Source organism: Radiomyces spectabilis, assembly GCF_025331425.1.
Source record: "Radiomyces spectabilis strain NRRL 2753 chromosome Unknown BYT42scaffold_16, whole genome shotgun sequence".
Taxonomy (NCBI): domain Eukaryota; kingdom Fungi; phylum Mucoromycota; class Mucoromycetes; order Mucorales; family Radiomycetaceae; genus Radiomyces; species Radiomyces spectabilis.
The window spans coordinates 1-256,105 of NW_026251941.1; the positions used below are offsets into that span (position 1 = coordinate 1).

Consider the following 256,105-nt stretch of genomic DNA (forward strand, 5'->3'; position numbering starts at 1 on the left):
GTTGCCCGCGACGACAAGGGATAACAAGTACATACAAAATAAAAAGGCCCAGATAGGAAAAGCTGTGGTGCCACGGGCGCCATAACAACAGTGCAAACCTCTATCGACTAAAAAGAAAAAAAAAAAAGAAAAAAAAAGGAAGTCAGTCAACTGCACGTTAACCCAATTCGATGAATTCTGAACGTGCAAGAAGAGGATGGCAACTTCCCACTCCCAGCTGGAGACAACTATAACTAGTTATCTAAGCAGCCAGCGAATTTCTCCGACGTATGGCAGGGTTCAACCGTGCCAACCTCCCCACAAAAATCTAGTGCGGCTCCCACTCCCAGCTGGAGATAACTATTAACTAGTCATCAAGGCAGCCGGCGAATTTCTCCAACGTATGGCAGGGTTCATGTGCCTAGATTTTGTGGTTTCTTGCACGATTACCTTCAACGTATCTTCAAAGACCATTCACACGCAATGGAGCTGGCGAAAGTTGTCGTGAACAAAACGGAAAGAAGCGCAATTCTTCAGATGACGTGAGAAAATTTCGTCCGGTCAAATTCGACGTGCATATAAGTTATACCTACCACAGTTCCTTTTTTCCATTCAAAAGGTAGTTGCTCGGCGACAAGGGATAACAGTACAATACAAGGCCCAGATAGGAAAAGCTGTGGTGCCATGGGCGCCATGCCAACAGTGCAAACCTCTATCGACCAAAAAAGAAAAAAAAAAGAAAAAAAAAAAAAAGGAAGTCAGTCAACTGCACGTTAACCCAATTCGATGAATTCTGAACGTGCAAGAAGAGGATAGCAACTTCCCACTCCCAGCTGGAGACAACTATAACTAGTCATCTAAGCAGCCAGCGAATTTCTCCGACGTATGGCAGGGTTCAACCGTGCCAACCTCCCCACAAAAATCTAGTGCGGCTCCCACTCCCAGCTGGAGATAACTATTAACTAGTCATCAAGGCAGCCGGCGAATTTCTCCAACGTATGGCAGGGTTCATGTGCCTAGATTTTGTGGTTTCTTGCACGATTACCTTCAACGTATCTTCAAAGACCATTCACACGCAATGGAGCTGGCGAAAGTTGTCGTGAACAAAACGGAAAGAAGCGCAATTCTTCAGATGACGTGAGAAAATTTCGTCCGGTCAAATTCGACGTGCATATAAGTTATACCTACCACAGTTCCTTTTTTCCATTCAAAAGGTAGTTGCTCGGCGACAAGGGATAACAGTACAATACAAGGCCCAGATAGGAAAAGCTGTGGTGCCACGGGCGCCATAACAACAGTGCAAACCTCTATCGACTAAAAAAGAAAAAAAAAAAAAAGAAAAAAAAAGGAAGTCAGTCAACTGCACGTTAACCCAATTCGATGAATTCTGAACGTGCAAGAAGAGGATGGCAACTTCCCACTCCCAGCTGGAGACAACTATAACTAGTTATCTAAGCAGCCAGCGAATTTCTCCGACGTATGGCAGGGTTCAACCGTGCCAACCTCCCCACAAAAATCTAGTGCGGCTCCCACTCCCAGCTGGAGATAACTATTAACTAGTCATCAAGGCAGCCGGCGAATTTCTCCAACGTATGGCAGGGTTCATGTGCCTAGATTTTGTGGTTTCTTGCACGATTACCTTCAACGTATCTTCAAAGACCATTCACACGCAATGGAGCTGGCGAAAGTTGTTGTAAAGAAAGAAAAAGACGGAAAATTGCGCAGACCGCAAGGCCAAGTCGGGGGATGACGGCGTTCTGTTATGACGCGAGAAAATCTGGTCCAATCAAATTCCGACATCCATTAGTTGTACAGTTTATTCACATCACCATGCGCCTCAAAACCAATGTTTGTTTTGACCGAAACCTGCTAAATAGATAGATTATGAACATTGTTCAAGAGCTCTCTAACATTATTTTACCTTGATCTTTTATTCCATCTTTATCTCTCAAAGAAGCTCGTTATCACACAAATTATTTTAGTCACTCAGCTTCAGAGCATATGCGACTTCAGTTTGCCCACTCTCCTCCTAAAATTTGTGTTTCGGTCTTCGTTCATCGCCAAGTTCAGAATAGTGCAGTAAATCGACATGCCCGCGTCCCCTAAGCAGCGTTGGACCGAACTTGACTTCAACGAATCTCTTACCTGCATGACGCTGTTTCTTAACTATGATTTTATGCAAATTTCATTGACCCGGAAGTCATATGAGTGGAAAAGCAATTGTCTGCTGAGATAGAACATTTATATCAAGAGATACATGTCGCTCAAGATTCATTATAAACAAATTTGTATTTTTGTTCCGTTCTCAATGCCTTCAATGACCGCATAGTTGCTGCTTTGGCACCTGGTCGCTATATGTGCATTGATGGGTCCATGAGTTCAATCGTTTGACGCAAGTATGCGAAACCTGAAGAAGGTTTCTAGGAAACCATCAGCCATTTAGGTTAAAAATATAAGTGCATTGCCAACAATGCCACCCGGTGTAAAAATATTATACAGCTGCAGATGTAAGTGATTACCTGCCGAAGAAGTTTAATGGCACGTAAAGAAAACTTGTAGAGACAGTTATGGGTTTGTGTGGACCCTACTTCCATTCAGGAAGGAACAATAATTGCTGATTATTGATTGGGCAATCCGTCCTTCGTCAATACGAGCGAGCAAAGTCCCTTTAATACCTGGCCATACAAAATTTTGTTCTTCTGCTGCTTTCCAATGATAAAGCAGCCTTTTCCTTTTTCTTGCTGCTTCTTTCTTTCTGTTCCTTTTACTCGTTACTTATTCCAGAACTTCGTAGTCGTCTGCTAATACGTTTGAATATACTAATATAATTTTGATGGAAATTACTATTCTGAATTCGCAAGTACAGTATCTGGGACTGCCAGTCGCTGGAGTTCTGCATGTCATACGATGACGTTTTGCGTCACCATATCTCATTTTCTTAAACCACAGGTGACCTACTACGTGGCCAATACGTACGCATGATTGAAGACTAAACCCACATTTCCGTGCTATTTCCGGTGAGGAACCGTTAGTCAATGGACCGACAGATGGAAGAAGAGAAACCCAATGTACAAGAGTAGAAATAGCATATAAGATTCGGCAATACAATACAGTACAGGAAAAATCATTCATGACAGCTTGAAATGTACTTTTAAGAGACTTATGCATAATTCTTACGTGGATAGCAGGTTTGGATTGAGAAACCCGCGTGGAACTATAATAACTGCAATCCTATTTTCGACTTTGATAGTGTCGTCAGTAATCCCCTACATAAGATTCATGCAAATGCATTTGTGACCGGGATCGTAAGAGCATTTGTTTTGCCTCGTTCTAATTACAGAAGCCGTCGAGTTTGCAGCATTTTCGATACTGTTATATGTCGAGGTTTTGCCGTTGCATGGTGAATCGTGAATGATCCACATGATTTACTATTGAAAGGCCGCAGTGATTGTGATTTCAATATCTCGCATGAAAAGTCGTCATCCTCCCCTTCATCCTTTTTTTTTTTTTTTTTTTTTTCTTCGCCACGTCTCGTCGAAAATGATTATTGGTACTATACAAATTTACTAAAATATGTTCAGAATGGACTAAATGCTTGTTAGTAGGAAGTAACGAGCGAGATATTTGTTTCCGAGCGAATGCTCTAGCGATGAAAACAAGTAATGGACAAGTTCCCAATTCAAAAAGGTTATCAGCTTCCCTAAAATCTTCTAGGTTCCGATAAATAGGGCACAGCCAACCCATTCAATATTCATAGTCCTTTACAACTATTGCATCTGGTGGCAGCGCCACAAGGATTGATACCCATCACTCTCCGGTCATCTATCTTCCAGCGTCAAGCCGTTACACAATATAACGCAACAAGGAATCAACCAAAACACCATCTGCAATTCCTAAAATCAGCCGGCGGTTCCTACCAGTATGACTAGCGCTCATCAAACAATTAGGCCAGTTCTGCCATCGTCATATGCGTTGCTTCATGAAATATTTTAAAAGCGCAATCAATGTGGGTTCCCTCCCATTGTTATACGTATCTTTGCGAGAGACTGATAGTGTTGTAATAATGTAGGTTGTACAAACGGAAAGACGTCAATGCGATGCGTGTAAATGTCCTTAAAAATTGGGATTGCCAACCGACACCGGGTTTTTTATAGCGCAGGCTGAATATGAACAATGTCTGGTTAAAGAGCGGACGTCGAAATCATCTTTCAGGTATGGCAAACCTAGCAAACAATCGGATTTGTTGCACAGCTCTGGTTGCCTTTTGGTACTTATTTCACGTCGTTACTATGCCCAACGGCAAACCGCCATATTTAGCAAATACCTACACCAGTGCAATACGTGAATCACTTGCACTTCCAGGTAACTATGTTTTATCAGTGTTTATGCAGAATTACGTGCTTAGATCAATTCTTCGAGTTGGAAGCGCCTTGCGAATGGAACGCGATTGCCTATCTAACTCAATTAGTGCAAAAAAACCCGACAATTCCCAGTCGCAGCGGGAATAAGGCGCTTTATGATGATCTCGAATTGATTCGTAATCATGTTGTCCCGGGAACAGTTGCGGACTCGATCTTGAGGCAAATAGAGATCTCCATGAAGGTAAAAAGAAGTGCAGACTCAAAATAAGAAAGCTGCCTTAGTAACGGTGCCTTAACAGACAAAAAAATCCAAGGACCTTATTTCGGATTTCTGGAAGTCGTCGCGTTTTATCGCATCCAGCACTGTTCAATGTGCAGCACAAAAGGTAAAGACACACAAACAATAACAATATGCTTATTTCCATCATGCGCTTAGTACCGATTGCGAGGCCCAATATAGAAGAGAATGGCTAATGAAGTCGAAAGTTAGGCGCTTGAAACGACAATGTACGGGCGGCCCATCAAGGGGGCATCATCTCGACGGTGACGACGAGGGTGATGATGAAGAAGACGGTGACGATGACATTTAGTGCGCATGGAAAAAGCTTTTCAAGAGCTTGCAAGAATCTATTGTTCTTTCACCACTAAGGTAACCTAAGCCTTTTGCATTGTCCGATGGTTTTGTACCAAATTGTTTATAATTTTAGCCCGGAATGCCATGACATAATCTGGTGCGGTAAACAGTTCCATCGACGACCTATGTATCCAATTAGCAAAGCTGAACAGCGAAGTTGCCACTATTACCCTTACAGCCCGTCGATCCTTATTTTCACACATCCTTATCCGAAGCGGTAGATGCGGTAAGTGGACACAGGTTGCCGATGTTTTTTTCAGAATAAAGCACTCATTTTGCTATGGCGACAGGCGGACGGCGAAATATTTTCAAATGCAGTTCAAACTTTTCGAAGCCGCGCGACAACTTTAATGCAAAAACAAAGTTCTTGAGATTTTGTAGGTGTCATAAAATTTAGGTTTTGGCAGACGACATTAACCACATTTTATATAGTTTGAATCTCTATGAAGGCGCAGGGGAGACACTGTCTGCTTCTGAAACTTGCTTACGCTTTTATGTTGTCGATCCTCTTTTACAAGCGTGCAATAGATATCTGGAGCAACAAGGACACAAAGTCCTATTTTTCCCGGGCGAAATAGAACTGACAGCAATGACCAAGCAACTGCGTTCACAAAGAATCGTGGACGGACGCCTGAAGTACAACGCCGACGGAAAGATCCAGTTACGAGACAATGGACTTGAGTTACTGCTGTCGGAAGTTTCATCGTTGGTTTATTGGCGATGCTTCGCACCATTGCTGCCCATTATCAATATGCTGAATTTGCGAGATTCAACAATTTCAAAGTACACTTCAACCATACACACAGTAAGTAAGATTCAGATTGGCCTCGTATATGTCTGGGTAACATTTTAAGAACTTCGTAGATCGTACCATTCGCCACTGGACAATGTTTACTCCTGCACCTGGCTTATATGAGATGAACAAGGAACAAAACAAAGTCGATATTGTCGCAGATTTTGAGCAAAAGGAGATAGCAATTGTCCCGCTTATTAATTTTACGAATACATTGGCGGTATGTGGTTCTTCTGTTTCTAACGTCAGTGATTTGAGACAAAGCAACTGACTCGCAGAAACACCAGGTTTCTTTGGTGGACACCGTGGACGTGCTGTCCACGCTTGCAGAAGAACATGATGAAGTCATAAAGGAAATCAAATTTGACACTCAGAGGAGCCGACCATCCTTGCTGCAACACATCCAACCGGTGATTGTACGCCTCAATGAAAACAAACGCACATCTGACATCGCCGATGATGGCCCGAAGAACCCGTTCTATATCCCTAAGCATTAATCCCCTCGTATGTATGCATTTATGTTGCTTGTCACTCGTCGGCTTTCCTAAACGCTCAAATGATTTGTTGAGTACCTTCATCTCTTTACTGATTATCCCCGTTCTTACAGTTGACTTTATCGACCGAACTGTATGCTACTGTTTCCCGCCTCTCTTGATCAGCTATACACTGAAACGACTTGGTTCCCAGGTGCTCGTGCTTGGCAAATGAAGTCAGACCGTTCATCATTGTATCCAGCAATGACAGCAAGCATGTCGGTAAGCTTTCCAAGACACCCGGCGGACTTCAAGTGAAGGTGATCTCTTGCTCGGCTTTGAGAAAAGTACACGACTTTTCTCAGGAACGGATACACACCATGTGAGGTCGCTCACAGTGCGGTTTCATTTTTTCTCGGTATCAAAAACGGCGCTATCTGTGGATATATGCTTGTCAACAGTACTCGGCTCATGTCATCTACGTGTAACATTATGTGTTTTGGGTCTATGCTTGCCATCTCAACGACAGAATCCTTCCGAATGCAGTCAACGACTCGCGAAAAATGATAATGAAGCAGACGAACCCTTGAAGCCATCGTGTGTTTCATGGCACCCAACGTATATACCATCCAGTCGACTTGAGGTGGCCACCGATTGCATTGGTTTGCTGGTATATGATACAGTATATCGAACGATGGCGGGTTGCAAGATTTTATGCCATCATCTTCTGCCTGTCTAGCCCAATCTCGGCGGCTTTTACTCTTCGAGCTTTGCGAACTGCAAATGTGAGTGTTGTTATGTCAGAAGCTGTAAAGGGAAGCGCGGTACAAGAAAGTAGGATAGATGCCCATAGTTCAAAAGTTTGGTCATGAATCAAGCAACCTTTGCTAAGAAAAAAAAAATAATGCATCCCATCTGTCGAAATCATGTTCAGCAGAATAAATCCTCCCAAGAAAAAGCAGGTCATTCCATGCAAATTTTGCAGCTCAAATCTGATCGTTCAACGCACCCTATTTAGGGCGACCATAATTCATGCTACTCGAAAGGAGAAAACAGTCAAGGTAATACTCCTTGAAAAATTTATTCCTCTTTACAGCGGCGAGGGTCCTGATTTTTTCTATGTGATAATAGGAAAGATGGCGAAGTAGCTAGCCGCAATCTCACAACATTTCGTGGAATTGCCGTTACTGATACAGTTTCCGACAGTTCGTGAGAAGTAGACCAATTGAGATTGCCAACCGATACCGGGATTTTGTACCACAGGCTGAATATGAACAATGTCTGGTTATTACGGTCAATATTAACGAGTATAGTACGACAAAAGTAAGGCCTTCCTGCTTGATAAAAGATATATATGATGGCTGACAAAAAGCTTAGATTTGCTTGCGGAACCATTTAAAAAAAAAAAAAAAAAAAAAGGTATCAACTGCGGCTTTCCGATGCCAGATTGATGACGCAGTGTGCAATATTGTACAAAATGTGACAACGGTGAGCAGTAAAAACCTGAGGCATTGAAGGCTAGTGTGTTTATTACGCCATATAAACACAGGTTAAAGAGCGGGCGTCGAAATCATCTCCAGGTTATGGCAAACCTAAGAATCAATCAATTTGTTGCGCAGCTCTGGTTGCCTCTTGGTACTTATTTCACGCGTTACTATGCCCAACGGCAAACCGCCTTATTTAGCAAATACCTACACCAGTGCAATACGTGAATCACTTGTACTTCCAGGTAACTATGTTTTATCAGTGTTTATGCAGAATTACGTGCTTAGATCAATTCTTCGTTGCAGAATTCTTCGAGTCGGAAGCGCCTTGCGAATGGAACGCGATTGCCTATCTAACTCAATTAGTGCAAAAAAACCCGACAATTCCCAGTCGCAGCGGGAATAAGGCGCTTTATGATGATCTCGAATTGATTCGTAATCATGTTGTCCCGGGAACAGTTGCGGACTCGATCTTGAGGCAAATAGAGATCTCCATGAAGGTAAAAAGAAGTGCAGACTCAAAATAAGAAAGCTGCCTTAGTAACGGTGCCTTAACAGACAAAAAAAGCCAAGGACCTTATTTCGGATTTCTGGAAGTCGTCGCGTTTTATCGCATCCAGCACCGTTCAATATGCAGCGCAAAAGGTAAAGTCACTTAACAAACAATAACAATATGCTAATTTCCATCATGCGCTTAGCATCGGCTGCGAGGCCATATGGCAGAGGAAGTGGTTGATGAAGTTGAAAGTAGGCGCTTGAAACGACAATGTACGGGCGGCCCATCAAGGGGGCATCATCTCGACGGTGACGATGAGGGTGACGGGACGGAAAAATCCAACTACGAGAGAATGGACTTGAGCTACTGCTCGCGGAAGGTTCATCGTCATATGGTATAAATGACAAAAGCAAAACCAGCTTCGATCATTACAAGGCCATGTTTGGTTTATTGGCGATGCTTCGTACTATTGCTGCTCATCATCAATATGCTGAATTTGCGACGTTCAGCAGGTTCAAAGTACACTTCATCCATACACACAGTAAATAAAATTCAGATTGCCCTCTTATATGTCTGGGTAACATTTTAGCAACTTCGTAGATCGTGCCATCGGCCATTGGACAATACTCCTGCACCTGGCTTATATATGATGAACAAGGGACAAAAAGTCGATATTCTTGCAGCCTTTGAGCAAAAGGAGACAGCAATTGTCCCACTTTTTATTTTTACGAATACATTGACGGTATGTGGTTCTTCCGTTTCCCATGTATATGATTGGAGGTAAAGCAACTGAGTCACAGAAACGCCAGCTTTCTTTATATTTAATCACGTCGTATACTTCCTGAATGAAGTTGACCACAAATCTTGCTGCAAGGGAAGGTAAAAGTAATCGCATCCCTTGCTGTTCTGACGCCATCGGTCTGTTGGAGGAGGCTGTTCTCCAAGACAAACTACATCATTCCCGCCACCCGGAACCATATACAGCAGGCAACATTATGCAGCCAGAAACCCCGAAACAAAGCGTCCTGCTGGATTCATGGTTGCAGCAGCTTTTTTTTTCTTTATTAGTTTCTTTGTTTTTCATCTTCTCCTTTTTTTTGCATTTTTTTCTTCTACTCTTCTCTTCCCACATAGTTTCTTTTCTGCTCTTTCCATGACAGTCGTCATCCAGATCTTTATGCACTTTACTTCGTTTACGATCCAATTTCGCATTATACATCCCGATTTCGTATCTCTCTTTGCTCGTCCGCATAGCATATCCTACTTTGAACACGACAAGCTGAATCGGATGTTGTGTCACTATCAGGTCGCTAGCTCGGATCAGAGGACTAGCCTCCTCTATGGTGCTCGGAGAAACGGTAACAATCCAACAGGAAAAAATGCAAGGCCGTCTCGTGGAATCTCAGCTCGGATGATTACACAGGAAACGGTAAGCCTTCGTTTTCTTCATCTGCAAAAATTGAATCTGTGAGGCTAAAGATCCAAGCTAGATATCAAATCTACCAAATACGGCATCATCGATTTTTTCACTGCTATTGCCTCCAAGCAAAAGCCGGTGTTAAACAACGATCATTATGTGTACAAAGACTGGACAATCGAGGAAATGATTGATATGCTCAAGGTATATATGCCTGCCGTCGAGAATAACAAAGGCTTTCAACAAAAAGTATCTGAATGGCTAGCAAAAGATTGCAGTTGGGCCACACCAAAGTGTCCAGAATTGGTGCCATTACGGTCCGAGTAAGGAGCCTATGGATCCTTAAGGAACAATATCGACGTAAGTATCCAGCTAATGACAGTGAGGACATAAATATGCCCTTACAAAACATTTCTTTTTCGTGCGCTAGTCAACGCCCTAAACAGCGTTTTCAACGCCAAGTTATTCAGAAGCAATGTACGAACAAGCAGTAGTGACTAGTTAACGATGGGCTACTACCGGAAATCGAGTGGCTCCGTTTCGCGTGAAACGGATAACTCTGTTACAACGCATGGTGACAACGCTCAAAACAAAGTGCTAGTGCGAGAAGGTGTACGTTTCACCATCGTGCGCTTCTTCATCGCCTTTGTGGGAAAGAGATGTCAATGGTCAGTATACGGAAATGTTGAAAAACATAAGATACCAGGATGGGTGATATGCAAGGTAAAGCAATGAACTAGACAATATTTGCTTGCATTTAATTACTCACATGTATCTTCCTCATACTTTTTACTGACCTGAAAATGGTTGCAAAATCGTCGAAACGGAGCATCAGACTCGTAGTTCTCGACTATCCAGGTCTGACGACAGCACCTGCGAATCTTGTCGTGTTTGGTATGATAAAATAATATATTTCCCATACATCCATTCCTCTTTCATCGCATTATGTGCATGTCCACGATAAATCTCATCCTCACGTTCGAGGTTCAAATATACCGAGTTGTTCCACACTCCTCATGACGCTCTTAGTCAGGAAGCGACCTTTGACATGCCCTAAAATAATTATGCGATCCACATTCACAAATTCACCGTCTCCTTGTCAACCAAAAGTTACTAGGACGACCGTATCCTCTTGCCATTCATCGACAGTCAGGTCAACGGCAATATCTACAAGATAAACGATTTCTTATAATACGATCAATTCAATAACGATTCATCTTAAACTACATAAGCGACGTAGAATGAGCCTTTTTTCCCTTCTCTTGTTTCTCAATAAATCAGAGTCTCGAAAGATTTCAGGTCTCCTGTGTTTCTACATTTCTTTTATTCGCAAACACCACGGATCTAATGAAATATCTAAAAGTGTGGACCAATCGCTCGATATTGACTGTTCTATTGATGTGATCGCTTAGGAAACTCAAATGCATCAAAGAAGTTGCCATTTACCACGGGCATTAAATCCGAAAGCCATTCCAGGCATCGATTAATACTTGAGGAAGCCATCAAGAAGTTTGTTTGCAGACCAACGCCAGTTAAAAGATCGACTTTATAATTGCACCTCTCATCCATATTGCTCATGACTTATGCGTCGTTGTCTCCACTACTTTTGCTTGTAATTAACTCTGTCCAACATATGGTGATTTGTGAGTAATAAAATATGATAATAACCGAAAATCTGAAATCTTTCGAGACTCTGAACTACTTAGAGAAAAAGGAGATCATGACGTTCATCCTCACGTATTCGGATTTGGGTGTACCTGCCCTCACTGATTGCAGACAAGTTAGTACTATATCCCTCCAGCGCTTAGTCGTGCAAAGGGTTTATCATTCATCGACTGACGTACTGAAGTCGAGGTCGGAAGGACCCTATTCGCGGCTGCTTCAATACAGTGTGACATGGTTTTCATCAAAGCATTCGAATAATGTTATTGCTGGCATTCGTGGCGAACTGTAGTGTCACTGTTCATCAAGAATAATTACAGTCCAGATTATAATGTGCAGTCCACGGAAACTTTTTTTTCACTCAACGTTTCACTCATGTTTGCGACGTGTGTTTCAGTACCCAATGAGCATAGAATTGATTTTACCTTTCAGCGCAATCTGTTTCATCTGGCTTTTGATGCCTTCTGATTCTGTTATACAAATAAAGGCATATAGTATAGCAGTGGTAGTAAAAATGGAGTTGGTCCAACTGGATCACCCAATCCTAAGAGTCGGTTGAAGGGGGATGATGTTTGGCCGGAATAAATAAATCAGATACGGCTCTGTTACAACAAACATAGCATGTTAATTTCAACATCCTCAACTGAGGTTCCATTGTTTATTCACTTATCACTATCCCCTATGCAAATATTCAGGCGATTGGCTCAGAAACGTGTAAGTAGTTAAATCTCGTTATATGCTGAAAAAAAAAAGAAAACTGATCATTGTGCTTACTTAGTGTGATGTCCCCGAAATCAAAACGGAGAAGGATGCTGTGGAGGAAGAATGGGTAGATATTGGTGATGCCAAGCAGATACAAATGCAATGCGTTCAGTCGAATGATAAGCATGATTTGAGCGAACCAGACTGGACAGAACATGACCATAACCAACAACAGCTCATAAACGCTCTAGCGAGCCTGAAGACCATTTTGAATGTTTCGAAGACTGAAGCAACACAGCCATCCATTCAATCACCGAACCGCAAAACCGGCAATCACTATAAGAGTCTGTTTTCTCAAATCAATATCGTCACTAGAAATGCTACTGTGGCATCGGATGGTAATCGAAAAAGCGACCACGCGGTTTATACAAAGACTTCTGCTCACGTTCGCAGCGATATGCCCGGATCGTACCATCATCCTGCAGCCATTGGAAACGAACGTTTTTCACAACAAGTTCCTCGTTAAAAATTTCCACCACGGTGCTTTTTTACTTTTGACCTCGCTCTCGTTATGATCTGTACATTAGTATAGAGACCATCGCAGAGAACCCAATATCAAAAAACTCTTTTATTACAATCTGTCAATCACAGTTTGCAACTCCTCTTCCGAATAAATTTTGAATGATGATGTTGGTGTAATGGAAGCCAATTGTACGTTCGCCTTGTTCAGCTTTTCTTCCATCACAGATTTAAGGACCGTCAATGACAAAGTTTCTGCCTCTTGCAACGTCATGGACTACGACCAATTCTTAGATTTTCATCCTCCATAAATCCCCTTTCTTCATGTTTCCTCTGCTTACTCTGTGATATTCTTTTTGCAATTCTGTCTGTGCGCCTTCGGAGCCTGATCCGATAGCTTTGGCTTGATAGCTCATAAATGTGCCCGAAGGATCAGCATGGAATCTGTAAGATAAAAAAGTATTTTTGTAAATCGATAGAACGTATGTCAACAGCAGTGCCGATGCTTACAGTTGTGGTCCTTTTTCGTCGACACCAGCAATGAGTAACGCCACACCAAATGGTCGACTCTAACAAAACCAAAGCTAAAGATCAGCGCTTGTACTCAACAAAAATAAGCTTCTTGGTTGCTTACCATGATGGACTCTTCGCCTTCGGCGCTCTCACCGAATCGCAACGCTAAATCACAAACACTCTGGGTCACGCTCTCGACCTTCAACTTTTCATCGTATGTAAAGCGATGATTCTACCCATGCCAAAGATAAGTAAACCGGTGTTGTTGCTTTGGCATTCGATATAAATTCAGGCTTACCTGAGCAGCAACTCGGGCATGCTCGATCATGGTTCGTGCATCAGCAGTCATGCCACTGACAGCACATCCCAAGTGCTCGTCAATTTCCATAATCTTTTCGATAGAACTTGCTTCCAATAACGGGGACGAGACACGTTTTTCTACTGCTAAAACAACACCTTCTGATGTTTGAATGCCAATGGCTGTGGTACCGAGCTATTGCAGAAAACTGGTTAACAAAAAAGAAGGTCAAGGGACACTGTCGTAGTACTCATTGTACCTTGATGGCTTCGATGGCATATTCGACTTGGAATAAACGTCCTTCTGGAGAGAAGGTATTCACACCACGGTCATATTCCGAACGGGTTAAAAACATTATGGAAGTCAAGCGGGGAGGTTAGATAGATAAAGGACGATTGCCATGAAATTCGAACAAGTGCGTAAGAACCATGACGCGTCACTTGCTATCACGTGACACTACAACTCCGACGATTCCTTCCACACTCGAGCCCTATTGATATGGTGAAATGCAGAGCCAAAAAAAAAAAAAAAGAGCAAGATCCCGTTAACGTCTTTTATTTCGTACACATAGAGACTTATATGATACACGGGGTTGCATCCTGTTGCTAATATGTGATGAACCATTGATGATACTGTAATTGCGGTCAAATTGTCGCATAGAGTGAAGGATTAAGGGCAAGGCAGACAAACAGTTACACAAACAGGGAAACGATGATTTTTACTGTAGCATGATTTATAGTTGACTTTGGACATACAAATGCTTGGGACATGTGAGGATAAAAAGAGACGAAAAGAAGCAAATAGGATATGAATTTAGGTATCAATGACAGCATATTTTACATCGTCGTTCTCTGTTTTGAATTGAGCCAAAACCCCGTTTTGTACCAGTTGCTGTATTTCTTGATTCATCGCTTCGACGGCAGCGTCGCTTGATGTCGCTCTGTTACGATTATGGCAGTCGTTCTGCACCATTTGCGTGATCTGTGACTTTGTGAACATCCCGGAACCCCTGCAATGTTTACGGACAATACCCCGGACGAAATCGTTCAATGGTACCTCTGATGGTTCTTCTTTCTTTACCGGTTTCCGTCCCGACCAATTTTTGCGGTAAGATTTAGCCGATGATTTTGGCAAATTCCTTGGTGATGAGAACCCGCCAGAAAAATATTCCTGTTTGATTGGTTGAGATTGGCCCTCTCGTTTGATCGGAGTGTTGGGGAAATAATTTTCTTGCTTGATGCGCTTATTAGGAACGTTGGTGCTGGATGCCGTTCGATTGTACTTTCGATTCGAATCCTCTTGCAGCAGCAACTTTGGGCTACCAAAAGAAGAAAACTGCTGACTACTAGCACTATACGAGTTGTAGGAGCTGTAGGAGTCCTCGTCGGAACTATGATGAATGGTTAACGCCCAAGTGTCAGTCAACGGCATTTTTCTAGATCACTTACTTATTGTCCTCGCTAAGGACAGGATAGTAATCACCAGGATGCTCTAAATTGCCAGATTCTTCAGGTAAGGGCCTGTTAAGCAAACCAGCAACCCATGTTCGCACTTTGGCATCCCATGGAGGCGTACGCTCTTGATAAAAGTCTGGGGATAAGTTGGATAAGAAACGGGTCAAATCGCTTGCTTTGGTGTTGCCCCACACGGTACGAACGCGTGCGTAAGTGCAATAAAGGAAACCTAGTCTTCCATTTAGTACATTAGAAAGGTCCTTCACTCTCTAAAACTTACATCTAGGCCGAGTCATTGCAACATATAATAAACGGCTGCATGTAGATACGATTCCATTAGCACTGAAATAATAATGTAAGTCACTGTGATTTACCTCTCTTCTTTGGTGTCAGCCTTTTGATGAGGTACAATGCCTTCTTCACAGCCTACAACGAAAACAACAGGCCACTCAAGTCCTAAAACGTAACTATTATTAACATGCTTTAACAAAAAAGATTGTATATCCATGTTACCTTTGGCTGTGTGCATTGTAGCGATGGTTACTTTCTAATAGGACAAAAAATTCATGAGTTACCCAGCCGCGACAAAACCAGATATATGAACGCTTACTCCTTCAGAGGCTTCTTCATGTTCTTTTCTATCCACATCGAGTGTTGTAGATTCCAGAAATTGTACCAGCAGATCCGAGGTATCGGTACTAAGTGCAGGCACGGTATGAGTTTGACTGGTAGGTTAAAAAACGCAATAGCGACGTACCTTGAGTCATTCGCCAACCTGCCACTAGCAAAGCTCTTAGCTACTGTGACCAATTCACCAATATTCTCCCAACGTGATTCCCAGTCTTGCTTGTAGGATAACTTCAAATATTGTTCATATTCAAGGGAGGACACGATATGCTTGATGATGTCAGCAATGGTTTGCTAAAAAGTGACAAATATCAGTAGACAGATTAGAGTAACGGCGCCGCAGCGATATTACCTTTTCTTTCAACATGGTCTGAACCTCTGTACACAAATTGAGCAGTCGCTTCAGTCCATTCTTGGCTGCAGCTGATATAACCACATCACAAGGTTCAGATGGCTTTGTAATGCCACAGATCGCTTTCAGAATATCAATGGCTTCCGCTTTCCGCTCATGACAGAGCTTCTGTATTCGCTGTAAAGTGACTTCGCCGATACCTCGTTTGGGAGCATTAATGATGCGTTCAAGGGCTTCGGTATCGTATGGGTTATGGAAGAAGCTGAGATAGGAAAGAATATCTTTTACTTCCGCTCGCTCAAAGAAGCGCAGACCGCCCAGCTAAAATTTTAGATCGAATTAGAGCAGCCGTCTCTGAAAAAAAGCAATGAGGTACATACCACAATATGTGGAAGACTTAAGGCAGCAAATGCTTGTTCCAAATTTCGCGACATGAAATTCATCCGGACGAGCACGGCAATGTCCTTGTAGCTGATCAAGCCATTGGAGTATTTCACTATACGAAGGATCTCCTCGGCAACAGTGCCTGCTTCGGTCTCAGCGGAAGATGTCGACAGCAACGACGTCTGTACGCCTTCTGCATTGGTCGTAAACAGTGCCTTTTCGATTCGGTCTTTATCTGTAGTGGTCCATGAATATTATGTTACTTGGATACACCATATTTGTAATCATACCATAGCTGACAACATGAAGTGCCGAATTGAGGATGGATGAAGTACTGCGATAATTTCTTTCCAGATTGACAATTTCTGTCTGAGGAAAGTCGCTCCGCATCTTTATAAAATTGGTAACATCTGCATATCGCCATCCAAAGATAGCCTGATCCGGATCTAAAGCGACCGGTGAGCCCAACATTATATAATATACCGAGCACTGGCTAAGCGTTACCTCCGACAATAGTAAGACTCTGGCCTTTCTGCGTTAACAAACACACCAAGTCATACTGGACGACATTTGTATCTTGGAACTACAACGCCAGTCAATGATCAAACGCCTGAAACATGCAAAAAAGGCCGAATTTCTCTTACCTCGTCCACGAGAACATGACCGACAAAATTCTCGAGTTCGGTCACGTATCGGAACAAATCCCTACCGTAGAGCAGTAGATTATCGAAATCCTAACGCAACTGTCAGGGGCAGTTCTTGTGCGGACATGTTAAGGCCTGATACGCACCACGAGATTTTGTGACAACAGCCGTTCTTCGTAAGCACTAACAATGAATAAGAGAATATCCAGATTTCAAAGAAGATCACATCACCTACCTATAGAGAACCGCTATATCTCGGTATTTGAACTCTTTCCCTCGAGTTGCTGCAAACTCGGCGCATTTCAGGCCTTGGTTCTTTGCTTTCGATATTTCACTATAGAAATAACCTACAAAACGATGGTAAACTCCCTTGAACGAACAGATTGGAAGATCAAACATATATACCCGCTTTTTTGGCATCCTGCGCAAATTCGCTGAGTTGAGCTTTAAGCTCTTTTTGAAGTTTGCTTATGATTCTAATGCTATCGACAAATAAGTCAGAGAAAAGCCCAAAGACCAGCTGTCAATAGCAGCTTACCAGGTCGCCGGCTCAACGATGGTGAAATTACTTTTTAGGCCCACAAAGCTATAGTACCGTCGCACAATGCAAGCGCAGATGGAGTGAAACGTCCCCATTTTAAGCTGTGAGGAGACACGTTTTCCCAGCAAAGTAGGCTGTTCCAGCTTTTCTTTCATGTCTCTGGCAGCCTTGTTGGTAAATGTGACTACCATGATCCTTTCCGGATCTATCTTTTTCTCGAGCACGAGCCATGCCGCCCGGGTGGTCAAGACTGTGAGATAAATCAATGAGCGCAGCTGTCAACTTTGCAACACCTTTGTCGATCTACCTCTTGTTTTTCCTGATCCGGGACCTGCCAATATCTGGAGCGACGATGCAGGGGACACTACTGCTTTATACTGCTGTTCATTGAGATTACTTAGGAAATTGTGATCGCTCATTGTTGTAACTAAAGGGTCAATGGCCAAGCAATAAGTCCAAGTGAGTTGACAGCCGAAAGAAAATTAAAAAACTTCCCAGTCGATTTGCGACATTGCATTTTATTGGGACGCCGCTTTCGTTGGGCATCTTCCAAGAAATTTGTCCCTTCATCTTCTGTAATCATCAACTTACTGCATCATGTCTTTTTCGAATGCTTTTTCATTGTTCATGATTGGTGCCTGATATTTATTTTTCATAGCCACAAATAGAGGTTAATAGGGTGTCATTTTTTAGGATCAGCGTCTTCTTTTTGTTATATCCATTCGTTCCTACTTTTTCCTGCAGTAATCGTGATTTAACGAACATCATTTCGGTAGCGTGTTGCTTTCATTGTGTCCAGTATTTCTCATAGAACCTTTAGCGATATCAAAAACCGAAGAATGATTTTCGTGAATGCAGATATATGGAGAGTTCCTGTCGATTGTAGGTACTCAAGCCTCAATGTTTTTCACATGGAGCTGGAGATTCAATGTTGAGTGTTTTTGCGAACTCTACAGTATCATCATTCGCTTGATAAGCATATGGCCATTGCCCACATCGCATAACGAAGAAAGCTAAAAAACCGTCCATGCAGGCACTACATGTGGTATTGTAAAAATATTACTGTAGGCCTTTGAATATTCGTTGGATTTGATGGACAGTTTTTTTTTTCCTGAAATCAACAATATTTTTGATCACTAAAGATGCATCGTTGGCCTGTCTGGGTATCATTTGTCATAGCTACGAGGTCGTTTCTATGGTTCAGTTATTATATGGCAATGGTCGCCACGGCGAGCTTGTCCATGGATCTGTACTGTAAAGGCACTCATTTTCCCTTAACCCTGACTACGCGGTCCTTTCGTACTTTGCATCGTATACATTGAATTTGCGAGTATTACCTTGTCGGCAGCCCAATCTGTCATCCCGAAACTCAACATCACATAGCTCGATATAGATCGCAGACGCCATCCATCGGCTGGTGACCTTGCTTTACGTTGCCGAGTTTAGTCGGGCAACTTATTAAATGTGCCAATTGCGCTTACATGGGTTTGTAGCTATAGCAATGCAAGCAGATAAACCATCGGCCATTTTATTTTGTTTAATCCGCTGAGTGTCAGCACATGCTGATTGTTAAAAACAGTCTTCATTTTTTTACAGTTCAAATAATCGCAGGGTTGAGTATGTCTAGGAAGAAACTCCCAAAGAATGACAACCATTGCAAATACCCTTCCACATGCAGCAGTAATAGATGTTTCTGTCGCTGCATGCACTTAAAATTGATATAACAGGCATCGTATTCTCTGCAAGACGAAGTCAAATAGAGCCGATACGTTTTTCACGAGTAAGAGATCTCTCGTTCTATGGACTACAGTATCAACTAGTCACTTACTGAAAGGTGAGTCACCATATCGAGGTGTCATCATGACATATTCAGTGTATAAAAACACTTGGATAAATAATCTCATCCAGGGAACATGACGCAATTTTATTTTATAGAAATTCTGGAGGAGCATACATAATGGTCCACCCTTTGGTTCTCTATTTTATTGACTCTCTTCATTATTTATCGTGCAAGAATCGCAACTGTATGGTGTGCGATGAATGGTGGGGCGGGAACAGTTTGATAGTTCCATGTTGACGCTCTCGTTTCCCAAAAGCATGGATTTCGAAATAGAATAAACCCATGGGAAGCTTCAATTCAGCTCCGATAGATAAGTAGGCAGTCACTTCGTTTTGATTGGGCCACCCTTGCAAATTATTATTTTTAACGTTTTCCTTCAAAAACTTTTTTTTTTTTACAGCCAATCCTTGTCCTTGTACTTGTTACGAACAGCCAATCCTTTTCCTTTGTGCTTGTTTGTTTGGACTTCAGTATTCGCGCCACAACCACATTTTAATTGGCCCAAGCCATGACCGATTCGTCTTCACAGCCACATCACATCTTGCATCCTCACGAGGTCAACCCTTACAACCCGGCCGTGGCAGCAGCAGCTTCACCTTTCCAACCGGGTATGGATCTTCATCAACAGCAACAGCAACAGCAACATCAACAGCAACAGCAGCACCATCATTCTCAAAACATTGATCCAAGACAACCTCCTCAACAGCAGCAGCAACCCCAGCAACAGCAGCCTCTGCATCCTTCCTATGATGCTACTCGCCATTTGCCGTATCAACAGCATCCGGGATATGCTATGGTAAGTGATAAAAAACTAGCAAAAACCACACAAACAAAAACAGTTTTCTTAACCATGCACGCAATAGCAACCCATGATGGCTTCTTCCCCACCGCAAGCGATGGCTTATCGAACATTGGAACAACAGCATCCATCAGCAGCGCCTACCGAGCCCGTAGAAGAACCACTTTACGTAAACGCAAAACAGTACCATCGAATTCTCAAACGTAGAGCGGCCAGAGCACGTTTGGAAGAATTAAATAAGATCGCCAAAGCCCGGAAACCCTATCTCCACGAGAGTCGTCACAGACACGCCATGCGCCGGCCTCGTGGTCCTGGCGGCAGATTTTTGAGTAAGTAAAAGGATCATATAAAACACAGAAACTGATCGCGTGTGAAGCGGTGAAAAACTGATGAATGATTGTTTCTTTTCATTAGCGGCGGCCGAAGTGGCGGAGTTGGAAAAGACGGGCAAATTGCCTGGCCAAGAAGATGAGAAAGACATAAAGCAGGACTACGGTTCGGCTTCTCCTGCTCACACCCCATTGCCTTCTGGAGAGCAATCGGAAGAAAAATCAAGTAATGCGACTTCGAATCCACAGCAACCGCCGTCTCAACAAACCCCTCACCAGCAACCATTGCAACCACAGCCGCAACCACCCTCCAGTCAACAACCACAGCCGTCGCAACCCCAGTCGCAATCGTCACAACAGCAGCAGCAATGGCCGCCTGTACAAGCGATGCAAAACTATGGTCAATTTGGTGGTCAAGAGGAGCACCGTTGATTCTGATGGTTTTGGGCTTTGATTTTTGTTAATTCTGTGCTTTTATGCTATTCTCCAGTTTAAATGTTATCCAAGTTTTTTCTTTCGTTCTCTCTGTTTTCTTTCAGCTGCCTTTTTAATTTTGCTTCATTGCCTGTACATACAGCTTTTGTTTTAATACATGAAAAGATAATTATATTCTAAAGATTTCAAACGTGATAATGAGAATCGTTGGATGAGATCACATTGTTGTATTAGGCTCAGTAGAACAATAAGCAGCCGCGAATACAGGAGGATTGTTATACCATAAAAGCGATTTATGGTTATCAAATGACTAATGTATGCGGCGCAACAGAGACCTTTTCGACGTAATTGCAATTTTAGCCTAGCCAAAGATTGTACTTTTGTTTTATAATTGCGACATTATCGAACAACAACGAGCCATCAGCTAAATTTCCATTGGGACAAAGTTGCTTTCCATATGATTACGCTGTCGCGGTTTAGCGGGGCTTTCAACCAAAGAGCGCTGCATGCAAAGTTGGTCGTGAATGAACGCGATAATCTGATTGGACTGGTCATTCTTTCACCTGTTTCACGCTCGGACGGTGTTAATGCAACTTCTTCCGGCACTCAGTCTGTTTACTGTATCTCGAGTTCTTAATCTCTGTGGATGTCAGTCGAGGAAATCATAAGCCAACGACTGTTTGAAATGATGCAAAGCCCATCAATATATCATATCAGCATCTCATCACATATCCCGATTTGATCGAGTTCAACGTGGTCCGATCGCGTCATGGTTGCTGAATAATATGAAATTAAAGATTCGAAGCATTGCAACGTCGCACAAACACTCAGTCCATTGGAGTCATATTGCTGACTGCGCTCAAGGCAAACGGAAAACAAGGGACGGTCTTGATGAAACCTATTCATGATGTAAAGCCCGGAACAATGGGACGTATCGCGTTCATATATAATTTTTGGCAGTGTCTTGGCACGTGTGATGTAGGTGCAGTTGCATTCACTGAAAATAAGGATTCTTGCGACTCGGCTGCGGATCCTCGCCATTCAAGATGCGGACATTGTGTGACTCATATCTAGCGGCCACGGACGATAATGGTTTGTCCTGTCCAACGATCGCAGGGAATCACGCAGTCAGTGGTTTGGCGGAGGCTTTTCAAGGCTCTATTGGTATTCCAAGCTATTTCGAGCTCATGAGCAGGATGACATCATTTTCGAAGGAGGATTTTCGGCGATTCAATAAAGGGCTCAAAATTCGTGTTGCGGTTGCGGTTGATGTTCTCTTGTTCTCGCTCCAATCCAAAAAAGTGTTATCCCAACCATGTCTTTTCGTCCTCCGAGGTCTCTCCCTGTTCTCTCCATCTTCCACAGTCCTCAATGCAGCAAATCGCGCGCAGCGCTGGCACTGATGCAATCTAGACAGAAAAAAGCAAATGGTGACGACTACTATCGCTTGGACGTGGTGGACAACTTCACCAAAGATCAGCTGCGGCAAGTGGTTCAGTATCTGTCCCAAGAAGTCCCTCCCAAAGATATCCTTCGTCCTGAAGCCCAAGGACAAAGCATCGATACCTCAACCATCGTGGAAATTCTTAAATCCAAGCCGGACATGTTGGAACGTCCTATTGTGGTTGATTGGGAGCGTGGAAAAGCCGTTCTGGGCCGCCCTACCCTGGATGCCGTCCAGAAGCTCATCGACGCCCGCACAAAGAAATAATGCCGTAATGGAGGTTACATCTTTCTTTATTGAGCAACAATACACATATACACAATAGCAAAAATTCAAATAAGAACAAGTGCAACAGAAAATAAATAAAACAAAAAAACAAAAAAACAATGATAAAAAAAAGTCAAAAAAGCTTGTTGAGTGGGGTGAAAAATGGGGAAGAAAAGTTAGCATTTTAATGATGAACGGCCTCCTTCACCTTCTTGGCACGGTTCTTTCTCTTGCTATCGGTTGCTGAGGACCCATCATCCGAAGACGTGGATGGAGGTTCGAGGAGAACGATATTACATTTTTCAATGGCCTCGGGATTGGGTTCCACCAGCAGATGATGAGGATGATCCGTAACAGCCCGTACCGGTGTGCAAACGCCGATGCTTTTTACCCAACTATCGGCCAATACTTCTTCCAGGAAAGCACGCTTGGTCGGATCAGGTTGCAATATACGTTCAATAATATGCCTTGATTCGCGAGGCAGCATCTTGAATAATCGGCTCGCTCCTTGGGTTGATGGCGTGACAAAGTTTTTGTAGGACTGATCTTGGTGAGGACGGGGTAATCGCCAGGGAAAACGACGAATGGTCATACAAATGAATATGATAGCACAGGACCAAAGGTCGGTTTTGCGCGCATCGTATTCGGGCTGCGTATACTGTTCGGGGGCAATGTAAGGGTCAGATCCACAGATACCCTTGCTCATGTGAACATCTTTCTCGTAAGGGTACTTGATGACCACGGCACAGCCAAAATCGATTAATTTCACTATGCCCCGACCATCCAATACCATGTTATCCAACTTCAAGTCACGATGTGCGATACCCATCGACTGGAGATACTCCACGCCATTGAGCAATTGTCGCCAACAACACGCAATTTCCTCGCGCGTCATTTTTCCGCTCATGACAATGTTGAACAGATCGTTCGGCGCAAACTCCATGATTTGATAGAAAGAGGATCCTTCCTGGATAATGTCCAATGTCTCGATGACGTTTTCATTATGCAGTGTCGAACCAATACAGAACTCGGCCGTGACCTTTTTCACATACTCTTTCTCATTTTCGTTTGGTAACCGTTTACGGAACTGTTTGACGGCAAATGTCTTGTTATCGGTGCTACGACGGATAAGTCGTACCGAGCCACCGGCACCTTTTCCGACAAATCGACCTGTGAAAAAAAAAAAAAAGGACGCACGCGGAGGATGAGTTTTCGGAGAGAATACTAAAACACCCATGGTTTCTCATTGGGTGGGTCCACTTACCCCATTTTCCATAGCGGCCCTCCAAATCCCTGTTGAATTCGTTGGCAAAGGATAAATCACTGATACGACTGGAAGTACTTCGTACACTGGCGGTGTCTTCGCCGCTCTTCTTGCTCTTTCTTGATTTGTCAGGCTTAAAGAAGCGCTTCAGATCGTGTAATAAGGTATCTTTCTTTTCGAGATGGTGAAAGTGCGTATGATGATAATTTTTGTCATATTCGGGTTTTTTGAAGATAAATTGGGACGGGGTGGAGGAGCGAGCACTGGGAATAGAGGAAGATTTGCTGGTGGTGGGTTTAATATCTTTTCGGCTTCCCGATGGCGGTCGAGACAGAGATTGCGGGGTGGAAGCACCGGATGACGGCGCAAAGTGAGGGGAAGAGTACCGTTTTCTGCTCTGGTCATCGCTCGTGTGAGGTGACAGAGATGGCGGAGTGTGCTGTGCGCTTGGCGGTAATGTGTGAGGGCCTAGTGAAGGGGAAGGATAACTGGAAGACGGAGCCTCGGAGCCACTATGTTTGTAACGCAACACGGGAGTGCCCGGCACTGATATATCCGGCGTCACGTTTTCAAATTGGTGCAGAGCGTGCTTGTTTTGGAAGATTTTGGCAGGCGAAGTGAAATCGACATTGTTCAAGCGTTCGCTTAAGTTGTTAACTTGGGACGAGTGGGAGTTGTCGTGACTCATTCGGGGAGAATTTTTTTTGATGTGAGTGAATTGGCGATTGGGCGCAGTGCAAAAAGTGGGGCGATGAAAAGTAAAAGAATCTAGTGTATAAGAAAAAAAAAAGATCTATGGTGGTGTAATAGTGTATGTAAGTTCCGAGAAAGGACGGATTGTATATGTGTATTTGAAATGGTATATGTTCACAAAATGTAAATGATATGTGTATATCGAAATACAATTAAAATGTGATTGAAAAGAGGAAGAGCGGGAAGAAAAAGAGGATCTATACTAAAGAGAAGCTTATCCGTGTCCAGCTACAGTTGCTCATTGGACCTTTTTTTTATGTGATGACGCTTGGCGAGATTTCAACGCTTCTAAATTTGGAAATCCAGGAAGTTGCTCGCTTCTTCTCCGGCCTTTTTACCTCATGTTGCGCAGCAGAAAAAAAAAGAAAAAAAAGAAAACATGTTGTTTTCTATGAACTCAAAAATTTGATTCTTGTAATTTTAGCCTATTCTTTAAACAATGCTTGGACAACTGTATTCGACGCCTACGTTCATTTCTGACCGATGAATAATGGATTGTTGCTTTTCGGATATATAATTTCCATTGCGGTAGGTGGAAGGAGAAAATTAGATCCGATCCGCTCATGGAAAAATGAGTTGCCGGAAAGGCCGAGAACTCGCTATTCCAGACTAACCGCGGCTGTGTTTACTTTTGCTTTTTTTTTTAATTTCCTACGGTGTGTCATTGACTGGCTGCATACAATTTATTGCCTTGCCATTCATCAAAGTTATGGTTTATTACTCGTTCTAGTTTCACCATCTTTCTCTCGTCGGCGCGCGCGGCGATCACATGAACATCATCGTATTCTGCGGAATGGGATTTAATCACACAAGTAAAAGGATGATACGCCGCAGTTGATTCTTAGTAATCAATTGCTGTCTCATTTGTTGACAAACGCATGCAGATTCCATCTTTCCAATGCATAAATCATATTGTCACGCATTTTCTACTATCCATGCATAACTGTGCTTATAATCTGATCGCCGCGACCTTGAATCGCAGAAAAAGATCTCGTGCTTTATGCTAATCCGCTGGGATCCATTTGCTTTTTTTTCCATGCAGCTATGCTTTAACACAAATTGACCAATAAGGAACAAGTGCGATCTGAAGCATGAAACGAGATTGCCAACAATAACGAGCTGCCGTCGAGTTTGACTCATATCGCCACGAGTTATCTGCCGGTGATGAAAGAAAAAAAAAACCTTCTTCACCCAATTGGTTGTCTTTGTCACACCTGAACTTTAATGGCAATCGTTGGAAATATATTGGTAATGCGACGATCAAAAAGCTGCCAAATACCGTGCGGCCATTCTAAACCCTTGCAAACATATGAAGAATATATAAGTAACCGCAACTTTTAAGCCGCTAAAACCATCAACCATCAAGAACAAATCTACATTATATTCATTCACAAATATGGCAAAGAAGAGCAGTCATCACAAGGACCTCACGCAAGTCATGGACAAGCACCGCCCGAAATCAAAAACAGAGAAAAAGGAAGAGCGAAAACGACATCAGGAAAAGGTAATAATATAAACGGATATTACATCCTGAAGAATATTCACTCACCTTCAACTTGAATAGAAACATGAAAAAGCTGAAATGATGAATAAGAGCTTTGGAACCGACGCATAAACCCTACTCCCTTTTCTCTAATCTCCTCATAAAAAAAGCGTTCCTCTATCATTTACTTTACATCTCCAAGGGTTTAGAAATATAATAATAAACCTTTTGAAACAATAATAATTTCCTTGTATCGAGATCATCGTTATGGTTTACAGTGGTTTTTTTTTTTTTTTTTTTTTTTTTGTTTGCCGCTTTTTAATCTGATCAGCCATTATTGAACCATTGCAAGCCAAAAACTTACACCGTTGATTAAAGCCTTGATTGAATCGGGTCAACAAAGCATTTATGCTTTTGCAAAAAGTAGGTCGTTGAGGCTCATCTCAAAAAACCATTGAGCTGTGTGAATTGCTATAAATCAGATCGCTGATTGAAAGGACTCAAATCCCTGCAAAGGAACTTTTAAAAATTGCCAGGTCGGCCCGATCGTGTCCTTTCCCAAATAGTGTAAGATATGGCAAAACGAGTGGTTGTTACCGGTTTGGGCTTGGTGACGCCTGTAGGCGTGGGTGTTGCCAATGCCTGGACGAACCTATTAAACGCACATTGCGGTATTGAATCCTTGATTCATAACGAAGCATTCAAGCAACTACCGGTCCGAATCGCTGCCACGGTTCCTAAAGGATCCATCGATGAAGGCGGCTTTTTTCCCACAGACTGGCTTGATAAAGGCGTAAATAACCAACCACAGCTTCAACTTGACTGATCAACTAATCACCCACTTAGGATGCACGAACGATGGCTACATTCACCCAATATGCGATTGCTGCGGCGAAACAAGCCCTGAACGATGCCGGCTGGACTTCTGCAACTGATCAGGAAAAAGAACGAACCGTGAGTCTCGTGCTTTTTTTTTTCTGCGCATGAGCTTAGAAAGAACGCATACTTACAGAGAATTTTTGGGGGTCAATAGGGCGTTTGTATAGGCTCAGGCATGGGAAGCATTGATGATCTTTACTCTACCTCCGTGGCTTTCGCAGCATCGGTATGTTTATTTGTTTATTTTTTCATCACATCCTCTGACGGGCTGGCTTGTTTGTTCTCCCCAAAGGGTCATCGCAAAATATCACCATTATTTGTTCCCAGAATTCTCATCAACATGGCTGCAGGCCATTTAACAATGAAATACGGTTTCCAGGTAACCCGACATGGATCGTATTTCCGCGTTGCAAGAAAAAAAAATTGTTTACCAGCTGAACAAAGGGACCGAATCATGCAGTGTCAACTGCTTGCACCACCGGCGCTCATTCCATTGGTGACGCTATGCGTTTCATCCAATATGGCGATGCAGATGTCATGGTGGCGGGTGGTACAGAAGCTTGTGTACATCCTTTATCTATCGCTGGATTTGCAAGGTAAACTAGCAGTTGCTGGGTTATCATTCGATCTTTCCATACGTCTCCCTTGCTCAGCCACAATTATTAGAGCCAAGTCTTTGGCAGCCGGTTTTGAAGATCGGCCTACCGAAGCCTCCCGACCGTTTGATCGTGATAGAGCAGGTTTCGTCATGGGCGAAGGAGCAGGAGTGGTTGTCCTAGAGGAATTGGAACACGCTAAAAAGCGAGGGGCCAAAATTTATGCGGAATTAAGAGGCTATGGCTTATCGGGCGATGCGCATCATATGACTGCGCCGCCAGAGGATGGTCGTGGTGCCGTAAATTCGATGAAACGGGCCCTGGCTCATGCTAAATTGACACCGGCCGATATTGACTACGTCAATGCTCACGCTACAAGCACGGCTGTTGGTACGTGATCTATCCATATTCAGTAGCGAAAAATTACAATTTCCTAAAAGATCGATCCTAGGGGATGCTGCTGAAAATCGCGCCATCAAAACCGTATTTGATGGGTACCATGACCGGATCAACGTTTCATCGACAAAGGGCGCAACCGGTCATTTACTTGGTGCAGCTGGATCTGTGGAAGCCATTTTCACCATCTTATCGGTCTATCATGTGAGGAAATGCTAAAATTTCAGCCAATCCAATGCAAAGCTAACTTCGTCTTAGAACGTTCTACCGCCCACTTTGAATCTCCACCATCCTGGAAATTCATGTGATGAATTTAATCTCAACTATGTTCCTTTGGAAGCGCAGGAAAGACAAGAAGTGCGAGCTGCATTAACAAATAGCTTTGGTTTCGGTGGAACCAATGCCACATTATGTTTTGCAAAGATGAAATAAAAAGGGGGCATGAACACATCAATGGCAAGAAGCCCCAACAGGAAGAGATGCGATTTGACGCTGCCGTCGTTTCGTCATGGTGTTGGTAGTTTCGTTTTTCAACGTGTTATTTTTATTAGTTTGTGCGATGTTTTTGGCTTAAGCGACTCATCGGAGTGGACTATACTTTAGAGGTTTCAAGATATAGGAATACATATTGTCCACCAAGCGCACTATTGCGAATACACATCATGAGTGACTCGATTATTTAAATACAAATCTTTTCTTGCGGATCGTACCTGTTTTATACACCGTTTCAGCCCAACCGTCCACTTTCCAAGCATCTTCGCGGGTGGTTTTTCGGGTTTGGAGATCACTGAAGAAAAGGGGCTTTTGAGTTTCTCGAGATCCTTTCAATAGTGACATTTTGTCCGACCACTTACGGATAGGTCCACATGTGATGCACCGTGTTCAATTCACCTAATTGACTGAACCAAGCTCCCACAGGCTCACAGAATTGACGGCGGCACTCCAATCCTTTGCGCCTTGATAGTATAATCGACTGTTAATTTTTCGGCATATTCAATCTCGATGATCACTCGTTTCTACATACCAGTTCATCTCCCACTCCAGCAAGTGTCCCGGCTAATATATTGCAACATAGTTACTTGTCTGTTCTCACGCCTTTTGATCTATCATCGATTTACCTTTAGAGTGTATTTACGCAGTTCGTAGATGCCATCAGTGACTTTTGGCGGTGAGGTTTGCCAAAAGGAGAATTCAAGCATCATATTATTCTCTCGTCGAATAAGTAGAGAAGACAGTTTCTTGGAAAACTCGATAAATTCCTATAGAACACATCCCACTTATGAGTATAACGTTCAAAGTTTCATTGCAATAAGGTGTGCCCTTCCCCTCCTCTCTCTCTCTATCGCTCCTGCTCTTAAATACATACTGGGTTCTGAGCAAGCTGTGTCATTGTGTGTTGATGTCCGGGATAACCTTTGTATTCCCAAACATGGACTGCGAGTGGTACAATGAGAGTGATTAGCTTGAAACCATTGAGCTATCGAAGGGTGCATCTATTTTCACCACTTACAGAATGTGTCCTGTTCACCCACAATCACTTCCCAACTGCCACAAAGGTGCACGTCGTTTGCAGGATTATTAGCGATCACGGGAAAATGCTTCGATCTATGCAAAGAATGAAAATGGGCGTGTTATCATAATCGCACTTCCTCCCATTGACCACACAAGTCACTTACACCAACTCGATATATTCTTCGACTTTATCTGGTTTCACTTGATGTTCTAGGTAGATATGGAACATTAGCACGCCAAAGTTACGAAATGAAGAACAAAAATGGGTATTACTCTGAAGTTCATGCACATATTTTCCTCTGGCAAGCACCTTAGAGTGCGTTTGACTTTCTTCTTCTTTGATTTTCTTTGATCCATACAAAACGGCTTCAATCAACTCGTTGGCTCGACCTTTATCTCCGTTAGTCTCTTTTTTCTCAGGAGTCTTATCGTCTTGCGATTTGACACTAGTGGTCGCTGAAAACGCTCGTACGGGGCTGTGAAGGCCGGCGACCGTTGGATTATGGGAACGCACAACGCGAGGAAGACAACGACGAGTGATAAGTAGTGGTAACATATTCGAAAAGGTAAGCGTGTAAAACAAATTAGGGAGAGAAGAACAGCACAGAATCAACTGCATCCACGCTTATATCAGTGGGAAAAAAAAAAAAGGGAAAAGCTTCGTGTCACACTCCGCTTTTTCACCAGTTGACATTGCATGACGCCAGGAAACCCAAATATGGCAGTTTTATTTTTTTGATATTCGTTTTTGGTTTACAAATCTTCAGGCTTTTCCTCTGAAGGTCCATTATCATTTTGTGAATCGGCGGGTGTCGCTGCTGACGTCGCCACTGAAGGAGTGGGGGCTTCGGATTCTGTGACAGTCGATCCGTCATTGTTCTCGTCAACCTCTTTTGTTGCCGTGGAATTAGTTTCCATGGCTGTGGAACTCGTTTTCTGCTTCTTTGCTAGTCGGCTTTCTATATGCTCCTCTCCTAAAGCTTCTTTGCGCCGTTCCAAAGCTGCTTTCAACGTCATCGTCTGGGGTATGACATCTTCTAGAAACTCAAATTGCTCTACTTCGTTCACCGCAGTGGCTATCATGATCGTTCAGTTACATGAGAATCAAAAGCTGTATACAGGCGATCAGGTCATACCAAGATCTTTATAATATATGGTCTTTCGTTTGTCGCGCTTTGCTCTGGAAAAGCCTTCCGTTACGAGATACTCCATAAACAGTTCCTAAAAAACTGTTAGCCATGGGGCGCGGATCGGCTGTAATATATTTTTGATCTTACGGTTGCAAATGAGACGCAAAAAGTGGCTTCTGCATTGATGAGCGACACATCCTTATCTTCTTTAATGACGCGTTTGACTCGTGCTTGTGGAAGAAAGGTGGTGCCAGGAGGTCGCTCCACATGCTTATTAGGTGTTGCATTATTTAAATTCTCTGATGCCATAATGTTGAGGGTCGATTAGAAAAAAAGAACAAGTCAAGGAAACAATACGATCTCGGAAAATCAAATCGCGAATCGTCCCGCTCCAGATCACATGATTGGGCCACTATATCGATCGCCCCTGTCGTCTAAGTTACGAGTCAGTGGCTGATTACTTTACAAGACGTCTCAGAAAGGTTTATTTGAAAGGGTATGTAGTGTTTCAGAAAAAGGCACAAATATTAGTGGAATCGACGTTAATTCCAGCTGTACAGCATATCGTTTCGCCGACGTAGAACATCGCGTATTTGAGAATGTGTCAGCACGTCAATTCCCAGCTGCTCCAAGGCTGCTGTTAGTTTAAAGGATTGAGATGGATCATTCAAAAATGTCATGAGGGCTTCACAGCATACAGTAGGGTCGTGCACTGTAAGGCCGTCGTCCGTTGCCGCCGTGCCAAAAGGCAAAGTCAGCAATTTGATCGCTTCTTTTAACCTATGCATCATTGTTTATACCAAAGGTACAATTAAGAATTGCATAATATATTACCTCTTGGTGTAGTTTTCGGGTTTGTTGACCCATCGTTTAGTGACTTTCCACAGACCCAGTCGCAGATCGGCTTCCAACTGCAATCCGTCATGAACAGAAAACTGGGTGTTGGTAATGATATTGCGCCAGTACCATTCTTCAATTTCTTTAGCAATGTTACGATAGATCCGAATAAAGGCGGTGTTGGGCAAAGTCTGATGAAGATACCCGCAAGTTAAACGAAGATCTTGCAGTGGTTTATATAATTCGGAAGAGATTTCTGTGGGAACAGCATCGCCGGACGGCTGCCACAGTGGGTTCCTTTCGAATTTGAGAGAGTCAAAGACGCGTTGAGAAAGTTCACCGTACAGTGTTTTCTTACCTTTTAGAGTAATCGCGTGTAGCTGTGTTCCATTCCCGTACAATCACTTTGACCATGAGCTTTTCTGTCCGTTCGCATAATCGCTGGAAGGAAGCCAAAGGGGCTGCGAATACAGAGTCATTGGCCGTCTCGAAAAGTTTCTCCAAGCGTGGTACAAACAGACTGTCCGGCGATTCATACTGGTTCGCCATTTCTTGGAATAATTCTGGGTTTTGATTCACTTCAAACTGCAAGTCCAGGAAGAGCTTGTTTCCGAAATCAGAAATGTTTGGCGCAAACCACATTAGATCCACATCTCACATACGTGTAACTTATTTTACGCGTTACCTCGTCATCTGCCCAGACACGCAACACTTCGCTCACAGAGCACGCACTGGTCCACCAGCGATAGATACGGTGCAGAACAGCAACGACACCTCCCTGCTCTGAAGACATGATCACACCCGTGACCGCATCGGGAAGACCTCCAGGCACCGGTACAGATCGTATCAAACTGACGGCTTCCAAGGAATCAATAGCTGAGGAAATACGGTACTTGTATCCATCGAGAAGTCCAAGCTGGATATCAGCGAAAAACCGAAGTCTTTGTTCCAAAGAAGGCAAGAGCTTATAAGCATCTATACAGCCATTGGTAAGTAGGCCGTTCGGATATGTCATTTGTCGTCGCTGGGAATAAAATCGTACCGGTAATACTTTCCAACAAGTTGATCAACTTGGCTACAGACTTGGTCGCCTTAACAGATCGTGGATCTGAAGCTTGCTGTTTATATGACGATATAATGTCTTCATTTTCATCCAGCTCAAAGGCATGCGCATCAAGCAGGATATCATCGTACCGTGTACGTGCAACTGTAATAATGTGGGTATGAGTACCAGCTCTGAATCGAAGGCGTTCCTATATCCAACCTACATGTCTTTTCTGCCTGAAACCATGCATCGAACCATTCACGATTTTGAAGGATGACAGCGGATGCTGTTTCGCGTTGAACATTCTTTTCAAGCGTAACGTAGGCGAAATCGTCTTGCAACAACTGGTCAAATGTTAAGATTTCATGGACTGTATGACTCAAGTAGCTTGGATGATCCAAGAGTCGCGGTATATCGTTCCGTAATTTCCGAGCAACATTCACGAGTATAGCGCGGATGAAATGGTCTTTCACCGATATCCGTATTTGTAAATGGTCGGATGCACGATCGACGATAGGTTGGACAACGGTCATTAAGAAAGGTATATGCGCTGCGATGGTATTCTTTACATGGGTAAGATACCATTCGGGCTTGATAAAACAAACGTATGTGAGTTTCATATTCATTACGATACATACGAGGAAAAAGATTTCTGTACCTTGTCCAGACGATTGGTTGGCTTTGAGCCTTCAAAATGGAATCGGAAACGTAGTGAGATGGCTTCCATCATGATGGAAACAGGTGCCAATAAGTTGTCTCCAGTAAGCTCTTCATGATCGCTTGATCTTTACATAGTTTAGCAACCTGACGTATGACAATCCACACAATGTTCTACACTTACGATGTCTGAAGTAAAAGAAGGTTAAAGAACGCTTGTTCGAATTTGTCAAGTTTGGCTTTCATTTGGGGTCCGTAAGGTGGTTTGATAGGAGTTGGCCATGAAAGTCCCTCTAACGTTGCTTCAAAGTTCCTGATAGAAGCGTGCATTACCAATCAGAAGTCGTCCTTAAAATCAAGCTACCCCACTTTGTGCTTACTTTTTCAACATGGCATTCAAATCTTCCCACAACTGCTTTCGAGAACTCATCAAGTGTAGCTTGACCTCCTCGTAGCAAGCTTGCTCCCCGGCCTGATCCGCGATATATTGACTAAATTTTACCATTTGTACGTAAGGAGCAATAGCCGCTTCTGGATCGGTGGATACCAACTCTCGCGCTTGCGCACTACGCACAGATCAGTCATTACTTTCTCGCCCAGTGTGCATCAACAAGTGGTTTTACCAGAGCTCGGATGAGACAAGTAAAGCTTTTGCATAGCTTTTTGCAATTTGCAATGCCTTCAACTTGGTTTCAATTCGTTTTAATTTCGCCAATAACTGACTTTGCAGTGTTGCCCCAGCTTCCGATGAAGCTGGTGAGTCGTGCTGTTTGCGGTACTCTTGTAGATTGTGCTGTGACTCTGTCAACGAAGCATGCAAATTCGCTAATTGCATTTGCTGGCTCTTTGCTTCATCAAGGCATTCTTTCAGCACTTGCTGCGTTTGCTTTCTAGTATTGTTGAGCTGTTAAAAACGTGGCGTTAGACAACTGGAAGGACAAGGACGGGTTTACTGCATCCTACATTATCGTCTAGTTCTGCTTGTCGACTGGTTCTTTCGTTCAGCAATCGTTTTAATACATCAAGTTTCAAATCGTTTCTACTTGAAATGTGCTCATTGAGGAACTGTGTTCCTGTGCTTTGTATAAGAGACATTAGGTTGGGAAATCGCGTGCAGGGTGCAAGGTTGCAACATCTTGCCTTATCGACCTTTCGCATTTGAACTCCGATCCACGTTCCATGAAAGCGGGACAGAATAAGCCACTGTCGTTTTGCCAAAGCCTGTAGGCGAATTAAGGTGCGTCAAGGCAAAATATGGTCAACTGGGAGTAAAAGAGAACGCTCTGATTTTAGCACATTAACGTCAACCGTAGGACAATGCTATAATACGCAGCTGTCAACAGCGCGATGTCCCTACCTCTTACTGATGCATTAAATATCAAGATACCGGTCTTAGATCCATCAACGACTGGTCGGGAAGGAGCAAAAGGGTTTATAGGTCCTAATTTATGAATTTCCATATTGCATTGTAGAGGATTGACATTAATATAGCAAAGTTTCGTCAAGATTTGGCTAAAATATGCCTCATATACGTTGGACTTTGTCTGACGGAAGGATTTACTGGTAATGGAATCTTGAGTAAATTATGACAGAGGGTGATGATTATTATGTAATAGTGCTCACTGTGCATTTAATTGACTCAAAAATTAGCAACAGGCAAACAATGTGTGGTGGTGGAACGTGCACGACAGTCTGCAAACCGTGACTGTGGAAACAATCATTGAGCAGCAAAAGGGTGCACCCTACAGTTCCTACAAAACAAAAGTGCATCCTACAGTAATTTCATAACTAGCGTAAGCCGTTTACGTCAAAGTTAATTACTATGAATCTAGGCTAACAATCCTTGAATCGAAAAAATGGCGATCATATTGGCGCATAAAAGTTTGTACGCGATTTACAAAGCAATTGTGCATTTGGCTGCTTTTTTTCAATCACCGCAGTTCATGGGACTTGATTAGACTTATGACAGCAAAATCAAACATCCGCGATCATCTTTATTATGAACAAAAATTCTATCAAGAAGCTTACGGCGAATAATGAGCTCATTAACACCAAGTTTGAGGGCTATAAACTTCAGCCTTTCCCCGAGGAAACTAATCTCTGTCGTACTGCGCTCCCGGGAGGTCGACTGCAGATCAACAAGCTTCCGCATAACAACCGCATGGGATTCCGAGAATTGCAAGCGCGCATTCGTTTCAGTCATTTGGCCGACGGTTTTCCATTAAACGATCATACGGGCACGGCATTTTACGTCGACGATGAATATGCTGTCGTTATGATTCTCTTTGATAAAGTAAGCATGTCACTACTTGGACTAATTCATATAGTGCTAATTGCTATTGCTGCCAGGTGACGCGATCGACCGAATTCTTTCAAATAGCTCAGCTAGTAAGACCGCTGAATTCGGTTCCCAGTTATACCATACCCGATCAAGAAATTCCATTGGAGTCACAGTATCCCTCAGTCATTGCGCTAAATTCGGGACTAGTGCTCGCATGTAACGGCATTGGCGATATCGAGCTCATTGGTCTCGAAGCGAAATCCGATAATACCGTGGCTGGTGCCGTCGTTGCATCAGCCTCCTACGAGGGAGACACCACCGAAGGCATGACCCCTGTTCCTTGCGTTCTCTTATCAGCTAAAATCATCAAGGAAAAAATCGTCATGATCGTCCACAGCCGGGCTAGCGGAACAAAGACTGTTTTCAACATTGCCACGCTCGAAATGGATCTTCCCAACGCGTCGTCCGTTCGACGCGCCGATGGTGTTTATGAATCCAAACTCACTACGCTGCACATTCAGCAAGGACCTGAAGTACCCGTCTATCACGCCATCACCAACGACGGAGATCATTGTATTCTGGGCAGCGAAGTGCGATATGAAACAATAAGAGGATTAGCGACCGATGCTGACGTGGAAATGGAACCGGTGTGTAAAACCGATGGGGTTGCTCCATATGAATGGATGCAAGACGACTCTGAAATTTCGATGGAATTTGCTATACCAGTGGGGGTGTCAAAGAACGCCGTGACATGTAACTTCACGCGTGATCATCTCAGCTTAATCGTCCAAGAAAAGAATTTTACACTTTCGTACCCGTTTCGCAAGTTGTGGAGCGCGATTCGACCTGACGAAAGTACGTGGACAATTGATTCCACTGCAGGAAAGCTCACGGTTTCTCTGGCTAAACATGATGAGCACACACGATGGCCGCATGTATTTGAAATGGATGATGGCAACCTTGAAAAGGTGGATCCCAGCCGTTTACAAACCATTGCCGAACGACTGGAAAAATTTACATCAGATGTTGACGAAGAAAATCCTCCGACGACTGCGTTTGTGCAAGCGATGCAACACCCGGCAGCCACCGACATGGATGAGGATATTGACGAAGGGCGCGAACCTGTCTTATTTGTCGTTTATAACCGACATGGACAAAAGGTCGACGAGATCTCATCTGGCAATAATGAATGGATATGTCGTTCCTTCGATACCCATCGACATCATCGCGTTCTACCTACGTTTTGTGTCAAAGACGACGTCGATGGTACCGTGTACGCCCTCAATTTCGAAGATGAAGAGTTGAAGGCAAAGCATATTGCTACATTCAACGCATTTGCTTTCGTGCAAGCTTCCAAGCGGGACAGTCGGTTTATTCATTATGATTTATTGAACCAATTTGTGACTATCGTTGAAAGTACGCGAAATGCTTACATCTATTATCGAAGCGGCGAGAAAAACAATGTGGAAAGGCAAACATTGGTGGACTTGACCCAAGGCCATGCTACCGATGTTATTGGGGCTCAATTGATCCTGGACCGGCTTTTGATGGTGCTGACAGAGGATGAGATAATCGTCATGGAGATTTAAAAATGGAAACTGGTGATGAATCATCTTATTGTAATGCACTCCAAATATGAAACATAGTCTAAACCTCAAGGGTCTTTCTCCGCCCGAAACCAGAAGTCGAACCCTTGCATAGCGCGTATATTTTTGCTTTGCTTTCCATCGCAACCTTTTTGTACTTTTATTTCTTTTTCTTCACTCTACATAATATACTATGGGCAATTCAGATCTTAACACGTTGTGCATCAACACTATTCGCACACTCGCGGCTGATGTCGTGAGGGCTGCTAACTCTGGTCATCCAGGTATAATAATATTTTCATAAAAAAAAGATGACGCGTTCTGCAGGCTTATCTCTAATGCATGAACGTTCATTTGCAAATTAGGCGCTCCTATGGGTTGCGCGCCCATGGCTCAAGTCCTCTTCAGTGACTTTGTGAAAGTGACTCCTCATAATGCCCATTGGGCTAACAGAGACCGCTTTGTCTTGTCCAATGGTCACGCTTGTGTCCTTCAGTACATTCTCCTCCACTTGATGGGCTTCAAGCTTAGCATGGACGACTTGAAGAACTTCCGTCAAGTCGGTAGCTGGTAAGGACTTCAAAACTTTTGACATTACTACATATAACTAAAGAAAATTTGCTGCAGCACCCCTGGTCATCCTGAGCGCGGTCATACCGAAGGCATCGAAGTGACCACCGGTCCTCTTGGTCAAGGTAATTGAGAAAAGCATCTGTGGCGCAAAAAGGTTTCAGTGACTGACCGGACTCTACTTTTTGTGATAATTAGGTATTGCCAATGCTATTGGCTTGGCTATCGCTGAAGAAAACATGGCCGCTACCTTTAACAAACCCAACTATGAGATCTTTAACAACTACACATACTGTATCCTGGGTGATGGTTGTATGCAGGAAGGTGTCCAGTCTGAAGCTTGTTCCCTTGCAGGGTAAGATATCTAAAAAGGAAACCTATATTTTAAGCCCATGACTTACCATGATCACTTCAAGTCATTTGCAATTGGGCAAATTGATTGCGCTTTATGATGATAATCATATCACTATTGATGGTGATACGGCTGTTTCCTTCACTGAAGACGTGGTTAAACGTTTCGAAGCCTACGGTTGGCACGTGCAAGTCGTCGATGATGGTGATAGCGACCTCAACGCCATTAAGAAAGCCATCGAAGCTGCCAAGAAGGTCCAAGACAAGCCCTCGCTTATCAAGGTCCGCACCACCATTGGTTACGGCTCGTTGTTGCAGGGTGAGGAAAAGACCCACGGTAGCCCCCTCTCGGAAGACGATATCAAGCAGTTGAAGAAGAAGTTTGGTTTCAACCCCGATGAGAAATTCGTCGTTCCCCAACAAGTCTATGAACACTTCCACAAGCGCGCTGAGGAGAATGCCAAGGCCGAAAAGGCCTGGAATGACCTTGTCGAAAAATACTGCAAGGAATTCCCCGACGAGGGCAAGGAACTGAAGCGTCGTTTAGCTGGTAAGCTTCCCGACGGATGGCAAAAGGCTTTGCCCAAATACACTCCCGACGATGATGCCATCGCTTCTCGCAAGTTGTCCGAAGCTGTCATCAACAAGTTGGCCGATGTCATTCCTGAATTGATCGGTGGCTCAGCCGATTTGACCGGTTCCAATAACACCCGATGGAAGACAGCTGTCGATTTCCAACCCGTAAGTGACATAATTTCTTTTCCCTAACAACGATGGTAAACCAACAACATCTCATACATCCTTTTGAATTAGCCGAGCACCAAGCTTGGAAACTATGGAGGTCGTTACCTTCGCTACGGTATCCGTGAACATGGTATGAGTGCCATTATGAACGGTATCGCTGCTTATCAGGGTTTGATTCCATTCGGCGGTACCTTTTTGAATTTCTTGACGTAAGTAGTGGTGCGACGAAGAAGGAATAATGCAAAACCGTGGTTGACTGATTTGATTCTTGGATCATTTACAGTTATGCTTGGGGTGCTGCTCGTCTGAGTGCCTTGTCCAAGCTTCGTGTTCTCTACATCATGACTCACGATTCCATCGGTTTGGGAGAAGACGGTCCTACCCACCAGCCTATTGAAACTTTGGCTCTTACGCGTGCCACTCCTAATATGTACACATTCCGTCCCGCCGATGGTAACGAAACTTCCGGTACCTATCTCGTGGCCTTGGAACGCAGCGATCATCCCTCCGTCTTGGCTTTGTCGCGCCAGAATCTTCCCCAGCTCAAGGGTTCATCGATTGAAGCTGTCCGCAAGGGTGGCTACGTTCTCGAACCCGAGTCTGACGAAAACCCCGACGTCATTATTGTCGCCACTGGTTCTGAAGTCATGATCGCCAGAGACGGTGTTGGTCTTCTGCGCAAGGCCGGTCTCAAGGCTCGTCTTGTCTCCATGCCTTGTACCGAATTGTTCGATGAACAGTCTCTCGAATACAGACAATCTGTGTTGCTCAAGGGCGTTCCCGTGGTCTCCGTTGAGGCCCTGAGTACCTTTGGCTGGCAAAAGTATTCTCACGCTCAAGTTGGCATGGTTACTTTTGGTGACTCTGGTCAGTTCACAGATGTCTACAAGAAATTCAAGATCACGGCTGAAAACGTCGCTGAAACGGCGCAAAATGCAGTCAAGTATTTCAAGCAGCACGGCAGTGTTCCCGAGTTGTTCCCTCAGTTTGCTCCCTGTACATAAAAAAAGATGTAGTTTATACAACATAACTGAAAATTTTACATTACTTGAATAAATGAAAAATATGGATTTTTCTTTCCTTTAGTTGAAAAAGATGAAAGATACATGACACTCAAGTCAGCAATTTAAAAAAATACTTGCCAATGAGGGACGCCTTAGTCAAGGGTGGGAAAAATTGATCGGGGAAACATTTTAGCGATTTATCAAAGTCAATGCTTGATAAAGGCGCAACCCACATTAATATGTCGTTTCGTTGACCTGTTATGTTTCTTATCTCCCGTTCTTTGTTTGGCGTTTGTAGACAGGCGAGGCCTTGTATAGCTCGCAAGTTTTCAACTACTCATGTCTACTTCCGTAATCTCCCTTCGGAACCATTCATTGAAGGACCTCTGGACGGCATTCGCGTGCTGGATTTAACGCGAGTATTAGGTACGACTGAAACGCTTTATTATACTCGAACAATGCGCTCTGAAACCGTTTCGTAGCTGGACCGTATTGCACCATGATGCTTGGCGACTTGGGGTAAAGGAGTAATCCATAGGCAAAGCCATACGTTTGATGGTGCTGACGTTCAATAGCGCCGAGGTGATCAAAATAGAAAATCCAAAGGGCGGCGATGATACACGAGCTTGGGGACCCCCGTTTGCAGAGAATAAGGATGCCACCGATAAACAACGTCCCGAGTCTGCATACTTTTTATGTGTCAATCGTAACAAAAAGTCAGTTACAGTAAATATGAAAACAGAGGGTGGTCGACAAATTATCTATGATCTTGTCAAGCACTGTGATGTGCTGGTGGAGAACTATCTTCCCGGCAAATTGGCCTCCATGAAGCTCGGTTATGAAGATCTAATCAAGATTAACCCTCGGTTGATCTATGCTTCGATTACCGGTAAGCGCGAAAAATTGTCACTTTCACCAAACAATGAGTCTTGACAAAAAGGTGTAACAGGTTACGGTCAGGACGGTCCCTATGCAGATAAACCGGGATATGATGTGATCATTGAGGTAAGACTCTGGAAAAAAGAAAATGGTCGCAGACACACAATCAGGATATCTCAGCAGTAAAGCATCATCGGCCTTCCAAATATTAACGAGAGGATCACTTTCTGCAGGCAGAAGCTGGTCTGATGCATATCACTGGTGAACCAGACGGAAAGCCAGTCAAAGTGGGCGTCGCAATTACTGGTAAAAAACACATCCTCAGAGCGCTATTAAAACACGAGATCATTTTTCATTCATTGTCCTTTTTTTTGTATGCACTAGATTTGACTACCGGTTTATATGCACAGAGCTCTATTTTAGCTGCGCTGATCAAACGTGGCATCACAGGTCGTGGTCAACGAATTGATTGCTCATTACTTGAATCCCAAGTAGCTTCATTGGCAAATATCGCATCCAATTATCTGATTGGTGGCAAAGAAGCACAGCGTATGGGTACATCGCATCCTTCCATTGTTCCTTACCAAGTGATGCCTACAAGAGATTCGTTTGTCATGATTGGAGCAGGAAACGATGGTCAGTTTGCCAAACTGTGCCAACGCATGGGCATGGAGCATCTTTTGCAAGATACCCGGTTCAAGACCAACGTAGATCGTGTGCGTCACCGTGTAGAACTGATTCAGGCATTGGAAGATCGACTAACCCAGGAAGACTCATCTTATTGGCTTGAACAACTCAACGGAGGCGGCTTCCCCTTTGCTCCCATCAATAACATCCAACAAACGTTTGAACATCCTCAACTCATGGCACGCGGTTTAGTCCAGGAAGTGGAGCATGAAAGAGCTGGAAAAATAAAGCTTGTTGGTACGGTTTGGACAAGCTCGAACGCTGAAACTTGGTTGATACAGATGAGGACGATTTTTAACATGCATTTCACTGGTAGGGCCACCTGTAAAATTCAGCGACTTCAAGCCGACGATCCGACTTCCGCCCCCTGTGCTTGGAGCCCACACAAATGAGATTCTTACCGATGTGCTAGGATATACGCAAGAAAGTGTGCGTTCTCTGCGCGATAATGGTGCGATTGGAGAATAAAGTAGATAGACTTCTTCCAAATTTTTATTCTTTTCCTCCGAAAAGAACTAGTCTAATCGCTTTCGCGACTTGTGGTAGACGAGTATCACCACGGATCATTTGCCATGCGTCTTGATAAAATCCTACTCGGTAACAGTGTCTATCCACGAACGTATTTGATCTTTTGTTTCTTTGGTTTCGCGGGGATGGTGGGGGAGGGCATATTAGCATTCATCTCGGCCAAAGTGGGGAGACCTTGAGCCTTGCGCTGTTCATCCACCACGGCTTCAACTTCGCTCAAACGGGCCAATGGTGACAGGATGCTCTTTGGTAATTCGCTTTCCTTCTGCACCTTTGGTAATTTCTCAGCGATGGCGTTAAATAAGTCCTTGCCTATTAAACACGACAAATCAGTCATCGTTATTCATTTCCATGGATGGCGTATACGCTTACGAGAAGTGATTCTTTGGTTGATATAAAAGTTGTTTGCAGCCTTGATTTGTACGCGAACACGGCCCGGGTTGCCCCAATCACGAGGGTGTTTCTTGCCCTGCAAAAGTAGAAAGAGACACATGTTAAAACAAGTCAACCAGCATAATAATCAGTCAACCTAGGTACCTCGTAAACAACGGATAAACCCAGTTGCTGAACTGCCAATGCCATATGATATGCATGAGGGTTCTTGACTGCCTTTTCTTTTGCGATTTTGCGACCTTCTTTCCAAGACTTGTCACTGTCAATGTAACAAGGGTACACACAGACCCAACTATATACCATGCTGCATTGAGAACCACACACATACAAGTACTCAACAACTGTTAAAAAGTCTTACTCTTTATACTCTGAAGGATCCATACGTCGTACACCTTGAGGACCCGTGGCTACAGCAATGGATGAAGAGGATGATTCGGCGGGAGGAGAAACATATGAACTACGTGCTGGTGCTTCGTTCACTTCGCTTGGTAAAGGAAAATCCATATTGTCAATGTCGATATCCTCATCGTCGTCTAAAAAGACCGGATTTTTCTGTGTCTCTTTGAGCTTATTTAACATGGACATGATGGATAATTATGAAGAGGGTGAAGAACGGTTTTCCTTCGGCAATGGCAGCAGACGGCCTTTGGAAGTTATATGACTGCTTTTGAAAATGGGAAATTCGCCAATTTGTAACTGAGGGCATTGGATAGTCATGCAGACGGGTTTTTTTATCCACTCTTTTGCTTCTCGTTCCATTGTTAATTCATCATGGCTGACGGTACATTACGCAGTCAAACACTCATGATTGGCCGAACAGGTTCTTCGGTTGTATCCTACCAGGTACGTATAAGAAACCCAACTTCTTCTCGTCGTGTGCCGCAGCCGGTACTAAAAGACGTGCATTAGGAAGAAGACGCTCAGTGCCCCGTATGTAAGAGTGACAAATACCTTACTCCCAATCTGAAACTCTTAGTATCGCCATGTTTTCATAAAATGTACGTTTGACTAAATCTCTATGTGATTCGCCTGGCTCACCGTCGCTGTTAAATGGTTAGGTGCGAATCGTGCATTGATCGGTTGTTCAGTGCTGGTCCCGCGCCATGTCCGCTTTGTCATCAAGTGTTGCGCAAAAATCAGTTCATGTCCCAAATCTTCGAAGATCTCACTGTGGAAAAGGAAGTTCGGATACGAAAACGGGTTGGAAAAGTGTATGATCGCCAAAAAACGTGCACAGGGTACACTTCAACTAAACAGGAAAGCTTCGATCTGTGTAGGTTCAATAAGCGGCCCGAAGATTTTCCCAGTCTGCGACTCTACAACGATTATTTAGAGATGGTCGAAGATATAAGTAAGTGATTTGATCAACCTGTGTATATCTTTACAATATTTGATTCACGAAGAACAAAACTAGCTTTCAACCTCATGAACGAAGTGGATGTCGCCGAAACCGAAGCTCGAATTACCGCATACGAGCTCGAGAACAAAGAAAGCATTGCAGAAAATCAAGCACGATTAGTAAGATTCATTGATGTCGGGATGATTGGATAAAAGTAGGAGTCATATTAACCCAAATTCTCGGCTGTTTCTAGGCAAACGAGCAACGATACAGTTCTTACCAAGACGAGCTTGAAAAGCAGGAAAGAGAGCAGAAACGAGAGGATTATCTGCGACAACTAGAAGAAGAGCGAAGAGAAAAGGAATTGGAGAAAGCGGAACTTATCAAAGAACTAGTGAGTATTTCCAACAGTTGGGAGCAAAAATGAACGACTAGCTAAACATGCTGCAATCACACAGGCCACCTCCAATAAATCGGCACAAGCGGTGTTAGCCACACGAGCGACGGCTTTGAAACGATCATCAGCATTACGGCAGCAGTCGGAGAGCAACACACCATCTCCGCGACTGAATATGCCCTCATGGCTGATCGCAGCAATGGATACTGATACCGAAATGAAAGAGGCTGAACTAGCTAATTTTGATCCTTTTGGCTTGGAGTACGATTATTCCTGCGGATTCGAAGTTCGGGAAAATTACAGTGACGCGTACGTATTTCCTGTGATCCATATCAATATGATGTCGAATGCTGATGTCTATCTTGAAATAATCTTTTAGCGCGACGGATTATCTTAATGGGAACAAGGCAGCTCGAGCTGGAGGATATGCGCCGAGATTTGCGTACCAACGAGCCCTCAACTCGGCATTTGCTGGTATTCTGTGTCCACCGATCCAAAACCCATAATTGCCACTTTTTGGCTTCAATGTAACGTTCATGCTTCCCCCTTTTCCTGTTTATATTATAAAAGCCAAAGCTCATCACATATTCATGCAAAAACAATGCAAGTGGTTGATTAGAGAAGGAAAAAAAAAAGCGATCAAGGGGCAACAGACCGGCTGATCGTAGAAAACGATGATGCTGTGATATTCTAACGGACGTTCTGCAGATAACATGGAGGGAAAAATTATCACGCTTGAATAATGCAGCTTAGTCTGTATTTCATGCCAAGGTATGATAGATAAAACCGTGTTGGAAATACTCGTATGCTTTTCAGTTGCGGGAAATTGTGGTCTAGACAAGTAGATCTTTAACATGATGTAAATCACGCTCAGTCTACACTAAATTTTTTTACTGTACCTTTTATGTCGACGTAAATGCCTAGAAACAGGGTTCCTGATTTAGGCAAATATAATCGATGGAATTTTTGCAGTAGCAAGGTTACTTACCTCCTAAAGTAAATACCTGCTCAATCTTGTAATGATTATCGCTTTGGAATGGTGTCCATCGGTTTTCGCGAAAGAACAACCAAGTGACTTCCTGCGGGTAATCTGTGAGTAGTTCGGATGGCGTGGTTTTTACTTCGTTATGAATGAGACCGTTGGGTTCGTGAGCGGAGTGTCTGCTGTGGTAGAGAATGGATGGTATGCTTGTGTCGGAGGCTGATGTTTGTGCCAGGTTATGATGCATGAGCTGTTACTCTTTGGAACCGTAACTGTGTAATATGGTGAGCGACCTTGGGGAAGGAAAACACTGGGAAAAACAACGGAAGCTCAAGGTCCGTCATGGTTGCACACATGCAAAAATTCATCAACCTCATTCATGACCGTAAAACACCACCCTCTCTTTTCTGCATTTTTTATTTTTGTCTTTTTTTCTGAACTTTTTCCGCTTCCGAACAAGACCCTTTTTTTTAAAAGAACCAACATTCAGGTCCAACATGTAATGTATCCATATTCCCCTTGGTGAGGAATTTATCCGCCCATGCCTCGGAAACCAAAATCTTTTACTTGTTTTCTACAGTTCGTTCCTTGGTACCGCCCTCAGAAAAAGTATGGGCTCTCAATTGCCACCAGGTTATGATCGCATAGACAAGGGGTATTTTGTAACCACAGGCGTCAAGTGTAATGTCGAAGACTGGCGGTACGAAATGCGAAGAGAAATGCAGGAGATCCTTGTAAGTACTTTTAGCGCCTGAGCCTCATATCGCTCTCTGTCGTCAAGCACCGTGTTTAATTTTTATGCAAAAAATGCTGTGGTGGCACACAACAGCCGGGTCTATTTCTTGGGCCATTTTCCTGCTGTCGTGACGTACCCCATTTATACGCTTTCGGTATTACCCATATCGTGTGTTTGATGGATAATCGTGAAGCCAACCTTTTCCGTACTGATCAAATATCAAAACTATTTCAATTTACTGCTTTTGAAACCAACGATTCCAATCTTCAAAATTTGATTCAAATATTCCCTATGGTGACGGCGTTGATCAATGATGCACTAGTTGCAGGCGGTCACGTTCTCGTCTGCTGTAACGGTGGTATGTCGCGCAGTCCAACTTTTGTCATCGCTTACATCATGGAAACGTTTAATCTCGATGCAACGGACGCCTACCACTTTGTGCAGAGCAAACGGTTGTGCATTAATCCCAACGACGGATTCAAGAGCCAATTAAAGGTAACTAGGCGAAATACTGGCATGAAAAGTGTGACAGATCACTTGCGATTTGCGGGTATCACTAACCAACTATGTTATGCAGGAATATGAGCCTATTTACCAAGCACGGAAAAGTGACTCCCAAAATACATCCTACGACCCTTCATACCAACAGCACAGAAGACGACGTGCGCCAGACGAAGATGATGATGATGACTATTCAGGATCAAAGCGATCGATTTGTAACGAATTCTATCTCACCAACGAAGCCTCCTCTTCTTCCTCATCCAACCACCCCAATCCATCAGTTTGATAATTTATCGTATACACGGAACATGAGTATCGTGAAATTTTTATCGAGTTAATACATAGATATACAACGCCATTTCATCACGTTAGGTTCCCCATGATAAGCGAATCGTTTTTACGGAATAGTGGAAGTTTGTTGCTACGGTGATGACTCAAAATATCCGTGGTTTTGGTATGCGGCAACCGTGGATGACTGTCGCTCTGTAGAAAAGTCTCCCCATCACATGATAAGAGCGGAATGGCTGTATCATCATAACTCGCATTTTTGCTTTCTAGTAGTTTGAAATAATGCACCGTGGTCATCGAAAGTAGGAATAAAAGGATAAAGCCAGCACTAGCCGTAAATCCCGTGTCTAAAACTGTCAATTAGCCCCGGTTCATTTACGTATCATCGAGAATCAACATCGCGAACATACGGTAGTAAGGGGCATCTGTCATGAATTTAATTCAGTAATGAGAATAAATAGCGGGTGTATCCACTCGGATGGATGCTTACCAGTAACGGGCCATAACACGAGCGGAGTCCACAGCCACATCGAGGAAGACGAAGTATTCATTATCGCTATGGCCATTGCACGTATGTCTGCATTCTTGGATATCGTCTCGGTGGCATAGGTCATGATGATCTAGCAATTTCGCATCATTTGAGCGTTCGTATAATTTAATAGAAAAAATAGCCAGCAATAACAGAAAATCCGCTTACCGAAGACACGCAACCAAGACCGGCATGCGTTAAAATGAAGCCAAAGTACAGTAGTCCAAACGGCTGGACAAACACAGACAGCATACTATAGTTTCGATCATCAGCCGTACTTCACCTGTATCGGAGAACCATTTGATATATTACCAACATCCGATCAAGCCCACAGTCGCCGGAATCAAGATGCACCTGTTTTTTGTTGGTGAGCAAGATGATGTGACAGTATCGTACTTCTGGATGTTTGTTTTTTTACCAGATTCTTGTTTGAAAGTAATCGCTAGAGAAGCCGTTGCAAACCCCAGCTATCATTGTAATAAGCGTATCAGGCTGTAATACTTTGGTATGAATAATAGACTGTCTGCGTGAATAGGTGGATCGAGATGACTTACCCCGCCCAGTAAGTTGGCTGTTACCGCCCCGTATCCCAGCTTTTTTGAAACAATTCCGAGCACTGTGCAAGCTCCCAACGCAATATGAAGAGACGCCCAACCAACCATGAAAAGATACAAGTAGTGATTACTGTATAATTTCTTCAAAGGGGCAAGAAACTGTCCGTTACGCTTGAACTCTTTTCCATCTTTTTCTGTTCGTCCTGTGGCAATGGCTTGTTCCTGATCCAACCGACTCAGCTCAATAGTTAAGCGAGCCAAAATTCCGATATCTTACCGATTTGCTCAACCAGGCCGTGTTATTTGGGTAATCCGGTAAAACATGATAACCCACCAGTGCCAAGATAAAAGTAATGGTAGCATCAAAGAAAAACATCCAGCGCCATCCACTGATATTCCACACACCATCCATAGTTTTCAGCATGAACGCTTGTATCACACCACTCAAACCGCTACCCAACGATCCACAAATATTCAGCAGCGCCAGCCGTTTGCCAAGCTCGCGTTTGGTGTACCAGGTTCCTATGAGAAAAATGATCTACAATAAGACGTTAGAGATAACGCCACTTGTTCCTTGCCCATGGACAAGCTACTTTACCCCTGGGTAAAATCCTGCTTCTGCCAACCCGAGGAGCAAGCGAATGCACAACACGGAGCGCACCGACTGGGCACAAGCCATCGCTAACGTAAGAACGCACCACAACATTTCCAGACAGGGAAGGTAAACCGACGGTCGAACTCTCGACAGTAACAAATTGGACGGGATTTGCATTCTATGGATGATCGCTTCTAGTTCGTTTGTCACACCCACAATGATGTAATAGGTAGCTTACAGCAAATATCCGATCATGAACGCGACCCCCATCCAGTTGTATTCCAGTCCAGTCACTTGCAATTCCTCTTCCATACCGCTAATAAATGCACTGGCTTTATAACAGAATGAGTTTCCATACATCGATTGCTAGGCTACAAGTTACGGTACCCAAGTTTGTGTTATCCAACGTCTTGACCATGTTTCCAAACATGGCAAACAACAACAGACGTTTGTCCAAACGTTTCACCACCGCTCTTTCCGCCGCTGGGTCGTAAATACAAGCTTCTGTAACACGCTTCTTGGCAAATTCGTTGTGGTTACGACTACCCTGCGACCAAATGGCTGAGAAAGATGTCACCATGGAATTGTATTTTTGTTTTCTTTTGTGGCGCTTGAATGAATGAAATGCAAAATCAAAGAAGCCGTGAATTGAGGAAACCCGTAGTTTGTTCTATATGTTCGCGTTGACAGATAGTTTAAGCATATCTATTTATGAGAATTAATTGAAGCAATTAGGTTCTTTCAGGATAGATTAGCGTTTATATGAGAACGAATGCACGTGAGCTTCCAGCACGGAAAGAAACGCAAAGTCAATGCAGAAAAAAAATTAGACTTTGAGGGTCAAATGGCATGTTTAAGTATCATCCAATGGCGCTTAAAAGAAACTTTGAGTTTTTTTGTGTGATGGCTCATCCTCGATGAGGGGGCAATGTCACATCAAAAAATTTAAAGCATCCAATTTTTCCGTGTGGCCTTGACAAGCTTGGCGCCACAAGCACTCCATTTCTGAAACATGATGCGTTTGACTGCAACACTTGCTTCCAGAAATGGCTTAATCAATGCGCAAAAGGGAAAGCTTCCGTATACAAGCATCCGGAAACCAAAACCACAGAATAGCAAACAATGAAATTAGAATCCTGGTCTAAACTTTTTGACAGGCGTTGAATCGATTATATAAAACCACACTTTTTCCGTCAATTTGTCCATTTTCAAATTTCCGGAATATGGCTCCACCCGTGAAACCGTTAAATCTTGATGGAGGTCAGTGGTAAGTTTTTCAAGATTAGCCGCAAAGCGATATGGTCTTGGCACGTTTCTTAAACTGAAATCACTATTTGTAATAGCGATCATTGTGGACAGGTACAGTAACCGTGACCATTCCCCGTTTATGCCAGTGATTGCCTTCTGATATGTTTGCTTTCTGCTCGTGCAGTACGGTCACAGTAGGAAATCATGCAGCCTTTTGAAATCTAAATGACAACGCCGCCGCCTTGGTCCTGATATCTGATATTATCGCTCCTGCATTGTTCATCTTCTCTCATACTGTATTTCAACGACTTGTTCTTTAACTGCACACCCATTCAATGTCTATACTGTACTTGCGTCACGCGTCGATTTATATTTATACCTTGACTATTGTATTCTCGTGTACGCTTCATAATCTAGTGTTATCCTCCAAAAGACATAGTAAAGTCCAAGATTTAACCGCTACACATGTATCTGCAAATAAAAAATCTAATACCTATTTTGCTCGCAATTCGCATACAGAGATAGCATACAGAGATCCAACCTTTACTTAAACTTTGAGCCTATTTACAAAGTTGTGCGTGGGTTATCGACAGTGCTGTTAATGTGTTAAAGAAGACCCAAGTAGGGAAAACTGTCCTATATATCAAAGTGAGTTCACTGCTCAATCGAAATGGGCAATAAATAAAGAATCAATCGAGTAAAAAGTGATAAAAAAATACAAAAGTAAATGGGTATCCCAATTACTTGTGGCGTATAGTACGTACAGTGATTGAATATTTAATCATCGTCATGGACTAGTTGTCATGTTATGCAGTGGTCTATCGGTTTTTTCAGCTTTCCATGTTATTTACACCGTCAATCATTTCATTGCTAAGGAGACATCCGGCAGAGTCTGCTTCTTTTTTTTTACCGTAGACGACCAAGGAAACGTTCGAGTTGACGTGTTTGATTAAATTCCCCTTTCCGTCAGTCAATACTTTTTTTCATCGAGCGTATGATAAGCCAAATTCTTATGTATTGTTCTCCAAATGCACGAAGTTCAAGCATATTTTTTAAGGCACCAGTGACATGGGACAGCTTTATTTCGGCAAGACCAGAGCAACTTACGTATTGTTTATGTATGCTGTCATGGAAAAATGCTGCTTCTATGAGATAATATTTATCTGCCGTGGAGTATCGTATGTTAAGTGGAATCCAGCAATGAAAACAAAAACAATGGAGTACTTTGTGCATCTGGGTTTTTCATTGTGTTCATCGGTTCCTTATAAGTATTATAAATGGGCGTTGAATTTTAATCTCTGGTATTTATTTTAGAAATCACACAGCTGATACTTCACAATGTGGCATCATCACATAGCATCTGATTAGCATGGATATCACAACTGTTATAATGATAACTCATCTCTGGTTAGGCAGGAATAATATAGTATAGAATAAGATAGTTCACATTTTCAGATGTGTAAAGAAAATCTAAATGGTCTAATGCATAGACAGATATATGTTTGGACCGCGCTTCATCCTGCTTACTTTCATGCGCATAAGCTGGAATATTTTATGCGAGAAAGTCCAGACCTGTCGGATGACAAGATGCCAATTTTGGATCTTTTATTTGTCAACCATTCATCGACCATACTTTTAGGATCCATAAAAAGATCAACTCCACAGCAATTAATCTATTCCGAAAGAGGAGATCAAACGATCGATCGTGTTCTATTCGCCTGAAAAACACTGACCTAATATCTTGCTCGACGTGAAAATATGATGTTCGCTAATGAATTCCAAAAACAGATGGTCGCACCTGGTATCACAAAGCGGTTATCAATTTTTTAATTTCTCGGGCTACGCACAATGGTAAAAAATGAAAGGTTACATGGTGGTGTGAACGGCTGAACTTTGTATCCTTCATTATTAAAGAGATGGCTTACACGGTATCACGTAACAAGCAATGGTAGTAAAAGCAACTTGAATGATTTGATCGATAAACAGCACATGTCAAGAAAAAAAAAAAACTTCAAAGTGATATAAAATCTTTTTGATGAAATTGAAATACATTCCATATTGGGGCCATGTCGTTTTTAGTAATTATGTTTTCCTTATAGTGTCATCCTCCGAACGGATCATTGCACACAGATTATTTGGTGCATTATATCAGCTCCATGTATCGTTTGCGTTCATAGTCCGTAACCGCATTCACCCATTCCGTCCATTCGTGTCGACGGGTCTTTACGAAGTGATTCACGAAATCATCTCCTAATACTTCCCGGGCTACCGATCCTTTCGCTTCCATTGCAGCTGTCGCCTCTTGTAATGTACGCGCCAATTTCTCTCCTGATTGCGTGTCCAGATCAACCTTGTCGCTCAATGGTCCAATAGGCATTGTCTGCGATGTACGGATGCCCCAATAGCCACATTTTAACACGGCAGCATATACAAGATGTGCATTGATATCGGATCCAGGCACGCGCTAATAGCCACTGTTAGTTCCGAGCTTTCTTTCCCAAGAATCCAACACCTGTCTCTCTGGTGACCTACCACTTCCATACGCGCACCGTTGGGTGATGAGGCTGGTGGTACAATGATACGAACCGCCCCTCGTCTGTTATCGATACCCCAGGAAACCGTAATGGGAGCCCAGAAACGTTCAACTAAACGCTTGTAGCTATTTTTTTTTCAAGTGTGTAAGATGGCGCTACCATAAGCCTGCTATGCTGGGATGTTTACCTGTTTACGGTAGGTGCCAAGATGGCCATGATACTGGGAAGGCCACGTAATAACCCAGCCAGGAAATGGTACATGGTTTTGCTCACTCCCGGGATCTCGCTTTCTTCCGATTTATCCCATATCGCAAATACATTGCGTCCGTTCTTGTCCTTCAAACTGAAATGCGTGTGACCGGAGCAACCGGGAAGGTCTTGATATGGCTTGGCCATAAAGGAGGCCATAAACCCATGTTTTCTGGCGATCTGTTTCATGGACGTTTTGAAAAGCGCGGCGCGATCACCAGCTTCGCGCGCATCGACGTAGGCCAATGCCGCTTCGAAAACGCCAGGACCAGTTTCGGAATGCCAACTTTCAATATCCACTCTGAATTCTCGCAACCAATCAAATGCATTGTAGTAAAACTCTTGATTGTCCGTTGGGCGTAAAATTGAGTAACCGCACATGCCCACTGTCAAAGGGTTGAGGTTGGTGAAACCCTTTTCCTTCAACGCCTCGGGTGTTTCTAATAAAGAACGATGAGAACCATGAATTCAACATGAGGTTTCCCAATCATTCAACAACTCACCTTTGAAGCAAAAGAATTCAAACTCGGTACCACAGTAAGCAGTATAGCCATAGGTATTCATCAAATCATCACACGCGCTTTCCAGGAGCGTGCGAGGGCAGCAGTAAAGAGGTTCTCTGGTTTTGGGATGCACGAGGGAGACGAGGAAGAAGGGAACATTGTTTTCCCATGGGATTCTTCTGAAGGAAGAAAGATCGATCTTGGCAATAAAGTCAAAGTACGGAGCTTCTTTACCAGAAAATTCGATTTCCTGGGTATACAGTTGATCTTCGATATCCCATCCGTGAACCACGGAGCAGAAACCTACACGTCTTTGTAAATATATTGTTGTCATTGCTCCCATTTTTTTTTAGGTATCGACGCTTACCGAAGCCTTCCTCAACGATGTTCAGAAACTTCGTTTTGTGCATGATCTTGCCTCTCAGGACACCGTCAATATCCACCACGGCCAGCTTGACACGTGTATCATCGCGAAGAAATTCATTGATCGTCTCCAAAGTGGGGACTTCCTCTGGTTTGGTCATGGTAAATGAAAGAAAAAAAAAACAAAAAATAAAGAAAGAAGAGAGAAACAAACCGAAGGCGCGTGGTGGTTTGAGTTTTTATTTACGACCGTTGCCAAAAGTGACGTGCCTGCCATTCTCACGCAAAGCATCCCCTGATTGGCGTCTCTTTCTCGACCAATATAGCATGTGATGAAAACTGTCATCCTGGGCTTAGCGGGTAAGGTTCTTATCGGCTGAAACTCCATACAAGGTAAGGCACAATGTCGCCTCTGCATTGGGGTGAGCGGGTGTGACTGTCATATGCGGGCGCCAACTTTGGGTTTTCCCACTTCCTTTTGGTGAGAAGTGTTGGCGTACAGACACTGGACCATTCCTCATGGCACGTACATTTCTAGCTGCGAGTGCGTTCTTCTCTCTACTGGTTGCCGCATGGGCTGCCGGTGAGGATGATGTGTTTGCTATCCAGCCCGAGATCCATCATGTTTTCAGAGACGCTACCAATACGCCGCCTGCTTGGTTTTCTCAAACCTTCACTGTCATCTCATTGTCTCCTTGGCTCATCCTTTTGGCGGGTGTAAGTACTCTGTATGTTTCTTGCAGTAACTTTATTTCTTATTCGATTGTTAGTGGTTCTCGGTGGGTGTGACACCGTCCAAGGTCGTTCATCGTCTAACCGCGGGGTCAGCCGTCCGAACTTTGTCCATTATTGCTTTCATTGGCACGTTGGTCGCCACTGAATATTTATTCTATCTCTACTGGACTCAGCTTAACCTATTCCAAACCCTTGGTTACCTCGTTGTCCTGACCATCATTCTTTTTGCCACCGGCCGATATGCGTTATCTCAAGTGCAATCTTTGAGATCGACGGCGACAAAGTAACCTTATTTCCCTCACGATAGAAGAAACCCCGAATTGTTTTTCTTTTTCTCATCCTGTTTATCATTCTAATGATCATTTCTTATATTGATGGGACGATCGCTATAAATGGTGGCTTTATATTTCCCAGAGATGTCCTTTTTATGGGTCGCGAACACCATGATGTATCCTAGCAAAATTTATCAGCCAATGTTTGAAGCGGCGCTTGCTTGGGTTTGCTCCTTATTTACCTGTTTCGTTTTGGTTCAAAACCACTTCTTTTGTCGCCACACCCTATCGTGTACCACAGCCCACCGTTAGCAAAACAATTATTGTCTTCTCACAAAATTGCATCTCGTACCTGGGCAACATTGGTATAGGGTCCTGAAGTGGCCACCTCGTTGCCGAAGAGATCCGATGGATCTTTCTCATAGATGGTCACGTTGATCGATGGTACCGGTTCAATTTTGTCTGTCTGCAAGCGAACCCTACAGCAATATTATTATTCACAGAGTATCATTCAACCTTATGCAGAACGTGACGTACTTTACACTGGTCAATTCTCGAATCTCCAGTAGGTATCGAGGATTCTGACTATAATTGCCGTAACTAGGACACCCCATCGCGCTGTATCCTTGGATCCTGCAGATTATTATCCGTGAGAAGGACCGTTACATCATTTTTTGAGCAAATTCTCACCATTCACCGCGAATGACTTTTTTGAACATTCCCTAAACAGCTCGTTCAATGCATGTAGCACATCACAAAAAAGTCATGTATTTTGCCACTTACAGCCCCCTCAGCCGGAATCGGATCAATTTGTAATCGGCTGATACTCGCTACGGTTAATATGAACTGTTCACACAGACCAGCCTCAAAAGTGGAAGCTACCACAGTATAGTCCCCCGCTATTGCAAAAGGTCGCGTCAGTTGTTCGTTATCGCTGGCATGTTGCCGCATTACTTACGCTGTATGACCGGCAACTCGCAATAGCAAAAGCCGTGACGGTAAGCCCCCGATTCTGCCACAATATCTCGAACAGAAACACTGATAACTTATATTGTCAGCGTCGCCATGATCCCGCTATAGCTGGTTAATTTTACCTGGATGTTCGCTGACCGCCTTCTACCAATAATAGGTGAACAGCCAGCGATTTGGGTGCCTCCAGCATGAGTAAAATGCCGGCTTCCGTGGATGGATCGTCCGCATACGGTGCTGGAACGGTAATTTTCCACTGCGGATTGTGAAGATAGGTGGGGGATGACGTGTTACCACCGGCCGTCTGTTCCGTCCATTGTCCTTTGATCTTTTCTGTAATGGTATATCGCATAGGTATTTCTGAAAGAATAAAGGGCGCCAAAGAATAGGCACGCAGCGAGAAATACAACGATCGCGCTTTCTCATGCTGAGATACCACAATCGTACAATCGCTCGTTCCAGGAGGCGCGTTGAATCGTACCTACAATGCAAAATCCATCTGATAAGCTAGAGCGTCAAACTTTGAAAGACTCTCCAACTCACCAAGATGTGAGGACTATTCACGTAGGTGCCCTAGAGAAAGCTGTTACTGAAAATACGACAAGTAAAAGCAGGTTCGCAATATTTACTTCTTTGAATGGTTGACCGGGATAATAGATCCGCTCCTTCCCGGTACTGTTATAGACATGCAATGTAATGTAATCTGTGTTTTCTTCCGTCACCATGATATGCTTTGAAAGCAGTAACCAAACAGCCGCCGGTTTTTTGTCCGGAACGGTGACCGTTAGATGGAACTGTGGATTGTATCCTACGTGTTGTTGGATCAGGACATTTTGCATGGCATGAAATCATCAACTTCATATCTACCGAGATTATAAATGTCTTTTTTCGGACCAAGATCCTCAGGCCACATTCTAAATCGGTATTTAGTATCACTTCAAGCAAACGTCACGTTTTACTACTTACGAGTGTAATACCCAACGATGCGTGAAAAGCTCAGGATTCCAATTGAGGTGAATGGAAGTAAATTTGGAACATACAGAATCGAAATTAATCCAGAAAATGCCATCATCTTTCTGCTCGGCAATAAAGGGATCGTAATTCAGCGCTTCTTTCAATTCCGGAGTCCAACGGACCGTATCGAGGTGGCTGTATGGACCTTGCCAGCGTTTATGGCTCCACGGATTTTTGACTTGCATGAAACGAACATTCATCACTGTTTTGATGTCTGCTTCGGCGTTTAGCAATGTTTTTTTTTTGTTTTTTTTTGTGTGTGTGCTTGAGGTTCGGTTGACGCTTACCTATGACTGCATAAGCGTGCATTGGCACCAATCCTAGTTCTTCGGCTTCCGCTTCAGTCAATTCGCCAGTCGCAATAGTCACCAATACATCACCTAGTATGCCCTGTCCATTATTTTCATGGAAATGTAGAATGGGATGAATCTCACTATACCATATTTAGCTCCATCCAGAATTCTATTCCAGATCTTTTCCGCATTGAAATGATGGCTATTAACATAAAAAATAAGAATTTCTCGCCGAGTAGGTTTCATGAATTAAGATGCTTACTCGTGGATAAAAATATGTTCAGGAATCCAGCCGGTTAGACAGCTACAAAGTATTATTACATAATTCCCAGGCTGATGAAAATTGAGAATACTTGCTATAGATCAATTCCGGAATTGCTTTATAATGTGTCTCATTAGTGACGTGTTGTTTGTGTGCGAATATTCCTCTTTCTCACTTACGATCCGGGAAAATCGTAACCGCCCATCAACTTCATATACTAATAAAACGTTCGCAGGTTATCATCGATAAGTGAGTTTGATTCCACAGTAATAAAGTAACTTGCCGCTTTTTCAATGATACTCGGCCACAGCTCACCCGCGTTCGTAGAGAACGTGCACATGAGTGTGCCTTCTCGAGACACGGGTAAAAGATCGTCCACAACTATTGGTAATTCAAAGCACCTCATTAATGAATATGATGGGGTTTTTGTTCCAGACATGAATAAACCAACCGATCTAATCAAACACATTAGCTATGCACACAGATCAACCGCAAGTGAGATTGTGAACATACTTTTCGCGCAATGCCATTATATATGAACTTGACTACGTATTTGCCATTTGGATTGTAACAAGGCTTGCCTTGCTTATTTTGAGGGTATATACAAGAGGTTATAAGCTAACAAAAAGAAACCATGCTTTGAGTACCTGTTCATCAACGACTTATCAAGCGGAGATTACCTGCTTGTCAAACTTGCGTTCGTAAGCAGCAGCTACGCACAAAGATGCTACAAAGGAACAATCCGTTACAACATCCTGAATGATGCTGGTACTGTTGATCATCGCCCATTGTTAGCAACATGTACTATCAATTAAATGATCAATGTCTTGTACCTGGATATTAACTTTATCAACTGCGGATTTCGCATAAATTCGGCTGGACGTTTCCACCCGCCAAAGTTTGCCATTTGTTTGTCGGATAGACGGAGTGTACCATCTGGGTCGCTGCAACTTGAACATTAGACCCAGGAAGCCATAACTACTTCAACTATGCACGTACATAAAGTTCTGGGTAAAGGAAAACTTCTCCTTGAGATCGGTCTCGTCCATCCACGGCAGAAATATTCTCTCGTTGACGTTGGAGGTATGTTTCAAGACATCAATTTCTGTAGATGATAATCGATGGCTGGTAATTGAATGTTCGGTGGCTGGACTGGTGATGGAATGGGTGGTATCTATGGAGCCAATCGATGGCGATCGAGAGCGTAATTTTGCTGACGATACAGATGAAGCACGAGCACGCGTCGGAGATAGTCTCGCTGGATCATCCAAGGTAGTGGAGGATAAACGATGTTTTCCTAGTTGTTGTTCGACCATCACAGTGGACAGCAACACGTTAACATGTCTCCGAGACTGTTGAGCTATGACGGGATTACCTGCTGTGGGTGAGGTCGCGATACTGCTTGATTTTTGAGCGGCCTTCAACTCTTCTGCTTTATCCACCACCCATGTAAACTTTTCACGAATGTCTGATTTCTCCGGGTCATCCTGATCCAACTCTTAACGTACCATTGTTGAGATTTCATCTCTATTTTCAAATGCATTTTGCACGTTGCCTTACCTTTGAAGGCACGCAGAAAGCACTCCGCTGCTTCTGAGTAATATTCCACGGCATGATCAATGTAATTTTTCTCCTCGTTCAACTCGCCCATATTTCGAGCAAACTGCATCCATGTTGATGTGAATCTAATAGATACTGTCTTGCCGTGTTCCCAAATTTACCTGTGCTTTCTCCAAGAGAATATCCAACGATGAGCGTTCCAAAGGCGTTTCGCCCACATCTTCGTCTTCTCCTAGCTGTGGTTGGTGTAGCGGATAGCGAGTATATTGGCTGGACGGGTGTAAAAGATGTTGCTGAGCATCGGGATGGGCTGCTGCGGGGGCCTGACTGGCACTCATATAGCGGTCCAACTGATTGCAACGGTGACGATAGTCATTCAACTTTTGAATGAGCTGGTCTCGTTTGAGCTGGCCGTCGCTGACTTTATGTTTATTGAGAGACTTTGACATGCAAAGTGAGAAGCTGGTTTCTTACCTCGGAGCAACGTGGAAAATGCCTGGATGCAGAAGAGGTTAGCTTCGATATCCATGGGATAACAGAATTTGGGTTTTTGGCTTACTTCAATGACACGGTCATAACTTTGTTTGGCTTGTTCATAGTGGCCAAGCGTGTCCCAGTGGACCGCTTGACAAGCCTGCTGGTAGGCTTTTGCGTATAAATCGTCGAACGTCAAATTAGAGTTAGCCAATTTCGCGATACCGAGGCTGAGATATACAAAATGATGGGGATTATAATTTTCTGCGAGGGAGACCAGCGGCTCCAAAATTTTTATTTGGACGGGACGTCTGATAAGGCGGTCCGGCCATCCTTATGCAACAAGTGAAAAGGAAAGAGAAAACCATGAACAAAGTCAGGGTAACTACGCGAGCAATTTAAAAAGACCACGCTGTAATAGAAGGAAAGGCTTACTAGCCATGAGTTTATGGACAGGCTGGTATTTCAACAAGGAGGTCAGTGGCGAATCGCCGTTACAACTGTACTCTGCAAGTACGTTGAATCTTTCACTGGAGACTCTTTCACTGGTGGCTTTTATTTGCTTGTGAATGAAGGATGGCATGAGGTTGCATCATGGAATGGAGATGTTATTTATTTTAGTTTTAAATATGTTTACAAAATATAATCTAGTGTTCTTCAGCCTCGCAGAGAGCCTTGTAAGCGCTTTCGTCCAACAATTCCTTGAGCTCGTCGTGGTTGGCGAGCTTGATCTTGGCGAACCAGCCTGTGATAATAAAGCAGCAGCAAAAATTGTAAGTATATCAACGTCATCTTACGCCATAGATGTCACTTCCAAGAGACACTTACCATCAGCTTCAGGGGAGCTGTTCAACAGGCTGGGTTCGTCAGCCAAGGCGCTGTTGACATCGACAATCTCGCCAGAGACGGGAGCATAGATATCGCTGGCAGCCTTGACGGATTCAATGGCACCAATGCCAGCTATAGTTCAAGCACTCAGTTTACACATCACAGTATACAAAAATCGCTGGATCGCCATCCATAATCTTTTTTTCCCTTATCAATATGTTGTTACACTTACAGTGAACTTCGACCTTGTCACCGGTTTCGGGGGTTTCAGCAAAGACGATGTCACCCAAAGACTGTTGAGCGTGATCAGTGATACCGAGGGTACCGATATCACCCTCAACGGAGAGCCATTCGTGTTCCTTGGTGTAATACTTGGCTAGAGAAAAAGATAGATCATACGAAATTCGTCAGAAAAACGATGTTTCTACACGATAAAAAAAAAAGTGGATTTGATTTGATGTACTTACTGGCATAGCCACGGACTGCTGCCAAACGGAGGGCAGGAGCGAAGGGACGGACAACACGTGTGGACAAAAGTCTAAGGGCCATGGCTAAAAGGTATGTATGTGGAAATGGAAGAGAAAAAGCTAGGTGAATCACCCCAGATGGCTGGACTTATATTTTTATTTTTGTTTCTGTCACCGAGTCAGGAAGATTTAAAAAAGTCGTTCTCTTTGCAAGACAGACCAGGTTACCAAAAGCGACCAAATTTGTGGTAATTTCTTGCCTTTAGAGGAGCGTGCCGCTAGCGTAACAATATCTCCTCCTCAACCCAGGCCGGCGACTGGTTAACCTCACACACAGAAATAGGACTCCGCCCGAAAATAGATCAGAGATGGTGAGCAAGGGTATTATCCATGGTCCTAAAGTGGCATATATTAATGCAGGCGCGAGACTTTATAAAAACCTTTCACTCTTAAACACTTGTAAAAAAGTGAAAAAATGTGTCTTTTTAAAGATATCGGATGATGTGTTGTCCTTGGCTCAATTTACACTGTATGAGAAATGAGGACGGTCGATCCCCATGAGAAATTTCCCCGCAATGACGTGTTTATTTCTTTCTTTTCTTGTCCTGTGTCTCGGTTTTTTTACACTCCTTTTTTACACATCTTTTCAGCCTGAGTTTTTCGTTTTATATCTGCTCCATCTTCACCAACGTATCCAAAAGATGGCTTCCAAGGATCTAAAACCTATCTGAAAATCAAAGATTTCGAATACTGCCGGGGCAACATCTCACAGCCATCACATCATATTTTGGGCCACCATGATTTGATCACCAAGGTCCCAGTAAAAAACACTGTGTGGAAGACACTGATGATGCAAGCCTCAGCTGTTATAAAAGAAAAGAGAAAAATTACGATCGAACCTCGGAATCGATGATCCGATGCGCCTTTCAGGCCGTATCACCAGTTCCTGCAGGAGGATTACGACATGGCAAAAAGGTGCTTGAGAAAAAAAAAAAAAAAAAAAAAAACAGACGTAATCTTGGTGCATGATTGGCTCAACGCAATCACCGGGCATGTGACCATGTCCGCAAAGAAAAATAAAACCCGACGCGCAAGCAGGCGTCTGATGTTTTTCGGTTTCATTCCACTTGTTCTATTTCGATTTTATATTTCATTCTCATGGGTTGTAAGTAGCTACCAAGGCGTGTGTTTACCACCGATTATTGACATGTTGTGGTCTAATATGCTGCAGCTTCTTCCGTTATTGTCACTTTCAAATTCGATACTCCCGATGCTGTGATTGAGGAGCACGTTCGCGCTACCGAAGCCAACGGCGGAATTATCAAGCATCGCTATAACGCCGCTATCAAGGGATACAGCGTAGAAATTCCTGACGATGCTGTTCAAAGCTTCTCCTTTGATGATGCAGCTATCGATGCTGTCGAAGCCGACGGTGAGCTCACTACCCAGGGCCAAAGCTTGTTACGCAAGTAATGTAGAACTCTGTCCGAATTCTTCTGTATTCCCCACTGTTGTTTTCCCTCTATTCCTTTGAAGAATACACTGTCTTGGCAAAGGTTCATTCGCTAGCCTTATTTAAGCATAGATTTGGTCTTTTTATTCAATGACGCTGTCGAGGTTATGTTTTGGGAAAGAGAAGCAACCAAATTTGGAAATACAAATTCCCATATGCGTCATGGCGGCGAAACACTGGCGTCTCTATGAACCGTGTAGATGATTCGTTCTGGGTTTGCGTGATATTGAAAAGTAGTCTGCTTGATAACTTTGGAGGATATCCTGCGACCTATGATCAAGGGGTGACATCCTAATAACTTGAGAAAATGTAGATCGTCATCACTATGCGGCGGCATTCCTGGTTACGTGTGACACAAAAACGCAGGACATCAAATGGTTTGGCAACCATGCATTTGGTTCCCAGCGATCTGCTCAGCATATGCCCAATGATCCGTTTTTTTCACACCATCCACCCAAATATGTTTCTTTACCCGAATGAAACGCATTGAATAGTTGAAATGGTCACGGTTTTGCAACAAGTACCCATGCATGCAACAGGTATCGATAAGTCCAATGGTTCGAATCGATGGATTGATTATTCAACTTCTTTTTATTCAATGAAAAAGTCAATTTTTTCACCTATTGGCTACATATGAGGGGGTACACATTTGCTCAATGTCATGTGCTGAAATCATAGAAATGGACCCTGACGCGCCAGTGTATGGGCCGCTCAGTGACTTTTTGCACCGTTATCGACTTTTGACAGCGTAAAAAGCAGCACACATCCTATCACAAGCAAAGATCCACAGGCTTTGGTCATGGTCAAACCTAGAGAACATATATGCCTGAGAACGCAAGATAAGGGAAAAAAGGATATTTAGGACTACTTACATTGAGCCGCGTCGGTTGCGCAAAACCAAAGGTGGCTAATGATGTACACCAGGATCGCACGTAAAGCTTGCAAGATACCAGTCGCAACCTATTATCAGGGTCAATATTGTGTTTTATATTTTTCAATGAGGGTAACTTGCATTTCCTGTAGAATCAATCAGTTCATAATAATTCCACGCGTGCGTGGCGTTGGCCAAAGTCAGAAGCCCATACACAGCCACAACCGTGCGTAAATCGGTGCTCGAATCGATTTTGATCATTTGATCAATTCGCGGCCATGTGTACAGAAGAATATAGAGAACAGTGAAGGACGTCGTGTAAAGACCCGTGAAGAAGCATACACGGGCTGGCAGTGGCGACGGCGTTTCCTTACTCAAGATATGATCCGAATAAACGTACATACAAGCTAATGGGAATACACAATGGCATGTGAGATTCCTTTTACACCGCAGATCCAATAATACCGTAGTGGGATGATTTACCGTAAAAGCACGTCGCAGCCAATGTGACAAGGGTACCAAACGCCAATAATTTTGTATTGCCTGAGAAAATGAGAACAAAGGTCAATTTTGAAGTTCAGACCAAACTTGTACCTGAGGCATTGATCGTCGTTAAATTTTCCAGTGAGCTGATGGCCAGCCCAACACTTGTACCACAGATGGCAACCCATTGGATCTTTGAAAGCACGCGATTCATAAATAGATAGGTGAGTATGGCGCACCAAATTACCACACTGCTGTAGATGACTTGATACATCTAATGAGGGCGTTTTTGCTTTCTTTGAGCATCATTCAATTCTATGCCATTGAAGAATTTTCTTACCCCACTTCCAATTAACGAAAATCCTAGTGTTGCACAGCTATTCGCAACGATATCTACCATGGCGAGCTTCATCACGGACCGTTGATATACAGGGCTTTCAATGACGATTGGACCTGTGTTATGGACCCTATCATGTGATTCTAGCTCAAAACCATTCATCTGCGAAATGTGAGAACGGGGCGATACATGGATAAATCGGGCAAGAATAAGTTACATCAACGAGAGTGGATCGTATAGCTTGATAAGCTTCCTGCCTTTTCCGTAATAACAAGGGGATCAACAACCCCACCAATATCATGCCCATATAAGAAGACAACTGAGTGAGAAAACTCAGACTGTCTACAAGATATCAGCATCACGTTTTCATAAAGACACGTTCAAAAAAAGGAACATACTAGCCGCTCCCTTATAAAAAAGCCACTGTGTGCCCAACGTTGTCCATAACCCAGTGAGTAAGAACGATGTCTGATGGAAGAGAACATTCAATCTCATGTTCACTAGCAGAGATGAGAGTGCAAAAAGGAGAAGGAGTTGGGATGTATGCATGATTTGTGGCTTGCTTTACATCGGCTGCTCCTGGATTTTTTTCTGATTTTTTTATTTTTATTTTTTCATTTTCAGAATACCGGCCGCCTTGTTACCATAACTTAATGACGCTGGGGAGCAAGGACAAACTTGTAGACAAGAACACCGGCAACGGCGAGAGCAGGCAAAAGCACACGAAGGACACTATTATTGTATTGTTAGTCCATGTAGATCTGAAAATGAATGGTCATTCCAGTCTACTTACGAAGACTTCTTTTCTTCGGGAAGTTCACCGGCGCGGATAGCGTTGAAGCTGTGAGTGTTCTTCTGAGACTAAATCAAGGTTGCCAGGTTAAAAATGCCACGTCCTCATTTCGCCAGTACCTCACACTTGTACTTACAGCCTCATCGAGATCACCAATGTAGTATTTTTCCAAAACCTCACGTGCTTCATCGGAATGACCAATATCTTCGAATGCTTCAGTGGCGTCCTTGCCTTGATAAATTCCCATCAATGAGTCCCTCTTTTTCCTCCTTGTTCATTGTAGAATATGTATTTTATTTACCTGCTTCATCAATCAAGACCTCCTCACCTAGTCTATTTATCAGATCAAACGTTTATTTGAATATTTTCGTTATTGGACATCTTACCGCCAGGGTGCTGTGATTGTTTATGGTTAGTTGAGCTTGACTATCATTGACAAAAACGATAGGCTTACCTCCAAGATAAATTCTGTGATGTTGTAGACTTTGTTATGAATAGCCATCCATAAATCATCTTTGGTGTTGTGCTTGGAGACATCGTCTAAGGAATAAATTGCAGCCATATTTAAAAAAGAGTGGGGGGTAATGAAAGTTTGTCTAAGCGTAACAAGAGTGGAAGAAGCAAAGGAACAAGAAATATAAAAAAAAACCGACCACTCCAATTTGTCGGAGATAACAGATTGGAAGGCCCGAATTGACCGGTCCAATCGCAACCAATCCATAGCTTGCTGGTGACACAGAATGTGACATTTGCTGACGAGAGCCTAAACGGGCTCTTTTTTGGAAGTGCTTAACGGAAGCTGAAATTGCCGCGCGTGATTGGACACACACGTTATTGGCTGAAACTGTGCACCGAGAATTCTGAATCGTTGCGTCTGCTGTGGCATGCTGTATGCGCATTCATGCATTTCCATGTCTGCCTGATATTACCGGTGCATAGTACTTGCAATACGTCTGTTCAAGCATAAGCCACTAGCAAACTTGTGGATACGCATAGTATGACTATCAACTCAAAGTTGAGGTCCGTAAAAGGAGGAATGATGATGACCAAAAGTTTGGTGTCACTACCGATATAAAGCATACCAACATTCTTTTTTCTCTTAGTTTTGCCTTGTTTCTGGGAACATGAAGGATAACTCATTGAGCTGGAAGCTATCGAGTTTTAAGTCGGCAGTATCCTGTAATTTTAAAAGCGTCTTTGGCCCAACATGCCATTTCTCAAAAGTAAGATATCACAAATTTTCTATAAAGAGCCATCTTGCTTCGGGCTCCGTACCGGGTAGTTGTTAGCCGATGCAATAACCAAATCGAACTCAGGCATTACACATTCCAGGGACGCCCACAGATCACGGTAAAAACTCGGGCACAATAAATCGCAGTCGCTTGCTCATTGTACAATTTTTGAACCCCTCTTGCTGTACATGGTATGATATGATACTGTATGATATTGTATATTAGAATCTTTGAGAGTTTGTTAAATCATGTACACGGTCTCTGATTGGCTAAAAAGCAAAAACAATACATTTGATTGGGCACAACTGTGTAAAAAAACCTGACTTGTAAATCACAGCTCTCCAGATGATCTACACTAACCACCTCTTATTCTTTTTGTGTTTTTTTTATATCTTTCAATCATGCCTCTGGATAAAAAAGAAGGAGACTGTGGACTACGATCAAGTGAAATTTACACATCTTTGCACCAGTTGTGGAAACAAGATAATCCGAATCCAAATGAAAACGGTAGAACAGTGTTATTTGCCAGGTGGCATTCCATTATCAAACTCGATGTAATATGGACGACGATTGTCTTTTAGACAAATGTACAAGGTTTGACTGTGTCTATTGTCGTTCCTCATCACGCAAATCAATTTGGAGATCCACTTTTTACATGTTAAAAATCTGTTTGCAAGTCCATGGTGCCTGAAGCATAGCTGGAATATGATCTGACATAAGGTCGAACGTAATCCTAGAGACACAAGCCCGGGCCCGGAGTTTGAGCATGTGTATCACAAGCACAAATATGGCACTTTATTTATCATCAAAATAAATATTATCAGTACTAGCTGGCCCACATCTCTTGTATGCATTGATAAAGTGGACTTTGTTATCAGCCTTGGGTGGAGGATTCACCATGCATTATGGCAATTTCGAAGTCAGAAATGCCAACCGTCATCGCAGCCCAAAAGCACCTTTGAAAGAAAAACTCAACGTCTGGAACCAAACGAGTATCCTTTCCAGATATTAGAATACCCCATGAACTCATTAAATCCAGCATGCTAGTTTGTCTTCACGTCTACAGGCTTATCGCTTGAAGCTTCATTGGCGTGAGCAGCCTAGGCTGCCGCAGCACAGACCGTCCAAAGATTGCGAGTCACAGAATAGATATAAAGCATGAGTACGCTGGTTTTTTTCTGGTAAATCTTCCTCTTCGTCTATATCTCCTCATTTCCTAAAACTGTACTCATCATTTCTTCCAAAAAAGTTTCTGTTATCAAAACCTCCATCAAGGCCATCGGGTGGCGCGAAGAGTTCATCCAACCGTTGCGTGAGCTCGTAGTTCTCGTCCATAACCTCACCAAACACACTTTTCTATTCGCGAAATACATTTTCCTGACATTTTCCTGTCAGAGTTGTCAAGAAACGACGGGTTCGAGCTTCACGCTTATGTCCAAGAAGGCTTTTTCGTTGAAGTCTTCCTCTCGCTCACAGACGCACGAGAAGCAGCACCGTCAGAGCGGCGACCAGAACCTATCGCGATCTGATCATCCGTATGTCGAGTCGTTTTGCCGCCACGCATCGTACACGCCACCAGATTACCAACGCCCAGCAAATTGCACTATATCAAGCAAAGCAGATATAGACCGCATATATGAACAATGTCAAGTATCGCTTTGGACAACATTTGCGGCGCCTGGTTAATCTGCTTCTTGACATAAAAACCGGCGAAACAACCTTAAAACATAGTTGCAAAACGAGGGCTTATCTCATCGTGAAATATCAACAAGACTTTCAACAGAAATCTACGAGCCCGCAAGGAAGTTCAAACTCGATATCGCAAAAAAAAAAAAAAAAAAAAAAAAAAAAATCGCACGTTGATTCTCCATTTCAGGCACACCATGATTTTTTGCAATCATTTTTCAATTGCTACGCATCGACATATCAATTCGCGAAAGATAGTATTTATTATGATGTCAAAGCTTCCCCTGAAAACCATTTTCGTACATTTTATCGGTTATCTTGGTATATTTTCTCAACGAGTTTGGCGCTCCTTCACCTGCTTCCCGATTCGTACTGCCTGGTCGCCACGGTACATGCTGATTGACACGCAGATCCTATATACGCAAATTCTCAACTTGAACCGAAGAAGCGGTTAAAGGACTAAGCGACCTTGATCTGTGGAGCTGGGTCGTGGATCTCGACAGCAGACTTTTCAAGCAAACGAAGGGCAAAGGTTTTTCATTTTATGGAACACTACAGACTGATGGCGTAGGGGTGAGTGTCATCAAGCAAAATTTCGCAAGTCGCAAAGGAGGCCGGCAAAAAAAGGCGATGGTTCTGGACGAAGCTGTACCGTACGTTGACTCGCTTGTTCCAATTGAGCAAAAATGCCTGGAGGGCCGCTGTGTGTTGGTCGACCCAGGAAGAAGAGATTTACTTTTCTGCATGCACGAGTACTCCGAACAAACGCAAAGATTCTCTATCGTTACACCTCTTGCCAGAAGGCGAATGAATTGAAGACGAAAAAGTACAGAAGGATCAGAGAAACATTAGTCAGCCAATTCCCAAATATCAAGACTGCGCAGGAAAAATTATCACAACATCCCATTTCAGTCAATGACCTCAAGACGTATTGTCGCAATCTACGGGAAACCGCAAGCGTATCTCGGGTACTATCGAATTTCTATGCGAACACGTCGTCGAAACCTATCAGGATACCCTCTTTTCCGAAAACTGCGCCTCTCAGCCTATTTCAATCAATGCCAAGCAGATTCTCGATTGGCGAGAACCATAAATTTGTGCTTTGGGTGGGACCAGGCTTTAAATGGGAAATTGGTCAGCACCAATGTCAAGTTCCATGAGCCGAGGAGGTTTAGGCATGCGACGGATGCTCAAGAATCAAGGTTTTGATGTGTACTTGCTCAATGAATTCAAAATGTCCTCGTGCTGTCCTGACTGCGGTGATGCGTTGGAAAATTTCAAGGTGCCCAATCCAAGGCCATACCGACGAACGAAGCAGCCAGAAGCATTATGCCATGGTCTGATAAGATAACCGATGAATGAAGTGAACTTGACTTTGAATGTGCTTGCTCACGCTTATTCTTAGATACACAAATCAAAAATGTAAACACGATCATGGCTATAAATTATGGAATCGCGACTAGGCTGCAGTCCTTAATTTCCGCAAGATCCTGTTTGGCCACCGGGAGAATAACAAAAGGCCGACACTTTTCAAGAGGAAGCGGGCCGAAGCGGAAGCCTCGAGTAGCAAGATTCCAAAACATTCATGATATCATCCGGATCAGTTATCGCTGTTCCCACATCTAGATGCCCTAGGGGTAGGTTGATTATTTATTTCCAAACGTTTGCCTCACATGATGACTCATGCCTTGGTTTCTATTCATAATTTACTAGTAACCATGGTTTCTGTTGACGTATATCAACTTTAACTGTCTTCACTCACTTTTCTCGTCAGTGAGCTTCACATTCTCAACCTTTATCGGTTAAATAACATTGATATGATTGCTTCAGCTTGGTATCGTTGCTTTTTGCTGTTGCGCTCTCATTGGAAAGCATCTCAGACCCCAATACCATACGTTCCCTGCTTACGAAAAACGCAAATGAGAATTTATGGATAAGAGTATGAATTTACGACTGGAAATGGTGTACAATTATGCAACGTCAAGACAACCCTTGATACAATTTGCTTATTTTGACTCGAACAATATTCCTACAGTAACAGAATACGTGATGCTGTATAACTTCTTTTCAATCCTTCATTTCTAGCGTCAGACTTATTGAGTAAACGCAACTAAAGGTTTACATCAGTGCCTGTGGGCTAGCAAACAGTGTGTATGATTTCAAAAAAATCATCACAGTCACACAAGCGAAGAGGACAAAAATGCCGCTTCCAGGGATTCTTCCGCGATCTGTGTTTCTTGAGCAATGCAACCTTTCAATAAGTACTACCCACCCGATTGGACCCCGGACAAGGTAATTCTCAATAGGTCTGGATCGGTCATGTGTCCTGATTTCTCACCATAACGTTCAAGGGCACAGTCAATCAGTTTGTGGGAAAGCATCCGTTAGGCGATCGAGCACGAAAAATCGATCAAGGCATTCTCGTCGTTCGGTAATACCTGATTTTCTATGTCATGGTGTAAACTTCTCACATCTGAATGCGCGACAGATTCGAACTGCCTTTCAATATATGGTGCACAGGCTGTGATAATCATATTGGCAAAGGTAACAATAACTATGTCATCATATGGGCTTTTAAGCGTCTCACACTAGAAACAGGTGTTCGATATAATGCCGAGAAAAAGAAAATTGGCAATTATTACAGCACGCCTATACTGCAGTTTCGGATGCGATGTCATTTATGTAGCAACTGGATTGAGATACAAACGGACCCAAAGGTAGTACACCCGGAAACGCGGTTTGGCTGCGTACACATCAACTGATGCAGTCACTGCTAGAATACCGCTTATGTCGTAGTGAGTGGGGCCAAAAAAAAAGTCGAAGAATGGGAGCCCGAGGATACCGAAGTGATACGCCTCCAAGGTAATCTGGGATATGTTTTATGCTTTGGCAGGCTCAGCTTGCTCACAAGATGATAGATGAAGACACCAAAGAAAAGCTAGAAAGTGATCCGATCTATCGATTAGAGCACGGCATCAAAGATGAAAAAATACTTGACCAGAGTAAACCCCATCTGACGCAATTGCAAGACTTGAATGATGCCCTATGGAAAGATCCATATGCTCGCTCTCAAGCACTACGACGGAAATTTCGTGAAGAGAAGAAAAAAGACAAAGCCATTCAGGAGAAGACCGAACGTTTACGGGATAAACATTCGCTACAGATCGAGCTTTTACCCGAAGATCCTGCGGATCAAATCCAAGCTAAATTAATGACCTATGCAGGCAAGTTTTTGTCAGAGGACATCACAGTGGTTCAGGATAGACTGATGCTTATTGGTCTGTGGTTCTACCTTTTTTTTTTCGCCCCTGGTGCTTAGATCCGGCATCATCCTCTGCAGAAAAGATGAAATTGGAAAAGACCGCTTCACCTTTATTTGCTTCAAATTTATCCCATTCCATCGAAGACAACCCAGCCAAAGAACTCGGATTTCGCGCCTCGATGCATACCCGTCTAAAGACAGATCCATTCCTGAAGAACGCCAGTTTCAGCAAGTTGAAACAAAAAAAACAACCATCAGAAGATGGTTCTTCCAAAGTCACCATTCACCTAAGTAAACGGAAAAGGTCAACTGATATAGATGAAAACAACGATAGCAAGAGAGAAAAAGGTAAGTCATAGTGTTGGATCTACAAAAAACTGTGATTAATTCCGCCATATGAAAATAAACCTAGGGAAATCATTAGCGCTGGTGACATATGAGTCTGATTCAGATGGGTAATTCAATAATATTTGTATTTACACATAACAATGAATAGGGAGATGAGCGAACATAGGCAAAAAATAAAAAGGATAAAAAAAAGTATGGTTCACGCTTGTTCGATACAAGAGGATCGTCTTCAAGCTGATAACTGGACATCTTCCATGATCTTGTAGGGATCACCGGCATTGATGGTCATATTCTCAAATGACAACAGCAGTTGGACAGTGAGATCTCCATCATAAGAGACATTAGCTGTGCGATCATTGGTATTGCGGGCCATGGTGCTAATGGCAATTTCGACAAAAAGAGGAAATTGTTGGAAGAAACCTTCCATGTCTTCTGTAATCATGGGTTGTCCGTTTTCCAATTGACGGTAGGTATAAACATGGCCCGTTCGAACTTTGATGTAAATTTTGTCTAATCCGAGAAGACCTCGTAATGACATGCGTGACTTGAGCTTGTTGAGAATATCTTCGGCAACCAACTCAGCACTGTCCTCGAGAATGGGTAAGCGATCTAGGCCGTCATTGCTTTGGTTGTATAATTTGTTTTGCAACCAATCCTCGAATACACGAGAAATATGAGAAGCCGTTTTTGTATTGGTGTTACCAAGCGTGGGGAGCTATAACGACCAATTAATGAGAAGTGCTTTTGTACTGCACACGACTATAATGTGTGTTTGTGTCATGGTTGCGTACCGAAATGAATCGACTTCCCCCATCCATAAAATAGGTATTTTGGTAACGCGAAATCCGGGAATCATTGAGGTTTTCCATTTCTTCCTGAAAGGCAACGATGGGTAATGGTGTTTCATTTGAAGGTGATAATGCTGGTAAATAAGCGTTGTCTTGATCAAGCAGCGTACTCATCGTCCCCCCCGTTACAGTGGTTTCGTCATCTTCCTCGGTGTAATAATCCAATCGACCCGTGGATTCAGAAGGGTAATGTTTCTGTTGTTGCCCAAGTTGTTCTGGAAAGAGAAAGTTACTAAAAGTGACATAACTGAATCACCCTCTTTGCATATTTACCATAGCCGGAATTATCCAACCACATTTTAGGACGAATAATAAAGAAGGTAAAAGAAAATAACTGTATCCTATATAAGAAAAAAGACGATAAAAGAGCTGAGCGGGGAAAACAATTGAGAAAGGCGCTTATATTTTGGGTAGTTTCAATCCTGATTGGATGGCAGGAAAGCCAGCTTCCCGAATCAATGAATCTCGGGCTAAATTAAAAAAAGCAAAGAAGGTATTTTTTTGTCCTTGATCTTCAAAAAATGTACACAGCTCACAAACTTGATATGTTCGTTGAGAGTTAATCAAACACTTGAAGGAAAGATAAACTACAGAGTAAAAGTACTAGATAGAAGGCCAAGAACATAAAGAGTGAGTCAGGGGAACCAAGCGACCCCGTGACGGAACATCATCGCCTCCACCCACAATTTGTCTTTTTTCAGCAGGCGACTCAGTCCCGCAAGGTGCTGAATTTGCTAGAAACCTAATGTAACGCCGATTGACGGTATATCGGGACATGATTATGCTTCTTTCGAAGCCATTCGTAATCATGTAGGCTCTATCGGGGAGTTTTTCTCTGATTTTGCTTTTGCCCATCCTCCGTTGATCTGCCAGACCAAAATAAAGTTATCATAGTACATTGAACGTTTCTTTTATACTCTCACCGTTCAAGGTCTCCAATCGACTTGACATTTTTTTTTTTCGCCAAACATATCACTGTGCAATGAAAAAATGAGTTTGTAATGTAGTGCCCGCTTGTTTCTTTTGTGTTCTAGTCAGCCGTTGCCATCACAACGTAAAAGTGGCTAAGTAAAAAAAAAAAAAAAAAAGTCCGTTTTGAGCGTTGGGAAACCAGCATGCTGCAGTGACTGGGATCCCTTGTCACCATGGGTGCGGCAATTGAATCCAAATGGCTGAGATTGCCCAATCTGATCCTCATTTTTGAAACAACGGTGCACGGTGTTTGATTTTTGGGGATGATTTTGGGGATCAGATATGATGCCCATGTTCGAGCGCTCATGACGGTTGCGATGGTGTCTCGGCCCTTTGCAACCTGAAATCTTGGTCAATGTCGCGTTTAGCGATTATTTTCAGAGAGTACCTTATCCACGGATTTTCGACAGTGCTCACGTGAGAGAATTTTATCTTGCTTGCAATTTGCAAGACCTTTCGACAGTTTCTATCCAAGTGTGAGTGAGTTTTATGCTTATCATACGTTCAGGACCTGATGTTCTCTGGCGGCAATGTCTGCAGCAAAGACGTTCCTGAGACCTGATTGATCACAATTGACTTCAATTTAGAGCTTTTGGTTTTCCGGAAGATGGTTTCACGGCAAGAGAATATTTTTATTTTTTATCACGCCACTAAATTCTAATAATAAAGTCTTTCTGTCAGAATTTCCTGTCTTGTCAATTTTTTTTCCTTGCTTATTCCGCTGCACTTTTAGTACAAACCGACCTGATATGGCTAACAAACAACAAATCTTGGAACAAGACAACCAAAGAGTAAGCAAAATAGACGATAAGTCTTTATATCTGATCTTTGCCTAACGAAGTTCCGCTTTCTTAAATAGAGAGCTCAGGGTCCTGTGACTGCCAGCGACCCTATGCGGCTGCGCATGGAAGCCTATGTGAAAGACTTGCAAAATCGAATTGTAGAGGGTATTGAAGCCGTGGATGGTAAAAAGTTCACACGCTCAGTTTGGCAACGCCCTCACGGCGGTGAAGGCATCACCTGCGTCATGCAAGACGGGAATGTGATGGAAAAGGCGGGTGTAGCGGTATCCGTTGTGTACAGCGAACTGTCCAAGGAAGCAATAGAACAAATGCGTCAAGACCGCGGTAAAGCTATTGAAGTATCTGACGAGCCTCTTCCATTTTTTGTCACTGGCATCTCACTGGTCATGCATGCCAAAAATCCAAATGCCCCGACGGTCCACTTGAACTATCGTTATTTTGAAATTATGGGTCCCGACGGCAACCCCAAGATGTGGTGGTTCGGTGGCGGTGCCGACCTTACACCCATCTACCTGTACGAGGAAGATGCAGTTCACTTCCATCAAACATACAAAGACGCTTGCGATAAGTTCGACAAGGACTACTACCCCGAATTCAAAAAATGGTGTGATGATTATTTTAAGAATACCCATCGAGGAGAGCAACGTGGTATTGGTGGCATCTTTTTTGACGATTTCAACCGTAAACCGGCTGAAGAGATCTTCCCGTTTGTCCAAGCTTGCGGCGACTCGTTCCTGCCTTCGTACGTGCCTATCTTGAAGAAGCGCTCGGCGATGGAATACACACCGGAGATGGTCCATTGGCAACAGCTACGCCGAGGCCGATATGTCGAATTTAATTTGTTGTGGGATCGTGGTACGCGTTTTGGATTGCAAACGCCTTGTGCTCGTGTTGAAGCCATCATGATGACGCTCCCGCTGACGGCTCGTTGGGAATACATGCACGAACCTGAACCGGAATCAAGAGAAGCCAAGCTTCTTGATGTCCTTACAAACCCAAAAGACTGGGTTCCACTGGCTTAAACCTTCATCATCATCTACCCTAGCCAAACAAAATTACTACTACTACATAATCCCCAAATACGCCTCAATTTATCTCCCACGTCTAATACATAATCGTGCTTTTGAACAGCGGTCCAATTATCTATTGGCCGAATTGTTTCCTCTTCCTCGTGACAGATGTCTTGCATTAAATAATACTAAAGTACGAATGCCTGTATCTCTTGAGATCGAAGAGCTTCACGGATCCTTTGATTTCTTTGATTTCCTTGTCGGAATACAAGAATTGCTATGCCAATGCGGGAGAACGAAGGAAGCCAGGGACCTGCCACTGTATGATGCCATGGAATGGATTGGCGTGCCTCCCGAGCTACATGGAAGAGCAGCGTTACCAAACTGTTGTCTGGATGGCTGCGAGCGATGCCGATAGCACACTAGAACAGCTCACAATATGACGGAAGACAAGTATAATCGGCCAAATCGACCACCTGCGCAATGTAACGTACACCTCAACCTTAATTTATGGGCTTTGCCTTGTCACCGCACGCTCAAATCAAGTTGTCAATTGTAAATAAGCCACGTATTATTTTCCAGCTGGCAAATTTCGCTTTAAAATCGCAAGACGTTGAGGTAGCAGGAACAGTGAGGTCTTTACACGCCATGACTGGAACCTTGAAAGACTATCTGGTCATGATGCCATTGTCGCCTTGCTTCTTATCACGGTCATTCAGCGGCATTAAAGCGCTGCAACGAGGCGAAACAAATACTTTCCGAGCTAAGCATCGATCGCGTAGTCTCTCGATCATTGATTGTGACAATCGATCACGTGTGGGGAGATTCCCTTGCCGTGAGATTTGTGGGCATAGCCAATTGTGACAACGTCTGGCTTTTCCTGCAAGTATGCTCTTTTGAAATTGAACGGCTTTTGGTACTCTTGTTTGAGCATGGAAAGCCAGCGACCACGCACTTATCTCGAGGACTATCGAACTCTTATGCTCCACCGAATGAGCCGTCGGAACTGATCCATCGATCCACACGAGAGAATGCCGCTCGCCACAAATACTCAACAGCAATGACTCCATGACAGCTTGGTCTACAAACGTACTTTCGTACATTTCGCTGTTGTAGGGTTCGCTACTTGACAAGACTCGTTTTAGCACATGCAAAACAGCTGCCTTTGTGAGGGGCAAAAGTTCGTCATCCTCAACGTCATCGCTGTTGTTGCCACCAGTTTCGGAATCGTGGGTGTTGTCAGTGGAATGACCAGGCGTCTCCGACGGGCTCCCAGGGAAAGCAGTGAGGTATGGACGAAACAATACCAAAGGTATTGCCTGGTAAAAGGAAGAAATATAGGCCGAAGGCGTTCTCCATTAAAGTGGTCCGGAATACTTTTGATTGAAAGTATCGCGCGAAATCAAATCTCGGCCAACTGCAATGGGACGCATAGGTCCCAGTGAATCCATGTAACATACATTGAGAAAGCTTGTTCCAGTTACGGGTTTCTTCTGTCGGAGGAAAGCCAAAGAACCAGATCGCAGGCTTGCCCATATGTCGATTCAGATCAAAACCGAGAGAATGATCGGGATACGATAACTAAAGATCGCTAACTGATTATCATAGATCGCAGACGGAAAAATTATGAGTAAGAAATGGTGGGAAAAGATCAGGAAGTGAACAACAAAGAAATCAAACAAAGAAAACATCACGTCACCTAGATGACCTTGACTCACTGACTTGACCTTGACTCGCTGACTTGACCTTGACTCGCTGACTTGACCTTGACTCGCTGACTTGACCTTGCCTCGCTGGTAATTTAACCCTCTCAGGTTTCCCGATTGCTGATATAACAAGACTCGATAATTCGCATATGCCCCTGATTTTTTTAATCAACTGGTAAAAAACAAAAGCGTGCCCTTTCTAACTTGCTTGGTCCACTTTTGAGCAAATGCCGAGCCTCTTATTTATTTGTTTGTTTTCGTGGAATGATACCTTCATTAGAGCGCTTGCCCGTTACGATACTTGTCCAAGCATTTTATGAGAATGTCTAAGAAAAGGTCGAAATCACTTCAGCCTGAAGCTATTGGAAGTCTCATTTCACTATTATAATCGGGGTCATTAACGTTTCTTCTCAAGATCTTGCTGCGTTTCTCTTTACTTCTGGCCACTGACCAGAATTGCTCGATTGGATTGATCTCAGAAGAATATGAAGGCAAATAGATGCGGGATTTTATGGATATGGTGAGATCTTGAGTGATGGCCTTTCGTGTGTGGCTAATGGTCCATTTCATTCATCGTGGCTTTTCGAAAGCTCACATAGTCTCCGGTGACCGTTCTCTTGCTTATCGGTGTAAGGACATCTCCTCGCTTTTTGTTTTCATTGAAAATAGGGGAGTTGAGGAAGCCGAACGCTGCATTCATTTAGGTCCTCAGCAGAAAATGGTGCCTAGAATAGTTGTTCTTGTTGTTCGTGTTTTGGGAACTTTGACCATGCCATTCTGCGTTTTTCCCATTACGAACCCAATCCAAACGCATTCTGCCATACTCTTGATAACAGAACCTTTCCCATTTTTTCAAGCAAGGATTGAATGCTCGTTTTATCTGTGATTTCGAGTGTATAATCGTGAGCATTTAGTATGCTATTATATATCCAAGGATGCCCAAGACTTGTTTGTCGGCAGCAGAACATCTGGTTTATCAGCCAAGCAGGCTAAACAGGGTAACCAAGACTAACGGATTTTTGCTCCAGCCATCAGACGAAGGCAGCAATGCGGGGATTTGTCATGAAGTTTTTTCTTCTCGCCATTAAAGGAATTTACTTTCCGGAAAGAGCAAACGTCAAACAGCTGAGGATGAATCGGAATTGAAAAGGCTGCATCACGCAATTTTTTAAAAGTCCATGCACCCAGTGAGTAACCCGATAAAGTAAACCTTGCATACACCAGAAGCAGCAACCACAAACAATCAAGTAGAATGTATAATATGTTCTTTTATATGGATTAAATGAATTACAATCACAGAAAGTAAAAGAAAAACGATTCAAAATTCTATGACAAGAATAACACCATCTCTGTAAAAGAGTGATGCAGCGGAGTGGATGGAGAGAAGAAAAAGTGGAGTTTTTCAGATGATCACATTTAGTTCATGAAGATCATACCGGAACCTTCGTAGACAGTGGCGATCTTCTGGATGGCGTTGACGAAAGCAGCGGTTCTGTAGTCAGTGTTCTTGATGTTGGCAGTGTTGCGGGTTTCCTCACAAGCCTGGATCATGGTATCTTCCAAACCAGAGTAGATCAAGTCGGCTTCCTCGGCACCGTGGACAACAGCCTTGCGTTCAGTTTCGGTGAGCTGGCGGCCAGCGGTTTCCTGGACAACTTCCAACAACTTGGTGCGGCTGGTCTCGTCCCATCTCTTGTTCATACGACCGAAACGGACGTGAGACAAGTTCTTGAGCCATTCGAAGTAGGACACGGTGACACCACCGGCGTTCAACAACAAATCGGGAACAACGACAACACCGCGCTTCTCAAGGGATTCGTGAGCAGCAGGGGTGACGGGACCGTTGGCACCTTCACCAATAACCTTGGCCTTGATCTTGTCGACGTTACGGAGACCGATCTGGCGTTCAAGAGCAGCAGGGATAAGGATATCGCACTCTTCTTCGAGGATCTTGATGGGATCTTCGAGGATCTTGGCGGAAGCAGAGTAACCGCGGAAGGAACCGCTGGAACGGTGATGCTTGTAGAGATCCTCAACGTTCAAACCGTTGGGATCGTAGATGGCGCAATCTCTCTCACCAACACCGATGACCTTGGCACCGTTGGCTTCGAAGAACTTGGCAGCGTAGTAACCGACGTTACCGAAACCTTGGACGATGACGCTGGTACCTTCGATCTTACCGCTCAAACCAGTCTTCTTCTGGACTTCGGGGTAGCTCAAGAATTCACGGATACCGTAGTACACACCCAAACCGGTGGCTTCAGTGCGGCCACGGACACCGCCCAAAGACAAAGGCTTACCAGTGACACAGCCAGCTGCGTTCACATCGTCGGCGTTGAATTGACGGTAGGTGTCCATGATCCAGGACATTTCGCGACCGCCAGTACCCACATCGGGAGCAGGGACATCAATACCGGGACCCATGAACTTCTTCTGGCACAATTCCATGGTGTAACGACGAGTGATTCTTTCGAGTTGATCGACAGTGTACTTCTTGGGGTCAATCTTAATACCACCCTTGGCACCACCGACTATGATGGATAATGAGCTTGACTTTTCCTTTTTTAGTTTCCGTTTTTTTCCCAGTTACTTACAAGGAACATCGACGACGGCGCACTTGTAGGTCATGAGGGAGGCCAAGGCTAAAATTAGAACGCAAACATGTAAGTCTCTTGTAACAAACAAAAAAAAGGACATCGCAGGGGTTCGTTGTAAACCCATGATGTACGCAAACGATGCATACCTTCGACTTCCTGAAGATCGACTTCCTCGGAGTAACGGATACCACCCTTGACGGGCAATCTGTGGCGAGAGTGCTGGGCACGGTAACCTATTGCGAAACATCATGTTTTAATTGACCGGGTCCCGAATACGCACGTACTTTTTCTTTTCTCTGAGTCTTACCTTCAATGACTTCGTACTTGCCATCCTCCAACTCAATGGGGAAGGTGACACGGAGCATGCTGTCAACGGCACGGAGATGGGCAAGAGTACCAGGGTTGACACCGCTGAGCTTGGCAGCACGGTCGTAGTAGAGTTCGACACACTGCAAGAAGACGGGCTCATCAGGTTCACAGGCGCTGTTGGCGGCTAATAAAAAAAAACAAACAACGCGTCAGTCAACCCCGCACATAAGAAAAAATAAAATATTCCCAGGGATTTATCCAGTAACACATCTGACTGAGAATTGATCTCATTTTTTTATCACCCCACTTTTCCCATAAATAAAAAAAAACCAGAAGGATAATTACAGGTGGACATGGAGCGCATGATAGCGGGCATGGCGGCACGGCGCATGGTGGTGGCGGCCAAGGGGCGAGTGGCGGCACTAGAGGTGTATAGATGCGATGAGACAACGGACCTTTTTTTTCGGTTTTACGGTAGATGAAATCTTAAGAGGCAAGTAAGGATCACTTACGCAGCAGCGGGCAAGGATTTCAACAAGAAAGCCATTGGGGTGGAAATTTGTTGGAGAGAGAAAGACAAAGAAGAAGCGTTTCCGGCTGGAAGAAGGTCCAGTATTAATAGTGTAGAAATCCGACGCTTATCTGCGCTTGTGACTGGTTCTGCCCGCAAAAACCCGCCCGCTCATCTTAAAGAAATACAAATATGGCCGCCGCCAGATAAGCAGACCAATGATGTTACACGCCATCTCGAAGAATACCTCTTCTAGGAAATTTGTAAAAAAAAAGGCATCTGTATGGTAATTGCTGCCAAGTAACCCACTTAACAAACTATCCCAAGGATCGGAACGTAAACAAAGTCCTGAAACCATCACGTCGCCGTGTTTCTCATGCACCCCATTGATTGGTTTACTGCAGATCATCTCCCAATCCTATTATCACTCAATGTGTGCATCTTTCATTGTAATTCTTTTTTTATTACACGAAACAAAGATCGACAGCAATAAATGGGCAACTAAGCACTGCATCGCATCCATGATTGTCTACAAATACTCATTACCTTGATTCCTTGCTTTTAAAAGCCCATCATTTTTTCCTTGGGGCAACTTGCAAATGTGGACCATTGTCACCGGTTCAAGAATAATTAAGATAGTCGGGTACGTGAGCTTTTTTCCAGACCGGCGGCTATCGGAAAGAAATAGCCGTAGATAAGATGAACGTTGTTAATATTCTCCATGCCGGCTCTCTCCTTTTAGTGAGAAAAAGGCGCTCCATGAGAAGAACTAACAGAAATATACACTCATGAAAAACTAGTAATATTTCCAATGATACATTCATAATGCAATGTGATCCTTTGTTCATAAGATTCTTCGTTTTCCGCTCTGACGTGTCTTCAATAAATGACATGAACAACTCGCCACTTTTTTTTTCTTCCCCAGAAAAACCTATTTTTAAGGCATACCGAGAAAGTGAAACAGAAATCCCAGATTTTCATTGGATCTGCGTGAATAAGATCGCATGCCAATATTGTTCCTTTTTCTTCGCCAGAGGGTTTTCTTAAATTCTCTTTTTTTGTGGCTCCTGTCAATAAAGTACCACCCGCATATGCCATATATGGTAGCTCATGCGACTGTGCGTGGAGTGATTTCCCCAGCCACGATTTTCAGTAGCTGATTTCATTTTTTTTGGGTACGTCAATGCCTGGGAGATAAAGAAAGAAAAAGCATATCTTTCCCATGTTACGGTACAATGGTGATACAAGCGGTGAATTCGGCTCATGCAATTTCTGATCTCTGCACCAATACATCTGATAGGAAATTGTCGAGATCATTTTGGCCAAAAGCATCAAAATTTAAACTCATTTCGACCACATGACAACCCTACTTTATATTATACCCCGTTCCGAATTAGAGAATACCCTCCATGTATGATAAACCGAACTATGCCCTGACTGCCCACCTCAAACAATGTTCGGCCCCTTACCTTGTCAACAGGACTTACAGAAAGTGGTTGGCCCACCCCGTAATGCCTAGCTTGGAAGACACCATCCTAGAAGACCAAGAATGTACGTTTTCTATTTTCTGATATAGCAGTATATCTGCTATGAATGACATACTACTTCTTCGTGATAGTTTACGTATGTTTCTTGCAGATTATGTGTTTACTAAATAGGAATGCTTTTCTAGTGACTATCCCTTACAGTTCATCCTCTAGTTTTGTTTGCCGGATCTGTTGGCCACAAGTGACGTTGGCCTGATTTATACCTTCCAACTTAAACTCAAACAATCGCTGTTAATCTCCGATCGTGAAGTTACTTCCGTAATGTAAGCCATTCCGATAGATGATACGAACAACGTAGTAATACATGCGTTTCTTTATTTATTTTGCGCCCTCCCAATCTGTAGGTTTTTATTAGGCGGGTTTAACCATTATCGGCCTACTACATTCTCTGGAGACAAAAACATTCTCGACCATCTTTCTGACAGCACCTGTCAACAAGTTCTCACATACTTTTTCTTCTGGAAGGAGCTTTCCGGAATTTGTAAGCCCGGTATTGCCAAGGATACCACTGTTATTGCCTTGACGAACCACTTCCAATTCTAGAATGATTATTTTTCGTGAACGGTTGTCCCTGTCGATAAATTGATGGAAGACATCTCCGACTTGCTAAATTTGGTAATGTGCCTGCTCCAGGACCAATGGCAGTTAAAAAAGACCGCAATTATTGTCGACAGTACCGATCCGTATCTTTAATAGAAACGCATATCGTTATGGTGTCTGTACCTATGTCGCCCATTTTTGATGGACATCACTTTCTGAAGATATCCACATAGGAGCTTCTCAGAAGTACGATTTATTCGGTGAAAGAACAGTCAACGAAAAGATGCGTCTCGCCTGAATATTCAGCTTACTCAGCAGAAAATGTTGGACCGAGAGAATTGGATTGGATCACTTGTTGCAACGCAATCAACCGAGTTAGTCAGTGGTGCATTCGGGACGGCTTGACATTGCTCAACAATCTCGTTTCTCAGATTGGAGAGAATGAACTAGTATCTTTCTGGCACACCTACAGCTATTGCTGTGGTTATTATTGTATCCTTCAATTCAACCATAGTTTCATTTCATGACTATACAGAGTTTCCCCATCTTAACATACACTTCCTTCATTGAGTTCTGGGTGATCAGGATATGGAACGCAAGGGTGCTCGGCCGCATTTTGAGCAAGCCATTCTTTGTGCTGTATTTTCTGACAAAATTATCTCCCTTTTTATTCCGGACTGAACCAGCACGAGTGGCAATATACGCCTTGCTGGCGCACGCATTCAATCTATTGCAATTACTGTACATTCTCTTCAACATGCTGTTACCGGTGGTAAGTGGATATCCCAAACATAGTGCTCAGTTTTTGAACCTGTTAAAGATTTTTGTCTAACGCGTTCTACAGCAAACAGTTGTCTTTCAAAGTGGCCATGACCTCCCGATGAAGTGCGCCTAACTTGGGACGTGGAAGGTTCTTGACATTGCAAACCGACAATGACTGAAGCCTTCGATGTTTTAGTACCGCGATTGACTGGAAAGGGTTGTGGAATATTTCATAGTACGGCTCTCAGCTCACATACGAGTGATGAATCGAGACCAGCGACGATGCTTCACAAACGGGTATACGTACGGTATGAGAGTGCTTTCTCAGTAAAAACCATCCATAATGTTCGAGTGCCCTCAAGTCGCGGTAAGTGAATTGACCTCGCCTCCCGAAGATTAGGTCGGATGCATAATATCAATTACACTCTGCTTTTTCTCCTGATCTTCATCACGAAAATTGATATGAATGTTCAACTCATGGTACACTAATGCGGCCACCAACTTATTGGAACCTAGCACAAGTACTAAAACAATAAGAAGGGAGAAATTGACAGGCCTTTCGGGGAACAGGGATCCATTCAGCGAACTCTAGTATTTGTTGTGAAGCGATAATCCATGGGCATGATGAGGAACTCGACATCCACGACAGCTAGAGGATCTTTTGGAATGGTTACGGAACTGTGAATTTTGAGTCCAAGAGCAATGCAACTTGCCCGTAATGGTTATGATATATGGAGAGCTTTCCAGTATTTCGCTAATCGAAGTCATCCTACGGTACTTAATAAACTTAGAAAAGTTTAATTTACTACTGATGAGTTGTAGAGAAAATTTTAAAAATGAATTACGGGAAGCAGATATACCAGGCATCTCTATGTTGCCGTCGACGTTGTGGATTGTAACTGTCGTGGATTTATAATTGAAATTTCTTCCTGTGTGTACTTTAGCGCCGACCGTTGAAGAAGGTACTGGGTCTTTCAAATATCGAATCGGTAATGGTACATAAAACCATTTGTTGCTGTGCCTAAATGAACAGAATGAAAATACAATTTGTCCGTAAGCGTGCCATGATCAACCTCAACGTTGCCTGTATCAGATCCAAATGATCAAACTAATCGGATGACATCCGAGCTTTGACTAGTTAAGCATGACAAAAAGACTTGAAATTTGAGATATGTACATGGCGACCGTTTCCTACAGGTCAGATCGGTAAATGATGGAATTGCCGATGAACACTAAAAACCTATATAGAGCTGTATCATTCAACTCTCGCAAGACACAAACAACGACCTTCTCATCAAATATACTAGTGGCTGCTGTGTTTGGATCTTCTTTCTTCTTCAATAAGATATAATGGGAGCATGGCAATCTTCAGCATGTTTAAGGGCAATCTCAGCAGCAGAAAGGAGTGTTATTTTTTATCCTATATGAATAAAACTGAACCGCTTATAAATAACTGAAACGTTCCTTCGAAACCGATATAAGCAAATGTTTGCTATAACGAATCTTAGAGATCATAATTCAATAAAAAAAAATTACTAGAAACTCCATAGATCAGCAAATCCAAAAAATAAACTGCTACCGTTATTATGAACCAAGGCTATGTCACGGGGTGGCCTTGCTGGGAAGGAACGAGAACCGAACTGCCTAAAAAAGGTATTTCTCCGTCCGTCACACATAGCACAATGTATCGATAGCAATGCGGAATGGCGGAAACAAAGCGGGGAATAGGCGGATTACGAATTATGTCACGTAAAAACGCGTCGTAACGGCAAAACACATTTCCAGCGGCTTGCCGGAGGCTTATACGCAGTCAAATCATCAAGAAAAGCAGTCATGATTTGTCCTGATCATTGTGCTTTAGATGAGAGAAGATTGATACGTGGTGTTAACGGGGGTAGTAAAGAAAGTTTATTCGGGAGAAGGAATGTCTCCCTTATTTTAGAAGCAATGGGATCTAATTTATAGACAAAAAATACTCTCTCGCGGAGACATTAACTAGCGTAGTCGATTGTCCCGCAGGGACGAGATGGATCATGGTGAAAAATACAAATAGAAATAATCACAGTGAAACATAAAAATGATGGCCAAATCCTGAAGACCGCCGTCGGCACTCAAATAAAATTGATGATTGCGTCGATGTCCGGTCCGAACCAGTAGTCACTGACGTCAGCCGGGAAAATTCACAACGGAGTGTCTCATGCTCCCCCCCTTAGGCTGCACGGCAGGGTCGAATGGTTCACTTGGTCGTTCTTGACGGGCGATCCAGGCTTGAAACAGTTCACCAGTGCGTCGTACCATGACGTCAGGGATCATGTCCTTTTTCCTGTAGAACGGCACCAAAACGTCTCCGTTTACCCCACCCGCGAGTCGTCCACGGTTTGGTCCTTCCAGATGATAGGTCCCACCCTTGTTGACCCTTACCACGGTCATGGGTCCCAACCAGCGATCCGAAAACTTGGTAGGCGTGACATGATCCTTCATAAGCACTTGCTCACCGATAGCAAATGGTCTGCGGAAATACACATGTTTGTCATACCGTTTCTTGGCTTCCAACTGTTTCTGGCGCACCTTCTCTCTGGCAATAACCCGGGCCTCCTCGCTCATTTGCTGTATCGTTTCAACCCTGTTTGCAACCTCCTCAGCTAGTTCATCTTCTACAAAGTCTTCGCGTGGGGCAGGCCAGGTACCAGGCGTTCTCAATTCATACCCAAATAGCAGTCTAGACGCGGTCATTCCAGTAGAGTCATTGGTCATGGTTCGGATAGCTAATAATGCGGGGTTGACGTATTTATCCCAGTCTTCTAAGGCACCATGGTCGCGTATGAGTTTGGAAAGAACTTGGACTAACGTCTGGTTCATACGTTCACATAAACCGTTTGTCTGTGGTCGGTAGGCGGTTGTTGTTAGGTGTCGACAACCTAGGGATCGTAAAAAGTGTTCAACATATCCCGAAGTAAAGTTTGAGCCTCTGTCGGTCAGAATGTGTCTTGGTACACCATAGTTTACGATGACGTGATCGTATAGAAATTCGGCAGTAGTCGTTTCGTTGATGTTCGGCACAGCTTGAGCGACTGGCCAACGGGTAAGATAATCGATTGCCACCAGGATATACCGATTGCCTTTCTTCGATTCTAACACCGGTCCAACAGCGTCGCATCCAATCATTCGGAACGGTTGATGTGGAATGGAGATCGGGCGGGCAGGTTCAACGCGCTGTCTAGCGATCTTAGCTCGGAATTGACAGGTTTCACAACACTTGATAACTTGTCTGACTTTCTCGTATAATCTTTTAGCAGTATAGACCAAACGCAACCTCTTCCAGGTATTGTTGACACCAAGATGCCCTTCGTCATGAACTTTGCGGATGATTTCTTCGACGTTTCCTTCGTGGAGAACCTCTTGTTCAGTAACCATTCCATCCTTAGACTTCTTGAATAGCCGTCCCCGGTAAGGCTGGTACTTCTTTGCCTGTCGCCGGACTTTCTTCTTTGTGGCTTCATCCACGTCCAAGGGATAACGGCCTTCCATCAAGAATTGGTAAATCGACAAGTACAAGGGGTATTCCATGGGGTTCGCTAACAAGAGCGTAGCACTTCTTCTTGCTTCTTGTACGTAAAGTAATAAGTTTCAGCAACCAATAAATAAAAATAGCTTTAAGATTTTTTTTTTTTTTTTTTTTTTTTTTTTTTTTTTTTTTTTTTGATCAAGGATAAAAGGAATTATCCAAAAAAAAAGGATAAGGTAATAAGAAGAATCCGACTATATAAGGTATTCAAAAGAAGATAAAAAGGATCAGCCCGAGAAAAAAGACAAAAAAAAAAAAAGATCCTTTTGGAAATTTCTACACTAAGTCTATATATAATTGATGAAATTCGGGCTCAATAAAAACCACATGGGAAAAGATCTCCCGAATCCATGTATTAGTCGCTCTAGTCATCGGCCAATAGTCGCGAAAGCGAGTCCGCTGGATTCAGCTTTCCAGGACGATGTTGTATGTCGAAATCGTAGTCCATGAGCGCTGCTGCCCATCTCTGTACCTTGCTTGAGGGCGTCTTGCTCTTGAATATATACGTGAGGGCTGCATGATCCGTTCGTAACTTGAACCGTCGGCCGGCCAAGTAGTGTCTATAATGATGTACGCCCCATATCACACCGAGGGCTTCGAGATGCGTTACAGCATAGCTCTTCTCGGGACCACGAAGGCTTCTGCTTGCGTACGAGATGACCTTTTCCTCGGAATCTTGACCTTCCGGTTGCTGAGAAAGGATCGCGCCAATACCAGCTGTCGAGGCATCCGTCGTCAGAATTTGTACTTGCTGCCGATCCGGAAAAACCAAAAGAGGCGGGTTCGTCAAGGCTTCCTTGAGGGCTTGAACGGCTTGCGTGTGTTCTCGGGTCCAAATAAACGGTTCATTCTTCTTTAAGAGCGTCGTCAGCGGTTGTGCCACCTCCAAATAGCTTGGCACAAAGCGTCGGTAGTATCCAGCGGTTCCCAGAAAGGAACGAACATCTTCTATGTTCCGGGGTAAGGGCATGTTGATGACCTTTTCGACATTACGGTTGCATGGGGAAAGTCCTTGTCGTCCTACGGTATGGCCAAGATATTCCACTTCGCTTTGGGCGAACGAACATTTCGCTTTCTTGAGTTTTAAGTTCGCTTCCTTGCACATCTGGAAGATGGTCGCTAGGTGGTCCAAATGTTCTTCATATGTCTTCGAATAAATAATTATATCGTCGATAAATACAAAGACGAATTCACCGATGTAGGGACCTAGGAGTCTTGTCATCAACCGCTGGAATGTGGCGGGCGCCGATGTAAGACCGAATGGCATTACCGTAAACTCATAAGTGCCTTGTCTTGTCACGAATCCGGTCTTCTCAATGGAATCTTCTGCGACGGGAACTTGCCAGTAGCCGCTGGCAGCGTCCAATGTGGTGAACCAATTCGCGTTTCCCAGGGAGTCCAACAAGTCGTCTATGTGTGGCAAGGGGTAGGCGTCTTTGATGGTCACTTGATTCAATCGTCTGTAATCTATGACCATACGGAGGGTACCATCACGTTTGCGCACGAAAAATATGGGTGAAGTCCAAGTCCCTCGAGATGGTCGGATCAGTCCTAACTCTAACATCTTCTTGATTTCCTTGCGGAGGTACTCCTCTTCCTCCCAGGTTAACCTGAAGGGCTTGGATCTGATCGGCTCAGTAGGTGCTAGCGGGATTTCATGCTCAATTTTTGAGACGCGGCCAAGACCAGAGTTTTCAACGAAACAATCTCCATTGTCCTGAATGAGTGCACATATTTCCGGGGGCCATTCCTCTTCGGGTGCTTCCAAATTTGGCTCCAGTACCTCGTCTTGATAAGAAGCTAAACTCTCGCCAAGCCCGCACGCTAGTGTGGCTTCTTTCTTTTCGGAGTCGTCTTGACGTAAGTTCACTGCGTAAACCGCCGTGGTGCTAAGCGCCGTTAATGAGTCATCATCGCTTGCCACATTTTCGCCGTATAGCTCCACATAGTTGCTTCCGTGTTTCGTAGGAATGATGATGCGTGCTTGCTTGAGATCTTGCCTTATACCATAAGCCCGGAACCAGGTCATACCCAATAGGAGAACATCACGACTGCCAGTTGGTTGAATACACATGTGTTCTTTTCGAAGCTTTCCGGCCACTCGCACCGGAACATCGATGGTAATTTCACAGGGGCCCCGCGTGGAATCGTCAAAGGCGGATAATTGAAGTTTGTCTCCGTTCGGAATCAGACCTAAGCGTTGCGCTAAATGCTTGCTAATTACCGAAACACTAGCGCCAGAGTCGAAAACAGCTGAAATAACTTCAGTTCCGATACTTACAGGGGCGCGAAAAGGTCGGCTTTTACGCATTGCATCATAATCGTAGGGGTAGTGATATTCCGTATCATCGGTTTCGTAATCACTGATGTCTTCATTGGTCGAGGAGGTTTCCCAGGACGATTCTTCAGTACTGTCGCTTGAACCTTCGGTTTCCGCCGGGTGAACTTCGCCGATTGCCATAGGCGAGAAAACCTCTTGCTTGGGTCGTTTACCATATAGATACCGTAGTCCGTCTCGCAAATCGTGGTAAGCGTTTTTATCCAAGGCAATCCAGTCCGCCATGGTCAATCCAGCCTCGGTAGTCGCCAATTTTCGCCAAACGTCGTGATGGGCCAAGGGAACCGGTAGACGTCTCAGAGGTCTTCGCTTTCGCACCGCCTTCTGGGCCACAGGTCGCTTGCCTTTATCGTCCTTCTTTACTCCACCTGAGTACTCGCCAAGTTGTGCTTCACTTGCGGTACGCTTAGTATTGAAAACTTCAACCGTTTCCAATAAATTCACGGGTGAAGAAACCACTTCGTTCTTCGTAATCTTGTCGGAGGTTTCGTTCGATGATGATGGTAGTGGGGTACCAGTAGCCTCCTTTACTGGTACCCGTTCCCTTTTCCCGGAGCGGACAACATATGAGTAGGCTTTTTCGGTTGCGGACAATCGGGTAGCTTGTGGCCAACTTCGCCGCAATTCCAACACTCGACCTGTCGAGATTGGGAGCCACCAATAGTACGTTTTCCAGGAGTGCCGCCTTGCACTAAATGAATTTGGATAGCGCGAATACCTTCGGCTAAATCGCTTAGCGTATGGGAGAGTGCGTCACTAACCACACTATTCGTTGACGGTTGGATCGGGTAAGCACCTTGGGGACTTTGGCTATCGCGCTTCATCGCTCGAACGGTATATTTCTGCTGAATAACCTCCGCACGTCGGGCTTGCTGTACTGTTTCCTCAAAAGTACTGGCACGTCCTCTCTGTTCGACTTCGTACGCTAACTCGGGACGAACGGCACGTAGGAAGGAATGGATCTTGAGGTTTTCATCCATAATGCCCACGAGCTGAAACAATTCCCTAAGACGGAATGCAACGTCTTCCACTTGCTGATTCTCCGTCTGTCTCAAGAGTTCGATATCGTTCCAAGCCTCGTCAATAACCTGTGTCGAGGCAAACTGTTTCTTGAACTCGTTTTCGAACGAGGACCACGTATGAACACCACCTTCCTTCAGGTCCCACCATCTGAGGGCTTGCCCGCGCAAGTGAGAAACGGCAACCAGGATAGCCTCGTCATCGTTCATACCAAGACCGATACGAAGCCTATCTAAGACTCTCAACCAAGTAAGGGGATCGATATCAGCGTCAGCTCCAGAAAAATGCTGAGGGTCCGCGACAAAACGAGAGAAACGGGTTCTAGTAACTTGGGTTGACTCCTTGTCCATTGTCGAAATAAAAATTCTTGTTGTTGTTGTATAAATGACACGACGTATACGTATTTAATTTTATGTGCGCCCAGCTTCTCCACCAAAATATGATACGTGGTGTTAACGGGGGTAGTAAAGAAAGTTTATTCGGGAGAAGGAATGTCTCCCTTATTTTAGAAGCAATGGGATCTAATTTATAGACAAAAAATACTCTCTCGCGGAGACATTAACTAGCGTAGTCGATTGTCCCGCAGGGACGAGATGGATCATGGTGAAAAATACAAATAGAAATAATCACAGTGAAACATAAAAATGATGGCCAAATCCTGAAGACCGCCGTCGGCACTCAAATAAAATTGATGATTGCGTCGATGTCCGGTCCGAACCAGTAGTCACTGACGTCAGCCGGGAAAATTCACAACGGAGTGTCTCAAGATATAGTCTCGGATAGTATAGTGGTGAGTATCCCCGCCTGTCACGCGGGAGACCGGGGTTCAATTCCCCGTCCGAGAGTTCTTTTTTCTTTTTTCTGCTCCCAAGATAAAATGGCGAACAGATAAAAGAAAATCTGGTTTTTTTTTATAAAAGAACTATCGAAATGATCTAATAAAAAAGTAAAAGATTTTCCCTTTTTATTAAGGGTGAGTAAGCACATGTCTGTTGAAGACTGATGCTCGCCCTAAAGTCTTGGGAAGATGAATCTAATGAACAAAAAACGCTGCGAACAATAAAATTATGAGAAAGACATGGAGGTCTTGAAGCCCAAAAGAAATAAGACTGAAATTAAAATAGATTGATCAGTGCCCTCTGACAGGATGCGCCGACATAGATATGGTGCCAAAGGCAGGAGGCAAATCAACTCCGTTCATTATCCGGATGGACCTCAAGCAAAAAGTTAGATAAAGCTAGCCGTTGTGTTGGAAATGGCCAGATACGTACTTGATCCATGGTAGTTAGGGGTTTCGTTGTCCAGCAACAGAAATACTGAAATCTAAAACGAATGGCACCAACTCGCTCCGTATGTCGCCCTGAGGATAAAAGAAACATCGTCATTGCTTTGAATAACGGATCCTTTAACTTTCCGGATCAATCAAAGACAAGCTCACTGTCCATATCGCTTCAATGCTAAAACGGATGCAAGAGATTTTAAATTTCAGCCTAGAAGAGATGAAAATATATAAAACATTCTCTCAAGAACATAACGCTTATTGCTTCAATGCAACAGCGACACGTCTGAGTTGTTATTATCTACACGAAAATGTATGATCCCAGATCTGTCCAAGTGGAAACAAGGACTTTGAAGATTAAGAAGGAATTCCCAGCCGGCACCGAAGAAAGTCTAAAGCTTCTGTAGTCGGGTGCGGGAACTGCATTACGGTATGAAACAGAGATTTGATGGTTGCGGAAAACATTCGGATCGTTTTTGCCTTCATGGCACGCAATCGCAACGAACAACCACCGCCTTTTAAAGCACGTGGATGCCGTCCAAGTGCTGCTTGATGAAAATAAGGTGGAATTCTGTATTGGAGAGGTGTGATTATTAACTTACTGATAGATAATAATCAACGAAAAAGATAATCACTGCCGGGGAGAAATGAAAGATGACGTGGTCCACCGAAGAAAGAAGGATGCAGAATTCACTTCATGATTAACTGGGCGTCATTCGGCTATAAAAAGGACTGCCTGGAAAAATGGAGGATATACATAGGTAGCTATATGGATGGCAATACGAATTTATTGGTGAAGTTGCATTTATGTATTGGTTCTGAGATGTTCTTTCCTGCGCTCGTTAAGGTAGCAGTAGGAATATTGAATACGAAAATGAAAACAACTAGGATCCTGAATACAATTTCACCTTCCAACATGCCAGTCAGGCAAACTAAAGCAGCTCCGCTTCAAGGATAAATTCATAGCATATACTCGGGTGTCAGATATTCGGTGTCCTTGATGAGAGGAACTACGACGTTTGTTTTTTCTTCCAAAGCACCGGTATTCAGACGAATATCGATTCGTATATATGCCAAAACATTTGTAGATCTACGTCTAGTCTCAAATTAACCAGAGACACTTGACAGGTAATTTTATTTTACAGAAGGAGAACTCGATATTCTGCAGAGTTCAAACACATAGTACATCCTATCAAATTCTGCGGTGTCCTGCATAAAGGGATTAAAAATCCATGTAACTAGAAAAGAAACGAAGCTTTCAAAGGGCTTTTTCTACAAATGGCGAGCGCAGCAGATTGTCGTGTTCGGTATAATAAAAAATACATTTACCATGCATCCGTTCTTCTTTCATCACATCATCTACATGTTCACGGATAAACGCATACAGATCTCAAGCCTGATCCATGTACTCCAGAAAGATTGCAGTTCAAATACACTGAGTTTTATTACACTCAAATCCGATTACATGAGGATGAACGTCATGATCACCTTTATTCAGGAACCGATCCCTTGACATAAAATAATCACTCGATTTATATGCACAAGCTCATCATCTCATCGTCACCAAAAGTCTCAAAGATTATCGTCTCCTTCAGTCATTCGTCCATAGGACATTCAATGACAATATCTACAGATAAATGTTTTCTTAAATACGAACAATTCAAACGACGATCCGTCATAAACTATATAAGCAGACGTAGAATGAATAATTGATCGATAATCAACTGTTGTTACTCAAATAAATCCAAGTCTCAAAAGATTTCCTGTTTCTTGATCTTTACGTTTTATTCACTACCAAACACCACACAGGTGATGGCTGAAATCGATAGTTCTTTCAGACTGATTGGATAAGACTTGGTCCTCCTAAACCTGGGCTGCAGACAAACACCCATTGATTCAGCCTGGTATCAGCGCATCGGATATTTTGTTTGCTCTGCTTATCGGCTGTATGACCCAATCCACCACAGTCTGGTATCTAAGGGTCGGATCATATGCAGATACCGCGCGAAATTAATTCCTCGCAATTTGGTACTATAAAATTCGCACAGGGAAGAGTAGGCTTGTCATCACCAGAATATTAGGTATAATCCGCGATGGTCCTGGATCGGTTCTATCGCTTACTTAATGGAAATAGTTTCGATGCCGGGAAATCGTACAATTCTATGACCACCGTGATTGGGCTGTAGATCAACCGAGGCGGTCACTTCCATGGTTTCTATCCGCCTTTTTTTTTCTCTCTTTATTTCTTTTTTCTCTATAGATTATGTAAACATGCTCTGGATCGGTAGCTTGGTTGCTTACCGAGTGAGTGCCGTGAGCACCTTTGAAACTAAGACTCTAAAGCAAAGCTCACAACGAGCTGTGAGGTTAGAAACTCGATGCATGACTCCGCATACAGCACTCGGACGGTTCTAGATTATGTATTTTTAACTTTTCATCATCTGTTTTCGAGATGTACGTGGTAATCGTGTTGATACAATTGGTGGGCACTAGGGCGTTATATGCAGAATTGAAAACATTTCTGTTCACCGTCGATCCCAATCTACTTCGTCGAAAAGTAAGTGTAATTGATATATTGCATTTAATTTCACTGATGACCCTTCAAATAAAATCTAGTACAGAGTAAATAAAAATTCGCTAACAGTGATGATGTGATATCCACAATCCTCGGAGATGATGGACAACCGGGTGGTCACAATCCACTATGGAGTCGGTATTGCGTACCTACAAAATCCAGGCCATTATAATATGAACTTCGACTAATTCGCAACATATTCCGACCGATTCGAGACATCTTTGGCGTCTAAAATTCTGAAGCATTGTGGGTGAATTGATCAATAATAACAGTAAGCAGCAGGCTTGGGCCAATAACGTACATGGTCATGCATTATAGTCAAGGTATCGTGTGTGCAGGTATCACTACGCAGCCCGCTAATACATTATACATAAAACAAATACTTTTCTACCAAAATCAGTAGTCCCTCACTATCAAGACTGATATCCTGAAGGAGGATGGGAAATAAAAAGCACATCATTATATCCGTCGGGAACCACAAATACAACAGGACTACCATCGTCTGCTTTGGAAGATGTCAGGTGTTTTGAAATGATTAAAACGCAGGAAGAGGATGACAGTTCTTGAGGACAAGAACAATGGAATAGCCATGATGGATCGGGAAGAGAACCGAGAACATCAACAAGATATAAGTTTGTGGTACAGACAGATAAATGATTGCTTTATTCAAATCGAGATATGTTTGATAGTTATACCATAGTCCATGTTCAATGAAGATAGGTTAAAATATAATAGTATAGAACAGCAAAACGGACATGCTGAACTGGGAAATTAGACGCCGTCCATTAAAAAGCAATCAAGATGTCAACGAGACCGAGTGAAAATAGGATGATTTATTTCACAATGAACACTGATAGTGTCAAACTGATAAGGGGAATTAGCCAGGTGGACAGGTAGGACAAGAGCAGATAATGGTATCAAATGCTTCCCAGGGACATATAAGCATTAGAAGTTCGAATGATCAGGAATAGAAGGCAGTAGCCAAAAGAAGAGATCGAAATAAGACGGATTGAAGGAAACAAGATATGATGACAGAAACAATGATTAGAGTATGAAACAAGATAATTGATCGAATTTTATTTGAATATAATGATAAAACTATTTTATTGATTCCTGGTTAATCGTCCCTTTAAAGGTGAGCTTCAATAGAAAGGACGATATCTTGAGCCAAGAGAAGATAATAACAATCAGAACTTTTGCATAAGTATTACAAGTCAAAGGAGATATTGCAAGGGTTATGTCTGTGCCGTATATGCGATTGATCATATTGCATACAACGATCAGATTATCTCGTTAAAAATTCATCTCTTATCCTGTTGCGGTCCTGATTTCTGATCCCTTTTCTTATCTCGTCCTGCCTTGTTTTGTTGCTTCCCGTGGAATTAAAGTCATCGAGTTCCTATCTACTGTCTTGTTTTTGCTGTACAGTAATTCAACTTCGTGTCTGTGACCGTCGATCTTTGCTGCCCTGATTTAGCTCAGAGCTTCTCACGATTTTCTCCAGCTTATGTTTGATTTTTCGCCAGCCAACGTACCGTTTTCCATTCACCGATCTATCATTTTCCATTGACTGGTCAACCACATACCATAGCTAGAAATAGCATAGCCTTAACGAGATAAATCCCCCCTCCTCTGGTTTTCTTTACTTAGGCGCTCAATTGAAGAGCATCTTTTTTTTTTACTGGAATTTTCAGTCAGGCAACAAAGGCCTTTGGCTCTTCGTGACTTTTTGTTTTTATTTTATCTCTTTTTTATCTTCGTCGAGTTCGTGAACTTTACGATGTGATGCATACCGTTCACATATGTATCTGGTGCTCGTTAACTGAAACCTATATATACTACAGCAATTTACGATCGCCTTACCAACAAACCGAAAAAACCCTAACCTCGCTACCATTTCGTTTGCTCTCTCGCCTAGATTCAACGCATTACAGTGGGAATGGTCATGACTGATATTTTCAACAAGATCCATTACATATCCGACCTCCTTTTTTGGCATAAAATATCCATCTTCCCATGAGTCCGGATATTCTTTCTAGTTGTCATCATCTTCTCCTCAGTCCAAGAAATCGCCGTTAGCGATTGGAAATTCACCTATAAAGAAGTGATTTATTCAGGAACCATATAAACACCGATCAGTGTTCATTGTGTATAATAAATCATCTGACATATCGGAAATTATCCTTTGGTCATGGCCATTCCCGCGCACGTTGCCGTGGCCGTAATGCATGACCGTGTGCATTATTGCCCTACGCACGTTCCTCACTGTTATCATGCTGTTCATGCATCAATGTCCGCGTTCTGATCCTTTGAATATCTCACCTTCTGAAGTTCGTTGCTTTGCCAGTTGACGTTTTGAAATTGTCGTCATGATTTCTCATTGTAATTTCCATAATCCCTACTTTTCATGCGTTGATGTTTCGCTTTTAATTTTTGATGTACCTTTTCACCCTTTAATTAATGTTCCGTTTTGTCACTTATTGGTAATCCGTTTTCATGTATTGTGTTTATTCTTGATCAACTAATATCTAGCATAGTTTCCCTTAACTATAAATACGCTAATAGGTACAAAAAGTATTTATACCCACCTATCCGATCCCTTTTGATGCTCAGAGTAGTGCATTTATTTCTTTCTTTACCATGTCAATTTCCGGTTCAGACGTAACAGGTCTTTTGTCTCTCTGATTCTTCCTTTTTCTTTCCCGATTCAACGAATGATACATTCAAACGATCTGATATACATCGTCCACAGTATATTTGGTGCTCACACAACAGCAACGAACTGATGCCGTAAATTCCGGCCACCATACCAAAAACCAATTGTGTTTCTGACAATGTTCGCTTCCTTACGTTCTGCTGTTCCCTCATTTATCTAATGATAATCTTCATTTTACTGAACGGATTCAGTTGACCCTCAGCTTTTACTCGAAATGAACCAAATAACATATCAGCACATCATTTCATCTATTCTCATCAGCACTTTTTTTTCTTTGCATATATTGATTTTCGATCCCAATATAATGTATGTCTTATACTTTTTTCTTTTTCTTTTTTAGTGGATGATGTACACAACAACTTAATATACATCGATCTTAATGCATTTGGTTCTCACTCAAGATTCCGAGCTAATACTGTACTGCAAAAATTCTGACGATTTAATCTTTGTTGTCTGATTGAAAATCTCAGAAAAAAAAAAGAGAAAAAGTGGACTTCACTTGAGTGCCTTGATAAAGAAGCTCAGGGGAGATGAGTTGGTATATTATTTAGTGTGTTATTTTAGATCGAAATATGAGAGCATCCATATCAATAAAGGTACACTATTTTGTAGCTAGAATTTTTGGTTAATTGGTCAATGGTAAAAATGATGAATCAGTTAAAGGAGAACGATACACTGGCTAATGGAAAACTCTATGTCAGTTGGGGGAACATGGTACGTCGGTAGGTCAAAAACTGAATATAGACGCAGAAAAATCAAAAAAGAGTCTGAGAAAAAATCAGGGCAGCAGAAATCGGCGATTACAGTTATGAAGTGAATTTTGTAAGTGGTTGATGAAAAATGGTAAATCGGCAAACGAAGAAAGCAAACATAACTGTAAAAATCCAAAGATAGTCTGAGGAAAATCAGGGCAGTAGAAATTGGTAATTATATTAATGAAGTAAAATTCTGTAACAATGGATAGAATTTAAAACTAATCTGATTTGTATAAGGTCAGCAGCATTTCAGAAAGAAAAAATCTACTTTCGTATTCTTCTATATATTCCTGGTACAGCAAAAGATTTTTTCACCTTTTTGTAAGCTTTTTATATAGACTTTTTGATACCTGTGACGATGCGAAGATATAGTTCGTTGCATTTCTGGTGACTTCCTTTTATGGCAAGTAATATAGGATCTTAAAAAATAAAAAATATTTCGACCAATAAGGTCGCTTTGGCGGAGTGGTTAACGCGGTGCCCTGCTAAGGCATTGTCCTTTGGACGCGCAGGTTCGAATCCTGCAGGCGACGTTCTTTTTTGCTCCGCCTCAGTTTCAGGCGGAGATAATTTGACCAATTAAATTCTATATTATTGTTACTTGTTGCCTAATCTGGATACGGTGTGCAGATAGCCACATCGATGTATAATACCAAGCGAGAGAATGGGAGCGATACAGTTGATGCTATTTATTTTGTTGATTATTTCTTTTTAGCGAGCGAGCGTACCAAAATGGTGCCAACTAGATATTCCATATTTTTGAACCCTAGATAGTTGTAAACGTTATTTTAATTCCCAAGAAGGATCACCAAAATTGAGGCATAGCACGACGATTAACAGTTCAGAAGCATAACGAAAATTGCAAACATAGGTGCTTGTAAAAATGCAATGTTTCGTAAAGCGTCAAGGTGCCAATATTTTTAGCATGTTACGAATCACTATTTGGCAAATGATCGCAGAAGAGGGACTATTGAAGCTTGATGGCAAGTCCGAAAAAGGCGTGTATACTATTGATTTGATCTTACTCTGCATGATTCTAACAAAGTTGCCTGCGCGTAGTGTCTTGAAACTCACTTCATCATAAAATTATCTATACATGCGTGGCAAAGATAAACAGTTTTATGTATGGCAATCATCGTCAAGCGTTAGAGCTGCAAAAGTGACAAAAAACTCAATAGTCAATCAATGGGATCACAGTACCATGGATCCACAAAGCATTATTATAAAACCTTCAGTTTTGCTTTTCGGAAAGATTTTGCAATACAGTATAACCTTGGAATAGCCGGCAAATTAAGGTTGAAAGGGGCAGATGAGTGATACAATGGTAACGTTTATGTGTCCATATCGAAAGCGAGGCATTCAGCGATCACATGGATTCATACATGATATTGCACATTGCCTATCACAGGGAAATTCCGGATCTTAAAAAGCTTGTGTGAAGAGATAACCAAGTTTTGCCATGGTGCGTAAATTTCACGATCGAGAACAAAAGTTCCCAGAGATATGTAACGTGCACCGTTGCCAACGTTTCGAACTAGAGATTTATTTAACGCAATGTCACATATGTTAGAATGACACCATGGTCGAATGAACCACTGATAAGCATGCAGATTGCAGATCAAAATGGTTATCTACGGGTTTGTGGGGATGATGGTGCTACGCGATATTCATGTCCCGAACATGTCATAAAACACTAAAGATCAGAACGCATAGTATTGTATATGTGGTTCATTATTCTGATGCTTAGCATACCGCATATTGCATTGTCGTCGTTTTTTATTTCGTTTTAGGTTGTGAGCATGCGAGCAGTGATTTGAGCATTTGGCTTTTTACTTATCTAATGGTGAGAGAACGAAGACATCTCAAAACGTCATTCCCTGAATTCCATCCTTATTATTGCTTTTTTCGGAAAGCTTTGTGCCAAATGCCAATTTTTTTTTTCCGACTATAGGCGCCCCGCAATTTCGCACTCCACACCTTTGAGGGTATATTTCAAAATTTGAATGTACTGACAGGACTTCCTCTTTCAGGTAACTTGAGGCAGTGCCCCAGATTTTCATTGTTCTCTATCAAAAAAATAAAAAATGCTGTAAAAAAAATACAAAAATGATATACTATGAATGATGAATAAAGAAAGTGTCAAAAATAAATAAGATAACAATGGAGAAAATAAGGATATGCCAATTACAGCTTGGCTGTAACCAATGATCTATCGTGCCATGCCGCATGCCACTTTTTGAACTGTTCCAGTACCACAAAAGTAATGATAGTCTGCGGTCCAAGACGAATAAATGCTGGAGTCCAACCCTTGAAGAAGGAGGCAATGCCTTCCGCCTTATACATTTGCGACATGACAGTCAGCGATGACATCTTGCGATCCGATGAGCTGGCGGTCATGATACGTGTCTTGATAACGTCAACGGGGGAGCATACAGTGGTTGCCACGAGACCCTATTGTTCAAAGAAGGAAAAACGATCAGTATCAGTCAACGTGAGGTGATGAAGCATATCCCAACTGAAACCCAAAAAAGCCACCGCCAAATCAAAAAACCACTAGTATCCCAGATACGTACCGCTAACACACTCGACGTCAGGTGAAGAGCCATACCATCCTTTAACGGGCTGTGCTTCAACAGAAGATCTTTGAAAATATCATAGGAGACACACTGGGAAGAGGTCATCAATATCGCTCTGTTGACGTTGGGTCCGAGTCCTCGGAACAGTGATGCGACGCCTTCTTCTTTAGTAATACGGACGACACCATCAATGGCATGCTTGTAGTTGCGTCGCTGGTGAGCCGGAAGCTGGCCATCATTTTGCATACGCACGTTAACAACGTCACCCGGATTACCGCAAGCACCGCCTAATGCACCAGCTGCACTGGAGCAGATCAACATTTGCCAGACAGAAATGCCTGTGACAAAAATAAATGAGTCACAGGTTGTCAATGATCGTTTCTCCCAATAAATTACATACTTTTGCCGTCAGAAACCATTTGCTTCAACTTTTCATAACCACCAAAGCGAACAGTAGAGTATGTCGCTTGACGAAGAATACTTGCCGAGAGACCAGCATAAAGCTTGAGAGGACCCTCATTCTTGGCGATTCTTACCATGGTCGTAAGCATGCCCGCCTTGTCGGCGCCTTTGGTGTTTTGCAAGCGGACCTTGGTGAGGTCAAAGGGATGAACCACCATGGCAGCAATGCAGGAAGCAGCACCTCCAAAGTAAAAGGGAGTCGATCTCTTTGTGGTCGTCATGACAGCTTTTTTTTTTTTGGTTCGAGATTAGCAAGACGGAAAAGAGTAATAAAAAAAGCTTCAGGAACGAGAAGGGAAAATTAATTGCCACAAAAAGCGGGTTTAAAAAAACTTTTAAGAACGGCCCCACCCCCGAATAAACCTCCGCTTTCCCTCATTTTTCAGCTAATCCCCGTCAATGAAAAGGGCTCATGTAATTTGTGCGCACATTAGTTCTGTATCATTTAGTGCCTATGACTTATTATCACGCCCGAGCTAGGGTGGTCGTCGGCTACGGTGTGATGACGTGCTATAGGACATGTGCCAGGCCATCTGAAGTGACTAAAAGAGGTGCCAAAAACGGAAGATCGAGAAATGAAAAATCTAATCATCATTGTACGATCCATTTGAGGCTCATAAGCACCATTTTTAGAAGCAGCGAACAAAACCCTATTTCTGCCTCGTTTCTGTTTTGATGACGAGATGAATTTTCCTCTGTTTGCAGCTCATTTTCCAAGTCCGGCCTATGGCTCGTGCCGTGAGAGATTGGAACTTTGCTGTGTTCGTGAGAAAAAAAACTTTATTTTACCGCATGGTTCCGGAGTCATCCTAGACCTGTTGCCTTGCTTGTGGTCGAGCCGGTGGAGTGCAGTAGCAAACCTTCCATTGATAAAGTGTTGCACCCTTGACAGCAAGATCAATATTTTTGGGCAGCTACGCTAGCTTTCGGAGAACAGAGAACTACCTGAATTTAATATTTCCTCTTGTGCAAGGTGGTAAATTTGTGTATTTCAGCCATCAATTTCACCAAGAAATGACGAGCAATGAGTCATGAAATCGCCATGATGAACATTTGGGTGGACCCTGAAACACATCTTCCATCGCTTCTTTTTAAAAATCATCGAGCCATGATCTGGACAAAATAAAAATAAAAAAAATGTTTATTTGTATAGGTGCTAAGTGAGCATCATTATTCCTACTCGCAGTCTTCCATACTATCAAAAGCTGTTAAATAAAATTTTGGGTAAGCAATGACTGTATTACAATGGATCGCCGAGCTAAACCAACTTGTGCTAATTTCGTGACTCTTATTGGAAATATGCAGTTTCAAATGGATATAAAAGTCAGCAGTAGCACTTTGATTTGGTCCACTGCGCAACAATTTCGCAGGAACAAGCAAAGAATACTGTAGATCACGGCGATATTCTGCAAATCTTTTACAAAAGGCAAAAGATAATATTCTTTGACGATGCTGCATATGAGAAAATATGATACTATGTTGGACACTGCAATTTTGTGAAGCTGATCGATTGGATAGTCATTGAGGATTTTTATCATTATTGACGGACAAATACATTATATGAAAGTGATGGCAGGGTGGGGAGGGGATTTTGGCTTAAAGAACTATATAATCGACAAATATGGCTTCGTCATGGCTATGCTCTCGTTAGCTTTCTGCGTAGTGAGTAGAATCACATTATTGCGTTTGTTACTATGGCAAGGTTTGCAAGCTGGCTCTTGCGTATCAGCGTTGATCACTTGTAAGGTAGCTATAACTTGATTGTCTGCGTTAAAAAGACCTACCTTTATACTGTAGCATGATAGAAAAAAGGGCGAACGAATCAAGCAGTAGCGTGTTTACGGTTGCTTTTTAGCTCTTGGCAATCGAGCAAATTCATTTGTTGCGAAGTTTATGTTTCCCTATCGGCAATGCACAACGATATGGACGGCATATGGAAAAAGATCCATCAAAAAAAATTATAATATTTCCTTCCTGCAGATTTATGCAGGATTGAGGATGAGCTAGTGTGCTATCAACATTTCGATCTTTATGAATCAAGGAAGACCATAGCTTAGGCCTACCAATGATGATCAAGATAATAGTTTAGCAGAGACCAGAAAATCTTTAAATTTCCAATTGCTCTTTTCATTCTTTATAAATCATTTTATTCATCTTCAATCAAGACAAAAGTTTATCGTCCGACGATGGTAATGATAATAATGGTGTAATTGATATATTCCTGGTGTAATTGATATTCCTTGTAAGACTCAACGCTTGGGGCAATCGATCTTGACTCCGTACGACAATGCAGAAATTTTGGTATTGAATCGAAAAGTGCGAAATTCAAATGTGACGTGGGCGAGACCCATTGTTTCTCCGACAATGGTTGGGTCGAGCGAACATAAGAAAAGTCCACCCATTTGTTGTCGTCCATTTGCCAAAATAATACCCATCACTCGTCAAACTACCTCCGTTACATCACTCATTACTTTGCTCTATTTTTGTACTCATCTTTCCTCTTCGACTTTGTCATTCAATGAGTGTCTATGGAGCTCTGTCGATATCGCAGCAGGTAAATTGTTGTCATTCACGGCCGGCAAGAGTGTATCTTTTTTCCTTTAAGCTTCCCCGCTCACCATGATCCTCAGTTGGCCAAAGTTACACTAGAGGCTTCTTCGCATGTGTCACGCAATTTGACCCATTGGTTACGTCCAGCATACCTGTCAAAGGTTCCCAATGAATCCCTGAGCCGGTCGGCTATGCAGGCCCTAGAGGTAAATGGGCAAAATACTAGTTGCTATTGTGCGACATAGGATGGCACTTATCCAACAATTGTGAATTCACTTTTTCATAGTCTGTAAAGCATCGAAGTATCAACAACACGAATTCAGCCGGCACGAATACCATTCTAAAATTTGGAAGTAAACCGATCATTGCTTGCGACCTACCATCCCTGTCTTCTCGAACACCATCCGTTTTGACCAGACCCCCAATCCGCCCTCATCCCTCACAGCGTCGTACCTTATTTTCGGGAAGTCAAGGATCAGCATTTCGGCTGGTCAACAACCGACGCTTAGCCAAGCTCGAAATGGAAGCCAATTCTTTCCCTCAGGAACCGAGAAAACAAGCAGTATTATACAAGGTATTGCGGAAGGGACTTTCCTTTCAGTCACTCTCTCTTTTTAAATGTTGCGGCGACTTATTTCGCTTCCCCCGTTAGGAATGGTTAAGAGCAAAGAACCCAGAAGCAGTCATTGCCCGGTTCGAACGTGGGCATTTTAACCATAATGAAGAGTGCTGGCAGTACTATATCGCGGCTTTAGCGCAAACGGGAAATGCCGAAGCGATATTACCAAGAATAATGCAAAAATTAGAAAGGGACGGTGGCGCCAAATGGATGGCGGATCAAGGTAAATGGTTCACGGCATTGGGCAATAATTGCTTTTTTTTTAATATGCTAACCAAACTATCTCGGGTTTTACTCTCGTTTTCCAACGATATAGGGAAAGGCGTTTTACCGAAAGAAGTACTGCAACAGTTGGTCGCCAGTCGTGCGGGTGGCCAAGCTTCGATGGACGGTGCAACCATTCTAGCAGGTTCAGGAAAAAAGTCGAATCCGATTTACGTCGTGGTGGAGGAAGGACGTAAATTCATGTTCTGGCGAGCCATTCGCTGGGTCGGTGTGACTTTGACATATGCCTTCTGTATCCTCACGATTCTTTCACTGGCATTGGAAAACTCGGGCTTGTTGAAGACTGCAACGCAGCAAACAGAATACGAACCGGTCACTCAACAAGCGGTCAAATTCGATGATGTGCAGGGAGTGGATGAAGCAAAACAGGAGCTGGAAGAAATCGTTCAATTCTTAAAAAACCCTCAAAAGTTCACTGAACTCGGTGGCAAACTTCCTAAAGGTGTACTGTTAACCGGTCCACCGGGCACGGGTAAAACCATGTTGGCAAGAGCCGTCGCGGGCGAGGCAAATGTGCCATTCTTCTTCATGAGCGGAAGTGAATTTGATGAAATGTACGTTGGTGTTGGTGCTCGTCGCGTTCGTGAATTATTCGGTACGTATGAATTGATAAATCCATTGTCTGTATAATGATTTGTGATTCTCAATTGCTACGATTGTGTGTCGTTTCACAGCTGCTGCACGTATCAAAGCTCCCAGTATTGTATTTATCGATGAAATCGATGCCATTGGATCCAAACGCAATCCCAAAGATCAATCCTATATGAAGCAAACTCTGAATCAATTGTTGGTGGATCTGGATGGGTTTTCACAAACTGAAGGCGTGATTTTCATTGCTGCAACCAACTTCCCCGAATTACTGGATAAGGCGCTGGTTCGACCCGGTCGTTTCGATCGTCACGTTAATGTGCCTCTCCCGGATGTCCGTGGCCGTATTGAGATTCTCAAACATCACATGAAAAATATTCAGTTCGCTAGTGATGTGGACGTGAGTGTGATTGCTCGAGGCACCCCGGGTTTCAGTGGTGCCGACCTTGCGAATCTGGTGAATCAGGCTGCCATTCAAGCCAGTCGAGAAGGATGTCGACAAGTGAACCTGAAGCATATGGAGTTCTCCAAGGATAAAATCATCATGGGGGCTGAGCGTCGCTCGGCTGTCATTACAGAAGAAAGCAAGCGCGTGACAGCATATCACGAAGGCGGACATGCCTTGGTGGCTTTCTACACTCCCGGGGCCATGCCTCTGCACAAAGCAACCATTATGCCCCGTGGCTCGGCACTCGGCATGACCATCCAGTTACCAGAAATGGACAAGGTATTTTTTATCACTTTGAATGCGATGCCATCCTCATTACAATGGCGTTACTAAACGATGATCCTGAAATTCATTTTTTTCTTTCTTTCTAGGATTCCTTTACCAAACGAGAATTTATTGCACAAATCGACGTATGCATGGGCGGCCGTGTAGCGGAAGAAATGATTTTTGGTAGCGATAATGTGACGAGTGGCGCACACAGTGATATTGTGAAAGCTACGGATGTAGCAAGGAGAATGGTACGACATTACGGTATGAGCGAGAAGGTTGGACCAGTGAATCATGACGATGAAGATATGCAATTGCTGAGTGCGCAGACAAAGCAATTGATTGAAAGTGAAATCAAGGCGTTAGTACAAGGCTCAGAGCACCGGGCAAAGGAGATTTTGGCTACACACAGGGAAGAGCTCGATCGGCTAGCCAATGCATTGATAGAGTATGAGACACTGTCATATCAAGAAATCATAGATGTATTGGCGGGCAAGCCTATCTCACGGTAGTCTGCTGATATTCATTATACATTGCAAATAAAAGATAAAAAGAAACCTGTTTTATTATTAGGAGAAAGGAATGGATTAAAATACGTATGTTCTTCAGCCGTTCAAAGGTAAAGAAGGCTGCAGTCATGAATGACATTTAGCAAGTAGCTGGAGGGGAGTTGGGGTTCACAGTAACATGGAAACTGACGGAGCTTAACTGACAGGCTTGACCATTGCCAGCTTTTCCGTTCAGCACAAAATAATAATTGCCGGATTCCACGTCGTCTCCCATCATCAATGGGAAGTTTCCGGTAGTGCCTTTGGAAGCCGAAATATTGGAGACTTCGGTTGTCACCTTTTTCTTCGTTGCGGCATCATAGAGATCCACCGAAGTGATAGTTTTCACTTGGCTTGCACCAAGATCCCAGTCCACAGAGTAGCATTGACCGTAAGTCCAGTTGAGACCTGATTTGGTAGGTGAGGTAATGCGGAAACCGAGGCAGGCAGCAGGTGCAGCGGGAGCAGCGGGAGCGGCTTGCACGGAAACCAAGAGAGCAGACACGAAACAAGTCAATGCAGCAGCGATATGCATGGTAACAAGGGTAGAAATAATAGAGGATGAGAACAATGGAGAGAAGATGGATAATAAATCGGATTCGCCACGATAGAAACCACGGTTTATATACGCGTGCGGGTAGAGTGAGACGTCTATTGTCCGATTACTCACGCTCTTTTGGCTCTTACAGTGTTCCGCATGTCTGGCTAATTTTATTTTCTGTTTTTTGACCCTAAAAATAGGGTCCAGGTCAGATGAGCTTTTATGCAAGCCCAGGGTATGTGCTGTTCAACCATGTCGTGTTGCCTCGCTGACGTGATGTGGAGCTTATTCCGAGAGCAAAAATAGCGCCTTTACCTAAAAGCCGGAGGGTCTCTAAATTTATACGCATTAACGATAATGGTTGCACAGCCATTGTAACTCGGAACGAGTGAGAAACATGAAATGGCCGGGTCTCTGACAAGCCAAAGGTCCTATCGTTGGAAGGCGCAAGAAAAAAAAAGTCATGTGCAGTTCTTGCGGCCGTCAAGGATTGTGCAGATGTGACGTTCCTAGATCGGTCTTCCCCGCCGATGGTCTCTGTTCTATCTTGGTCTTTGCGGGTTCTCACTCTATACATAGTTCTACCGAGGTGAATCGCAGGGTTACACGAGTGTGTGAATTTTATTTGTTTGAAGTAGCAAGTGTGGTGAAAGGATGAGTATCATGAGATTCATCTTGTGTTTGGCATTGGTGAATGTGTTTATTTTTGATACAATACCGTCATAAATCGATGGAATCGAGTTCATTTTTGATAACAAGAATTAATAGAGCCAGCTTTTAAGTATGTGCAGACTATGATGTAGTGATTCCAACATATCACAGTCTTTATTTGTTCTTTCATCTGCAGAAAGCTAGATATTGACCAGATTCTTCATGTTATAGCACAGCCACACACGTTGCATGATCGAACGTGATCAAAAATGTCAACTGTAGTGTGTGGTTGAATGTTAACGAACCCGTTTTGAAAAGCTATGCAACCTGGATAGGGCGTCCTCTTTCAGTTATTGCTGCCCGGGAAAGCACATTAGAAAAAAAAAGGGCAAGAAACAAACGATAAATTGCCATAACTGCCTTGACTTTATAATGGAAATGGATCACATCAATGGCATATACCCGCGAGAAACATGATTTGCCTATACAAATTGTTAAGGAAATAAAACAAGGATGATGTGATGAATAAATACGAAGGGCTGGTGCTATTAAATTACAATAAAAAAGAAGGAGAGCAATCGGTTTGATTGATGTATCAGAAGAACAATTATGAGATATATACGAAATTGTCATCCAGAAATGTGTGAGCAAGTCTGCTGTCGACGGCAAAGCTAGCGCGCCCAAACTGTTGTTCAGGTGCATAACAAACCTGTTGTATCGCGGTTTGCTTTTCATTCTTGTTTTGTTCTTCTTCTTCTTGCTGCTCTTCCTCTTTTATATGACAAGTGATAATATTATTCATTTTTTCGTACGGAATATGACAGTCGTCAAAACTGTGATCGACCAGTTCGTGCGAAAAGAACCAGAATTTGTCTGTGAAGCTCTTGGGCATGACCCAATTTCGGTTGTCTCTAATGTCACCTCCTAGGAACAGGGTCTCGGTTGTAAGCAACTGGAAGCAGTCATCAAGATCGTAAAATTCTTGAAAGAGAATCATGCGGTCACGTAGATAAGCGCTTGGAATATAGTCAATTCGTACATCGTGTGGAATAAGACGTTGCAATGCAGCTAATCAAAAGGTTATCAGAAAAATTGTTCCCCAAAAAGGGAAAAAGAGACTTACTGGGCCAGAGAGCCAAGGCAGTTAGGTTGCCGAGAATTGATCCCATCTTTAGCTGGAGTCGCAGAATGTGTAAAGCTTGTAAGGGTGGCATATGGGTTAAATCGTCGGGTGTCTTCAAAGCAGGCGGTTCAATGATAGTCCCTTTTATCGGTTTTGGTAAAGGTGATGAAAGATCGGTATTAGTTGTGCTTTGGTCAAGTTTCGGGGTAGGATGGAGTGATTTTTTTTGCGCTTGGTTGCTACGTGGTTTGGGGAAAGCAGTGCGAACGTCCTGTGAATTCACACTCATAGGCATAAAATCCGTATTCAGCAAGTCTTCTGGCGTTTTGCAGTTACAAGCTGTTGTAGAAGCGTTGCACATTTCGGCAAAAGCTTGATGCACGAAAGGACATGACTCTCGATAATCCACGACTTTTTTGGCTTGATCGAATTCCAGAATCTGATGCTTATCTTCCTGTAAAACCGATTTGAGGATGCGGGGGACTTCCAATACCTCGTCGAGATTAGTTCTAGAGGGAGGAAAGATCCGACTATCATGCCAAATCAACGGTATGGATCCTCGTTCATTTAGATAAGCAAGTGTCAACTGAAGTAAAGATCCCCTGAGATAGTTTGCCTCGTATTCTACTTCAGCTAATCGTTGTCGAAGTCGGTGAATCTCTTCGGTATGTTCTTGCCATTGTTCCTCTTTTTCTCGTTTTTTGATTTGCTCACGTTCTCGAAATGCCTTTTGCGCAGCCCGATTCTGTGCTCGTCGTTCTTGTGGGGATGGTGGGTTAGACTTGCGACCCGGTCGTTTTCGCTTACGAATGCGTTCCCCGTTTTCATTTTCTACACCAAAATCGCTTTCTTGGTCAAAATACTGAAAATTGTAACGATTCCGTTTGCTGTTGGTTGATGAATCGGACATTGAGAGCTGTTGATGATCAATAAAGAATCTTTGCGACAACGATAATTTTTTTTTTTTTTTTTATTTAAAATTCGGCGCGCTGCGCGAAGAAATTACTATAAATGGCATGTCTTTTTGGGATCCTGCTACGGTGTGTGCTTTTCTGATAGATCTTGGGATTTATTTTGAATTCAGTTAGTATCTAGAAATAACGCCAACACAGCCAACAAGGCCGAATGAAGCTAATATTCTCCATTTGGTATAAGGTCGTTCCGGAACACCCAGCAGTCCCCAGTTATCTATAATGGACGCCATAATGATCTGCGGAAGTTTTCGTTTTTAGTGCTTAGGTTTCTATCCGTAACTTTTCAGCGTCTCTTCACTATATTACCTGTGCGCATACAAAGAGAGCCAATGTTGTGGCTGCTCCGAGCCTTGGTATGGTTAGAATGTTGGTAATCACATAGTAACAGCCGAGTATGCCGCCGATCCACGCATAACCAGGTGCAGCTACATTGATCGGTGGATAGCAAAAAAAAAAAAAAGGTCAGCATTGACCGTTATCCCTGTGTCTGTTTCAGACCTACATTTGAGTGTTTCATCGGGCAATGGTGTGTGCAAAGCATTGATATCAATAGCAAAGAAAATCAAACAGCAGATCACACCTGTCGAAAATGACATAACACCTGAAAATGATCGTCCTCCATAGCGAGTCAAAGTAGCATTACAACCTGAATAGATCCGTAAAATTGTCAGAATAGTTGGTTAATAAACGACACCGTTGTCAGTGCAACGTCTAGGATCAATCATCCACCTGCTTGAAGGGCCAATGTGCAACCTGCAGTAACGAGAAGAAACCCAGAAAAAATGGGATTTGATAACAAGTCCGACATTGATGACGAGAAAAAAACTATTACTTGAGCAGGATCCAGCCGGCTATTTATATATTTGAAAGAGCTCTATTCCGTTCAAGCGTGGTTTTATATACTGTGAACAGTATAGTATGTGAGGTCAGTTAATAAGCTATGACCAACCGATATGACAGGACAAAAAAGGACTTTTTTTTGATTTAGAAAATGAAAGAGCAAATGCAGCGTTCCCACAAAAGCCGTATTTAATCAACTTGCCAGTGACTGTCGGCTGGGCACAGCTGCAAAAATATACCCAGCTCGTTCCGTGTATGGTGAAAATTGGGTCACCTGTCACACGCTATCCCAATTTTTTGGTCCGAACTCTTCGGCCTTGCCTCTTATTCGGTGATAGGCTGCCCATGTCAGTTGACCATGTCTCTTTATTAGGGACGTGTGTAGGACAGCCAACCCCGCTTGTGTACCGTAGTGTACTGTATAGCAACAGTTATGTGCCTGCTTCATAGTTTACTGCTTGTCAAAGGGTCTTCCAACCCCCATTCGTCATCTCGCCAACCATGGGCGTACAACTGTACCAGAAACAAAAGTCTTCCAATGGGTAATATTTTTAACGGATTTATATGTTAATCAATCAATATCGTGAGAATGAATAAGCATGTTTCCTTTTAAAGTGAGCCTGAGTATTGAGCTTTGGTTATTTGCAACGACGAAAGGATATGCGTATGTAATTATATTGTCGATATAACAATATTATAACCAAGATCCATGGTTATCATAAAAGATCTGAGTGAATGATTTATCACGAATTCCAGTCGTGATGGTTATCAAGATGTATTATAGACATTGCGAATCAGTGCAGTACACTGGGATGCATGCGGCATCCAAACCCTGTTATAACTTGCAGTTTGCCATTTCGACTCTCTGTTTAGGACCGTTGTCACAGCCTATCCCTAATTGTCAGATACTGGATTCCCGGTTCTTTTCTATCCTGGGTCGTTTCCTTTATCCTGGGATGGTTATCGGGCTTCTTTCTCGGCGACAATGCCATGGCACGTAAAATTCGCGACAGCATTAGAACCAGAGAAATTCTTATTCTGCAAATTTGATATCCATACGCTTTTATGTACATTCAAGCCTTTAAAAATAATCAAGATTAAGGTTCCACTAAATGATGCTCTCTTGCATGTCTGCTTTTATCTGGATTCGCACACAGAAAAAGAGTGCTTTTCCGCCGCACAGTAACTATAGCCAGGTTGACCTGCCAGTTACAGCATGTTAGTAGATGATAAGCGTCCAGGAACATCTCAGCCGCACATTATCATGACTACTTTACGTTTGTGGCAAAAAATGAACAATTAAGCTTAGCAGTACTCTTTGTCATGCAAGGAGAGGCAGCAAAGACCCGCGCAGATCGACAAGAAGAGGCAGAACAGGAGTCGAGTAGTAGTAAGCCAAAAAAAAGGGAAAAATTCGGGAGAAAAACCAAGCTGCAGCAACATAACAAGTCAATCTCTTCAAAGTCAGGAGACTATGCAAAATAAACCATATACAATATAAAAAGAAAGCGTTCCTGCTTACTACCCATTTTTCGTTCCCTCACACATTACTGGTATAATGAAATCGTTCACCGTTATTGCCGTGTTGGGCCTCGCTGCTGTCGCACAAGTGAACGCCCAGTGTGCCTGTGATTCTACTGATAACGTTTGTTTGAGCGAATGTGGTAAGTATTTGTCATCGTTTGAGCTCACTCGATGCTCAAATGGGACTCGACGCGCTTTTATCAACGCAAATACTCACAAGAAGCATATCAGTCGACCATACACAGCAATGTATGAATAATTGCAGTGATAACGACTGCTTTACGAGCTGTATCCATGATCACTGGCCTGGCGGTGATCCAAGCTATACACCATCCTACACCGCTATCCCCACCGAAACCATGAGTCCATCTGCTACTGCAAGTGGTGTCTCTTTGTCGGACGCCTCATCCACCTCACCGACACTGTCTCTTGCTTCGTCGGCTTCTTCCACACCCACAGCTTCCATGACAAGCTCTGGTTTATCAACGACATCCGCTTCCTGGCCCTCTTCTATTTGGCCCTCTTCCAGCTGGTCTTCGATCACGGCAGTATCATCTGCTTATCCTAGTTGTAAGTGCACCCACAGCATTTCTCTCAAAAATGTTACTAAATTACTATTTATAGCCACGTCTATACCAGCATCCGGCACTCCCTCTGCAGTGGCTTCCTCGAGCGCAGCTGCCTCAGCTACCTCTGCATCTTCCTCTTTACTAAGTTTTGCATCCAACTCGATCTTAATCTCGGGAATGATCATCGTTGCCGCCCTCATTTGCTAAATCATACATATTTACAAAGCTTATACTCTATTCTGTCCTTGTTTCTTTTTGTTTTTGGGATCTTTTGAATATTCGATACGTTACGCTATCGTTAGGTTGAGAAGCTTCCCCTTTCCTTCTGGCATTAATCATCCCCCGCACAAAGCAGACTTCTCCAGGAGGAAAAAAAAAAAAAAAAAAAGAAGGCAGGGTCGGTTTTAGGCGACAGGAGAAGCAGGAGACTCAATTTTTTACATCAAATAAATAGTAATTCACTACTTCTCATTTTTCCTTGCGGAAAAAAAATGATAAACGTCTCTTATCGCATCCTTGTTATAAACGAAACATTCCACAGATGTCCGTTTTCGCCGTCTTTATTTTGCTCAGCTCAACTAATGTACGATAACCCTTCAGGTGGTATTAGCTGGTCTCCCAGTGCTTGATTGGACGTTGTCATATTCTTCAAGTTGCCATAGATATTAACTCTACTGTATATAACGTTATGAATGCGTAACTGAAATATGGAAACAGGATTGCAACTTATGTCTCTTGACAGAGTAATGGTATCTGCAGCCCTGTGTAGCCAATTGAGTCTTAGACCACATAGAGAAGATGTGCAAGGATTACATTGACGGGAGAATCACGAATTCATCAGGAACACTATTACTACTGTGCATAAAATTTCATTGCTTTTAAGATAGCAGACGCCATATGTACAAACTGCTTCATGTCAATCAACCGAGTTTATAAGATTCTACTTCATGTAGAATTCGAGCGATGCTTTTCAAAGTATCAGCAATCGCAACGCCGGAATGAAGAGAAAGTAGTTGCTTTCTTCTATGATAGTTCAAAAATAAGGAATCGAGCTGTGTCGCCAAAAACTTTAATACCAGAAGTTCGGCTGTGCTGCGACCTGTAATGCTTTGCCTACTTCTGCTGCAACCGTCGGAGCCTTGAACACGGAGATGAGACATCTGTTCCTGCATACTACATCATGCGAACAAAAAAAGCAAGCTGGGTTATTTCCCTTGCCGAAACTGTTGTTGTTGTCGCCAACACCACATTGCGACAGCAAAGATGTGGCTGGACACATCATAATTATCGGAAATGTTTGATGGGAAGGAAAAGTCTTTTTGTCTGAAAAAATCTTGGTAAGATACAATTATTGCAAAGTGCATAGCCATGGAATGGCAGATTGATAGAAAGTTCTTGCCACAAAACACTGAAAGCGAAAAACCCAGAATTCAACTGCCGTCGACCGACGAGGTTTGAATTGTTGAGTGAGTGTGACAAGGTTGCCTTGGATGTGGCTTTTTGGGAAAGTTTGAAAAAGTGGGACCACTGGGTAAAATTTTTGTTCTTTCCCTTTCATTTATACAACCAGATCGGTAAGTTGCATGGTGGTCATTTTTCGCTGTGATTCTTTGAACTGTGATCACTTACACTTGACTCATCTGTAGCAATGGGTAAGGAGAAGACTCACGTTAACGTCGTCGTCATTGGTCACGTCGATTCCGGCAAGTCCACCACCACTGGCCACTTGATCTACAAGTGCGGTGGTATTGACAAGCGTACCATTGAAAAGTTCGAGAAGGAAGCCGCTGAACTCGGTAAGGGTTCCTTCAAGTACGCTTGGGTTCTTGACAAGCTCAAGGCTGAACGTGAGCGTGGTATCACTATCGATATCGCCTTGTGGAAGTTCGAAACCCCCAAGTACCACGTTACTGTCATTGATGCCCCCGGCCATCGTGATTTCATCAAGAACATGATTACCGGTACCTCCCAGGCTGATTGCGGTATCTTGATTATTGCTGCCGGTACTGGTGAATTCGAAGCTGGTATCTCCAAGGATGGTCAGACCCGTGAGCACGCTTTGTTGGCTTTCACCCTCGGTGTCCGTCAGCTCATCGTTGCCATCAACAAGATGGATTCCACCAAGTGGTCCGAAGCCCGTTACAACGAAATCGTCAAGGAAGTCTCCGCTTTCATCAAGAAGATCGGTTTCAACCCCAAGGCTGTTCCCTTCGTCCCCATCTCTGGCTGGCACGGTGACAACATGTTGGAAGAATCTACCAACATGCCCTGGTTCAAGGGATGGACCAAGGAAACCAAGGCTGGTTCCAAGACTGGTAAGACCCTTCTTGAAGCCATCGACAACATCGAACCCCCGGTGCGTCCCTCCGACAAGCCCCTCCGTCTTCCCCTCCAGGATGTCTACAAGATTGGTGGTATCGGTACTGTGCCCGTTGGTCGTGTTGAAACTGGTGTTATCAAGGCTGGTATGGTCGTCACTTTCGCCCCTGCCAACGTCACCACTGAAGTCAAGTCCGTCGAAATGCATCACGAACAGCTCGTTGAAGGTGTTCCCGGTGACAACGTTGGTTTCAACGTGAAGAACGTTTCCGTCAAGGATATCCGTCGTGGTAACGTCTGCTCTGACTCCAAGAACGACCCCGCCAAGGAAGCCGGTTCCTTCACCGCCCAGGTTATTGTCTTGAACCACCCTGGTCAGATTGGTGCTGGTTACGCTCCCGTCTTGGATTGCCACACTGCTCACATTGCTTGTAAGTTCGCTGAGCTCCTCGAGAAGATTGACCGTCGTTCCGGCAAGTCTCTCGAAGCTGCTCCCAAGTTCGTCAAGTCTGGTGACTCCGCCATCGTCAAGATGGTTCCCTCCAAGCCCATGTGTGTTGAAGCTTACACCGAATATCCTCCTCTTGGTCGTTTCGCTGTCCGTGACATGCGTCAAACCGTCGCTGTCGGTGTCATCAAGGCCGTTGAGAAGGTTGACAAGACTGGCAAGGTCACCAAGGCCGCTGCCAAGGCTAGCAAGAAATAAATGCATCATTTCTGATGTTTCATCTGTTTCACCTAAAGAAGACTTGTCTTTTTGTATCAATAAATACTTTTTACATATAACTTCTTCATGCATATTAGGTTTGGCAGTGGCAGTTCGTTGCCTTGTTTTAACTGATGATGCCTTTTACGGGACAATCCCTTCGAACCACATCCATCCTGTTCAGTATTGTTTGAAGCGAAGCGCTACCTCGTTATTGAAGCAATTGATTACAACCCGTATTGGGTATGGCTTGATTTGAGCATAATAAAAGAACAATACAGATCAAGTTTCATGCGGTTTAGTTTATTTACAAGCTGCAAGCTTTCTTTCCACTCATAAACAGTAGGCTTGGTGAGCAACGATATCCCCCAAGCTATGTTTTTTTCCTCTGCCTGCCTACAGAGCGGTATTTGAAACGTGACTATTTTGCAGTTGTGAAATGGCCGACTCGGGGACGGAGCGAAGTTGGTAAACCCTTGAAGAACTCGTAAAACTCCATCCTTCCTTTCCCTTCATCCATCCATCCATTAGGTAAATACCATGAAAGAACTAGCATTATCCATCCGTTTCTACATGATGATTAATTCAATTTTCTAATGGATAGATCATGAAAGACATTTACAAGGACGACGAACTCACTATCCCCGAAGGTGTCCAGGTTGCCATCAAGGCCCGTAATGTCACTGTCAAGGGTCCCCGTGGTGAATTGAGCAAGAACTTGCGCCACTTGAACATCGAGATCAAGTTCGAGGGCAAGGACAAGCTCAAGTTTGTTGTGTACCACGGTAACCGCAAGCACGTCGCCTGCATCCGCACCGTTCGCTCGCTTGTGAACAACATGATCATTGGTGTTACCAAGGGTTTCCAGTACAAGATGCGTTATGTCTACGCCCATTTTCCCATCAACGTCATTATCAACGACGGTGGTAAGGAAGTTGAGATCCGCAACTTCTTGGGTCAGAAGGTCGTCTTCCGCATCAAGATGCGCGAGGGTGTTATTGTCGAAGCCTCCAAGAACGTCAAGGATGAATTGACCTTGACCGGTAACGATCTTGAAGCTGTCTCCCAGTGTGGTAAGTGATCCAACTGCGTGACTTGTAACAATAAGTGACATGGCTCATTCGTATTTTCTTTTTTTTTTCCGCGATTTAGCTGCTGATATTCAACAGTCTTGCCTCGTCAAGAAAAAGGATATCCGTAAGTTCTTGGATGGTATCTACGTCTCTGAACGCAATGTTCTCGAGGCTTAAATTGGTGGTGCCTGGACACCACAACCTTTATAAATAAAGATACACACCTGTCCCGGGATTGGCTGCAGTCGTCATCCCACCCTTTTTTTACATTGCTGTACATATTAATTATCGTGTATTTGTTGTATTCAAAGTGTTGATGAGTTGAGTTGCATGTGTTCTGATGCAAGATGCAGGTGAGTACCATGATAATCTAATGCAAAAATTTAGATAATTGTGTGATTTGATGAATTCTTTCAATAAACTATTTTTATGTGTCATTCATGGAATAAGACAATCGGGAAACGCAAATGATTACTTCTATCTGTTTTCATGTCATGAATTAGACAAAAGGAGGGAAAAATACTTCATGTAGACTAGGTGGCATTGAATATAAACATTACAAAGTGAATACAACAGAAATGAAGACTAGTTATGTTGTGATAGCGAGGTGTAAAAACAATAAGGAAAGAATTATGGATTAAAGAAAGGTCGAAAACAGGACAAGGAGAAAACAAAAGATGCGAAAAAAAAGCGCTTATTTCTTCTTTCCGAATTTGAAGGTAAAGAGCTTCTTCGTGGTACCGCTCAATCCAGTGGAGTGTTTAGAGTCGCCATCATAAAAGGTATCATCGTCGTCACGCATACTGCGTGGATACGACTTGGCCGGGGATGGGTATCCATATTCCTGATGATGTGATGGAAGCGACGGAGGTCTTGAACCAGAGTATGGACTCGACAGGTTGGAAGCCGATCCGCCATATCCGTAGCCATTGCCTACACCTCCAAAACCGCTGCTTATTGTAGGAGCATCCATATCATCCGGCTTCATGTTCAAGGCGCTCATTTGGCTGTTCATGGTGTGAATGCCCTGCTCCAACGTCTCAAAAGCGGAAGTGAATGTGAACACGCGATCCCGGATATGCGCCTCAATTTTGATTTCTGTCTGGCCAAAGAACATTTTGATGGTCATGAAGATAGGCTCGCCTTTCTGTACACCATGGAATTTCGGCATCTTAATAGGGAATCGAGCGACCTTGAACACGCTTGGATGGGTTGTTAATCGCGGTACTGGACCTTCACCATCATAAGCGAATAAATCTAAAGAATTTAAGGAAAAATATACGCGTTATGAATAAAGAATAGCGGCAGCAAATCAAAGACAAGATCGCCATACCTGTGTCTGTGTCATTGGGGTACGCAATCATAAAGTTCTTGGAAACGACATCGTCCACTTTAATAGCCTGACCTTTCTGCACATAGACACTGAAACGCTGCTTGCAGAACAAGCGACCATCATCCCCTTTGATGCACTGCTCCGATGGATCAAGACGAGGATCAAACACCATACGAGTTTCCACACCATAGGTCCGTCGCGAGACACGTTCCGTGACCATACGAGGGTTCAATCCAAAGTAAACTGCCCCCCTTACAACCGCCAGTTCACCACGAGGCGGAACCCCTATAAATCCCACACGGTGCTGGAAAATTTCGCGCACGCGGCGGTACAGATAAACAGACTGTCCAAAACCACCGACCAAGAAAATGGCATCCAGCATGATATGCGATTGCTGAAGTTGATCGTCAATGAGTTTCAAAACTTGGCGAATCACAGGTTCGAAAACATGTTCTCGGAGTTCTTGAGCGGGCAGGTGCAAATGCCCATCTTCAATCCCCGCATCTGGATCATCGACGTCTCCTAAGCCTAATGAGGCAGGAAGAGGGAGGAACTGCTCTTCCTCTCCGTCAAATTGGGGCTAGGGTGAATTTTTTGATCAAGGTTAGCAGCTTGGCAATACTTGGCTAACGGCCACGTTGATAGTCAAAATTCTACTAAACGCCCATTTTACCTTGATAGCTTCTACAAATGTCTCCATCATGGTCTCCATGGCTGTATCGCTGATCTTGCCATGATGGTAAAATCGGCCTTTCAAGTATTCCCGCATACGTACGTCCAAAAAGGTGGAACCACAGGAATCACCTTGACCTTTAGTCACCTCCTTGAGCGATCTTCGGTTACCGGAATCGTCAATTTCGAATACAATTAAATCCACAGTACCGCCGCCCGCGTCACAAATCATAAATCGTTGGCCGTGACCGAGGTTAAACTGCTCACTCTTTTTTTCGCAATACAAAGCGGCTGCTTCGGGTTCGCTGATCAACATGAGACGGTCAAGGTGATCCCAGCGATTAATGATACCAGCACGGATCGCCGCTTCACGCATAGTGGCTTTAGCTTGGTCGCTCCACATGGCAGGTACGGTAAGACAGTAGCGGAACTTGGACTGATCATAATTGGATGCGAAACCGCGCTGCAGTTCTCCCGTAACATGGGCGTGAAAGGCTTCCAAATAGTCGGTGATGGCCTCAAGCGCTGTTAAGCCGTTGGGTAGCGGTTCCAACTCCAAGTTTTCATCCAAGTGAAGCTTAAATCGCGATAATAAATGGTCATTATTATTGCGTTTAAACGACAGTTTACGTGCTTCTTGACCCCACGCCATCAATTTGGTCGATCCGTTTCTATATAGTGATAGTGTAGGTGTTTTGGGATATACGTTCATCTGCTTAGGCCTATCATCGATAATAGTACGTAAGTTAATAAAGTGGGTTCATCTCCGATATCGTTCCTTTGGTTTCTAACCCAAACGCCCTCTATTGCTAAGGTACGCCCAAAACGAAAAAAGCACAATCCCCCATTACCATCTCGTGATGTCCACAATTTCGTCACCGCCGTCCTTGGTAAAGGCGTAGCAGCACCCTGAGAAGGTGGTTCCAAAATCTAAACTCGTCGTCATTCAGTTAACCTGGGGTAAAAAAAAAAAAGGGTCGCTCTTTCAAACGCAAAGATAGTTCATACCAATGCCGATCACGTAAGAATAGTCCTGCAAGTCAAAGGCTGGAGAGTCGATAGACATTTCGACTTGATATATATTAGACGGTAAAAAATAAAGTAAAAAAGAGAGAGAAGAGTAACAAATACGAAAGAGCGAAAAAGAAAGTTGGACAAAAGAAAACAAAGGAGCACGTTAAAAGGCAAAAGGGGGAAAGCGCTGTTCTTTTTTTACACATTTCTCCATGTTACACACGCTCTTTTTCAGGTACCGAATTTTTGCTTTTTTTGGGTTCTGTCAAAAAAATGGGTGGCTTGTTTTACATTGTTCCATTCCTGCTCACCTCTTTTCTTCAACGGGACTCCTTAATGAACAGAACAATTGCCCGCTTAAAACCACTCCTCACGGCAATTCCTTACCGTCATGTCCGTTTCTATTCCAAGCAAAATGTCATATTCTTAACCGAGAAGGAGTTGCAATCCTTTGATTCGCTCGATGACTCGGTTAAAGCAAGGTAATCTCACCACCATCTCCGACCTTGTTCCATGATCTTATGCATCCATCTCGTGCATTTGTAGATCCTTCGATATTCCCGATGACTTTGACGACGTTCCCTCCGAACCTGTTGTGCGCTTTTCGCCTGAAGCTGAATTTGGACGTAAGCGAATCGGATGCGTGGAGCTGCCGCAGCCGCTCGTAAAGGGCATAACCGATCTTATTAATGGTACACCAATGCTTTAATCCATCGTGAGTGAAGATCCCCTCCTTAACACCTAATATTGCGAATAGATCACGATAAGCGGCTTGTTCGTACCGATGCTTTGCGAATTTACGAAGCACTGCGTTCGACTGCACGTTTACCCAAAGAAGAAGACAAACCTTTGAACCGATGGGAGAAAAAGAAAGATAAAGCCCGGAAAAAGGTCTCTCCTGTCACGGAACCTCACACATTATCATACGGTCCCCGTGAATCGGTTGCCTATGCAGCTGGAGCCATGGCATCAACTTATGGTGCGATATACAATGTTTTGGCGGAAGTGGCCAAACGCATTCCCGAGTTTAACCCAAAGACAATGCTTGATTTTGGCACGGGGCCTGGCACGGCCATTTGGTAAGTGAGATAGACACATCACCTTTCTAAACGTCTTCTGATTATTTTCTGTATACTTAGGGCGGCTCGTGAACTGTTCAATGTTGAGAAGTTCGAAGGTGTGGATCTTTCGGAAGATATGTTACGGGTGGCTGAACGTTTGGAAGGCAAGTGTATACAAATAGCAATATATGCATCATTTTCTTTGTTCGCTTTCTCTTTCTTCTTACTGATTTTCCTTGTGCATACAGTGTCCATGCACGGAGAGAATCGATATACACCAATCGATTTTAAACGATATCTGGCAATCCATCCATCCGTAAGTGATCCGCCACATGGTCATGATTTATGAATACCATGTCAAAGACCTCTTTTTTTTTTAACTCGGTTTATAGGCTCCTAAAACTGACCTGGTGATAAGCGCATTTACGATCGGCGACATACCCTCTGCGGCGCTCCAAAAATCCACGGTTGCACAATTATGGGATCAAACGGGTGATTTGCTGGTGTGTAAATTAAAAAACACGTAAAATGGGCCCTACAGAATAGCTATAACAATTTGTGCTCCTATTTCATAGGTTCTTGTTGAGCGGGGTACTCCTATCGGTTCTGCGAATATTGCGAGAGCGCGACAGTGGATTCTGGATTCGGAACGTGAACAGGGAGGTGCTGTTCATACCGTTGCTCCAGTAAGTGATCGGGAAGAAGAATGGTTAAATAATGTGCAACTGGTTTTTTTTTATTCATGGTCTTATCTGCCTAGTATCCGCATGATCTCCCCTGTCCCATGTTATATTCCCCTGATGCTAAACCTGAGCAAATGTGGCAGCATTTCTCTCAAAGAGTGCAACGACCGCCTTTCCTGGTATGCAATAACTGCTTTGACGCTTCCGTGTTCTACGAACGCTAACATTACTGGCAATCTTTATGACAGATGAGAACGAAGCATTCAAAATTAAATACGGAGGATGCCACTTACTCTTACTGCATTATGCGCCGAGGACCTCGACCTCAGCCTACGGAGGAATCATCATTAGAAATGCAAGCGTACAACTGGCCACGATTGATCCAACCACCACTTAAACGCAAGGGTCACGTTGTGATGGATATTTCTGCTGCCAATGGTAAGTTAAAATGAGTGAAAAAATGTAACGATTGCATGATTTTTGCGTGATGGTCATTTTTCTCATTCTTTTTTTATTGTATAATAGGCGAAATCCAGCGCATGGTCATTCCAAAGTCGCAAGGCAAAGTACCCTACCGCGATGCACGCAAAGCAATGTGGGGTGATCTTTTCCCTCATCTTTCCAAAAACAAAATAGTGACGCGCATGTCCAAAGGTGTGCCGGAGAGCGAGTCCGATTAAATATTCTTCTGTCATTATGTCTTTCATCCCTTCCTTGTTGCATAAAAAATGTACATAGCAAATATTTACTGGCTTGGTTTAGTGACACCTGCTTTGTAATCGTTGAATCGATCTCGAAGTTGCTCCTCGATGGTTGGCTCTTCGGCCGTGGTATCAACAGGCATCTTATTGAAATGAATTATTGATCAATTAGCAAACCGGTCATACATTTAGAAAAAAGTTACGAAATGGCGCACTTCCTCCGCCATTGGGGATAATAACTTACCAAAGTGCTGCTTAATATTTGTGCTTTTAATGAGTCTACAAGTGTTTATTTTCAAGAGGACAGAGATCGTTGTTAATGATGCATGTGCGCAATAGGGATAAAGAAATCCCTTACCAAATGTGGCCTCACTCAGAGGTGAAAACCGCACCATGTTGTTGTCTGGGAAATGATCGAATAAATAGGATTCTGTGATAGATAATTGAGCACATTGCTGGGCCAGTTTGCCAAATATAGCTGTGTCTGTGCGGTATCTGACATAGAATGTAAGACGATGATGTGTGTGTGCAGGTAAAAAAAGAATGATACTTACAATCGATAGGCTTCTTTGTTAAGACAGTGCTTGTCCATGAGACCGTCCAACACGCTTCGTTTGAATATATTCTTCAGATAATGCAGAACATGGAAGATATAATCTTGGTAGGGTCGCCAGGAAGAAAATTGCTGCGTTAATGACAGATTACCACTCACATCCACAAGTGGATGGAACATGTCTGTCAGGAAAGAGATGGATGGCGCCTGATTGGGATAATCCTCGGGTATCAACAGCCGAAATTTGAACACACCAGACTTATAATAACCTTTGTGTATGAATAGCACGCCATACCATACTGTAGTTCCAGTTGTTAGCGTTATCTTGTTCTGTTTTGCTTCATCTAGGTCAAGTTACCATTAAGATTATCTGAGGAAGGCATCACATACACGCCCAAGGGGCAGTGGTTCGGATTCCGTAGATTAACACTATATGATCAACGGTCAATATGGTCATTATTGCTATCATTCGTCACTTCATTCTCACAATTCAGTCATGAGCTCATATCGTTTGAAATATTCAGATTGTAAGCGTGGCGATTTTGGGATAGGGCCATCTTCGATATCTTCTTCAGTAAGCACGTTATCCTGATCGTATAAAGGTGTTCTGGAGGATTTATCGATAACAGACGCTCGTTTTCCGAATCGTGTTAATGAGCTACTGCGGGAGAACAGCGATCCGAATGTTGAAATGGAAGCTGGTCGAGCAGAAACATTCTCAGGCTGCGCAATACTGCTTCGTCGACGCGAGGATTGCGAAGCTACGGAATATCGACGAGGCTATAATACATAAAGATTGGGAGCTAGAACAACAAAGGTATCTACGAAGTCTTTGCTCATTGTCAATTTGGCGCCTTACATCTGTCATATTTTTATGTTAAGTGGGACAGCCTTGTGAGAAGGGGATCGATGCAAGATGCAGCCAAAAACAGGTCGGTGTTTTAATCACGTTGGTTTTATTACTTTTTTTTGGTAAGTTCTGATTATACGATAGCAGGAACAGAATATAAGCAAGAAAAGAAGCTAAATATGAACAGAATAAAATTATGCAAAGCATTCATAGATTTCGGAAATAGGCTTGATAGCCATCTTCACATGGTGCAGGACGTTGGCAACTCGTTTTTGTAGCCCCTCATTATCAGATTCAACGTTCTATTTCGAAAGCGGTTAAAAAAACTGAAAGACACAGTAGGTGACAGAATCAAAACTTACGAATTTCACACAATCCACATAGGCCTCTTCACCATCCACTGTGACCGTCGCCTTTCTTTCTTTGGCATCGGTGGTAACTTCACCGAATTGTTCTTCCAAGAAAGATACAACGTCTTCAAATTCGCGATCATTTTGTTCTTCAATACTCGAATGCTGTAGCTCTTGGTTATCTCCAGCATGAGTATGCGTACAGGGCCGGCTGCTAGCTATTGTCACAGAATACAACATCATCAATGAAAAGCGATAATAAATATCCATTAGGCTTTATCAAGTCACCTTTAACGCTTGCTGGAGAGCTGTCAATGGATAATATAACTGCCAAGACGGAATCTGCGACCATGTCGTTCATCGCGTTGCCAATCCATTCCAGGACGACTTGATTCGGTCGATTATTGAATTTTTTGATATCCACAGTATCGAAGACGCGCATCACTGTAGCATCTTGGTTATCGTTACCGTCGGCTTTGCTCAGATCAGACTCGTGGATAGGACCAAACATCATTTCCAAATGCCACTTTAACAGACCCACACCGGCATTAAAAGGTACGACCTGTCTCTGCGTAACGACCGTAGTGATAAGTCCAGCCAGCTCATTTAAATCTTCGGGTGACATGATATTCAGTTGGAAGTCTTTAGAGACGATGACACCATTCAGTGGTTGATTCTCGGTAGGATATTTTTCGGCTAGCCTTCCAATAGTCTATCAACTTATTAATCCAATATTCTCCATACATCGCGACGTGTGTTTCTCAAAAATCTGGTTCGACACCTTACCTTGGCCATTTTTTCACCTCGGAAAAGCAGTTTAACAGTATCGCAATTCTTTGGTGTATAAATTTTTACATTCTCTTCTCGTTCAGAGTATTTGCTCTGCAGTGCTGATTTCAATCGGTACATTGCGTTGGCTTCACCGTGAACCAAGATCTGTAAACAAAGTTTCACATCAGGATCGCGTAGTCGTACCGTTACTTCTATTCGCACTTACCACATGAGGCGCTTTGACATCATCTATGAATTTGCTGTTCTGTGTAAAGTCCACATGGGCCGAAAAGGAAATGTAATCGACCGACATGCGTAAAGGCACACGACGTCCATCCATGGCTGTGAAATCGGAAGGCTCGTTCATTGCTTGCTGATATAAAAGTAATAAAAAAAGCATCAATATAGCCATTGGTATAGCTCTTCATTTTTTGTTTACTTACCCGTGCCAAGGTATTCTCCACACAATAACCTGTGATTACTAATCCATTCTTCTTATCGGGAGCCCATCGTTCGAATAATTCACGAGATAAACCATTCTATCGAGGCAAACATCAGCTGTTAAGCATGCATTTGACAATATCACTTTTAGCCATCGTGTTGTGCTCACCTGCAGCATACCAGGACTGGCCATCATCACACAAGGTCCCGAGTCCTCAAACTGCTCCACATTTTTTAAATTACTGATGTGCTTGAACACGAACGGGTTGGAAATCGTAAACTGTTTGCGAATTCTGGCGTTCATCATGTTGATATAGGTCTGATAGACGGCCATACATTTTTTCGCCAAACTGGAAGCGTAGTAAATGGGGATGCTGTCAAGTTCGGGATGTGCTTCCCAGTACTCATCCAGAATAAGCAACAGTTCCTGGGCACGACCCAAAGCAAATACAGGCATTAAGCATCGTCCACCGCGTCCAACAATATCATGAACCAATGCTATAAAACTTTCCCTTAGCTTTTCGATTCACATCATGTAATTTTGGCACCACATCACTTACAAGTAAATCGTATTTCCTTGGCCAAGCGAGGTTCATGGCTTTGCACACCATAAGTACTTTCAGTAATCAGAACGTCTACGGTGCCTTCGGGTTTCTCGGCCGCCATTAAATGTCGATCTTCTTCTCGTGAATAATCACCAGTATATAGTACTTTAACGCCTGCAATCTCGATCAAGAACATGGCAGCTCCCAGCACATGGCCCGCGTTGTAGCCCGTAAACTTTATGCCTTCTACTTCCACTTGTTGATGATAATCCACAGCTTCGATACGGTGAAATGAATTGATCAAATCTTCTTCAGTGTAGAGTTGATCTTCGTCTCCGATGTTACTAACAGGGAAGACAAAGAGGTAAGCGGGATGAGTTTTCGACATACGCTACGGTAAACTTACCTCACACGCAAGTAATCGCTTAATAACCATTTGTAAATAGCTTTTGTCGGATGGGTCATAAATACACGTCCTTTAAAGGAAGTCTAATAATAAGCAAACTGTTTAGAACCCACCGCTTGGACATATTGAACTACGGAAAGACGGGAGCGTATTCTTACTCTCTCCATCAAGTAAGGAACCGATGCTGCATGATCAACGTGGAAACTATTCTCAGCGTTAAACAATACTGTGAATAAGCATAGGGGTTCATTAGGCCACTTACTGTGTCACCAATAAGAGATCAATGCTTGCCGGATCGATCTCGTCAAAGAACGGCAAAGAAGCCAAGCCGTTGTAGGCAGGATGAATACCAGCATCAAGCTTTGATCATCATATACAAAAAAGAAATAAAAGAGTTTGTACCATGAGACATTTGTGTTTTATTAACGAGCAAAGTAGTTGTAGTAAAGAGTTTTCTATATAGGACGGTATCTAACTGAGACAAGAAGGAGAGCCTGGACCTACCAAAATGGTTTTGCCTTTGTATTCGAGAAGAATAGACGATCGTCCAACCTCGTTTCCAGCTCCAAGAGGAGTAATCTTCAGCAGGTCATTGTCATCCGCAATCGGAATCTCTATTTCTGCCTTTCGTTTCACGCCCGCCATTGAAAGTCAAACTTGGAGTCAAAACGGTAATGGAAAAAGAGTGGCAAGCGCAGCATTCAAAATGTCAGGATACACAACAGAATTGGGAATTGCGTGAAAACAACATGCAGTCACATATCAACTCCGTTGTATGATGGGCTTTTTGATGATCGTGAAAATCAAAGTTCCTATTGAACTATCCATGCTCAAGATCCCCTTTCGTCACAGCATACTTTTATTCCTCGTTTTTTTTTTTTATGGAGGTTATATCTGAAGTGCCCCTACCAAGAATTTGAGTTGAGCTGACGAAAAGACAAATGTATATGGGGAAGTGTATTCGGAGTCTGTATCCGTGTAACGCCTTTGCAAATGCAAAATGTGGCTCAACGATACAATTGCTGCACTTTACCTCAAAGGTACATCCTATACCACATTTCTTGTGATAGACTTGATATTCGCAAAAAACAATGACGCTTTCAAATGAAGAACTTGCCCAGAATAGGAATGGGGCACTCTCGCCTATTGATTTCGTACTGAAGAAGAGGTGTTTGGTGTAGCGACTAAAATCTACGTGCCACTGACCATGCCATGAATACAATCTATAGAACTCAAACAAGAGACAATCCGGTTTTTAACAAAAAAGACGATCAGTCTTCTGATATAACTGCCCAAAATTGCATTCTCAAGCTTTTTGGCAAGAGCGGAGCCACAACCTTCTCAAAAGACAGTGGCATTGGCGTACCAAAATGAATACAGGCTGTTGGGTCAGTCTCGACTCAATTCTCCCGGTGACAATTAACACTAGATAAAGATTCGCCTGCATCCTTGGTATTTGATCAAAATAATGCAAACAACAACAAGAAAAAACACGTTGCATGGAGATTCATACCAACATTTAAGCTTTCTGCAAGTTTAGCCGCTTTTGAAAATTGCAAAAACGGGAATTGCGGTTATTCAATGGTTTGGCTGACGCCAACAAAAGAACCCTCCCCCCCCCAAAAAAAAAGAAGAAGGCTGTCAGTGCCTGATTTTTCTATTTCTTTTTTCTCCAGTTTATCCGCGCGTTCTTTTTTTTAAACTTCCCCCAAAGTTTTCGTCATGGCGATCAGTCCGACTGACTTTGTGCCATCAGTAACCACACCGTTGTTGGGTAACGGCCCTCAGCGACGCCACGTACAACGTGTGCCGACCTTTTTTACCACCTCCATTCCGAATCGACGTTCAATTCTTCGAGCTTTCACCAGCATCGCTGTTCATATGCTCTTTGAGCTGGTGCTTCCTATTGCTTTGTACTATGTGCTACGATTGTTTGTGTCGCCATTGCTCTCCTTGCTCATTGCTGGACTGCCTCCAGCTTTGATAGTCATCGTTAAAGGATTCCGAGAACGAAAAACCGATATGACCGGCGTACTGATGCTCCTCGGTTTCGCGGTATCGGCGGTATTGGCGGTGGTTCAGTCGGATCCCAAATTGTACTTGTTGCGTGAGTCCGCCATGACTTTGGCAATGGGTTTGATGTTGTTGGCTACTTTGATTCCTTTCCGGTGGCGCCATCATGTGTTACGTCCTTTCATGTTCTATGTGGCTCGCCAAATTGCCTTATCGAGCACCATCATATTGCACCCTTCCACCGTGCGTGAACATTGGAGTTGGTTCTGGGACTACTGGTCTTCGTTTCGCCTCTTTTTCCGTACCTTGACTGGTATCTGGGGATTGGGCTTGGTCAGCGAGTTCGTTGTTCGCGTCGCACTGATCGAATGGGTTGATGATGTCGATGACGTTATTTACTACTCCAATCTGTATATGTTTGTCGTACTAGGCTTGTTGGCTGTATTAACCTTGGCAAGTACTCTATCTTTACGCCATTTGTATAACCTCAAGCAAGGACGGGCCAAAGTAAACGAGCGACGATCAGAAATTGAAAGCATTATTGCTCGAGCGGCGGCAGAACAGTCCCATGTATCCTGAGAAAAAGGCGCGCTTCCTTCTCCCCACTAGTTGCCAGATTTCATTGTCACGCATTTGTATAGCTTTTTACATAGGCTGTATGAACCCTAAGATGACAAAGAATACATATACCAGAGCGATAAAAAAATGCTCATTCAACCCATCCACTGCTGTTATTATGAAATCCCTCTCTTGTTATTCTCTTGATTTACTCAGAACAATATGTAAAAAATTGTCTGCGTATGCTAAATTTTTCGAAGCCCATTCTGCAGGAATGTCCATGGTTAATGGGATGCCGTGCATGACAGGTATAGCAGTTGTGAGGGAAAGCTTAGGCATGATTCGTGATATTACGTCGGCTATTGTGTATGCGGTGCCTAATTTTGATTTCGTTACTACACCTATATAGCATGGAATTTTGCCTTCTTTTCACTGCTTTACCTTCGGTATCATGATAGGGTACTGCTTCCTGAAGCACGCCATTGTTCGGCAAGTATAAGCGGACAGGAATGTGGCGCCACTGCTGATGCTCATTCTCCAGTAGGTGTTCATTCACTTCCCAATATTTATCATGATCATCTTTGACAGAGTACGCTCATCAATACACATTTTTGCCAGTGACATTACATTGAAATAATATAGCCTACCTACAGATAAGGATTGCCAAAGTTGAGTTTGATCCCGCTTAGACAGATTCATCACCTTTTTTGTATTGCCGTGGCGTAGGTAATCCGCCTTTTCTTCAACATCTTTAGTGCCTTTACAATAACAAAAGATGTTGCCTTTTGTTTTGTTCAACGTCCTTCTTTACTTACCTCTTTGAGCATGCTCATAAATATATCCTGTGCTGCATCGATGGAGGGGTTTCGTAGTAGTTTGTCCGCCGGGAAATGTCGCCAGTGAATATTAATACACCATGGTATAACCGCCTCATCCATTGTCGGCGTCGCTGTGCCGAATACATTTAAATCGTATAATAAGCCTATCGGATAGTGCCTGCGACATCATATAAGAGTTTTGTAAAACGACGCTGGTCCATATCCACGTTTAAGGAAGAGTTGGCTGCAAACATACCACTTTAATGGTTCTCCTTGGTAGTCAAACCAGATATTCTCTTTATCGACCTGTAATCCTAGGCCTGTATAAATGTCATGCAACTTTTGGGCAATGAGCGGAAAGTAGGAGCAGCGAGGAGCTTCTATCTAAAGAATGTCAACAATCAGTCCGCGGGATGTAGGTTAAAAGGAAGAGAATGCAGTACATGAATCGGCTCCCATTCGCTAGCATCATCGGTAAGACAGGTAATACGAAGTGGCAGTTTGCCACCCCATATGGCTTTGGTAATTTCACTGTCAAATGAAGGCATCAAGTTACTTGAAGTAAGAAGCTGGAAAGCATACACAAGTCACATGGTTGGTCTTCAAAAACTTTGTCCTGCATTTTCGAATTTCTTCGTATCACATACGACTTTTATTTTTATTTTGTTGATTCTACTGAAATTGACAACGTGATCCCTCCATCATTGTGCTACCGCTTGTAGTCACATCTTAACTCGGATTTTCCTGCTCGAATGCTACATAGAATCTGGTGTCGACACCCATCGTCGCATTCTTCTCTTACGGCCGACGACTTGGTGCGATATTCCCAATATTTATCAAAGACATGGATGTCTTGCTCCATAGCTACTGAAACATTATGCCACCATGCAGGTGTCAACGATAGTTCTGTCGATCCGTTGTACGCCTTCCTAGCCGAGTATTCAAGATGCCAGTTCTATATATTTTGTCATTAAGTTTCATGATTTTGATGTATCATACTAACTACAGAAATCATTACCGGTCCTTGGAGCCATGTATCGGCTTGATCGAGGTTCGCAGTATATGTTTTGCTATCCACAATCTCAAAAGTCTCGTTATCAACCTCGTATACTCTGTAAAATACCACCAAACGGTAATCAGCAATGGCGAAACACGCTCCTCTATCGTAACCACGTTACCTAAATCCAGGATTAAGTCGGGGAAACGGTGTCACGGACGGAGCGAGGTAGGCCACAGCAATGGCATGCTCAGCATCTTTCCTTTCATGACGGTAAAAGATTTGAAATTCATCCCTAACAAAAATCAACGCATCATTGTTAAATAGGGGTTGAGCACATGAGTATCTCCATTGGAAATAATGGTATGCTGACCTGTGAGTATGACCGAAAAATTGCCCCACGATAACATGTGGAGCGTATCGTTCAACAATTTGATAATAGTAGTTGCTAAAGTCATGCAAGCAGGTCATATCGCCTGGAGCAATATGTCCCATAATCCATACACGCTCCTGCAAGTCTTCCGACTCTTGGAGCTGATCAATAAGCCATTGCAACATACCATCAGGATCCTTTTCAAAGGGTGATTGATAGAGCCACCAGTTAAACGTATAGCAAAAGTTGGTGTTGAGACTAACGATCTTGAGGCCTCTCACAGGTCGCACTGCATAGTTGCCTTTTCGAGCCTTGACATCTACCTCGCGTGGTATCCAGCCTTTCCATGCTTTTTTGAGAGCACCATATAGCCACTCCATTTTAAGGTAGGATCTATCCTGGGGAATGCTGCTTCCATTCAATGGAAATAGATTCGCCGGTGCAGCTTCATGGTTTCCAAATGTAGGATACAATCGAGCTCGGAACGAGTCGTCAAAGTACGCATGCAATAGTTGATACGAATCGGTTTGAATCATCCTTGTCTTGTTCACAGGTAAGGTATTCCACACGTCGTGTGGTGGTACGTCACCTGTCATCAATCCAAAGCGAATATCGTCCAACGACTCGATGTATTCCAACATAGAATTGATGAGGGGCAATGGAGCGTCGCATTGGTAGGATCCCCACTTGGAAGCACGTTGATGAATCTCATCTCCGCTGTTGCTGTCCCGCCTGCAACAGATGGGTTTATCACACGCTGCTTCGGTACCAGCCTATCTTATAATCAATATACAGCGATCAACTTTTTGTACACTAATCGTTGATCTACCGCGTAAGAAGGATCAATATGCCAATCACTCAGGTGCAACACGTTGAATGTGCGTTTTCTTCTCGCCGTATCGGATCGAGGGTGCTTTTTCACCGATGGTTTCGACTTTGGAAAGGTGATATTCCACGGTATGACATCTAAGTACGCCCATATTACGAGCAATATCCTTAAAAAATTTGTTGTTATCAAATCATACCAGGATAAGCACATGAATTGAAGGCAGCAGCGCACAGCAAATGTCCATCTCTGCCTCCAATGGACATCGTCTGCACCAATTTTCCACTGTTAGCCTCGCGAGAAGATTGGAATCACAGCAAACCATCAATACAAAACCTTCAACACTTCACGAGCTACTGGAGTTTGCTCTTCTACGACGCCATCGCACTATAGTTTGGTTAAAAATGATTATACAAATACTTAATGCAACAATGGCAGTCTTACCACTTCCGCCGGGTAGAGTTTTGTTTTTTGGCAGGCCTTCACCAGAGCCGCTTTTTGAACGTTCTCTGGTCCGTAGGACAACTGTTTAACGAGGTAAAACCAAGCTATGCAAGCATTGCAAGTTTGATCAAGCGTTTTGGCTTGCAGCCAGCGGTCTGTGGCCGCCTCCAGCTCCGTTTGCCGCTTGGAAGCAAGATGTTGCTGTGTTGCGGAAGACACCACGGCTTGGACCGAGCAAATATAAGCACACAAAGAAAATAGTAACCACCAAGCAAGCATCGAATGCGCACACAACAAAGAAAGAAGGCTTTTTAAATTTTCCTGCAATTTGTCTCAAAATCTCCTCAATAACCCAAATCATACCCATGCAGATGAATTGCAATGGTTGGATTCTCCGGTTGCCATAAAAGGAAAATTTTAGAGAGAGAGAGAGAGTGCACAATCAAAATTTACTGCAGGCACTTAACTCCTTCTCACTTTCGCGAAGATGGAAAACGATAAGGTTTTTTGATTTTAACGAGAGAGGATATGGAGAACAGATATCATAACAAACATAAAAGTTAGTAAAATTATTCTTCTCCAACTTACTTTTGATCCTTTAAACTTACCGTAGCCGCTGGAGAGGTTGTCCATTCAGAGGCCCACAACCTGGGAAGAGCGCGGCGATAACCGGACATGGAGGCGAGAAACAAACTGAAAGAACCACAAAGGACCAAATCCTCCCCAAGGCATTCAAACGGACGCGACGAAAGGTCAGACAAGCATTACGGCACCAGAAAAACGAAAAAAGATATCGAATTAGGAAGATGATTGAATAATGCCGAAGAAGGAAGTATATCTGCAAGCCCTGTAATAATTAGGTAATATTTTCTGAAAACCTACACTTGTAGACGTAGACACCTAATCAAACAGATAATCGAACTCAAGATGAGAAGAGCTTGGCGGTAGGGTTTCACTGCATAGCACAAAGTGGACACCTCGAACTGGGAAAATCGGACGCCGTTCAAAATATGGGACATGGCACCCTGTAACGCGGGAGAAAGAGGAGGAACAGAACAAGTAATTCGAAAGTCTTTTATCGTTTGCTCTTACCTTATTGCCCTCTAGTATTAACCTTGTCCTGTCCGCAGTACATTGTACAGCCCGAAAATGGGTTGCTTGTCAGGTACGTATCTTCTTTAAATGAATGCAGAAATAAGTCTCCTACTATCTTATGGCTTTCTCAATAAATCAAAAAACACGCCAGCTGCTTGCGCATATAACGATAGGATAGAACTATGCCATGGTCATATAAGTGCTCTGAGACAGTAATGGATGCATTTGATAGGGGAGTAGATAATATTGGACAGTGTACTGTGACCCAAATATGATAAAAAATATTTACCTGTTTATAAATGGAACAACAGTATATATAAAATTTCTGTTGTGCCAATGTAGGTTAATGTGGCATTGGTAATTTAGTCGACTGCATGGGAAATTTGTTGGAATATGATGTAGAAAAATCACATTTACCTGCGCTTATCATACAAATGTACCATTCCGTTTTTTATGCTGAATGTTCATGGTAACTTTTTATTTGAAAAAAATAAAAAAAGAAAACCCGCATATAATGGCGGGAAAGATGGTGAAGAAGAAAAGGTGGAAGGGGATCTATTCATGATTTTCGTGTGAGATGTTCCTCACGAGTCAATAATATACAGCTTTGAGGCTGGCGCCATTGTTGTATTGGCTAAAGTAGCCATTTCTTCGTCCTTCTAACCAGCATTCTTCCCAATCCATACGTCTAAAACAATTTCGTCTGATGCTGCGACAAAAATGATTATGGATTGATCGGTATCAAACATGGGGTGGTCGCTTTCAATGCCACTGACCTCGGAGTGGTCGTATCAACGTCAATGTTCATTAAGTCTGCATCAACCATGGAGTGGTCGCTTTCAACGTCACTGGGTACAGAGTTGCTGTCAACGGCACGGGCTATGGACCGGTCGGTCATCGGAGGAACATGTCGAGAACTCGATGCCACCTTGACGACTTCGGTCGGTTCCTCCATGGGCGTTATGCTTAGGCTATCATCTGATCTGGTTCGCATAAACTTGGATTTCCGACTTTCAGAATACAGACGACCGGCTTCCGCGTACTCGATCGCTTTGCTGTGTCTGGGCAATTTTAGAAAACTGGGCAGCCATCGCATTACAGACCATCACCGAATCAGCGACGTGATTTTCTTCTGTCTTGTAATGCTCGTTATAGATTTTCTTGACAATACGGTAGAGGTGTTGTACGATCGAGTCGTCACACCTCTCGATACCGATGATGCTTGATTGACCGGACGTAAAAAAAAATGGGCGAGGGCCACAGAGGATCCAAGTCGCCGGTATTTTCGACGACAAACGCAGCAATTGACCTCTTCGTTAACATCAGGACGTCCTTTGCAAAGAGATTGGACGCTGGAGGTCGTAAGCAGTACGGTTTCTAAATGTGATACAAACTCGGTTTTGAAAGATTGTGGGGACCCTGTCAATACAAATCATGACAAGTATTGGGAAACCCGGAACCGACGCTGAGCACTGGTACAATAATTAATGGTAGAGTCATGAAATCTTTGTTACGGTATGCTGGGACTCCAGCAGAATAGGTGGTAACTTGATAAATTAGCGGATCGGGGAATGTACAATACGTCACATTCGACCATTCGAGAAGGTGGTGATGGTGTTGATATAGGTCCCTGGGGGGGACATCTAGAGTTGCTGTTTGTGATAAAATCGATAATAGACTGCTCCCTAGCAATTAACTGGTTGATCCTGTCAGTGCCAGGTCTATCAGTGCGTGGTAGTTCGAACTGAAGACGATCATCAGGGATGTTCATAGGGAAAAAAAGAAGCTGACGAGAAAAGAGATGAAGAGAAATCTAGGAGGAGGCCTGAAGGAAAAAGGTCACTGGCGAATCTAAACAATTAAATCTTTGGGAAATTAGCGATTTGTAAATCGCATGATCTACACTAAGTCATCAGGACCTGTTAAACCTTTTTTTTTTTTTATCTTTCAACCATGCCTCGCTGCCCACTTTCACGATAATAGGCGAAACAATCAGCAGCAAGATGCCGTTTGCGCCAGTTGTGGTTAAACAGAGTATCGTCGTCTTTCGAATAAAAATGTGAGTAGAGCTCTTTTTGAAGAAAAGTGGTTGATGATACGACTGACGTTCTTTTGTAGCATCATTTAATTTGGGTTTTCTATCAGTTATACTGTATATGCCCTTTGATTCTCTCCATTTTATAATGATCGAGAGGTCAGTGTTCATCTTTTTTTTTTCCGGTACACCATTTGGTTCAAAGGCAAATCCAATTTCTTTTCCTTTGCTATAATGTAATGATCGTATACTAACTCAAAATTTTTCAATGTCATATAATCCAAGCCATGTCAAGCGATCAATGACTATCGAGAACTCAAATAACAAAGGTAAAATATCTTGACGAAATTTTGAATCAACCAAAGAGCTTACTAACTCATTTTTTTTAAATACCCAACATACCCACACATCTTTCTAGATCGATCATAGCCTGGGCGGGATGGAACTGAGGGGTTCAACAGTGCTGCTTTGCGCGTGTTCAGAAACAAATCACGACGTAAGGGATGCCATAAGGTTATCATTAATATACCAAAGTCCGTCAAGAGTTAACCAATAACAAGCCGTACACCCGCTGTGCAATGGATGCCGCCTGCCACCGGAGGCCTCCCTCTTACATTGAGCGACTTTCGTCAGACAAAAAGCCTAACGCATACACGGCATAACGTGGGCGAGAAATAGTCCTCATGTTTCGATAATAGACAGTTTCAGGCTCGCAGCTCTGAAGTCTAAAATTAAAATATTCGTGCTTATTCTTTTTTTTTTTTTTTCCAGCAAAAAACCCAGTCAAGTGTTCACAACGTCTTTGTTTAAACACCTTAATAAAATTGGGACTGAATCTATGGTATCACGGCGCTAATAAATCAAACAACGATGAATCATTTATGGAGAAAAGCATATTCAAAAACCCTCGATGGATGTGCCCTTTCAAACCATATACGGCTAATCATGCAACATCTCATCCATCACACCGATGTCTATGCCACTGCCAGAAACGTTGATCTTTTTTGTTCTTATTTGCGGTTGCGGTACTTCTCGGAGTGGATGGGAGTGAAGACCATATATTACGAGGTGGAAATATAAAGCGAGGTTAGGCACACCATCTGGTGTTTATTAAAAAATGAGTAAGTGAGGCACCCATTTAATATTCCCGTCCCCTTTGTTTTAAAGGAACCCTTGTTGATATGAATGGACTTCTTGCTGGGTGCTTAAGCGAACGTCGATAATCGGTGGCCTCATTATGTCGAAAAGAGAAATCCGAACGACAACAGTAGCATTGTCCAGATTTGGATATTTCAGGAAATTTACGAGACATCTTTATCTGTAGATGTGAATTCAATGGTAAAATTTTCGCGAGTATAGGCTAAGTCGCAAATCATACTATATCCCAGTCGCCCAAAGGCATTGCCACCCATCTGCATGACCTGGGATTCGAGATTGATTCGCGTCTTTCCTCATCACCGGATACGATGCGGTGAGCTGCGTAGGGGAAGTGCTGGTAGCAGAGCAAGAAGGCGCAGCCAAGGTCCATATTATGGTTTTGTTGAGGATCAGGACCAGGACGTTGGCAGGCATCGAGTTCAGCAATGATGCAGCATAAGGTTGGCCAGACTGTTTGGAGGCGTACTACTTTGCAACTAGAACGAAGTGGCGAGCGTTATTCTGTTGAGCTCTCAAATTTTGGCCCAGATTTCATGTATCACCTCATATCAGATGTCTGCAGCATCCATTGAGCCTCTTTGTTCTGCAATGCCCGTAATTTTGTAGACCTGCTACAAGACAAGATAGTTCGCTGTAATCAAATAGCAGCAAATAAACTGGGGAGAGAGCTGACGGTTTTTTCATTTATTTTGATCTATGGATACAGGGTGATGAGACAGGGTTGCTATGTTCTTGTGGTTGATTTATATTCGTAAAAGTGAGGAGCCAGCTCGGCCAACCATTCGGGTTCAATCACGCACAGATCACGCATGTAGGCTTGTTTTGTTTCCACGACTTCGTGGAATACCACACACTGCGGATTTCGATTGAATAATACGGAGTCAGGATGAATGCTGAGCAGCACATTGTCACGAATCGTACGGAAACGTCCGCTGCCATCCGGTTCAGCGCGGGCCGCTTGTGAGAAATAACCACTGGTCAAGCACTTTCGGATCTGTTCACTCGCTTGCAATCGGCCTTCTGGTGTTTTCGGATACTGGGCCGTCGCGCTCACCAATTTGATATCAAACCGCTTGAGGTACTTGATCAGCTGCAGTCGAATACTGATAGCGCGCGATAACGCCTTGAAATTGAGGAATCGTTCATGGCACCATTTACCGGACTTGTTACCCTTATTGACGAACGCATTATATACATTAAGTAAAGTGAGATGATCACCTTCTTCAACCCAGAACTTTCTTCGCGCTTCAGCCACCACGTCTTTGGATGCGCGCGGTGGATGAATAAAAACATTCTGTACGGATAACATGGCCGCAATAGTAACAATTTCTTCACTGCATTTGAATTCACCCGAGGCCAGTAAAATTTTACCCAGCATGGGATCCACAGGGAATTCGGCCAGTTGCATTCCCAGCGGTAGGGTCAGTCGACCGACATCGTCCAATGCTTTCAATGAATAAAGGAGCTCCAATGCGCGAACCATGAGTGCTGCTGGTGGCGGTGTGAGGAAATCGAATCGCAGTACGTTATCAATCCCCAAAGCCTTGAGCTGAAGGATCACCGGCGCTAGATTACTACGCTGGATTTCAGGAATGCTTGTGTTTCGGAGAGAGTTGTATGTTTCTTCCGTGTATAATCGAAACGATTTGCCTGGACGGACTCGACCTGCACGGCCTGCGCGCTGGAGTGCCGAAGCCTTGGACACGGGCGTGACGATAAGAGCTTCCATGCCAGTTTTGGGATTATAGGCGCGAACCTGAATGTTCAAAGAATGGAAAAAAAAATTGGCATCATTGCCTAGCTACAACCAAGACGCAATTTCTTTGTGGCACGTACCTTGACAAATCCACAATCAATCACATAAACAATGCCTTCCAGAGTCACCGAGGCTTCAGCAATATTGGTAGACACAATCACCTTGCGGCTATACTGAGGAGTGGTTTCAAAGACTTGCAATTGTTCCTCCGACGTCAATCCGGCATACAGTGGTAAAGGCATAATTTGTAAACTTCCATGCGGTAAGCTAAAAACAATGACCGATGTGAATACCTTGTCCCTGCAAAATCAAAAATATTAAGCTTACGTTTTTCCTCTTTCATAGATTTCTGCAACCACCGTATCGATTTCATCTCTCCCTGTGAGAAAGACAAGAATGTCTCCTTTCGGTTCTTTTGTATGAATGTCGAAGACGGTTTGGATGGTTTGCTCCACGTAGTCCGAAACAGGCGATTCGGTATACAAGATATCCACAGGATACATTCGTCCTTCAAGAGAAATGATGGTGGCTGTATCCTTTGATGCATCCCGGGTGGGATTATGATTGAAAAATCGGAAAAATGCCTCTGCATCGAGCGTGGCAGAAGAAATAATCACACGCAAGTCCGATCGCTTTTTTTGAATCCTATCAACGCCCAGGTGAATTTCTCTTCCTCGAAAACGGACGATGTTTCTCTTACTTTTTAATCACGCCAAGGAGAATGTCGGTGTAAAGACTTCTTTCGTGGGCTTCATCAATCATGATGACACTGTACTTTGTCAATAACGGGTCAATCATGGCTTCACGGAATAACATGCCGTCCGTCATGTATTTGATACGTGTTCTGGCGCTTGTTTGATCGTCGAATCGAATCAGGTATCCTACCTGTTCACTAGCATAAATATCTTTGCGTTATCATTACAAATTTTTGATCACTCTACTTACATCGCTACCTAACCGGCATCCTTTTTCTTCTGCTACGCGCTGAGCAACCGAAGTTGCGGCGATCCGACGAGGCTGAAAACGATCCATGTTAGTAGGATGTCCATGAGCTTCCATTTTAAGCGATAGCTTACCTGTGTACAAGCAATCTGTTTGCCGTTGGCGGTCCATCCTGCTTCATCCAAATATTGTGGAATTTCTAACAATGGTACAGGTCAGATCTGTTATTTCCCCCTGTCGTGACTGGATTAATGGACATGGACATACGTGTTGTCTTTCCGCAGCCTGTTTGACCAACGACGATTACGGTTTGGTGATTACTGACGACGTATAAAAGCTCTCTTCCTTTGAATGGTTGTCATTAGCTGCGATTCGGTCTATGCGATGAGAAAAAATCGATGCTTACTTAATTTGAAGACAGGTAGTCGTTCACGTTGCTGCTGTATAGTCAAGTGTCGAAATTGCTGTTCTGCGTGAGCAATCACTGCTTCGTCTGTCTCATTTTCCGTATCGCGGTCGACCGCGCTTCCTGTATTTCAGAATCAGTACTCCATGTTTCGAACATTAAAATATTGCGTGATATATACCGGGAGCTACAGTGCCAGGTTTCCAAAACGACATTTGGTGGGTATTGTGTGCAGAACGACAGTCGAAGCCAGAAATTTCAGCAACTTGCCACCACGGTTGAATCTCCGATACCACTGCATGGCACTAGGAGATACTCGAATAAAAAAGACAGTTTTTATTTCTATCTGGTGATGGGATTTATGGACCAAAAAAGCACATTGCATAATAGATGGACCTGAAGTAATCATTATAAAGTGCCTACAGTGTCTACAAAAAGTTGTAAATCGGGGAAAATCCCATCAAACTCTTACCCTGCAAGGGAACGATTTATTCAGCTTCGGCGATCTCGTTGATGACTTTAACAAGAATATCACTAGGAGCCGTGGTAAACATCGTAGCAGGGTATATATGACTCTTCCATGTTGGATGCAGCAGAATATGACAGCATCCCACATTCTGTACATCATATTGTGTGAGCGCCTGCGTTCCTTGCACGTCAGGGTAGGGTGTGGGTCCTGCCGCACTGAAAATCTATACTCCACATCATTTAATGGCGGATTCCTCATCCTCCTTATCGATGATAGATGACTTACGGGGAATCCAGAAGCAGGATCCATAATGTCAGCCCACATGCCAACCGAGCGCAGTCGAGTAACAACTCGTTTTCCCCAGGATACAAACTAAGAAAGATTGTCAATTAAAATTTGCGAAAGCTAATGTACAACCATGAACAGCATTTCTTACCGTCTCCAATTTGACATCTCTCTCATGATTAACATCGTTGGTAATGCCCACCATGTCCCTTTGGCAGTGCTGTATGACGGGTATGACAAGAACGGACTTTTGCTGTTTCGGTGAGAGATCAGGAAACACCGATCGTAATTCTCGGAGGAATCTTGATGAAGGAGCGTATACTGAATATTCGAAGTGGGATGCTTCATACGTGAAGCGAGTAGGGTAAACTAGGCATGTTGATGTATCCTTCTTCTTTTTGTCGCTGACCGAAGATGGACTCGTAGTCGCTAGAGCTGTTACTGACATCTGTCAAACCTTCGCCTTTGCCGCTGCTCATCGACCGATTCCCTATTTTGGACAAAATGGAACCGTTTCCAGATGAGAGACCAACCAATCATATGCTGTCTTTTGCTCAACAGCAGTAAATCAAAAAACTTTTTTTTTCTGACACCATCATGCGAGGATCAGTCCCTTGATTAAAAAAGCTATGGCCACAATAACGATATTGCTGTGCTGTGCACATTGTCAAAATTTACGTTTAAGTAACATTCTCTTCCGCCGATAGTATCAGATTCATTTTTGTCCCGCAAAGCGCCGGAACATTAGTCTCTTGAACAGTAAGTTGCCTCACACTGGGCTGGCCTCGTCATGTGAGTGAGGCCACATCCATACTTGATGCAATTCGGCTTCCTTGTTAAGATCAGAGGCCAGACACAATCTGCAGATTTCTCGAAATAAACCATTCTTTAATGAAGACGATACATGAAATAAAGGATTTGAGCAAGTTGTTCTGATAATGCTGTCCCATGCTTTGATACGGACAATCGATCTCTTGAAGGGACGGGCCGCTTTTGATCAGTTAAAATATGCTGCCACTATGCATTTTAATTCCTATGTAAGAGGAGAAAATAGTATACTTCAACAATAGATAAATATGTGCCATTTGTGGGAAACCCACGACTTCTGTTTTAAGAATGCTTTGTATGATCGTAGATGGGATGACTGCGATTATGCGTGTCAAAATGTTGATAACAAGCCGTACACCCGCTGTGCAATGGATGCCACCTGCTACTGGATGCCGCACTCTTGCCTTGAGCGACATTCGTCAGACAAAAAGCCTAACGCAATACGGCATAACCTGGGCGAGACTCTTGATGGAACTTTGGTATATTATGTCAATACTCTGGCATACCGTACAGTCATGATTTCCAACATGTGTGCAGCAGCACTTATTGACCCCCTCAGTTCCATCCCGCCCAGGCTATGATAGATCTAGAAAGATGTGTGGGTATGTTGGGTATTTAAAAATAATGAGTTAGTAAGCTCTTTGGTTGATTCAAAATTTCGTCAAGATATTTTACCTTTGTTATTTGAGTTCTCGATAGTCATTGATCGCTTGACATGGCTTGGATTATATGACATTGAAAAATTTTGAGTTAGTATACGATCATTACATTATAGCAAAGGAAAAGAAATTGGATTTGCCTTTGAACCAAATGGTGTACCGGAAAAAAAAAAGATGAACACTGACCTCTCGATCATTATAAAATGAAGAGAATCAAAGGGCATATACAGTATAACTGACAAAAAAAAAAAAAACAAATTGAATGATGCTACAGAAGAACGCCAGTCGTATAATCAACCATTTTTCTTCAAAAAGAGCTCTACTCACTTTTTTATTTGAAAGACGACGTTGCTCTGTTTGACCACAACTGGCGCAAACGGCATCTTGCTGCTGATTGTTTCGCCTATTATCGTGAAAGTGGGCAGCGAGGCATGGTTGAAAGATAAAAAAAAACGTTTAACAGGTCCTGATAACTTAGTGTAGATCATGTGATTTACAAATTGCTAATTTTCCAAAGATTTTAATTATATAGAGACTAGTAGCGCCTGTTGATCTTAAAGATCACAAAGTTATGCTCTTTCGGTCTGTAGTTTGTTGATAATCTGAGGCTAGTGGGAATAGTAGCTGATTAAAGATGCGTTTGGAATGGGATGCTCCATTTGCAATATTCAGAGCTCCGCACTCGAATTTGTGTATCCAAAGGTCTCGCTTGATGGTACTCTAATCTTTTGTTAATAAGCGGTTGATTTTTCGGTAAGATTTAGTTGATGTGTGCATAAATCTTTGCGTATTCAATGGACAACAGAGTAGTACAGTCTCTTTTTCTTTTTTCCTGGGGGTCTTGCCCCCCTGACCTACCGCCACATAGCGATCATTTTCTTCATCCACGACAGAGGAACAACAATATGTACACAAAGTTAGGAACAGAAATAGTCAGGCATCGTATAATATTAAATGGAGAGACAAAACTAGATAACAGAAAAAATCGTACTTGGGGAAACATAGCATAAGGATAAAATCAAAAGGAACATAAGGACGAAAAGCATACAGTAAAACATAAAGGTGAAGAATAACTTGAAAAATCATAGCAAAGGATGAAATCAAAGGAGCATAAGACAAAATACATACAGTAAAATATAAAGGAATAATAAAAACAACAACATAAGGGTAAAGACGCCACCAGGACCATCAACAAAGAACAATCGGGCTGATTCGTTGCTTCCATGCGTGACACTCTGGAGAATTGCGTGGTATACGGCATGTTGATAACTGTTTAGGCCCTCGTGTGTTTGGGGAACATTGGCAGCGTCTGCGATGAGATCGAATTGTTCTCTTACCAACCTGGGCTGGCGGCGAAGTGTGCTTCTGCCAATTTCTTGGCGATCAGGAAGAACAAAGCGATCGTAATTCAGCAGTGAACTCGATTGGCGGTTCAGATGCTCTCAATGTCCAGCAAAGCGCGATCGTACACGATTTGGGGCGGCTCAATTTAATGATCATTATCTTGATTTTGATTGCTCCAAAAATGGATATAGTCTTCTGCCAAGTGCTGGCGGAACTGCATCCAAAGCGCAAACGGGTCAGGAGCCTGACATTTTCTGTCATTGTCGGCATGATACATTGCTGCTGCAGCACGATCGTGGCCTTTGTAAACATACTTGAACAGGTATTTGACGCTTTCCAGAGAAGTACAGATTTCGACGTTAATGTGAGCGTTATATCTTGCACAGAGATATCGATTGTGGGGAACAACCCATCTATGTCCAACTGGACATGGTTCTTGACCACAAAATCACCATTGTTGCGACGACGGTATAACGGGTAACCACTGTGATCTTCGATAGTAGCTTCATTGAAGGAGCGCGGGTAACGCTTTTTACATGAGCCGTTTTCCATGCAGGGAGACCTCGGATGCGTTGTTCCACACGGACCGTGCACCATACATATGCTGACGGTGTCGTAGAGATCAGGAAATCTCTCTCTGTCCTGAAGTTCGGCACACACGATACGATCATAGTCATCAAGTGTTCTCGGCTTATCCTCCGGAGTAACACCAAAAGCAAATGAAGATGCAGTAAGCCTCGCTTCTAAAACTCCGCCGTGTGTACATGGGTAACGACTCTTCCCAAACATGGTTCTTCTTTAGATCTTCCATCAGAGCTTTACGCTTCATGTTATAAATTCGAGCGCAAAGGTCGGGCCGATCAACAGCTGTCTGGTTTCGTTTCAACCAATCATATATATTTTTTTTCAAAAATTACCCAATCAAAGCCGACAAATGTAGCAAAAACCCAATGTGACTGCCTTGTGACTGAAAATTAGCGCGCATACTCCCCAACATTTTAATAATGGTAGGTATTATTTCTTGTCTCCATTGTCCTTGCGATATTCTGGATCAACCAGGCTAGCGTATTTTTCTATCAGTTTGCGTTGTTCATCCGTCATGGATCTAGCGTAACATTGTGTTGGTGACTGCAAATATTGCTTTCATCATAGAGTGGGTCGTACCTTGGTAACTCTATTTTCACTGTTACTATTTCATCGCCACGGGTAGAACCTCGTAGCCGTTGGATGCCTCTTCCACGTAAAGCAATATGATCATCCGCCTGTGTTCCGACGGGTATTTTTAATGCCACCGTCCCGTCAATCGTCGGAGCTCGTATGGTGCCGCCCAACACGGCTTTGTAAAAAGGAATTTTGGCATCGACAAAAATGTCAGCATCTTGACGTCGGAAAACCTTGGACGGTTGGATCTATAATGTAATCCATGACGGTTACTGGTATGTAAGCATGCATGCATGCTGTCTGCAAATTAGGCAGGATTGTCACAACTTACATGAAGAGAAACAAATAAATCGCCATTACTGCCGTGACCTTTCATCGGAGCATCGCCTTGACCGGCAACGCGAATGCGCGAATTATTATCAACGCCCGGGGGAATTTTTACTTGGACTGCTGCATGTTCACGCACTTTTCCAATCCCGTCGCATGCTGAACATTCGCTGCCCGCCGGAATGGACGATCCTGCCCCGCCACAGGCTTGACAGGTAGACTGCATGTGAAAACCGCCCATTGCTACGGTCTGCCTACCCGAACCGTGGCATACTTGACACGTGGATTTCTGTTTACCGGCCCCTAAACCACTTCCTTTGCATGTTTTGCAAGTCGTGACACGATCCACATATACATGTTTGGTGGTGCCTTTGACCGCGTCCATGAAACTGATGGTCAACGGCGTCTTTTTGTGGAGACCTCATTATTATTCCGGGAAACTTCTGATGGAATGAACATGGCAAGATGAAAATACCTGAATATCTTCGCCGCTCATGTTACGAAAATGGTCGCCGCCCATCCCGCCGCCGCCAAATCCTCCTGAGAATCCGCCTCCAAAGAATTGGCTAAAGATGTCATTCGGATCAAAGCCGCCCGGATTGGCTCCTTCAAAACCTCCAAAACCGCCTGCGCCTGGAGCCCCTTTTGAAAGTTTAAATGCATGTCAGCCAATCAAAAAATTTATGCAAAAAGTAGAAAAAGTAGTAATTTCCCTACCTTCGAAACCGTGACCGAATTGATCGTATTGTTTTCGCTTTTCTTCGTCTGACAAGAGTTCGTATGCTTCCTGAATCTGCACAAACTTTTCTCGCGCTTCTTTTTCTTTATTCGTATCAGGGTGGTATTTTTTGGCCAGCTGTACGAAGATTCGGATGAGTGAGTAGTTAAGTAAACCGGGTGCAAATGGGATCTACATACCGCATAATATGCTTTTTTGATGGCGTTTTGAGAAGCCGAGCGGTCTATACCCAAGACCTGATATGGATCCATTTTAGCAGCCCATCGAGTAGCTTTGCAAGTCTATGATCAGCTTCCTTTTCTCTTGATGCCTTATTCCCAATGTCTATGTTCGCACCAACCTGAACTGTGAAAGCAACGCTATGCAAGAATAAAAACGGATGCTTTAATTCCCCTTTTTTATCGGCAAAAGTAAACCCTTTTTCGTTTACCTTTGGCTTGAGAGTTAGAACATTGCATACTATAGATCGAAAATGTTTAATTTTTAAGTTTGCAAATAGTTTTTGGTCACGGGGCAGGATAGCGAAGCGACTTTCTACTTTACCTCGACTCGGCATGGTTTTCGTCATGTGAAGATAAGAGCGACGATGTGTCAGTAATGGCTCGATCAAAGAGAAGTATGACCATTTTGCACTTGAGCATAATGGTGATCGGTGGCGTGCAATGAATGACATGGGTAAAAAATATTGTGTAGAGTGAAAGCACCTTGCACGGTCAAGAACGGACAATCGAAGTTGGTCTGATCGTGACTCAGCCGTATTACCCCCATCTCCCAGTGGCGGTCATTGAAATCTCCTCAGATCTGTGCTTCATCAACAAGGCTTCATCGTCATGAAAATTGAAATAATTGCATGGGTTCAGTCAGCATGGATATGTTCAGTCACTTATCAGTTTGATATGGTGAAGGTGATTCCTTGCCATACTTTAGGTAATGACTGGTAAGCGAACAAATATATAATATACGTTCAGGGAGAATGCTGCAACCGTTGAGGCTTACGTTATGCGGTCTTGCGAAATAAGAGCAGCTCCGGTGCATCCTGCATGGTGTTGCATATTTTCACCACCCAATCTGCTGGTGTAATGTAATTATTTGTATCTCGGGTAGACTATAAAGTCATTTCGTCCATGCTCGAATAATGTGCACCAATTTCCTGCAACCTGGATTTCGTCTGGCACGTAATGGCCGTCCGGTAGACCGGTCATCTCACACACAAAGCATCTCCTTGGGTGTAAAAAAATCATATAAACGAAGTGTTCTGAAAATAAAACACTGCTCAATCAAATTTGAAATGATAAACGATATCCCAAAGATGAATAACCGCTCTATTGAGACGATTAGGTATTTAAAAAATTTGAGTGCCATGCTTCCGAATGATATTTCTTGAGTAAGCGGCAAGTATGGCTGAGTTTGAAGTGTGATTTCCATTTTCGGCATTGTAACAAGCGACTTTTTGTGTCTGTTGCAGTGACAAAAAATTTTCGGGAAGCGGTAATAGTTTGTTCTTTCGATCGATCATGAAGACTATCAAACAGGCACCGTCATCGAATTGGAAGAAGCTTTTACCTGTAAGTCTGCAAACAAGTAGAGTTGGATTAAGAATAGCTACTAAACGTTTGCACAGACGATTAAAGCTACGTCTTCATCGACCAAGAAGACCACTGGCAAACGCAAAGCCAGTACGACAACCACTACGACAGTGGTAAAGAAGAGTAAAACAGAGTAAGTGAAGATTCTTCCCAAGATGTTGCAAGATCAATTGCTGATCTGTTTATGCTAGTACTACGACGAAACAGGATGTTGCGATACCCAAGAAAGATGAATTATGGTTCGGTGAGGACATTGACGAGGAAACTTTGAACAAAGCGTACGGCAAGAAAACTTCCGCCTCCGATGCCAAAGAGGAGGAACGAGTACGAAAACAAGCCATATTGGAGAAAATGGACTTGGCCAAAGGCAAAGACGCAAAGTAAGAAAAAAAGGAATATCCTCAACTCCTTTTGACTCGAGATCTGCAATCAGGACAGTAATCTAACTTCGATCTGGTTTTAGGCTTGGGAAGTATGTGGCCATCGATTGTGAGATGGTGGGCGTCGGTCCCGGGGGTGTGGAATCAGCACTGGCGCGAGTCAGTTTGGTGAATTTTAATGGAGCTGTGCTCTTGGATACCTATGTCAAGCCGCAGGAGAAAGTGACGGATTACCGTACATTTGTCAGTGGCATCAAACCTGAGCATCTAGTGGATGGTAAGTGACGGTATAAAAAGCTTTATACGTAATGCAGTATTAATCATTATGTTCGTCTTTTTTTCTTTTTTCTTTTTTCAAAAAAAGCTATGAGCTTTCAAGACGCACAAAAGGCAGTAGCGGACATCATTAAAGATCGTATTTTGATAGGTCATGCAGTGTATAACGATCTGCAAGCCTTGATGCTTGATCATCCTCGCTTGTTTATCCGCGATACATCACGTTATAAACCTTTCCGCAAATTTGTGGGAGGAAGAACCCCGGGTCTGAAAATGTTGGTGCAACGTATCCTCAACATCACTATTCAATCGGGAAGCCATTCTTCGGTAAGTAGGCCTATATTATCGCTCTTTGTGACAGCAGCTGACAGCTGGTTGCATAGGTGGAAGATGCTCGGTTTACCATGTCTTTGTATAAAAGCGTGAAAGATGATTGGGAGAAAGCTCTTGGTGCGCGTCACGGTCTTCACATGAAAAACTTGACCATGAAAAAGCAAAAGACAAAGAAGTCGAAAAGCGTCACCATTCAAGAACCAGTCAGCAGTAGCGAAGATGAAGATGAAGACGAAGAATAGTTTTTTTTTGCATCATGGATTCATGGTTGGCGGCATGTTGGTCTTCCATTTGTCTTTCCCCTCATTGTTTGTAAAATACATTTGCATAAACAGATATCTCCATTCCAGTTCACTCACATTAGTCGAAAATCCATGTCTCATCCTACATTTTCGTGCAGAAATTTTCAGTTGTTGTTCCTCGATATATCGCTTTTTATAATTTCTGTTAGCATCATAACAATGCTGTCAAATAGTTGCGTTCTTATCTCAAACTAACTGAATCGGACGATGAATGGATCGATTATAATTTTGCCATTTTAATGAGACTTCAGTGGGTTTCGATAAGTATACCGAATCATTGATGCTGCCATAGCAACTCGTAGAATAATGTCTCGCTTTTGTTTTATTATTCGTTTGATTTCCATCTCCTGAAATCATTGCAAGCTGCTACATCGAAAGCCCCTTCAATGCCTTATGCGCACATTGGATATGACACCGTTGTTGGCGCAGGTTTCCCTAGTGAACATGGTCAGCATTCAGCTGCGCAATCAATAGCACCGTACTAGTAAACCGTGGAAAGCCAAAAATTACAGACAACGTCAAGCTATGTGTGTTAAACATCAACGAGGTACCTGGTGTTACGCCGAAGTCGAGATATGCAGCAGCTTCTGCACGAAGATACAGCGACAGTGAGTTATCTCTGTTGAAGGATAGCAATAAACGCTTGGTTCACCGGAAGATACCGTTTGATTTTTTGAACGTCATGCCATTCGTAGCTATGACGTCTCCTACAGATAGCATTTTTTCCTTATCCGGCCGGCAACCAGTTTATACGAATTCCATTTTCCAACATCATCGTCCTGGAACCCCCCTTGTTTTCAATGCCATCAAAAAGAAAGAAAGAGAAGAGCTAGAAAAGTGTGCTTCCACGACACACTTGCCGTTGCGCGGATTATTTTCGGGGATGCTCATGCAAAAAAAGGGGAGGCGGGGCGATAATGGAAGTGGTTGGTTGGAAACACGTTATCCTGGATACTCGATATGATTGAATCCGATACTATTCTGTTGTGGTGCCGACATTTCAATGGGCACCTATGTTTTTGGGTTCAAGCTAGTGCGGTTGCCTATTTTGGACTTTACGAAGCTTGCTCATGTGTGTTTCAAACGTATTCTCGGTCAGATTCCATGCTTTCTTAATTGATGGCTTTGCTAGACTAGGTTAATCAGTGGTGGCAGATGCTAGTGAGAGAGCGTGCCGTGTACGTGAGTGTAAATGCGGCCACTCAGCCGGTCCGTTATAAAGGTGACAATGTCGAGTAGGCCTTACTTGTCGTTTTTTGCCGGGATCTGACCACGGGGGGGGGTGGTCCATCAAGTTATTTTGGATTCAGTGAAATATTTACTAAGAATAATGGTTGGCGGTCCTCATTATGCACATTATCTGATGGGTAGTTTGGTCCAACCCACGTATCTCAATGCTCCACAGCAGTCATTGTTTGATTATCTGAAACCAAAAGGAATAGGAGAAACCCGCCTTCTGAATGTCGGAGCTGTTTCCGCCGGGACGAGCATAGTTGCACAATGCCAGGCATGATGGGGGAATGAATAACGCTTTGCACTGGAACAAATGCGGGAAACGCCCCGCCGTCCAATGAAAAATAACACGCTATCTTTTTTTTTTCTCCCGCTTTATTGTGATGTAGCTAGCCGAGCGATGGCATGATGACTTTTTTCACATCGTCAACATTTTCAACCACAAGACGTCGATAATCTAATCTGAAGACGTGGTCCTTCTTTTTTACAGCGCTTATAACGTAATGCTTATTTATTTAAAATTTTGGGGAAAATAAAGAAAAGATTATTTTTTTGCTTTTCCCCTTATGCGACTAGAATGAAAGAAGATGGTGGGGCGAGATTTTTTTATCATATTTACATTTCATGAGCCTTGCGGAAGTTCTCACCAGCGTAGATGGCATTGGCACCGAGTTCTTCTTCGATACGGAGAAGCTGGTTGTACTTGGCCAAACGTTCAGAACGGCAAGGAGCACCAGTCTTGATTTGACCGGTACGGAGACCGACAACAAGGTCAGCAATGGTGGTGTCTTCGGTTTCACCGGAACGGTGAGAGACCATGACACCCCAACCAGCAGCCTGAGAATCCTTAGCAGCCTGGATAGATTCGGTGACGGTACCGATCTGGTTGACCTTGAGCAACAAAGCGTTACAAGCCTTCTTCTCGACAGCAGTCTTGATACGTTCAGGGTTGGTGACAGTCAAGTCATCACCAACAAGCTGATAGTCGGAGGTGTTTTCCAAGTGAGTCCAGTTGTCCCAGTCATCCTGGTCGAAAGCATCTTCAATGGAAACGACTAGATAATACAAATACAAACGGTCAATCACACCATGATATTCATCATACCATCTCTTTTTTCTTGTCATGCATGTTTAAAAGAGAACTTACTGGGATAGTTATCAGAGAAGGACTTGTAAAGGTCAGCGAGCTGTTGACCAGTCAAGTAGGTGGAAGGATCGGACTTGGGGTTCTTGAAGTCCAAATCGTACTTGCCATCCTTGTAGAATTCGGAAGCGGCACAGTCCATACCGATCTTGATCTTACCCTTGTAGCCAGCCTTATCAATGGCAGACATCAACAAGTCGAGACCTTCCTTGCTGTCTTGAATGTTGGGGGCGAAACCACCTTCGTCACCGACGTTGGTAGCATCAAGACCGTACTTGGCCTTGATGACGCTCTTCAAGTTGTGGTAGACTTCAGAACCCATCTTCATGGCTTCAGAGAAGGACTTGGCGCCCGTTGGAAGAATCATGAATTCCTGCATGGCGAGCTTGTTACCAGCATGGGAACCACCGTTGATAACGTTGAAAGCGGGGACAGGGAGCACGAAAGGCTTCTTGGAACCGGAGATGTCAGCAAAGTGGACGTAGAGGGGAACACCCTTCTCGCCAGCACCGGCCTTGGCAACAGCAAGGGAAACACCGAGGATGGCGTTGGCACCGAGCTTGGACTTGTTCTTGGTACCATCCAACTTCAACAAGAAGTTGTCAACGGCAGCCTGATCAGTGACGGGGATCTTGGCATCAATGAGAGCTTGAGCAATTTGCTTGTTCACGTTCTCAACAGCCTTGAGCACACCTAATCAAATCATTTCATGTCAAAAAAAAGCAGTCGATTAGCAAAAAAAAAAAAAAAAAAGAGAAAAAAAATGCCGACGCCTATATTTCCGCGTCTTTCCCAGTTCTTCCCGGCAAGCTTACCTTTGCCCATGTAGTCACCCTTGACGTTATCACGGAGTTCAAGAGCTTCGTGAATACCGGTGGAAGCACCGGAGGGAACGGCGGCACGGAAGACACCCTTGCCAGTGGTGACCTCAACTTCGACGGTGGGGTTACCACGGGAATCGTAGATTTGACGAGCGTGAACCTTGGAGACAGACATGATGGATGATTTTTTTGATGTGAAAAGAAAGAGAAAAAAAAACTCGATAGTGAATGAAACTTGAATGCATTTAAATATGCAACTTATCGATCAAGCCCAGTCACTTTTTTGTCGTAGTAAGACCCATGCTGTAATTAAAAAAAAAAAAAGAAACTTTGGCGTATCGATGGGAGATGTTGTCACGCGCCATGCGCAGCTTGAAGAAGCGTTGTGTAACGATTGCCACGTATAGATAAGCAGCGTTTATCACCCATTGCCATGACAGCTTACCATTACATATCAATGCGTCGTTCCAATGGCTGCTTTCAGTAACAAAACAATTAGCGAAACCGCCACAATAATAGACATGGGATTTCTGAATGAATTCGTCGCACATGAGCTGATTGTTTTCATGCGCAGAAACGAAAAGCAAAAAAAAAATTTATGAGATCATCCAATGAGCGGACTTGGGAGCTTCTTTTTTTCTGCCATGGATTTGGAAAAAAAATTTATCAACTGGCTGGTCGATAAGCGATAAGATCCGAAAATAACTCAGAAGGTTGGAAAAAAAAAAGGGCTGATCAATCTTTGATGATCTCTTAGGTATTTTCCAGCTTTAACACTAGAAACCACTTCATCCAATAGTATAAGCTTCTACGGCCATTCACTGTTGCTATTGGAACGGTTAAATTTCACGCGTGGTGTGTTCAGTGGAGCCCCTCGCTTCGTGTTCGTTTCGGCTGTAAATTTTTTCAATCACATTGGCACTTGTCAACTTACATAATATCGATGAACTTGTTGATACTTGAGATTATCCATCACTGGGAAGACTTGCCTGATTTGAGAATGCTTATCTTGTCATTTTTTTCCCAGCCATTGTCCGTTTGTTTGAAGAATTACAATGTGTGAGCTTTTTCTTTAAATCGAAAAAAAAATCGTGGCATCGATTTGTTTCATATTTGTGAAATCGCGACAATCTACAGTTTATTCCAACTTCAAGTCACAAAATCACTCAAATGACGAAAAAATGAAGAGGCGAGTTATGAACGATTCAAATTATGTAGTCAAACGGACCAAAATATGGAAAAATAGCATATAGCGTATAGCATATATAAGTTAGCGTACCTGTAAACTTCTCGGACGACCTTTGCTAACCGGAAGAACTAATCAAGTAGGCCAGCATGGACTACACAATGCTATGCAATGCAGTAGTACACACGCGCCGGTGCCCTTCGTTGGTCGGTGTTGATAAACGACCATATGAAATCATTATTATACAAGTTTATTTTTTTATAGCATCAACGGTCTTGATCTCATCTGTGTTAGTTTCCAGAAGATATGGCGGAGGTCGGGGGAAAGAAAGAACTTTGGATAGACACGATGGATAACTATTTTATAGACCTTTTTATTTATTACAACGCCATTAACCGGTCAATTTCGGGGAATTTGATCAGAAGCATTAAGTTGCACAGTAAGAAGGTGAGTGAGAACGGTAAAAGGTGAACTTTTGCATCCGAATGGTGAAGCCCAACAATCAGCTGCAAAACGATAATGCAAGAAGCATACAAAAATCCGGCTGGAGCATTTTTTATACGTCCTGTTTTTGCAACATTCTTATTTGCCGGTAAACGTTTGGTGCGTTTGACGGTGAAAGCACCATAGAACGTCGCTGAGCCTCGTACATACATATATGAGATAGCATGCTTTATGAGAATATAAACGCTTACTGGGAAAGCTTAAGAACAAATTATATCATGCCGCGATTAATTGGACCGAAAAAATTGAAAAAATTATTGCTGCTGTCGCTTTGCGTTCCTTGTTGTTATAATTTTACGTGTTTCACCATGACCACTCGACGTGGATTATTTATTGTCGTCGAAGGATGCGATCGGGCAGGGAAATCAACTCAATGTGAACGGTTAGTTCAACGAATGCGCGGTGAACAGCTCGGGACCGAACTACTTAAATTCCCAGGTTTGACATCTCGTTACTTTCATGCCGTGAGGTTGCCTGTTCCTAATAAAGGACGCTAGATCGTACAACGCAGACGGGACAAATGATTGACGGCTATCTAAAACAAACACAGCATTTGGACGACCATGCTATTCATCTTTTATTTTCAGCCAACCGATGGGAAGCCATGTAGATTTCTTAGCTTGAGTGCGATACTTGGCAGAGTGACTCATATTATTGTATCCATAGTGATACCATGACCTCTCTGTTAAATTCGGGTACTAATCTTGTAGTGGATCGTTATGCTTTTTCAGGTGTTGCTTTCTCTGCAGCCAAGGTAACGTCCACACTGACCAAGTAGCATGTTCCAAAAATTGACGCGCTTGTTGCAACCAACTAGGGACTGAGTCTTGATTGGTGCAAACAACCGGATGTGGGTTTGCTGACACCGGATGTTGTACTATTCCTTGACCTTCCTATTGAAGAAGCCGAACGACGCGGCGGTTTTGGTGATGAACGTTATGAAAAGCGAGAATTGCAGATCATTGTGCGTCAAAAATTTGGCCAACTGATGGAGAGTTCATGGAAGGTAAGCGCGAGCAACACCATGGCCGGGAAAAAAAAGCAATAACGTTTGACTTGATACGTGAAAAAAAGGTCATTGATGCTTCAGAGTCCATGGATAAAGTGCATGAAGCCATGTGGGATGCTATTCAATCCAAAATGCAGGCTAGCACCTTGGAAGATTTGCGGTTCGACCTGTGGAAAGCATGAACGGGTTGATGATCGTTGACTAGACCATGTTGGATTGTTGGAATATCCAGTCTCTTTTGGCCCTTTTATTTAATACATATTTATTGACATCTTTATCCATATCATTCAAGTAAAATGCAAGCAACAGAGATGCATGTAGTTTGGGAAAGAGGACAGGGTGAAATATTTTCAAGTCACGAGGAGGATAAAGGAAGGCCGGGCCTCATTTTTCAGTGGCAAACGCAGACGACAATGAAAATGCAAGATGAAGCCATTTTATTGGCTGGAGCGCACACACCGTTAAAAATTGGAGAGGGTTTCTGACAGCGAAGAGTTGAAAAAAAGAATTGAACATCATTCGTTGCGATCATGTACCGACGCAGAAAAGTAAAAGAAGAGTTGCCGCCTATTCCTGATAAACTGGAAGACTTTGGCTATATCGTCAATGAGAATCACGAGATCAGACATAAAGAAGAGGGTAAGTGGTGCTTGACACCGAGAGGAACGGCCGATCGCCGGTGGTGCGTCATGTTCATGGATCTATTTCAGGTACACCGTATGATTTCGAGTTCCTCTACAAGAATCGCCCTTACAATGAAGCACGCTACGAAGCTTTTATTGGTCAGTACAAAACGACATGATGATACATGCATGGGCTCACGGAATGATACGTCTTTGTCAACAGAACTGATTGGTGACATGGTGGAAGAACGACTTCAGCAAAGTCCTTTGAATTTCCAAAAAACTATTGTCCCTGTAGGCGCTGATCCTGCTAAAAACGACAAATACACTTATGTTTACATGACGTGAGTTGGGGAGTGAGGTGTATGTAAGTGAGAATATGGGCTTATGGGCTTATTCTTTTTTCTTCTAGGCCGAATGCACTCACGACCACAGATAAATTGTTGCTTCTTATTCCCGGTATCAAGACGCGGTAAGTGCGAATGCAGTAACAAGTAAACATTGCGGTGGATAACTCACGTGGTCTCTCATAGCATTGGTCAATGGAGTCGCCGTATCATGTGCGATGAAAATGTGGAAGTAGGTGAAAGTGACGATAACGGTGTGAAAATGACATGCGTGTCTTATTTTTGCCTGCCACTGATGATAGCGCGGATCTATGATTGAGATTTCAAAGTTGGCCCAGAGTGAAGGGTTTGAAGTCATTATCTTCAATCCGAACGGTTTATTCTTTTACGACAATGCCCCTCATGTAGTTTGAACGATGAAAACCGTGTCGAGGAAAAAAAAAAAGGTGGTGACTGATCGTTGCTTTTTTAGGACCGCGTACTTTCCAATACACCATTTGAGATTATTCCAGGTAATTTTTATCGTAATATGCTATTGACTCCTATCGACATAATTCATTTACTCGCATTGCATGCTGCAACAGAAAACAGCGGTCCGGAGGAACACTGTCAATATGTGTTTGAACAATTTGTCAGGTTGGATCATCCACACTGCTGTGCTCGTCAACTCTGTTTTTTTTTTTTAAACTTACATGCATTTGCACCACTTTTTTTTTTTTTTTTTTTGTAAAGATCATCCAAAGCCAAAACTGTGAATGTCATTGCCCTTGGTTGGGGAGGATATTGTTTTACAGAAATTCTCAACAAACACTGTACGTACGACAATGTCAAAGTGACAAATAACTCAGGAACGAGTGTCACATTTTTTTTTATTCTCAATTAACCAACAATTCTTTATTAGTCGACTTTGTGAAAGAGCGAGTGGGAGCTGTTGCTATTGCGGATAGTGCTCATTCGATCACGTTGGTTGAAGGAGAACATAAACGCGCTTGGATGATTAACGTAAGAGAAGGGTAAATGAAGATACGCTATGGACAGGATGGACTGACATGAGTTTTATTTTTGTTAAGCATATGGCTAATTGGGCAGTGTCGGGTGAACCAAAGGGTACCATTATACGTGATCCTCGTATGGGTTGCGACACAATCTCTGCAAGTAAGTTGCCATTCAGGGCTCGTCGAGCCAAAAAAAAAAAAAAAAAAAAAAAAAAAAAAGAACGCTAACCGTACGATGTGACACTTCCCAAAGATATTGAAATCGCGGATTTCACGTTACCGACCTGTTTGGACGAGATATTAAGATACGTTGGAATCAAAACAGGAGATGTTGTGGCGAATGAAGACCAATCTTCTGAAATGCCGTCAAAGGAAGAGTTGGAGGAGTTGGATGATCGTGTACAAATGTTGGATCTGTGAAGAAAAAAAGTTACCATGGTAAATAAACATATAACCAGAAAATGGTCTCTATGAGCGGATGTTTTCGATGTCTATTTTTTTTAGAATTGGTTTTTTTTTTTTTTTCAATATCACCATTTCCAGAAGTGTGATTCATTTTAGGTAATAATGCCTTGACAGATGAATTCAATATCCGTTTCCCATCTAAACCGTTGTAGAGATGTCAATATTTGGTTTCTTTCCGAGTCTCCCCTTTTGCTCCTTCTTGCTACGCGAAATCTGGCTTGTGGTTTGTCTATTTCCAACTCTTGGCAAAAATGGTCCAGTTATTCACATAAACAAAGAGCACCAATGAAAGTGAAGGAACTCTTTTTCCGTTTTGCTGTTTATTTTTCTTATAATTTTTTGTTTGCTCTAGTGAAGCATTTTTTCTTTTTATGAAAAGGTTGATCTGTCAATGATAGATTGATGGAACCTGATAAGCACTACAAAAAAAAAAAGGTCGGAATCATCCTTCCATTCTCTTTGAATAATTTGTCATCATCATTGCGTAGTCATAATCCTGTGACAAGGATGGGCTTGTTGGGCTTTTTTTCCCGTTTTCCCCTTAATCCTCTTCCCGCCATGACGCGGCAGGCTGAGTGACACACCCTGAGGTGCTTCGGAAGTGCTTCGAACTCAATCCTTATTCCGCGTCACTTTTTTTTGTTGGTTTTTTCTTAGTTTACCAGAATCATGTTGTAACACGGAAAATCTAATCGAACGTCTTATAAGGAATGATGAAGAAACCCAGTGTGGCCAATTGGGTAAAAATCCAGGTTGTATCTAAAATAAATAACAAAAAAAAAGACTCTTCTTTCTTTTCCTGATGGCATTGCATTGCATTGCAGCTTTCAAAAAGAGTGAAAGTAAAAAATTCTCTGTGTCACTCACGTTAATATCACTTGCCTTTATTTACTTTTCATCATGATTATTGTGACATTGATTCCCTCTTGGATCTTTTGACACGTAATCTTCCTCAGTTTTATTGACATGTAAATAGACAAGCGATGAGATTAACTGGTAATACATCATCGGTGATTAGAGTTAAAAAAGTAACGTCGGCGAAAGCCCAAATCAAAGGGAAAAATAAAATATATAAAAAAAAGGCAAGGTTGAAAGTTGTTTTTAGACACAACCATGTTCAGCCACTGTGGTTTTTCTTTTTTCTTTTAGACTGTCCCGCGCCAGTTGAGTTGGGTCGTTCATAAAGTTTAGGCAAAATAAATGTTTGTTGTTCACGAGATCTCAACTCGAGACGGAATTTTTTTTTCTCTTTCTTGTGGGCTATTCCTCTTATGGCACCAAGAAGGTGGACTGTTTTTTTTCCCAGAGTTGCCCCAGGATGAAGCACTTTGTGTTTGAAGCACTTCTCAACAAAAACGTACAAACAATTCTTCTCCATTCATTATTCTGTCGATCTTGTTTTTTTTTTAATATACTGTAGCACATATGGTGACATCAATAGATACTCTTATCATGACGGGAAGGGAGAAATAGTAAATTACAAAGATGATGAAGATTCACGCACAAATTTTGTTGGTTGCATTTTAATTCATTCAGTTCACTTGAGAAATCTCATGAAGAATTGTTTCATCTCCAAGGTAACAGGAGACTACTTCTTTTTAGAGAAGAGAAAATTTGGGGGGGAGGGGGGGGGTTATTTTGTTCAGTCGGGGCGAATAGAGAGAAAAAAGAAACGGCGTGTGACTGAGAAACACAGGAGGCAAAGCCAAGGGATAGAGATGAGAAACTGAGAGAACAAGAGGGAAAAAGAAAAAAAAAAGAAGATAGCCAAGGGGATAAGAAAAACGGCGTGGGGAGACAAGGGGGTGCCTTTTTTTTTTCGGGGGAAATCCGTTTTGGGGTGAGAGACATCATCACACTACAAATCATTATTCAATCTTTTGAACGGGTTCGGACCAAGAAGTAAATAGTTGATATTCAAAGCATCCTGAGATAAGCAACAAAAGTAATCATCGAAGCAACTTGGCATAGCAACAGATGCTTCTAGATGATGAATAGCCAAACTACCACTTCTATTTGTATGGAAACAAATATGGTAAAGCGGGACGAAAACCTGTTGCTTCCGCCCAAAGGCGATGTTGGAGTTTTTTTTTTTTTTTTATGGGATCTATATAAATATATGCAGGTAAACTCAACCACCTTGCAGCATAAACAATAAACAGACATACAATCAAATCACTCTAGGTTAGTAGCATCATTCACATTAACATCATCAACAAAAACAACCATATCATCATCGTCACCATCATCGTCAACATCATCATTTATTCCCTTTTTTTTCTCCCTTCCTCTTTTACTCTACACGCTTGGCTGGTGAACTTTTTTTTTTTTTTTTTTTTTATTTGCCACCAAAGTTTTTTAAACAAACCGAATCAGACCATCTTGCCATCTTTCTCTTCTTCTTTCACCTCCTCCATTAATTCTCTTATATATTACACGGTTTCTTTTCCGAAAAAGCCAACTCATCGACTTTTTCCTCTTCTTCTTTTATCTGCACTTTGGGTTTTCCAATCTTTTTAATTTAGTGGGTCCGCTTTATTTTCGGTGACAAGAAGAAAAAAAACACTGCAAAGCACTATTCAAGTCATCTTATTATTCCAAAAGGTAAAAAACTTTGCATGAAAAAAATGCTACATCTGATTATCTAATGCTGTACTCTTTCTCTTTTTTTTTTGGCGCAGATTATACATATCTGGAAAACATCAAAGAATCAAAAACCTACGCACTCGTCCTTTGGTTGTTGATCAAGTCCCCCCTTTTTTTCACTTTTTATTACTTATCTGGTTCCAATATCAGCGTGCCTCAATTTGTCGCTTTTTTTTTTTTTACCCATCTCGCTTCTTTCTGTACCGCTAATTTCTCTTCGTATCCATCCATAATCTACCGTCATGGAAAGCCTCTACCAAAATAATCTGTACAATTCCACTTCACCTTACGTCATGCCACCAGCACCATCGTCTGACCATCACTCATTTCATGCTTCTCATTACAATCAATACCGGTCTAGTGCTTTTTCTGATGCTCGGTCCTCTGGCTCGACCCCGTATCACTCTGCATTGCCCTCGCATTCGGCTGGTCTAAGCACGACACATTACCACCATGATAATATGGGTCTCCCCCACCCAAATGATTACGCATCCACTACCGCGACTTCATCCGCCATGGTTTGGTCATCACCTGGTCTCTCCTGGAACTCAAGCCCACCCCCTCTTCCGCCGCCAACCGTCACAGGGGTGGCCGGAGGCGCACTTTCCCGCCCTGGTTACGCTTCAGGAACCAATGGTCTTTCACCTTTTGGCCCTTGCTCATCATCTTCCGTGGTTCATCCACCCAATATGTCCTCTCCCATTCAACGACCAAAATTAAGCACCACCGTTTGGGAAGACGAAGGTACTCTCTGCTATCAAGTCGATGCCAAGAGCGTCTGTGTCGCTCGTCGTAAAGGTAAATCCAACTCTTTTTTTTTTTTTTTTTTTTTTCAAAAAAAACAAACAAAACAAACAAAAAAAAGACTGCCGTTTCCGCCATGATTTACCCAGTATTAACTTTAAAAAACAATCTCCTTCTGCCTTTTTTCTTCTATATTCCGTTATCTCACTCGGCTCCTTACTTGTTCCCAATCTCGTCCATGGCGGTCCATCATTTCAGATAATGACATGATTAATGGTACCAAGCTGCTCAATGTTGTGGGCATGTCCCGTGGCAAACGAGATGGCATTCTCAAAAACGAAAAAGGTCGAGTGGTCGTCAAAGTCGGTGCGATGCATTTGAAGGGCGTGTGGATCACTTTTGCCCGTGCAAAGGACCTGGCTACCAAATTCAAGATCGTCGACATTCTATATCCTCTTTTCGTGGAAGATCCTTCCGTGTTCTTGTGCAGTTCAGCTCTCAATCCTGCCTCCGGTTCCATGTCCATGATGATGTCCGGTTCCAGTATGGCCTCGTCCTCCAGAAACCCAAATCCCTTTCACTACCGGCCCGAAGGATACGCGCCCTTTCAAGTTCAACCATGGGAACGATCGCCATACCAATCACTGCCTAGCATCACTACTTCGCAACAACAGGATCAAATGGTCATCCGATCACAGCACACCAGTTTGCAGAGCGGGAGTTGTAGTCCCGTTCCTGGTACGATCACGCCTATGATTCCCGGTGAAGAACATGATCCTTATCTGATGAACAATCCTTACGATTACCGTTCTGGCCCGGCCCCACCGCGATCCTATGGCAGTATGTCCTCTCAGGGTTATCCACCTTACAGTGTCCCCGCCACTTCGAGTATGTATCCGCCTGAGAATATGGACGATCACTCCGTGTCATTCCACGAATCACCGCAGTACGACCAATTTGGCAACCTGTCTCGGAAAACCTCATCATGTGAAATCGACAAAATTGAATACAGTCCGCCCGCGAAACTGGAAGCACGCGACAAGTCGGCCCTCAGTCGCATCGATTTCCCAAGCAGTCCGCCACCCGAGAATCAAGCCAACCAAGTCGGATCATTGAAATCCTTCAATGCATTTCATCCATCTACTCTACCGTATGGTTCGAATCCATCCAATGGTCACGGATCTTCTCCTTCGACCGCCGCAAGCACTCCCACCATGAACTCTAATATCGCCAGCAAGATGTCTTCGACCATTCACTCTACTTCTACTTCTATCACTAATACCACAACTTCATCATGGTCTCCTTCAATGTCTTCGCCGAACCTATCCTCTGCAGTTTCTCAAAATGCCACTTCCTATTCATCTGGTGATCATTTCTCCGACGGCAATAATATGAAATCTGCATCAGGTAAACGATCCGTGTGCGTTATTCTATTGATTTTTTCTTTCCCTTTATCACCGACCACTAACTCAACCTTCCATTTGTTCTATTGCAGTCTCAAAACGGTCCAATACGGTCGGGCTAGACTCTAGCCGTTCATCCGCACCAGCGTCTTCGGAGTTTTCATCCACAAAGGCTCTTAGTCGAGACGAAAAGTCAATGAACAAATCCCGAAAACGATCCAATATGGCCCTTCCCGATGACAACAAACCATCCCAAGCGAAATCCTCCATGCAGCAACGCAAGCGTTTCCATGTCAGTGGGGATGACAAGATCGCTTGAAAAGTAATTCCAAAAAAAGAAAGTTTATTTGATTGTCCGAAATAAAAAAAAAAGGAATCCTGTGATTATTTTTGGTGTTCAACGGAATATTTGCATGTGTGATATGAATATGTGTGTGGCGCGGCGGTGAGGATGAAAAGCCACACAGCTGGACGGGGCTTGATGTCTGTTGGTTCTCTCGAACTAAAATTATCCATTTTTCCTATCTCTTCTTTTTTTTTCTACCACCACTACTCCCTCTCTTCCCCTTTCCTTTTTCTTCCCTTCCCCTTTGTTATCATTATTCGTAACCTATGTGCATATAAATACTCATTCATATAGAAAAAAAAGCACCTTTTCACCAAAACATTCTCATAGACCGTGATATTCGATAAAGGAACGAGAGTACTTTTTTTGCTGGTGGTCCTTCTTTTTCCTTCTTGTATTAAATTTCTGAACTGGACCTTTTTATTTTTATTTTTCCCCCTTTCACTTCTATTATTTTTTTTAATCTGTTTTATTTAAAGTGCGATTGACTACCATCATGTCGACTGCGTCATGTCCCTCACCTTCATCATCCATTGCTCCGTCAGCTTCTTCGTCAACAGCATGGGAACGCTCCAATAGCATCGGATCTTCGGATGCAGGTTTGATGCCTTCGATGCTGAATAAAGAAAATGACAAACATCCCAACCCGGAAAAAAAAGCACCCACCACCGAATATTTACCTACACCTGTCACTCCGGCCGGCGCGTTTCCTAAATGTTTGGCACAAGAGTATCCTGGATATGGTGCATTTGCCTTACAAAAGGCGGCCACGCCCAAGAGACCAACACCTGATAAACCCTTTGCATGCCACGAGTGCGACCAGGCATTTAGCCGTCCTCATAATCTAAAATCACATCTCGCCACTCATTCTTCCGAACGACCATTTCAGGTAATTTGTCGATTGCATCGAACACCCAATGGATGGATTAGGCTTGTTATAAAAATGGGGTGAAATCCGATCTATTCCTTTTTCTTGCCAATGTCCTCATTCTTTTTCTGGACTTTCAATATATTTAGTGTGGCACCTGCAAACTTTACTTTCGACGGCATCACGATTTGAAACGGCATCAAAAGCTGCATACCGGCGAACGTCCCTACGTGTGTCAAACCTGTAACAGATCGTTTGCTCGATTAGACGCCCTCAATCGTCATCAACGCTCGGAAGGGTCCTCTGCTTGCAGTGATGTTCATCCATTTGTTGGTCACACAAACGCCACCAAGTTCACACCCGCCTCCAACACCGACACTCCATCATCGAAATCTTTAACCGCGCCTCGACCCATGATTCCTCAGCTTCAAATTCCTCATCCCGCATCACGTCCTGTTCAAAACGAAGTTTATCCCCACCCACCATCCTCGCTTTCACCTCCCAATACACCATCCAATTCAAATTTGCCAGTTACATCAACCCATAGCAATGTTCTACCCTCACCGAGTGCGCTTCCAAATCTGCCAGTTTCGGAAAGTACCGAATTGGTACCTATTCAAGTCGCCTACTCATCGGCGTCACTGCCTTCTTCCAATTCACAGTCTCCTTCTTCCTCCAATAATACATTGCCTGAACCTTACCGATCGTGGACCTATTCCCCGGACAGGTCCCACCCACCCTCTAGACGATTACCTCTTCCTACCGCCTCTTATACCATTTTACGAGAACCCTCTGTGGTCGACCGACTAGAAAAGGAGAACCAGGAATTACGTCAACAGATTGCCCGGCTAAATTCGCAAGTAGAAGACACAAAAGTACTGCACTCCCGTATTCACGACCTTGAAATTGAGGTAATAACCCAAAATGCAAAAATTGTCCTCCATAATATGTCCACGTGGTGCTAACTCGATATATCATGTACGTGCTACTGTAGAACAAGGTATTACGTTCTCTTATTGTTGAAAGTGGTTCCAGCACCAAACAAGCCGACCGAGACCAAAAATCGACGATAAATGAAGAGGGTGAGGATGATCAATCGCGGACGTTGAAAAGACCACGACTGCACACTCCGTGCTGATCATCACCTGCAGCACTCACAGACATTAACTCGCCCATGTTTCTTCCGTATTCCCTTTTCCTGATTTCTTTTTTTTTTCATCGTCACCCGAGCTCCTAATGCATAAAATCAATAATCACCTCATTTGTCGTTTTACACAAAATAATCCTTAATGACAAAGCACAATCACTTTAGCAAAAAGAATTTTAACTTATAAATGTCTCAGTTCGAGGTGAAATAGGGTGACTATAAGATCAAGAATCGTCATGGCAGAAAATAATAAAATATCATGATTTGCGAGTGATACAAGATCGGAGGAGAAAATGGGTTTAGTTGGCTACTTGTAACAGCATTTGACTAGCATCAGCAGCGCAGAATCTAAAAGATCGAATGTGTCATTATTTTTTTTTTCCTTTTTACTAATCTATCCAGATCATTTCAACAAGTAGTTCCATACAGAAACATGAGATGATGATCTTTGTTTTCCATTTTTCTCGAGGCGGATCTGGCAACTATCTTCATCTTTGACCTATTGTCGTTGTGACTGATACCAAGTAGGAAGCACTTTTAGAAAAGAACGATTTCGAATACCGAGGGAAACAAGGTAAGTTTAGAGGCGCTGAATTTCTTCATCTGCATTATTCCCATTTATGCTACAAGGCCCTTGCATGTCGATCCAGCCGACTAATATAAATAATGCAAATGCAACGCCCACCACCGTCATGACTAGTCCCTGGAACGCCTCGACATGCGGATAGGCCAGACTAAGCTGACGAGGCCCTTCTTAATACATTAGCAGATATGGCAAATAATACACTCAAAAGTGACACCTGCAGCTCACGCAAGAAGTGATCCACGAATCATGCACATTGTCGCAATTAACAAGTGATACTGTGCTTACACTACTTGTGAGAATGAAAATAGCTGGTGACAACTGAGAGAGTATCATAGATACATCATGGAAATTCGCTGGCCCGTATTCATCAAAAAAAAGGTTTCAGTTTTTTGCTGTCACATGAAGCAGCCGGTGTAGATGGGCTGCATTGAGTCAATTAATCATCCAGATATCTACGAGATCTTGTTACTCTTTCACTTCCTGGTGCACAAGTTAAAAGGTACTGCCATGACGCCACAATTGTCATGTCGATGATCATTATCGTCCTAGACAACGTAACCTTGCCGACTGTAACAGTCATCAATGACATTGTTTGCCATCCGCTATATTGGTAAAAAAGAGCAACTGATTGCTCTCATACAAAACATCCTGACTGTCAAATAATAGTACCCGACAATTTGCGACGGAAAGTGAGCGCATATTGCGATATTCAAGCAGCGACTCGATCAAGCGTGAACAAAAACACAGAGCGACTTTCGCCGCACGACCATATTTTACCGCACGCCCATAATTTTCTGCACGCCCATAATTTTCTGGTGCACGTCATCAAAATTATTTGATTGGATTAAAATTTAGTAGTCACTGAAATGCGCAATTTCAGCTTACTGGAGGATTGTGATATTTATCGTCATTGCACAAATGGAGTTCACTAACAAAGCAAGGCGCACCTGTAACTATATTTACCCCAAATAGAGTCAGTGTTGTCATCTTGTCAGTTACTCCGGTCACCATCTTCTATTGTGCCTTCTGTTCTCGGCGTTCACTGTCTCTTTGGAAATCAGTTATTTTTTTAGGCTGCATTATTTGCTTTTCTCCTCCATCGTTCTTTCCCTTTTTGACGATATGCCCGATAAATATGTTCAGCACGAGATGACAGCCTTCAAATGTCACATGCATAATGTCGCACGGAACATCTTATGTACGTAGTAAGCACACGTCTATTTATTGTTCGTGAGAATTTGTATCAAGCGCGGCATTTCAATCCATTAACCATGTCTTTATCAAAAAATGGTACACCGAGATTTTGAGATACATAGCTGTTATGATGATGGAATAAATGCTTCTATTCTGTTTCACATAAGATCGTAAAATATTCTATTTCGACATGGCAAGGCCGGTGGTTTCCAATACAATGATATTTAAATTTAGTCTATAACAGAATGAAATGCTGTTTTTTTTTTTTGGTGTTGTCAAGTACAATGGTCTTTTTTGAGCACGGATCACAGATGTATCGAAAGATGTGGGGCTCGGCGGGTACAAGGAAAAAATGAAATCGCGTTGGCAAGACGATCAAAGAGGCGCACGGTAGCGAAGATCACCTCAGTTAAACAAGGGACATCGCCACACATCATCTAGGTCTTCCTTTTCAACTGCGAGATGCTGCGTTGCCAACAAAGCATCCTTCACATAACGAGGCTGACGCATTCCCGTCAACACAGTGTCTACATTTGGATTCGCCATTAGAAAACGCAGCGTCTTTGCAGACAAAGGTGAATAGGCTGATTCAAAATCGCGACCCAGCGAAGGACACAACGCGTCCATGATTCGATCCAATTCATTGTTCTTTCGAAGTACGTCCACATACGCGTAAGAGACAACATCATCCACCAATTCTCGCATACCCTAAAAATTAACTGTGAGCTCGATGCAAAATGAACGAAACGGCAGCCTATCGTTCATACCTCGCGGTAATTCGTCATCCAATCAACGAATGCGGCTTTGGTTGCCTCTGCATCCATCTCTTCTGCGTACACATCCAAATCTTCCAAGTCTTTTTCAACAGCAGGCAACACTTGTTGCGATAAATAGTGGCGAGCCGCAAAATAATTCTGTGATAATCGAGCCAAATTCTCGGACAGCACCTTAAATTCCATAAATGTCGTGCGTTAGATGAGGATCACACAAGCTTGTCTATATTTTACATACGTACCTGGCTCCAAACAAACTTTGTACTCAATTCGTCTTCCAATTGTACTGTGTTTGCCGATTTAGTGGTTTATCTTTAGTCAATCAGTGGCATTCATTCTTACACTCAGATAGTATATCCGTCTCCAGCCGAGTCACACGTTCGAACGACCGGCTCATTTTTTCCATGATCATGTGCTCGTCTGCCATTCATACGTGAGTACAAAGAGTTCCTTTGCTGCATTGATAATTGACTTTTTTACCTGCGCCAGATGCAAGAACTTCTATAGGATGATTCACCAAGGTACGAATTTGACCGTTGGCAATGGTATTCAAAGGACGATTTGTCATTACATAAATATCGTTTTCCTAGATCGCCGTGTCAACACAAATTGTGTGCATATCTGCTGAATTACGCTTGACTCACTTTGGCTACTTGGCTGACAGGTTTGACCTGGGCACTCTGATCCCAACCACTTGGTACTACTGCTTCTCGTTCATATAAATTGAAGGGAACTTGGATAGCTTGAAAATTCGATGGCTGATTGCACGATTTCAAAACGTCCGCAAGCGATATATGATCTACTGCGGTTGGAAGTGCCATGCTGTTGGAACAGATACCGTAACCCCCAATGGTTCCTATGGACAGTTGAATACATGCATCTCGAGAACCGGGTATTCTGTGGAATCAGTCTCTTACCATCGCTCACCAATGTATCCAGGTATTTGAACGCAGTTTCCAAATCTTTATAAAGATGATTCAATGTGTATACCTGCCCACAATTACACGATCAGACAAATTCGTCCAGCCCCTCCAAAGATCTAATGTTCCCTCTTTTTTTTACCTTATTTTTGGCTGTCAACATGCGTTCTGGAGCATTAATCATAAAGATATCCAGTTTCTTGGTGCGAAGACGATCCAAAGATTGGGCAATTTGTTTCTCAAAAACTTTTGGCGACAGCGAGTGGAAGCTTTTATCAGTGATCTGGACCGCCTCCTTTTCGTGAAATAATGCAGCTTCTGCGGACGAAAGATAGCCCGATTTACTGATCAACGTCAGGTTCTATTTAAAAATGTGAACTGGCGTTAAGCAACGGTCCCTCAGCTACCACGATCTGTCATTGCTTACCTCTCGTTCGACCTGCAGATCTTGCAATGTTTTGCCAATCACCTTCTCGGAAGCACCTGCGCCGTTTCTCTACGCGTTAATATAGATCTTCATCAGACGTTAATATACACATAGACGAATACCATTTTCGAAATTGGCACCGGTATCAATAACGTTGACACCGGCTTGCAGAGCATCCCGTAGTGCTTGGCCATGCTCGTCCGTTGACACACGATAAGCACCAAATCCAATGCGCGAGACCGGCTTTCCGGTTTTTGGAATAATCGTGGTGGGTATCTTCACCGTAGTGGTAAACAGCCGACGACATGTGCGTTGCATCGTACTGCACTAGATCTAGACCGTGGATCGTTGTTGTAGTGGCAGACAGAATTTTTGTTCAAAAAATACAGTTTCAGCGGTTAAATATTTTGCCGAGATCTGCGAATTCTATTTTTCGAGACACGAATTGCGGGCAGTGTGCATTTATCAGCGTATTTGGTAAATACAGCAAAAGCGATTCACAGAGTCTGGCTATAGACATAGACTACGTGGCACATATACTGGTACTGTTGACCACGTAAATGATATGGCTCCAAGGCCGGATCTCTAGGTGACCCATTCAAAGTCCAAATCGTCTTCCACAGTCACCCATTTTCATCCATGCCGATCAGCTGGTCCAATGGAAGCTCAGAAGAGAAAAACACATCATGCAGCTGGGCATATTTTTTTTTTTTTTTTCATGTGAACCAGTTCTTTTTCACTTTTTTCCCCCCCTTTTTTCCACCCATTCATCTATCTTGTCAATTTACTTTATTATTCATGGTCTTCTTGCAAAGCCTGTATATACAATGGTTAATGCTACTCATATCGCGAAGCGTGCTTGGCGAGTACTTGTATACGCCTGATCAACGAGTCTTGTTGCGAGGTAAGTGCGACTCATTGCAAACCTTCACAACCGCCGACTCACGTTTCAAGTAGAGAGTGTCGCCTCTTCTTTTGATGATTGGATACAGGAAGAAGAGCATATCAGTTACCAAGCCATGTTCCGTAACATCAACCCACCCGGTGCCGTGAAAGGGTTTGTGGCAGCTTCTTTGAGTACCCACCATCCGGATTACTTTTACACCTGGACTCGTGACGCTGCGTTAGTGGCCCGTGTCATTGTACATCAATACAACACTACCGATGATACATTGGCCAACATGCTTCAGGATTATGTCACTTTCCAGATTCACACACAGTCTACGCCCACCGTTTGCCAATGTCTCGGTGAACCAAAATTCAATCCCAATGGGACAGGTTTCCAAGGAGATTGGGGAAGGTACAGTTTCGGGGCCAAGAGGACCAAAGAGATGAACTCCCATGTTTTTTGAACACTGAAATTTCCTAGACCTCAGAACGACGGACCAGCCGAACGTGCTGTCACCTTCATGTTATTTGCTGATAGCTGGCTTGCCCGTCATCACGACAAGGAATACGTAACTCACACCCTGCTGCCTGCCATCTACGTAGATCTCGACTATTTAGTGGAAACATGGTCCGAGCCGTGTTTCGATCTTTGGTACGCCGTGATGACTATTGAATCTACTCATATGATCTCGGATGGACAATCTCACATGATGATGTTTTACTTAGGGAAGAAGTCAAAGGGGTCCATTTTTATACCCTCATGGTCATGCGTCGAGCCTTATTGGATGGAGCACAGTTCGCTGCTCGTTATCATGATGAAACGAGATCTTCTCGATACCATTCTGTAGCATCACTTATTGAGGACCGCCTCACCACGTTTTGGTCTTCTGCCGATAATTACATCCATGTCACCCAAGATCAAGTGCTCGGTGTTGAAAAGAGCTCCGGACTGGATGTGTCCACTGTCCTTGCTGCTAATATCGTAGCGTACCGCAAAGATGGTAAAAATGACGTGGCTCTTAAGAGAAATTGCAAGTTGGACTTTTGCTTATTTGCACCTTTTGTTTCTTTTTTTAAAGGGTTCTTCACTCCAGGTTCGGACAAGGTAAACTGCAGAGGGTCCCAAACTAATGTTTGACATGCCGCTTACTGATGCGTGCGACGGTCTAACTTTTTTTTATACTAAAACTGGATGCTTCACCGCGTTTGTTGCAGATTCTGGCGACGGCGGCCGCCATTGAAGATGCATTTTCCGATCTGTATCCTCTCAACTACCATCTTTCATCCAACCTTGGTACAGCCATTGGTCGTTATCCTGAAGACGTTTATGATGGCTATGGCATTTCTTTGGGTAACCCATGGTTCCTCGCCACAAGTGCTTACAGTGAGTTATATTATAATGCCATGCTTGAATGGGCCGACCAAGGGGGAGTCTCTGTCAACCATATCAACGAACCGTTTTTCCGAAAATTCGATGCGGATGCCGTCCGAGGCAAAATGTACAAATACGGATCGCCCGATTACGTGCGGCTCACTGAAAATATAGCAGCGGAAGCGGATAAATTTATGGCCACCGTACAATACCATCAACGTGCCAATGGTTCGTTATCTGAACAATACGATCGAATCACAGGATTCGAACAAGGGGCAAGAGATTTAACATGGTCCTACGCCGCCTTTATTACTGCCGTGCAAGCCAGAGCGGGATCCCCTATTCCCTAATTGTCACATAGGCTCATTCACCATTAACAAAAAAAAAATGTTACAAGATATGCACGCCACCTATTTCGTCATACAAACACTGACATTGTTCCACAATTCTGATCTTACACTGGAATGTTCTACAGTGTTATCCAAAATGGTACCTTCAAAAGATGATTTATCTCATCCATGAATGTGATCTGTTCCTTCTGATTGCTTTGAACTTTATACATGTGCATATACGAATTTATATCTTTTACATTAAAAAGAAACTAAAAAAATGGAATGTAATGTATGTGCGCGTTGCGTTATGTAAATATGTTGAAAGGTAGGGGTGTTGTATGCGCTGCAGATAAAATTGGACCACGGATGAGTACTTTTTACAGTGGAGGTATTATGGATTTGGAGCGGAATCTTGAGGCGGAGCATGAGCTATATCAACAGAAGGCGCCTCTGCTTTATCATCTTGACCTTGGTCTTTCTTGCGTCTTTCCAGCAACGTTGCTTTATCAATGTTGAGTTCAAACAAGGCCGGAGATCTTGTTCGTTTGGATCGACCGTGACGCCTTTCGGGCTGTGTTTTTTCTTCTTTCAACTGCGATACCTCTTTGAGTTGCTGATTCGACGCCATGGCCAACTCGTCCAGCTTATTGCGCAGTTCTTCTAGCTGAGCATCCTGTTCATTTACCGTATCGTCGGTCGTTGTGGTACCATCATCGTCATCCTCATCGTCATCTTCGTCCTCGTCCTCGTCTGAATCGTTCTCATCGATATTGAGTGTATTCATCAGACGCGAGCGTCGATGATCCACTGGTGTATTACCCCCTTGTCGAGCACGTAATTTTTGACGTCGAGCCTTCTCTTCCGCCATACGGTGCACAGCATAAGAGACGTCAAACATCTCTTTCATAGACGTTACGCCAGAATACAAATCTCTTCGTGGCGTGGTTTGACCTGAGCGTATTGACGCCGTATCGCTTTCACGGGCTTGGGTTCGCTGTTGATACATGCGTTTGAACGCTTCTGCTTCCGACTCTTCAGGTGAGTTTTCGAGATTGCTTTTAATCGTTTCCACTTCGGCTGCGAATAAGGAATCGGTGGCATGTGAACTCACAGACATGGCTGGTGTGGCGGAAGCGGGTTCCTATAGAGAGACAAAGCATAAGGTACTGATTCATTGCTAATGTTCATGATTTTACCAATCCACTTACCGGTGTCTTCATCCATGGATGGTCAAGAAATTGATCAATGGTAAGACGCTGATCAGGATCGATCGTCAAGAGATTGGAGACCAAATCTTTCGCACCATTGGAAATGCCATCCCACCAAGGACTCAAAAATGTGAATTGGCCTTTGGCGACCTTTTCGGTCAACACCTTGATACTTTCGTCATAAAACGGAGGAAATCCACACAGCAAGGTATACAACACACAACCCAAAGCCCACATATCCACTGATTTGGAGTACCGTTCATCCTTGACAATTTCCGGAGCGGTGTAGCCCACGGTACCACAAGGTGTCATGGTTTGCGAATCCCACACTACTTTTGATAATCCGAAATCCGCTATTTTGACCTTTCCGATGCCTCCTCCACCAACACCAGGGATAAATTCGCCTTCATCTTCTTTTGGCTCGTCTTCAAATTGCGTCGGTGGCGGCGTGCTTACACGCGGATGAAAGGGAATCGGTTCAAACAATAAATTCTCGGGTTTGATATCTCTATGGGTGCCATGATCAAAATGCATGAATACCAATGAACGGCAAAGAATATGGAATAACCCTCGCTCGAAACTTACCTATGAACGACACCTCTTTCTTCATGCAAGTACCGGATTCCTTCCGCTACTTGTCGTATACAGTGGCGGGCGAGATCTTCACTGAAATAGGTCAAGCGAACGATCTGATGGAATAATTCGCCGCCTTCACAGAGTTCCAATACGAGAAAGTAATACTAATTGTGTAACCAGCACATCATCTCATTTAGCTACTGGTCGGACTTCTGCGACAAGTACTGCGGTAACGCGTGATGTTTACCTTGTCTGTTTCGATGTAATTGAGTAAGCGGATAATAGAAGGGTGTTTGAGGGTTCGCATAATTTGGATTTCTTTGAGCACACTTGCTCTCTGAGCAAAAATAGACAAGCGTATCAATATGACACAATTTCGCATTTTTCCATGCAACCCCGTGACGCTGAGTTTTACCTGTTGTCGGTTCAATTCCTTTTTCTGCACCACCTTTAGAGCGACATTCTCGTTGGTATCAAGATCCACTGCCTTGTAGACCACTGAAAATGCACCACTAAAAATAATATTTAGATGAATATTCTTGATGAGTTGGCCTCTTTTTTCCTTTCTTGGGTTGAAAACTTACTCTCCCAGTTTACCGGTCAGCTTATATCGCTCAAGTCCGTCATACTTTGGCATACGGGACTTGCGTTCGTTTTGACGTTCGACAAACACGGCCGCCTTTTCAATTTTTTCGGCTTTGGATTGAGAGATTTCGGAAGAAGTGTCGTCATTGGAGTCATTACGACCACTTCGTATGAATCGTTTAATTTGGGCGATAACTGACATGCGTTGCGGTAACCCAAAAGTAAATGGAATGGAATGCGCAAAGCTTATACGGTTGGACGGGAATTTTTTTTCGATTGGAAAAAAAAAAGAAAATTTGGTACAATAGATATGAAATATACGGAAGGTCGTAAATGAACGAACAATACAAAATACAATAGAAGCAAAAGGAAACTGCAGAAAAAAGATAAAACGCAGCACAATAAGAACTCAAACGAAAGCGGCCGATGATTTCTCGGCCCTTATATTTAACCCCCGATTGCGAATCCGGTCAGATTGGGATGACCCTAGTGAGTTTCCGGGCGCTGCTGAGCATTCGCGGCAGAAAAAGTGGCTTTTGCTGCTGGAATATTCGGATAAACAATCTTCCATCGAATGACATGAAGAGGCTTTTTCTGAAGAAACTGTTGCCTAGCTTCGAAACGTCATCCTGATGTCTTTCCCAGTGAGAGATAAAAAAAAGAGTCCAAAGTGTAACGAATAAACTTTTTGTTGTTCGAGTTGAAAGTCATGAACGATATTATCATAATCTACTCCGTCGATAGTATTTTTTAGATCTTTGTACTGTATCTATCTACGCATCAAAAGATTTACTTACATCGTCTTAATGAATAAAGATAAAAGCGTCCAGCTCTTTCAACAAGTTTTTTAGGCAAAACATAATGTAGCAGATTGGCTGTGCTATCAATCATATCTATTGGAAATTGTTTATTGTATGTTTATAGACCAGCGCAAACAATACGGCAAGTCTAGCCATATATACTATCATGCGATGGCGAGTACAAATTACGGAATGAATACAGTGAAAATATTATTGAGTCCAGAATGTATTCATCGAGGCTATTTGATATTTCAATAATTGAAGCGTCATCGAACAGGTTTACAAATGAACAGGCCAGAATCCTGTGATAGCATCGTATTAGTGATACTTGGAAAGAATGATCAGAGAAAATGTCGGGTTCATGTATGTTCATCGTCTTTCAGATACTATTGTGAGGCCAAAGCAAAAGATATACAGTATATCCTATGCACGGGTGATACGACGATAGTGAGTTATATTCATTGAACGATAGCAAGATTTTTGTATCATTATCAAACTTTATGATGGGAATTCATCGGTCATAATGGGAGCCGTGACTCAGGAAAAAAGAAGGTTTGGTGGCGGAGCACCCACAATTGAAGGGGATGGACTGACACAATGAAAAAATGCGCTGGATATCACAATGAAAATTTATTGGTCGCCCCGACGCATATAAAAAGGATAAGAAAACCTTTTCCTTTTTCATTCCACAGCTTGTTTGTCCCTTTGACTGCTTCATATTATGCCAGCACTTCCCGAGTTTATCTGCAGGCTAGACGAGAATGAACGTTGCGTCAAGCTATCTGATGTCTTACGTACGAACACAATCATAGTGATGAATCACGACTACGGCAAGGAGTTCGATCACACGACGATTGAAAACGTATCGTGTGCCGTATTCAAAGAAGCCAAAGAGAAAAGCACGAGACCCATCGAGGTAAGCAACCAAATATCCACCAGCATAATAAAACAGACAAAGTTTTAATTGAACTATGTATCTTACTGTAGTTTGTCAAAGATAACTACTAACTCGATTGGGTCGAGTTCAGAGCCGTATTCATGAAGTATGTACAAATACTAGTGATATGCAATACCTTAATGCTGACCAGTTTCCATCCACTGTTTAAAAATAGTACAAGGCTCAGAGAGAAATGCAAAGACTAAGAAGAGATTTCTCGTCTCGAACCCTTGAAAGTGTCGGGGAATCAAGTGAACATTTAATCGGCGAACTATCAAGTCATTATTGCCCTATCGTCTTATAGACATGGTTCATATGCTAACTTGTTTTATAGCTATGTCACACATAGCGGTGCACTTCAGTAGCTCTGTGGGGGATTGACGACTGTTGTGGCGACGCCCTTGGAGATGGGAACACCGTTGCTATTTCGAACGGCATTCCCATACTTGCTGGAAAGTCGTCGTAGTGAGAGTCCAGCAGGTCCTTTGTTCCACATTTATGCGAAGTGGCCAGATCTACTGTATAATCCCATAATACAGCAGACTATGGGGAAGTCGAAACAACAGCAAATGTCAATGAAAATCGCTATCCCACAGTCTTCGTCAGTTACTCTTGTTCTGCCAAATCGCTAATGCGTGTGGCGCCACGTCTCCAATGGCGAATCTTTTCCCTCAAACTTAAGAAATCCATTCCAGCTTCTTCATCCTGTAAATAAGTTAACATATGAACCATAGCTACCAAGCGATAGGGCAATAGTGACTTACTGCAGGATTAAATAGTTCGTCGATGAGATTTTCACTTGTTTACCTAAAACCTTCCAAGGTTCTGGAGGAGAGATCTCTTCTCAGTCTTTGCACTTCGGTCTTCAACTTGCGCTGGGTTTCGAAAAGTGGATGAAACGGGTCAGTAGTACGGTATGCATATCATTCGTTTCTATACATATCTCTCGGATGCGGCTCTCAAGCTCGACCCAATGGAGTTGTTAGTTACCTTTGACAACCTAAGTTACATAGTCAATCAAAACTTTGTCTGCTTTTATTATGTTGATGGATATTTGGTTCCTTACCTCGATGGGTCTTGTACTTTTTTTTGGCTTTTTTGAACTTGTTACACCACACGTTTTTAATTGTTGTATGGTCGAACTCACTGTCGTAGTCATGATCGATCACTGTGCTCGTGTTCGTGCGTGTGAAATCAGAAAGTTTGACGCATGGACATGATCGTCGAGACTGCAGACAAGCTCGGGAAGTGCTGATGCGATTGGAAGCAGCCAAAGGGACAGGCAGGCTGCGGATGAACCGTAAGGGGGTTCTTTTTCTTTGTATGCGTCGGATAATGAAAATTCGGAGCATATGCAGCGCGCCCATCAGTAAAAGCGACTTTTCTCCAGTCAGCAGCCGTCCAGTTCTTCTTGCGGGCAGGAGTCAATGGCCTCGCAGGCTTCTTGTTCATAGCCTTAAAGTTGGCTGCAGGCAAAATGAGTCCGGATTGGTTGAGGGTAAACAGCTGTACCCTCAGTAGCCAACTGCGCAGCAGCCTCCGCAGCAGTGCTGTACGCCCAGTCAAAAGTTTTTTGAGGAGCAGACGTGCAAGGTGGCCCCAAATCTTCGGTTTGCGGCTACGTTTCTGATGCGATTCCACTTTATGATTCTTGGCAAGTCGCGAAATTGTCGCCAGTGAGACACCGCTTGTGCGAAAAGCCACCTGATAAGTGTCACCAGCAATAGGCCGTGCTTCAATAGTGTTGCAAATATCGTCGGAGATAGCATTCATTTTGCAGGCAAAGATGGCTGGTTAGTATTAGTGACCAAGATGTCAAGTTCGAGAAGTGCGGGTCAGATTTCGGGATAAGGGAAAGAAGAAGTGAAAAAAAGAACGAAGAAAGAGCGAAGCTGCATCTGCTTACTGCGAAGCAAATCTTGTATGACCGCCAATTGCAAAAATTTCCATCTTTGACAGCAAGACAAAGAATCACTCCTGAAATCACACAATGCAACACGTAAATAATGGTTCATTGAAAAGGGACTCTTCAAGCCTGTGCGGACCGATAATGTATTTGAATAAATAAAGCGGGAGTTTTAAAATAAATCGCATAAGGTCAGCAATCCTATACATACAATGGACTAACACTGGTCACTCTCTCCCTTCAAGAAAGAAGCAAAAAGAAACAAAACACGACTGAACGAACGCTTTTGACAATGCGGGAGTTCCCAGAATTCCCCCTTCCTCGAATTGCTCGATTGTTTTGAATCTCCGCTAAACTTGCCCATTCGAACCCATGTTGCTAAGCCACCAAAGTAAGCGTCCCTTCTTTGCGGCATTTTGCTGGCTCTTTATCTTTGGTCCATTTGCTCCATCTTTCTCACAATATGCAACAACGATTATTCACCAGCAGTGCAGCCGTTGCAAAGTACTACAAAGTCACCCTGAAACGATCCACCATCGGCCTTTCTCAAGATTATCGAGCAGCCGCAAAGACTTTGGGTCTTGTTCGTCTCCATCAAACGACATACCAACCTGTCAATCCTAGCACAGCAGGTCTCATTCTCAAGTTGAAAGAACTCGTTCATGTCGAAAACGTGGCATCCATACCCACCAAGGAACAATTATTGGCAGCAAAACCCGAGCGAGGATACAAAGTCATCAACAATATCCTGTAAACGTACCTGATGTCGGTCACCAGTCATTCATGATTCAGCATCAAGGAACAACCACCCATTGGAAATAGTCTATATAATTAAAATCTTTGAAAAATTAGCAATTTGTAAATCACATGACTTCCACACTAAGCTATCGGAACCTTTTTTTGTGCCTTCTCTCTTCAGAACCTCTTATTATTCTTTTCTTTTTTTTTGGTGCCTTCTTTTCTTCTTCAACTACACTAAGCTATCAGAACTTCTTGATATCTTTTTGCAATACACCAAGTCATTAGAATCTCAATTCTTTCGATATTGGTGCCTTTTTTTTTTTTTTTGTTCATCTTTGAACCATGCCTCGCTGCCCATCTTGCAACGGCAACGATCACCAGCGTTCTACCAATCGTCGTTGCCCAAATTTCTCTCCACGAAACACTACTATAAATAATGGGCGAAAGAAACAATGAGCAGCAAAATGCGGTTTGCACCAGTTGTGGTCAAACAGGACATCGTCGTCGCTCAAACCGCCATTGTCCCCTTCATAATCAAGACGGAAATACAGAAAATTTCAATTCTAGGCCCAATGTGGCTCGCGATCCCAATGTCTCGATGCCAAATCTTCATAATGTAGGAGCCATGAATGTCATCTGCAGCCACTGTCAGGCACGAATGTGGAGTGGAGAAAAAATTGCTGGAAGTACTATGAATGATCCTAAGTTTCAGCTCTGTTGTGGAAATGGTCAATTTGTACTTTCTCCTCTCAAACCCACCCCTCCTTTGATTGCCTCGCTTTTGACAGGGACTGGGGCGCAAGCAAAAGATTTCCAGCTCAAGATCAGAGCTTATTGTAGTGCTCTCAGTTTTACTTCTCTTGGTGTAAATTTAGACGAAAGTGTAATGAATGGCAGACGGGGCGCTTACTGCTTCCGTATTCATGGAAGTGTTTACCACTTGATGGGATCACTACTTCCTGCTAATGGCCAACGACCTGCATTTGCACAAATATACGTCCATGATACTGACAACGAAATATCAAATCGACATGCAATTGCAAGCCATCTCGCGCGAGACACCTTGGAAGTACTTCAGCAATTAATGCATGAAACCAATCCTTTCATCCATCTTTTCAAGACAATGGCCCAATACATACAGGATAATGGTGGTGCTTCCAACATCAGAATGATTATTCGAGCTGACGATGCCCCAGATCCACGACGCTATAATGCACAAATGCTTCTGAAATTGGTGTCATTATCGGTGAAAACGCAGAGTCCTCTGGAAGGGATATTGTGATCTGTACGCGTAGTGACCAACTGACATCAATCAGTGAGATGCATCGCCTGTATGACCCACTCCATTACGTGCTGATGTTTCCTGAAGGCGACCCTGGGTGGAACATTGAAACTCGATCGACCAGAAACGACAGAGTCACCGTGATGAACTACTACAGTTTCAGATTGATGTATCGAAATGATGGACACCACTTGCACCTCTTTGGCCGACTCTTTCAGCAGTATATCGTAGATATGTATGCCAAGATGGAACAAAACCGCCTCAATCACCTTTGCCTCAACCAGTCCCGACTGCGTGCTGATGTGTATTCAGGCGTACAAGATGCTCTCCAACTTGACGACAACAATATGAATATGAATTCCATCGGTCAGCCTGTCATCCTTCCGTCGTCATTCATTGGCAGCCCTCGAAACATGCAACAGCTGTACCAAGATGCAATGAGTATCGTCAGATGTTCGGAAAGCCTGACCTCTTCATTACATTCACGTGTAATCCAAAATGGCCAGAAATTCGGAATGAGCTTCTTGCTTCACAGACAGTATCTGATCGGCCAGATTTGACAGCACGAGTTTTCAACCTCAAGCTCAGAGCTCTTTTGAAGGATCTAACAAAAAACCATACACTTGGAAAAGTAATTGGCTACGTTTATACCGTCGAGTTCCAGAAAAGAGGATTGCCTCATGCGCATATTCTACTCATTTTAAAAGAAGCTGATAAACCTGTGACGCCAGAGCACTACGATTCTATCATATCGGCGAAGATACCTGATCCACAGCAGTTCAAATGAACATTTCACCAAAAATATAGTATACCCTGAGTTTACCAATAAATATCCCCAATTGTGATCTTGAAGATCACGGGCTCCACCTGCGCCCTCTACCTCATACGTTAGAACTGGCACACCTTCATGCCATTCTAACCACACCCATGGTAGCATACCCTGAGTCTACCAATAAATATCCCCAATTGTGATCTTGAAGATCACGGGCTCCACCTAGTTATATAATTAAAATCTTTGAAAAATTAGCGATTTTGTAAATCACATGATCTACACTAAGTTATCAGGACCTGTTAAACGTTTTTTTTTATCTTTCAACCATGCCTCGCTGCCCACTTTCACGATAATAGGCGAAACAATCAGCAGCAAATGCCGTTTGCGCCAGTTGTGGTTAAACAGAGCATCGTCGCCGTTCACATAAAATGTGAATGGAGCTCTTTTTTGAAGAAAGGTGATTGACGATACGACGATCTGGTGTTTTGTAGCATCATTTAATTTGGGTTATCTGTCAGTTATACTGTATATGCCCTTTCATTCTCTTCAGTAATCGAATGATACATGGAGCAGATATGCTTCGATCTGTGTAGCTCATCATTCATGCATCAGTGAGGTGACTATTGTTTCATCCATGGAAAATCACATATTTTTGTCCGAATTTTTTTTTCTTCTTTAGTTTTGCATCTCTTCTGTTTGCCTGGAAATCCCTCACTATCATTGCATCCATCATCCATCATCCAGACTATGGCGTGTATCTGATCCGGTCGATTCGATTATTATGAAAAAAGGTACCTTTTGTGTGATACGACTATCCGTTTTTCGACAAGAAAAAATTTACCTGTCCTTTTTCTCTATTCTGTCTTTAGCTTTTGGTTTTCTCTCCGGTTTTCTTTTGCCTGGCAAGCCATTCAAGCCATCCATCCCTCCAAAACCTTTCTACTTTGTTCGGGCACCAGATTGTGGCCAATCCGGTTTTTGTCGTCAAAGGACATCTTCGGTCGTGTGGCTCTCTTTCTCATCGGGAAACGCTGACGCGTCCTCCTCATGTTGCCCTCATTTGGATTCCTACTCTTGATATCGTCTTTCATGTAAGTATTCTTTTCGCAGTCTTCCCTCTTTTTTTCGCCACAGGGTTTTTTGTGAGATTTTTACTGACGCAAGTTTTATTTTCTTTTATTTTTACTCGGGAAAACTATCGATATCTGGCCTCCAGCTCGAAATTACCGGCACTTCTGACCACATCAATATCTTGGCCCTGCTCAAGCTGACACCACCGCCCCAAAAATATTCCGCCGCTTAACTGTTTCTGCAAGCAATTTTCTTTTCCGCATCGAAGAAGAAGCTTACGTGTGGTCCGTATACATATTTTCTTTCGGCACAATGTTTGATTTAAAGGTAAACCAACCGCAAATGTTCCACTTTTTGGCCCATGTGGTTGACCTGATCATCATTCTTGCATTGGCAGAGTGACTATTGTTTCATCCATGGGAACTCATTCATTTTGTCTTCAATTTTTTCTTTTTCCTTTGGTTTTCTCCCTCTTTCCGTTTACCTGAAAAGCCCTCAATATCATTGCATCCTCACCCGCATCCACATCCATCATCCATCATCCAGACTATGGTGTATCCGGCGTCTATCTGTAACCGGTCAAGTCGAGTATTATCAAAAAGGTACCTTTTGTGTGATGTGACTATTCGTTTTTCGACAAGAAAAAACTCACGTTCTTTTTTCTCTACCCCTTCTTTAGCTTTTGGTTTTCTCTCCGGTTTTCTTTTCGCTTGGCAAGTCATCCATCCCTCCAAATCCTTCTACTTTGTTCGCGCTCAAATGTGGCCAAACCGGTTTTTGTCGTCAAAGGCATCGTCGGTGGTGTGACTCTCTTTTTCATCGGGAAACGCTGACGCGTCCTCCCCAGGTTCCTCTCATATGGATTGCTGCCCGTGGTATCGCCTTCGATATTTCTTCCCGACCATTTTATTTTGTAGTTGTAGTATGTATTTTGTATTTTAGTGAATAGTCTTCTTGCAGTCTTTTCCTCCTTTTTTTTCCCACAGGGTTTTTAGGGGGTTTTTACAGACGCACCTATTGTATTTACTTTTTTTTTTTTATATATTTGTATCCTTTCTTTATTTCGGTCGGGAAGCCCTCAGTATCTGCTGCATCAAACATCAAAGGTAAAATATCTCAACGAAATTTGAATCAACCAAAGAGCTTACTAACTCATTTTTTTTAAATACCCAACATTCCCACACATCTTTGTAGATCTATCATAACCTTGGGCGGGACAGAACGGAGGGGGTCAATAAGTGCTGCTTTGTTCATTAAAAGTGTTTCATGGTATGCCAGAGTATTGACATTAATATACCAAAGTTCCATCAAGAGTCTCGCCCAGGTTATGCCGTATTGCGTTAGGCTTTTGTCTGACGAATGTCGCTCAATGTAAGAGTGCGGCATCCAGTAGCAGGTGGCATCCATTGCACAGCGGGTGTACGGCTTGTTATAGTCAAGATCAGATATAAAGTATAGCACATGTAGCAGAGCAATAAATGCATGTGTTATTGTACAGTACAAAAACTGTTGATCGTTCCCCATTGTACAAGGGTTTCCAACATGTTTCTTTCCTGTTACTTGTTATTGCAAGGAAAAGAAATGGCGGAACAGAGTGTCGCGGAAACAGTTTGGTTGACACAGGAAAACGAACAATTCCGATTTTTTTTTACAGATGAGTGGAAAAGCAAAGGAAGACAATTTGAATTGGGTCAACTTTTTTACTGTGTGGTGTAGAAGGAGTAAAAAAAAAAAAAAGTGGGAATCATCAATGCATACAAGAAAATGGGACAACGTGAGGAGGATCATAAACAATAAGGAATGGCACACACTGGGGAGAGTTCAGATAAACAAAAGGGCGAATCAAAGAATTTACATATCAAATTACATTACATAGACACAAGAGATCCGTTCAAGAGCTCATGCCAAGGTCGGCATAACATTTATCACACACACGTTGATGTTGCGATGCCAGGACTTGAACGGATTCCAGCGGACTGGCCGGATCTTGCAGGATCTCGGATGGAGCAAGATAAGCGCGAGACGACGAGCATTTGTCACATACAATAAGACCACATCGACGACAGTGATGGCGTCTCACCAATAATCCAAACCGACGACTGCAACGACGACATTCTTTCGCTTCCAGATCAGCTTCCCACGCAAATGGACGGGGACCTTGAGATTGCGTCGCTTGTTGTGTAGATAACGGAGACGTAAACTCATCCATGGGGTCATTGTGTCCGAGTAAATCTACGGCATGAAGTCCGGATGTATCATGTTGCAGCACCGACGTCGATGCTTGCCAGGGTTCAACCGACTGCGAATGCGTATTGGTATTGGAACCGAGACGGGACCATGGATTGGCATCAAAATCAGAACCTATGGCCGCGCTAGGTTCGTTATTGTAAACCGCCGAATCTCGAGCAAGTCGGTTGTCAGATGATTGGACGAATCCTAATTCTCGGGCGAGCTCCTCGTTATGTTGAAGTGGGGCAGGAGAAATGGGAGTCGACAGCTTGGGAGCCAGTTCGGTAATCTGAGCATTCAGCTTGTCAATATGTTCTGAATACGATGTCACCAGGATTGAGGCTTGATGTTTACGGAACTGATTATAATCCGCTACAAACAGGACAAGACAACAAAACAAAGACAAGAAAGATGAGATCACGGTCACAGTGCCAAAAAAAGACCAAATAAAAAGAGAAAATATAGCACTTACTTTTGATGCCTGCCAAGAGCATTTGCACCGCTTCTTCGTAGGAACGCAATTCCTTGGTAAGTTGACGGATGGTGTGACGAATAGGTTGACCTGCATCTTCAGTGGATGCAGATAATTCACGTTTGGTCGCTTGCATGATTTCTTCGGCGTAATACAAGTAGTCGCCTTGCGATTCATTCTCCGGATGATCGGTGTCATTGGGTAACGTAGTATTGGTTTTGGCGAGATCCATGCGCCGCTTCATCACGCGTACCCAGCGTCGTCGTCGGACCCACCCGTATCCTGCGGTAGGGGCTACAGGAGTCCAGGCGTTGTCGGCTGTATCAAAGGAGCGAGCATATTGCCATCCTGACGTGGGATCAATACGGGGGTCACTGTAATCGATTTGCCAGTCTGTCAACCAAAACCAGTTGGATCCGCCCGGTGAACGTCCAACGTTGCTGGGTGGTAGACGCACCTCTTCCTTGGAGCAAGAAAGACCCGATGGATGTAGAGACCAAGGACCCTTCACATCGTATTTTGTCAATGCGGTGGCGCTGAACTGAGGTTTCGATAAACCCAGAATCGAAGTGGCTCGTTGATTTTCATGGAGAACCACCATGACCGTCACATGGAAATCCAAGAGATCGTAATTCGAGCTTCTTTGCGATACCACCATGGGGTCTGTGCCTATAAACAAGCGGATTGCCGATTCAGTTTTCTTTCCTCAACACATAGAAATAGAAAGCGGAGGATCGTGCTTTTTTGGAATGGACTTGGAGGGTATGACGTACCTTGCTCGATGTACTGCATTTGCCACCACTTGGTTCCTGCTTTTTGGAGCATTTCGCAAATGTAAGATTCGCCAGCGGCGGCACTCACGTCGTAAGCGGCTTCCCCAAAGCTGTTTTTGACCAAAGGATCGGCATGCGCTTCATCCAGTAAATATTCAACAATGGACATGTATCCCTTGGAGGCGGCATTGACTGTGAAGTCGTGGTTTTCAAGGAGAGTAACCGAGCGCGGAAAAAAAAAATGCGAGGGAAAAAAAATGAAAAAGTATGGATCGACAAAGAATTAGAAGACAAAAAGGAATTCCTTCAGGGTTCTGATACACTTACTTAGGGGGGTGTGCCCCATTTTACTTCGCACGTCCACGCGAGCTCCATTTTCGATCAACAATCGCACAATAGGAAGATAACCCCGTGAACACGCGTTATGAAGGGCTGTCCAACCGTCCTTGTCTTTCTGATGGATATTGGCATTTTTCGTCTGGAGATAACGCACGACATGGTAATGGCCGTTGTACGCTGCTTTTAACAGGGCGGTCTAACACCAAGACAACGAAATGTTAAAATTTATGCAATCATGTTGTGACCTCCAAGAGGCCGGGTTTGAATATTTTTTTAGATACAAACCTCGCCTTCCTTATCCCTGGAATCCACGGCAACTGAATATTCCTCGATCAGGCAACGCACAATGTCAACATGACCGCGCGAGGCAGCAAAGTGAAGCGGAGTTAATCCCGTGGAAGGATGAGGGTCATTGACAGCTTTCAGTGGATCCGGTAACAGTAATAAGATTTGCTTGAGCAAAATGAGATTGCCCGCCGAAGCCACGGCATGAATCGTTTTCTGTTTTTGCTCCGGTTTCTTTTTCACAGGCACGTTAGGCGGCAAGGCCATGAATTGCGGTAGTTTGATAAAGTTGTTGTGAGAATAGCCATAGTACTTGTGGGTCTCGCCCGGAATAGGGGGAGTACAGAATTCCAACGCCATCCTTTTGTTCGACTCGAAGATGTGGTGCTGTGAGTTACTGTCAAAAAAAAGTTGCCAATAGTATTACCAAGTCAGAAACGATTTGACCCTTCTTTTTTCTTTTGGCCAAAAAAGAAAGATAAAAACTAAAAGGGTGCCTCCTTTTTTTTTTTTGGCTTGGACAAAAAAAAAGGTTCTTTCCACTGTGTCACTTTTTTTTCCCTGCACGTCGTGATAGTTGCCAAATACAGTAACCTGGGATGACCCTTCAACTTCTTTTTTATAGTTCCCCTTACCCTTTCAACGACATACATCGAGGAATATTAGGTGGATGATCACTCCTTCAAAAAAACAACGCAGAACCAAAGAAGCAAAAGAGCGCTCCAATATTGTAGTTTTGCAAAATCAGACGCGTGGCAAAGTTCCTTCGTAGGAAATTGACAAACAGTAAGATTCACATTACTTTTATGGTCAAAGGCCTTTTTTTTCCCATTTCCCTTGAAAGTGATACAGGGACAAACCACTCCATTTTTCGTTATCCGCTATTTATTATCCACGTTTTTTATTTTTTATTTTTATTTTTTTTCTTTGCTTCAATCCTCTTTGCTTTTTTGTCACTATTCATTGATTTATCTGTCTTTTTACTTCCTTCTTTTCTGTGTTGAACTCTTTGGATATTTAAGAAAGCAAAAAGAAAAAGTATTCGTTCTCCTTTCTTGATTTCTATAATTTAAATTCTATAATATTTTCTACTGTTTTTATTGTCTTCCAACTTTGCAACCATGGTGACAGACGGCTCTGTGATTACTCCACCGCCCGAGGAAGACAACACCGCTACTCTGAACTATAAGCCAAAACCGCTCATGCCGGCCTCTGAATTTGCAAACGCATTGAGTATGATCAAAGAGCAAGACGATGAATATGAGCAAGACACTGATCACGTACGAAAACAATACGAGAATATGTCCTGCAACGAAATTTCCCAACGGTTGGCTGAGAGTTATAAGCAACTTTCAGAGATGCTGGGAAGCAATATGGTTCTGACTCCGTCGTCCACTTCATCTGATAAGACCGACATTCACACATTTGACATTCCGGACGAAGACGATCTGGATGATGAAAACTCTCTTGTTGAACGTTCCGACTTGGACGCGGACACGCGAAAATCCAAAATGACCAAATTGTTCTATCGTGCTGCTTCCAGCGGCGATCTGCCAAAAGTGACGCGGCTTTTATCCGAGGATCGATACCGACAATGGATCGATATTGACGCCAAGGACGATGACGGTACTACACCTTTGATTTATGCTGCCTGCTTTGGTAAAACGGATATTGCCCAAGCATTGCTATCCGCAGGTGCAAAGACCGATATTCAAGATTCCTGTAAGTTTCCCTTTTTACTTGGATTGGGTGGGACAAACATTATTACAGATCCATGATCACTTACCAAATTATTTTCATGCTCGTTTTCATTTTCTTGCGTTTGACTTGATCATTTCTTGCTTCTTCATTTTTTTTTTTGTTGCTTTGCATCCATGCTTCTCCCTTATGCTTTTCATATTTCTGCTTTTCTCCTCCTTTTATTGTGAAACGCACTCCTTACCTCTTGCGTTTTTTTTATCATTCTTTTTTTTTTCATACCGAAATGACTGTTTTTTCTATATGGCCTGGCGTACGGAAAATGAACAGTTGGATGGTCGGCTCTGATGTGGGCTACCAACAATAGCCATGGAGATCTCGTTAAAGTTTTGCTGGAACATGGCGCCTCGTCACAAACCAAATCCGCCAAAGGTCGAACGGTCTTTGATTTCATCAATACCGACAATCAAAAAATCGTCGATATTCTAGCCACCAATCCACGTGACAGCATTTCATCCACATCCAGTATTCTAGGACGCACTGCCGGTAGTCTTTCTTCGTCTTCCTCCAATGCAGGTGATTGTGATTTTTATTATCAATCGACCGTGGAAGCCTTCGACAGTTTTATGGCCGAGGAAGCCGATCGGCGTCAGAAACTGTTGGCAACCGCCGCCGCGTTGGTGGACGGTAGCCATGGTGCAGATACTCAAGAGGATGCGGAAGACGATTTGGATAATGACGACGATTCTCTTGATGGAGATACTACCCTTGATCTCATGGAATTCCGATGGGACAAATGTATGCCCGATCAAATGTTTGTATTTGCTGCGGACGATTTGGAGTACATTCTCGATACCATTATCACCAATATCCAGTTGCCGGTTCGCTCTCAGCAAGAGATTTGTGTGCCAGCCAATGTTGTTTTCCTCAGTGCCCGATTTGCCCACTACTTCTCCAGTGATGAACTCTTGCACGAAGTCTTGGATGGCGCCTTGGAACGAATGAGTCAAGCGATCAAGGTAATGTTTCGTGGGTCTTTGAATGATGCCGTGGTTACTTGAGTCAGAAGGTTAATGCATGTGTGTGTGTGTGTTTTTTTTTTCGTCTACAGGCGAATACACGCAATGTTCATGTGCTGGCATTCTGGATCACCAACTTTACGCAAATCCTTTATTACCTGAAAAAGGACACTGGCCTGGTGGTGGCCACTGCCGAGTACCAGCTACGGTTGTCGGAATTGATTTCGGAAACGTACACCATGATTGTCAATGATACGGAACGTCGACTCTCCAAAATTTTGCGTCCGGCAATGTTGGAGCACGAAGAGATTCCTGGCATGGATAATGTGGACTTTGCGGACGACTGGCATCGATTTTTCCGTCGCAGTAGCCGCCGTTCGGTGATTGTGCCTCCGGATGGTGGTATGGCCGTTCAAATGAAAGGTGGCAACCAGGCTTCGTCCAATGCTATGGTTACCATTTCGCCGCACTCGATCACGAGCTTGCTGTCTTCCACTTTATATGTCTTACAATCTTACGATGTTCACCCGACCGTGATCATTCAAGCCCTGGCTCAGTTTTTCCACTTTATGTCCTGCGAACTGTTCAATCATATCCTGACCAACAAAAAGTTGCTGTGCCGTTCCAAGGCGTTACAGATTCGCCTCAACTTGTCAAAGATCGAAGATTGGATTACGCAGAACAACCTTCCTGGTAACCTGACTTATTATTTGAATCCCACCATGCAGCTTTTACAGCTACTTCAGTGCTTGACGCAACTGAATGAACTTCCCAGCTTTATCAATACGGTCAGGAATTTTGATATGCTCAATGCGCTTCAAATCAAACGGTGTGTGGTGAATTATCGATACGAAGTGAATGAACCGCGTCTGCTAGACGAAATTGAAAAGTACGTGGTGCAACTGGCCGAGGATACCGTCCGTCTCAAGCAAGCCAGACAGTCGCGTTCCCTCGATAAAGCCCGCAGAAGTGTATCCATGTCCCGTACACAGAGTTTATGCTTGCAACGCAGTGCCTCGCGTCGCGACAGTATGTCGAGCTTTGTCGGATCGTTCATGTCCAGTGTGGGGTTAACTACATCCGCTTCGCTGCCTTGCACGCCCGTGGTTGAACATGCACCTTCTTTACCTATCAAGGAAGAATCAGCTGAAACGTCTATGCCGTCATCGGACGACGGTGATGACTCGGAAGACGACGAGGATGATGGGAAGGAGATCGAGGAAACACGTGATTCGAAATTCATGCTCCCTTTCTCCGTGCCTACCACGGCTCATATGGTGTCCATGCTTGGCTGGTCTCCAGAGGATCCCAAACGTGATATCAAAGAACGACAGGTCGTCCCAGTAATACCCGAAGAGTGGATGGATAGATTGGACAAAGGTCATCAAAGCTAAATGACGATCTATCCTTGTTCTTCCTCATCGATTCCATTTCCCTTAACCAGCAGTAATCCGCTTTATTTCCATTTTTGTGTTTGTTACCCCTCTCCCTGTCTCTCTCTCTATCTGTCTCTATTCATCATTTTGATGGGGTTCTTTTTTAATTTCTTACAACTCCTTTCTCCCTTATCTCTCTTTTATGCTGTAAATTTACTTTCCTTATGTTTCTTGTTTCTATTCGCCTCCTCTAAACCGTCCTAACTAAGAAAAAAAAAATAGTCAAACTTAATCCCATGCGAAGAAAAAAATTCCCCACTTCCCTACACACACATTATATTGCACGCACACACATTCTGCACACACAAAATCACACAAATACAAATACGCACCTTTTGTTTTTCCTAATATAACTTGCCTCCTTTTCCCATGACATTGAACCAGTTAGACTGAAAGTTTCATTGCCTGTTGATTTGTGTACCTCCTCTCACAGTAACTAAGAGAAAAGATAGTGTTTCATATCGCGCACTTCTGAATTCGGAAACGTGCACCATAGCGACATCATGTTAAAAACCATCTCATCATTTGAACAATAAAAGCAAAATCGAGGATTGGGACGTAATAAATAACTGCAAGCCAAGCTGTAGGCAGAAATATTCAATTTGCGGATCAGTCCTATCATCATTTGGCGCATCCGAAAAATTATAAACTCATGAGATGCCCTGAACATATCTATTTCAAAATCCTTCAGGTCTTCGATATCAAACGAAATTTTTCATATCAGTGCGACGTCTTTAGCCTTCAATCTTGTAGACAGGTATTGCTTATTCATTGTTGGTAATTAATGACTCTGCTGAAGCGGTTTATTTTATGGTTCAAGTCAAAACAATAATACTCTAGATTCGACACGGATGCGCATGGATATCGTGACAGCTAAAAACTACTAGTGCATAAGATGAATGTTGCTTGTTACATGGGAATAAGAGGTATTACTGTCTTTTTTTTCTCGAATATCCAGGCAGTTAAATTTGTTACTTGGAATATCGATATTCATGCCTTCCAAGCTTATCCTTCAGTGGAATGGTAGAACAAAATATTCAGGTAACTGTATGTTAATTTTTTTCAAACGTACTGCATTGGCTGTTTCCTCGGCAATGCGTAAACGTCCCCAATATACTTTGCTAAGACTTCAACGGGATAGATCAAACTAAGGGACAAGCCTTTGAGACAGGCCTCACATCGACAACGCCAATAACTGGATTTTTAAATAGACTTATGGCTCGTCATTTTTTTTTCTCTCATCGTGCCCCGCAAATCAGTTTGGAAAATTAGCAGATCCAAGTCACGGTGCGGTCCGGCTAGGCATGTATTGTTTTTACATCCTGCAATTCGCGGCTCAGGAAAAAAAAAAAGCACAAAAAAAAAGCCGGTTCGCTTCCCGTGCATTTACTTGACCATGTCGCATCAAGAAGAAACGCGTGTTGAGCAGCCATCGAACGCCGCACAGGAGACTCAGGGTACTGGCCAGAACTCCAACTTGGACTTGAGCGTCAAGCACCGTCTTCAGCATGAATGGACCTTGTGGTTTGATAAACCAGGCAAGAAAGCCGATTCCGAATCATGGTCGCAGAATCTGAAGGAAATTGTTACTGTGGATACCGTGGAAGATTTCTGGGGGTAATTGTTTGTTTCCGCGTCGTATTTGTAACCATGGAGTTGCACTGCGTGAGTCTACTGATTCAGTGGCGTTAAAATATTTGGATTGCTCTGTAGTGTCTACAATAACATTACCAAAGTCAACAAGCTGGAAGCAGGCAGCAGCTGCAACTACCACTTCTTCAAAAAGGGCATTCGTCCTGAATGGGAGGATCCTGCGAATGCCAAGGGTGGCAAATTTGGTATCCAGTTCCCCAAGAACAAAACTGGTGAAGCTATCAACACTTACTGGCTTTATTTGGTATGTGACTTTTGCACCAGCAGAAGAAGAAGCATGTCACTCATTAGGGAGCGTAGTTGTTGGCATTGATCGGTGAACAATTTGATAACGCGGATGAAATTTGCGGTGCTGTTGTATCGGTTAGAAAGATGTTCTTTAGAATTGCGTTATGGATCAAGGATTCCGAACAGACAAAGGAGATTGAACATATCAAGTGAGTACAACTAATATTCCCTAGACTAGGCGACTTTTTTTTAATTTTTATGATTTGATCTTCTGCCTGTGCAATACGCTGACTCTATCCTTGTGAAATTTTAGGCAACAATTGGAGCAGATCCTCGCTATCCCAGACAACGTCCAAATCGATTTTGTGAAACATGGAGAACCTGCACCCAAGAGACCTTCCGTTTCTCAATAGACAAAGTACAGCAATCAATTTATACATTTTTGGCCGCTTCAAAAGCACTTGCATCTGACTCTATTCCATCAATTTGGAGTTGAATAGAGGGAACAGTAATACTGCAGGGAAAGCTGTACCTGTTATCATGATAGAAAATCAAATAAAAATCCATGTCAGAACACCTGGTATTACCTGGAATCCGTCTGGAATCGATCTACAATTTCCTCATTGCTTTGCCCTGACTGATCACCAATGAATAGGAGGGGTGTCGAGAAAGAACACTAGCATTGATAGACACGATGATACAATCTGTTTAAAAGATTCCATACTGCAGTTGAACCGGTCGCTTTTTTGCGTTCCAATCAGTAACAGCAGTTGTGTGTATAATAACCGTAGGCACGATTTTTTTAATGTTTTATTTCTATGAGGAAGTCTCAACCAAGAACCGGAAACAGCCTTTTTGGATTGAAATACCGTTTCTGCTAGGACGTTCCATACTTCGTGTGTGTGTGTGTGTGTGTGCGCTCTTGAGAACAGCAATAGCCTCAAGCTGTACAGCGTTGAACTGTCTATATGAATATATAGCTCCACAAAGCTGGTGGATGTATTGCATACTCTCACCATAAACGTTACGTTAACTGAATTTGCGAACTCTGCAGTTGCTGGGCCATCGAAGGCGATCAAACCTTCCAAAATAGGCAACAATATTGTCGACGTCACTAACCAAGCGATAAAATTCGACCTCCGCTTCCGGATGGCAAAGACGAACTCTCTGGTGCAATCGTTGACTTCCTCTTTTCTGTGGTCAATCTGTAGGTATCAGTAGGGTGGCAGAGTGATGTAAAAGAAGGGAGAGAACGTCCATAGATAATTATAGTCAATGGATGAACGGATGGGATGGATGGATGGATTCAATGGATCGATATGCTAACCGCGATTATTGCTGTTTTCATTTTGGCAGTATCGACGACATGGCTTCGCACAAGATTAACAAGCCCGCTGGAGCTAAACCCGCCGACGAATTCGAACTTAGCATCGCCCAAGCTCTCGTTGACTTGGAGAACAATGTGGCTGAATTGAAGAAGGACTTGCGTGTCCTCCAAATCACCGCTGCCAAGGAGGTAAATATCGTTAAAGACGACCAGAGAAAAAGGAGCGGCGAATGGAAACCAAAGAAAAAAAAAAGGGCGTGAAGCAGATTTGTCTTACCATCAATTCTCTATAGGTCGAGATGGGTGCTGGCAAGAAGGCCATCATTATCTTTGTTCCCGTTCCTCAGTTGAAGGAATTCCACAAGATCCAGGCCAGACTTACCCGCGAATTGGAGAAGAAGTTCTCTGATCGCCATGTCGTGTTCGTTGCTCAGCGCCGTATCCTTCCCAAGCCTAGCCGTCACTCGAACCCCAAGCAGCCTCGTCCCATTTCTCGCACCTTGACTGCTGTTCACAACGCTATCCTTGAAGATCTCGTTTACCCCACCGAAATCGTTGGCAAGCGTACCCGTGTTAAGGTTGATGGTTCCAAGACCATCAAGGTGTAAGTGTCATCGTTTTTTTTTTGTTCGCAGACTGGTTTTCAGTTGGTCATGGATACTTATGGATTATGATTTCAAATAGTTTCCTTGACAGCAAGGATGCCACCTCCTTGGAATACAAGCTCGACACTTTCTCTGCTGTCTACAAGAAGTTGACTGGCAAGGACGTTGTTTTCGAGTTCCCTGCTCACGCTGAGCTTTTCTAAGCAGTTGTTTCTATGTCACATTTAATATATGATATAAAGAAATAGACGGCTTGTCAAATGTGTATCTGTACGCTGGGCATTTCGTGCTTTTTGAATTACAGTCGCTGTTGTGGGGGGGTATAGTGGAGACGTTTCTTGTGTCGTGCATAACACAAAATATGTTAAGAATTCTTGATGCTTTCTACAAAAGTGTTTTTGAGGTGTAGTGACGTTGAAAGCTTATCGATTTTCCTGCTGGACGACGATTTCCGTAACCAACCTTCTGTGCTTCCAGTATGCCAGCGAATCATGGACGGTCCTCTCTGGGAGTGTTTTCCGTGGAGGGGGAATACACGAATGGATGAACGATTGCATCTTGCACAATGAAAATCAACATAAAATATGCAGAAGACGGAAGAACGATATTTTCAGAGAAGATAGAGCACAATGCGTATATACAATTTCGAGCAAACCGGCGATTGAAGATTGTGTGAAAGGGTGTAAAATATTGACAGCTTGGGAGCAAGTGCGGACATTTAGGCATGCGATATGGAACCATTGAGCTAGAATCTTCACCAAGCCATTGACATTTTTTTGCCATATAAAGCATGTGCATACTGTAACCCATACCATTTTCGCAACGAATCTTGTGTGATCAAATACATTCATTTGATGGTGTCCTCGTCAGCTATTCATGATCTCAGCTATTTCAAGGGGAATAATCCGATCAATCCTTGCAAGATTACCAAAACAATAGTTTAAAAATAATAGCCCGATGATGGAGAAGCTTATATTGTGAATGCAAATATATCGTTACTGTCGGATTCCCTTTTGAGGAACAAGAAAATTTGGGCATAGCAACGAAAGCCACGATGAAGTTTGGCCCCGGAATTTTTGTCATGACATTTTGTGACTTGTTTTCAGCCAAGAAGCGTTTTGCCTTGAATAAAAAAATATTTCTTGTGGTTTAGGCACCCCTGGACATTCGCTTGAAATACTATGCTTCGACGATCTGCCGCACCTTTGGCTCGCAACTTCCCCGTGTGGAGACCGGCACTCTTTAACATTCGAAGCGAATCAACCACCTCAGCTCCCAGCAGCCCATCGACTGGATCGTCTGAAAAGCCCCGCAAAGCTCCTTTATCTGCTCGTCTCGGTGGTTCCGGTCGTGGTCGTCCGCTTTCCGAAAACGCTGACCCTTTTTCCGCATTCTTGGCCAATGCACAGAAGGACAACAAACGCCCTCGTAACAATAACAACAAGAACAATAACAACCGTCGCAGACAAACTCCCAAAGCCGCACAACCTGGACAATTTGACGATGCGGTGGCAGAGAATGCAGGAGAAAAACGTGTTGCTTCATCAACAAAGTTCAATGCTAAAAAGGCCGGATCGTCTCCACGACGAGATAACCAGAAACGGGATCGTCGCCATCAAGGCATGGATAGAAATCGAGCTGCAAAACCGGCGGCTTCCCCTGCACGCCGAGTCGTGACCTTCATTGACAAAGACATTGACTGGGAAACCCTGAGTAGCAAACAGGAACAAACTCAAGTGATGGCTGCCGAAGGATCGACGGAAGAAAATACCGCACAGTTACAGTCAGAAATGGACGGTGATTACCAACGCTACATCACCCCAACGCAAGGCATGTCCTTATCCGAGATGGTCAACCAACAATCCTTAAACACTCTGGTTGGACAGAACGCCAGCTTAAACTTGGATCAAAAGGCAGCACTTTTGAACGTAGTAGCCAATGCCACCAAGGTTCAGGCTTCAGCTCGAAAATAGATTTGATTTTTCTTCTTATTTAACTTGTATTCATTCTTTTACCAATATTTTCAAAAAAAAAAAAAAGAAAGTAAACTGTTGGCTTTTATCATAGACTTTAAGAGAGGATCGTTCAACTGCTCTCAATTTGTATAATGTAAATTAGGAAAATGGCATTTAAAGTATAGTGGTAAAGGCTAACTATCTGGTCAAAAGCTCATGGCTCGCATGCCCCAAACATGTCTTACCGACCACGGACTGTATGTGCGTACAATAGAAGGAAGGCATATCCAAACCCTACAATTCAACAACACATGAAAAATTCGCCTGATCTCCTGCACAATCAATATAAACGCGTCAGTAGCCGCTAATCTTGGATTACCAAGGTCTTATAAATTGACAGCCTGTGCTGATTACCTGGTGCAATCAATCTTCATTATCGATTTCACTGAATATATCTGAACTCTGCTTTTTAATGGCGACAGTTTTATATTGTGTAAATCGCCCTTGTAATGACTGCATACTGCTGTCAAACCTACGAGATTCTTGTGTAATAGGGCAGATACCCGTCCAAAGACTTTATACACTATTAGCACTCATAATACAAAGCTGCGCGATATGGAGGCACAAATATTGTCAAAGCAAATAACGTAAATGGATGCAAGACGGCTGCAAAGCTGTACCTTTTTTGTGACCTCTAATGCAAACTACCGATACTATTTCCCTTGTACTCTGTTGGCTGATGATGGGGTTTTATTGGATTAACGTTTGATCGTGTATAATTACTTTCCATAAAAAAAAATTCATTCAAATTAAGAATCTTTCTTAATTTGCGATGAAGACCCCTGATTTTTGGCGAGATTCACGGCTTGCGTCTTTGCTTGATGACTCACAGGAATAGTTGGCTTTCTCACGGATCGGATATCGTCGGAAGCAAAACCTGGTATACGGATATTCCAATTGCGTTCTAATACAATCGATCAGTTCACTGAAGGAGATGGATCCGTTTTTTAACGCGCTTACCCAGATGCAATTGCAGATCTTTCACTTCCAGCGTATCAGATTTACGATGCTTGGCTAATCGACACGCAAATGAGGTCACGGATTCTATGAATTCATCTGCAATTTCCAACAAGATCTAATTTGTACACAATAACCAAAATGTGAGCGCCGCGGTTTTCATATTCATCAGCTTTGGCAAAAAAAAGTTCCGTACATTCTCTACATCCGGTTCCAGTCGCTCTGCAGGATCGATTTGACCAACCAGTTCCTGAATTTTACGTTTAGCTAATACACGTGTTGTTCCATCGGCGTCAATAATAGGAGCGGGTCTTTGGACGGCAGGTTGTGTAATGGGAAACCCGTAGCTTCCTTTTGCCGAAGCACCTGTAGGTGTCTGTTTAGGAGTTTGCATTGTCGAAGCGTTGGGTGTGAGGAGAGATCGTTGGGCTTGTGCTTGTTGCTGCTGTGCGGTTTTATTCAAAGTTAAGGGCGTTTGTGGCTGTGATGAGGCGGGCGGTTGTTGTTGTTGTTGTTGTTGTTGATGTGCTTGTGCTGCTTGTGCCGTTTGCTGCTGTTGCTGTTGCTGTTGTTGTTGTTGTTGTTGCTGCTGCTGCTGCTGCTGCTGTGATGGTTGACCCATGGGTAATTGCTGCGACGGAGTTGCCTGTGCCATATTGTCTAGAAAACAAACATCAATTCATCCGCGATACGTGAAGAGGAACAAATCAATGGGATCTTACGCATGAGGTTTGGATTCACAGGTTGAACTCCAAAGTTAGCGGGCGATCCGGGTGTTGAAGATGTTGCTGATGCCGAATCAAGTACATTCGGTACAGACGACGGCGGTATTCCGTGTTGCGGCGGCATGGCACGTTGCTGCATATTCTGTGAAGTTAAGCGCATATTGATGCTCTGAAGAATATTTTGACACATGGTAAGTTTGTTCTGGAATTCTTGTTCTTGCTTGCGGAGCCGATCTCGCTCTTCCATCGAGATATCCGTTCTTTCCAGCGTTTGGCGTATATTGGCAATGCTGTTCGTCAGAATTTCTGCTTCTTTCTGACATTGCTGTATGACCTGAGGTATGTTTGGCTGCATTTGTGCGAGAGAAGCCATTGTAGGAAGACGTAGGCTTACAAATGGATGGTGAAGGCGGCTCGAGAAAGTAAGAGTCGCCAGCTTTTTTCGGTTTCCTCAAATACCGTGACTGTCATTTGCAAAGAGCCAAAGGGTCGCTGATTCCGCGTGATGTCACCCAAAATAAGTTTCTCTGTTAGCCATGAAGACGTCGTGTTTAAAACGATTACTGACATGATATTTATGTTGGCAAAGACGCTACAGTTGTCCAGTAAAGAATACAGAAAATGTTTACAAACAAACTACATGAAAAAAAAGCTTGTCATTGGTGAAACCGTTACTTTCACATATGCCGCCGTAACCAAGGTTTAGTGGTGAAACTTTTGTTTCTCAGCCGCAATGATTTTACTCATAAACAGGATTATCGCATGCCAGCTGCCATATTACCGGCCGAGAGGAGAGAGGGAACGAACAAGATACATTGTTGAACCACAATAAGAAATTTACCCATAAATTCTGGTCCAATGGGAAAAGCTACGATTTCCCTATATTTACCGCCCTTTTGGAGAATCAATCATGTATTCTTTGTCTGTAGCCTATAAGTTATATTATGGAAAGGGATGTCATCCGCTAAGAATTCCGACATCGCCGTAATTGTACTCATAAGTGTAAACAGTTGAGAAAATATTCAGAGGGTACTGCCAGAACCGTTGTGACGCAACAAAAAAAAATCTGGGCTAGACGGCTGCAATAACACCTTATTGACCGTTATTCGCAATCATATTTTTGATACATTCGATTTGGCAACAAAAAATGTAACGTGTTTTTAATAGTATGAAAATGGGGATGGATGAAAATGGAAAAAGCTATGTAGGATGCGTCTTTATTATTTCTTCTTATGCTTGGGTTTACTGATTTTACCGCCCTTGGTATTCTTGCCGCCTTCAAAACCCGGTCGTGCTTTGACCTTCTTGCCCGTCTTTTTCGCCTTCTTCGCATCAATTCGTGCCTGGATATTGTCTTGACGCTTCTTGATCTTGCGTTGTTCATCATCCTTGACCTTTTGTTTACGGTCGGACCACTCTTTAGCGCTCTTGACCTTGATTTTCTCTTGACGCTTCACCGTCTTCTTTAACAGTTTGACATCATCCTTCACTTTAACACCAGTCGCCATAGCAATAGCCTTTTGCCATTCACTCTTTTGAGCCAAATCTTCGGCCTATATACACCAAAAACAGAAAAGTCACACGATTAATCACCTTGATATAATAAATACATCGGCTGTAAACAATCACCTTGGTTTTATCTTCTGACTTGAGTTTCTCGAGTTTCTCTTGCATCGCTTCGGCTTTCTTTAGTTGTGATTTAGCATCGCTGGGACCCTTCTTCTTGGGCTTTTCATTGGCCACCGCCAACTTGCTGAAGAAAACATCACCGTCCATCTTGATCGAATCAGCAGCTGATTTGTTTTCTTGAGACTAAACAGACCACATGAAAAGATGAATATCAAAACTTCCAAGAATAATAGAAAACAAATGCGAGTCTACCTTGGCCGATTTGTCTTTGACGAGTTCTTCTGATGCTGCTTTTCCACCCTTTTCTTTCTGTGCTTTTAATGCCTTCTTTCTATCTTGTTTTCGTTTCAATCGTGCGGCGATAATATCTTCTCTGCTGCGTGCTTTCATCGAATCTGATCCAGGTGCATGTCGCTTCTTACGTAACGCCTGGATACGTTCATGTAGACGATTGCGCAATTCGCCAATACCGCTAATATTCATAGGCTTCACAACAGCTACACAGTGGGACCAAATTGTCAGTATGAGAAGTCACAGTAATATCCACCAAAGGAACGTAACGAACCAGGCTCGCTAGGAATGGGTTTGGTGGAGGACGAAGCATCTCCTAAACCACTGAAATCTGCCCCTTCCATCTTTGCGTCGCTCTCGTCGGCTACACTGACGTCTTCGGCACCGTCACTTTCATTGTCGTCGACTTCATCGTCTGATTCGTCGTTATCTGTATCGGCTACGGCCTCCTGCTCCTCCTTCTCCTTTTCCAGTTTCTCGGCCTTTTCTTTCTGCAACGTTGTAATGGACTGATCATTCTCGGGATCCAGCTACAAGAAACGACATTGAACGATCAATTGTCTTGTGCCTTTCATGTTTAAGCAGATCCGCTTACTTTGGCTTTCTTCGCTTTCTTGGTGGATTCCTTGATTGCTTGTTTCGGTGCCTTTTTTCGCTTATTGTGCATAAACTTTGATTCATTCTACAGTAAGAGGTAGAGATCAGCATTAGTACATCAGCGAAAATATATAATAGTTGATGAAATAGGTCCGTACCAGAGCATCGTTCTTTTCTGTAATATAGAATTTCGCGGGTATAAGATGTAATAAGCCATCGAATAACTGCGCATGCTCGGTCATGCGAGTCTGTAAAAGAGAGACAGAAACAGAAATGAGTTTGCTTCGCTAATATATTAATTACCCTATAATAGTAGAATACTCAATGCTTACCGACAGTGTATCCAGTAGTTGATTCTGAACCATGATCTGACAAAAAGAGCACAAGTCAAAAAAGGATATTGTCGTTCAAGAAAAAAAAAATTTCCTTCCGCCCAAAAGGCATCTTGGAGAAAAATTGTGAAGCCACGATTTTGAAATGTGACTGCCTTTTCTCCTCGACGGGCAGGAAACGAGGTTTGACGATGGTTCAATTTTGGATACTGTCGTTCCATTGTAATTTGCAGCAACACAATAACAAACTTGGGTACCGTTCGTACTCTTATTTGACAAAGTATCTGAAGCTTAGTAGACAGACTTGCCTCCATTGCAGGCAAACGGGTTGAAATCGGACTTTGGGTTGGGTGCATTACGACCTCCGAGAATACGTTCGGACAATTTCCGCTCGAACAAGCCATTTTCCGGGTCGGACATTATTTTCGGCCACGGCTGGTAAATACCTTGGTGAACCTTGACCTCTACGAAACTTTCCTTTTCCATTTAGCGGCGTCATGAAGGTGCGTATATCATGCTGCATGACAATGCACAGGACGGATGGGCGTTACAGATGCGTGGATGAAACGGATGGATGGATATATCGAGGATCTTGGTTACAGAAGAGGGATGGATGAACTGATATGGTTTCCTATAGTTGAATATCGCCAACCCAGCCACTGGCTGCCAGAAGTTGATTGAAATCGACGATGAACGTCGCCTGTAAGTATTCTCACCATGTCAAGCTTTAGCTTTTTTTTCTATACCGTTTCAATTCAGAAAGGAGAAAAACGGAGAGTGAAGCTTCGATTACGAGCAAAACAGTGACGAGTTATATACACAACCCCACGATTTTTTACCAGCACCGCGACACTATTCAACGATAGTCGTTTCCTCGTTTCATGCCTCGCCTTTTTTTTTTTTTACCTCACTGCACTTTTTGCTCCATATCTCCGTTTTCTCCTTTTCCTGTTTTTTGTGCGAAAGTTACTCGAAAAAGGTCATTGAAAAATCTAACAATGACTCTTTTCTTATGATATAGTCGCGCTTTCTACGACAAGCGTATGGCTCAGGAAGTCCCTGGTGATTCTCTTGGCGATGAGTTCAAGGGTTACGTTTTCCGTATCTCTGGCGGTAACGACAAGCAAGGTTTCCCCATGAAGCAGGGTGTTTTGTTGCCCCATCGTGTCCGTCTCTTGTTGTCCAAGGGTCACTCTTGCTACCGTCCTCGTCGCACCGGTGAGCGCAAGAGAAAGTCCGTCCGTGGCTGTATTGTCTCGTCCGATCTCTCCGTCTTGTCCCTCGTCGTTGTTAAGCAGGGTGAGCAGGACATTCCCGGCTTGACCGACACCACCGTTCCCAAGCGTCTCGGTCCCAAGCGTGCTTCCAAGATCCGCAAGTTCTTCAACTTGACCAAGGACGACGATGTCCGCAAGTACGTTATCCGTCGCGAAATCCAACCCAAGAATGCCGACAAGAAGCCTTTCACCAAGGCTCCCAAGATCCAGCGCTTGGTCACTCCCATCACTCTCCAGCGCAAGAGACACAGAATCGCTATCAAGCGCAGACGCGCTGAAGCTTCTCGCGAAGCCGAAGCTGAATACAAGCAGCTCTTGGCTAAGCGTGTCAAGGAGACCAAGGAACGCAAGTTGGAAAGACGCCGCACCTCTTCCATGCAAAAGTCTTCTTCCGCCTAAGTATGTTCATATTGCTGTAACATATTATATTCGTAATGCAATAAACTGGGGGAACAAATAAAAAAGAACAATTTGGACTATAACAATTGTTGGCTGCAGTTGTGATCAATGCTCCCAAAGAAAAAAAGACTTATGTGTTTGGACTTGTATCTGATTTTGTATGTGCAAGAAAAAGGGAAAAGGAGGGGAAAAGGTGAACTGAATTGGTTTTTAGCTCTGTATGATACAATTGCAAAGTTCCTGTATGCTTTTAATCACGCCAGTTGGTTTATAATACTAATGGATGATAAAATAACAGCAAAGGAAACAAGATATGCCTTGGATTACTGATATAGTCGGCGAATTCGATCACAGAAACTTGCGATTGCCTCTCCCGATGACCCAGGCAAAGATGCCGGCTAAAGAAGGAAATCATAATGTGAGCCTTTTTTTTCCCCTTTTAAGATTTTTATCTGATTTCTTACCCATTCCAACGATTGCAGTTTCTCCAGCACGGGTTCAATGGTTGTGGGACTGAGCGCTTTAACTTGACGCGCAGTTTCAGGAGTGGATCGGAATAGTGTGGTTTGTGTGGGTACGCGGAACCAATCATCCGTTTCCACTTCGTAGAAACTAATGGGAGTAGGATGCGTGGTCAAAGACGGATTCGTATAGAACTCCAAATGTCGCCAAGCAATCAACAAAAGATGCTCCGCAATAACTGGATCACAGTTGCAAGGTTAAAAATCGAACGATATCAAAAAGTGAATGAGAATCCTCAAGAGCACTTACATAGCAAACTTTGCAAGTGTTCACGTTTGCGCTTTAAACGCGTCGCAATCTCTGTCGCTAACAGATGTTGTTGCTGGTTAGGGTTCAACAGATCGTATTTAACATCAATATCTTTGGGAATAGCGGTGTTGGCGATTTCGCGGATTTCTTCATATCGTAGCGATGCAACGTTTTCTTTCTGTGAGGATAATATGCTGTAACGCGAAAGAACTTCTCGTAGTGCGCGCGCCGTATGACGCAACGCCGAGAAGAGCATGCCCAAAGAAGGGGTTCGCATCGATGCTAAGAAAATAGTGGAAAAAACAGATCAGACCCATATCCTTTTTCGTCATAAGTCTTTGCCTTAAACTTCACTTACCATTGACAAGCGCCGCACGACCCACTTCTTTGGCGTCCATATGATGTGATATAATGGGTTTCAGGGGAGATGTAACTATACATTGCTAAATAAGTACACAACCATCGAGAACCGACAAAACTACAGTAGAGTACCTGAACCTGCGAATGTATTGTTCTGTGCATATGCCAACAGATTCTTTTGGATACTCATCACGGTCTCCTGCGCCTTCAAGGACAGCAGGGATTTCGCGTCGGCAGCTGTGGTGTTCATTGTCCGTCAGTACATTTTCTGAAGCAGATACAATCAACTGGCACTCACCTGAGATGATTTGTTTAGCCCATCGGTGTTCTTCTTCGGTAGTAGGAATAAGCTTCGGCAACCAAAAATCAGGCAATAGATATTTGGCACATAAGCTGATCATCGCTGAGTGCAAGTCATCGAGACCTTGGGTTGTCTAGGTATAAGGAAAGCTTGCGTCAGTTACAAAGGCGAAAATGGATCGTTCTTACAATGTACTCACCATATCATCAAAGTAGCCAGGGCGGCAACTCAAACGATACATAATGAGAGAAATGAGATCCAGCTTTTGTAATGTCGTTAACGACACGTAGTTTTGCTCGTCACGAAGGATCACAACCAAGGATGGCTGCTTCTTCACCCAGTATTCGATCTAATTTAATGTATCAATATCGTGCTCATCAGTTCACTACACTGACGCTCGACATTTGTACCTTTTTCAGCTGGAATTCATCGGAAGGTGCGAGATGGCTACACAGTGCAACCACCAACGCCAAGACGGGTAAAAGCATACGGTCATAGCGCTGTAAACCATTGCAAGTGCTGGAGTCTGGATGACGATAATGATCGTTAGTAAAGCACAACGACGAAGAGAATGCACAAGATTGGGCGAAAATACCATAACGAGGAGATTGGAATTTTTCTTGCTGATTCAAAAAGGTGCATTGGCCCAATCTTTCCATGATACCGCGCTCAAATAATAACCCGGCACTTTGTTTTATCAATGCAAGTCGCAAAAAGAACGCCAACTTGGCTTCGAAAATCATCAAAGGCATAAGTAAAGCTACAAAATCTCATAATGATGAGCTCCAATGCACATGCGCTTATTCTCAATAAACTTACCGTCACGCTGATCAATGATTTCTACAAGCGCTTTATCTTCCCGCTCCAACATTTCAATACTGTAACTCAAAAAGTTTTTCTTGACAAGGAAGGAAGAGATTTCCACCCCATTTTGACGATCCCGGGTCGTGAGCGTACACAAGGTATTCAACGCTGCATAGGCGGTGGTTTTCCAGGCATTGTAACCATCCGTGGCATCCGCGCATAGAACGTCCAGAGCATCCGGATTTTTGTAAAGGACAAGATGGGTAATTTCAGCCACGATATCGGATAAAGCGCCTTGGTTATTACTGTTGTCCATATGCACATATTGTAAGAACATCACCATGGCTGTGTACATGTTGCCGCGAAGAATGACCGACGTCTCACGCGTTTGCACGCAATCCAGGATACTGGCAAAGACGGAACATAATTTGTCCTTGGGTAAACCCGACAACACAATATCTGGTGACATGTGTAAAACGGATTGGCGCCGCTTGTCCTCTTGAAGACGCGATAGCAGGGCCACCACCAGCTCGCTTAGACTTTCCAGGATATCTCCGGCCAAGGTCTTGGACTTTCGCAATTTCGGTAGCAAAATGTGCAGCAGGTCGTAGGTGATCTTTTCTCGTGTCTCGAAAGGTAAATAGTCAAAGCTGTGGGTTAATATCATCTTTACTGCTTGTTTCCACCCTTGAAGGCACTCCATCTTGGCGTGCGACAATTCTCGAGCGTGATTTTCGGCCATCAAATACTGCAACACTCGGCCAATGTTGTCCTCAAAAGCGAGTCTATCGTCGTCCGTAAAATTGGGTTCCTTCTCCTTTTCAGTCTGACGCTGGCGCAAATGTTGATACACAGCACGAATGTCATACATAGTACAACCGGAATCATCCGTCGTCTCAAAAGACTTGCTCTGGAAACCTTCAAAAGTTTCAGGTTGGAAATTCTGAAGAGACTGGCTTAGATCGTCAATCCACTTGAATTCCAAAGAATCCAACATGTCCAGCATACGCATCAACGGTTGTACGTCTTCGTCCGCGGTAAATAGGTTGGCGAGCCTACGTGCTTCAACCGCTTCGTTATTCGTATCACTGTCCGCCTGTTTACCATACAAAATGTGGCTCTGACCCGCAAATACGCGAAGCTCAAGTGCGATGATTTTCAGCAACCACGAATGTTGATAAATGACTGATCGCAAAGTTGTAAAGTCGGTCGTGATTCGTTCGCCAGTGCTGCATAAGATGGTGCCACCAACCACAGGATGGTCCACGGTCACGTTCGTTTCAAAGCGCGAAGCGCGGTTGAGAAGTTGTTTGTTGAAGAAATCCTTGAAGCGAAGATAGCGCATGACAGGGCGTGTAAACGATTCTCTTGAGCAGATGTGATAGATGGCAGCCAAGCATTTTTCAGCTAAAAGAGGATGCGTTTGCATTAGCGGAATCTGACCCTCTTCTTTCATTAAATCCACAAGCGCGTTCAACGTCAATAACTGAGCGCTTCGGTGACGGGTTTCCTGTCGAATAACGTGTGGTTTCGGTTCCAACACTTCCAGGCCAAGCAGTACATCGGACAGCGAAGGTGAAGGCTGATCCTTTCCAGCATTCTGGAGCAGCAAATCGAGTAATGTAAGTTGCACCGACGTCGACAAGCGAGGGACAAAGGTATCGGAATTGGTAGATGTGTCAGTTAGTGTTTTCTCGGCCAACCAAAATGCGATGTTGTTGGGATCGTAGTCGTAGTCATCGTACGTCACCACTTGAGGCTCGTCAATCGCTAAGCGTTCGCTGACACTGTAGATGATGCTTGATAATTCCGGGGAAGCTTTCAATATCTCGGCAATCTTGGAACCAATGGTCGTTGAACCAATGTACGTATCGGATTGAGACACAAGTTTGGCACTAGGTTGACGTTCGGATGCGGTCAAAGCCTTCAAAATGTGAGCACTCAAGAAACAGACTTCTTCCTGGTCATGGTTGATCAAACAAGCGAGCTTGGGGAGGACCGACTTGTGGTATAACATGAGATGACCGAGAGGAGCTAACGATCGTAAGGCTGGGAACTGACGATCACCGATTTTGATATCACCAGAGGGCAATGTCTGAGAGGCTTCCACAATAGACGGTATCAGAAGACTACCAAATACGTCTTGGATCTTTAACACATAATCCAAGATTCGCAGGCAGCGGACGACACAGCGATCCAAGTAATATCCCTTGCTTTTATGCAGAGTGCGACTTGTGGTGGCTTGCTCTATAATCTCAAACAGCTTGACCGTCAGGTTTGATCCGGAAAGAATTCGACTGATGACTTCGAAACCAGGATGTGTCAGGTAGACAACCATGGCTTGTTGATACGCCCCCATGGAAGGATTATTGGCCAAGGATAAGGCAGATAGGCGACTGGAAAGAGACGTATTTTTCTGTTTGCTCCATTCCGTGATGGGTCGGGTATCGAAACAGAGCACACTGTTTTCCATGACATTCAAGCAGGCTTCCGTCAGTTGCCATTTATCGCGGGGATGAACATAACTTTGCTCATTCAACGTCAAAAAGACTGTATCTATCATGACCGAAATAAAGTGTCCAGCGCCAGCAATGCTTGTGGTCTGACCCAAGGTCGACGGAATGGAAGGCGGTGTCGGTTCAAAGTTGGCCATAATTTCCTCACGGCGGGTTGGCGTGTGAATAGCCGAACTGAGCAGATGAAGGACGGATAATGTCTGCGGGTAAGCCATATGTTGACCTTCGAAGCTGAACATTTGCGCAAGACCCGGTCGGCTCTCCACATCTTCATAGATTAACGATTGTTGAGACACGAAATTGTTATCACTCGTAATGGGGCGAAGTTTCGAACGGGGACTGCTGAACAAATCGCTGTGCTCCAACATCTCCCAGATATCCAGCGCGATCGCACGTCCAACGTCATGTATTCCTTCGCCTGTCGACGAACAAAAGGCGGCCAACACATTGTAGAGAGAAGAACGTACATTGGACGAAGTTGGGCAGTTGAGCAGTTCAATCAAAGTGCGTTGCAGATTGGTTTCCGGCTCATTCCAGAATGCCGTACGCGCTTCGACGCAATAGCGCACCACTTGTTTCAACAAATTCAGGAATTTGAGCAACAGATCTTCTTCCGCCGGCCGAAGAATCGCAGGCATGCCATCGTCGGTTCCTTTGTTTAGTAACGGAGCATAGAATTGCAAAGCGCTCACCAGCTTGCCCCACGAAAACAAATGGCTTGAAGCTAAATCATTCTTGTTCGTGCCCAGATTGAAAAAGGCAAAAACATGCGGAGCACACTGATCGCCGGTCGCGATGGAGCCGAAAAAGTCGTAGCAGGCACGTACCGTAGCGGCTAGCTTGATGTCCGCGGACCATTTCACGAATCGGTATAAGGTAACGCGTTCGATATCCCAGAAAATCGATCCGGCATTCACACGATGACGATAGACGTTGGCGAGGAGATTGTAAAAGGCTTCCAAATGGTGCGATTGTTCGGCTGTGCTGGTCATGGACACAAAAGCGACTTTGGATGATAAAGGCGCTTTGACGGTCAGGTTACTGTCTTCTTCTTCGTACTTTAATTTTTGCAAGGTGTCGGCCATCTCATCAATGATGGTGAGCGCCATTTTCTCCAGTTCGTAAATAACAAACTGTCGAAAATCGGCCCAGATGCTGGCATGACATTTAAGAAAATCGGTCGCATGCGTGGATAACCCATCCACCACCATATCAACGCTTGCATTCGATTCTTGATGATCACTCTCGGAGGCATCTACATTGTCATGTTGGAAATACAGCACATAGTGATTCAGGAACTCCAACGCGTTTCCAGAAATGGCTTTATCCACCCATGTTTCTCGCTGCTCTTCGTCCATTTTTAATCGTTCGATCAGCTGCGATTGATCATGCATGGTTTCTTGGATCAATATGACCCACTGCAGAATCAAAACCGATTGCATGGATGGGACTTTCCAGGTGTCGTTCTTGATTTTACCGTCGAGCGATTGCAGAGATGACAGGTCATTCAGTAAAGGTGCGTGTGAATTCAATTTGTCTTGGGAACAGGACAGACACGCTATCATTGCCACCAACAGATAAGGCGTGGTAACATCAGCAAGATCCAAATTCTTGAGATCGTCGACGAGAGCAAGAATATCCTTTGCGTCCAACCAAAACAGAGAAGCGAGATGGTATAACAGTTGAGCGATCTGAATGCGTTCATCGATCATGTGTTGCTGTCGGTAGGATTTCATTTCTTCAGAAACGGTGATGGACGGTGATGCGGCGGGAGCACTGTTGAAAGCTGTAGTGGATAACGTCGATGCCGTTGCCATCTGTGTTGTTGTCGTTGTAGTAGTGGAAGTATCCGTCCCTTTTTTCGCAACGTCGATGGCTTTACCAAGTTGCTGTATCGCTTGAAGAAGTTTACCGACCAAGGTACATTTTTCGGTTTGCGTATTGGAAGCATAGTTTGTATCCATAAGCTCCATGGCAATATGACGGAAGAAATCGCGCTTGGCATCGTCAAGCGAGGCGTCTTTAGCTGACTTTAGGATCGCGTCAATGGAGGCTAAAAGGTAACCTCGCTCGGTATAATAGAGCTTGATCGATGCACTTATGGAATCTTCCTGATGAGTAACCGCTTCTCGAGTTCCATTGAAAAGTAATGTCGACGCTTCATATTCGTTAATGTCGAGGAGATCGGATAGAGCAATGGCTTGTTTGGTGAACTCGTCGTTGACTTTGTGCATAACGCGGTTGATATAAGTCTTGCCTACAGGATACGTAAGTACAAAGCTGACATGAGTTTATCAAGCAACCCAATTGTTCCATTTTTACCAGTTTGAAGCATAGTTCTGTGCTCTGCATTTTTCGGTTCATTGTCTAACAAGCTGCGCAACAGTGGTTTGGTTTGTTGCAGTTGCTGAAGCAAGCCATTATCCGCAGCCACTGAATTGGAGACACGTGCCTCGGCAATAGCGTCCTGCAATGCCTGCGATGCGGCCGTCCAAGTCGGTATTGTTTGTAATTGGAACATGAACGTGAATTCGCTCGGTGCAGGTTCCTTGTAACGTTTCTTTTGCCTGTATCAATGATGCAGGTCGCTCAAAAAACACAATGGCAGCAAGTTCGAAGTGACTGTCACATTTTCAAGTCCCTCCACTTCCAATAAAAAAATCAGACACAGCTGGCTTGCCCCTTGTTGGCAGAAGATTGACCATATCATCTAGACACCCAGCTAAGTCTACTGAAAAGCGATTAGCGTTGGTTAACATAACGTACACTGAGATGTACCATTACGAGTGACAAATGAAGACTATGACAATCAAAATGATTGGCACAAAAAGGAAGGTTTGGCACACCATTTTCGAAAATATCATAGCTGGCAGAGAATGCGACCAACCTATTTGAACCCAGCACATTTTACTTCATTATGGCGAGATCAGCGCAGCCATAACAGCTCTTTAAGTCCTAACGCGCGTAGGCACGGATGATTGTTGGACGCAGAAATTCATCAAGTATGCATCGTATGGCGTACTGTTTGTGCTGCATTATAGTGTCAACGACTGATCCATCATTTGCCTTTACCAAAGCAGGAGCTTTAGGTAATATTCAATGGGCATAAAATCTTCATTTTTGTGTCCTGTTGAATCATGCATAACAATAGTGTAAGAAATTCCATCAAGAATCAATTTCCAATTCACGTCATCCATTGACGAGCGCACATTTTTCTTTGTTCCTGCCACAAGGAAAAAAAAACCCCCATCGCACGCGGTTTTTTTTTTTTTTGTTTGTTTTGTTTTACTCTCTCTCCCTCCCACTTTATCTTCCTGTTTTATCTGTTCGTACGTCGCTCATGTCTACCCCTCAAACCGTCAACGATATCACTGCTGCTGTTGTTCAGCCCCCCGATTCCTTTGCCGCTGAATTGCCTGCTGTCATCATGCTCCCGCAGGACGACATTGCTCGTTTCATTAAGGAACAAGAAGAGCGGTAAGTAGTTCCCAACGTGAACATGTGTAGGTAACTGATACGTCTTTAGCTATCACTGTAGGTTCGTAAAGAATTCCTCCTGTCCTCCTGGCGCTCTCTTTTTTCGCGAGTATTACACCTGTCATCGTGCTGGCAGCTACCGCTCCACCGCGAAGAAGCGCCGCGTCAAGCCTTCCATCCGTTGTGGATGTAAAGCCCGAATCTCTGTCTCCTCTTTTGAGGCTGACAAAGGTTTCGTCAAGGTGACCTATCACTGGAAACATGTCGGTCACACTCCAGGCAGTTTGGAGGACCTGAACTGAGCATCTCTCCAACTGGATTGAAGAGCAAGTGCAACGCAAATTCATTTGGGCAAGATCATTGAGATGCTTCGCTTGGACAATGACACTTTGACCAAGGTAGATTACAGGTGACATAACGAGATAAGAATCATATCCATCATATTTCTTACTAAGGTTTGAAATGATGAAGCTCTCAGCCCGGAAAGCTTTTCCATCGGGTACATGCATGCGTCGACTTGTGCTTCTACGCATTTCAATTGGCAGCAAAGTACAACCAGACCGAACTGAATATGGAGGAAAAAAATATTTTGTGAGTATTTATATATTTTATACATATAGGAAAGAAATGCATCTTCTTATCTAAACGTAATATTTTCTAGGGTACTGTCAAGCATTCTTCTTGTGCAAGACGACCATTGGCATACCGACATAAAGGTCTCTTTGGTAGAGAACCATTGCAAAATATGTATCACAAGTTGCAAGAGCAGTTTTCCGTTGGCGGCTTCGCGCCGCCACTCAACAAAGATATCTCGGATGCAATGGTGGCCATCATCAAGGTGAAGACATCAACGCAATGGTTTCATGCATATTGCTGACTGCCATGTAGGATCTCAAACGAGGAAAACTGACGCGCCTGGATGCCCAAATCGAGTGGCTCACCTTATCCCGCACGTCATCGGTTATTGACGCCAAGATCATTCGATCCGTCTCAGCGTTGTATGTGTTTGATCTGATTTAACAATTAGTAGTTTAATTGCATTGTACTAAAGTTATGTTTAGGGTGAGAAGCTCCCGAAGGAAGAACCACCAACTCAGGAAGATCGTCCTCAAACCGATGTAGTATTCGCCACCCTAGACGAAGCACCAGGACGCGGAAGAGATCTATCACTGGAGGCAGATATAGTACTAGATCACGGAGAAGTGCTGGAATCACCATTGAAGGTCAGGTGAGCTCAAGCAGTCAAGGCTGAGGTTATGGAGGCGCGGTTTTGCCATAGATATGTGGACGTGCTCTTGTCCCCATTTTTTGACAGCCCAGATGAAGGCGAGCTGTTGCGATGGTTAGTATAATGTATCCTCGATTTTGAATATGGTCCCTTTTATTAATCGCCCCATAAATTACATAGGACCAGCGTCACCAATCAACAAGTTAAAGCTTTGGACTGCGGCTCCATCTCGGAAAAGCGACCCGATTACTGCAGCTCGGAGTTGGATGGATTGTACTTCGATGTCTCGCTTGGCTTTGTAGTAGTTAAGCCAACTAGTCAGAGCAGCAACAAGCAGGCACCCTCAAAGGATCTGGTGAGACTGGGGATGCTTTCGAAAAATGTGATCGAGAGAGGATTCATTCGGTGCTGACGAAGAAGCCTGCTCTAGCAATAAGGCTAGAAGCCTCACTGGACATTAAAATGGCGAGCCGCGGCACTATTATAACGTGGGGCGATATCTGTGGAGCTTGACATTTGGACGAGGCCGTATCCCCGGACGAACAAGCGATAACGTGGCCTAGTAATCCAAGTTGTTAGTGAGACGCCCCCCTCCCTCTTAAAAACGAGAGCGAAGCTGATAACTTTATGCATTAGGTCATGAGGCCACATTTTACATCACACCGCCCTGTCACCGCATACATATACCATGTTGGAACTGTGTACAATCCGTATACCGTTCCATATCGCAGAATTCTTGCCTATCTCAGTCAAGTGGATGACATTGGTGCACTATTCAACATGGATTGGTGTGTCCATCTCCCTGCTATTCAATTCGAAGAATTCCCAAAGCGGCCGACCTTATCGAATGAGCATTTGATGCGATCGCAGCATCGTCGAAATTCAACAAACGTCGATGCTATACCATGCATTGAGTTCGACCTCTCAAGTGTTACCCTCTTCATATTGCCACTGTCGAACGCCGCAATGTATATAGCCAACTCGTTCAACTACCTGTACCTGTCCTTATCATTCATTTTCGATCATCAGCACTAGCCATATTTTCATCACAATTTTGCTTTCATTTACCACTTGTTGGTCCCCTTTTCCCTCATTGTATCCTTTTGAACCATGTGATCGTAGGTTCTGCCAACACCGTCGCGCTTTAATAATAAAGCAATTATTTTTTAACCTGACCTCTCCGCAACATGCAATCCTTAAATATTAGGCAATTGGCGCACTTGAACCTATCCTTCCTGATTTGATTTTCAATGAAGGATGACCTTTGTCGGAAAGCCATTACTCTCTTTTATTTGATTGGCTCAAATGACCCCCTTTTTCCATATACGTTAAAGCTGAGGGCTGCTTTTCTGTTATTGAAGCACTGACCCTTTGGGAGCAATGGCGGAATCTGAATTACCGCTCCCCAATTGAGTCCTTTCACTTGTAGCCCGTGAAGTGAGTACAATGTTTACTTCGCTTAATCACGATAAAGGATCGTTTGTAGATCGTGCAAAAGCAGAACGTATTGAACGTGAAAAGAAAAGACAAGAAGAAACGAAGCTTAAACGACAAGGAAGTGCTGTTCGCGTTTTACAACGATGGTGGCGACAACGGAACTATCGACCGTCTGACGCCGACATGTGGCGTGAATGGGATCAGATGCTGGATTCCGAAACCAAGATGAATGAAGCTGAACTATTACGCTGCCTCGGTTTATATTGTTTATTCAGCCGCTCCTATCCTTCCGACAAACGGTTAACCAGAGTCGCTCAGTTGGTCCTGAGATATACATCTGTCTCTGTACCTTCCTTTTATGTCTTGTTGGTGAATCGGGACTATATGCAAAGAGCTGAGCGATATCTACTGGACGTGGTTAACCAGCTTCTTAAACGAGTTGTTACATGGAACGATGACGGTACTATGTATCTTACCGGGGTAGAACTCACTGTATTATTGCAATTGCTGAACCCTACCTCTTATCAGTTAAAGCAAATGCCTCCCGCAAATAGCGTCATCGACAATCCCAAACAAACTTTACGCGCCACGGGTTGCAAAGTTTTGGAAAGCACACTGTGCAGTTTTTCGCTACGTGAGGCCATGACAGTTCGAGTACAGCAAATTGTTCGCTTGGAGGAACGCAGCAAGAAGTACAGCCAAGGCAACAGCCTTCCCTCTGATACCAAAACTATCCAGGGCATGAAACTTTGGTTGTCCACCATGGTTAGAATCGCGTTATTCCCTATTGAAAATGTCAATCAATTATTCAACATTCAAAGCTTGGACACCAGCGCGCATTATATATGCGAGAATATATTAGCTACGCCTGCCATTACTGCAATCACTGATCGAAATATGACGAACCATTTGCGTACCTGGACCATGAACGTCATTTATCCGCTCCTTACCGATAAGAAACACAATCCATGGGCAGAAGCCTTGGACGGCAATAGCTGTCTGTTTTTGCTTGGCAACATTGTAGAGCTGGCACGTGAAAAAGAAAGCAAAAGTAAGCGATTCGTGGAATTTGTCAATGCATGTCTTCGACGCTTGGCTTGCAGCTTTTCGGAACGACAGATACCCCCATTTACTCATTACCATCCTTTATTCAAATGGTCGTCGGCAACGTGGGGCAATTCTCTCGAAGCTGCTGTGTACGATCGCGTGGTGTCGCAAATGGAGTTTCTTTGGTCAATCGATTATATTGCAGACATTCTCGTTGATGTGTTAAATTTTTCACCCATGGAAAGCATACTTGCACCGAGTCGTACATCAAAATGGCGCGGAGCTTTGAAAAAACTTTCCGGGACCGAGGAAGACGGACAGACTGAAAAAGGCTACTACTATGGGCTATTTTCCATGGAGGTGCAAGCGATTTTCAGCATGTATCATCAACTATCGGCTCTGTTTACTGTCAACCGAAAAACAATTCTATATCGACTGGCCTTTACGAAGGACCTGATTCCGAAGCTGTGGCGTGTGATGCAATGTTTTGGTCCGCGAGGCAATATGGCGATTTACTTGGATGCGGCTCGAAAATCCAATACGGCTATCGAAAAGGAACCGCTGATTATCATTCTCAAAATCTTTTGTGAACTGTGTTCTATTGTATTCCTGTAAGTTCTCATGGTTTATCACACTGTTGGAAGGACGATTGCCTGATACGGAGGAGATAGCACTTTGGATGATGTAGACCTCTTTCAAAATCAAAAACCGCTGTCAACCGACGACGTCAAGAATATTGGAAGCTTCCTCAACAAATTCTACTTTGCTTTGATTCAACATGAACCCGATGAAAAGAAGGTTATACCGGCTTCTGCGGCCTATTTTCAGTCAGCACGGCGGCTATTGCTGCAAATTTATGATTTGGACACCCGGCATCGATTCTGCCCTTCGGATCATTGGTTGCTGGTTTCCGATCCAATGAATAAGCCAGGTTTCCTCTCGTTGTTCCAAACCGATCAATCCAATGCAACTGATTTCCTTGCACGAGTACGTGAAGGGGAATCTATTCCTCTGCGTATTTTACAGCTGATGCCGCATACCATCCCATTTACTACACGGTTAAAAATATTCCGAGATTGGATCACTCTGGATCGTGCAACGGTGATGACCAAGCACGTCAGGTCGATTACGGTGCGAAGGAAGTATCTCTTAGAAGATGGTCTTCGTGGACTCTCCGGCTTACCGCCGTCAGCTTGGAAAGGGACAATACGTGTCACCTTTGTCAACGAATATGGTACCCATATTGGCAACCTCTCAACTTGTAGAATGGTTTCATTGATTTGGGTATGTTTTTGTTTTTATAGGCACGGAAGAAGCGGGAATTGATCAGGGTGGACCATTCAAAGGTAATCAAAACCTTCGCAGATCGTTGGATGTAGACGTCATATTATAAAATGCTAATTATGTTTGCATCAATCCAGACTTCATTACATTGATCGTTCAGGAAGTATTCAAGCCCGATTTTGGTCTGTTTACATCTACGACCAACAATATGCTTTATCCATCGCCTTCATCATCGATCCACGGTGCTCGTCACATTAGCATTTTTGAATTCATTGGAAAGGTATATTCATATCGCTCTACCATATTCAGAGCCAATGAAACTGATAATTGATACTACTTTCTGAAGCTCATGGGCAAAGCCGTCTATGAAGGGATACTATTGGATGCACAATTCGCTGGTTTCCTTTTATCCAAATTGCTTGGTCGAAATGTCTTTTTGGAAGAACTGAAAGAGTTGGACATTGATGTTTGGCGTAATTTGACATTTCTCAAACGCTATGATGGTATGATTATGTTATGTTTTTGAATCCGTAAATACGCTGTAACGAAAAGGGTAGGCGATGTGGAGGATCTGGGCCTGACGTTTGCCGTTGACGAAGAAGTGGTTGGTGAAATGGTCACCCACGAATTGAAATATGTAGGTACAGCATTCTTACATCATGACCGGGTAACTTACAATTGCATAGTATGGCAAACACTTGACCGTAACGAACCCCAATAAACTCGAGTACATATTTCTAATGGCCGACTACAAGCTAAACCAACGAACGCGGGAGCAGACAGCAGCGTTTGTCAATGGTTTTCGGAGTGTCATCTCGGCGTCATGGATCAAGGTGTTTTCTCCACCTGAGCTACAAAGGTTAGGATAACTGAATAGGCAAACTGGATTCTTCCGATAGTAAATTCTGCGTAATGTTTAATGCGGGTACAATTTAGGATCATTTCAGGCGAAGACACTGACTTTGGTAGGTCTCTGACAAAAGTCTACAGGGGAATATACAGATTAACCGGTTTGCTTTAGATGTGAATGACCTTCGCAAGCATGTCGAGTATCAAAATGGGTATTTTGACCAGCATCCCGTCATTCGGCTATTGTGGCAAATTGTGGACGAGTTCTCATCTGAAGATAAACGAGCATTTCTCAGATTTGTTACCAGCTGTTCGAAGGTAGAAAAAATCACACATCTCAAGTGATAAACGCAGTAAGGTCAGGCCCCGTGGGTTTTGACAGACCTTGATTTTTTTAGCCTCCTTTGGGTGGGTTTGACTACCTTAGTCCACCATTCACCATCCGTATGGTGGCCACCGAAGCCGATCCTTCAAATACCGGCAACACCAGAGTCAAATTGGTAAAATCCTTGTTTAAAGGAAGAGACAATAAAAATGGCTGGTTACCGACCAGCTCGACATGGTAGGATCCAATTTTCTTTTGGCTCATTACATAGTACTAACTGCTGCTCTTAATAGTTTCAACCTATTGAAGCTGCCAGGTAGGCCTCTTAGACATATGATAGCGTTGGGGTGCGTACTCAGGTCTTAAACTTCTTATTTTACTTAGCGTACACTAAAAAGTCTTTGTTAAGAGAAAAGCTGTGCTATGGTAAGTCCCATTTACAATGCGATGCATCATCCGAATTATAATACTAAAACGAAACTGTATGATAGTCATCCATTCAAACGCTGGTTTTGAACTAAGCTAGAAACAGCTTATGATATTTCCTGGTCGAACTCGTTAGTCTTCTTTTTTTGAAACTGATTCATGTGATTCGATAGACTGACATATTTATCGAATGACGGGTCATTCTGGAAATTGTGTGATGAATAAAATTACAATATCAGACAAACATAATGGGGTTCGCAAGTTATAATACAATATCAATAGGGTTGTTGGTTGTCATGATACCCAATGTTTTACAGTATGGAGAAAACGCTAAAGGAGTTATTCATGGCTGTTTGTCAAGCAAAACATAGCGGCTACCATGGTAGCGGATACGACCGTCATGCACGAAAGGGTTGGCGATTAGCTCGGGGTCGAATATCGGCGTCATGTAGGCTATACGTGCGTTACTGACTGCTAACACACAACAAGCGATAAATAGCGGGATATAAAACATGGAAAGGAAACGCTGGTGACACAGAAGGATTTCAGTTGCATAAATAAGTCTTCGCGACAATCTGACATTAACAAGTGAACCTGTCAGGTTATCTTTGCAAAGGTCAGTAACCTAATTGAGAAAGGAGAGAAAAGAACGAAAACACTATAAAAACAAAGGGATTTGAAAATGCGGCGTCAAGTCTCATGACAACTTGGGCTTTTTAATATGGGCCACCCAATGTAAACTGGAATGAGTATGTCATCCCATTGAAAAAAATCAAAGTTTGCATCCCTCACTATTCCTTACACCTGATATACTTGTTTTCCCCATACTGAAGCATCACATTATTTAACCGCAATGACACTCTAAAAACACTACAGTGGTTTGCGGTGTGGGTAAAATATCATCCTTGGGTGATAGCATTTGTTTAATTAATTTAATCATTAGAATTTGCCATCAGCTGTCAGTTGCAGGTTTGCTACTTCTCAATCACAAAGTACAAGTCTGTATCCTTTCAAATCGTTACAATCACCGCCTGATTTAGGCGGGAACCCAAAAAAGTGCTGCTTTATTCTAAAAATCGAACGATACTGTAACTGTACTAGAAGGCAACAGAGCAAATGAATTTATCTTTTGGCATGTCCATGGTAAAGCTATCCACAGCTAAGTATACAGTGATGGAGACACGCAAGTAGGTTTAGCGTAGATGTTTATTATTACGAAAAAGCATACGAAATTATTGCGCTCACGTCGACCCTGCCACGTCGACGCTGTGACCAAAAGCTTTTGTCGATTTCGCGCATTTAATTCTCTTCAATGACGAATCAAAAAAGCGGTATGGACTTATTCGGTACGACTGGATTTACCTTGATCCTTGCGCCGGCGTCCTCTTTTTGCACATATTCAATAGCCACATGACGGTAAGAATATCGCGTTGGTCATGTGCCTCGATTGAGATTGTAATGACCGCATACCGTAGGACAAGCATAATTAAAAAGTGAATAGTTGTTACAAGGCATGAGGCTTTGGAGCAAATAGGCTATCTAGATAGTGTTCTCATGTGAAATTATATAAATGCAAAGATGTATGATTTATATTTCAGTGCCATTGATTAATTATTGGAAATACATCTGTCAAAGCTCTTTTTGCTTTGGCTACCTCCGTGGCAGTTTTTTTTCCAAGCGGTGTAGTGCCTTTATATTATAATTATTCAAATGCACCATTCATGTGCGTTCTGTCAATTGCCATCTTGCAGGCAATAATATATATTTGTACCATGTAGATGCAGTATATCGCAGAAGACTCTGCGATAACTGATTTGTTTCATCATGCACGACTTGAGAATATAGAGAATCCTCTCTGGGTTAATGACTCAGGAAGATCTGCTATTCCTTTTTTTGTTTAGCAGACATTTTCCTATGCTGCAGGCTCGGATAATATTATTTATAGGATGGATCTTTATGAGAGTACGATCTATTGGGCTGCTATTTTTGAAAGAATGAAAGAGCCATCGTCTCCTGAATGATAAGCGAGGTGTATTTTGTCAGTCAACGCCCTTATCATACCATTTCATTATCGCACAGTTTACGCTCAATCCAGGAAATCATACCATGGGCGCTTGTCACACTAAGAAAAAATCCTCGTCAGATCTTTCTTATTGAATTAATCATGGTCTACGGAGACGATGATATGATGGAATGAGGAATTGCACCATCAGGTACACGGTACTATACGGTATAAATAAAAAAAATTCGGAATGGGATTACCGTAATCATGGTACCGTGGATACTCCTTGCACAGTGAGATAACACGGATCCTCATCTTTCAGGGCCTAGGATCGTAAATGAACCCCACGTGGCGAAATGTTCTTATAGAAAACGGCTGTAAATCATGGCTTACATTATCATACTGAATCCGTGGAAAAAAGATGGGCATGCGTTGCATTTCCCGAATTGAAGTATTTTGTGTCACAAATATCAAACAAGCTCTTTTGCGATCTCCCCCAGCTTGAACCGAGTGAAGTTTCATTTTTTTTTTTTTTTGGGTTTCTTGGGTGATATTTTTTTTTCCCTTTTCGTTTATTTTGCTACTGTTTTCTTCTTCTTGTGGCTATTTACTTCCCGTCAATCTGCGACCATCCACCTCATCTATTAGATATTCGGTTCTTCATTTCACGCTCGAATCGTTACATTAGCGAATAGCCTGTTCATATTATACACAATGTCCAAAGCATCGTTCTTACGAGAGTGAGTATCCTTGTTCTTCTAGAAGACCCGTTCATTGAACAATCAGGAACCGTGAACTGAAAACAACACGGCCACTTTTATTATCGAACCCTTATTTACTGTTGTTTCGTTGTTCAGGTACAAAATTGTCATTGTCGGTGGAGGCGGTAAGTTGCAGTGACTTTAGGAGCTTCACAGCAACACAGTATTGATCGGAATATGAACCTTAGGCGTCGGTAAATCCGCCCTAACCATCCAATTTATTCAGTCCCATTTTGTGGATGAATACGATCCAACCATCGAAGGTATGCTCGCTTGTCTAATACCGTCTGATTTTTTACTTCCACCTTTGACATATGAAAAATATCCAGATTCATACCGAAAGCAATGTGTAATCGATGATGAGACCGCTTTGTTGGATGTATTGGATACAGCTGGTCAAGAAGAATACAGGTACGTCGATATTTGTTCGAAGGCAAACAGGATCATGGTTGACAAAGCTTTGTGCAGTGCTATGAGAGAGCAATATATGCGCAACGGCGAAGGCTTCATTCTTGTGTACTCTATAACATCACGACTTTCCTTCGAAGAGATCAACACCTTCTACCAGCAAATCCAGCGCGTAAAGGATCGCGACTTTTTCCCCATGGTATTAGTTGGTAACAAATGTGATCTTGAAGGTGACAGACAGGTCTCCAGCCAAGGTAAATATAGAACGGTTCTTATCATCATCACCGTCACCATTCAGTCTCCATCTGCTGATCATGAACGACGGCCTTGTATACTGGATTTTTATTGATTGGTTTCCTTGAATTAGAGGGCCGCGACCTTGCTAAACAGTTCGGTTGTCCGTTCCATGAAACGTCCGCAAAGCAGCGTATCAGAGTGGATGACATCTTTTACGAAGTGGTACGAGAAATCCGTCGCATGAACAAAGAACAGGAGCATCGAGCAAAAGGGGGTCATCGCGAACATTTCGCCGTGGAAGAGGACAGCCAGAACAGCAGTTGTTGTGGATGTGTGCTGATGTGAAAAAAGGACCCGACCCTCTTATTTTTGTTTTCTGCGGATCTTCGTTCTTGTCTTTCCTTACCGTCTTTTTTCTTTCTTCTTTGCTTATAGCAGCGACCGTATCTTTTTCTTTCCCTACCTAGTTCATATAATGTTTATTTCTATACTTATTTGTGTAATTCTTTTTCCTTCGTTTTCTTCCTGTTCTTTCTCGGTTATCACATTATATACTCTGCGGGGTGATCATGTCTTATTATTACATCTTTCGATTCTCCTTCTATTATTGTAAAAAAAAAAGGGGGAAAAAAAGGAGGAGAAAACAATGAATTTTTTTGAAGAATAAAAAAAAAAATGCAATGAAACGCTTGTCTAGAAAATGTCGAGTGTGGTGAATGTTTTGGGCTTCTGTTCTGCCGCCCGTTTCTCTTTTTCGGCGCCGATTTTCTCCAGTAATTCCATCTGTAAAAGAAATCATAATGTTTAATGTTTAATGTTTAATGCGACTTGTATATTCCAAAATTCAACGGAGCAATGACCACATACCTTGCGCTGATCCATAACGTTCTTGTTCTTTTTACGCAAATGTCGTTTCAGTGCGGAATTTCTTCCTCGCATCTTCTTCTTTTCCTTCGCAGGAGTGTCAGGGCCCTTCTCCTCCATTTCCTCTAACCGTCGTTTCTTCAATTCTTCTTTAGTAACCTTGGTAACTTTGCCGATCTGGGTAGGATCCAGCACAATCATTTCAGGCTGAAGCTTGTCAAGCAAACTGTGAACTTCAGCTTCTTGTCTCTGCTTCTTGGTCTGGAATGGATTAGCTTCCAAAGAATCAAAGTTCGGTTCACCAGCACCTGTAACATCATACATGGATTAGTACTTTATTGCGGCTTTCTCTTTTTCATCATCACACGTAATCGACACATACCTGGCACCACGATGCTGGAGATACCCTTTTCGTGGCCGAAACCAAGTACATCTTCATATGGGCAGAACTGCACATCGAAAATGGCCGAAGAAGGCTGCAAATGATTCATATATGGTGATTCTTGCTTTGTAAGGAAAGCATCTTTCCAGATCTGAGTACAAAGAATAATGTCACGGTTAAACAATCCGGCGAAAACATCGAGCGATATAACTACACAACTTACTGATACATGTGTACTCCAACCAACACCGAGAAGACCTTTTTGTGAAATTGAAAGAGATGTTGCAGGTCGAGGCGTATAATAACTCTGTAATTCCTCGAATTTTCGGATATCCCAGATTTTCAATTGACCATCCAGACCAGAAGTCGCCATATAGCGCCCGGAATTGTCCACTGCCACGGATTGTACCGGTCCCTTATGACACAACATTTTCACTAATGGCGCTGACATGGTTGGAGACCACAAAGTCACCGTACCTAAGCTTACAGTCAATATCCCAAAAAAGCCCATCTTTGATATAAGTGGATCTACTTTACCATTGCTGTGGCCGAGATGAAGAACAGCATTGTATGGATTTTGCGCCATAGCTTTACATGGACCCAATTTGGTTCTGTGTTCTGATACCAGCTGACCGGTGGATGTATCCTGATATTTGAGATAACCTGCATTGCCCTAAATCAATGCTTAATTAATTGACATATTTACCGATGTATTCTTCATTTCTAATTACTTACAACTGTCGCCAGCAAGTAATGGTAGGGTAAAAATTCCAACTTGTTCACTTCGATATGATCCTTCAAACGATGGATTTCCAAACCGGTATGATCGTAGATATAAACGTATTTTTTTTGTGCGACAGCCAACATCGTCTCGTTATGCAGCCACCTACAATCACAAACCAACCGTCAGTTATGTCCATTCCCCCCTCACGAGTTCGACATCAACTTACTTGACATCGCGCACGATTTCCTTGACATGAGTCTCAAAGTGAAGTTTGCTTGTTTGCCAATCGAATGCAGCGATATGTCCTTTTTTGCCACCGATGAGAAGATGCCTAAATAAAAAAAAAATTCAAGTTTCTGTCAATAATGCATTCTCGGCAATGCGTCGCTGCGATGGATCTTACCGGCCATTTCTGGTATAATCGACTGCATATGGACCGAATTCCGGTAAATCCAAAGTAAAAATCTACAATGGTTGGTTAACAAACGATGCCAAAAGACCCATTGTTGAATGTACTTCGACGACTTACTTTATTTGCGGTATTGACATCGACGGCATCTTTGAGTTGATCTTGTTGGAATTTGTAAGTTCGTTCGATACCTTCAGCTTCCAGGAACCCTGCTTCTTCACCGAGCAGAAGTTCAGCTCGAGCAGCGGCACGAGCAGCTTCACGAATTTCATCTTCTTGCTTTCGAAGCTTTCCCTTTAACTTTTTATCTTTGATTTTCTAATAGATCCGGTTAACTATCATGGATCTCGTGTAGATCGAACGTCGTATTTGTCCTACTTTGTAAGAAACTGATTTGCCGCGAAGATATTTTTCTTCATTCTCGACATGGGCTTCGTCCAATCCATCGGATTTGGGTTTCTTTGATTCGGCCATGCTCTTTAACGGATCTTAAGCGTGGATCGTCTTTGCGGGTAAGAAAAAGAAAATCAAGCTGTGTTTACGGGCGGTTTCCGCATTTGGTCAGTCTCACTTTGGCCGTCAAGCCACCACTTCGTGCGGAGTCTCATTTGATGCAGTGAGCGGTAATTCACAGGCCGCCGGAAAGCATCCCTCCACTGCAAAAAGGGGAATCTTTCAACCTGCCCCCTCCCAAAAGAAAGCGTTCCGATGGATACAAGTTCCCATGCTGCATATACTTTTACATATTTTTTTTTATCTTTTCGATCTTTGTCTTAGATTACAGTTATGACGTCTGGCTGTCTTTTGGATGGCTGCAAAAGGTCAATGGACTGCAGACCTTTTCTAGGTAGGCTGTTGATTCTAAGACGATGCGTAATTTATATAGCACAGAGTCAAATTGATATTTGCCGCCTCTATATGTCCTTTCATTTCTTTTCCTTAATTTTAAGTGGTTGAACTATCATAATTAAAATATTTTACAGTCCTGTATCTTTTTTTTCGACCTTTCCATCTTTCATCCTCATTACTCGCCCTCGAGCACGATTTGATATTCGAAGCAGAAAATCCATGCGGTGCTCAAAATCCCACAATTGCAGCACGATGTGGACTTGCCTCAATCAACATTTCCGAACGTGTTGATTCATATGGAACTAAACAATAATGAACACCCGTTCCCATTTGCAAAGAAAACCGAAACGAACGAATATCCTGAGTGAGAAACTCAGACATTCCTTTTTTAATTACTGATTAAACAAATTCTCCCTTTTTCCATGACATCTTGATGCGATCCCATATGCCGCCTGGACTTAAACCTGGTCTGACATCCAAATAGAAGCTTACTGCCTCTGGTCGTCGCGGATCTCTCTTGCCCGTATAGAAATCAATTACATACGTTACTCTCTCACCACAACGATCCACTGTCCAGTCATGACGATCAAAAGGAAGAGTATATCTGGAGAAAAACGTATCAGTATATTATTCATTGAATAACAGCATACCAACTTTTCTTACCCGAACAATGATCGGAACCGTGCCTTTGGTGTGATGTCTTTCGGCCGACCCTGGAACTTCAGTAACTTTGGCTGATTGCATTCTCTGAATGAAAAAATAAAAAAACCTACTCAGTAACGCTGGCCTATGCTGACTATCAATAAACCACTTACGTCTGATGCATGCTTTCCCATTCAAGGATTTTCTGCCATGCTTGTTCATTTACAGCGTTATGAATCGGTACGACCACTGGCATATCTTCTTCTTTTGGATCCCAGTTTTTTCGGCGCATAGCATTGAAGAACATTTGCTCAGAAGGGTAGATCCATTTACTTTCCGATCCCTGGGCTCGAGGAATCGTTGAAGTTTCTCGGTCAAGGCCCAGAGGCATTTTTTGATCCGACTGTTGTGTTTGCGAAATGTTGGGCATGTAATTGCTCTCGTTGAAAGTGTCAGAATCACAACCTTTGTCCGAAGGACTGGCCTGCGGCAGAAAGTGTTTGTAGGCAGAAGGATCCACAGGGCACTTCTCGGTTTCGCTATTATCAGCCGTTGGTGGTAGGAAATGCTTATAAGCCGATGGATCCACAGGGCATTTGGGTTGATCTTGCGCCGATGGTGTCGAGCCATGATTAGAATGATCTACAGGGCATTTGGCAGCGTTCGGAGGAACAGAAGAAGCTTCTTTCTTCATTTTAGAATGATCAACGGGGCATTGTCCGGGATTGCTTGGTGCCTTGGCCTCCTGTTCAACAGGGCACTTGGCTGCTGCGTCGTTTGCCATGGGAGTTGTAAATGGAAACCGGGCGAGCCCGAGTGGCCAAACACACGATCCATGCCATATCGGATACGACGAAAGTGACTGCTTATTTCTATTCAGCAGAAATTTCCACGGTTTGGCTTCTTTGTGCTCCTAAAGGAAAACATACTGTAGTTGTCATCACGAGATCATACAAATACCTCTCTGAATGGGCCTCAAATTATGGTAAACATCATATCGATTTGGATATTTTATTACGGATTTTTGTGAACATAAATTTAAAAATCAGCAAGTACACCTGACGAATAACGGTGGGTTCGTTGCAAGCGGATACTGTGTCGCTCATAATGTCTAGAAAGACAAACGGACAAAAATATGTTATGATACAACTTCTTTTTTTTTGCCCGAAATAGTAATCATGCTGTGGGGAAACATGGCACAAAGCGCTTTTCTTCAGCGGTGATGCCCTGCATGAAATTTCATTGGTGACCGAAAAAACTGTCACGCTCTCGTTCGCAGCTTAAAAAGTTCAATCCTTGTTCATGCGTCCTCTTCCCCCACATCAAGAAGCCTTTTTTTACCTCTTTATTCTTGATAACCGATATGACCGAATTCTATCCACTTATTAACAATAGCAGAAGGCGTTCAAGCGCGCACCACTCATTTATAAGCACCAAGACCGTAGCCAATGTATTATCCACGATCAAACAACATCCCTATCGTCCACTGATTGATTTGCCTGTGAGGGCAACCATTGAAGAGACACTCGACCTACTTTTAGCAGAGGATATCATCTCTGTACCTGTGTATCGATGCGATAATAACAAAAAGCATTACATTACGATTGTGAGCGCTTTAGACCTTTTGAAGTGGTTGAGCAACCATGTAAGTATCGCCAAATAGGATGCTGAAACCAATCCAGCTGACTTGTTTTTTATTTATTTTGCTTTATTAGACCGATTTGGAAACCCTGCAGAGCACACGAGACATCATGCTCAGTCCACTTAGCGAAGCTATTGGCATGACGGATGAGAGTTCTCGCTTGGTTACTATTCGTCCGACAGATTCACTGGAAAGTGTTATTGCACTGTTGAGTAACAACAGTCATCGCGTTCTTGTGCAAGGCGAGAACACTCCCGTTCTATTGTCACAGATGGATATTGTCAAATATTTACATTCGCACAATCACCAGCTGGGCGCTGCCATTTTGGATCTTACTGTTCCCACGATTGTTGAAAAAGCATTGGCACGACGTCACCATGACCAATCCGTCATTTCTATCAACTTCAAAACCACGGCCTTGGATGCGTTTGTCGAAATGGCCCACAGGCAAATAGGTGCACTTCCGATCGTGGATGATACGGATACCTTGGTGGCCGACATCAGTCCCAAAGATTTGCGTGGTTTAAATCGCAACCGATTCGATACTTTAGCAAAGCCGGTCATCATATACCTCAAGACGAGCCACGGCGAACTGTGCCCTCCTTTCACTTGTCATGAACGATTTACTTTGTCCCAGATAATGGCAGCGTTTGTACTGCGGAAAGCTCAACGGATATGGTGGTGCAATCAGGATGGTCGACTTAACGGTGTTATAACGCTCAGTGATTTTTTGGGCACTTTTATCGACGAAATATAAGCATTTGTTACTTGTTATTTTCCCATTCTGGTCTTTGTTCTTTTCCTCGCTTTTCTTCTAATACAACAAAAAAACTGTGTGCTTTCATCCAAGTGATATGGAGAAGAAAATATGTGGTTGTTATGCAGAAAATTGGCGCGGAAATCGCTTCTGTTGCCGTCTATTTTTGTATGCTCCGTTTACTCTTAATTCAGTCGGCTTGAAATTACCATGAGCGCTTTAACTATCACAAGATATCAGTATGCGTGGGAAATCATCGTTGATTAGAAATGACATTACCGCATGCTGAACACATGATTTGAATGCTTCGAATTCTTTGACGCACATGTCTTTGTGCACATCCTTGTACTTTGAAGCAATGCATTGTCCGTAGGTTGTCGCCTGGGCAGCACAAGAAGCCATACCCTTGGATAATTTCGCAAGTCCGCGTACTTCCTTGGATTTCATGTTGGAGATCGACCGCTGTTTCCAAACGTCCATTCACCTAATATAACGACTTCAATGTGATCGCAGTCACAGCCAATCTTGTAAATTTATTGGGCGGCCATTGTCCAAAATCCCTTTGGTCCGCTTCCTCCCGTCGCCCTTTGCACTTCTAGGTCACTTTTATGTCATTTTCCACCAATGAACAACAGCCTCCCTTTCCTCCACCACATCAAGTTCATAACGAAAATTATGAGCTCATGGAGCGACCAGCCAACAATCCGTTAAACGGATCGCCTATGCGTGAAGAAGGCCGTCCGCTCCCAGACGGACCAGCTTTCGATAATAGACAAGGTTCTGAGCAACCGCCGATAACGAATAATAGAGTGGAACCGTTTTATTTCGCCCCTTTTTATCAACCACCGTCTAACACTGAGATGCCGATGTATATATCTCATGCAAATCAACATTACTTCCGTGCTCCTACTAGACAGCCACGCAGATACCGCACCATCAGACGTGTTCCACTTATCAAAGGAAATTTAGTATTGGATTGCCCTGTATCGAATCGCTATTTGGAAGCTGTTCCTAGAAGAGACAGAAAGGAATTCACTCATATGCGATACACGACTGTTACCGCTGATCCTGCGGATTTTGCTGGAAGTTATCATTTGCGACAGGAGCTGATAGGTGATCCACCTACTGAACTCTTTCTGTGCATCACTATGTATAATGTAGTTGCCAATATAATATTTGCATGGAAACAAAATTTCTAACTTTAATTTGGCTCCAAGGAAGACGAGGTGCTATTGTGCAGAACGTTACACGGTGTTATGAAAAACATTTCCCATTTATGTAACAGACACAGATCACAGACATGGGTAAGCAGGTCCATGCGAGCAGTTTCATTTGCGGGAGATGATAAACATTGCAATACCTTTAGGGGATCGACAGTTGGCGAAAAGTGGTTGTATGCATCATTGCTGATGGTCGTGACCATGTTCATCCACGTGTTCTGGATATGTTGTCAGCCATTGGAGTCTATCAAGAAGGCATAGCCAAAAATATTGTGAATTCGAAACCAGTAGAAGCTCATCTTTACGAGGTAATTGCACCGTGGAATTATTCACCCATTCTAGCGTGGACGTTTTATTGATGGTTATTTATGGCTCCACTGATTTCAAAAGTTCACAACGCAAATATCGTTAAATCCGCATCTCCAGTTTAAAGGTGCTTTGGATAAAATTGTTCCGACGCAAATCATTTTTTGTCTCAAAGAGAGGAATCAACGCAAAATCAATTCACACCGATGGTTTTTCCAAGCTTTCTGTCCGTTGCTACGACCTAATATTTGCATGTTACTTGATGTGGGTACACGGCCAGGTCCCACCTCTATCTATAAACTATGGCGAACGTTTCACGTGAATCCTAACGTTGGTGGTGCATGTGGTGAAATCCGAGCCATGACGGGTCGTGCAGGCTGGAATTTGCTCAATCCGCTGGTAGCTAGCCAAAATTTTGAATACAAGATCTCCAACATTCTCGATAAACCTTTGGAATCGATGCTAGGCTACATCCAGGTACTGCCGGGTGCATTTAGTGCCTATCGTTACAGCGCCCTTCTGAACGACGTGAATGGGCACGGACCGCTACAAAAGTATTTTCTCGGCGAAAATTTGCATGGCAGTGAAGCCGGTATATTTGAAGCAAACATGTACCTGGCAGAGGATCGTATTCTATGCTATGAATTAGTGGCAAAAAAACGATCTAGTTGGGTGCTACATTATGTTGCTGGGGCTTATGCGGAGACAGATGTCCCTAGTACGGTAAGTTCAACGTTTGGTGCGAGTTGTCATTGCACGGATTAATTCTTTAATTGTAACCAAGGTTCCTGAATTCATTGCTCAGCGTCGTCGATGGCTCAACGGTAAGTGATTTCTGGGTTTTGATTTTGCTTTCCAGCCATAAGCTGATGACGTGTTGGTGCCGTCCTGTTTCCGGTACAGGCTCCATGTTTTCGGCCATGTATGCATTATTCCACTGGGGCCACATTCTCTCAACCGATCACTCTGTCGCCCGCAAGTTCTGGTTGTTCATAGAGCTTATCTACCTCTCATTTACATGGATTTACTCTTGGTTTGCCTTGGTAAGTGAAGCGAGGGGTTATCATCCCATCAAAATATCTCATGCCAGTTTTTTCCTAACGTTTATCTGGAAGGGCAACTTCTTTTTATGCTTTTTCATTCTGACCAGATCGTTGTCTACGATTGACAATCCTCCATTCTCTTCAGAAACGGCTTTTACTGTTCACACAGCTCTTACTTACGTTTATATCGTTCTGTTAATTATTCTGTCATTGATTGCAATGGGCAATCGGCCTCAGGGGTATTTACATGTGATGAAATGGTTCTAGTCGATGCGACATAATTTTAATGGTTTTTTTTTTATTGCCGGTAGTTCGAAAGCCGCTTATACAATGATCATATTTTTCTTTGCGCTACTGATGATCTACATCATATTTGCATCGATTTGGCTAGCATATTCGGCGATTCATTCTGCCGTCGTGTCTTCGGAAGGCTCTGTGGTGTCTCTCCTAGGCAGTGGTCCTTTTCGAGACATCATCATTTCCATGGCGAGTACTTATGCGGTGTTTCTTCTTTCCAGTTTATTGTTTCTTGACCCGTGGCATATGATCACAAGCTCGCTTCAGTATCTTTTATTGACACCCAGTTATATTAATGTACTGAATACATACGCATTCTGTAATACGCACGACGTCAGGTAAGAGAGATTGAGTGCCGCTGTCATTGTTTTTTCTTGGCGAAAAAAAAAAAAAGTAAATCGCATTTATTAATTTACTGTGTCATGTAGCTGGGGTACAAAGAATATCAATTTTGTTGCCATTGATCTTGGTATTGTCGAAACCAAAAAAGGCCAGACGACGGCGGAAGTTGCTATGCCTGAGCAAAAAGATATGAGATTATTGTACGAAGAAGCCTGTAGTCGTTTGCAACAGAAACCGGAAAAAGTCAAATATCATCGTGATCCACGCACAAAACAAGAAGACTATTATCGCGGTTTCCGTACACGTCTAGTAGTATGCTGGATCCTTAGCAATATCATCTTGGCCGTCATCATTTCTACGGCTCAGAACAGGTCTTGGCTAGGTATTATGTGATGCGGGCAAAAAGAAATATGACTATGCATTGATCAAAAATAATGTAACAGGCAACTTTGAACAGCGCACAAACGGTTATATGGCGTTTATACTCTGGTCTGTCGCAGGCCTTGCGATCTTTCGATTTTTGGGAAGTCTAGTATATCGCATTTCGACCGCATTTTCTTTTTGATTGCTAGTAATTTCAGTTTTGGTCATTGATCACATTAGTGACAAGTTTTGAACAAGAAAATTAGCCGAACGTGATAGAACAAAAGAGGAGTCGATGTTGTTTTGTGTCTATAATGACTACTTCCGGCATACGAGCTGTCAAGTTCCTGCTCATGTCATCACTTAATGCTCTTTGCTGAAAACAGTGCTTCATTCTCGTGGATAATGCAGCTTTGGGCTTTATCCTCCCTCGCCACTTGTTCCTGGTACTTCACAAGCTTCCAAAAAAAAACCATGTTTGCTGCTGCTGACCTTGTAACTCTGATTTTCAGTCAGCACCAAGAAAAAAAGATACGCAAAGACAAGCACTCTGGTCTTTTGAGTGAAAATTATCGACGTCTATTCCTTCGTGATGCAGGGTTCTATGTGGTACAAACGCTAATACGACGAAGGAGGTGAAAGGTTCCTAGAATATTTTTCTTGAGTTTAGGCATCTTAGGGCGATAGCAACGAGTTAACGCAATGATAAATAGGTCAGGCATGGCTACGCTACTATCTTTATTCGATAACCGGCAAATGCATCATCGAGCATAGAGTAAGAACAGAAACATTTGACTCGTATAATTAGAAACGAAAGTCAAACAGCGGCTTAATACTCTATCCTCATTGAACGCGTCTCCCATGAATCAGCGACAATTTTAGTATACTATGCAGTGCAAATTATTATGGCACAACTAAAGTTTGTCTCACACGATAACGTTGGCCTTGTGAAATGTCTGGTTCTTAAATTTACCTTCTGTGGTTTTAGAAAATTCGGAACATGCACGGTAATGGTCCAGTTATTTATGAAATCGCCAAATCAATGTGGCACAACCTGGGATCACAGAATATTTCAAGCTGTCAGGGCGCAGTTCAATTGAAATGCCGCACCAATGAAACATGTTATTACCGCCGTGATGCGCAATGGTGGGATGTCAATGAGGATCCCGGACAGAGGAGGTCAAATGCATGAACATTAATCGTTAGAACAATAGATTACTCTTTTAGAAAAGAGAATGTTGTAAGGGATACGTCTTCTGATTAAAGTTTAAAATAATGACAGCCAGAAAAAGAATTCGCCAAGAAACATGCGTAGTAAGAAAAAGGACACTCCGCGGAGTGAGAATATCAAACGGACATCCTTCCGAAAAAAAAAAAAAAACAATGACTTCAGTCAATGACAGAACACAAAGAAAAATAAAAATAAGAAAACTCCACAGCTGTCTTCCTTTCTTTTACCTTTCTACATGGTAAAAACCTATTACCGTATATATCCTATACGATCTATCATCTTGATCGCAGCCTCGTTCATTTCCATCACGCGCGGCTACCCAACTCCGGTTGTAGCGGAGAAGCCGTATCCTCGTTATGATTCTCCTGCATTCTATGAGCACATCATTGTGATTGGCACCTTGGTAATCCTAGGTGGTATCTTCGCAGGTATTTACTTTGAGTATAACTTGTATGCAGTGTTCAAGGATTTATCAATGCATCTTTCTGTAAAGGACTTACGCTCGGCCTTATGGGCTTGGACGAGACGAATCTTCACGTGCTTATCGAGTCAGGAACATCAGAGGAGAGGAAAAATGCTTCCAAGGTGTTGGCTTTATTGGAGCGTGGAAAGCATTGGGTGCTTGTAACCCTTTTATTGTCCAATGTTATCATCAATGAAACATTACCGATCATTCTTGATGGAGTGCTCGGTGGAGGATGGCAGGCTGTGGTAGCTTCTACCGCTCTCATTGTAATCTTTGGCGAGTAAGTTACCTCTTTTAAATTGCAGACAACTGATCCTTTTTGTTTTTCTTTCCTTTTGGGTTTACATTGTTGATGTATCAAGTCTAATAATATACCTATAGGGTGATTCCACAATGTAAGTTTCATCTTCGAAAATTGCAAGTTGTCGGAAAAAGGCAGCCTTTAATTTGTCGGTTACAGCCATTTGCGTACGGCATGGTTTGGCTATTGGAGCCAAAACTGCATGGTAATAAATCAGAAAATCCCTTTTCTCTCTAATATAATAATATTTGAAGCATAGGTTGATACTGTTATTGATGTATCTCATGTATCCAATTGCTTATCCTACGGCTCTGTTATTGGACTATTTTCTGGGAGAGTCTCACGGAACAATTTACAAGAAAGCAGGTAAGTGGCATGATCTTCCACAAAGTCTGTTGTTTAGAGCACGGCTAATCGGCTTTGATAAGGTTTGAAATCTTTGGTGTCTCTACATTTAGCCGTCAATCCAAGTGATGCGGAGGCCTTAACCGCCGATGAAGTTACCATCATCGGTGCAGTCCTCGACCTGCGATCGAAGCCTGTATCGCAAATCATGACTCCGATTGAAGATGTCTTTACGCTGTCGATAGAGAGTATTCTTGATGAAATTCTCGTGGATAAAGTAAGAAATTGCAAACATTGTTATTCTCTCGATGTAGCTGATTCTCGTAGATTCTCACGGCTGGCTACTCGCGAATTCCTGTCCATAGTGCCGAAGACAAGACGAATTTCATCGGCATGTTGTTGACCAAGCGCTTGATTAAATATGATCCAGAGGACAGGCTTCCGGTCAAGGATCTTCCTATTAGCACGCTTCCTGAAACCGGCCCTGACACAAGCTGCCTCGATATTCTTAACTTCTTCCAAGAAGGCAAAAGTAGGAAATTCAAATTGGGACCCGCAAGATGTTTATCAAAAAAAAAAAAAAAAAACTGGATTCTCATTGTATTTGTGATGCATAGGTCATATGGCATTGGTATCGAACGATCCAGGAGGCTGCACTGGCGCATTAGGCGTGATCACACTGGAGGATGTCATAGAAGAGCTAATCGGAGAGGTATATCCAGTGTAATGCATAATGTAGACCTCCAAACTCATACACTGATAACGATGATTGACAGGAAATTATCGATGAAACGGACGTCTATGTTGATGGTATGCCCTTTTTCACAGAAAATCAGGCACGAAAATAATTTGGCAAATTAACTGAGGTTGTTCTTCATGGGCAGTGCGTAACAAAATCCGTGTAGTGCGCCGTCATGTCACGAATCGGAAAGCGAATCGACTCTTTCTGCTGCCTCGGAAACGACCCGCTGTCCTGTATACAGACAAGTCCGAGGACTTGACTCGAAGTTTATCCAACCATTCCAATTTCAAAGCAATGGAGCCTTATGACAAGACATACGGAGCCATCACTACTGCCGTGAGCGACGAAACTGAACCTCTTCTCCACACAGTACACAACATCGTATACAAATCTTAGCTCGATTGCCAACCTGACACATAAAAAGTCGAGTCGAAATGCGTGATTTATTTTTTTAGCGATGGTGATTTAGTTGGCCTTTCTGCGGAACGACGATCCTATTGAAATATATAAAGCCATTAATCAGCTTTTACCTTGCATAATAACGATCTAATTTCTTACCTTCAGTCAAACGGGCACGACCACCAGTGGGCTGGCAGAGAACAGTGCCGCAGGATGAGCAGAGCACAACGGTTTGAGCATGGCTGAAGACGGTGCTGATGTTCAAGCAGCCTAATTCAATGGGTGAGATTTAAAGTAAAATAGGGACGAGTGATATGAGCCACTTACCGGGGCACTTCACGTCCATGAAGTACGAGTTGGGCGATTGAACCAAACGCTTAAGTTTATGAGAACGCTTCTCGTGTTCCACGGAGGGATTCAACAAATCGACAGCCAACTACATGAACAGAAAAATAATCCTTAGTTACCCAAATTTCGCTCTCCATGACCATCCATCCGTTTTTCATCGTTTTTTGCACTATTCTTCCCATCCACTCTCCCATCCATCGCATAATATAGCTATCCATATATCCATATCATGTTTTTGACAACTTACAGCCATTGGGACTGATACGCAATGCGGAAGAAGGGCTGGACGTGCCAGCGGCCTAGGTGTATCAGCGCAACGCGCCACGGCCGGACCTCCGGAATATCCGAAAAAGTCATATGACCGATGCCGGAATTCAATTCTCCCGCGCCCTTGGGATTGCGAGTTTTTCGGAAATTGAATGTTATCAATGCAAACCGAAATGAAAGTTTATTCCCTCGCGTTGATTGTTGGAATCCAAACTTGCTAGCTATGACCTCTTGTGCTTTGCAAATTGTATCTTAGAATAAGTACAGTTAGAATAGCATATAAAAACGTTCTCGAAGAGGCTACGGATACGATCTTAGAACCGGAAGACTGAGAACGCCGAATTGGGAATTGCTGGTGCTCTTGGCGTCGCAGCCAAGAACCACACTGAACGGCGTGTAGTTGGTTATTTGCTGGGCTGAAGTGGTATACCATCTGAAATTTAGGGTATGTATATGCAGTTGTTCTGACCGAGTATAGCACGAAAATGCAGTGATGTTTTCTTTTCTTATTTTTTGATGTTGGTAAATCCGTTTTTTTGTTTTGTTTTTGGTCAATTGATTTTCAGCACAGTTTCCCTCAAGTATAAGTACTCTTATAACTGAAATAACATATCAGCATATCTCTTCCGATCTTTACAACACTCAGGGTAGCACATTTGTTTTTTCTTTTTACCCTGATTCATACACAAGGTACCTTTGACTCACTCATTTAATATCTCGCTTCTTCCCCGATTTTCAACGGTCAATACTCTCAAATGGTATGATATACACCAACCACAATATATCTAGTGCACATACGACGAACTGTAGGGCACCCTCATGATGTTTGGACAAGTGTTTAACAGGCAAATCGCTCTGAAGGAGCTCTCTTTCGTGCGTGGTGACAGTGGGCAGTGAAGGAAATTTTTGGAGGAAATTGGACAATGTAAGTTTAAATGCGGTGCGCTTTGAAATGGCGCAAGACAAAAGAAGTCAGTTGCATGAAGTCACCGCTGCGCTTTTTTTCCCCTTCGCGTTACAATTTCATGACAACGACATCAAGCAAGGAACAAATAGGAACATAAATGCTTAGAATGCAAATCGGGCGTACCACACAAGCAATGCTTTACGATCACATAAAAGTCAGTTTGACATTCGAAGAAGGTGAGTGCAATGATGTTTATTTCAGTCATGTTTTTAGCCATGCTAGCCAATTTTTTCTGGCAGAGTCAATTAAATTCATCGGGAATGCTCAAGATTATTTGATTTGTCATCTTTGTGCCGGCAAATACATCTACGCTGACTGACGTTGAGCGACATGTGGACACGCATAGCCTACACAAGGTCATATGCGCGGAAAACACTCCTGATGCTCGTAGATACAACGCATCCACGGCAAGCGGAGTTGGAGTGATCCTGGTAGACAGTACGATCATACCCAATAATAGCCGCGACATTGTGCTTCGAACAAGAGGTCATGGCATGCAACGTATCGGTGAAGTGCATCAATATTACGACGCGCTTCATTATGCGCTGATCTTCCCGCACAGTGGTCCCGAACGGAGTATGGACGCACGTTTCCCTAGCGGTGGAAACTTTTACCATCATTTTATGATACAGCTGCTGGTTGATGATGCGCCACAATTTTCACGGTCCATGTGGAGTAATGTAGGTTTCCGTGCATGGAAAAGACTCCTGTAAAATCGAGCTGCAGCAGCAATGTATTGTGCCGATAACGACAGAAACGTCAGACGGCAAGTGGATGGAATCGCCCACTTCATCGGTGCTCGTCATGGGATGTCAGGTGCCGAGGCCGTTCACCGGTTGCTTTCGTTCACCATGGATCGCGACTATTCCCAGCACGCAACGCCTGGCTATCTACATTGAAAACGAGCAGGTTGTACAGTTCCGGGAGGACGAAAATCCGCAGACCGTTGCAGATCGCCCGCATGGACTCCGTGGTTTGCACGAAACCGAATTGATCCTCAGGCACGAGCTCACCTGCCAAGGATTCACTCACAACTGTGGCACAGGCCTACCACGACAAGTCTTCTTTGTGAAGCATCTTTCGCCTGATGATGCTGAAAATAGACTCCTTGCTGCGCAACTGGTGAATGTACACCCTTTGCTATTCAAAAATCATCAAGGCGCACATCTTTATCTACTCGGTGTCCCAAGGAACATCTCGCGATTGCTGGAATCGCAATCAGCCAACAGTTCCAACAATTTCAATATTCTTCTTCGCCGAAAAAACGAACCTTCAATCTACAGTATACCACATCAACTTCAGTAGACAATCTTTTCTTTTTCTGGGTTTGAGCATCGGCTTAACGCAACAACAGCCACTGTACATTACCTCGACGCCAGTTGATGTAAATGCAAAAAGGGTGTTGTATTTTCGGATATAATGGATAAATTCTTTGGATATCTCCTCTTGGCCGGTGAGCAATTGGCGCAGCTCTTCAGGAGGCGGTTGAAGGACGGCCAACTGGTAGCAACATAATGGGAAAATATGTACTTAATGCGTGCAATGTCAGAGGATCTTTAAAGAAACACCCATACCTTCCATAATTGAAGACATGGGAGCAAGTGGGTCGGTATCCTCAACGTCGTCTGCCATATTTCTAGGATTTAAGGGACAGAGCCCAATTGACTCGTTTTGGTGCTGTGTACCGCCACATTGACAAAGTAGATCTATCGGGATCTGAGAAACTGGAAATATCCAAGGCAAATGTATACAATGTGGCAAAATCTTGAATACGCTACTTCCAAAAGAATATGTAAAATATCTTGCTGTTGGGTGATTCACAATTTGTTCCAGAAAAATCAAGAAACAATTCCCGTTGTTGGGAATAAAGCACTCAACACTGTGCTGACGAACATAGGGATCGTGATGATTCCATACATCAAAAAGCGAACAAAGAATTTGTATGGGCTATTTTATGATACGTTGTTGAGAAAAAGATAGTACACCCTCTTACCACACCTTATCACCCAAAAGCTAATGGCTTAGCTGAACGTTGGATATTATACAATCATCCTACAAGCTATTCCCAAAAAGATCCAGGAGCTGGAGCTGACTGTGATTACTACAGTTCAAGCATTCTCGTTATTTTTGCCCCTAATAGAGGAGCTAGTTTAACTTGAAATATATACTGGGCTTTTCATTTTTAATTAACCTTTGCGCATTTTGAAATCAATGGCTTTGTCTTTTTAACCTAGTGACTAGCAGCGCGTGTTGATTTCAAAGATTACAATGTTCTGCTCTCTCGGTCTGTAGTTTGTTGTTGCTGTTAGGGAAGCGGGATAGTAGCTGATTAAAGAGTGTTTGCAAAGTGTCGTGTTCGGTATAATAAAAAAAATTATGCATCCGTTCCTCTTTCATCACATCATGTACATGTTCACGGATAGACGCATACATAATGACGCAGTTCAAATATACTGAGTTTTTATCACACACAAAACCGAATATGTGAGAATGAACGATATAATGACCTTTCTTCAGGAACTAAACCTTGACATGAAATAATCACTCAGTTTACATTCACGAATATCATCCCATTATCGACAGAAGTCTCAAAGACTTACCGTTTCTTTCTTCACTCGTTGTTCATAGGACATTCAATGACAATATCTACATGATAAACGTTTTCCTATAATACGACCAATTCAAATGACTTCCGTCATTAACTATATAAAGACATAGAATGAATAATTGAATGATAATCAACTTTGTGAATGCCGCCCAATTTTTTCCTACCCAGACTCGCAAATCCGGCCCGCATAACCGCAGCAACACCGCACCATAGACGACGTCCGACCCGCAATTTGCCGGACAATTTATACTTATAAATGTAATTTTTGCTAAATTCCCAAAAAGGGTTGTGTAGTGTAGTTCAAACATTTTATTCAGAGGGCAATGGCCAGTCGCACAAGGGCTGATTCGGCCGCCTCGGTGTTTTTAAGGGTTTTTGGGAAGATATAGTTGCTAAACCCCAAAAGGGGAAAAAAAGAAAATAAAAAAATAGCAAAAAATCTAAAAAAGGAAAGGATCGACGAAGGAAAAAAGGAAAAAAAATCCAAAATGGTAAAAAAAGTAAGGAGCAAAGTCGCACAAATTAATGGCCAGGGCGGAGGATAATGACGAGGAAAAGGATGAGAGGTACGTTAATGATTGGAATGAGGCATTGTGGGCTGTTGACGTGCCACACATGCATTAAGGAGTAGTTCACCAGGTGGAGGTTCTGATTCAAAGTCGGTGTCAGATGTTGCAATATCGATCTCCCGGAGGAGTTCCAAGAGGATCGGCCAGAGCTGTTGCCAGTAACGAAGATTAACCTTTGGTCGGCGGGGGAGCTGATTAAGGGCAAAATCGATGGGATGGACTTGGTCGGGCGGTGACGATGGCAGTATTTGCAGGATCCTTTGGATAAAGAAATCCGTGCGCGGACAAACCAGAAAATGAGCACGATGGGCTTTGGGGTCACCACATCGGCAGGCAACAGAAGGAGTGGGTGGGAGCCAGGCCATACGCCAACGGATAAGACGATGTCTTTCTTTGCTGGTGGCCGGCAATAACAGGATTGGGTCCCATACAGGACGACAAAGTCCACGTGAAATCGTCACTGGTGGGTGGCGACTAGCAAGACGTTTGTCTATTTCCCCTTGAAGATGGTTTCGGATGGCTACTTTAAATGGGTCCAATGGCTGGTTCCGAGAAGACGAACGTGCTTGTTCAGCTTGGATCGTCTTGACTTCTTTCCAGAGGGTGTTGCGACGTAGCCTGTTCCATGTCGCATTCCCTCGGCGAGTCTGAAGCTGCGGGATAATACAGCGCAAGAGTGTATCAGCAGGGAGTGTATGAGCACGACCAACAAATTTGGCCTGTAGAATAAGAAAACGAGAAGACATAGAAGGGAGAGCAGCGAGTGAGGCCACAGTGGCGGTCCCTATTGCCTTGCAAAAAGCAGGGCGCCTGAGACACATCCGTAGGCAACACCGTTGGGTGTCCTCGAGTTCCTTCAAGTCAGCTCGGAAAAGGATACAGATCGCTAAACCATATTCGAGAATAGGTCTCGCAAAAATCTTGTAAGCCCGAAGTGAGGCAGTGAGACCAAAGCCGTACATGTGCACACCTGACTCACTCAACGCCCGCATTGCTGCGATTGTCTTGCGATTAGAGTGCGCGAGTAAGGCCTTACGATCTATACCCCACTGAGAAAAAGGAATCCCCAGATATTTAAAAGAAGTACAAGTAGGGAGTTCGTTATTGTAAAGAAAAAAAGAAGAATCAGCCGGAGCGTTGAGGACTTCACACTTGGTGGGACTCCAACGGTATCCAAACAGATAAGAATGAATTTCAGCTACTGCAAGCATCCGATGGACATCTACTGGATAACCAATAATTGCCACGTCATCCGCATACAGCAAACTATTAATAGGGGCCCAAGATCGGCGAGGATCATGGGGAGCAGAATAAGGATCATGGTTAGACCGCAGCTCATCAATAAGAGAACGCGGGTTCGCATGAGTGGAAGAATAAGAAAAAGGCATCCTTGAGCACAGGTTGAGCGAACGCCCAGTGGCTGGCTTAGGTATGCGAATAAGTTGTGGAAAAGAAGATACGGACCGCAATAAGCGGGGTAACGTATCAATAAAGATAGAATAAAGAAAAGGAGAAAGAATACTGCCCTGAAGAACACCTTGCTTTGGCGAAATTTCCCGGGACGCTACGTTTTGTAATATGACTTGGACGACAATGTCATCAAAGAGATTACGCAGTAAGCGAAGCAGTCGTTGGGATACATAATGTCCCAAAAGTTCCCATATGATCAAGCGATTGACACTGTCATACGCAGCTTTAATATCGAGGAAAACAACCACGGGGGAGTAGGCAACTGCTCTTGCCCTTGGACACGAGTATAAAGCCGCATGAGTTCATCGAGACAAAGTGCTTGGTCGAGAGTACCCCGAGAGGCACGAAAACCACCTTGCGCAATGTCTAACTGAGGCATCGTTGAGAGAAGCTCAGGTACCAGGCAACGCTCCAACAGCTTTCGGAAAACCGAGGTAAGACTGATGGGCCTATAACTGGATGGGTCCGATGGTGAACCTTTATTCTTGTAGATCGGGACTACCTGTGCAGTTCGCCACTGCCTTGGGGTCCACGACCACCTCCAACATAAGCGAAAAAGCTTATGGAGAATGACGCTCATGTGGTCAGCCACAGGTTTGAGCATTTCTGCTCGTATGTGGTCAACACCTGGTGCTTTCCGGGACGGCAAGTTCCGGATCGCTTGATAAACAGTGGCCTGAGTCCATGGGATTCGTGTACTGTCCTGGAAATCATCCATTTCTGGTGAGGGTTCCGAACGTAGGTCGATAGAGCCGCCGTACACACTTTCCAGATGGGTCACCATACGGTTAGCATCATGGAGTGGTCCTTCTGGTGATGAGAGGGTCACATTTGAACGTTGCCGAAGCCTCATCCGTTTGATCGCACTACTCATGTTCACAGGGTCTTGGTCCATCTTTTGACAAAATTGTCGCCAGGTGATGCGTCGCGCAATTCGTATCGCTTGTGTCAGTTCGGCACAAGCCGCCTCATACCGGCGACGAATTGTAAGGCGTTCAAAGTCATTGCCAGACCGTCTCCACCTTTGATAAAGGGCTTGACGGCGGTTGGCTAGAGCTTGTAAATTGGCGTTCCAAAACCATTTCCAGGTTTTATCACGGGAATCGGATGGTCCAACGCTTTGATCCAAGGCAGTATAGATAGACTCAATGAGCTTATCCACAAAGCCCTCCAGTTTACAAGCGCGCGACGCATGGTTGTTTTCAATTTCGGAAAGCGCAACTGAGATCCCTTCTAAAAGATCACCCGTAAGATCTTTTAGCCTGTCAGCGTACCTGGCTAATACCTCAGGATCTTGGAATCGCTGAAGTTTCCAGTGGCGTCGGGCAGCATTTGCTCTGGGAAGCTGTGGTATGGGCACAGGTACAAAGGATAGCTCACACAAGTGGTGGTCGGAACTAAGTGACAAGTCACTCCTTATTTGCAATTGCACGTCCAGAATGTTTGTATGCATCGAGATAAAAAAATCAATGATGCTTGCTCCTTGGTGACCTTCAAAAGTGGGTATGCCATACGCCAATTCTGAGTTCCACAAGGTTAAACCCAATGTACTGATCCAGTTGCGTAGCGCAGGGGCTCTGTCGTTGGCACGGTGATCTCCAGTATCACTGCCCAGACGTACGTTCAGATCTCCAAACACAATAGTGTGATCGTCAATCTCCAAGGAACGCCACCTTTTCTCGGCCTCTGCAAGAGAAAGTCGAGGAGGGAGGTACAGGCCATGCAGGGTATAGGGACCAATCCTACACGAAATAACATAAGGATCAGTGATGGCAGAAGGTGAACATGGTGTGGAAAGTCGGGACGGATAAAGAGGGACAGCCCATCGAATGGTCGATGAGCCGATACCTGGCCATAGTTGTGGAATTGTTTCCATTTGGTGTGGATATTTCCTTTTGATAGGAATGTTTCGGTAACGAGGATTATGTCGATTTGGGAAGCGGTGCATTCTTGAAAAAGTTCGTAGTGTTTGGTCCGAAGACCAGCGGCATTAAAAGTAGCGATTTTTAGGCGCTCAGCACTCATTGAGATTCGTCCATTTCAGGACCATCATTTGACGAAGACTGGGTGTTAGTGGTGATATGGGCGGCAGTGTCATTGTTGTCGGTGTTGTCGCTTTGGTCGGCAGCACTGTTTGTACAGGTTCACTGTCTATGGCTGGTTTGCGGGAATCAAGGTAACGTTGGATGATGGTCTCAGAGAGTTGCACAGTGGAGTTAGGCTGGGTAAATGATCGGAGAATGCTGAGCATTAAGTGGTAAGGGAGCCGGGAACCCAGCCGCAACAGGCGATCGGCAACAAGTGATTGGGCAAGGTCGCTTTTTCGGCGTTGGTTTGGTGGCATGGATAGGATCGGCAATCACCTTGGGGTCGAGGATATTGAAGTGCGGATTGATTTGGATACCTTGTTTGTTGAGTAGCGTGATGAGGTCCGATTTATATTCCTGGTTCACAAGTAGAGCGATGATGTTACGAGCGGGGAATTGGACATCCAAAATTCGGGATTGCTGAACTTTGGCCGTAGCAAGGTTTTTCGACTTCACTGTGGGTGAGACGGTGTTTACAATTCAAGTATACGAAAGTATACTGTGATGCGCCCGTGGGGGCGGAAAACAACCGTTGCATCGTTGCAGAGGTGATGGGACGCTTAGCCTTATTGTTTTTGGGCTTGGTAGCAGGGCGGTGGATTTTGGCTTTATCAGCCCAGGTGGGTTTTTTTGCCTCAGTAGGGTTTAGGCGCATGCTTAGAAGCGGCGGTTGTAAGATGCGTTGGGATCGGGGGAGTAGCTGTCTGTGTGGACTGCTTGGGCTTGGGAGCGGGCTTTGGTGGATTTGGCGCTGTTTTTAAGCTGAGCAATTGTTGAAGCAGAGCAGCATTTTGCTGCAGTAGCTCACGTTGCTTGCTCAAGACGGGCGGCACGAGCACGTTCCTCCTGGAAAATTTTTCCAGGGAGCAAAGCGGGAGTTGAACATTTCAAGAAATGTATTCAGGCAGGTGGCAATTGTTGGGATCAACTGGTAGACCAGTAGGTCCGAAATCAAAAGGGTTGGGCGTGGCAGTGGTGTTGGTGTTGGACAGATTATTTTCTGTCATGTTGGGGGTACGTCGTTTCGTGATCGAGGGAACGTCGGTGAATGAAAATTTCGAATTTGCTGGGCGGTTGGAAATTTCGGAAATTGCGGAAATCTGGCGTTTGCCGAGAACTTTGGGCGGGATATCGATAAGTTCGGGATCGATAGGCTTTTTGTTTTTTGCGTTTTTTGTCAGTTTGACTCGGTGTTTTGACTCGGGACAAAAAGAGGTATTTTCGGGGAAGGTTGGGTGACTGTTTTGAGGTATTTTTGGCGGAATGTTACTAGTAAAAATTGCTGTTTTCGGCGAAAGAAAAAACTATAAAAGAACAAAGAAGATACGCGCGCGACCTCGACAATGTCTCGGTTGTGTAGTGTAGTTCAAACATTTTATTCAGAGGGCAATGGCCAGTCGCACAAGGGCTGATTCGGCCGCCTCGGTGTTTTTAAGGGTTTTTGGGAAGATATAGTCGCTAAACCCCAAAAGGGGAAAAAAAGAAAATAAAAAAATAGCAAAAAATCTAAAAAAGGAAAGGATCGACGAAGGAAAAAAGGAAAAAAAATCCAAAATGGTAAAAAAAGTAAGGAGCGAAGTCGCACAAATTAATGGCCAGGGCGGAGGATAATGACGAGGAAAAGGATGAGAGGTACGTTAATGATTGGAATGAGGCATGTGGGCTGTTGACGTGCCACACATGCATTGAGGAGTAGTTCACCAGGTGGAGGTTCTGATTCAAAGTCGGTGTCAGATGTTGCAATATCGATCTCCCGGAGGAGTTCCAAGAGGATCGGCCAGAGCTGTTGCCAGTAACGAAGATTAACCTTTGGTCGGCGGGGGAGCTGATTAAGGGCAAAATCGATGGGATGGACTTGGTCGGGCGGTGACGATGGCAGTATTTGCAGGATCCTTTGGATAAAGAAATCCGTGCGCGGACAAACCAGAAAATGAGCACGATGGGCTTTGGGGTCACCACATCGGCAGGCAACAGAAGGAGTGGGTGGGAGCCAGGCCATACGCCAACGGATAAGACGATGTCTTTCTTTGCTGGTGGCCGGCAATAACAGGATTGGGTCCCATACAGGACGACAAAGTCCACGTGAAATCGTCACTGGTGGGTGGCGACTAGCAAGACGTTTGTCTATTTCCCCTTGAAGATGGTTTCGGATGGCTACTTTAAATGGATCCAATGGCTGGTTCCGAGAAGACGAACGTGCTTGTTCAGCTTGGATCGTCTTGACTTCTTTCCAGAGGGTGTTGCGACGTAGCCTGTTCCATGTCGCATTCCCTCGGCGAGTCTGAAGCTGCGGGATAATACAGCGCAAGAGTGTATCAGCAGGGAGTGTATGAGCACGACCAACAAATTTGGCCTGTAGAATAAGAAAACGAGAAGACATAGAAGGGAGAGCAGCGAGTGAGGCCACAGTGGCGGTCCCTATTGCCTTGCAAAAAGCAGGGCGCCTGAGACACATCCGTAGGCAACACCGTTGGGTGTCCTCGAGTTCCTTCAAGTCAGCTCGGAAAAGGATACAGATCGCTAAACCATATTCGAGAATAGGTCTCGCAAAAATCTTGTAAGCCCGAAGTGAGGCAGTGAGACCAAAGCCGTACATGTGCACACCTGACTCACTCAACGCCCGCATTGCTGCGATTGTCTTGCGATTAGAGTGCGCGAGTAAGGCCTTACGATCTATACCCCACTGAGAAAAAGGAATCCCCAGATATTTAAAAGAAGTACAAGTAGGGAGTTCGTTATTGTAAAGAAAAAAAGAAGAATCAGCCGGAGCGTTGAGGACTTCACACTTGGTGGGACTCCAACGGTATCCAAACAGATAAGAATGAATTTCAGCTACTGCAAGCATCCGATGGACATCTACTGGATAACCAATAATTGCCACGTCATCCGCATACAGCAAACTATTAATAGGGGCCCAAGATCGGCGAGGATCATGGGGAGCAGAATAAGGATCATGGTTAGACCGCAGCTCATCAATAAGAGAACGCGGGTTCGCATGAGTGGAAGAATAAGAAAAAGGCATCCTTGAGCACAGGTTGAGCGAACGCCCAGTGGCTGGCTTAGGTATGCGAATAAGTTGTGGAAAAGAAGATACGGACCGCAATAAGCGGGGTAACGTATCAATAAAGATAGAATAAAGAAAAGGAGAAAGAATACTGCCCTGAAGAACACCTTGCTTTGGCGAAATTTCCCGGGACGCTACGTTTTGTAATATGACTTGGACGACAATGTCATCAAAGAGATTACGCAGTAAGCGAAGCAGTCGTTGGGATACATAATGTCCCAAAAGTTCCCATATGATCAAGCGATTGACACTGTCATATGCAGCTTTAATATCGAGGAAAACAACCACGGGGGGAGTAGGCAACTGCTCTTGCCCTTGGACACGAGTATAAAGCCGCATGAGTTCATCGAGACAAAGTGCTTGGTCGAGAGTACCCCGAGAGGCACGAAAACCACCTTGCGCAATGTCTAACTGAGGCATCGTTGAGAGAAGCTCAGGTACCAGGCAACGCTCCAACAGCTTTCGGAAAACCGAGGTAAGACTGATGGGCCTATAACTGGATGGGTCCGATGGTGAACCTTTATTCTTGTAGATCGGGACTACCTGTGCAGTTCGCCACTGCCTTGGGGTCCACGACCACCTCCAACATAAGTGAAAAAGCTTATGGAGAATGACGCTCATGTGGTCAGCCACAGGTTTGAGCATTTCTGCTCGTATGTGGTCAACACCTGGTGCTTTCCGGGACGGCAAGTTCCGGATCGCTTGATAAACAGTGGCCTGAGTCCATGGGATTCGTGTACTGTCCTGGAAATCATCCATTTCTGGTGAGGGTTCCGAACGTAGGTCGACAGAGCCGCCGTACACACTTTCCAGATGGGTCACCATACGGTTAGCATCATGGAGTGGTCCTTCTGGTGATGAGAGGGTCACATTTGAACGTTGCCGAAGCCTCATCCGTTTGATCGCACTACTCATGTTCACAGGGTCTTGGTCCATCTTTTGACAAAATTGTCGCCAGGTGATGCGTCGCGCAATTCGTATCGCTTGTGTCAGTTCGGCACAAGCCGCCTCATACCGGCGACGAATTGTAAGGCGTTCAAAGTCATGGCCAGACCGTCTCCACCTTTGATAAAGGGCTTGACGGCGGTTGGCTAGAGCTTGTAAATTGGCGTTCCAAAACCATTTCCAGGTTTTATCACGGGAATCGGATGGTCCAACGCTTTGATCCAAGGCAGTATAGATAGACTCAATGAGCTTATCCACAAAGCCCTCCAGTTTACAAGCGCGCGACGCATGGTTGTTTTCAATTTCGGAAAGCGCAACTGAGATCCCTTCTAAAAGATCACCCGTAAGATCTTTTAGCCTGTCAGCGTACCTGGCTAATACCTCAGGATCTTGGAATCGCTGAAGTTTCCAGTGGCGTCGGGCAGCATTTGCTCTGGGAAGCTGTGGTATGGGCACAGGTACAAAGGATAGCTCACACAAGTGGTGGTCGGAACTAAGTGACAAGTCACTCCTTATTTGCAATTGCACGTCCAGAATGTTTGTGTGCATCGAGATAAAAAAATCAATGATGCTTGTCCTTGGTGACCTTCAAAAGTGGGTATGCCATACGCCAATTCTGAGTTCCACAAGGTTAAACCCAATGTACTGATCCAGTTGCGTAGCGCAGGGGCTCTGTCGTTGGCACGGTGATCTCCAGTATCACTGCCCAGACGTACGTTCAGATCTCCAAACACAATAGTGTGATCGTCAATCTCCAAGGAACGCCACCTTTTCTCGGCCTCTGCAAGAGAAAGTCGAGGAGGGAGGTACAGGCCATGCAGGGTATAGGGACCAATCCTACACGAAATAACATAAGGATCAGTGATGGGCAGAAGGTGAACATGGTGTGGAAATCGGGACGGATAAAGAGGGACAGCCCATCGAATGGTCGATGAGCCGATACCTGGCCATAGTTGTGGAATTGTTTCCATTTGGTATGGATATTTCCTTTTGACAGGAAGTTTCGGTAACTAAATTATATCGATCTGTGAGGTGGTGCATTCTTGGAATAATTCGTAATGTTTGGTCCGAAGACCAGCGGCATTGAAAAGTAGCGATTTTTAGGCGCTCAGCACTCATTGAGATTCGTCCATTTCAGGACCATCATTTGACGAAGACTGGGTGTTAGTGGTGATATGGGCGGCAGTGTCATTGTTGTCGGTGTTGTCGCTTTGGTGGCAGCACTGGTTTGTACGGTTCCTGTCTATGGCTGGTTTGCGGGAATCAAGGTAACGTTGGATGATGGTCTCAGAGAGTTGCACAGTGGAGTCAGGCTGAGTAAATGATCGGAGAATGCTGAGCATTAAGTGGTAAGGGAGCCGGGAACCCAGCCGCAACAGACGATCGGCAACAAGTGATTGGGCAAGGTCGCTTTTTTCGGCGTTGGTTTTGGTGGCATGGATAGGATCGGCAATCACCTTGGGGTCGAGGATATTGAAGTCGGATTATTTGGATCCTTGTTTGTTGAGTAGCGTGATGAGATCCGATTTATATTCCTGGTTCACAAGTAGAGCGATGATGTTACGAGCGGGGAATTGGACATCCAAAATTCGGGATTGCTGAACTTTGGCCGTAGCCAGATTTTTTCGCACTTCACTGTGGGTGAGACGGTGTTTACAATTCAAGTATACGAAAGTATACTGTGATGCGCCCGTGGGGGCGGAAAACAACCGTTGCATCGTTGCAGAGGTGATGGACGCTAGCCTTATTGTTTTTGGGCTTGGTAGCAGGGCGGTGGATTTTGGCTTTATCAGCCCAGGTGGGTTTTTTTGCCTCAGTAGTGGGTTTAGGCGCATGCTTAGAAGCGGCGGTTGTTAGATGCGCTGGGATCGGGGAAGTAGCTGTCTGTGTAGACTGCTTGGCTTGGGAGCGGGCTTTGGTTGGGCTGGTGTTGTTTTCAAGCTGAGCATTGTTGAAGCAGAGCAGCATTTTGCTGCAGTAACTCAGCGTTGGCTTGCTCAAGACGGGTGGCACGAGCACGTTCCTCCTGAAAAAGTTTTTCCAGGGAAGCAAAGCGGGAGTTGAACATTTCAAGAAATGTATTCAGGGCAGGTGGCAAATGATTGGGATCAACTGGTAGACCAGTAGGTCCGAAATCAAAAGGGTTGGGCGTGGCAGTGGTGTTGTGACAGATTATTTCTGACATGTTGGGGTACGTCGTTTCGTGATCGAGGGAACGTCGGTGAATGAAAATTCGAATTGCTGGGCGGTCGGAAATTTCGGAAATTGCGGAAATCTGGCGTTTGCCGAGAACTTTGGGCGGGATATCGATAAGTTCGGGATCGATAGGCTTTTTGTTTTTTGCGTTTTTTGTCAGTTTGACTCGGTGTTTTGACTCGGGACAAAAAGAGGTATTTTCGGGGAAGGTTGGGTGACTGTTTTGAGGTATTTTGGCGGAATGTTACTAGTAAAAATTGCTGTTTTCGGCGAAAGAAAAAACTATAAAAGAACAAAGAAGATACGCGCGCGACCTCGACAATGTCTCGGTTGTGTAGTGTAGTTCAAACGTTTTATTCAGAGGGCAATGGCCAGTCGCACAAGGGCTGATTCGGCCGCCTCGGTGTTTTTAAGGGTTTTTGGGAAGATATAGTCGCTAAACCCCAAAAGGGGAAAAAAAGAAAATAAAAAAATAGCAAAAATAGCAAAAAATCTAAAAAAGGAAAGGATCGACGAAGGAAAAAAGGAAAAAAAATCCAAAATGGTAAAAAAAAGTAAGGAGCGAAGTCGCACAAATTAATGGCCAGGGCGGAGGATAATGACGAGGAAAAAGGATGAGAGGTACGTTAATGATTGGAATGAGGCAATGTGGGCTGTTGACGTGCCACACATGCATTAAGGAGTAGTTCACCAGGTGGAGGTTCTGATTCAAAGTCGGTGTCAGATGTTGCAATATCGATCTCCCGGAGGAGTTCCAAGAGGATCGGCCAGAGCTGTTGCCAGTAACGAAGATTAACCTTTGGTCGGCGGGGGAGCTGATTAAGGGCAAAATCGATGGGATGGACTTGGTCGGGCGGTGACGATGGCAGTATTTGCAGGATCCTTTGGATAAAGAAATCCGTGCGCGGACAAACCAGAAAATGAGCACGATGGGCTTTGGGGTCACCACATCGGCAGGCAACAGAAGGAGTGGGTGGGAGCCAGGCCATACGCCAACGGATAAGACGATGTCTTTCTTTGCTGGTGGCCGGCAATAACAGGATTGGGTCCCATACAGGACGACAAAGTCCACGTGAAATCGTCACTGGTGGGTGGCGACTAGCAAGACGTTTGTCTATTTCCCCTTGAAGATGGTTTCGGATGGCTACTTTAAATGGATCCAATGGCTGGTTCCGAGAAGACGAACGTGCTTGTTCAGCTTGGATCGTCTTGACTTCTTTCCAGAGGGTGTTGCGACGTAGCCTGTTCCATGTCGCGTTCCCTCGGCGAGTCTGAAGCTGCGGGATAATACAGCGCAAGAGTGTATCAGCAGGGAGTGTATGAGCACGACCAACAAATTTGGCCTGTAGAATAAGAAAACGAGAAGACATAGAAGGGAGAGCAGCGAGTGAGGCCACAGTGGCGGTCCCTATTGCCTTGCAAAAAGCAGGGCGCCTGAGACACATCCGTAGGCAACACCGTTGGGTGTCCTCGAGTTCCTTCAAGTCAGCTCGGAAAAGGATACAGATCGCTAAACCATATTCGAGAATAGGTCTCGCAAAAATCTTGTAAGCCCGAAGTGAGGCAGTGAGACCAAAGCCGTACATGTGCACACCTGACTCACTCAACGCCCGCATTGCTGCGATTGTCTTGCGATTAGAGTGCGCGAGTAAGGCCTTACGATCTATACCCCACTGAGAAAAAGGAATCCCCAGATATTTAAAAGAAGTACAAGCAGGGAGTTCGTTGTTGTAAAGAAAAAAAGAAGAATCAGCCGGAGCGTTGAGGACTTCACACTTGGTGGGACTCCAACGGTATCCAAACAGATAAGAATGAATTTCAGCTACTGCAAGCATCCGATGGACATCTACTGGATAACCAATAATTGCCACGTCATCCGCATACAGCAAACTATTAATGGGGGCCCAAGATCGGCGAGGATCATGGGGAGCAGAATAAGGATCATGGTTAGACCGCAGCTCATCAATAAGAGAACGCGGGTTCGCATGAGTGGAAGAATAAGAAAAAGGCATCCTTGAGCACAGGTTGAGCGAACGCCCAGTGGCTGGCTTAGGTATGCGAATAAGTTGTGGAAAAGAAGATACGGACCGCAATAAGCGGGGTAACGTATCAATAAAGATAGAATAAAGAAAAGGAGAAAGAATACTGCCCTGAAGAACACCTTGCTTTGGCGAAATTTCCCGGGACGCTACGTTTTGTAATATGACTTGGACGACAATGTCATCAAAGAGATTACGCAGTAAGCGAAGCAGTCGTTGGGATACATAATGTCCCAAAAGTTCCCATATGATCAAGCGATTGACACTGTCATATGCAGCTTTAATATCGAGGAAAACAACCACCGGGGGAGTAGGCAACTGCTCTTGCCCTTGGACACGAGTATAAAGCCGCATGAGTTCATCGAGACAAAGTGCTTGGTCGAGAGTACCCCGAGAGGCACGAAAACCACCTTGCGCAATGTCTAACTGAGGCATCGTTGAGAGAAGCTCAGGTACCAGGCAACGCTCCAACAGCTTTCGGAAAACCGAGGTAAGACTGATGGGCCTATAACTGGATGGGTCCGATGGTGAACCTTTATTCTTGTAGATCGGGACTACCTGTGCAGTTCGCCACTGCCTTGGGGTCCACGACCACCTCCAACATAAGTGAAAAAGCTTATGGAGAATGACGCTCATGTGATCAGCCACAGGTTTGAGCATTTCTGCTCGTATGTGGTCAATACCTGGTGCTTTCCGGGACGGCAAGTTCCGGATCGCTTGATAAACAGTGGCCTGAGTCCATGGGATTCGTGTACTGTCCTGGAAATCATCCATTTCTGGTGAGGGTTCCGAACGTAGGTCGACAGAGCCGCCGTACACACTTTCCAGATGGGTCACCATACGGTTAGCATCATGGAGTGGTCCTTCTGGTGATGAGAGGGTCACATTTGAACGTTGCCGAAGCCTCATCCGTTTGATCGCACTACTCATGTTCACAGGGTCTTGGTCCATCTTTTGACAAAATTGTCGCCAGGTGATGCGTCGCGCAATTCGTATCGCTTGTGTCAGTTCGGCACAAGCCGCCTCATACCGGCGACGAATTGTAAGGCGTTCAAAGTCATGGCCAGACCGTCTCCACCTTTGATAGAGGGCTTGACGGCGGTTGGCTAGAGCTTGTAAATTGGCGTTCCAAAACCATTTCCAGGTTTTATTACGGGAATCGGATGGTCCAACGCTGTGATCCAAGGCGGCGTAAATAGACTCAATGAGTTTATTCACAAAGCCCTCCAGTTTACAAGCGCGCGACGCATGGTTGTTTTCAATTTCGGAAAGCGCAACTGAGATCCCTTCTAAAAGATCACCCGTAAGATCTTTTAGCCTGTCAGCGTACCTGGCTAATACCTCAGGATCTTGGAATCGCTGAAGTTTCCAGTGGCGTCGGGCAGCATTTGCTCTGGGAAGCTGTGGTATGGGCACAGGTACAAAGGATAGCTCACACAAGTGGTGGTCGGAACTAAGTGACAAGTCACTCCTTATTTGCATTTGCACGTCTAGAATGTTTGTGTGCATCGAGATAAAAAAATCAATGATGCTTGTTCCTTGGTGACCTTCAAAAGTGGGTATGCCATACGCCAATTCTGAGTTCCACAAGGTTAAACCCAATGTACTGATCCAGTTGCGTAGCGCAGGGGCTCTGTCGTTGGCACGGTGATCTCCAGTATCACTGCCCAGACGTACGTTCAGATCTCCAAACACAATAGTGTGATCGTCAATCTCCAAGGAACGCCACCTTTTCTCGGCCTCTGCAAGAGAAAGTCGAGGAGGGAGGTACAGGCCATGCAGGGTATAGGGACCAATCCTACACGAAATAACATAAGGATCAGTGATTGGCAGATGGTGAACATGGTGTGGAAAATCGGGACGGATAAAGAGGGACAGCCCATCGAATGGTCGATGAGCCGATACCTGGCCATAGTTGTGGAATTGTTTCCATTTGGTATGGATATTTCCTTTTGACAGGAAAGTTTCGGTAACTAAAATTATATCGATCTGTGAGGTGGTGCATTCTTGGAATAATTCGTAATGTTTGGTCCTAAGACCAGCGGCATTGAAAGTAGCGATTTTTAGGCGCTCAGCACTCATTGAGATTCGTCCATTTCAGGACCATCATTTGACGAAGACTGGGTGTTAGTGGTGATATGGGCGGCAGTGTCATTGTTGTCGGTGTTGTCGCTTTGGGTGGCAGCACTGTTTTGTACGGGTTCTCTGTCTAGGGCTGGTTTTCGGGAATCAAGGTAACGTTGGATGACGGTCTCAGAGAGTTGCACAGCGGAGTCAGGCTGAGTAAATGATCGGAGAATGCTGAGCATTAAGTGGTAAGGGAGCCGGGAACCCAGCCGCAACAGACGATCGGCAACAAGTGCTTGGGCAAGGTCGCATTTTTCAGCGTTGGTCTTGGTGGCATGGATAGGATCGGCAATCACCTTGGGGTCAAGGATATTGAAGTCCGGATTTATTTGGATGCCTTGTTTGTTGAGTAACGTGATGAGATCCGATTTATATTCCTGGTTCACAAGCAGGGCGATGATGTTACGAGCGGGGAATTGGACATCCAAAATTCGGGATTGCTGAACTTTGGCCGTAGCAAGGTTTTTACGCACTTCACTGTGGGTGAGACGGTGTTTACAATTCAAGTATACGAAAGTATACTGTGATGCGCCCGTGGGGGCGGAAAACAACCGTTGCATCGTTGCAGAGGTGATGGGACGCTTAGCCTTATTGTTTTTGGGCTTGGTAGCAGGGCGGTGGATTTTGGCTTTATCAGCCCAGGTGGGTTTTTTCGCCTCATTGGAGGGTTTAGGCGCATGCTTAGAAGCGGCGGTTGTAAGATGCGTTGGGATCGGGGGAGTAGCTGTCTGTGTGGACTGCTTGGGCTTGGGAGCGGGCTTTGGTGGATTTGGCGCTGTTTTTAAGCTGAGCAATTGTTGAAGCAGAGCAGCATTTTGTTGCAGTAGCTCAGCGTTTGCTTGCTCAAGGCGGGCGGCACGAGCACGTTCCTCCTGGAACAATTTTTCCAGGGACGCAAAGCGGGAGTTGAACATTTCAAGAAATGTATTCAAGGCAGGTGGCAATTGATTGGGATCAACTGGTAGACCAGTAGGTCCGAAATCAAAAGGGTTGGGCGTGGCAGTGGTGTTGGTGTTGGCGACAGAATTATTTTCTGACATGTTGGGGGTACGTCGTTTCGTGATCGAGGGAACGTCGGTGAATGAAAATTTCGAATTTGCTGGGCGGTTGGAAATTTCGGAAATTGCGGAAATCTGGCGTTTGCCGAGAACTTTGGGCGGGATATCGATAAGTTCGGGATCGATAGGCTTTTTGTTTTTTGCGTTTTTTGTCAGTTTGACTCGGTGTTTTGACTCGGGACAAAAAGAGGTATTTTCGGGGAAGGTTGGGTGACTGTTTTGAGGTATTCTTGGCGGAATGTTACTAGTAAAAATTGCTGTTTTCGGCGAAAGAAAAAACTATAAAAGAACAAAGAAGATACGCGCGCGACCTCGACAATGTCTCGGTTGTGTAGTGTAATGGTTATCACAGTGGACTTTGAATCCACTAATCCGAGTTCGATCCTCGGCACGACCTTTTTTTCTAAGTTTACCGGACGTGCATTGTTACAGCCTTTTGTCGTATCCTTTTTTTTTTGGTATTTGCATCGTTTTCGAGATTCGCTAGATCTATTCCGTATGCTGGTTCCACGGACAACATATAAAGAAATAAAGCAAAAGTTTTTTTTTATTTAAAGGGGAGTGAACACACATCCGTTGCGGACTATTGCTCGCCCCCTGGGATCTATGGGACCTAGTACTACTGTAAAACCCCTCCCCCATTTGGGAAAAACAAGGGTAGATTGCGCGCAGGTAGATAAAGAAACAAAGTAGAATTGGAAGATGGATAATTGATGATCTTTATTCGATTTGATTGTGGCAAAGGAATTTGGACTCTCGGCATTTGATTAATGAGCCACTCTTTTGCCTGCAGGGTAAAGCAGCTCGCTGGCCACTCCTGGGTCAACAAAAAGGTTTGCTGTACCTATGGATAGCTTTCTTTTGGAGCAATACAAACGTAGTTGGAAGCAAACATGCAATTTTTTCATTGATTCCGAAATATTAAAAGCCAGCAAGGATATGCAATCACTCTGTAAGTCGGAATTTTTTCAGTGGATCTACAGGACCAAGGTATAAACACTTTTGGGTAACTGACTGCGGAAAATGGATCGTTGCAAAATCGTATTTGTAAGTTGTGATACCGGGAGGTCGAATGGAACGACAGCTTACGAAAGTTTTAAGTAGATACTCGTTGAAACTCGAGCCTTCGCCACTATTCACGATCTCAGTTATATCATGATTCACGGGAAGCGATATACGCTACACGCATTGTATACAGACATGGTTGGGATGAACATTTCCGCATTCTAGGAATCCAAGGCCGACGCGAATTACCTCCGTTTGAAGCGGTTCGAGGCAAATGTAGTATTCTGGATAAAATTTCAAAGTGAAATGATTATCCACTTAATCTATCTCTTCTTTCTTTCGCTTCAGTAAATTTAGAAAAAGGTGGCGAGGTTGTACATGGAAGATGGACGGTAAGGCACAGGAACTTGTGTTAAATCATTGTGGTTAACTTTGCTATATGGTTCTAACCATACATGTTGTCGTCGCCGATTTGCTTTATGCAATTGCGACAGCCTAAAATAAGTAAATTGGACAAGAGAAGGAGAAAAAAGTACAGTAAAAGCTCAAAAGTAGCGCTTAATATATTGGCGTTTCGAAGGAAGTTCTTCAATATGGTGGATCATCCTAGAGAGATGTTTTTGCTCCCAGTTGAAGAAGGAAGGTTTTCGTTGCTTTCCCTAAAAAACAGAGTAAAGCCACAAAAGTTCGATGATGAAATATTTCATATGATATGACCAAATGAACATGCTACTGTATGAGGGGACGACCTGTAAACAAGCAATGTATAAGCGTGATTTCTATACCGGTGTTCTGATTGGGTAGTTTATTGGCGGTAGTTAGGCAATCTTTCAGAGAAAAAATCAGAGATTCACCCGGGATCGCTAGAATATTCACGCTCATCGCTTCTATCCTTATTGGAACTCCTGGTATGGAGTCAATTAGAAATATTGAGAATCGCATGTTACCAGAAATACCGAAACGTTTTGTACAATGATTCGATTTCTCCTTTTCCCAGAATATGAGCAATTTTCGGATCTACCGTGATCTCTCTTGTGACTAGATAATACAACGCCCCCTCGTACAATGGCAGTGGCAAAGCCTTTTGTTCCCTCTATTATGGTTAAGGATAGACAACTGATGGATAAAATTATATGCACAAAAAGAGCAAAGGAATATAACTGCTGGACAGTTTATTCAAGAGCAGCCGTTTATTCAAGAAGCACAAGCGCAGCAGTTTTTTTTCATGTCTCTCCACAATGTATATACACTTTTTTCTTGATAATATTTCAAAATGCATTTTTAAGGAAATTCTGGAAATCCTGATAAACCATCAGACGCTGCCAATGTGGACGTTCGGATCATCAAAGAATGACGAGTTCACGGTGTCCGTTGAATCGCATGAATACAACTGCTGAGTTTATTCAAGTCACCCAACAAGGTATTTTACATATTCTCTTGGCAGTAGTTTATTCAAAATTATGCCGCGTTGTATACAGTTGTCTTGGATATTTTCTAATTTCTGAGATCCCGATAGTTCTACTTGGTCAATGTGGCCGTACAGACCACCAAAACGCGTGGCAAGCTCGCTCTGTCCCTATAATCCTAGAAACATGACAGCAGACGTTGGGATGTCGCTCCACCTGCGCCAGTGCCTGTACTACGCGCATATGTTGCAAGAGCGTGGGGACGACTGTTATATATTTTTTACGGCCGGCGCCTCCAACAGTTTATTGTCAACATGTGGGTGAAGGTCGAACAACTTTGACTGGAATATATCCGCAGTAAAATGCAACCACAGCTCCGTCCCGCCATGCTGGACGGGCTGATGGATATATCCAATGGGCGAGCCATTTCGGCCGACGATGTGGGTCGCCGGGTCATTTTACCTTCATTCTTCACGGGTAGCCCACGGGATATGGTGCAACGATACCAAGACGCGATGGCCATTGTCCGCGCCTTTCGGGAAGCCTGATTTTTGTTACCTTTACGTGTAACCCAAAGTGGCCTGAGATCCCCCGTGAGCTGAAGCCTTTACAACGGCCAGCCGATCGTCCGGATCTCTGTGCTCGCGTATTCAAGCTGAAGCTGAAATCGTTGATGGATGACCTCAAGAAAAAACACATTTTGGGCAAAGTCACCGCGTCCGTTCACGTAGTCGAGTTGCAAAAGCGGAGTCTCCCTCATTCACGTATCCTTTTAATTGTTCATGAACGTGATAAACCCCGAACACAAGAGGATTACGACCGGATTGTCTGTGCCCAAATACCAGACCCCCAACGCCACCCCGCTGCTTATAATACAATGACTAAAAACATGGTGCATGGACCATGTGGGTACCTTAACCCTAATTCCCCCTGTATGGTCGACGGCACTTGCAGCAAAAAAATACCCGAAGCAGTTTGCCGAAGAAACGGTCATTGCCGAAGATTAATACCCTCGCTACAAACGTCCCAACGATGGCCGATCGTTTTTGGTGCAACGATACATCCCGATCGACAACAGGAACATTGTTCCTTACAACTTATACCTTTGCACCTAATACAACGCTCACATCAATGTCGAGATTTGTTCCTCAATCAGTGCCATCATATCTCTCTTTAAATACGTCTACAAAGGCCACGACCGCACCATGGTCGCTTTACGTCCACAGGAGCGACAGCAGCAACAGCAAGAAGCGGATGCGGGAATGAATGAGCGAACAATCGATGAAATCCAATTGTACCAGGATGCTCCATATATCTCTGCACCTGAAGCAATCTGGCGGATCTACTATTTCTCATACACCATCGATCACCAGCGGTTAATCATTTGGCTCTTCATTTGCCTGATCGCCAGTCAGTCATTTTTGACGAGAATGATACCTTGGAGAATGTGCTCCTACGCATGGAAAATGATTTGACGACTTTAAATGCCTACTTTATCCTGAATCGGGAACACGAGTCTGATAGACATCTTTGCTGTCACCAGCTCCCATCAGAATATATTTTCGTCAAGGGTTCCCTGCATGTCCGCGGTCCCTGGCGCAGGCGCCAGCGCGGACGGCCAGCAGTTGGGCGTGTTTATTTTGCCCCTCCGATTGATAGGGAACGCTTCGCTTTGCGTTCGCTGTTGCACCATGTGCCTGGACCAACATCCTTTGAATATCTGCGGACACACGGCGGTGTACTATATCCATTCATTTGAAGAGGCTGCACGTACCCATGGACTAATCAATTCCAGGCGAGAGCACTTCCAGTGCCTGGTAGAAGCTACGGCTGTTACTACGAGCATATCACGCCTTCGTGCTGTTCATAACTTTTTGATTTGGGCACACTCCGACAATCCTGGACTTCTGTGGGATTCTTTTGCTAAGCAGCTCTGTCTCGATTATCAGTATCGTTACCGATCCCGCGAAGAGAAGCCAGATATCCCATTATGTAGAGCGCGGGCTTTGCTTCATATTCATCGTCTCCTGGCACGCCACGGAAAATCGCTGGCCGATTTCCTGTCTACTTCGCTTATACCTGGAACGCAAAAGGACTATGCATTGTTTCTCCGGGATGCAGGGGGTGTCGACTTCCAGCAGGACGATGATGACTCGCGTTTGGTCGACCAAAGACATCAATACCCAGTGGCAAGTCTCAATCCCGATCAAAAAGCTGCTTTTGATGCCTTCATGGCTTCACTTAATGCCATTCCGTCTACTGCTCTCCCAAGTTTGTACTTTGTTGATGGTCCCGGCTTTTTGTACAATGCCCTTCGGGCACATGTTCGCTATTCCGGTCAAAAGGCCATTCAACTGCGATGGCGGCTTTATTGCTCAATGGAGGGACGACCGCCCACTCTAGGTTCAAAATACCCGTAACTCAGGTAGTGGATGATACCATTACATGCAATTTAAATGTGCATGACGATCGTCAGATCGGTGAAGTCCGCGATGCTGCATTAACTGTATGGGACGAGGCGCCACTGTTGAACCGTTACTGCAGTGAGGCTGTCGATTGCGCTCTACGTGATATTATGAGGGTATCGGACCCTTCCGCAGCATATATTCCATTCGGAAGGAAGGTTGTGGTCTTTGGAGGCGACTTTAGGCAAGTCCTACCCGTAATCCGAAAAGGCACAAGTTCCGACACCGTCGATGCTGCCATATCCTTCTCTTCTTTGTGGCCACTTATCCATACCCTGCGCCTTGCTATCAACATGCGACTGCAGAATAACCAAGGCAATGATATAAACGCCATGCAGCAACGTTCATTTCCCTCATTTTGTCTCGCTATAGGCGATGGAACGACACATACCCTTCCCGGTCAAGAACGTCTACCTTCACGGGAGAATATTCGCCTTCCTAGGGAGTGGTACATGCCTACAACGAACGTTCATCATCTCATTGCTGCTATATACCCAAGTTTGGAGAGCGCTACATTGGATGACATGACACGGTTTTCCAACCATTGCCTCTTGGCCCCAACAAATAGAGACACCGATGCAATCAACAGCATTTGTAGCAACCGTTTCCCGGGACAAGAGAAGGTATATTTAAGCGCAGATGTGGCTCTCAACCAAGAAACATAATAACCCAGAGCTTTTGGCCGCTCTATTTCCCAGGTATGCTATATCACACGCTATGCATACTGATTAGCCGTCTCATTTGCTCTTTAACGTAGAACTGCCGGAACACAGCTGACGTTAGAAGTGAACATGCCTGTCATGCTGATGCTCAACCTGGATACCAAAGCTGGACTTTGTAACGGTACGCATATGATACTCAACTCTTTACATGGTCATTTTGTCACTGCCACCATCACTGTTGGGAACCATGTGGGCCAGCAAGTCACCATACCTCGCATCATGCTTTACTATGAGAAAGCTGATCTTCCGTTTAAGCTCTCACGTCGACAACTGCCTTTACGTCCGGCTTTTGCCCTAACAATTAACAAATCGCAGGGCCAATCATTGCGCAAAGTGGGGTTCTACCTTCCGGTTCCAGTGTTTAGCCATGGTCAATTATACGTTGCCGTTTCTCGGGTAACCGATGGGCAAAATTTAAAAGTAACACTGGCACACAAACAAGGTGAGCTGCGAATCACTAAAAACATCGTATATCATGAGGCTTTTCCTCGAATTTAATCAATTTAATAAAGACGCGGCTCAGGAAAAAAAAATATCATTGATTGGGATCAAGCATAAATATGGCACCAGAATTCCACAGGTATACCTACGTTCGTCGGACCTGAATTTGGCCAGTCGAAGCTGTCTGATCAGAAGACTGATGTGCAAAATGAAGCGAAAGACTGTCATGGGGCATGCACGGATGACGAAATCTCAAAAAAGGGGTCTTCTCAAGTGTCGAAATCCATCCCTGTTCCAGTTCCGAAGGATAAACTGATATTGATTGTTTCATAGGCCAATAGTACAGAGTGTTGATATATTCATTGTGTGAGAAACCAACGGT

General features: G+C 43.5%; 86 protein-coding genes and 3 non-coding genes across 89 annotated transcripts; 48 read left to right on the forward strand and 41 right to left on the reverse strand.

Moving 5' to 3' along the window:
- Positions 1–3,890: 3,890 nt before the first annotated feature.
- BYT42DRAFT_136212 (uncharacterized protein) lies at positions 3,891–4,941 on the forward strand. Its single transcript, XM_051562222.1, has 6 exons — positions 3,891–4,044; positions 4,134–4,191; positions 4,297–4,341; positions 4,448–4,581; positions 4,640–4,726; positions 4,831–4,941. The coding sequence occupies exons 2-6, from the start codon at positions 4,146–4,148 to the stop codon at positions 4,885–4,887; spliced, it is 369 nt and encodes a 122-aa protein (XP_051418736.1). The 5' UTR covers positions 3,891–4,044; positions 4,134–4,145; the 3' UTR covers positions 4,888–4,941.
- Positions 4,942–5,399: 458 nt separating this feature from the next.
- On the forward strand, positions 5,400–6,367 carry BYT42DRAFT_136356 (uncharacterized protein). The gene is made up of 3 exons (XM_051562223.1): positions 5,400–5,779; positions 5,839–5,987; positions 6,055–6,367. Exons 1-3 carry the CDS (start codon positions 5,695–5,697, stop codon positions 6,262–6,264), a joined length of 444 nt encoding a protein of 147 aa, XP_051418737.1. The 5' UTR covers positions 5,400–5,694; the 3' UTR covers positions 6,265–6,367.
- Positions 6,368–7,648: 1,281 nt separating this feature from the next.
- Positions 7,649–8,905, forward strand: BYT42DRAFT_136503 (uncharacterized protein). Its single transcript, XM_051562224.1, has 4 exons — positions 7,649–7,969; positions 8,031–8,224; positions 8,283–8,369; positions 8,423–8,905. Exons 1-4 carry the CDS (start codon positions 7,897–7,899, stop codon positions 8,618–8,620), a joined length of 552 nt encoding a protein of 183 aa, XP_051418738.1. The 5' UTR covers positions 7,649–7,896; the 3' UTR covers positions 8,621–8,905.
- An 807-nt stretch (positions 8,906–9,712) lies between these two features.
- On the forward strand, positions 9,713–10,359 carry BYT42DRAFT_625839 (uncharacterized protein; the record flags this gene model as incomplete). The annotated part of the gene is made up of 2 exons (XM_051572406.1): positions 9,713–9,997; positions 10,068–10,359. A coding segment is annotated over one exon (252 nt), but the record flags the coding sequence as incomplete, so codon positions are not given.
- Positions 10,360–12,354: 1,995 nt separating this feature from the next.
- Positions 12,355–13,715, reverse strand: BYT42DRAFT_587217 (nucleophile aminohydrolase). Its single transcript, XM_051570154.1, has 6 exons — positions 13,591–13,715; positions 13,332–13,526; positions 13,155–13,265; positions 13,031–13,089; positions 12,862–12,964; positions 12,355–12,797 (listed from the first exon to the last, which is right to left on the reverse strand). The coding sequence occupies exons 1-6, from the start codon at positions 13,684–13,686 to the stop codon at positions 12,633–12,635; spliced, it is 729 nt and encodes a 242-aa protein (XP_051418740.1). The 5' UTR covers positions 13,687–13,715; the 3' UTR covers positions 12,355–12,632.
- A 1,060-nt stretch (positions 13,716–14,775) lies between these two features.
- Positions 14,776–17,752, reverse strand: BYT42DRAFT_505027 (P-loop containing nucleoside triphosphate hydrolase protein; the record flags this gene model as incomplete). The annotated part of the gene is made up of 15 exons (XM_051565002.1): positions 14,776–15,014; positions 15,066–15,100; positions 15,160–15,241; positions 15,299–15,332; positions 15,396–15,510; positions 15,561–15,706; positions 15,765–16,085; positions 16,145–16,383; positions 16,439–16,594; positions 16,653–16,731; positions 16,793–16,882; positions 16,939–16,975; positions 17,028–17,243; positions 17,331–17,583; positions 17,641–17,752. 15 exons carry the CDS (start codon positions 17,750–17,752, stop codon positions 14,776–14,778), a joined length of 2,154 nt encoding a protein of 717 aa, XP_051418741.1.
- Positions 17,753–20,069: 2,317 nt separating this feature from the next.
- Positions 20,070–20,733, forward strand: BYT42DRAFT_504638 (CCAAT-binding transcription factor (CBF-B/NF-YA) subunit B-domain-containing protein; the record flags this gene model as incomplete). The annotated part of the gene is made up of 2 exons (XM_051564982.1): positions 20,070–20,301; positions 20,387–20,733. The coding sequence occupies 2 exons, from the start codon at positions 20,070–20,072 to the stop codon at positions 20,731–20,733; spliced, it is 579 nt and encodes a 192-aa protein (XP_051418742.1).
- Positions 20,734–22,000: 1,267 nt separating this feature from the next.
- Positions 22,001–22,531, forward strand: BYT42DRAFT_587225 (uncharacterized protein). The gene has a single exon (XM_051570155.1). The coding sequence runs from the start codon at positions 22,052–22,054 to the stop codon at positions 22,445–22,447; it is 396 nt and encodes a 131-aa protein (XP_051418743.1). The 5' UTR covers positions 22,001–22,051; the 3' UTR covers positions 22,448–22,531.
- An 8-nt stretch (positions 22,532–22,539) lies between these two features.
- BYT42DRAFT_136670 (kinase-like domain-containing protein) lies at positions 22,540–24,598 on the reverse strand. The gene is made up of 2 exons (XM_051562225.1): positions 23,712–24,598; positions 22,540–23,617 (listed from the first exon to the last, which is right to left on the reverse strand). Exons 1-2 carry the CDS (start codon positions 24,397–24,399, stop codon positions 22,632–22,634), a joined length of 1,674 nt encoding a protein of 557 aa, XP_051418744.1. The 5' UTR covers positions 24,400–24,598; the 3' UTR covers positions 22,540–22,631.
- A 1,923-nt stretch (positions 24,599–26,521) lies between these two features.
- Positions 26,522–28,250, forward strand: BYT42DRAFT_505007 (thiolase-like protein; the record flags this gene model as incomplete). The annotated part of the gene is made up of 8 exons (XM_051565000.1): positions 26,522–26,740; positions 26,794–26,901; positions 26,981–27,052; positions 27,119–27,205; positions 27,271–27,422; positions 27,493–27,812; positions 27,874–28,022; positions 28,077–28,250. The coding sequence occupies 8 exons, from the start codon at positions 26,522–26,524 to the stop codon at positions 28,248–28,250; spliced, it is 1,281 nt and encodes a 426-aa protein (XP_051418745.1).
- A 561-nt stretch (positions 28,251–28,811) lies between these two features.
- On the reverse strand, positions 28,812–29,886 carry BYT42DRAFT_505111 (uncharacterized protein; the record flags this gene model as incomplete). The annotated part of the gene is made up of 6 exons (XM_051565005.1): positions 28,812–28,874; positions 28,937–29,077; positions 29,185–29,252; positions 29,329–29,423; positions 29,495–29,540; positions 29,604–29,886. 6 exons carry the CDS (start codon positions 29,884–29,886, stop codon positions 28,812–28,814), a joined length of 696 nt encoding a protein of 231 aa, XP_051418746.1.
- A 146-nt stretch (positions 29,887–30,032) lies between these two features.
- On the reverse strand, positions 30,033–30,795 carry BYT42DRAFT_587244 (histone-fold-containing protein). The gene is made up of 3 exons (XM_051570156.1): positions 30,608–30,795; positions 30,467–30,551; positions 30,033–30,406 (listed from the first exon to the last, which is right to left on the reverse strand). The coding sequence occupies exons 1-3, from the start codon at positions 30,767–30,769 to the stop codon at positions 30,084–30,086; spliced, it is 570 nt and encodes a 189-aa protein (XP_051418747.1). The 5' UTR covers positions 30,770–30,795; the 3' UTR covers positions 30,033–30,083.
- A 120-nt stretch (positions 30,796–30,915) lies between these two features.
- On the reverse strand, positions 30,916–34,032 carry BYT42DRAFT_136840 (TIP-1 family-domain-containing protein). Its single transcript, XM_051562226.1, has 11 exons — positions 33,963–34,032; positions 33,623–33,903; positions 33,380–33,565; positions 33,184–33,312; positions 33,001–33,127; positions 32,566–32,932; positions 32,340–32,504; positions 31,983–32,272; positions 31,656–31,900; positions 31,295–31,594; positions 30,916–31,240 (listed from the first exon to the last, which is right to left on the reverse strand). The coding sequence occupies exons 2-11, from the start codon at positions 33,832–33,834 to the stop codon at positions 31,003–31,005; spliced, it is 2,259 nt and encodes a 752-aa protein (XP_051418748.1). The 5' UTR covers positions 33,835–33,903; positions 33,963–34,032; the 3' UTR covers positions 30,916–31,002.
- A 966-nt stretch (positions 34,033–34,998) lies between these two features.
- On the forward strand, positions 34,999–36,869 carry BYT42DRAFT_549719 (uncharacterized protein; the record flags this gene model as incomplete). The annotated part of the gene is made up of 2 exons (XM_051566088.1): positions 34,999–35,292; positions 35,349–36,869. The coding sequence occupies 2 exons, from the start codon at positions 34,999–35,001 to the stop codon at positions 36,867–36,869; spliced, it is 1,815 nt and encodes a 604-aa protein (XP_051418749.1).
- Positions 36,870–37,042: 173 nt separating this feature from the next.
- Positions 37,043–39,615, forward strand: BYT42DRAFT_600566 (transketolase). Its single transcript, XM_051571003.1, has 7 exons — positions 37,043–37,150; positions 37,232–37,436; positions 37,494–37,561; positions 37,635–37,791; positions 37,853–38,528; positions 38,601–38,740; positions 38,815–39,615. Exons 1-7 carry the CDS (start codon positions 37,060–37,062, stop codon positions 39,533–39,535), a joined length of 2,058 nt encoding a protein of 685 aa, XP_051418750.1. The 5' UTR covers positions 37,043–37,059; the 3' UTR covers positions 39,536–39,615.
- Positions 39,616–40,034: 419 nt separating this feature from the next.
- Positions 40,035–41,569, forward strand: BYT42DRAFT_505001 (CoA-transferase family III domain-containing protein; the record flags this gene model as incomplete). Its single annotated transcript, XM_051564999.1, has 6 exons — positions 40,035–40,054; positions 40,111–40,424; positions 40,485–40,540; positions 40,648–40,720; positions 40,799–41,338; positions 41,418–41,569. 6 exons carry the CDS (start codon positions 40,035–40,037, stop codon positions 41,567–41,569), a joined length of 1,155 nt encoding a protein of 384 aa, XP_051418751.1.
- A 139-nt stretch (positions 41,570–41,708) lies between these two features.
- On the reverse strand, positions 41,709–42,607 carry BYT42DRAFT_595794 (signal recognition particle, SRP19 subunit; the record flags this gene model as incomplete). The annotated part of the gene is made up of 4 exons (XM_051570879.1): positions 41,709–41,941; positions 42,002–42,098; positions 42,167–42,314; positions 42,381–42,607. The coding sequence occupies 4 exons, from the start codon at positions 42,605–42,607 to the stop codon at positions 41,709–41,711; spliced, it is 705 nt and encodes a 234-aa protein (XP_051418752.1).
- A 93-nt stretch (positions 42,608–42,700) lies between these two features.
- On the forward strand, positions 42,701–44,301 carry BYT42DRAFT_136909 (CDK-activating kinase assembly factor MAT1-domain-containing protein). Its single transcript, XM_051562227.1, has 8 exons — positions 42,701–42,865; positions 42,932–43,020; positions 43,081–43,233; positions 43,300–43,373; positions 43,437–43,540; positions 43,615–43,755; positions 43,820–44,067; positions 44,138–44,301. The coding sequence occupies exons 1-8, from the start codon at positions 42,794–42,796 to the stop codon at positions 44,262–44,264; spliced, it is 1,008 nt and encodes a 335-aa protein (XP_051418753.1). The 5' UTR covers positions 42,701–42,793; the 3' UTR covers positions 44,265–44,301.
- A 40-nt stretch (positions 44,302–44,341) lies between these two features.
- On the reverse strand, positions 44,342–45,141 carry BYT42DRAFT_587261 (uncharacterized protein). Its single transcript, XM_051570157.1, has 3 exons — positions 44,747–45,141; positions 44,658–44,678; positions 44,342–44,591 (listed from the first exon to the last, which is right to left on the reverse strand). The coding sequence occupies exons 1-3, from the start codon at positions 44,985–44,987 to the stop codon at positions 44,488–44,490; spliced, it is 366 nt and encodes a 121-aa protein (XP_051418754.1). The 5' UTR covers positions 44,988–45,141; the 3' UTR covers positions 44,342–44,487.
- Positions 45,142–45,351: 210 nt separating this feature from the next.
- Positions 45,352–46,263, forward strand: BYT42DRAFT_549724 (protein-tyrosine phosphatase-like protein; the record flags this gene model as incomplete). The annotated part of the gene is made up of 3 exons (XM_051566089.1): positions 45,352–45,474; positions 45,570–45,971; positions 46,054–46,263. The coding sequence occupies 3 exons, from the start codon at positions 45,352–45,354 to the stop codon at positions 46,261–46,263; spliced, it is 735 nt and encodes a 244-aa protein (XP_051418755.1).
- A 377-nt stretch (positions 46,264–46,640) lies between these two features.
- On the reverse strand, positions 46,641–48,523 carry BYT42DRAFT_504867 (major facilitator superfamily domain-containing protein; the record flags this gene model as incomplete). The annotated part of the gene is made up of 10 exons (XM_051564992.1): positions 46,641–46,690; positions 46,756–46,885; positions 46,963–47,047; positions 47,107–47,148; positions 47,213–47,286; positions 47,349–47,570; positions 47,626–47,886; positions 47,947–48,121; positions 48,182–48,275; positions 48,331–48,523. 10 exons carry the CDS (start codon positions 48,521–48,523, stop codon positions 46,641–46,643), a joined length of 1,326 nt encoding a protein of 441 aa, XP_051418756.1.
- A 2,368-nt stretch (positions 48,524–50,891) lies between these two features.
- Positions 50,892–53,001, reverse strand: BYT42DRAFT_625857 (uncharacterized protein; the record flags this gene model as incomplete). The annotated part of the gene is made up of 5 exons (XM_051572407.1): positions 50,892–51,655; positions 51,724–51,850; positions 51,913–52,414; positions 52,478–52,780; positions 52,845–53,001. The coding sequence occupies 5 exons, from the start codon at positions 52,999–53,001 to the stop codon at positions 51,335–51,337; spliced, it is 1,410 nt and encodes a 469-aa protein (XP_051418757.1). The 3' UTR covers positions 50,892–51,334.
- Positions 53,002–53,335: 334 nt separating this feature from the next.
- On the forward strand, positions 53,336–53,992 carry BYT42DRAFT_587301 (Oligosaccharyltransferase subunit Ribophorin II-domain-containing protein). The gene is made up of 2 exons (XM_051570158.1): positions 53,336–53,557; positions 53,611–53,992. The coding sequence occupies exons 1-2, from the start codon at positions 53,360–53,362 to the stop codon at positions 53,860–53,862; spliced, it is 450 nt and encodes a 149-aa protein (XP_051418758.1). The 5' UTR covers positions 53,336–53,359; the 3' UTR covers positions 53,863–53,992.
- On the reverse strand, positions 53,928–58,394 carry BYT42DRAFT_504904 (uncharacterized protein; the record flags this gene model as incomplete). Its single annotated transcript, XM_051564995.1, has 24 exons — positions 53,928–54,028; positions 54,090–54,132; positions 54,200–54,309; positions 54,434–54,480; positions 54,538–54,569; positions 54,631–54,673; positions 54,823–54,885; positions 54,942–55,023; positions 55,114–55,297; positions 55,360–55,389; positions 55,446–55,624; positions 55,684–55,730; positions 55,783–56,047; positions 56,118–56,210; positions 56,270–56,325; positions 56,386–56,479; positions 56,665–56,766; positions 56,895–57,003; positions 57,066–57,156; positions 57,219–57,329; positions 57,385–57,643; positions 57,785–57,883; positions 57,946–58,048; positions 58,107–58,394. 24 exons carry the CDS (start codon positions 58,392–58,394, stop codon positions 53,928–53,930), a joined length of 2,631 nt encoding a protein of 876 aa, XP_051418759.1.
- Positions 58,395–59,066: 672 nt separating this feature from the next.
- On the reverse strand, positions 59,067–59,796 carry BYT42DRAFT_549729 (glycine cleavage system H protein; the record flags this gene model as incomplete). Its single annotated transcript, XM_051566090.1, has 4 exons — positions 59,067–59,164; positions 59,248–59,379; positions 59,480–59,623; positions 59,715–59,796. The coding sequence occupies 4 exons, from the start codon at positions 59,794–59,796 to the stop codon at positions 59,067–59,069; spliced, it is 456 nt and encodes a 151-aa protein (XP_051418760.1).
- Positions 59,797–60,839: 1,043 nt separating this feature from the next.
- On the forward strand, positions 60,840–61,442 carry BYT42DRAFT_587317 (uncharacterized protein). The gene is made up of 2 exons (XM_051570159.1): positions 60,840–60,879; positions 60,946–61,442. The coding sequence occupies exons 1-2, from the start codon at positions 60,873–60,875 to the stop codon at positions 61,185–61,187; spliced, it is 249 nt and encodes an 82-aa protein (XP_051418761.1). The 5' UTR covers positions 60,840–60,872; the 3' UTR covers positions 61,188–61,442.
- Positions 61,443–61,793: 351 nt separating this feature from the next.
- Positions 61,794–63,435, reverse strand: BYT42DRAFT_587323 (uncharacterized protein). Its single transcript, XM_051570160.1, has 7 exons — positions 63,317–63,435; positions 63,136–63,260; positions 62,922–63,080; positions 62,693–62,855; positions 62,582–62,641; positions 62,100–62,505; positions 61,794–62,036 (listed from the first exon to the last, which is right to left on the reverse strand). Exons 1-6 carry the CDS (start codon positions 63,411–63,413, stop codon positions 62,222–62,224), a joined length of 888 nt encoding a protein of 295 aa, XP_051418762.1. The 5' UTR covers positions 63,414–63,435; the 3' UTR covers positions 61,794–62,036; positions 62,100–62,221.
- On the reverse strand, positions 63,436–64,334 carry BYT42DRAFT_587325 (cytochrome b5). Its single transcript, XM_051570161.1, has 6 exons — positions 64,166–64,334; positions 64,098–64,107; positions 64,013–64,039; positions 63,848–63,942; positions 63,712–63,779; positions 63,436–63,650 (listed from the first exon to the last, which is right to left on the reverse strand). The coding sequence occupies exons 1-6, from the start codon at positions 64,271–64,273 to the stop codon at positions 63,569–63,571; spliced, it is 390 nt and encodes a 129-aa protein (XP_051418763.1). The 5' UTR covers positions 64,274–64,334; the 3' UTR covers positions 63,436–63,568.
- Positions 64,335–66,898: 2,564 nt separating this feature from the next.
- On the forward strand, positions 66,899–67,600 carry BYT42DRAFT_587334 (uncharacterized protein; the record flags this gene model as incomplete). Its single annotated transcript, XM_051570162.1, is given in 3 exon segments — positions 66,899–66,950; positions 67,078–67,445; positions 67,453–67,600. The coding sequence occupies 2 exon segments, from the start codon at positions 66,899–66,901 to the stop codon at positions 67,443–67,445; spliced, it is 420 nt and encodes a 139-aa protein (XP_051418764.1). The 3' UTR covers positions 67,453–67,600.
- Positions 67,601–67,712: 112 nt separating this feature from the next.
- On the forward strand, positions 67,713–68,244 carry BYT42DRAFT_587338 (uncharacterized protein). The gene is made up of 3 exons (XM_051570163.1): positions 67,713–67,888; positions 67,912–67,966; positions 68,100–68,244. Exons 1-3 carry the CDS (start codon positions 67,853–67,855, stop codon positions 68,216–68,218), a joined length of 210 nt encoding a protein of 69 aa, XP_051418765.1. The 5' UTR covers positions 67,713–67,852; the 3' UTR covers positions 68,219–68,244.
- A 629-nt stretch (positions 68,245–68,873) lies between these two features.
- On the forward strand, positions 68,874–69,948 carry BYT42DRAFT_504670 (uncharacterized protein; the record flags this gene model as incomplete). Its single annotated transcript, XM_051564983.1, has 6 exons — positions 68,874–68,921; positions 68,981–69,060; positions 69,118–69,173; positions 69,228–69,346; positions 69,407–69,505; positions 69,541–69,948. 6 exons carry the CDS (start codon positions 68,874–68,876, stop codon positions 69,946–69,948), a joined length of 810 nt encoding a protein of 269 aa, XP_051418766.1.
- A 379-nt stretch (positions 69,949–70,327) lies between these two features.
- BYT42DRAFT_138027 (uncharacterized protein) lies at positions 70,328–71,537 on the reverse strand. Its single transcript, XM_051562230.1, has 3 exons — positions 71,361–71,537; positions 71,031–71,302; positions 70,328–70,954 (listed from the first exon to the last, which is right to left on the reverse strand). The coding sequence occupies exons 1-3, from the start codon at positions 71,383–71,385 to the stop codon at positions 70,469–70,471; spliced, it is 783 nt and encodes a 260-aa protein (XP_051418767.1). The 5' UTR covers positions 71,386–71,537; the 3' UTR covers positions 70,328–70,468.
- A 1,271-nt stretch (positions 71,538–72,808) lies between these two features.
- BYT42DRAFT_618152 (coproporphyrinogen III oxidase, aerobic) lies at positions 72,809–73,884 on the forward strand (the record flags this gene model as incomplete). The annotated part of the gene is made up of 2 exons (XM_051572248.1): positions 72,809–72,850; positions 72,919–73,884. 2 exons carry the CDS (start codon positions 72,809–72,811, stop codon positions 73,882–73,884), a joined length of 1,008 nt encoding a protein of 335 aa, XP_051418768.1.
- Positions 73,885–76,832: 2,948 nt separating this feature from the next.
- On the reverse strand, positions 76,833–79,098 carry BYT42DRAFT_600576 (uncharacterized protein). The gene is made up of 6 exons (XM_051571004.1): positions 78,997–79,098; positions 78,830–78,906; positions 78,483–78,668; positions 78,322–78,408; positions 78,173–78,220; positions 76,833–78,109 (listed from the first exon to the last, which is right to left on the reverse strand). Exons 1-6 carry the CDS (start codon positions 79,029–79,031, stop codon positions 76,995–76,997), a joined length of 1,548 nt encoding a protein of 515 aa, XP_051418769.1. The 5' UTR covers positions 79,032–79,098; the 3' UTR covers positions 76,833–76,994.
- A 3,686-nt stretch (positions 79,099–82,784) lies between these two features.
- On the reverse strand, positions 82,785–84,577 carry BYT42DRAFT_549736 (uncharacterized protein; the record flags this gene model as incomplete). The annotated part of the gene is made up of 2 exons (XM_051566091.1): positions 82,785–82,865; positions 84,266–84,577. 2 exons carry the CDS (start codon positions 84,575–84,577, stop codon positions 82,785–82,787), a joined length of 393 nt encoding a protein of 130 aa, XP_051418770.1.
- A 4,963-nt stretch (positions 84,578–89,540) lies between these two features.
- BYT42DRAFT_t142 lies at positions 89,541–89,612 on the forward strand. The gene has a single exon. It is a non-coding gene; the product is annotated as a tRNA-Asp (tRNA).
- Positions 89,613–96,543: 6,931 nt separating this feature from the next.
- Positions 96,544–96,625, forward strand: BYT42DRAFT_t143. The gene has a single exon. It is a non-coding gene; the product is annotated as a tRNA-Ser (tRNA).
- A 1,477-nt stretch (positions 96,626–98,102) lies between these two features.
- Positions 98,103–99,420, reverse strand: BYT42DRAFT_540049 (mitochondrial carrier domain-containing protein). Its single transcript, XM_051565534.1, has 3 exons — positions 99,069–99,420; positions 98,666–99,006; positions 98,103–98,543 (listed from the first exon to the last, which is right to left on the reverse strand). The coding sequence occupies exons 1-3, from the start codon at positions 99,349–99,351 to the stop codon at positions 98,277–98,279; spliced, it is 891 nt and encodes a 296-aa protein (XP_051418771.1). The 5' UTR covers positions 99,352–99,420; the 3' UTR covers positions 98,103–98,276.
- A 2,780-nt stretch (positions 99,421–102,200) lies between these two features.
- On the forward strand, positions 102,201–104,399 carry BYT42DRAFT_595804 (peptidase family M41-domain-containing protein; the record flags this gene model as incomplete). Its single annotated transcript, XM_051570880.1, has 5 exons — positions 102,201–102,254; positions 102,333–102,522; positions 102,616–103,179; positions 103,259–103,899; positions 103,992–104,399. The coding sequence occupies 5 exons, from the start codon at positions 102,201–102,203 to the stop codon at positions 104,397–104,399; spliced, it is 1,857 nt and encodes a 618-aa protein (XP_051418772.1).
- Positions 104,400–104,442: 43 nt separating this feature from the next.
- On the reverse strand, positions 104,443–105,021 carry BYT42DRAFT_587390 (uncharacterized protein). The gene has a single exon (XM_051570164.1). It carries the CDS (start codon positions 104,968–104,970, stop codon positions 104,536–104,538), a length of 435 nt encoding a protein of 144 aa, XP_051418773.1. The 5' UTR covers positions 104,971–105,021; the 3' UTR covers positions 104,443–104,535.
- Positions 105,022–106,465: 1,444 nt separating this feature from the next.
- BYT42DRAFT_485564 (uncharacterized protein) lies at positions 106,466–106,904 on the reverse strand (the record flags this gene model as incomplete). Its single annotated transcript, XM_051563746.1, has 2 exons — positions 106,466–106,695; positions 106,751–106,904. Coding segments are annotated over 2 exons (384 nt in total), but the record flags the coding sequence as incomplete, so codon positions are not given.
- An 801-nt stretch (positions 106,905–107,705) lies between these two features.
- Positions 107,706–108,713, reverse strand: BYT42DRAFT_587397 (uncharacterized protein). The gene is made up of 4 exons (XM_051570165.1): positions 108,454–108,713; positions 108,227–108,370; positions 108,031–108,149; positions 107,706–107,960 (listed from the first exon to the last, which is right to left on the reverse strand). Exons 1-4 carry the CDS (start codon positions 108,530–108,532, stop codon positions 107,835–107,837), a joined length of 468 nt encoding a protein of 155 aa, XP_051418775.1. The 5' UTR covers positions 108,533–108,713; the 3' UTR covers positions 107,706–107,834.
- A 1,400-nt stretch (positions 108,714–110,113) lies between these two features.
- Positions 110,114–111,052, forward strand: BYT42DRAFT_587400 (uncharacterized protein). Its single transcript, XM_051570166.1, has 3 exons — positions 110,114–110,228; positions 110,320–110,658; positions 110,713–111,052. Exons 1-3 carry the CDS (start codon positions 110,123–110,125, stop codon positions 110,862–110,864), a joined length of 597 nt encoding a protein of 198 aa, XP_051418776.1. The 5' UTR covers positions 110,114–110,122; the 3' UTR covers positions 110,865–111,052.
- A 2,474-nt stretch (positions 111,053–113,526) lies between these two features.
- Positions 113,527–114,008, forward strand: BYT42DRAFT_540058 (uncharacterized protein; the record flags this gene model as incomplete). The annotated part of the gene is made up of 1 exon (XM_051565535.1): positions 113,527–114,008. A coding segment is annotated over one exon (415 nt), but the record flags the coding sequence as incomplete, so codon positions are not given.
- A 280-nt stretch (positions 114,009–114,288) lies between these two features.
- BYT42DRAFT_587404 (ribosomal protein L6, alpha-beta domain-containing protein) lies at positions 114,289–114,932 on the forward strand (the record flags this gene model as incomplete). Its single annotated transcript, XM_051570167.1, has 2 exons — positions 114,289–114,755; positions 114,835–114,932. Coding segments are annotated over 2 exons (565 nt in total), but the record flags the coding sequence as incomplete, so codon positions are not given.
- A 252-nt stretch (positions 114,933–115,184) lies between these two features.
- Positions 115,185–117,926, reverse strand: BYT42DRAFT_600580 (uncharacterized protein). Its single transcript, XM_051571005.1, has 5 exons — positions 117,769–117,926; positions 117,612–117,690; positions 116,762–117,482; positions 116,089–116,668; positions 115,185–116,012 (listed from the first exon to the last, which is right to left on the reverse strand). Exons 1-5 carry the CDS (start codon positions 117,824–117,826, stop codon positions 115,450–115,452), a joined length of 2,001 nt encoding a protein of 666 aa, XP_051418779.1. The 5' UTR covers positions 117,827–117,926; the 3' UTR covers positions 115,185–115,449.
- A 184-nt stretch (positions 117,927–118,110) lies between these two features.
- On the forward strand, positions 118,111–120,198 carry BYT42DRAFT_618164 (mitochondrial small ribosomal subunit Rsm22-domain-containing protein; the record flags this gene model as incomplete). Its single annotated transcript, XM_051572249.1, has 10 exons — positions 118,111–118,256; positions 118,321–118,466; positions 118,532–118,853; positions 118,914–119,005; positions 119,084–119,151; positions 119,228–119,338; positions 119,411–119,521; positions 119,596–119,697; positions 119,767–119,956; positions 120,044–120,198. The coding sequence occupies 10 exons, from the start codon at positions 118,111–118,113 to the stop codon at positions 120,196–120,198; spliced, it is 1,443 nt and encodes a 480-aa protein (XP_051418780.1).
- On the reverse strand, positions 119,935–121,688 carry BYT42DRAFT_587410 (ubiquitin-conjugating enzyme/RWD-like protein). Its single transcript, XM_051570168.1, has 6 exons — positions 121,260–121,688; positions 121,131–121,201; positions 120,774–121,071; positions 120,578–120,714; positions 120,464–120,498; positions 119,935–120,362 (listed from the first exon to the last, which is right to left on the reverse strand). The coding sequence occupies exons 1-6, from the start codon at positions 121,268–121,270 to the stop codon at positions 120,264–120,266; spliced, it is 651 nt and encodes a 216-aa protein (XP_051418781.1). The 5' UTR covers positions 121,271–121,688; the 3' UTR covers positions 119,935–120,263.
- Positions 121,689–121,706: 18 nt separating this feature from the next.
- Positions 121,707–124,837, reverse strand: BYT42DRAFT_587411 (beta-lactamase-like protein). The gene is made up of 12 exons (XM_051570169.1): positions 124,640–124,837; positions 124,398–124,495; positions 124,294–124,339; positions 124,136–124,218; positions 123,745–124,073; positions 123,354–123,682; positions 123,187–123,282; positions 122,970–123,116; positions 122,759–122,908; positions 122,261–122,684; positions 121,985–122,190; positions 121,707–121,924 (listed from the first exon to the last, which is right to left on the reverse strand). The coding sequence occupies exons 1-12, from the start codon at positions 124,778–124,780 to the stop codon at positions 121,817–121,819; spliced, it is 2,157 nt and encodes a 718-aa protein (XP_051418782.1). The 5' UTR covers positions 124,781–124,837; the 3' UTR covers positions 121,707–121,816.
- Positions 124,838–125,777: 940 nt separating this feature from the next.
- Positions 125,778–126,867, forward strand: BYT42DRAFT_587413 (uncharacterized protein). The gene has a single exon (XM_051570170.1). The coding sequence runs from the start codon at positions 125,858–125,860 to the stop codon at positions 126,725–126,727; it is 870 nt and encodes a 289-aa protein (XP_051418783.1). The 5' UTR covers positions 125,778–125,857; the 3' UTR covers positions 126,728–126,867.
- Positions 126,868–128,131, reverse strand: BYT42DRAFT_587415 (autophagy protein Apg5-domain-containing protein). The gene is made up of 6 exons (XM_051570171.1): positions 127,968–128,131; positions 127,781–127,908; positions 127,522–127,702; positions 127,354–127,441; positions 127,148–127,285; positions 126,868–127,083 (listed from the first exon to the last, which is right to left on the reverse strand). The coding sequence occupies exons 1-6, from the start codon at positions 128,070–128,072 to the stop codon at positions 126,902–126,904; spliced, it is 822 nt and encodes a 273-aa protein (XP_051418784.1). The 5' UTR covers positions 128,073–128,131; the 3' UTR covers positions 126,868–126,901.
- A 52-nt stretch (positions 128,132–128,183) lies between these two features.
- BYT42DRAFT_540075 (Metallo-dependent phosphatase-like protein) lies at positions 128,184–130,453 on the reverse strand. The gene is made up of 8 exons (XM_051565536.1): positions 130,165–130,453; positions 130,057–130,107; positions 129,920–129,989; positions 129,724–129,860; positions 128,895–129,667; positions 128,703–128,816; positions 128,543–128,636; positions 128,184–128,479 (listed from the first exon to the last, which is right to left on the reverse strand). Exons 1-8 carry the CDS (start codon positions 130,441–130,443, stop codon positions 128,234–128,236), a joined length of 1,764 nt encoding a protein of 587 aa, XP_051418785.1. The 5' UTR covers positions 130,444–130,453; the 3' UTR covers positions 128,184–128,233.
- Positions 130,454–132,083: 1,630 nt separating this feature from the next.
- Positions 132,084–132,485, forward strand: BYT42DRAFT_618169 (uncharacterized protein; the record flags this gene model as incomplete). The annotated part of the gene is made up of 1 exon (XM_051572250.1): positions 132,084–132,485. The coding sequence occupies one exon, from the start codon at positions 132,084–132,086 to the stop codon at positions 132,483–132,485; it is 402 nt and encodes a 133-aa protein (XP_051418786.1).
- Positions 132,486–135,054: 2,569 nt separating this feature from the next.
- BYT42DRAFT_138619 (P-loop containing nucleoside triphosphate hydrolase protein) lies at positions 135,055–136,212 on the reverse strand. The gene has a single exon (XM_051562232.1). It carries the CDS (start codon positions 136,179–136,181, stop codon positions 135,177–135,179), a length of 1,005 nt encoding a protein of 334 aa, XP_051418787.1. The 5' UTR covers positions 136,182–136,212; the 3' UTR covers positions 135,055–135,176.
- A 1,832-nt stretch (positions 136,213–138,044) lies between these two features.
- Positions 138,045–138,758, reverse strand: BYT42DRAFT_549751 (uncharacterized protein; the record flags this gene model as incomplete). Its single annotated transcript, XM_051566092.1, has 3 exons — positions 138,045–138,248; positions 138,311–138,397; positions 138,462–138,758. The coding sequence occupies 3 exons, from the start codon at positions 138,756–138,758 to the stop codon at positions 138,045–138,047; spliced, it is 588 nt and encodes a 195-aa protein (XP_051418788.1).
- A 3,119-nt stretch (positions 138,759–141,877) lies between these two features.
- On the reverse strand, positions 141,878–144,085 carry BYT42DRAFT_648756 (uncharacterized protein). Its single transcript, XM_051572747.1, has 9 exons — positions 143,912–144,085; positions 143,799–143,827; positions 143,709–143,727; positions 143,548–143,639; positions 143,347–143,485; positions 143,105–143,271; positions 142,634–143,035; positions 142,306–142,550; positions 141,878–142,246 (listed from the first exon to the last, which is right to left on the reverse strand). Exons 1-9 carry the CDS (start codon positions 144,039–144,041, stop codon positions 142,156–142,158), a joined length of 1,314 nt encoding a protein of 437 aa, XP_051418789.1. The 5' UTR covers positions 144,042–144,085; the 3' UTR covers positions 141,878–142,155.
- Positions 144,086–144,836: 751 nt separating this feature from the next.
- BYT42DRAFT_608408 (ribonuclease H-like domain-containing protein) lies at positions 144,837–146,185 on the forward strand (the record flags this gene model as incomplete). The annotated part of the gene is made up of 6 exons (XM_051571199.1): positions 144,837–144,933; positions 144,990–145,087; positions 145,146–145,334; positions 145,418–145,611; positions 145,699–145,937; positions 145,994–146,185. Exons 1-6 carry the CDS (start codon positions 144,883–144,885, stop codon positions 146,183–146,185), a joined length of 963 nt encoding a protein of 320 aa, XP_051418790.1. The 5' UTR covers positions 144,837–144,882.
- A 1,662-nt stretch (positions 146,186–147,847) lies between these two features.
- Positions 147,848–149,718, reverse strand: BYT42DRAFT_522700 (enolase). Its single transcript, XM_051565296.1, has 3 exons — positions 149,438–149,718; positions 148,626–149,315; positions 147,848–148,533 (listed from the first exon to the last, which is right to left on the reverse strand). Exons 1-3 carry the CDS (start codon positions 149,616–149,618, stop codon positions 148,094–148,096), a joined length of 1,311 nt encoding a protein of 436 aa, XP_051418791.1. The 5' UTR covers positions 149,619–149,718; the 3' UTR covers positions 147,848–148,093.
- A 1,723-nt stretch (positions 149,719–151,441) lies between these two features.
- BYT42DRAFT_618175 (thymidylate kinase-domain-containing protein) lies at positions 151,442–152,324 on the forward strand (the record flags this gene model as incomplete). Its single annotated transcript, XM_051572251.1, has 5 exons — positions 151,442–151,571; positions 151,631–151,739; positions 151,800–151,887; positions 151,951–152,139; positions 152,208–152,324. The coding sequence occupies 5 exons, from the start codon at positions 151,442–151,444 to the stop codon at positions 152,322–152,324; spliced, it is 633 nt and encodes a 210-aa protein (XP_051418792.1).
- A 131-nt stretch (positions 152,325–152,455) lies between these two features.
- On the forward strand, positions 152,456–154,594 carry BYT42DRAFT_587459 (uncharacterized protein). Its single transcript, XM_051570172.1, has 12 exons — positions 152,456–152,781; positions 152,853–152,924; positions 152,989–153,109; positions 153,178–153,237; positions 153,299–153,344; positions 153,415–153,516; positions 153,585–153,624; positions 153,697–153,748; positions 153,845–153,924; positions 154,014–154,114; positions 154,183–154,267; positions 154,361–154,594. The coding sequence occupies exons 1-12, from the start codon at positions 152,673–152,675 to the stop codon at positions 154,525–154,527; spliced, it is 1,035 nt and encodes a 344-aa protein (XP_051418793.1). The 5' UTR covers positions 152,456–152,672; the 3' UTR covers positions 154,528–154,594.
- Positions 154,595–157,733: 3,139 nt separating this feature from the next.
- Positions 157,734–158,447, forward strand: BYT42DRAFT_504977 (transcription regulator HTH, apses-type DNA-binding domain-containing protein; the record flags this gene model as incomplete). The annotated part of the gene is made up of 2 exons (XM_051564998.1): positions 157,734–158,016; positions 158,221–158,447. Coding segments are annotated over 2 exons (510 nt in total), but the record flags the coding sequence as incomplete, so codon positions are not given.
- A 1,429-nt stretch (positions 158,448–159,876) lies between these two features.
- Positions 159,877–161,997, forward strand: BYT42DRAFT_587466 (uncharacterized protein). Its single transcript, XM_051570173.1, has 3 exons — positions 159,877–160,600; positions 160,729–161,490; positions 161,574–161,997. Exons 1-3 carry the CDS (start codon positions 160,208–160,210, stop codon positions 161,715–161,717), a joined length of 1,299 nt encoding a protein of 432 aa, XP_051418795.1. The 5' UTR covers positions 159,877–160,207; the 3' UTR covers positions 161,718–161,997.
- A 1,914-nt stretch (positions 161,998–163,911) lies between these two features.
- Positions 163,912–165,944, reverse strand: BYT42DRAFT_549759 (NADP-dependent oxidoreductase domain-containing protein; the record flags this gene model as incomplete). The annotated part of the gene is made up of 9 exons (XM_051566093.1): positions 163,912–164,214; positions 164,274–164,453; positions 164,522–164,565; positions 164,760–164,865; positions 164,924–165,135; positions 165,197–165,269; positions 165,342–165,560; positions 165,627–165,695; positions 165,735–165,944. The coding sequence occupies 9 exons, from the start codon at positions 165,942–165,944 to the stop codon at positions 163,912–163,914; spliced, it is 1,416 nt and encodes a 471-aa protein (XP_051418796.1).
- Positions 165,945–166,354: 410 nt separating this feature from the next.
- Positions 166,355–168,493, forward strand: BYT42DRAFT_587477 (glucoamylase b). Its single transcript, XM_051570174.1, has 6 exons — positions 166,355–166,530; positions 166,584–166,926; positions 166,996–167,166; positions 167,241–167,515; positions 167,594–167,619; positions 167,730–168,493. The coding sequence occupies exons 1-6, from the start codon at positions 166,425–166,427 to the stop codon at positions 168,234–168,236; spliced, it is 1,428 nt and encodes a 475-aa protein (XP_051418797.1). The 5' UTR covers positions 166,355–166,424; the 3' UTR covers positions 168,237–168,493.
- BYT42DRAFT_608416 (kinase-like domain-containing protein) lies at positions 168,494–170,975 on the reverse strand. The gene is made up of 6 exons (XM_051571200.1): positions 170,587–170,975; positions 170,418–170,514; positions 170,250–170,339; positions 170,012–170,166; positions 169,427–169,934; positions 168,494–169,359 (listed from the first exon to the last, which is right to left on the reverse strand). The coding sequence occupies exons 1-6, from the start codon at positions 170,787–170,789 to the stop codon at positions 168,610–168,612; spliced, it is 1,803 nt and encodes a 600-aa protein (XP_051418798.1). The 5' UTR covers positions 170,790–170,975; the 3' UTR covers positions 168,494–168,609.
- A 2,229-nt stretch (positions 170,976–173,204) lies between these two features.
- Positions 173,205–174,283, reverse strand: BYT42DRAFT_139165 (uncharacterized protein). The gene is made up of 2 exons (XM_051562233.1): positions 173,391–174,283; positions 173,205–173,324 (listed from the first exon to the last, which is right to left on the reverse strand). The coding sequence occupies exon 1, from the start codon at positions 174,095–174,097 to the stop codon at positions 173,519–173,521; it is 579 nt and encodes a 192-aa protein (XP_051418799.1). The 5' UTR covers positions 174,098–174,283; the 3' UTR covers positions 173,205–173,324; positions 173,391–173,518.
- A 61-nt stretch (positions 174,284–174,344) lies between these two features.
- BYT42DRAFT_587489 (uncharacterized protein) lies at positions 174,345–175,309 on the forward strand. The gene has a single exon (XM_051570175.1). It carries the CDS (start codon positions 174,694–174,696, stop codon positions 174,982–174,984), a length of 291 nt encoding a protein of 96 aa, XP_051418800.1. The 5' UTR covers positions 174,345–174,693; the 3' UTR covers positions 174,985–175,309.
- A 4,494-nt stretch (positions 175,310–179,803) lies between these two features.
- On the reverse strand, positions 179,804–181,891 carry BYT42DRAFT_139264 (FYVE zinc finger-domain-containing protein). Its single transcript, XM_051562234.1, has 4 exons — positions 181,571–181,891; positions 181,084–181,466; positions 180,798–181,035; positions 179,804–180,697 (listed from the first exon to the last, which is right to left on the reverse strand). The coding sequence occupies exons 1-4, from the start codon at positions 181,737–181,739 to the stop codon at positions 179,988–179,990; spliced, it is 1,500 nt and encodes a 499-aa protein (XP_051418801.1). The 5' UTR covers positions 181,740–181,891; the 3' UTR covers positions 179,804–179,987.
- Positions 181,892–183,315: 1,424 nt separating this feature from the next.
- On the forward strand, positions 183,316–186,305 carry BYT42DRAFT_618186 (uncharacterized protein; the record flags this gene model as incomplete). Its single annotated transcript, XM_051572252.1, has 3 exons — positions 183,316–183,916; positions 184,223–184,911; positions 185,004–186,305. 3 exons carry the CDS (start codon positions 183,316–183,318, stop codon positions 186,303–186,305), a joined length of 2,592 nt encoding a protein of 863 aa, XP_051418802.1.
- Positions 186,306–187,711: 1,406 nt separating this feature from the next.
- On the forward strand, positions 187,712–188,922 carry BYT42DRAFT_587512 (translation initiation factor eIF 4e-like domain-containing protein). The gene is made up of 4 exons (XM_051570176.1): positions 187,712–187,964; positions 188,061–188,244; positions 188,301–188,437; positions 188,542–188,922. The coding sequence occupies exons 1-4, from the start codon at positions 187,744–187,746 to the stop codon at positions 188,639–188,641; spliced, it is 642 nt and encodes a 213-aa protein (XP_051418803.1). The 5' UTR covers positions 187,712–187,743; the 3' UTR covers positions 188,642–188,922.
- A 672-nt stretch (positions 188,923–189,594) lies between these two features.
- On the forward strand, positions 189,595–190,363 carry BYT42DRAFT_595818 (30S ribosomal protein S7e; the record flags this gene model as incomplete). Its single annotated transcript, XM_051570881.1, has 3 exons — positions 189,595–189,744; positions 189,849–190,159; positions 190,240–190,363. The coding sequence occupies 3 exons, from the start codon at positions 189,595–189,597 to the stop codon at positions 190,361–190,363; spliced, it is 585 nt and encodes a 194-aa protein (XP_051418804.1).
- Positions 190,364–191,341: 978 nt separating this feature from the next.
- BYT42DRAFT_549766 (uncharacterized protein) lies at positions 191,342–192,133 on the forward strand (the record flags this gene model as incomplete). The annotated part of the gene is made up of 1 exon (XM_051566094.1): positions 191,342–192,133. The coding sequence occupies one exon, from the start codon at positions 191,342–191,344 to the stop codon at positions 192,131–192,133; it is 792 nt and encodes a 263-aa protein (XP_051418805.1).
- Positions 192,134–192,807: 674 nt separating this feature from the next.
- Positions 192,808–194,351, reverse strand: BYT42DRAFT_608421 (transcription initiation factor TFIID subunit A-domain-containing protein). Its single transcript, XM_051571201.1, has 4 exons — positions 193,855–194,351; positions 193,329–193,792; positions 193,136–193,250; positions 192,808–193,079 (listed from the first exon to the last, which is right to left on the reverse strand). Exons 1-4 carry the CDS (start codon positions 194,228–194,230, stop codon positions 192,925–192,927), a joined length of 1,110 nt encoding a protein of 369 aa, XP_051418806.1. The 5' UTR covers positions 194,231–194,351; the 3' UTR covers positions 192,808–192,924.
- A 615-nt stretch (positions 194,352–194,966) lies between these two features.
- BYT42DRAFT_587521 (surfeit locus protein 6-domain-containing protein) lies at positions 194,967–196,778 on the reverse strand. The gene is made up of 7 exons (XM_051570177.1): positions 196,707–196,778; positions 196,533–196,622; positions 196,373–196,459; positions 196,052–196,307; positions 195,739–195,983; positions 195,487–195,669; positions 194,967–195,410 (listed from the first exon to the last, which is right to left on the reverse strand). Exons 1-7 carry the CDS (start codon positions 196,737–196,739, stop codon positions 195,078–195,080), a joined length of 1,227 nt encoding a protein of 408 aa, XP_051418807.1. The 5' UTR covers positions 196,740–196,778; the 3' UTR covers positions 194,967–195,077.
- A 425-nt stretch (positions 196,779–197,203) lies between these two features.
- Positions 197,204–198,382, forward strand: BYT42DRAFT_618192 (40S ribosomal protein S6-B; the record flags this gene model as incomplete). Its single annotated transcript, XM_051572253.1, has 3 exons — positions 197,204–197,209; positions 197,344–197,408; positions 197,728–198,382. 3 exons carry the CDS (start codon positions 197,204–197,206, stop codon positions 198,380–198,382), a joined length of 726 nt encoding a protein of 241 aa, XP_051418808.1.
- A 136-nt stretch (positions 198,383–198,518) lies between these two features.
- Positions 198,519–205,718, reverse strand: BYT42DRAFT_540128 (nucleoporin Nup186/Nup192/Nup205). The gene is made up of 11 exons (XM_051565537.1): positions 205,457–205,718; positions 200,634–205,391; positions 200,410–200,574; positions 200,225–200,340; positions 200,014–200,163; positions 199,812–199,947; positions 199,646–199,750; positions 199,512–199,586; positions 199,154–199,435; positions 198,847–199,082; positions 198,519–198,780 (listed from the first exon to the last, which is right to left on the reverse strand). Exons 1-11 carry the CDS (start codon positions 205,653–205,655, stop codon positions 198,706–198,708), a joined length of 6,297 nt encoding a protein of 2,098 aa, XP_051418809.1. The 5' UTR covers positions 205,656–205,718; the 3' UTR covers positions 198,519–198,705.
- Positions 205,719–206,474: 756 nt separating this feature from the next.
- BYT42DRAFT_618194 (uncharacterized protein) lies at positions 206,475–206,913 on the forward strand (the record flags this gene model as incomplete). The annotated part of the gene is made up of 2 exons (XM_051572254.1): positions 206,475–206,611; positions 206,673–206,913. 2 exons carry the CDS (start codon positions 206,475–206,477, stop codon positions 206,911–206,913), a joined length of 378 nt encoding a protein of 125 aa, XP_051418810.1.
- An 848-nt stretch (positions 206,914–207,761) lies between these two features.
- BYT42DRAFT_139563 (uncharacterized protein) lies at positions 207,762–208,365 on the forward strand. Its single transcript, XM_051562235.1, has 2 exons — positions 207,762–207,953; positions 208,020–208,365. Exons 1-2 carry the CDS (start codon positions 207,868–207,870, stop codon positions 208,249–208,251), a joined length of 318 nt encoding a protein of 105 aa, XP_051418811.1. The 5' UTR covers positions 207,762–207,867; the 3' UTR covers positions 208,252–208,365.
- A 725-nt stretch (positions 208,366–209,090) lies between these two features.
- BYT42DRAFT_587536 (uncharacterized protein) lies at positions 209,091–213,457 on the forward strand. The gene is made up of 13 exons (XM_051570178.1): positions 209,091–210,934; positions 210,995–211,557; positions 211,628–211,669; positions 211,745–211,887; positions 211,954–212,110; positions 212,165–212,244; positions 212,294–212,466; positions 212,544–212,572; positions 212,629–212,774; positions 212,855–213,018; positions 213,075–213,097; positions 213,166–213,207; positions 213,273–213,457. The coding sequence occupies exons 1-13, from the start codon at positions 209,286–209,288 to the stop codon at positions 213,305–213,307; spliced, it is 3,246 nt and encodes a 1,081-aa protein (XP_051418812.1). The 5' UTR covers positions 209,091–209,285; the 3' UTR covers positions 213,308–213,457.
- A 2,466-nt stretch (positions 213,458–215,923) lies between these two features.
- BYT42DRAFT_505076 (ras-like protein 3) lies at positions 215,924–216,960 on the forward strand (the record flags this gene model as incomplete). The annotated part of the gene is made up of 6 exons (XM_051565004.1): positions 215,924–215,949; positions 216,067–216,095; positions 216,159–216,233; positions 216,300–216,381; positions 216,439–216,632; positions 216,746–216,960. The coding sequence occupies 6 exons, from the start codon at positions 215,924–215,926 to the stop codon at positions 216,958–216,960; spliced, it is 621 nt and encodes a 206-aa protein (XP_051418813.1).
- A 348-nt stretch (positions 216,961–217,308) lies between these two features.
- Positions 217,309–219,468, reverse strand: BYT42DRAFT_618198 (WD40-repeat-containing domain protein; the record flags this gene model as incomplete). Its single annotated transcript, XM_051572255.1, has 10 exons — positions 217,309–217,398; positions 217,483–217,787; positions 217,862–218,012; positions 218,085–218,338; positions 218,399–218,534; positions 218,597–218,747; positions 218,812–218,916; positions 218,989–219,050; positions 219,115–219,312; positions 219,373–219,468. The coding sequence occupies 10 exons, from the start codon at positions 219,466–219,468 to the stop codon at positions 217,309–217,311; spliced, it is 1,548 nt and encodes a 515-aa protein (XP_051418814.1).
- Positions 219,469–220,242: 774 nt separating this feature from the next.
- Positions 220,243–221,179, reverse strand: BYT42DRAFT_504876 (cytochrome c/c1 heme-lyase; the record flags this gene model as incomplete). The annotated part of the gene is made up of 3 exons (XM_051564993.1): positions 220,243–220,447; positions 220,507–220,590; positions 220,659–221,179. The coding sequence occupies 3 exons, from the start codon at positions 221,177–221,179 to the stop codon at positions 220,243–220,245; spliced, it is 810 nt and encodes a 269-aa protein (XP_051418815.1).
- A 669-nt stretch (positions 221,180–221,848) lies between these two features.
- BYT42DRAFT_549776 (uncharacterized protein) lies at positions 221,849–222,884 on the forward strand (the record flags this gene model as incomplete). The annotated part of the gene is made up of 2 exons (XM_051566095.1): positions 221,849–222,130; positions 222,201–222,884. The coding sequence occupies 2 exons, from the start codon at positions 221,849–221,851 to the stop codon at positions 222,882–222,884; spliced, it is 966 nt and encodes a 321-aa protein (XP_051418816.1).
- Positions 222,885–223,089: 205 nt separating this feature from the next.
- BYT42DRAFT_618201 (uncharacterized protein) lies at positions 223,090–223,331 on the reverse strand (the record flags this gene model as incomplete). Its single annotated transcript, XM_051572256.1, has 2 exons — positions 223,090–223,107; positions 223,164–223,331. The coding sequence occupies 2 exons, from the start codon at positions 223,329–223,331 to the stop codon at positions 223,090–223,092; spliced, it is 186 nt and encodes a 61-aa protein (XP_051418817.1).
- Positions 223,332–223,750: 419 nt separating this feature from the next.
- Positions 223,751–226,657, forward strand: BYT42DRAFT_504700 (chitin synthase 1; the record flags this gene model as incomplete). The annotated part of the gene is made up of 10 exons (XM_051564988.1): positions 223,751–224,041; positions 224,102–224,188; positions 224,251–224,412; positions 224,495–225,133; positions 225,195–225,234; positions 225,314–225,453; positions 225,526–225,692; positions 225,765–226,088; positions 226,179–226,474; positions 226,536–226,657. 10 exons carry the CDS (start codon positions 223,751–223,753, stop codon positions 226,655–226,657), a joined length of 2,268 nt encoding a protein of 755 aa, XP_051418818.1.
- A 1,192-nt stretch (positions 226,658–227,849) lies between these two features.
- Positions 227,850–229,998, forward strand: BYT42DRAFT_648785 (uncharacterized protein). The gene is made up of 10 exons (XM_051572748.1): positions 227,850–228,114; positions 228,180–228,432; positions 228,534–228,547; positions 228,613–228,658; positions 228,713–228,819; positions 228,882–229,075; positions 229,126–229,330; positions 229,416–229,510; positions 229,575–229,608; positions 229,683–229,998. Exons 1-10 carry the CDS (start codon positions 227,922–227,924, stop codon positions 229,934–229,936), a joined length of 1,395 nt encoding a protein of 464 aa, XP_051418819.1. The 5' UTR covers positions 227,850–227,921; the 3' UTR covers positions 229,937–229,998.
- Positions 229,999–230,634, reverse strand: BYT42DRAFT_587557 (40S ribosomal protein S27). Its single transcript, XM_051570179.1, has 4 exons — positions 230,535–230,634; positions 230,267–230,375; positions 230,099–230,209; positions 229,999–230,034 (listed from the first exon to the last, which is right to left on the reverse strand). The coding sequence occupies exons 1-4, from the start codon at positions 230,538–230,540 to the stop codon at positions 230,006–230,008; spliced, it is 255 nt and encodes an 84-aa protein (XP_051418820.1). The 5' UTR covers positions 230,541–230,634; the 3' UTR covers positions 229,999–230,005.
- Positions 230,635–250,009: 19,375 nt separating this feature from the next.
- On the forward strand, positions 250,010–250,081 carry BYT42DRAFT_t144. The gene has a single exon. It is a non-coding gene; the product is annotated as a tRNA-Gln (tRNA).
- Positions 250,082–254,854: 4,773 nt separating this feature from the next.
- Positions 254,855–255,403, forward strand: BYT42DRAFT_587575 (uncharacterized protein). Its single transcript, XM_051570180.1, has 3 exons — positions 254,855–255,027; positions 255,060–255,183; positions 255,259–255,403. The coding sequence occupies exons 1-3, from the start codon at positions 254,936–254,938 to the stop codon at positions 255,286–255,288; spliced, it is 246 nt and encodes an 81-aa protein (XP_051418821.1). The 5' UTR covers positions 254,855–254,935; the 3' UTR covers positions 255,289–255,403.
- The last annotated feature ends 702 nt before the right edge of the window (positions 255,404–256,105 follow it).

Coding starts and splice junctions, on each gene's coding strand:
- BYT42DRAFT_136212 (XM_051562222.1), top strand. CDS start 4,146: ATGAACAATGTCTGGTTAAAGAGCGGACGTCGAAATCATCTTTCAG. Junction 4,192..4,296: donor ACGTCGAAATCATCTTTCAG/GTATGGCAAACC, acceptor CGCCATATTTAG/CAAATACCTACACCAGTGCA. Junction 4,342..4,447: donor TGAATCACTTGCACTTCCAG/GTAACTATGTTT, acceptor TAACTCAATTAG/TGCAAAAAAACCCGACAATT.
- BYT42DRAFT_136356 (XM_051562223.1), top strand. CDS start 5,695: ATGCTTCGCACCATTGCTGCCCATTATCAATATGCTGAATTTGCGAGA. Junction 5,780..5,838: donor ACACTTCAACCATACACACA/GTAAGTAAGATT, acceptor AGAACTTCGTAG/ATCGTACCATTCGCCACTGG. Junction 5,988..6,054: donor ATTTTACGAATACATTGGCG/GTATGTGGTTCT, acceptor CAGAAACACCAG/GTTTCTTTGGTGGACACCGT.
- BYT42DRAFT_136503 (XM_051562224.1), top strand. CDS start 7,897: ATGCCCAACGGCAAACCGCCTTATTTAGCAAATACCTACACCAGTGCA. Junction 8,225..8,282: donor AAATAGAGATCTCCATGAAG/GTAAAAAGAAGT, acceptor GTGCCTTAACAG/ACAAAAAAAGCCAAGGACCT. Junction 8,370..8,422: donor TTCAATATGCAGCGCAAAAG/GTAAAGTCACTT, acceptor TCATGCGCTTAG/CATCGGCTGCGAGGCCATAT.
- BYT42DRAFT_587217 (XM_051570154.1), bottom strand. CDS start 13,686: ATGTTTTTAACCCGTTCGGAATATGACCGTGGTGTGAATACCTTCTCT. Junction 13,527..13,590: donor ATGCCATCGAAGCCATCAAG/GTACAATGAGTA, acceptor TTTCTGCAATAG/CTCGGTACCACAGCCATTGG. Junction 13,090..13,154: donor AAGGCGAAGAGTCCATCATG/GTAAGCAACCAA, acceptor TGGTTTTGTTAG/AGTCGACCATTTGGTGTGGC.
- BYT42DRAFT_587225 (XM_051570155.1), top strand. CDS start 22,052: ATGTCTTTTCGTCCTCCGAGGTCTCTCCCTGTTCTCTCCATCTTCCAC.
- BYT42DRAFT_136670 (XM_051562225.1), bottom strand. CDS start 24,399: ATGAGTCACGACAACTCCCACTCGTCCCAAGTTAACAACTTAAGCGAA. Junction 23,618..23,711: donor GGGCCGCTATGGAAAATGGG/GTAAGTGGACCC, acceptor TTTTTTTCACAG/GTCGATTTGTCGGAAAAGGT.
- BYT42DRAFT_587244 (XM_051570156.1), bottom strand. CDS start 30,769: ATGGCATCAGAGAATTTAAATAATGCAACACCTAATAAGCATGTGGAG. Junction 30,552..30,607: donor TTTGCGTCTCATTTGCAACC/GTAAGATCAAAA, acceptor ACAGTTTTTTAG/GAACTGTTTATGGAGTATCT. Junction 30,407..30,466: donor CATATATTATAAAGATCTTG/GTATGACCTGAT, acceptor CGATCATGATAG/CCACTGCGGTGAACGAAGTA.
- BYT42DRAFT_136840 (XM_051562226.1), bottom strand. CDS start 33,834: ATGCAATTAGCGAATTTGCATGCTTCGTTGACAGAGTCACAGCACAAT. Junction 32,933..33,000: donor CAACCAATCGTCTGGACAAG/GTACAGAAATCT, acceptor TGTTTTATCAAG/CCCGAATGGTATCTTACCCA. Junction 31,901..31,982: donor GTGTCTGGGCAGATGACGAG/GTAACGCGTAAA, acceptor TTCGGAAACAAG/CTCTTCCTGGACTTGCAGTT.
- BYT42DRAFT_600566 (XM_051571003.1), top strand. CDS start 37,060: ATGGGCAATTCAGATCTTAACACGTTGTGCATCAACACTATTCGCACA. Junction 37,437..37,493: donor TTCCGTCAAGTCGGTAGCTG/GTAAGGACTTCA, acceptor AATTTGCTGCAG/CACCCCTGGTCATCCTGAGC. Junction 38,741..38,814: donor ACCTTTTTGAATTTCTTGAC/GTAAGTAGTGGT, acceptor GATCATTTACAG/TTATGCTTGGGGTGCTGCTC.
- BYT42DRAFT_136909 (XM_051562227.1), top strand. CDS start 42,794: ATGGCTGACGGTACATTACGCAGTCAAACACTCATGATTGGCCGAACA. Junction 43,234..43,299: donor CGAAAACGGGTTGGAAAAGT/GTATGATCGCCA, acceptor CGATCTGTGTAG/GTTCAATAAGCGGCCCGAAG. Junction 43,374..43,436: donor AGAGATGGTCGAAGATATAA/GTAAGTGATTTG, acceptor GAACAAAACTAG/CTTTCAACCTCATGAACGAA.
- BYT42DRAFT_587261 (XM_051570157.1), bottom strand. CDS start 44,987: ATGCATCATAACCTGGCACAAACATCAGCCTCCGACACAAGCATACCA. Junction 44,679..44,746: donor GCAGGTATTTACTTTAGGAG/GTAAGTAACCTT, acceptor CCCTGTTTCTAG/GCATTTACGTCGACATAAAA. Junction 44,592..44,657: donor CATTTACGTCGACATAAAAG/GTACAGTAAAAA, acceptor CTACTTGTCTAG/ACCACAATTTCCCGCAACTG.
- BYT42DRAFT_587301 (XM_051570158.1), top strand. CDS start 53,360: ATGGCACGTACATTTCTAGCTGCGAGTGCGTTCTTCTCTCTACTGGTT. Junction 53,558..53,610: donor GGCTCATCCTTTTGGCGGGT/GTAAGTACTCTG, acceptor TTCGATTGTTAG/TGGTTCTCGGTGGGTGTGAC.
- BYT42DRAFT_587323 (XM_051570160.1), bottom strand. CDS start 63,413: ATGAGATTGAATGTTCTCTTCCATCAGACATCGTTCTTACTCACTGGG. Junction 62,642..62,692: donor AACGACGATCAATGCCTCAG/GTACAAGTTTGG, acceptor TCATTTTCTCAG/GCAATACAAAATTATTGGCG. Junction 62,506..62,581: donor GGCTGCGACGTGCTTTTACG/GTAAATCATCCC, acceptor TATTCCCATTAG/CTTGTATGTACGTTTATTCG.
- BYT42DRAFT_587325 (XM_051570161.1), bottom strand. CDS start 64,273: ATGGCTGCAATTTATTCCTTAGACGATGTCTCCAAGCACAACACCAAA. Junction 63,943..64,012: donor GGTCTTGATTGATGAAGCAG/GTAAATAAAATA, acceptor GAATTTATCAAG/GCAAGGACGCCACTGAAGCA. Junction 63,651..63,711: donor CCCGAAGAAAAGAAGTCTTC/GTAAGTAGACTG, acceptor ATACAATAATAG/TGTCCTTCGTGTGCTTTTGC.
- BYT42DRAFT_587338 (XM_051570163.1), top strand. CDS start 67,853: ATGAATTCAAAATGTCCTCGTGCTGTCCTGACTGCG. Junction 67,967..68,099: donor GCCAGAAGCATTATGCCATG/GTCTGATAAGAT, acceptor ACTAGGCTGCAG/TCCTTAATTTCCGCAAGATC.
- BYT42DRAFT_138027 (XM_051562230.1), bottom strand. CDS start 71,385: ATGTGGTTGGATAATTCCGGCTATG. Junction 71,303..71,360: donor GTTGGATAATTCCGGCTATG/GTAAATATGCAA, acceptor TTCTCTTTCCAG/AACAACTTGGGCAACAACAG. Junction 70,955..71,030: donor GGGGAAGTCGATTCATTTCG/GTACGCAACCAT, acceptor TGGTCGTTATAG/CTCCCCACGCTTGGTAACAC.
- BYT42DRAFT_600576 (XM_051571004.1), bottom strand. CDS start 79,031: ATGGCTTTCTTGTTGAAATCCTTGCCCGCTGCTGC. Junction 78,669..78,829: donor CATGCGCTCCATGTCCACCT/GTAATTATCCTT, acceptor TTTTTTTATTAG/CCGCCAACAGCGCCTGTGAA. Junction 78,221..78,321: donor CGATCTTCAGGAAGTCGAAG/GTATGCATCGTT, acceptor TTCTAATTTTAG/CCTTGGCCTCCCTCATGACC.
- BYT42DRAFT_540049 (XM_051565534.1), bottom strand. CDS start 99,351: ATGACGACCACAAAGAGATCGACTCCCTTTTACTTTGGAGGTGCTGCT. Junction 99,007..99,068: donor AATGGTTTCTGACGGCAAAA/GTATGTAATTTA, acceptor TTTTTGTCACAG/GCATTTCTGTCTGGCAAATG. Junction 98,544..98,665: donor TGACGTCGAGTGTGTTAGCG/GTACGTATCTGG, acceptor TTTGAACAATAG/GGTCTCGTGGCAACCACTGT.
- BYT42DRAFT_587390 (XM_051570164.1), bottom strand. CDS start 104,970: ATGCATATCGCTGCTGCATTGACTTGTTTCGTGTCTGCTCTCTTGGTT.
- BYT42DRAFT_587397 (XM_051570165.1), bottom strand. CDS start 108,532: ATGTCGGACTTGTTATCAAATCCCATTTTTTCTGGGTTTCTTCTCGTT. Junction 108,371..108,453: donor CACATTGGCCCTTCAAGCAG/GTGGATGATTGA, acceptor GGATCTATTCAG/GTTGTAATGCTACTTTGACT. Junction 108,150..108,226: donor GCCCGATGAAACACTCAAAT/GTAGGTCTGAAA, acceptor CGATCAATGTAG/CTGCACCTGGTTATGCGTGG.
- BYT42DRAFT_587400 (XM_051570166.1), top strand. CDS start 110,123: ATGAAATCGTTCACCGTTATTGCCGTGTTGGGCCTCGCTGCTGTCGCA. Junction 110,229..110,319: donor CGTTTGTTTGAGCGAATGTG/GTAAGTATTTGT, acceptor GAAGCATATCAG/TCGACCATACACAGCAATGT. Junction 110,659..110,712: donor ATCATCTGCTTATCCTAGTT/GTAAGTGCACCC, acceptor TACTATTTATAG/CCACGTCTATACCAGCATCC.
- BYT42DRAFT_600580 (XM_051571005.1), bottom strand. CDS start 117,826: ATGTCTATCGACTCTCCAGCCTTTGACTTGCAGGACTATTCTTACGTG. Junction 117,483..117,611: donor ATTGTGGACATCACGAGATG/GTAATGGGGGAT, acceptor TATCGATGATAG/GCCTAAGCAGATGAACGTAT. Junction 116,013..116,088: donor CCCCAATGACACAGACACAG/GTATGGCGATCT, acceptor TAAATTCTTTAG/ATTTATTCGCTTATGATGGT.
- BYT42DRAFT_587410 (XM_051570168.1), bottom strand. Junction 120,715..120,773: donor AACAAAGAAGCCTATCGATT/GTAAGTATCATT, acceptor ATTCTATGTCAG/ATACCGCACAGACACAGCTA. Junction 120,499..120,577: donor TCTGAGTGAGGCCACATTTG/GTAAGGGATTTC, acceptor AAACACTTGTAG/ACTCATTAAAAGCACAAATA.
- BYT42DRAFT_587411 (XM_051570169.1), bottom strand. CDS start 124,780: ATGGCGGGCGTGAAACGAAAGGCAGAAATAGAGATTCCGATTGCGGAT. Junction 124,074..124,135: donor AGCGATTACTTGCGTGTGAG/GTAAGTTTACCG, acceptor CTTCCCTGTTAG/TAACATCGGAGACGAAGATC. Junction 122,685..122,758: donor GAGGTGAAAAAATGGCCAAG/GTAAGGTGTCGA, acceptor ATAAGTTGATAG/ACTATTGGAAGGCTAGCCGA.
- BYT42DRAFT_587413 (XM_051570170.1), top strand. CDS start 125,858: ATGGCGATCAGTCCGACTGACTTTGTGCCATCAGTAACCACACCGTTG.
- BYT42DRAFT_587415 (XM_051570171.1), bottom strand. CDS start 128,072: ATGCCTTCATTTGACAGTGAAATTACCAAAGCCATATGGGGTGGCAAA. Junction 127,286..127,353: donor TTGGCAATCCTTATCTGTAG/GTAGGCTATATT, acceptor ACTCTGTCAAAG/ATGATCATGATAAATATTGG. Junction 127,084..127,147: donor ACCCTATCATGATACCGAAG/GTAAAGCAGTGA, acceptor AATCAAAATTAG/GCACCGCATACACAATAGCC.
- BYT42DRAFT_540075 (XM_051565536.1), bottom strand. CDS start 130,443: ATGCTTGCTTGGTGGTTACTATTTTCTTTGTGTGCTTATATTTGCTCG. Junction 129,668..129,723: donor ATATTGATCCTTCTTACGCG/GTAGATCAACGA, acceptor ATTATAAGATAG/GCTGGTACCGAAGCAGCGTG. Junction 128,817..128,894: donor TTTTTCGGTCATACTCACAG/GTCAGCATACCA, acceptor GATTTTTGTTAG/GGATGAATTTCAAATCTTTT.
- BYT42DRAFT_138619 (XM_051562232.1), bottom strand. CDS start 136,181: ATGGAAGCTCTTATCGTCACGCCCGTGTCCAAGGCTTCGGCACTCCAG.
- BYT42DRAFT_648756 (XM_051572747.1), bottom strand. CDS start 144,041: ATGTCATTCATTGCACGCCACCGATCACCATTATGCTCAAGTGCAAAA. Junction 143,828..143,911: donor GAAAACCATGCCGAGTCGAG/GTAAAGTAGAAA, acceptor TTCGATCTATAG/TATGCAATGTTCTAACTCTC. Junction 142,551..142,633: donor ATTTATTTGTTTCTCTTCAT/GTAAGTTGTGAC, acceptor ATTACATTATAG/ATCCAACCGTCCAAGGTTTT.
- BYT42DRAFT_522700 (XM_051565296.1), bottom strand. CDS start 149,618: ATGTCTGTCTCCAAGGTTCACGCTCGTCAAATCTACGATTCCCGTGGT. Junction 149,316..149,437: donor GGGTGACTACATGGGCAAAG/GTAAGCTTGCCG, acceptor TGATTTGATTAG/GTGTGCTCAAGGCTGTTGAG. Junction 148,534..148,625: donor CTTCTCTGATAACTATCCCA/GTAAGTTCTCTT, acceptor TGTATTATCTAG/TCGTTTCCATTGAAGATGCT.
- BYT42DRAFT_587459 (XM_051570172.1), top strand. CDS start 152,673: ATGTACCGACGCAGAAAAGTAAAAGAAGAGTTGCCGCCTATTCCTGAT. Junction 153,517..153,584: donor TTTACGACAATGCCCCTCAT/GTAGTTTGAACG, acceptor TTGCTTTTTTAG/GACCGCGTACTTTCCAATAC. Junction 153,625..153,696: donor ACCATTTGAGATTATTCCAG/GTAATTTTTATC, acceptor ATGCTGCAACAG/AAAACAGCGGTCCGGAGGAA.
- BYT42DRAFT_587466 (XM_051570173.1), top strand. CDS start 160,208: ATGTCGACTGCGTCATGTCCCTCACCTTCATCATCCATTGCTCCGTCA. Junction 160,601..160,728: donor CTTCCGAACGACCATTTCAG/GTAATTTGTCGA, acceptor CAATATATTTAG/TGTGGCACCTGCAAACTTTA. Junction 161,491..161,573: donor TTCACGACCTTGAAATTGAG/GTAATAACCCAA, acceptor GTGCTACTGTAG/AACAAGGTATTACGTTCTCT.
- BYT42DRAFT_587477 (XM_051570174.1), top strand. CDS start 166,425: ATGGTCTTCTTGCAAAGCCTGTATATACAATGGTTAATGCTACTCATA. Junction 166,531..166,583: donor TCAACGAGTCTTGTTGCGAG/GTAAGTGCGACT, acceptor CGTTTCAAGTAG/AGAGTGTCGCCTCTTCTTTT. Junction 167,516..167,593: donor CGTAGCGTACCGCAAAGATG/GTAAAAATGACG, acceptor CTTTTTTTAAAG/GGTTCTTCACTCCAGGTTCG.
- BYT42DRAFT_608416 (XM_051571200.1), bottom strand. CDS start 170,789: ATGTCAGTTATCGCCCAAATTAAACGATTCATACGAAGTGGTCGTAAT. Junction 169,935..170,011: donor GAAAGAGGTGTCGTTCATAG/GTAAGTTTCGAG, acceptor TGGCACCCATAG/AGATATCAAACCCGAGAATT. Junction 169,360..169,426: donor ATCCATGGATGAAGACACCG/GTAAGTGGATTG, acceptor GTCTCTCTATAG/GAACCCGCTTCCGCCACACC.
- BYT42DRAFT_139165 (XM_051562233.1), bottom strand. CDS start 174,097: ATGAATGCTATCTCCGACGATATTTGCAACACTATTGAAGCACGGCCT.
- BYT42DRAFT_587489 (XM_051570175.1), top strand. CDS start 174,694: ATGCAACAACGATTATTCACCAGCAGTGCAGCCGTTGCAAAGTACTAC.
- BYT42DRAFT_139264 (XM_051562234.1), bottom strand. CDS start 181,739: ATGTCCATTGTTGAATATTTACTGGATGAAGCGCATGCCGATCCTTTG. Junction 181,036..181,083: donor GGACTCCTGTAGCCCCTACC/GCAGGATACGGG, acceptor CGCGTGATGAAG/CGGCGCATGGATCTCGCCAA. Junction 180,698..180,797: donor GCTCTTGGCAGGCATCAAAA/GTAAGTGCTATA, acceptor TCCTGTTTGTAG/CGGATTATAATCAGTTCCGT.
- BYT42DRAFT_587512 (XM_051570176.1), top strand. CDS start 187,744: ATGTCGCATCAAGAAGAAACGCGTGTTGAGCAGCCATCGAACGCCGCA. Junction 187,965..188,060: donor ACCGTGGAAGATTTCTGGGG/GTAATTGTTTGT, acceptor ATTGCTCTGTAG/TGTCTACAATAACATTACCA. Junction 188,438..188,541: donor AAGGAGATTGAACATATCAA/GTGAGTACAACT, acceptor GTGAAATTTTAG/GCAACAATTGGAGCAGATCC.
- BYT42DRAFT_608421 (XM_051571201.1), bottom strand. CDS start 194,230: ATGGCTTCTCTCGCACAAATGCAGCCAAACATACCTCAGGTCATACAG. Junction 193,251..193,328: donor TGGAACCGGATGTAGAGAAT/GTACGGAACTTT, acceptor TGTACAAATTAG/ATCTTGTTGGAAATTGCAGA. Junction 193,080..193,135: donor AGATCTGCAATTGCATCTGG/GTAAGCGCGTTA, acceptor CGATTGTATTAG/AACGCAATTGGAATATCCGT.
- BYT42DRAFT_587521 (XM_051570177.1), bottom strand. CDS start 196,739: ATGGTTCAGAATCAACTACTGGATACACTGTCG. Junction 195,984..196,051: donor ACCCATTCCTAGCGAGCCTG/GTTCGTTACGTT, acceptor CCCACTGTGTAG/CTGTTGTGAAGCCTATGAAT. Junction 195,670..195,738: donor TCAAAGACAAATCGGCCAAG/GTAGACTCGCAT, acceptor TGGTCTGTTTAG/TCTCAAGAAAACAAATCAGC.
- BYT42DRAFT_540128 (XM_051565537.1), bottom strand. CDS start 205,655: ATGTTCCAATTACAAACAATACCGACTTGGACGGCCGCATCGCAGGCA. Junction 205,392..205,456: donor CAGAACTATGCTTCAAACTG/GTAAAAATGGAA, acceptor CGTATCCTGTAG/GCAAGACTTATATCAACCGC. Junction 199,948..200,013: donor CTGGCTACTTTGATGATATG/GTGAGTACATTG, acceptor CCTTATACCTAG/ACAACCCAAGGTCTCGATGA.
- BYT42DRAFT_139563 (XM_051562235.1), top strand. CDS start 207,868: ATGGAGGCGCGGTTTTGCCATAGATATGTGGACGTGCTCTTGTCCCCA. Junction 207,954..208,019: donor GAAGGCGAGCTGTTGCGATG/GTTAGTATAATG, acceptor TAAATTACATAG/GACCAGCGTCACCAATCAAC.
- BYT42DRAFT_587536 (XM_051570178.1), top strand. CDS start 209,286: ATGTTTACTTCGCTTAATCACGATAAAGGATCGTTTGTAGATCGTGCA. Junction 210,935..210,994: donor CTGTGTTCTATTGTATTCCT/GTAAGTTCTCAT, acceptor CGGAGGAGATAG/CACTTTGGATGATGTAGACC. Junction 212,245..212,293: donor TCACCCACGAATTGAAATAT/GTAGGTACAGCA, acceptor ACAATTGCATAG/TATGGCAAACACTTGACCGT.
- BYT42DRAFT_648785 (XM_051572748.1), top strand. CDS start 227,922: ATGGTAAAAACCTATTACCGTATATATCCTATACGATCTATCATCTTG. Junction 228,820..228,881: donor AACAATTTACAAGAAAGCAG/GTAAGTGGCATG, acceptor GGCTTTGATAAG/GTTTGAAATCTTTGGTGTCT. Junction 229,076..229,125: donor ATGAAATTCTCGTGGATAAA/GTAAGAAATTGC, acceptor TGATTCTCGTAG/ATTCTCACGGCTGGCTACTC.
- BYT42DRAFT_587557 (XM_051570179.1), bottom strand. Junction 230,210..230,266: donor CATGGACGTGAAGTGCCCCG/GTAAGTGGCTCA, acceptor CCATTGAATTAG/GCTGCTTGAACATCAGCACC. Junction 230,035..230,098: donor TCGTGCCCGTTTGACTGAAG/GTAAGAAATTAG, acceptor ATATTTCAATAG/GATCGTCGTTCCGCAGAAAG.
- BYT42DRAFT_587575 (XM_051570180.1), top strand. CDS start 254,936: ATGGAACGACACATACCCTTCCCGGTCAAGAACGTCTACCTTCACGGG. Junction 255,028..255,059: donor GGTACATGCCTACAACGAAC/GTTCATCATCTC, acceptor TATATACCCAAG/TTTGGAGAGCGCTACATTGG. Junction 255,184..255,258: donor GTTTCCCGGGACAAGAGAAG/GTATATTTAAGC, acceptor TCTATTTCCCAG/GTATGCTATATCACACGCTA.